Consider the following 288,358-nt stretch of genomic DNA (forward strand, 5'->3'; position numbering starts at 1 on the left):
AGGTCCCCGCCGCTATGAGAAAGACGACTTTCTTCCAATAGCATAGAGCAGGACTCCGCCTCCGCCTTCGTTTTCTTTAGTCTTTTGCCCTTCCATCCTTCTTCCCAAGACTAGCGTTATCCAATAGAAATATAATGTAGATCACATACTACATAATTTTACATTTCCAAGTAGCCACATTAAAAAAAATTAAAAGAAGCAGGTGAAATTGGTTTTAGTAATGTTTTATTCAACGCAGTGGCCCCTAAATATTATGATTTCAATCACCCATGCAGTAATTAGAACTATGTTTTCTTTTCTTTTTTGAGACGGAGTCTCACTTGTCGCCCAGGCTGGAGTGCAGTGGCGCTATCTCGGCTCACTGCAACCTCCGCCTCCCGGGTTCAAGCGATTCTTCTGCCTCGGCTCTCGAGTAGCTGGGATTACAGGCGCCTGCCACCAAGCCCGGCTACTTTTTGTATTTTTAAGTAGAGACGAGGTTTCACCATGTTGGTCAGGCTGGTCTCGATCTCCTGACCTCGTGACCCGCCGCCTCGGCCCCCCAAAGTGCTGGGATTACAGGCGTGAGCCACAGCGCCTGGCACCCCCCGCCTTTTTTTTTTTTGAGACGGAGTCTCGCTGTCGCCCATGCTGGAGTGCAGTCGTGTGATCTCGGCTCAATGCAACCTCCACCTCCCAGGTTCAAACAATTCTACTGTCTCAGCCTCCCGAGTAGCTGGGACCACAGGCGCACGCCACTATGCCCGGCTAAGTTTTGTATTTTTAGTAGAAACGGGGGTTTCACCATATTGGTCAGGCTGGTCTCGAACTCCCGACCTCTGGTGACCCACCCACCTCGGCCTCCCAAAGTACTGGGGTTACAGGCCTGAGCCACCGCGCCCGGCCTAAATGTTTTACTTTCTTTTTGTCTTTGGTAGCTGGAGTGCATTTTACACTTAGAGAACATCAAACTCGGAAAAGTTGCATTTCAAGTGCCTCATAGGCACCGCACTGGACTATGAGGCCCTAGAAAGCCACACCCCCTAGTCCTTGCAGCCAGAAATGAAGATGGCAGGGGCTGTAACACTGTTAGTTTGGGACTAAGAAAGGCAACCTCGGGAGGAGGCGAGCCTTGCGATGATGAAACTTCTAGGACAGTCTCCCCTCGCCCGCCACCCTGTGCAGGGCCTAGCATAGCACGGCCAGAGCCACGGGAAAGGGCGGGGCAGGGAAGTCTGGAGATGGGGGCGTGGAGAGGCTCGGCCGGGACCCCTACGCATGCGCACCGCGACAATTCACGATGCCCGCCTACTGGCGCCCTAGCAACCGGGTTGCGAACCACCGTTTATCCCGACTAAGTGGCTATCCTGGGAGTTCTAGTGCCACTAGCTGGCTTCGGCTCTTCCCTGTCCGAGGTTCTTGTAATTTCCGCTTATTTCCTCCACGGGTGCCGATTTCATGTGTGTGTCCCCGAGTGCCTAAGCCGGCTCCTGAAATGAGTACTCGTGGTTTCCGCGTGGGAACCAACCTCGAGCGCCAGTAGCCCTCCCTCTACGGGCTGAGGTGGTTGCTGGGGCTGGGGCTGCTCCTGAGGCTTCAGGGCCGCCCGCTGCACGGCTTTCTACCTCCCCAGGCTAATCGCAGTCAATCTGCCAGGCGGAGCAAGAAATCGCATTTTGTCAGGTGAGGATTGGAGGAAGGGAGTGAGATGTGAGGGGAAGGCTTCGGGTAGAGGTATGGGGCCGATCGGGGACGACCAGGGTCGAGAGCTCATCGACTTGGACCCGGAATGCCATTGCCCTCCCTGTGGGTGTGTCTCAGGGTCTCTCAATCTCGGAGCCTCCCACTTCGCGGATCTTTCCCGCCCTCTCAGTATCTCCTTCCTCACAGTTCCTCCCCTTCCTCTTCTTTCTCTGCTTCCTCCCTTCCCTCTCATCTCGTCTTCTTCCTTCTCCCTCACAGCTCCAACGCCCACTGTTTCGGCCCCACCTTCTTATCTTGGCCCCTCCCCTTCCCCCCCTTATCGGCTCCTTACCCCGTCCCTTTTTGTTCTGCCAGTGCCCTCTCGGCTCCTCCCCCTCCCCCTTTCTCCAGGATGCTATGCCCTCTCGGCTCCTCTCCCTACCTCTCCCTCTCTTCTTCTTTACCTTCCTCCTCTCTGCTGCTTTTTCTAGTCTCTTCGCCTCTGCTCTTCTGTTTTCCTTTCTGGGACTCCTCCTCCTTCCTCTAAGCCCCTCCCACTTCCCTCCCTATTGGCTGCTCCTCCACCTCCCTCTTGGCTTCTCTCCTGCCTCAACTAACTCCTCCCCTCCTCCTCAACGCCTTCCTTTTCCTCTCAGCATCTGTAACCCTCCCCTTCCCTCCACCCTCTCCCTCGTGTTCTTACACAATCTTCCATTCTGGACACATACACTCATTGTGGTCTTTCTTAAATACATCCCCACCATATTGTGTTACCCCTCACTCATATGGTCTCACACACTTACCCCCCTAATTCATGTTAATCCACTTTGGTCTCCTGGGTCCTCTCTCTGCAAACATAGGGTTATTTACTTCTAGAGATTTGTGAGAATACAATGAGACAGTACATGAAAAGCACTTACGACGGCACCTTGCACATAGTAAGCTTTCAATAAATGGTAACTGTCATCATTATTACTTTTCTTTAGCCGGGGATTCCTGGGACAATTCCTCTTCCGTGTGTCCCAGTAATTTCTTGACTCCCTTCCTTAGTAGCCTCGTTGTTTTCATTGTAAGCTGACTTAAAAGGAGTTTTTTTTTTTTTTGCAAGTAATCAATTCAAAAAGTATTAATAAATAAGACTTATGTTCTGATCTCTAGTTGCCTAATCTATGGTGTAGGGGGGTATTCTGGTAGAAGGCATCACAAATGCACACAAAGTTGAGAACGGTGCTGACTATAGACTTAGCCAACTTGAAGGTTCTAGGAGTTTTTAAAGGCTAGCTCTAGGTGCAGCATATTTATTTTTCAAACCTGGAGCTTGCCTTTTGCTGTGAGAAATATTGATAGCAGTGTTTTGAGCCAACCTCTTGCCAAACACATGTAAGAAATAGCATCCTTTTTATATTTTTTATTTGCCTTTTCTCTGACTGTTGATATCTAGTCCTTGCTCTTTATTCTTTATTTCAGCAGGCTCCCTAGCAAAGAAACATGATTAATAACATCTGGAACCTCTTTTCTTCTCTTCTCTCCTTCCTTCCTTCCTTCCTTCCTTCCTTCCTTCCTTCCTTCCTTCCTTCCTTCCTTCCTTCCTTCCTTCCTTCTTTTTTCCTCCCTCCCTCCCTTCCTTCCTTCCTTTTTTCTTTTTTTTGAGATGGAGTCTCGCTCTGTCTCCCAGGCTGGAGTGCAGTGGCATGATTTCGGCTCACTGCAACCTCCGCCTCCTGGGTTCAAGTGATTCTCCTGCCTCAGGCTCCCGAGTAGCTGGGATTACAGGCGCCCGTCACCACACCTGGCTAATTTTTTTTTTTTTTAATTTTTGTATTTTTAGTAGAGATGGGGTTTCACCATGCTGGCCAGGCTGGTCGAACTCCTGACCTCAGGTAATCCACTCGCCTTGGCCTCCCAAAGTACTAGGATTACAGGCATGAGCCACTGCACCTGGCAGCATAAACTTTCTATATTGAGTGAGACCTGTCTCCGGTATTTGGGGTTCACACATTTAAGTCTGTGATACATTTTGGGTTTTTATTTGTTGTTGTTGTAAGATGTGAAAGTTAGGTTGAGATTAATTTTTTTGCCTATAGATATCTAATTTCTTTAGCATGGTTTCTTGAAAAGACTATCCTTCCTCCGTGAAATTGCTTTTGCACCTTTTCAAATTTTTTTTGGCAAATCTTGCTTTGTCCTCCAGGCTGGAGTGTGGTGGCACCATCTTGGCTCACTGCAACCTCCACCTCCTGAGCTCAAGTGATTCTTCTGCCTCAGCCTTCTTCTTCTTCTTCTTTTTTTTTTTTTTTTTGAGATGAAGTCTTGCTCTGTTGCCCACGCTGGAGTGCAGTAGTGCGATCTTGAGTTCAAGCAATTCTTCTTCCTCAGTCTCCCAGGTAGCTGGGATTACAGGCACCTGCCACCATGCCCGGCTAATTTTTTTTGTATTTTTAGTAGAGATGGGATTTCACCATGTTGGCCAGGCTGGCTTTGAACGCCTGACCTCATGTGATCCACCCACCTTGGCCTCCCAAAATGCTAGGATTACAGGCCTGAGCACCTCACCTGGCCCTGCCTCAGTCTTTTGAGTAGCTGGGACCATGCCCAGCTAATTTTTGTAGTTTTAGTAGAGACGGGGCCAGTCTGGTCTCGAATTCCTGACCTGAAGTAATCCACCCACCTCGGCCTCCCAAAGTGCTGGGATTACAGGTGTGAGTCACCATGCCCGGCCACTTTTTCACCTTTGTAAAAAAATCACTTGGGCATAGTTATATGGCTGTATTTCTGAGTTTTCTGTTGTACTGTTACATTGGTTTGTGTGTCAGGCATTAGCCTTTTGATGATTAAATTTGCATGCAATGCCTTTGTGGAGTGCCACAGGACTCCAAAGGAAAGTGTACCTTATCAAGAAATGCTGTCCCTTGGACTGAAGAAACTTGGCAGTGTAGTACAACTCTGCTGCCAATAAGATTCTTTTTTGGTTCATATTTGTATTATTTCAGGACAGTAGGTGCTAAAATATGACTCTGTTTTTCATTGTTTACTCATGCTCATTATTTCCTGATTCATAACATTGGCACATTTCATCTGAAGGCTCTGGAAGAAAAAAAATAAATAAATAATAACACTGGGCCCGGCGCAGTGGCTCATGCCCATAATCCCAGCATTTTGGGAGGCCAAGGCAGGCGGATCACCTGAGGCCCGGAGTTCGAGACCAGCTTGACCAGCATGGAGAAACCCTGTCTCTGCTAAAAATACAAAATTAGCCGGGCGTGGTGGTGCATGCCTGTAATCCCAGCTACTCGGGAGGCTGATGCAGGAGAATCGCTTGAACCTGGGAGGCGGTGGTTGTGGTGAGCCGAGATGGTGCCACTGCACTCCAGTCTGGGCAACGAGAGTGAAACTCCGTCTCAAAAACAAAAAACAAAAAATAAATAAAAAAAAACCCACTGGCACTTTACCTTGATAATCCTCCATAGCTAGACCTTGTAAATAAGAAATTTTGTATTAAAAGTGTCAAATATTTTATTATCACGTTCTTTTGGTAACAGTGTTATTCAGAGATAAATCACGTACCATATAATTCACCCACTTAAAGTGTCTAATTTAGTGGTTTTTAGTGTATTCACAGAGTTGTACAGCCACCACTACCATCAATTTTATTGTCACTTTTAAGTGAAGGATTGTATATCAGGGTAGTTTTTAGGAAGCTAGGGTGGATTTCATATCCCACCTTGTATGTTATTGAAGAAGACAAATTCTTCTCTTCAGTGATGACAGCATTGTGTGTGTGTCTAGTTGTAATCATTTCAGTTACGAATGAAAACTTAGAAGAGAGTGTAGAGAATGATGGCATACTGAAGTCTTTGAAGAAGTTTTACCTGTAAGATAAATTGCTTATTTCATGACATTTGAATTATAAACTTTAGCCAAATCTCTTAATATTTTCAATTTTTTCTTAACAGTTTTCTTTTAACAAAACAGAAATGTGTAAAAGTTTGTGTAAAATCTTACGATCAAGACCAAATGGACAAGCTGGCTTTTTTGAAGAAAGGAATACGACTGAATTACCAGCATCACTGGTAGGTTTGGCATCGGAAATACCATGACTTGGCTGGGTGAGGTGGCTCACGCCTGTAATCTCAGCACTTTGGGAGGCCAATGTGGCAGATCGCTTGAGCTCAGGAGTTTGAGACCAGCCTGGCCAGCATGGCGAAAACCCATCTCTACTAAAAATACAAAAATTAACCGAGCACGATGGCAGGCACCTGTAATCCCAGCTACTTGGGAAGCTGAGGTGCACGAGAATTGCTTGAACCTGGGAGGCAGAGGTTGCATTGAGCCAAGATTGCGCCCCTGCACTCCAGCCCGGGTGAAAGAGCGAGACGCTGTCTCAGAAAGGAAAAAAAAAAAAAAAAATTAACATGACTTAATTAATTTTTCAATTCCTTTCAGAAGTTTTTTGTTTGTTTGTTTGTTTGTTTTGAGACAGGGTATTGCTCTGTCGCCCAGGCTGGAACAAAGTGATGTCATCATAGCTCACTGCATCCTCAAACTCCTGGGCTCAATTGATCCTCTTTACTTAGCCTCCTGAGTAGCTAGGACTGCAGGCATGTGCCACCGTGCCTGATTAAGTTTCGATTTTCTTTTTTTGTCTTTTTTTTTTTGAGGTAGAGTCTAGCTCTGTCACGCAAGCTGGAGTGCAGTGGCATGATCTCAGCACACTTGAAATCTCCACCTCCCAGGTTCAAACTATTCTCCTGCCTCAGCCTCCCGAGTAGCTGGGATTACAGGCACCCGCCACCATGCCCAGCTAATTTTTGTATTTTTAGTAGAGACGGGGTTTCACTGTGTTGGCCAGGCTGGTCTTGAACTCCTTACCTTGTGATCCACCCACCTCGGCCTTCCAAAGTGCTGGGATTACAAGCGGGAGCCACCGTGCCTGGCCTTTTTTTTTCCTTTTTTGCTGTCACCTTATTTTTTAAAATTATTTTTATTTTCTTTTTGTAGAGACAGGGTCTAGCTATATTGCCCAGGCTGGTCTTGAACTCCTGGCCTCAAGCAGTGCTTCCGCCTTGGACTCCCAAAGTGAGTCATCACACCCTGCCAAAAAAGTACTCTTTTTTATTTTTATTTTATTTTATTATTATTATTATTATTTGGATACAGCATTTCTCTCTGTTACCCAGGCTAGAGTGCAGTGGCGCCATCTTGGCTCACTGCAACCACCGCCTCCTGGGTTCAAGTGATTCTCGTGCCTCAGCCTCTGAGTAGCTGGGATTATAAGTGTCTGCCACCACACCCGGCTAATTTTTGTGTTTTTTTAGTACAGATGGGGTTTTACCATGTTGTCCAGGCTGGTCTTGAACTCCTGGACTCAAGTGATCCACACACCTCGGCCTCCCAAAGCGCTGGGATTACAGGCGTGAGCCACTGCACCTAGCAGTATTTCTTATATTTCAGTCATTTTACATACCACCTTGGTACTTTTTGCTGTGTGTCAAGCACCTGTATTATTATTTATCTACTTTAAAAAATCCGTTATTTAAAGCCAGGTGCAGTGGCTCATGCCTGTAATCCCAGCACTTCTGGGAGGCTGAGGCGGGTGGATCACTTGAGGCCAAAAAATTTGAGACCAGCCTGGCCAGCATGGCAAAACCCTGTTTCTACTAAAAATACAAAAAAAAAAAAAAAAAAAAAAAAATGAGCCAGGCATGGTGGCACTCACCTGTAGTCCCAGCTACTTGGGAGGCTGAGGCAGGAGAATTGCTTGAATCTGGGAGGCAGAGGTTGCAGTCAGCCCAGATTGCACCACTGCACCCCAGCGTGGTCAACAGAGGGAGACCCTGACTCAAAAAAAAAAAAAAAATAAATAAATCCATGCTGTATTTAGAAAGGAAACTATAATACCCTAGAAATTACAGATGTACTGATGTACTATACTACTTATATTTTTTATTCATCTAATTTCAAGTAAATATGTAAAAGGTAAAATTGGTTTTCCATCTACTACCTAAAATCATCTTGTATATCTTCAGTGCTATGTATTCTACACAGTGGGAAGCAATGAGATAAAGAAGTAAAGAAAATGGGAAGAGAAGCAACAAACAACTGCTTAATTGATAGTTCTTTGAAAGCAAGGGTAAACTGGCAGAAGAAAGGAGTTAATGAACAGGAGAAATGTTCATTAACATGGTCTGTGTTTGAGACCATATATGAAAGTGGGTTCTTAGGGAACATTTAACGACAACATCTTTCAGGATCAAGTCTGGGAAGAAGAAAGGGACCAACAGGATGAAAAAGCCTCAGTTGGCAGGAGTAGCAATAACTTTATCAACATTTGTAGGTTGTCAACATAAAATTACCAAGGTTAAGTAAAAGCTTAAATAGGGCCAGGTGCGGTGGCTCACGCCTGTAATCGCAACACTTTGGGAAGTCAAGGTGGGCGGATCACAAGGTCAGGAGTTCGAGATCATTCTGGCCAACATGGTGAAATCCCATTTCCACTAAAATACCAAAAAAAAAAAAAAAAAAAAATTAGCCAGGCGTGGTGGTGCATGCCTGTAGTACCAGCTACTTGGGAGGCTGAGGCACGGGAATCACTTGAACCCAGGAGACGGAAGTTGCAGTAAGCCCAGACTACGCCACTGCACTCCAGGCGTGGCAACAGAGTGAGACTCCGTCTAAAAAGAAGAAAACCAAAGCTTAAATAAAACCAGCAGCTACTTTTTGCTATTTCTTTTATAAATAGTGGTACTCTTTCTTGTGAATTTCTTCTTCCTCTTCCTCTTCTTCCTCTTCTTCTTCTTCTTGACAGAGTCTCACTCTGTCACCCAGGCTGAGTACAGTGGCATGATCATGACTCATTGCAACCTCAACCTCCAGGGTTCAAACCATCCTCCTTCCTCAGCCTCCTGAGTAGCTGTGACTACAGGCCTGTGCCACCACGTCAGGCTAATATTTGTAGTTTTTGTAGAGATAGGGTTTTGCCGTGTTGCCCAAGCTGGTCTCGAACTCCTGGACTCAAGTGATCTGCCTGCCTCAGCCTCCCAAAGTGTTGGGATTACAGGTGTGCACCACCGCTCCCAGCCTATTTTTATTTTAAAGATATTTATTTTAGATAGATACTGATGTCCTCCTCCCTTCCCCCTGACACATAGGCTCCTTTTCATTGAAAAATGAAAGTTTCAGGCAAGTTTCAGAAAAGTTTATAGGCTGGGCATGGTGGCTCATGCCAGCACTTTGGAAGGCCGAGGTGGGCAGATCACCTGAGGTCAGGAATTCAAGACCAGCCTGGCCAACATGGTGAAACCCCATATCTACTAAAAATACAAAAAAATTAGCCAGGTGTGGTGTTGGGCGCCTGTAATCCCAGCTGCTCGGGAGGTTGAGGCAGGAGAATCACTTGAACCTGGGAGGTGGAGGCTGCCGTGAGCTGAGATTGCTCCACTGCACTCCAGCCTGGGCGACAGAGCAAGAATCTGTCTCAAAAAAAAAAAAAAAAAATTGTTTATAGTGCCATTGATCATATCAGTGGGAATAATTATACCACTTATTTTGAAAGTGCAGTCTTGGGGCCTCTGAGAACTTTTCAGGGAGGTCCAAACTATTTTCTTAGTAGTACTAAGCTGTTACGTGCCTTCTTCACTCTCATTCTTTCATGAGTGTACAGTGGAATTTTCCAGAAGCTACATGAAGTGAGATGATGTCGTCACTCTGAGGGCTAATGGAATGTGTGCTTCTGTATTCTTGGAGTCTCGCGCTGTTGCCCAGGCTGGAGTGCAGTGGCACAATCTCGGCTCACTGCAAGCTCCGCCTCCTGGGTTCACGCCATTCTCCTGCCTCAGCCTCCTGAGTAGCTGGGACTCCTGAGTAGCTGGGTGGTACAGGCACTCACCACCACGCTCAGCTATTTGTTTTTGTATTTTTAGTAGAGATGGGGTTTTACTGTGTTAGCCAGGATGGTCTCGATCTCCTGACCTCATGATCTGTCTGCCTTGGCCTCCCAAAGTGCTGGGATTACAGGTGTGAGCCACCGTGCCCAGCCTATTCTTGTGTTTTTAAAATGTCTCATTGTAAATTTCTAACACAGTAAATGTAGGTAGATATAACCCACATAAACAAAAGCTCTTCAGCGTTCTTAATTTTTAAGGGTAAGGGTCCAGAGACTAAAATGTTTGAGAACCTTTGAGTTAGATGCCTAGAATCAAAGTGGCAATCATGGTTGTCTGACTAACAACAAAGGTTTTTCTGTTTTAAAATTCATTAAGCACATTCATATTGTTGTACAACCATTGCTACCTTGATGTAATTGTAATCAAAACCTAAGATACTTTTAATTAAAACCAATCAATTTAAAAGTAAAAAACGGCCAGGCACAGTGGCTCACTCCTGTAATCCCAGCACTTTGGGAGGCCGAGGCAGGTGGATCACCTGAGGTCAGGAGTTTGAGACCAGCCTGGCCAACATGGTGAAATCTGTCACTATTAAAAACACAAAAATTAGCTGGGCATAGTGGCTTGCGCCTGTAATCCCAACTTCTTGGGAGGCTGAAACAGGAGAATCACTTGAACCCTGGAGACAGAGGTTGCAGTGAGCCAAGATCACACCACTGTACTCCAGCCTGGGTGATTAAGTGAGACTCTCAAAAAATAAAAATAAATAAAAAAAAAAAAGGTAAAAAACTCCTTTTTTGCACTAAAAGTCAAGTTTTGATAATTTATTTGAAGAACTATTAGATAAAAGTAGCAGAGAACAGTGGACTAGAATAGAGTCCAGAAAGAGATATAAATATTTATGGAAATTATTTATGGGAATTTCAATTTATCGTAAAGGTGGTCTTTCTTTCCTTCTTTCCGCCTTCTTTTCTTTTTCTTTTCTTTTCTTTCTTTTTTGAGATGGAGTCTCACTCTGTCACCCAGGCTACAGTGCAGTGGCACGATCTCGGCTCACTGCAACCTCCACCCTCCGCCTTCCGGGTTCATGCCATTCTCCTGCCTCAGCCTCCCATGTAGCTGGGACTACGGGCGCCTGCCACCACATCCGGCTGATTTTTTTTTTTTTTTGTATTTTTAGTAGAGACGGGGTTTCACTCTGTTAGCCTGGATGGTCTTGATCTCCTGACCTCGTGATCCGCCCACTCAGCCTCCCAAAGTGCTAAGATTACAGGCGTGAGCCACCGCGCCCCACCAAAGGAGGTGTTTCAAATTAGCAAAGACAGTTCAATAAATGATGTGGGGACTGACAACTGTTTCAGGACAGGAATAAAATGATCTTGGTCTATACTTCAGTCCTTATATCCAAATGAACTACAAGGGAATTAAAACTTTAAACATTAAGAAGATAGAAGAAAACATGGAATGAGGAGGCAAGGTACTGTACAAGCTCCAGAAACTATAAAGGAAATGACAGATGAATCTGAGTCTATAAAAATGAACACAAAAATAAAATCCTTCTACATGGCAAATAAATAGCAAAGTCAAAATGCAGCTGATATACCAATAAAAACTATTTGTGGTTTGGGGGTGATGATAGATTGATTTCTTTCATCGAGAACCCATATGCAAATCAATCAGGAAAAGGCAAACAGACCAAAAGAAAAATGGGCAAAGGCTACAGTCTGCTTTACAGAAAGGTAAATGCAAATGGACAAAGAACATGAACCTATAGTCAACTGCAGCCATAATTAAAGAGATACAAATTAAGACAACACTGAAAAGCATTTTTTTTTTTTTTGAGACGGAATCTTGCTCTGACGCCCAGGCTGGAGTGCAGTGGCACAACCTCGGCTCACTGCAAGCTCCGCCTCCTGGGTTCATGCCATTCTCCCACCTCAGCTTCCCGAGTAGCTACAGGCGCCCGCCACCATGCCCGGCTAATTTTTTTTTGTATTTTTAGTAGAGATGGGGTTTCACCATTCACAGGATGGTCTCGATCTCCTGACCTTGTGATCTGCCTGCCTCGGCCTCCTAAAGTGCGTGAGCCACTGCGCCCGGCCTTTTTTTTTTTTTTTTTTTTTTTGAGACTGAGTCTTGCTCTGTTGCCCAGGCTGGAGTGCAGTGGCTCGATCTTGGCTCACTGCAACCTCTGCCACCTGGGTTCAAGTGATTCTCCTGCCTCAGCCCCCCAAGTAGCCTGCCACCGTGCCCGGCTAATTTTTGTATTTTTAGTAGAGACGGGGTTTCACCATCTTGGTCAGGCTGGTCTTGAACTGGTGACCTCGTGATCCACTCGCCTCGGCTTCCTAAAGTGCTGGGATTACAGGCGTGAGCCACCGCGCCCAGCCGAAAAGCAATATTATTCATCTGTCAGATCTACAAGCATGTTAAAGGGTGATGCCTAGTGCTGGCTAAGATGTAGGTAAACACACTCTTACAGTAAATTGATAAAGTCTTGCTGGAGGACATTTGGCTGTAGCTAGTAAAATAGAATAAATGTGATAATGTGTAGTGATAGCAAAACTTATGAAATAACACACAACAATAATATATATATATGTATAACAAAATAATAAAAAAAAAGATACATATTATTTGACCTGGTAATTCCACTGCTAGGAATTCATTCTCCAGATAACCTGCAAAGGCTTGCCAATATGCGCATCCTGTGAGTGTGTTTAGATGAGAGAACTCTTGGCAAGTCTCAGTTGGTGGAGAGTCCACTGTGACCCTCAGCTGACTATGCTATGTTAGTAAGATCGTGTGTATAGAACAATAACTATGGTTAAGTGAAACCTCTGCTTTTTTTTCTTTGTTTTTGTTTTTTGTTTCTTGTTTGAGAGGGAACCTCACTCTGTCTCCCAGTCTGGAGTGCAGTAGTGTGATCTCGGCTCACTGCAGCCTCCGCCTCCGGAGTTCAGGCAATTTTCCTGCCTCAGGCTTCCGAGTAGCTGGGATTACAGGCACGCACCACCTAGCCCCGGTAATTTTTGTATTTTTTAAGTAGAGACGTGGTTTCACCATGTTGGCCAGGCTGGTCTTGAACTCCTGACCTCGAGTGATCCTCCTGCCTTGGCCTCCCAAAGTGCTGGAAATACAGGCATGAGTCACCGCGTCCGACCTTCTGCTTATTTTTCTATACTGACTATGTGCCACTTTAGCTTTGGAATTGTGGCAATACAATTTCAGTTTGTACATCTACTTTGATTTGCTATTTCTGCATTCTTGTTTTAGCACTGTATTAGAGGTAGTTTTTTCAAAATTCATGCCAACATAAATAGCTTCATCCTCAAGATATGATCAGTGCAAAAATTTGCAATTGCTCCTGTCATTTTTTTTTTTTTTTTTTTTGATGGAGTCTCGCGCTGTTGCCCAGGCTGGATGCAGTGACATGATCTCGGCTCACTGCAAGCTCCGCCTCCCGGGTTCATGCCATTCTCCTACCTCAGCCTCCCTAGTAGCTGGGACTACAGGCACCCACCACCATGCCCAGCTAATTTTTTGGATTTTTAGTAGAGACGGGGTTTCACTGTGTTAGCCAGGATGATCTCAATCTCCTGACCTCGTGATCCACCCGCCTCGGCCTCCCAAAGTGCTGGGATTACAGGCATGAGCCACTGCACCTGACCTCTCCTGTCACTTTTAAAAAACGTTACTCCTCATATCTATTGGCTGAGCAGATGGAAGTGTTTCTGGGGATTTGAGATGCTAAGATGAGGATGTTTTAGGCCCATGGTCACGGCACCTACTTTTGTTCTATTCAGCCTACCATGCCAGAGATCCAGGTAGGTCTCTGGATCTTTGAGTCCCCCCACCTCACACCTCCTTACTATGAAACATATTATGGTTTTTATAATTACAAAAGTAGTATAGGCTTGTGAAAATCTCCTACAAAACGGGGGTATAGAGTACCAAATGAGAGTCTCTTCATAATCCTCTCCAATTTTAATAGATTCTTTTTATGTATACTGTGTATAACTTTTTAATGTGAGATTATATTATATATATTTCTGTGATCTTTTATGTATTCACTGAGAAGTTTATGATGGACTTCTTTCCATGTTCATATATAATACACATATTTTATCTCTATATCTATATCCATACTTGTTATTTATGTATTTTTTTTGGAGACAGAGTCTTGCTCTGTTGCCCAGGCTGTAGTGCAGTGGTGTGATCTTGGTTCACTTGCAACCTCTGCCTCTGGGGTTCAAGTGATTCTCACACCTCAGCCTCCTCAGTAGCTGGGATTACAGGCGTGTGCCACTACACCCAGCTAATTTTTGAATTTTTAGTAGAGACAGGGTTTTGCCATGTTGGTCAGGCTGCTCTCGAACTTCTGACCTCAAGTGATCCGCCTGCCTCGGCCTCCCTAAGTACTGATATTATAGGCATGAGCCACCGTGCCTGACCCATACTTTTTATTAATAATGCTGTGGTCAACATTCTTTCACCTCTTTAGTCTCATCTGTAAAATGGAAATAATAATAGTGTATACCATAAAAATTAGCTGGGCGTGGTGGCACGTACCTGTAGTCCCAGCTACTCGGGAGGCTGAGGCAGGAGAATCGCTTGAACCCAGGAGGCAGAAGTTGCAGCGAACCGAGATTGCGCCATTGCACTCTAGCCTGGCAACAGAGCGAAACTCCGTCTCTAAAAAAAAAAAAAAAAAAAAAAAAAAGGAATCGTGTGTACTATAATACGCAGGGTTGTTACAAGGATAAATAGGATAATACTTGTAAAGTGCTAGAGCAGTGTTTAATGCATAGTAGGCACTCAATAAATGACAGCTATTGTTGTACAGCCATCTATGTAGTCTTAATTATTACTTTAGGATAGTTACTAATTATTTGCTGGGTCAAAGGATATGGACTTTGTAGAGATGGGGTCTTGCAATATTGCTCAGGCTGGTCTCCAACTCCTGGGCTTAAACGATTCTCTACTGATAATTACTTTAGGATAATTAGTAATTAGTAATTATCCTAAAGTGATTGCTGGGTCAAAGGATACGGACTTTAAAAAAACAACCCTTTTGTTGTAAAATGCAGACAGAAAGCCACACAGAACAGAAATAGCATTTAATGAATAATTATAAGGGGACACCTCTGTAAACCGCAACCGGGCCAAGAATAGAATTTGGCCAGCTACCTCAGAAGGATTCCATGTGTCCCTGCCCATTTACAACATGCTGCTTTCTCCCAAAGTAACCACTATCCTAACTTTTATACTAATCACTTCCTTGAGTTTCTTTTGTAGTTTCACCACCCAAGTGTACTTCTCTAGACATATGTTTTATTTTTATTTATTTATTTATTTATTTATTTATTTATTTATTTTTGAGACGGAGTCTCGCTCTGTCGCCCAGGCTGGAGTGCAGTGGCCGGATCTCAGCTCACTGCAAGCTCCGCCTCCCGGGTTTTACGCCATTCTCCTGCCTCAGCCTCCCGAGTAGCTGGGATTACAGGCGCCCGCCACCTCGCCCGGCTAATTTTTTGTATTTTTTAGTAGAGACGGGGTTTCACTGTGTTCACCAGGATGGTCTCGATCTTCTGACCTCGTGATCCGCCCGTCTTGGCCTCCCAAAGTGCTGGGATTACAGGCTTGAGCCACTGCGCCCGGCCTATTTTTATTTTTATATTTGAGATGGAGTGTTGCTCTGTTGCCCAGGCTGGAGTGCAGTGGCGGGATCTCAGCTCACCACAACCTCCACCTCCTGGGTTCAAGCGATTCTCCTGCCTCAGACTCCCAAATAGCTGGGATTACAGGTACACACCACCACGCCTGGCTGATTTTCGTATTTTTAGTAGAGATGGAGTTTTACCAGGTTGGCCAGGCTGCTCTTGAACTTCTGACCTCAGGTGATCTGCCTGCCTTGGCCTCCCAAAGTGCTAGGAATACAGGTGTGAGCCACCACACCTAGCCACACTGTAGTTTAGATTTGACTATTTTTATGTGTCTTTTGTCAACATTTTATTATGAGCATTTTCAAATACACAGAAAACTTGGGTGGGCCAGGTGCAGTGGCTCACGCCTATAATCCCAGCACTTTGGGAGGCCGAGGTGGGAGGATCGTTTGTGTCCAGGAGTTGGAGACGAACCTGGGCAATATTGCAAGACCCCATCTCTCCAAAAAGTTTTTAAAAATTAGTGGGGCATGGTGGCATGCATTTGTAGTCCCAGCTACTCAGGAGGCTGAGGTGGGAGGATCGCTTGAGCCCAGGAGGATGAGGCTGCAGTGAGCCGTGATACCACAACTGCACCCCAGCCTGGGCAGTAAAGTACCCTGTCTCAAAAAAAAAAAAAAAAAAAAAAAAAAAAAAGAAAAGAAAAAAGAAAAAATTATATAGTGGACACTCATCTGAGTGTCCAACATCTATATTCTACAGTTACCATTTTGCTCTATTTGGTTTATCACATATCTATCTATCTGTCCATCCCTGTATGGTTCAATCCAATCCATTGGGCATGTTCCTCTGTCCTCTATTTGCTGCAAATTGGCAACTGGATCCAGTGACTTGATCAGATTCAGGTTTGGTTTCTTTGAGAAGGTGAGGTGGCAGTTGTGTTCTTTCATCAGGAGGCACATGATTTTTTTTGTCTCTCTTTTTTGTTGTGTTACCTGGGTCCATTCATTCATTAGGGGCTGCAGCATGCTTAAAGAAAACAGAAGCCTGTGGAGTGAGCGGACATCAGCCAGGAAATAAAACCCTTTCCCTTGCGATGTCTCTCCAGCGCCCTCTACTGACCAAGCCTCTTTAGTGCCAGTTTGTAGAGGTAAACTATTTAAAGGGCCTGAATTATTTTCATGGGGGGCAAAACTCATGAATTTGGAGATGAGAGGCAATATATGAATAACAAACACACCTTACACGCATGTCCTGACCAGATAAAGAAAACGCTACATATTTCTGAAGTTTATCTGTGTGCAGCTCTCTTCTCTGTGGTCCTCTGCTCCATGAATTCTAGTGCCTTTGGCCTCCCTGGACTTTGAACTTTGTTTTCTCAACCCTAGGAGACTGCAGGGCTCTGCATGGATACCTCTTCCCTGTGTCACAGCCTGGAAATTTTATCTATGAGGTAAGCTGGAGGCAATAGTAGGGCTTATCTTATTTGCTCCCCTTCCCTAGGTGATCACTCTTATATTTTTTGTTGTCCAACGTCTGGAAACTGTTGCTTTACATATTTTACTCATTTTTTGAGTTGTGTAAGCAGGAGGGTAAATCTTGTCTTTGTTATTCTCCTATGTGTTGGGCCAAGAAGGAAGTCCAACCTCCTTATTTTCTTTTTTTAAAAACATTTTTGTTATTTATTTATTTATTTATTTATTGAGGTGGAGTTTCTCTCTTGTCGCCCAGGCTGGAGTGCATTGGCACAATCTCAGCTCATCTCCTTGTGGGTTGATGAAGCTGCTCCCGTCCACGTATAACTCCCAGTCTACTGATGCCCAAGGCTAGTCCCAGAGGTCAGGTCTGCTAGAGTAAAGTTGAGTCCAACACCTCTACACAGTTATGCTCAACAGGACTCTAACTGCTGGGAGCAAGGTGGCAGGTTCAGGGTGTTTCCAGTTTAGTAGATTAATGGTTGAAAAGGGTTGATAGATGAAAATCTGTTGCCCCCCCCCCCCCATGTGGGCCTGGTCATTATAATAGACAGGCCCTCGTGTTTCCCTGAGAGGCATTTGCATAGCTCGAGCAAGACCAGATCTGAGACGGCCCACTTGATATCCCGGCCCGCGGGATAGTCGAAGCAGGCCCTGGAGGAGGGGGTGGGAATTTGGGGAACAAGAGATACGAGAAATGGAGACAAGACAGTGCTCTGATCAAGTCTCTCTCTTTTAATGGCGGTAATGCAGTGCCTTATATACACTTGGAGGGGAAGGGGTTGGGCCAAGGCGAAAATGATCTCATAATGGAGGCGTGGCCAGATAGGTATTGGTTTCTCTGGTCGAAGGTCATGTTGCACCTGCGCTGTCAGGTAGTAATTTTCACGGGCGCGGGAAAAATGGGTGAAGAAGAAGCAGGAAGAGCGCCATCTTCAACGAGGTATTAGTACAGGGGAAAAAAGGCAAAGATAGGGAGAAGGTGTGGGGTGGAAATGAATATAGCTCAGGCGTTTTTAATCGTCAGTTATTATTCGCTATGGCCGGGGCGTGCAGCTCCGGACAACTTGACTATCTTGACTTCCTTCCTGGCCTCTTGAGGCTCCGATCCTCCCCTTCGAGGTGAGACCTGGGGCGTGTTAGTTCCTGAATCTGGTTTCTGAGGGGGCTGTTGGTCTTAGTAAAGGGGGGTAGGCTGGGACATATGGAGAAAGAATTTCTGTTATCTCTGGCCGTTCCTGCAACACTGGCTTCTCTTGCTGTTTCTGGCACTCCCTTTTTAACTGTGTGTCTGCTGCTGAAACTGCTCTTACTTTTACTTTTACTTTTGGCTTTTTTTGCAAAAAGCTGTTAAACGGGGCTAAATTTATGCCGATTTTGTCTATATTATATTTAATCATGAGTCAATATAAAGGAATTGATCTAGGTATACTGGCTGTCCTCTGACCCCTGTCACCACCTTAAATACATGGCCAATTGTTCCCTGTCTATAGTTCCTTCGGTGGGCCATCCAACACCAAAAGAGAGCAATTATAATTCACACAGAGTTCTTAACCTCTGGGGGGGTTAACTTAACTCTATAATCCCCTGCAAAACCTTTCTTAAGGTTCTGTAACATGCATTTTAATAGAGTAAGTTTTGGTGATTTGATGACTTTCCTTTTATTTTTCTTTTCTTGATTTTTTTTTTTTTTAACACAGTTTCTAGCGGAGTGGGCTTACTTTGTGTCTGACCTATTTTTTTCTTGAGACAAAACAACATTCAGACTACAAGAAGGAAAAGGTAGAAGGTCACTCACTCATCTAATTCACACTAAATCAAAATCAAAACTAAAACCAAAGTGTCATTAAAGGCACCTGTTCATCAAGCAATTTAAGCCAAGTCAAAATCAGAACCAAAACCAAAGTGCCAATAAAGGCACGCCTGTTTATCAGGCAATTCAAGTCAAGTCAAAATCAAAACTAAAACCAAAGTATCAAGCAATCCAAGTCAAGTCAAAAACAAAACCCAAAGTGCCAGTACAGGCACGCCATAGGTGATCAGGCCACACTTCCACTCAAATGGAGTGGGCAAGTTCCAAAGACCAGTCTTACCAAGTTTCAGATGTCCAGACTTAAAGCACCAATTCCTTCCCAGTGTTCAGTCACTGTGTTGATCCTCCACGGGGGCCTGCCATGCACCGCTCTGATGAGGTGTTCCACTGGGGCAAATGCCTACCTGGGAGCACTCATCAGGATCTGCATTGCTCAAGCTGGCTGGAGTCCCCCGCAGGGATGCTCTACAGGGCAGGCATAAGCTGCCTAAGGGGCTGCCTCGACGTCCGTTAATCACCTCGCTTCCCGGTCAGGAAACCAAGAAATGTAGTGGGACGAGCTGCAGACAAAACTCCTCAGACACGAATTAAAGAAGGAAGAGATTTATTTGGCCAGGATCGTCAGCAGACTTGTGTCTTAAGAGCCAAGCTCCCTGAAAAAGAAATTATTGGCCTTTTTAAAGGCTTAAAACCCTAAAGTGTCCACGTGAAAAGGTCATGATAAATCAAGCAAGCTTGGGGAATGTGACTGGGGGCTACATGCATCAGCTAACAGAACAGAAAGTTTTGCAATGCTTTTTCATACAATGTCTGGAATTTACGGATAACACAAGTAGTTTAGGTCAGGGGTTGATGTTATTATTATTATTTTTTTAACTCCTAGGGCCGGGTGGTGGTGCTAAGGTTGTCTGGCTACTTATCTTACATTTGTTTCTTTCCAACTTTTTGCTTTCTCTCTTTTCTCCTGTCTTGTGAACTAGGCAAGGTTGGGGGAGGAGGGCAGCAGGAGTAGTAGTGGTCTCCTTCTCAGAATGACCCAAACAGAGTTCTTAATTTTGTGATTTTTGTGATGTACTGGGGAACACAATTTACTACGGGGTATAAATGTGTAAATGCACAACTACGATTTGATGTAAGTGACAATAGAGATATGAGCTGAGTGCTGTGAGAACAGAGAGTACAGAATTCTCTTTAGTAATTTAGCAGGTTAGAAGTAGAGGCTGGCACGTGCGATGAGTCTGGAGAGAAAGGCGGGATCCAGATACTGAAGGACCTTTGCCTATTACATTGAGTACTTGGTTTATGCTGAGCAGTGGTTGATATACTTTGCCTAAGTTGATTTAATCCTCACAGCATCCTATGGGTACTGTTATCATCTTTACATTACAAGTACAGAAACGGATACACTGAGAGGTTACAACGTGGCAAAGATCATACAAGCTAGTACAGAACATACCTGAGCTTTTAATATAGGTAGTTTTTTTCTTTTTTTTTGAGACCGAGTCTCACTCTGTCACCCAGACTGGAGTGCAGTGGCGTGATCTCACTCACTGCAACCTCTGCCTCCCAAGTTCAAGCAATTCTTCTCCATCAGCCTCCCGAGTAGCTAGGATTACAGGCATGTGCCACCATGCTTGGCTAATTATTTTGTATTTTTAGTAGAGATGGGGTTTCACTAAATTGGCCAGGCTTGTCTCGAACTCCTGACCTTGTGATCCGCCCACCTCGGCCTCCCAAAGTGCTGGGATTACAGCCTTTGGGCCATCACGCCTGACCTTTTTTAAAAAATTGAGACGGAGTCTTGCTCTGTCACCCAGGCTGGAGTGCAGTGGCGTGATCTCGGCTCACTGCAACCTCTGCTTCCTAGGTTCAAGCGATTCTCCTGCCTCAGCCTTACGAGTAGCTGGGACTACAGGCACATGCCACCACACCCGACTAATTTTTGTATTTTTAGTGCAGACAGGGTTTCGCCATGTTGGCCAGGCTGGTCTCAAACTCCTGACCTCGTGTGATCCGCCCCCTTCGGCCTTTCAAAGTGCTGGGATTACAGCTGTGAACCACTGTGCCTGGCCGAATATAGGTAGTTTGACTATGGATCCACATCCCTAACCACTATGCCGTGCTTTTTCTCTCTATTAGTATGGATATACTTTCATACTAGTGTATGCAAATCTACTAGCTGTATTTTATTTCTCAGTGTGGTTATACTATAATTTATTTAACTGGATTGATAGAGATTTTTAGTTGTTTCTAGTTTTTAGCAGTTACACATAGTGCTTCAGTGAGGAGTATTTACTTCCCACCTCAAGCTGATTTGGACACCTTCCCACATAATCACTCTTCCCGTCTCCTTTATCATTACTGTATTAATTGATCTCCAAAATTCCTTCAGGGCCATCACCCTAAATTCTGAGATTTGCAGAGCCATAATTCTTAATCTCAGGGCTCTATATATTGTAGATTACTCAATGTTGTAATTGGCAAGGCTCATTTGTACTTTTTTTTTTTTTTTGAGATGGAGTCTCCTTTTGTCGCCCAGGCTGGAAGGCAGTGGCACGATCTCGGCTCACTGCAACCTCTGCCTCCTGGGTTCAAGAAATTCTCCAGTCTCAGCCTCCCGAGTAGCTGGGATTACAGGCACATGCCACTGCGCCTAGCTAATTTTTATATTTTTAGTGGAGAAGGGGTTTCACCATGTTGGCCAGGCTGGTCTCAAACTCCTGACCTCAAGTGATCCGCCCACCTCGGTCTCCCAAAGTGCTGAGATTATGCGTGTGAGCCACCACATGAGGCTAATTTTCATATTATTATTATTATTTAGTAGAGACGGTGTTTCGCCATGTTGGCTAGGCTGGTCTTGAACTCCTGACCTCAAGTGATCCACCTGACTTGGCCTCCCAAAGTGCTGGGATTACAGGCATGAGCCACAGCATTCAGCTGTACTCATTTTCTAAGGATTGAAGGCCAGGGTGACATATTAGTTAACATTTATTGAAGGTTTCCTATACCAAGCACTCTACTAAGTACTTTACATGCATTATTCTAATTGTCTCAGCATTCCTGTGAGCAATTCTATTATTGTCCCTCTTTTTTAAAATGAAGAAACTGAGACTTAAATGATGTGTCTATGGTCATATAGCTAGTAAACAGCTGACTGATTGCAAGGCATATTATATATATATATTTCTGAGACAGGGTCTCACTGTGTCACTCAGGCTGGAGTGCGGTGTGGTACAATCACAGCTCACTGCAGCCTCTACCTCCTGGCTCAAACGATCCTCCTACCTCAGCCTCCCAAGTAGTTGGGCCTACAGGTGTGCATCACCACACCTGGCTAATTTTTACTTTTTTTGTGGAGATGGGGTCTTGCTTTGTTGCCCAGGCTGGTCTTGGACTCCTGGGCTCAAGCAGTTCTCCCTCCTCAGCTTCCCAAAGTGTTGGGATTACAGGCATAAGCCACTGCATCGGGCCAATGCTAATATTCTTAACCCTTGTATTAATTATTTTGCTAGGGCTGCCATAACAAAATACCACAAACTGGGTGGCTTGAACAATGGGAATTTAAGGCTGGGCGTGGTGGCTCACGCCTGTAATTCCAGCACTTTGGGAGGCCGAGGTGGGCAGATCATGAGGTCAGGAGTTCGAGACCAGCCTAGCCAATATGGTGAACTCCTGTCTCTACTAAAAATACAAAAATTAGCTGGGCGTGGTCGCATGCGCCTGTAGTCCCAGCTACTCGGGAGGCTGAGGCAGAAGAATCGCTTGAACCCGGGAAGCAGAGGTTGCAGTGAGCTGAGATCACACCACTGCACTCCAGTCTGGGTGACAGAGCGAGACTCCATCTCAAACAAACAAACAAAAAACAAAACAAACAACAACAACACAAAACAATGGGAATTTGTCGTTTCACAGTTCTGGAGGCTAGAAGTCTGAAACCAAGGTGTCAGCAGGGTTGATTCCTCCTGAGAGCTCTGAGGGAGACTGTTCCATGCCTCCTTCCTAACTTCTGGTGATGGCCAGCAATCCTTGGTGCTCCTCAGCTTGCAGCTGCATCTTTCCAAACTCTGCCTCTGTTGTCATGTGAGCACTGTGTGTCTCTATTTTCTTTTTCTTTTTTTTTTTTTTGAGACGGAGTTTCACTCTTTCTCCCAGGCAGGAGTGAAGTGGTGTGATCTCGACTCACTGCAACCTCCGTCCCCCAGGTTCAAGTGATTCTCCTGCCTCAGCCGCCTGAGTAGCTGGGATTATAGGTGCCCAGTACCACGCCCGGCTAATTTTTGTAGTTTTAGTAGAGACGGGGTTTTACCATGTTGACCAGGATCACCTCAAGTGATCCACCCACCTTGGCCTTCCAAAGTGCTAGGATTAAAGGTGTAAGCCACTGCACCCGGCCTTATGTCCCTATTTTCACATGGTCTTTTTCCCTTCTTAGAAAGGCAACAATAATGTTGGATTAGGGCCAACCCTAACAGCCTCATCTTAACACGATTGTATCTGCAAATACCCTATTTCCAAATAAGGTCACATTCGTAGGTACTGGAAATTAAAACTTCAACATCTCTTTAGGGGACACAATACAACCCGTAACAACTCTTATTGCAAAACTCTCCTCAAATCTCCATGGAAAAATAGTTGTTCACTCTTCTTTAACCACTCCCATCAAGAACAGCCAAAGAGTTCTTTCTCTTGAACTACAGCAATACTTTTTTTTTTTTTTAAGATGGAGTTTTGCTCTTATTGCCCAGGCTGGAGTGCAGTGGTTTGATCTCGGCTCACTGCAACCTCTGCCTCCCAGGTTCAAGCGATTCTCCTGTCTCAGCCTCTGGAGTAGCTGGGATTACAGGCATGTGCCACCACACCCGGCTAATTTTTGTATTTTTAGTAGAGACGGGGTTTCGTCATACTGGTCAGACTGGTCTGGAACTCCTGACCTCAGGTGATCCGCCCACCTCGGCCTTTCAAAATTATGGGATTACAGGTGTGAGCCACCGCACCTGACCTGCAGGAATAGTTGTTAAAGGGTGTTCTGAGATCAGCAGCATTGATATCACCTGACATACAGGATCTCGGGCCTCATTTCAGATCTAATGAATCAGAATCTACATTGTAGCAAGACCCCTGAGTGATTTGTATGAATTTTGATTTTTTTTGTTTGTTTTTCAAAGTATTACTATCTTTATTATGGTATAGAGTAGTATTTTATACATTAGCTCATTTTATAGCAAAAATATATATGTACAACTGTAGAGAAACCACTGCACAGATAGCTCCAACTTAAATTAGAAAATGTTTTGCCGGGCATGGTGGCTCATGCGTGTAATCCCACCACTTTGGAAGTCCGGGGTGGGGGGTGTGGATCACCTGAGGTCAGGAGTTCGAGACCAGCCTGGCCAACATGGTGAAACCCCGTCTCTACTAAAAATACAAAAGTTAGCTGGGCATGGTAGCAGGCGCCTGTAATCCCAGCTACTCGGGAGGCTGAGGCAAGAGAATCTCTTGAACCTGGGAGGTGGAGGTTGCAGTGAGCCGCGATCACACCATTGCACTCCAGCCTGGGGGACAAAAGCGAGACTTCGTCTCAGAAAAAAAAAAAAAAAAGAAAAAAGAAAGAAAATATTTTATCTGTAGAAAATAGTGAAAATTATAACATTTACCAAGGTAGCCCAACAAGTTCATTTAAACCACATAGTAGCTACACACATTATACACTTATAAATAAAGGCTGAATTCTGGAATCCAGGAGAAACTTTAGTTTCATTTATTGAAGCAGCCATATTTTAAGTTATGTGAAGTGAAATTTCTATTGATCTTCCCTCTTACTCTTAATTTATGCCTGATTATTTTTCTTTAAGCTAAATCCATAATCCACAACAAGGTTTTAGCTGTTCTTTTTTTTTTTTTGAGACGGAGTCTCGCTCTGTTGCCCAGGCTGGAGTGCAGTGGCACAATCTCGGCTCACTGCAAGCTCTGCCTCCCGGGTTCAAGCCATTCTCTTGCCTCAGCCTCCCGAGTAAGCTGGTTCTACAGGTGCTCGCCATCAGGCCCGGCTAATTTTTTTGTATTTTTAGTAGAGACGGGGTTTTACCGTTTAGCCAGGATGGTCTCGATCTCCTGACCTCGTGATCCACCTGCCTTGGCCTCCCAAAGTACTGAGATTACAGGTGTGAGCCACGGCGCTTAGCTGTTCTTTCCTAAAGGACGGGTACCATATCCTTTTAATCTGTTTGATAAGGTACCCATGCCTATCCAAATAATGAAATGGTTCGGTTGTTATTAAAGCATGCCCAGTATTTGGGCAAAACCAGATTCTAATAAATTAAACTGTCACCTAATACCCATGGCTTGATGGGAAGCCATGAGGAACAAGGGTAAAGTGATAAAACTGGCAAGTGGATCAAGGAATAAAAGCCAAGAGAATTCTGAGACCAGAGGGCAAGAAACATCTAGTCAGGATTCAAGGACAGAACTGAAGTTCAAATAGAAAAAGGATGTTGCCTCAAGGATCAGGAACTGAGCTGTCTATCAGAGCCCCTAGTATGTGGTGATCAAACAAGGGGCAGTTAGAGATTAAAGACTGGATTAAGGAAGAGAAACCAAGACCTAGAAAGATTCTAGGTGTTCACAATAATTAAATGAAAACAAGACAGACCATGTGGCTTGAAATTTCCTAGCATAGTATGTTCCAGGATTCCCAGTACAGAAAGAATCTCTGGAAATTAAGGCGAGAAGATAATGCGACTCTTAAGTTCCTGTACTATGTAGAATGTTTCCCAGAGAAATAATATCTGAGAAATCAGGCAGAGTTATCTGGCCAGGGGGTACATCAAGTTCTTCAGTACCCTCAAAACAACTGAACCACATAAAATTTGTCTTAAAAGGAAGCATCCAAGCAGCTAAAACAAACTTTCAACAGAGATTCAGTTTAACAAACAGATCCTGTACTGTGGCTTTAGGAACTAGGCCATTGACTACCTAAAAACCCCAGCTTGCCCACTTGAAGTTAACCTCTAGAAACATTAGTGATCTGTGAAGCTTTCACCATTAAAACAATGCTTTATCATGCAAATCATACTTGTTCTTCTCTTTGCTCTCCAGTTATGAATTTTCTACCTTTTTGCATTTGATTATTTCCAAGGGTTTTTTTTTTTTTTTTTTAACATACTCTTCAGCAATGCAAATCTGTGCCCCCTACTCCCTTAAGTCCTTCTTGGTAAATAATGTTAACCTTCCAATAGGAAGAAGCAGAGTACATTATCAGTTAAGCACCAGTTATCCAGACTTCTTACAAAGAAAGCTATGGAGCTACCTTATACATTTGAAATTCCTTAAAGACCCTGGCTTTCTATTAAAATGTACTTTTATATATCCTATCTGTGAAGAATTCACTGAAGCATGAATCACCTTATAATGAGAAGCTAAAAATGTATCAAAATGCACATAAGTATAGGTAATCTATATCAAACATGCTACGTCTTCCAAATCTAGAGCATACACTGGTATAAACTGTATTACAACCCAGCTAAGTTTGAAATCTTGTTTCAAAACATTGCTCAGTATTAAGTCTCAGTAGACAAATAATAGGACCACATGAGAAATTGTTTGACAGGTGGCTGAGAAAACCTTAACTTCCAAAGGCTCAAAGTGGTCCTCCAGAGACTGTTACACTCCCTTAAGTATTTACTTTAGGGAAGGACACTATTAAGGGACACTTTTGAATATAAAGACAGGTGAACTCACGAAGTATAGGCAGATACATGCTTGATTTTATCTTCTAATCTATAAATAATGCATTAGAATAAAAATGTAATGAATTCATACACCTTTCAAAAAGAAAAACTGATGAAGAAGCAGCAATAAAGTTATAAATGATAATGATCACATGAAATAATTTAGATGAAGCTTGTCTGTCTGAAAGAGACAGGGACTCAGCAAGTGGTCAAAAGGAAGCACAACGTGCTTTTAACTTTGTATGAAAAATAATGTTCAGTTCTATATTGCCAAACATCATTCTCTTTTTGCTATATAAATCTTCTAGTTCTAATTATTGACCAAATGCTTTACTGAAACTCCTCTTCTGGCCTTTGTTTTGGGATCTGTCACTTTTGTTGCTACCTCCTGGTTGCTGTCCTCTCGGGCCTCTATTGCCTTCCCGCTGTCCTCTGAATCTTCTGTTTCCGTCCCGCTGTTCCCTGAAGCCTCGACTGCCTTCCCTCTAACCCCTGAAGCCTCCATATCCTTCCCGTGGTCCTTCTAGCTCTAGTTGCTCTGTGGCCACAGAAAGCTGCCAGCGTGGTGAATCATGCCATTTTTTCCTGTATTTCTGTTGCTGATGCGGTGGATACATCAAAGCAAACACCCAGCTTTCCTTTGAGAAAAACCATTCCCTTCACTTTGGAATCAATCTCCTCGACCAGCTGCTCTTTTAAGTTCTTTCCAAGCATAACTAATATTTGGCATTTCAATTGAGCACCACAAGATCATGGTCACAAAACCCACATTTGAGTTGATCAAGGAGCGCTGGTCTACGGACATGGCACCTGAAATATGGGCCAGTGTTGCTGCCAGAGCTTCCATAGCTCCCTTCTCCTCTATCAGCTTCTCAGCTGATTGCTTAAAGTGACTAATGGCAGTGGGAGGCATGGAATCCGAAAGCCTGATGGCATCTTTGCTGGAAACTTTTATTTCTGTTGCAGAAGGAACACCTATTCTTTTGAACTTAATTCCCACTTTTTGCTCCACTTATACTAATTGATATTCTTCCTTGTGCTGATAAAAGCAGATGCACACCCCCGTCCTTCCAGCTCTGCCCGTCCACCCAGATCGATGAATGTAGGACTCAACATCCTTTGGTGGAGAGCTTTGTATAACCAAATGAACCTCAGGGATGTCTAACCCACGTGCAACGACATCAGTTGCTACCAAAACTCCAAAACTACCATTTCTAACACCTTTCAGGGTGATTTCCCTTTGCTTCTGTGGAATGTCTCCATGCAATGACTGGGCATCCTGCTTTATAGCCGAATTCTGGGACAGCTCCTGGGCTTCTTTCTTGGTTTCACGAAAGATGATAGTGCGTCCTTGATGACCACTATATACTCGGATGACCCAATAATTGCTGCCCTCTGAGTCCAGTGGCACTTAATAGCCAGATGCTCTATAGTTTTTGCCATTTTCTGAGTCTTTTTACCGATCAGGTCCACCTGTTCATATGTAGATTTCATGTATTTCTTGGCAACATTAAATACCCAACAAAGGCAAGTTTCAGAAAAAAAGCAATGTTTGGGGATTGTCTTCAGAATCTTTCTTGTATGCCACACTTAAAATCTCTTCCACTTGATCAGCAAATCCCATATCCAACATCTGGTCAACTTCATCCAGGACAACATGCTTAAGTTTGGTGAGATCTAGTTTGACATTCTGTATGCGGTCTTTGATAGGACCTGGTGTCCCAACCAGGATATCAATCCCATTCCCCATGCATTCGAATTGACCTCCGTAGGGAGTTCCACCATAAAAACAAGCCACTTAAAAAAAAAAAAAAAAAAAAAAAAAAAAAAAAAAAAAAGGGCCGGGCGCGGTGGCTCAAGCCTGTAATCCCAGCACTTTGGGAGGCCGAGACGGGCGGATCACAAGGTCAGGAGATCGAGACCATCCTGGCTAACACAGTGAAACCCCGTCTCTACTAAAAATACAAAAAAACTTAGCTGGGCGAGGCGGCGGGCGCCTGTAGTCCCAGCTACTCGGGAGGCTGAGGCAGGAGAATGGCGTGAACCCGGGAGGCGGAGCTTGCAGTGAGCTGAGATCCGGCCACTGCACTCCAGCCTGGGTGACAGAGCGAGACTCCGTCTCAAAAAAAAACAAAAAACAAAAAACAAAAAAACAAAAAAACAAACAAAAAAACAAGCCACTGACAGCCTTTTTGTGATGTCACTGAAGTCTTTGCTTACTTGATTTGCCAACTCTCTTGTAGGTGCAAGAACCAGTACCCGAGGGGGACGGCCTCTCTTCCTGTCTTGCAGTTCCCCACGAAGTTTCTCAATCAAAGGGATGGCAAAGGACAATGTTTTCCCAGTTCCTCTCCATGCCTGTGCAATTAAGTCCTTCCTGCTGTAAACATGATGGAATGTCTTTGCCTGTATAGAAAATAGGAAGGTCAGTCCTCAGCCTTTGAGAAGCTTAATAGTTTCTTCAGATATGGGACAATTAGAGAAAGTGCCTTCTTTTTGTTTTACAGGTATTTCCTGCTCTGTCTCACTGTTACTTTCTTCATTGGCAGCTTTATTGGGGTCACAGTCAGGTTCAGAATGAAGAAATCCATTCTTCAGTTTGGGGCTTTTCTCTCCAGTTTCTCCATTTATTTCCTTTTCTTTCTTCATCTTCTTGGGCTTAGGAGCATCTGTTTCTTCCTCAGAAGGCTCCTCATTTTTTATCACTTTTTTGGTTTTAGAAGAAACCGCTTTCTTTTCAATAGGCTCCTTTTTCTTTCTCAAACTTTTGGTTTTAGGAGAAATGTCATCTTGAGATGGCTCCTCTTTCTTTTTTGCCTTTTTGGATTTAGGATAATTCATGTCAATTTCAGAAGGCTCTGTTTTCTTTTTAACTTGTTTAGCTTTGGGGGAAACAGTTTCTTCCTCTTCCGCTGTCTCTTCAGTCTTACTAGATTTTGACTTCTCTTTTTTCTTTCTTTTCAGTTTGCTTTCATAATGTCTCCACTTTTTTCATTGTGGTGTCTGATTCCAAACCAGCATTACTATGGACTCTTCCCAGCATCTTCAGTGCAGGCTGCCCAGGCCGACCGGTCTTCTCCACTTTGATGTTTAAGAAGCACTGATCTAGGGAATTTGAACAGTTATCTTTAGGTTGTGGCTACTATGGAGTGAATCTGATGAACACTTGCCTGGTAGGGAGAGTTAAATTCATTTTTTGTCTTTGATGCTTCCAATTAGAAATGTAAATATATCTTCATTATGGAAAAATTGGAAAGTGCAGAAGAGTATAAAGAAACAGCAGAATCGTTATTGACAATAATCTCACCACCTAGAGATACCACTGCTAACATTCTGAAACATTTCCTCCTATTTTTATTGCTTCCTTACTTTTACCATAGATAAAGCCAAAATTCTTAATATGCTTAAACTTTATATACTGATACAATTTTATTAGTTAATTTGTATTACCTCACAGTTTTGTGTGGTTAAAACCCAGGAAAATATGTGTATTTATGAATTTTATAATTTTGCAATATTATTCCTTTGTAACAACTAAGATTATAGAATCAACCAACACCTTAATTTTAGGCCAGATGATCATGGCTGCAGTTTCAGTCTGATAAAAGCATATTTACTCTTCAGTATGCTTAATTTATAGCTTAATTTTCTTAGAAGTAGTGTATCTTGTCTTTACTCTGTTATCAGATTTTATATTTTTTAGTTTCTAAGAAAAGTTCAAACTTTAAAATTTCTTTTTTTTTTTGTAGTCTGTATTAAACAAAAAGAATACTTTCTACCTATGCAACCATGTTGACATTACTATTACATATCACAGGGAAAGTGATACAAATTGGGGTATTGTAAGACTGGTTACTGCTAAACTTGACCCCAAAGGTAATTATAGTTTCTTTTTAATTAGCTCCAATGATTTAAAAATTAATTCAAAATATAGCAATTCTCAACTAGAATCTTCACTTTTGGTATATCTGTGTGATATAACTTTAGGCATACATTTTGAAAAATCAAACGGGCAGTTTTACTCCTTCTACCTATAGTAAGTATCCGGATACCATGCAATGTGAGGAAGAACTGATAGGTCTGGAAGAGAATAGACTTATTGAGGGTATCCTAACTCTCTTCATTTAGCTGCTGTCATATGACACAGGGGTTAGATTTAGATTTGTGTTTCTTCAGAGGACAGATCTAATATCAGTGGAATCTATTAGGAAGGTATCAGCTGAGTCTGCTAATGATTAGAGCCTTCTAGCAGTTGACAAGCAACCTCAAGAATTAGTGAGTATCCCTGGACGTACGTAGGAAGAGCCTGGATGAGCCAGCTCTTAGAGATAACACAATTAGGCATTCAGCATAGTACCTATTAAGCAAGGAATTGTAAAGGGCAATTCTGCATTGGGTATGAGATCGAGATCAGACAGGTGGCCTTTAACATTCCAATTCTAGGATTCTTTAAACTGTAAGATAAGATTATTACTTACTCCTTTTTTTTTTTTTTTTTTTTTTTTTTTTTTTTTTTTTTTAACAGAGCCTCCCTATTTTGCCCAGACTGGAGTGCAGTGGCATGATCTTGGCTCACTGCAACCTCTGCCTCCCAGGTTCAAGTGATTCTCCTGCCTCAGCCTCCCGAGTAGCTGGGACTTTAGGCGCAAGCCACTACGCCCAGCTACTTTTTGTATTTTTAGTAGAGATGGGGTTTTACCACATTGGCCAGGCTGGTCTCGATCTCCTGATCTCAAATAATCTGCCTGCCTTGGCACCCAAAGTGCTGGGATTACAGGTGTGAGCCACCACGCCTGGCCCTATTCTTCAATTAAGAAAGGTAAAGAGGGGACTATATCACACAATGTATAAAATCATGATCCACTGTGGGCAAGGTATTACAAAACCTGAAATATTAGAATGGAGAAAATTATCCCTTGAAACTTAAGTGAAGTGGATTAATATATTAAATGAGGCAGGTATGTTTTCTTTTCTTTTTTTTGTTTTTTTTTTTGAGACAGAGTCTTGCACTGTTGCCCAGGCTGGAGTGCAGTGGCGTGATCTTGGCTCACTGCAACCTCCGCCTCCCAGGTTCAAGTGATTCTCCTGCCTCAGCCTCCCGAGTAGCTGGGACTACAGGCGCGCACCACCACGCCCAGCTAATTTTTGTATTTTTAGTAGAGACGGGGTTTCACAATGTTGGCCAGGATGGTCTCGAGCTCTTGACTTCGTGATCCGTCCACCTTGGCCTCCCAAAGTGCTGGGATTACAGGCGTGAGCACTGGTGCCCGGCCAGGTGTGTTTTTTTTTTTTTTTTTTTTTTTTTTTTAACACAGAACAAGGACTTAGGAAGTCTGGAGTTTAGTCTCATCTCTGCTGGTTCCATTTTAGAAAGCAATCCTGAATTTATAAAAGTGAATTCACCTTCATTGTTTTTAGGCTATTTTACTTTAGCCAAAGTTGTTCCATATTATAACAGCTGATGGACAAAGGGAAAGAACAGTTAGAGAATGTATTGTGTGGATTTTTTTTTTTTTTTTGAGATGGAGTCTTGCTCTGTTGCCCAGGCTGGTGTGTAGTGTCATGATCTTGGCTCACTGTAACCTCTGCCTCCCACGTTCAAGCGATTCTCCTGTCTCAGCCTCCCGAGTAGCTGGGATTACAGGCGCTTGCCAACAAGCCTGGCCAATTTTTGTATTTTTAGTAGTGACGGGGACGGGATTTTGCCATATTGGCCAGGCTGGTCTTGAACTCCTGAACTCAGATGACCCACCTGCCTCAGCCTCCCAAAGTGCTGGGTTTACAGGTGTGAGCCACTGTGCCCAGCCTGTGTGGATCTTTATAGACTTAATTTTCTCATCTGCAAAATGAGAAGACTGAATTAGGAGTTTTTAATGTGGAACCTGATGCATCAACTCCTGGGAATTTTTATTTGTGTAGTTTCCTGAGGAAAAGAGTCCATAAATTTCATTACATAAACAGTCCCATAATAGTTAAGAACACTGGTACTTTCCAACTCCTTTTTTATGTCATAGTTTTTTTTTTCTTTTTTTCTCAGTAAAACTTAAAAAAATTGTATACATTTAAGGTTTACAATTTGATGTTTTGATATACATACACATAGTGAAATTATTACTAGTCAAGCCAATTAACTTATCCATCTTCTCACATGGTTACCCTTTTTTTTTTCTGTGATGAGAGCACCTAAAATCTATTCTCATAGCAAATTTTCAGTATATAGTATAATATTATTAACTATAATCCTCATGCTGTATATTATATCTCTAGACTTATTCTCCCTACATAACTTCAAGTTTGTACCTTTTGACCTACATCTCCCCATTTCCTTTCCCTCCCCATCCCTGATAACCACTGTTTTACTCTGTTTCTATGTATTAATTTTGTAAAGATTCCATAGATTAGTGAGGTTATGCAGTATTTTCTTTCTGTGGCTGGCTTATTTCACTTAACAATGTCCTCTAGGGTTCAAGTGATTCTCCTGCCTTCATCTTTATTGTTGCTAATGACACTATCTCTTTCTTTTTTAAAACATTTAAAAGGCTAAATAGTATTTCATTTTCTGTGTGTACATGTGTGTATTTGTGTGTACCACAATTGCTTTATCCATTTATCCCTCAATGGACACTTAGGTTGTTTTCATATCTTAGTTATTATTCATAATAGCTATTGGTTTCCAGATATATATCTGGAAGTGAGATTGCTGGATTATATGGTAGCTTGATTTTTTAACTTTTTGAAGAATTTACATTCTGTTTTCCATAATGGTTGTACTGACTTACATTTCCACCAACAGCGCACAAGGGATCCCTTTTCTCCACACCCTCGCCAACACTGGTTATCTCTTGGCTTTTTTTTTTTTTTTGAGACAGAGTCTCACTCTTTCCCCCAGGCTGCAGTGCAGTGGCACAATCTTGGCTTACTGCAACCTCCGCCTCCTGGGTTCAAGCGATTCTCCTGCCTCAGCCTCCCGAGTAACTGGGATTACAGGTGCGTGCCACCACACCTGGCTAATTTTTTTGTATTTTTGGTAAAGATGGGGTTTCACGATGTTGGCCAAGCTAGTCTCGAACTCCTGACTTGAAGTGATCCACCCGCCTCGGCCTCCCAAAGTGCTGGGATTACAGGCATGAGGCACCGCACCTGGCCTACCTTTTGATTTTTAATAACAGCCATTCTAATAGGTGTGAGGTGATATCTCATTGTAGTTTTGATTTGCATTTCCCTGATGATTAGAGATATCCAATTCTGTCTGATTTTAGTAAAAGGATTTTCTTTTTTTCTTTTTTTTTTTTTTTTTGACGGAGTTTCGCTCTTTTTGCCCAGGCTGGAGTGTAATAGCGCGATCTCAGCTCACTGCAACCTCTACCTCCCGGGTTCAAGCAATTCTCCTGCCTCAGTCTCCCAAGTAGCTGGGATTACAGGCATGCGCCACCATGCCTGGCTGATTTTGTATTTTTTAGTAGAGACAGGGGTTTTCCATGTTGGCCAGGCTGGTTTTGAACTCCCGACCTCAGGTGATCTGCCTGCCTTGACCTCCCAAAGTTGCTGGGATTACAGGCGTGAGTGACCACACTCGGCTGGAAATTCTTTTAAAATTAGTGGCTGTGTTAAAATTTTTGAAGCTTGGCTGGGTGCGGTGGCTAACGCCTGTAATCCCAGCACTTTGGGAGACTGAGGTGGGTGGATCACGAGGTTAAGAGATTGAGACCACCCCGGCCAGCATGGTGAAACCCCGTCTCTACTAAAAACACAAAAATTAGCTGGGCATGGTGACGTGCACCTGTAGTCCCAGCTACTCGGGAGGCTGAGGCAGGAGAATCGCTTGAACATGGGAGGCGGAGGTTGCAGTGAACTGAGATCAAGTCACTGCACTCCAGCTTGGGCCACAGAGCGAGACTCCGTCTCAAAAAAACAAAACAAAAAACAAAAAAAACAAAAACAATTGAAGCTTATTTTTATCTCCGCAAGGTGTTGCCAATGAGAAATAAAAGAGGAATTAAAAGGTTTAGAGCATATTTATAAATAACAGGAGTCAACATAGCTTCTGAGAGATGTCAAGAAATACCTTACCAATGTCAAGGACAATCATTCATGCCTTTTTGTTTATGTCACTTCCCATATTTGGAAGCAGAATTTTAGGGTGATGAACTGTGAGGTCTGACTCAGGCTGCTTGCTCATATTTGAAGGGATTTGATTAAAAAGGTAGTAAACAAAGTGATCGTACAGGAAGCTAATCTCACCAGCTATGTGAAAATCAAACTTAATGCTTCGTAGTCACATCTCATACTCTCAGCCTCAGAGGAAAAAAGCCAAGAAAATAATCTTCTACAGTTGTATTTATTCTACACTGCCTACAGAAATAGTTTACGTGTACATACAATCAAACTTTTATATAATTGCTGTAAAGGTCATTTATGTAGGCCACCCGAGGGCAAGGACTGTGTTATAATTTATCTTTTTCAGAATTAAACAAGCTGCCCAAGGCCATGGAAGTGAGTTAGACTTAGCTGTTTGCTAGGTCTACAGTTTGTGTTTTATTTTAGGCACTGTGGCTGGCTAATAATTTCCCTGACTTTAACCATAGTTAATCATCTCTTTTTCTTCTCTTTCTTTCTTTCTTTTTTTGTTTTTTTAAGAGACAGGGTCTCACTCTGTCACCCAGGATGGAGTGCAGTGGTGCCATCATAGCTCACTGTAGCCTTGAACTCCTGGGCTCAAGTGATCCTCCCCACCTCAGCCTCCTGAGTAGCAGGGACTACAGGCATGCACCTCCGTGACTGGCTGTATTTTTATTTTTATTTGTAGAGATGGGGTCTCGCTACATTGCCCAGGCTGGTCTTGAACTCCTGGCCTCAACTGATCTTTCCACCTCGGCCTCCCAAAGTGTGGGGATTACAAGTGTGAGCCACTACACCTGGCCTCTTATTCTTAAAATACTTGCTTCATTTGAGTTTTAGGTTACCAAGCTTTCCTGGTTTCCTGTCTCACTGATCACTTCTTAATCTCCTCCTCATTTTTGTAAACTCCTAATGTGGGAGAGCCCTTAGACTCAGTCTTTGAACTTTTTATCTTCTTTAGTTATACTCATACTTTGGTAGTCTTACCTGTCTCATGGTGTTACCATGATGACTGTTAGATCTCTAGACTTGTATATTTAGCTGTCTATTTGACATGTCTACTTGTTTTTTTTTGTTTTTGTTTTTGTTTTTTGTTTTTTGTTTTTTTTAAAATTTATTTATTATTATTATACTTTAAGTTGTAGGGTACATGTGCATAACGTGCAGGTTTGTTACATATGTATACTTGTGCCATGTTGGTGTGCTGCACCCATCAACTCGTCATTTACATCAGGTATAACTCCCAGTGCAATCCCTCCCCCCTCCCCCCTCCCCATGATAGGCCCCGGTGTGTGATGTTCCCCTTCCTGAGTCCAAGTGGTCTCATTGTTCAGTTCCGACCTATGAGTGAGAACATGCGGTGTTTGGTTTTCTGTTCTTGTGATAGTTTGCTAAGAATGATGGTTTCCAGCTGCATCCATGTCCCTACAAAGGACACAAACTCATCCTTTTTTATGGCTGCATAGTATTCCATGGTGTATATGTGCCATATTTTCTTAATCCAATCTGTCACTGATGGACATTTGGGTTGATTCCAAGTCTTTGCTATTGTGAATAGTGCTGCAATAAACATACGTGTGCATGTGTCTTTATAGCAGCATAATTTATAATCCTTTGGGTATATACCCAGTAATGGGATGGCTGGGCCATATGGTACATCTAGTTCTAGATCCTTGAGGAATCGCCATACTGTTTTCCATAATGGTTGAACTAGTTTACAATCCCACCAACAGTGTAAAAGCATTCCTATTTCTCCACATCCTCTCCAGCACCTGTTGTTTCCTGACTTTTTAATGATCGCCATTCTAACTGGTGTGAGATGGTATCTCATTGTGGTTTTGATTTGCATTTCTCTGATGGCCAGTGATGATGAGCATTTTTTCATGTGTCTGTTGGCTGTATGAATGTCTTCTTTTGAGAAATGTCTGTTCATATCCTTTGCCCACTTTTTGATGGGGTTGTTTGTTTTTTTCTTGTAAATTTGTTTGAGTTCTTTGTAGGTTCTGGATATTAGCCCTTTGTCAGATGAGTAGATTGCAAAAATTTTCTCCCATTCTGTAGGTTGCCTGTTCACTCTGATGGTAGTTTCTTTTGCTGTGCAGAAGCTCTTTAGTTTAATTAGATCCCATTTGTCAATTTTGGCTTTTGCTGCTGTTGCTTTTGGTGTTTTAGACATGAAGTCTTTGCCCATGCCTATGTCCTGAATGGTACTACCTAGGTTTTCCTCTAGGATTTTTATGGTATTAGGTCTAACATTTAAGTCTCTAATCCATCTTGAATTAATTTTCGTATAAGGAGTAAGGAAAGGATCCAGTTTCAGCTTTCTACTTATGGCTAGCCAATTTTCCCAGCACCATTTATTAAATAGGGAATCCTTTCCCCATTTCTTGTTTCTCTCAGGTTTGTCAAAGATCAGATGGCTGTAGATGTGTGGTATTATTTCTGAGGCCTCTGTTCTGTTCCATTGGTCTATATCTCTGTTTTGGTACCAGTACCATGCTGTTTTGGTTACTGTAGCCTTGTAGTATAGTTTGAAGTCAGGTAGCGTGATGCCTCCAGCTTTGTTCTTTTGACTTAGGATTGTCTTGGAGATGCGGGCTCTTTTTTGGTTCCATATGAACTTTAAACAGTTTTTTCCAATTCTGTGAAGAAACTCATTGGTAGCTTGATGGGGATTGCATTGAATCTATAAATTACCTTGGGCAGTATGGCCATTTTCACGATATTGATTCTTCCTATCCATGAGCATGGTATGTTCTTCCATTTGTTTGTGTCCTCTTTTATTTCACTGAGCAGTGGTTTGTAGTTCTCCTTGAAGAGGTCCTTTACATCCCTTGTAAGTTGGATTCCTAGGTATTTTATTCTCTTTGAAGCAATTGTGAATGGAAGTTCATTCCTGATTTGGCTCTCTGTTTGTCTGTTACTGGTGTATAAGAATGCTTGTGATTTTTGCACATTAATTTTGTATCCTGAGACTTTGCTGAAGTTGCTTATCAGCTTAAGGAGATTTTGGGCTGAGACAATGGGGTTTCCTAAATATACAATCATGTCATCTGCAAACAGGGACAATTTGACTTCTTCTTTTCCTAACTGAATACCCTTGATTTCTTTCTCTTGCCTAATTGCCCTAGCCAGAACTTCCAACACTATGTTGAATAGGAGTGGTGAGAGAGGGCATCCCTGTCTTGTGCCAGTTTTCAAAGGGAATTTTTCCAGTTTTTGCCCATTCAGTATGATATTGGCTGTGGGTTTGTCATAAATAGCTCTTATTATTTTGAGGTACGTTCCATCAATACCGAATTTATTGAGCGTTTTTAGCATGAAGGGCTGTTGAATTTTGTCAAAGGCCTTTTCTGCATCTATTGAGATAATCATGTGGTTCTTGTCTTTGGTTCTGTTTATATGCTGGATTATGTTTATTGATTTGCGAATGTTGAACTAGCCTTGCATCCCAGGGATGAAGCCCACTTGATCATGGTGGATAAGCTTTTTGATGTGTTGCTGAATCCGGTTTGCCAGTATTTTATTGAGGATTTTTGCATCGATGTTCATCAGGGATATTGGTCTAAAATTCTCTTTTTTTGTTGTGTCTCTGCCAGGCTTTGGTATCAGGATGATGTTGGCCTCATAAAATGAGTTAGGGAGGATTCCCTCTTTTTCTATTGATTGGAATAGTTTCAGAAGGAATGGTACCAACTCCTTCTTGTACCTCTGGTAGAATTCAGCTGTGAATCCATCTGGTCCTGGACTTTTTTTGGTTGGTAGGCTATTAATTATTGCCTCAATTTCAGAGCCTGCTATTGGTCTATTCAGGGATTCAACTTCTTCCTGGTTTAGTCTTGGAAGAGTGTAAGTGTCCAGGAAATTATCCATTTCTTCTAGATTTTCCAGTTTATTTGCGTAGAGGTGTTTATAGTATTCTCTGATGGTAGTTTGTATTTCTGTGGGGTCGGTGGTGATATCCCCTTTATCATTTTTAATTGCGTTGATTTGATTCGTCTCTCTTTTCTTCTTTATTAGTCTTGCTAGTGGTCTGTCAATTTTGTTGATCTTTTCAAAAAACCAACTCCTGGATTCATTGATTTTTTGGAGGGTTTTTTGTGTCTCTATCTCGTTCAGTTCTGCTCTGATCTTAGTTATTTCTTGCCTTCTGCTAGCTTTCGAATGTATTTGCTCTTGCTTCTCTAGTTCTTTTAATTGTGATGTTAGAGTGTCAATTTTAGATCTTTCCTGCTTTCTCTTGTGGGCATTTAGTGCTATAAATTTCCCTCTACACACTGCTTTAAATGTGTCCCAGAGATTCTGGTATGTTGTATCTTTGTTCTCATTGGTTTCAAAGAACATCTTTATTTCTGCCTTCATTTCGTTATGTACCCAGTAGTCATTCAGGAGCAGGTTGTTCAGTTTCCATGTAGTTGAGCGGTTTTGATTGAGTTTCTTAGTCCTGAGTTCTAGTTTGATTGCACTGTGGTCTGAGAGAGAGTTTGTTATAATTTCTGTTCTTGTACATTTGCTGAGGAGTGCTTTACTTCCAATTACGTGGTCAATTTTGGAGTAAGTACGATGTGGTGCTGAGAAGAATGTATATTCTGTTGATTTGGGGTGGAGAGTTCTATAGATGTCTATTAGGTCTGCTTGCTGCAGAGATGAGTTCAATTCCTGGATATCCTTGTTAACTTTCTGTCTCGTTGATCTGTCTAATGTTGACAGTGGAGTGTTGAAGTCTCCCATTATTATTGTATGGGAGTCTAAGTCTCTTTGTAAGTCTCTAAGGACTTGCTTTATGAATCTGGGTGCTCCTGTATTGGGTGCATATATATTTAGGATAGTTAGCTCTTCCTGTTGAATTGATCCCTTTACCATTATGTAATGGCCTTCTTTGTCTCTTTTGATCTTTGATGGTTTAAAGTCTGTTTTATCAGAGACTAGGATTGCAACCCCCACTTTTTTTTGTTCTCCATTTGCTTGGTAAATCTTCCTCCATCCCTTTATTTTGAGCCTATGTATGTCTCTGCGTGTGAGATGGGTCTCCTGAATACAGCAGACTGATGGGTCTTGACTCTTTATCCAATTTGCCAGTCTGTGTCTTTTAATTGGAGCATTTAGTCCATTTACATTTAAGGTTAATATTGTTATGTGTGAACTTGATCCTGCCATTATGATATTAACTGGTTATTTTGCTCGTTAGTTGATGCAGTTTCTTCCTAGCCTCGATGGTCTTTACATTTTGGCATGTTTTTGCAATGGCTGGTACCGGTTGTTCCTTTCCATGTTTAGTCCTTCCTTCAGGGTCTCTTGTAAGGCAGGCCTAGTGGTGACAAAATCTCTAAGCATTTGCTTATCTGTAAAGGATTTTATTTCTCCTTCACTTATGAAACTTAGTTTGGCTGGATATGAAATTCTGGGTTTAAAATTCTTTTCTTTAAGAATGTTGAATATTGGCCCCCACTCTCTTCTGGCTTGTAGAGTTTCTGCCGAGAGATCTGCTGTTAGTCTGATGGGCTTCCCTTTGTGGGTAACCCGACCTTTCTCTCTGGCTGCCCTTAAGATTTTTTCCTTCATTTCAACTTTGGTGAATCTGGCAATTATGTGTCTTGGAGTTGCTCTTCTTGAGGACTATCTTTGTGGCGTTCTCTGTATTTCCTGGATTTGAATGTTGGCCTGCCCTACTAGGTTGGGGAAGTTCTCCTGGATGATATCCTGAAGAGTGTTTTCCAACTTGGTTCCATTTTCCCCCTCACTTTCAGGCACCCCAATCAGACGTAGATTTGGTCTTTTTACATAATCCCATACTTCTTGCAGGCTTTGTTCATTTCTTTTTCTTCTTTTTTCTTTTGGTTTCTCTTCTTGCTTCATTTCATTCATTTGATCCTCAATCGCTGATATTCTTTCTTCCAGTTGATCGAGTCGGTTACTGAAGCTTGTGCATTTGTCACGTATTTCTCGTGTCATGGTTTTCATCTCTTTCATTTCGTTTATGACCTTCTCTGCATTAATTACTCTAGCCATCAATTCTTCCACTTTTTTTTCAAGATTTTTAGTTTCTTTGCGCTGGGTACGTAATTCCTCCTTTAGCTCTGAGAAATTTGATGGACTGAAGCCTTCTTCTCTCATCTCGTCAAAGTCATTCTCCGTCCAGCTTTGATCCGTTGCTGGCGATGAGCTGCGCTCCTTTGCCGGGGGAGATGCACTCTTATTTTTTGAATTTCCAGCTTTTCTGCCCTGCCTTTTCCCCATCTTTGTGGTTTTATCTGCCTCTGGTCTTTGATGATGGTGATGTACTGATGGGGTTTTGGTGTAGGTGTCCTTCCTGTTTGATAGTTTTCCTTCTAACAGTCAGGACCCTCAGCTGTAGGTCTGCTGGAGATTGCTTGAGGTCCACTCCAGACCCTGTTTGCCTGGGTATCAGCAGCAGAGGCTGCAGAAGATAGAATATTTCTGAACAGCGAGTGTACCTGTCTGATTCTTGCTTTGGAAGCTTCCTCTCAGGGGTGTACTCCACCCTGTGAGGTGTGGGGTGTCAGACTGCCCCTAGTGGGGGATGTCTCCCAGTTAGGCTACTCAGGGGTCAGGGACCCACTTGAGCAGGGAGTCTGTCCCTTCTCAGATCTCAACCTCCGTGTTGGGAGATCCACTGCTCTCTTCAAAGCTGTCAGACAGAGTCGTTTGCGTCTGCAGAGGCTTCTGCTGTGTTTGTTATTGTTTACTGTGCCCTGTCCCCAGAGGTGGAGTCTACAGAGACAGGCAGGTTTCCTTGAGCTGCTGTGAGCTCCACCCAGTTCGAGCTTCCCAGCAGCTTTGTTTACCTACTTAAGCCTCAGCAATGGCGGGCTCCCCTCCCCCAGCCTCGCTGCTGCCTTGCCGGTAGATCACAGACTGCTGTGCTAGCAATGAGGAAGGCTCCATGGGCGTGGGACCCTCCTGGCCAGGTGTGGGATATGATCTCCTGGTGTGCCTGTTTGCTTAAAGTGCAGTATTGGGGTGGGAGTTACCCGATTTTCCAGGTGTTGTGTGTCTCAGTTCCCCTGGCTAGGAAAAGGGATTCCCTTCCCCCTTGCGCTTCCCAGGTGAGGCAATGCCTCGCCCTGCTTCAGCTCTCGCTGGTCGGGCTGCAGCAGCTGACCAGCACCGATCATCCGGCACTCCCCAGTGAGATGAACCCAGTACCTCAGTTGAAAATGCAGAAATCACCGGTCTTCTGTGTTGCTCGCGCTGGGAGTTGGAGACTGGAGCTGTTCCTATTCGGCCATCTTGCTCCGCCCCCCCGTTTTTTTTTTTTTTTAGATGGAGTCTCGCTCTGTTGCCCAGGCTGGAGTGCAGTGGCGCGATCTCTGCTCATTGCAATCTCTGCCTCCCGGGCTCAAGTAATTCTCCTGCCTCAGTCTCAAGCGATTCTCCTGCCTCAACCTCCTGAGTAGCTTAGGATTATAGGCCATGCACCACCATACCCGACTAATTTTTGTATTCTTAGGAGAGACGGGGTTTCATCATGTTGGCTAGGCTGGTTCTGAACTCCTGACCTCAAATGATCTGCCAGCCTTGGCCTCTCAAAGTGTTGGGATTACAGGCCTGAGCCACCACGCCTGGCCAGGACATGACCACTTGGATGTGCTTCCCCTGGTGTTTTTCCCATCTCAGTAAGTGGCAACTCCATCTTTCCAGTTGCTCAAGCCCCAAATCGTGGCATCACCCTTGATTCCTCTTTTTCATTCTTCACTCATACCCCCTATTCAGTCCAATCCTTTGACAGACCATGTGGCTCTCTCCCTTCGAAGTATTTCAGAATCCACCACTTCTCAACTCCTCTACCACTATCATCTGGTCCAAGATATCATTTTACCTCACTTGGATTATTGCAAAAACCTAGCTAGTCTCCCTGCTGCTACCCTTGTCTTCTAGGGGTCTGTTCTCAATACAGTATTCAGAGCATTCCTTTGGAAATGTCAGCTCATTTCAATCCTCTGCTCAGAACCTTCCATTGACTTCACATCTTACTTAGAGTAAAAGCCAAAGTTCTGAAACTGGCCTATAAAGCCTTATGCAGTCCATATGTAAGACTAGAGGTTTATAGTAAAATAGTGCTTCTACTTTGGTGAGAGTTCTTAACACAATCTTTGCTGCATAATCTTTCTCATATCAAATGCAGATATTTTCTGTACTGGGTTCAAGGCCTGTACTTACACAGTAAACCATAATGTGGATTATCATACAGTAATTTAATTGTTCTCTTTAGTCTTATATTTTGATCTGTAGCCTTAAGAATCATTATTTTGCCGGGCGCGGTGGCTCAAGCCTGTAATCCCAGCACTTTGGGAGGCCGAGACGGGCGGATCACGAGGTCAGGAGATCGAGACCATCCTGGCTAACACAGTGAAACCCTGTCTCTACTAAAAAATACAAAAAAACTAGCCGGGCGAGGTGGTGGGCGCCTGTAGTCCCAGCTACTCGGGAGGCTGAGGCAGGAGAATGGCGTGAACCCAGGAGACAGAGCTTGCAGTGAGCCGAGATCCGGCCACTGCACTCCAGCCTGGGTGACAGAGCGAGACTCTGTCTCCAGAAAAAAAAAAAAAAAAAAAAAAAAAAAAAAAGAATCATTATTTTTTTTTCATGGCTATAAAGCTAAAGAGAATTAAAAACAAACAACAAAAAACAAAAAAAAATCATAAGTTTAAAAATTTATAGTTGTTTTAAAATGTGTTCTGGGCCGGGCACTGTGGCTTACGCCCGTAATCCCAGCACTTTGGGAGGTCGAGGCGGGCGGATCACCTGAGGTCAGGAGTTCCAGACCAGCCTGGCCAACATGGTGAAACCCCATCTCTACTAAAAATACAAAAATTAGTCAGGCGTGGTGGCGGACGCCTGTAATCCCAGCTACTTGGGAGGCTGAGACACGGGAATTGCTTGAACCTGGGAGGTGGAGGTTGCAGTGAGCCGAGATCATGCCACTGCACTACAGCCTGGGCGAAAGAGTGAGACTCCATCTCAAAATAAGAGACTCTGTCTTAAAATAAAATAAAACAATAAAATAAAATAAAGTTTTTTGGCTTTAAATATAATTTATTCATTCTAGAAACACTTATACGGGCATATTATGTACCAGGCACTCGGGTTACAAAAACGAATAGAAAGAGCTGCACATCAGTAATTTTCCCAACTGTGAGTGAATGGTTTTATTATGCATACACATGTATAGACAATTCCATAAGGATTGCCTATTATTCATTACACAGAAGCCAGGGCATAAATTGTATGCTGAGTAAGTAAATCAAAAGGGAAGCATCACTGTTTCTCCTTTTGATTTTTCTCCTATGTTTCCTTTATTCCTTTTTACATTTTGAGTAGTAAAAGAGTCTCCACATCCCTGACTGGCGTTTGCTAGCTGTATCACTCCTCTCTGATTTCAGACTTCTTTAGTTTGTTTCCATCTTCTGTTTTTAATAGTTTTTTTTCAGACAAAAAGGTCATGTAGATGATATTTTCAGTGTCTTTCATTTCTAAGCATGCTGCTTTATACACAGTAGGCCCTCAAATCTCTGGGTGCTTATAAATCTGATTTTTGCTTCATCTAATTCTCTAGCCATGCAGTTAAGGTTACAGGATGTGTTACTTAGTATATTAAAAAAGAATGATATGAAATATGAAAAACAAAGCCATTTGCTGACAGAAGGTTTTTTTTTTTTTTTTCTCTTTCTACCTTTAGACACAGGGAAAGTTCCTAAGTTTTGAATTTGGGGTAGTATATTGAGTCTCATTTGAGTGTTGAGGACATTTGGATACAAAAGAATTTTAAATCATAAAGAGTTTTAAATGTAGAATATAATGGAAAGCCTATTTTTTTGGCCTATTACATGCCTGAATAGCCATGAATTGGAAATTTTACAATGTCAGTTTCATATAAAAATTCTCTTCCCTTCTCTTTTTTCTTTTATTAGCTATAAGCATTCAGATGAAAACCCTGTCACTTGTAATGGACCCCCTGTGGAAATTCCTGGAGAATATACGGATAAGTTGAATGTGACTTACACTTATTCTGTGAGATTGAAGTAAGTACTTCATGCCATCATCTTAATTTTTTTCCAAAGCAAGTATATAAATATCATGTACATAATATTAAATAGTACGTTTTTCTTAATTTAAAGTTGTATAACACAGCTAAGAACCCAAGAAAGCACGTAAATTCTTTCTGTTCCAACAATTTAATGGACAGTCATTACAGGAATTACTGTGTTAAATCTACTACATTTCAGATACTGTGCCAGCTACTTTACTTTCTCTTACTTCATATTAAAAGTTTGAAGTTTGAAAGAGGTACATGGGGAACAAGAGGGACATCTTCTGGGTTTGGCACGCTGGCTGACTGCTCAAGTGGGACCTTAAAGGAAGAATATCACATGGAAGAGACACAGTGTAGCATAAAGAATGCAGACAATGGCAGACTGACCTGTGATTCAAATTGCACCTTTGCCACTTACTAGCTGTGTGAGCTTAGGTAAGTCACATGATGTCTGAGTCTTGATTTCTTCTCATGTCATTTGCTTCTCATTTTCAGAATATGTAAAGCCCTTAGCATGGTACCTGACACAGAGTAGGTTCCCAATACATGGCATTCACCATTGTTTGTATGTCTTGACTTTTTTCTTTCACAAATAATCTTTCTTTTTACAAAGATTGTGTGTAGTTTTGGTTAAAAAAAAAAGATATAGATAGATATACTATAAACATTAGAAATAGATATATATACTATAAACATTCTAGTGAATATTCTGTGATGGCTGTGTTTCACAATGGCTTTTTGTTAACCAGTTGTCTCCTATTATATTTATTTTGCTTGGTATTTTATTTTTATTTCTTATTTTTGAGACAAAGTCTTGCTCTGTCACCCAGGCTGGAGTGCAGTGGTGAGATCTCAGCTCACTGCAACCTCCGCCTCCGTTCAAGCAATCCTGCCTCAGCCTCCCAAGTAGCTGGGATTACAGGTGTGCACCACCATGCCTGGCTAAGTTTTGTATTTTTGGTAGAGACAGGGTTTCACCAAGTTGGCCAGGCTGGTCTCGAACTCCTGACCTCAGGTGATCCACTCACTTCGGCCTCCCAAAGTGCTGGGATTACAGGCATGAGCCACTGCGCCTGGCCAGAAGTGACATATTAAAAGATGATATTCATGACACTCTAGTGCTTTACTTGCCCCCGGACCAGATGTTTGTGTTCGTGTGTCAGGGACTCTTAGCCCTGGACTGTATTAGTGGTGCTTCACCAAAGGACTGATTTTAGGCTGTTCTTTTAATAGGGAAAACCTTTTATGACTATGTAGATCTACGTATTTCCAGTTTTAGTCTTTTTAAGACTGTGTATCGTGTATATATATGTATGCGTATATATATGTATGTGTATATATGTGTGTGTGTGTGTGTGTGTGTGTGTGTGTATATTTTTTGAGACCGAGTCTCGCTCTGTTGCCCAGGCTGGAGTGCAATGGCACAATCTCGGCTCACTGCAACCTTCCGGGTTCAATGATTCTCCTGCCTCAGCTTCCCAAGTAGCTGAGATTACATGCACCTGCCACCACACCCGGCTAATTTTTGTATTTCTTTTAGTAGAAACGGGGTTTCACCATGCTGGCCAGGCTGGTCTCGAACCCCTGACCTCAGGCGATCCGCACGCCTCGGCCTCCCAAAGTGCTGGGATTACAGGCGTGAGCCACTGTGCCCAGCTGTATATCATATTTTTGATTCAGCTTTTGTTATACTCAGTTTCATCTAAGGCTTATTTTTTATAGCTTCAGATATTCTTTCCTGAGACCAAATCCTAATCACCGTGTTTGGGGCTAGGTCTCAAATCTCGAACATTTACAAATTATGCTTGGTTTGTGTCATTTCTGTAGATGGCCTGACAGCCATTATAAAATGATTCTTCCTAATCTCCTTCTGAAAGCAATTCCACATTAGGAATACCTCGCTTTTGTCCCTATGTATCACCTTTAGTGGTTATCTCCATTTTATAAATGAGGCTACTGAAGCCCAGCAAGCTAAAGTAATTTTCTCAGGATCACAGCTAGCAGGTGGTGCAAGTGATATTCAAACCTAGGTCTGTCTGGCCCCCAAACTCATAGTTTTTCTACTATACCATTCTGGCTTTCTATCTTGAGGGTCTATTATATTTTCTGCCTACAGAGTCACTGTAAAGAAAATGAGAACCATTTATGTTAGAAATGTGTGTGTGTGCCTTGAATCATTTAGCTAGAGGTCAGGATTACTTGATCCTACATCCTGCAGTTTACCCAAAGTACAATTGGTGAAAACAGGCAATTTACTAGTCCAATAAATATGGTCCAGTCTTCTAATCTTTGGATGAAATACCGAAGTGTAATCTGAGGAAAGAAATGAAATGCACTCTGAAGGGGCCAGGCATTGTGGCTCATATCTGTAATCCCAGCACTTTGGGAAGCAGAGGTGGGTGGATCACCTGAGGTCAGGGGTTCGAGACCAGCCTGACCAACATGGTGAAACCCCATCTCTACTTAAAATACAAAAATTAGCCGGGCATGGTAGCGCATGCCTGTAGTCCCAGCTACTCGGGAGGTTGAGGCAGGAGAATCACTTGAACCTGGGAGACAGAGGTTGCAGTGAGCCGAGATCATGCCATTGCACTCCAGCCTGGGTGACAGAGTGAGACTCTGTCTCAAAAAAAAAAAAAAAAAAAAAAAAAAAAAAAAGCCATACCAAATGGGAGAATGTGGAAAATCCCCTTATTTCAGGTTAGGTCTCAACCCCTTGTTCCTCAACAGTAAGTCTAATCCTGGAAACAGTTCCAGAAGAGGAAATTTTCTTTTCCCATTGAAACTTATTTAGTGTACCTAGAAGGCCCTTGGCTTCCAGAGGTGTGACACTGGAAAGATCCAGACACAGTTGAATTAGAATCTTGGCTCTACCATTTACTGCTGTATGAACTTGGTTAAGTTACTTTGAGCCTGTCTTTCCAAATTTGTAAAATGGAGCTAAAATATTCACCCCATGTGATTGCTGTCAGGGTGAAGTGAGCTAACACGAAATATTTAGCACAGTGCCTGGCAAGTAGTACACATATAATGTTTCCTGTTCCTCCTTCTCTCCAATATAGGTTCTCCCAGACGTAGGGGGCAGTTGATTTATAAATGTCTCATACAACAATAGCTCATGCATGCAGAGAGATGATGATGCAGTGAGAACATACCAAGCCATGATATTCTTTATCTGAGTGCCAAAACGTGGCTGTTATAGTTGGGGGGAGGGTGCAAGGGAGAGTAATGACATGTATCTCTGATAGCGCTCTTTCTTTATTTTCTTGTCTTGGTTTGAAAAATGCTTTATTTTTGTTTTTGACTCCCAAGTTTTATTCAGGAAGTCATACAAGTGAATTTTTTTTTTTTTTTTTTTTTTTTTTGGTGATGGAGCCTTGCTCTGTCACCCAGGCTGGAGTGCAGTGGCCGGATCTCAGCTCACTGCAAGCTCTGCCTCCCAGGTTTACGCCATTCTCCTGCCTCAGCCTCCCGAGTAGCTGGGACTACAGGCACCCGCCACCTCGCCCGGCTAGTTTTTTGTATTTTTTAGTAGAGACGGGGTTTCACCGTGTTAGCCAGGATGGTCTCGATCTTCTGACCTCGTGATCTGCCTGTCTCGGCCTCCCAAAGTGCTGGGATTACAGGCGTGAGCCACTGCGCCCGGCCCAGATAAGTGAATTTTAATCCTCATCTTCCTCCTCTTCTGCATCCTGGTTAATTTGGGAGTAATGTAACTCCTAACTCTCTGCTGTTAGCAACTATCTGCAACTAATCAAGCAGGTGATTCTTCTTCAGATATTTTTTGGTGAGATATTTCAAATATCTTTTGGTAAAAAGCACCTCAGAAGTCACAGTAATCTTGCTCTTGCTCATTTTGATGGTCATACCCCCTCCACCGAGACTCTCAGCTTTTCTGCTCACTTTGATCCTTTCCTGCAAAAATTGCACAAAATTGGCAGCATCACGATTCCATCTTCTACAGAGTGGGTGCAATCAAGAGTGAACTTCAGAACCTGCTTCTTCTTCTTTTTTTTTTTTTTATCCTCCTTCGCCACAAGCTTCTTTATGGGCATCATGGCGGCAGTAGAGGCAGAAAGGGAGGTGGGTGAACTACGCAGGCCGGAAAAATGCTTTTTTTTAAAAAAAAAAAAATTATAATGGTGCACATCAACATTTCCCAAACTGCATTATGTAGAACACTAGGCTAGTCAAATAAGTTTGGAAAATGCTACTTTCTACTGCCTCCTTTCTCAGCTTTACAAAATATATTAGTAAAGTGTTTAAAAGTCTCCTAATCTCATTCATAATAAAGAAATGTCTTGATGAGCCTAACTCAGCATTTTACAAACGTATTTGACTCTGGGGTTCCCTCCCTCCCTCCCTCCCTCCCTCCCTTCCTTCCTTCCTTCCTTCCTTCCTTCCTTCCTTCCTTCCTTCCTTCCTTCCTTCCTTCCTTCCTTCCTTCCTTCCTTCCTTTCCTTTTTTTTTTTTTTTTGACAGAGTATTGCTCTGTTGCCCAGGCTGGAGGGCAGTGGTGCGATCTCGCCTGGTTGCAACCTCTGCCTCCTGGGTTCCAGCGATTCTCCTGCCTCAGCCTCTCGAGTAGCTGGCTGGGATTACAGGTGTGATCAAACATGCCTGGCTAATTTTTGTATTTTTAGTAGAGACAGGGTTTCACTATGTTGGCCAGGCTGGTCTCAAACTCCTGAGCTCAGGTGATCCACCCACCTCAGCCTCCCAAGTAGTTGGTATTACAGGCATGAGCCACCATGCCTGGCTTTTTTTTCCCCCTGTATTTTTAGTAGAGATGGGCTTTTGCCATTTTGGCTAGGCTGGTCTTAAACTCCTGGTCTTAAGTGATCCACCTACCCCGCTTTCCCAAAGTGCTGGGATTACAGGCATGAGCCACTGTGCCTGGCCTGGAGTACTCTCTTAGGGTAGCATTTAGATCCCATTGTGGATGCCATTTTGGCTACCCCAGGTACCCACAGTGGTTGTGTCTTAGAGTAGCTCACAAAATCCTACAGAACCTGCAACATACCTCAAACGTTCAGTGTACAAATGAGAAGCAAAGCTTCGTATCTTGGTAACTATCAGTATAAAATAACTTAACCTGCATTATGGGCTATGAAGGATTTTGTCAACTAGCTGGGTACCTAGTCATCACTTACTGAATTATTTCAGTGGGAATGATAGAATTTGAAAATCACTAGTTTTTCAACCTCCAATTAAATATTGATTCAGGTCAATATGATCAATGAATATTAAAATTGTAGGTGAATGAGTGTTGGGGAAACTGGTTATTCTTACAGTGGCAAGGTATCACCCTATAGACTGTACACCCTACAGCCTGTAGTATCACCCTACAGACTACTTGCTAACTGCTAATGGAAAAATATAAAAGCGAATAAGTAAATAAACATGAGTTCATACGGTATCTCAGACCCTCATCCAGCACCACAGCATTCCTTCTAGCCTTCTCCCCTGGTTTAGTTGTAATTTCTTTCCCTGAAAGTGAGAAACCTGGCTCTAATCATCTATGATGCATTGACTTATTTATTCAACCCTAGGATACATGTAGTTTCAGAACTGCTAACACATATCCTTGTGAGAAACATATTCATTCACTAGAGTACAGTGTTTATATAGCACTTTTGGGGCACAGAAATATCTTATCTGGTGCGTATTTTACACTTATAGCTCATCCCCTTAGGACCAGACACGTTTCAAGTGCTGAAGAGCCACATATGACCAGTGGCTGCCATATTGGCATGGATCTAAATTACCTCATGTGTAGCATCTGTTCCCTTTCCTCTGTGCTTCTACATGTTCCCCCCACCCCGCCCCCGGCTTTTGCTGCTTCTCATTTCCAATACAGAAAATTTCACCAGATTCTGTTTGATTCTAGGCCCTTGACTGGGAGAAATACACTGTCTTAGGTGTGCTTCTGGTGCATAAAGACATCTTCTTCTTTTTATTTTATTTTATTTTTTGAGATAGAGTCTCATTCTGTCACCTAGGCTGGAGTGCAGTGATGTGATCTTGGCTCACTGCAGCCTCCGCATCCCGGGTTCAAGTGATTCTGGTGCCTTAGCCTCCCAAGTAGCTGGGATTACAGGCGTGCACCACCATGCCCGGCTATGGCACACAAAGACATTCATGTGGCCAGTGGAGAGGGGAGACGCAATCCTGACACAGGGTTGGGGTTGGGGAACGTGGACAGGAAGCTGAACTCTATGCGCATGATGAACCACTTACAGAAGTCAGAGCCATGCGACAGTTGTGGCTCCTCAGTCACCTGGATCATGATCTCCATTCTCCTGTACCTGTCTTACCACTTTGCTGCAGCCACCTGCAAACTGCTGTTTGGACCCAGAGCCTACAATCATCAGCTGAGCTTGTGGGTCTGAGCCCCTGATCAAGCCTAGATACAGAGAAGTTCAGAGGCAATATAATAATTTTTAGTTTGGATTTTTTTTTTTTTTTCCTGAGATGGTGTCTCACTCCGTCACCCAGACTGGAGTGCAGTGGCATGATCTCAGCTCACTGCAACCTCCACCTCCCAGGTTCAAGTGATTCTTGTGCCTCAGCCACCCGAGTACCTGGGACTATAGGCACAGGCCACCATGCCTGGCTAATTTTTGTATTTTTAGTAGAGATGGTGTTTCACCATGTTGGCCAGGATGGTCTCGAACTCCTGACCTCAAGTGATCCATCTGCCTCAGCCTCCCAAAGTGCTGAGATTATAGGTGTGAGCCACTACACCTGGCCTGTTTTTTTTTTTTTTTTTTTTCTTTGAGATGGAGTCTCCCTCTGTTGCCCGGGCTGGAGTGCAGTGGTGTGATCTCAGCTCACTGCAACCTCTGCCTCCCAGGTTCAAGCAATTCTCCTGCCTCAGCCTCCTGAGTAGCCAGGATTACGGGTGCCCTTTGCTACACCCAGCTAATTTTTATATTTTTAGTAGAGACGGGGTTTCACTATGTTGGCCAGGCTGGTTTCCAACTCCTGACCTCAGGTGATCCGCCCGCCTCGGACTCCCAAAGTGCTGGGATTATAGGTGTGAGTGACCACGCCCGGCCCTATTTTGTTTTTTCATTAACTGTCTTGAAAGTGCACTTTAATGTTTTCAGAAAATAATACAGGTTCCCAAATGGGTGTAAAATTTGGAATTTATAATACATTTGTTCAGGAGGGATGAGTCATAAAGATTAATGTTTGAGTGAAGACCTTTTGTTTATCAATTTATATAATAAATGTTTCTTGAGTGCCTATTATGAACTGAGTGCCTATTATGAATTTATTGAATGCCTATTATGAATTATGAACACTGAATGTCTATTATGAATTATTGAATGCCATGATATGGCGTTTCTATTCATAATACTTTTGCTTTAAAAATGTACTGTCTTTTTTTTTTTTTTTTTTTTTGAGACAGAGTTTCACTCTTGTTGCCCAGGCTGGAGTGCAATGGCATGATCTCTGCTCACTGCATCCTCTGCCTCCTGGGTTCAAGCGATTCTCCTGCCTCAGCCTCCCGAATAGCTGGGACTACAGGCGTGTGCCACCATGCCCGGCTAATTTTGTATTTGTAGTAAAGGTGGGGTTTCACCATGTTGGCCAGGCTGGTTTTGAACTCCTGACCTTAGGTGATCCACCTACCTGAGCCTCCCAAAATGCTGGGATTATAGGTGTGAGCCACTGCGCCCAGCCAAAAATGTACTGTTTTTATATTACCAAACAAAGCCTTTTTGGTTTCGTTGTAATCACATTAATGTTAGCCATATAGTTGAGTTACATAAGCTCCATTTGTTGGCTAGCCTGGGACTCTAGCTAAATTTAAAGCATTGTGGCCAGGTGCGGTCATCTGAGGTCAGGAGTTCAAGACCAGCCTGCACAACATGGTGAAACCCCACCTCTACTAAAAATACAAAAATTAGCCCAGCGTGGTGGTGGGGTCCTGTAATCTCAGCTACTCAGGAGGCTGAGGTTAGAGAATCTCTTGAACCCAGGAGGTGGAGGTTGCAGTGAGCCAAGATTGCACTACTGCACTCCAGCCCAGGTGACAGAGTGGGACTCTGTCTCAAAAAAAAAAAAAAAAAAAAAAAAAGGCATTGCTTTTTCCAATAAAATGCCTTCCAATAAAGGCATTGCTTTTATTGGAAAATGCATTTCTGATTTTCAGGCAGCATGGACCATTAACTGAATTGAGAATTCCAAAATTTCCCCTCTGGATCTCAGTTTCACCATAATAAATTGAGGGAGTTGAACTCGATTGGTAATTCTCAACCCAATCACAGTGATGTCCTTTTTTTTTTTTTTTTTTTTTTTTTTTTTTTTTTTTTTTGAGATAGAGTCTCGCACTGTCACCTGGATTGGAGTGCAGTGGTGTGATCTCTGCTCACTGAACCCTCCGCCTCCCAGGTTCAAGCGATTCTTCTTGCCTCAGCCTCCCAAGTAGCTGGGATTACAGGTGTCCACCACCACACCTGGCAATTTTTTTTTGTATTTTTAGTAGAGACGGGGTTTACTATGTTGGCCAGGCTGGTCTCAAACTCCTGACCTCATGATCCACCCTCCTCGGCCTCCAAAGTGCTGGGATTACAGGCATAAGCCACCGCGCTCGGCCAATGTCCTCGTTTAATAACAAATAGTTTATAACTCTCCTTTTACTATTCTAAAATGATGCTAATAGGTAAGAGATAATGAAACTTGTCTATAATTGTCTTGTTTCAATAAACATCAATATAACATCTTAACTACAATATAAAGGAGAAACAAAAGGGAGGTAACTTTTAATAAAATATGTAATAGGTATATATTTCAGTCGTTGTCAGATGCTTGCACCCATGGGTATAATTATTGTAAATGTGGCAACACATGCATATAAAAATAGTATGCACGGCCGGGCGCGGTGGCTCACGCCTGTAATCCCAGCACTTTGGGAGGCCAAGGTGGGCGGATCACAAGGTCAGGAGATCGAGACCACCCTGGCTAACAGGGTGAAACCCCGTCTCTACTGAAAGCAGAAAAAATTAGCCAGGCAGGGTGGCGGGTGCCTGTATTCCCAGCTACTTGGGAGGCTGAGGCAGGAGAATGGTGTGAACTCGGGAGGTGGAGTTTGCAGTGAGCTGAGATCGTGCCACTGCACTCCAGCCTGGGCGACAGAGCAGACTTCATCTCCAAAAAAAAAAAAAAAAAAAAAAAAAATAGTATGCACTGGTGGCTTAAATACCACATAACTCTAAATGATGCCTGATTTTCTGAAATGATTAATTTTGGCAAAATTCCAAGCCAGACATAGTACCATTTTCCTTCAATTGACATGGTAGTTGTGTTCTTGGGAAAAAATATCAGCGAATATTGAAACCATGTAAAAATACTTTATCTGTAAAAGGGAGTTAGGGCTGGGTGCAGTGACTCATGCCTATAATCCCAGGACTTTGGGAGGCTAAGGTGAGGATTACTTGAGTCCAGGAGTTCAAGACCAGCCTGGGTAACAGAGTGACACCTTGTCTGTAAAAAAGGAAGGAAGGAAGGAAGGAAGGAAGGAAGGAAGGAAGGAAGGAAGGAAGGAAGGAAGGAAGGAAGGAAGGAAGGAAGGAAGGAAGGAAGGAAGGAAGGAAGGAAGGAAGGAAGGAAGGAAGGAAGGAAGGAAGGAAGGAAGGAAGGAAGGAAGGAAGGAAGGAAGGAAGGAAGGAAGGAAGGAAGGAAGGAAGGAAGGAAGGAAGGAAGGAAGGAAGGAAGGAAGGAAGGAAGGAAGGAAGGAAGGAAGGAAGGAAGGAAGGAAGGAAGGAAGGAAGGAAGGAAGGAAGGAAGGAAGGAAGGAAGGAAGGAAGGAAGGAAGGAAGGAAGGAAGGAAGGAAGGAAGGAAGGAAGGAAGGAAGGAAGGAAGGAAGGAAGGAAGGAAGGAAGGAAGGAAGGAAGGAAGGAAGGAAGGAAGGAAGGAAGGAAGGAAGGAAGGAAGGAAGGAAGGAAGGAAGGAAGGAAGGAAGGAAGGAAGGAAGGAAGGAAGGAAGGAAGGAAGGAAGGAAGGAAGGAAGGAAGGAAGGAAGGAAGGAAGGAAGGAAGGAAGGAAGGAAGGAAGGAAGGAAGGAAGGAAGGAAGGAAGGAAGGAAGGAAGGAAGGAAGGAAGGAAGGAAGGAAGGAAGGAAGGAAGGAAGGAAGGAAGGAAGGAAGGAAGGAAGGAAGGAAGGAAGGAAGGAAGGAAGGAAGGAAGGAAGGAAGGAAGGAAGGAAGGAAGGAAGGAAGGAAGGAAGGAAGGAAGGAAGGAAGGAAGGAAGGAAGGAAGGAAGGAAGGAAGGAAGGAAGGAAGGAAGGAAGGAAGGAAGGAAGGAAGGAAGGAAGGAAGGAAGGAAGGAAGGAAGGAAGGAAGGAAGGAAGGAAGGAAGGAAGGAAGGAAGGAAGGAAGGAAGGAAGGAAGGAAGGAAGGAAGGAAGGAAGGAAGGAAGGAAGGAAGGAAGGAAGGAAGGAAGGAAGGAAGGAAGGAAGGAAGGAAGGAAGGAAGGAAGGAAGGAAGGAAGGAAGGAAGGAAGGAAGGAAGGAAGGAAGGAAGGAAGGAAGGAAGGAAGGAAGGAAGGAAGGAAGGAAGGAAGGAAGGAAGGAAGGAAGGAAGGAAGGAAGGAAGGAAGGAAGGAAGGAAGGAAGGAAGGAAGGAAGGAAGGAAGGAAGGAAGGAAGGAAGGAAGGAAGGAAGGAAGGAAGGAAGGAAGGAAGGAAGGAAGGAAGGAAGGAAGGAAGGAAGGAAGGAAGGAAGGAAGGAAGGAAGGAAGGAAGGAAGGAAGGAAGGAAGGAAGGAAGGAAGGAAGGAAGGAAGGAAGGAAGGAAGGAAGGAAGGAAGGAAGGAAGGAAGGAAGGAAAAAATTAGCCGGGCGTGGTGGCACACAATCGTTTGAGCTTGGAGGGTCGAGGCTGCAGTGAGCAGTGATTGCACCACTGCACTCCAGCCTGGGCAACAGACAGAGGCCTTGTATTAAAATAAAATAAAATACAATAAAATAAAATAAAATAAAGTAAAATAAAGGTGTGGCTGAGTTAGAATCTAGGCTCAGGTAATCATACGCAGTTTTGCATCCACATGAAAGTTGAGTGGGGCATTTGAAAGAGTTGTAAGACACTGTACAGTTCTCAGTTCTCCATTGTGTGGGTCTCCCTGTGCCTTGCAGGACATCTCCGTTACTCAATACCAGCAGCGTCGCCGCACATTCTCATTCTGCCCCCTAGAGGGTGCTGCTCCTCTTGTTGAGAACAACTGGACTAGAAGATAGAATTGCCAGCCGGCTTCTGTTTTGAGTCCTTGCATGAATTTTTTTTTTTTTAATTTAAAATTTTATTTTATTTTTTAGACAGGGTCTCACTCTGTCGCCCAGGCTGGAGTGCAGTGTCGCGATCTCGGCTCACTGTAACTTCGACCTCCCAGGTTCACGCCATCCTCCCACCTCAGCCCCCCAAGTAGCTGGGAGCACAGGCGCGCGCCACCATGCCCCGCTAATTTTTGTATTTTTTGTAGAAACGGGGTTTCGCCATGTTTCCCAGGCTGGTCTCAAACCCCTGAACTCGAGCGATCCACCCACCTCAGCCTCCAAAAGTGCTGGGACTGCAGGCGTGAGCTACCGCGTCCGGCCCCTTCATGAATTTTTATTGAATGAGACCTATCATAGGGTACTGTGTCATGGATCAAGAAGTCTTGTATGTTTCTACATTTGCTTCTTGTGCCTCCATTATTACCAACGTTAGAGACCTGTTTACCTCATATGATTTTATGAGAATTGCTGTCTTATAAAAGATTTTGAAACTCTAGAATGTAAAGGTGCAGCATAATTCATACATTTTAAATGGGTTAAAAATAGTTTCTACCACTTAGTTATCTTTTCGTATTTGTCATTTCGTTCTCAAATATGCCTTATGATTTTTAAATAATTTTTTACTTTCCTAGGGAAGAGTAATATGTGTTGTGGTCTGTTATTTCCAGTAGATGGCAATGTTTGGTGCAAAAAAATGACTATATAGCAATTGCAGATTGCCCTGTCTCTCTTTGTACTTAAAATTCAAACTTCATACTGCATATTTGAAAGTACTGCTCTTTTTTTTTAATGACTTGATATGAATTAACTCAGTTAAACCAATGGATAGGCTGGTAAAGAGGTGCATGTAATTCAAATTGTCACAAAATAACTCACATTTTACTGTTGCAAAAATACTTTTTTAAAGAAGGAGTTCCTAGAAAAATGCAACGATATTTTAATAGATGGCTAAGTTCATTCGTGAAGTATTTACCTTTTGATTTATCAGTTCTATAAATTATTATTTTCTTATTTTTTAAAAAATAATTGATTTTGAAACAGTTTCAGACTTACCGAAGAATTGCCAGAACAGTACAAAGAATTCCAGTAGTCCCTTTAGCCAGATATCCCAACTGTTAACATTGTACCTCATTTGCTTCATTGTTCATTCTTCTGTGTGGGTGTGTATTATCATTAGTCTTTCTCTGAATCTTTTGAGAGCTAGAGGTTGTCTAATCACCCCTAAACACTCCAGAGGGTACTTCCTCAAAACGAGGTCTCTCTCCTACCAGCATACAACCCTCCAAATCAGGAATCAATACTGTCCAATCCACATCCATCCATGCGGATTTTGCCAGCTGGTCAACAGTGTTACTCTTTCCCTTTCTGGTTCACAGTCCTATCCAGGATTATGGTTTTGGTCTCCTGCAATCTAGACTAAGTTCGTTAGTCTTTCATACCCTTGAAATTTTTAAAGGGTACAGACATTACATTCTGTATGATGACTATCATCTTGAGTCTTAAGGATGTTTCCTCATGACCAGATGCCTGCATTCTTGGTAGGAATACATGAGGAGGCACATGATGCTAACCTGTCCCGTCACTGGTAGTGTTAACGATGGTCATGTGCTCATCAGGATTTACCTCAAATCTATTGTAGGATTAAAGCCCAATTTAAAAAAGCTTTTTTCATGTTTTTATTTGTTTATTTATTTATTTTTATTTAGGCTGGGTGCGGTGGCTCCCGCCTGTAATCCCAGCACTTTGGGAAGCTGAAGTGGGAGGATGGCTTGAGCCGGGAGTTCAAGACCAGTGCTGGCAACATGAAAATTATCTAAGAGTAGTGGTGGTGCATGGCTGTAGTCCCAGCTACTTGGGAGGCTGAGGTGGGAGGATCACTTGAGCCCGGGAAGTTGAGCCACTGCACTCCAGCCTGGGTGACAGAGCCAAGACCCTGTCACAAAAAAGAAAAATAAAAAGATAAAAAAAATTCGTAATAATTTTTTTCCAAATTTTTGTTTCTTTAATCTTTTTTTGGATTATTTTTCCTTCCTATAAAACTCATTTTAATTAAAATCTTTCATTTGGGTTTTTAGTTTTTTAAAAAAACAACATATAGTGACTTTCTTCATGTGCCCCAAACTTCATTTAAAAAAAAAAATCCAAAGATATTTCAAGCATAGCTTGGTCAATCTGTGCCTGTGTTTTTCTTTTGCTAAGATCATGCCATGGACTTGAGGGGTAATAACACTGCAATAATGGCTTAAGTATTTATTGGGGGTTATAATTTTTTTTTTTTTTCCTGAGACGGAGTTTCGCTCTTGTTGCCCAGGCTGGAGTGCAATGGCGCGATCTTGGCTCACCGCAACCTCTGCCTCCTGTGTTCAAGCTATTCTCCTGCCTCAGTCTCCTGAGTAGCTGGGATTGCAGGCATGCGCCACCATGCCTGGCTAATTTTGTACTTTTAGTAGAGACAGGGTTTCTCCATGTTGGTCAGGCTGGTCTTGAACTCCTGACCTCAGGTGATCCACCTGCCTTGGCCTCCCAAAGTGCTGGGATTACAGGCGTGAGCCACCGTGCGTGGCCGGGGATTATCATTTAAGATAATAATATTCCCTTCCTGTGTCCAAGTGATCTAATTGTTCAATTCCCACCTATGAGAGAGAACAGTACCCTAGAACATAAAGTATAATTTAAAAAAAGATAATAATATATTGGCAATATCTTAAAGCTCTTGACAAGTTGAATTTGATCACACATCAGCAGAAACAACTTCATTCATAATTGTGTTTTCTTATGTTTTTTTCAGTACTGAAAACTACAACATAAAAGAAAATCTTTTTTTTTCTTAAAACAGGGTCTCACTCTGCCCAGGCTGGAGTGCAGTGGCACAGTCACAGCTCACTGCAGCCACAAACTCCCTGGCTCAGGTGATCCTCCCAACTCAGCTTCATGGCTGGCTAGGACAATAGGCACTCACCACCAAAATACTTAACATACAAAAAATGTAAAATATAAGAAATGGGCAGGGCGTGGTAACTTGTGCCTGTAATCCCAGCACTTTGGGAGCCTGAGGTAGACAAATTGCTTGCGCCCAGGAATTTAAGACCAGCCATGGCAACATAGCGAGATCTCATCTCCACAAAAAAACTAAAAAATTAGCTGGACATTGTGGCACATACCTGTGGTCCCAGGTACTTGAGAGGCTGAGGTGGGAGGATCACTTGAGCCGCGAAGTTGAGGCTGCATCGAGCCGTGATTGTGCCACTGCACTCCAGCCTGGGTGACAGAGCAAGACTCTATCTCAAAACAACAACAACAACAACAACAACAAACCAAAAAACAACAACAACAAAAAACAAATGATGGGTTAAGTAGTTGAACAAGGTTTTATAATCAAACAAAATACCCTAATAACAAACCTATTTGCAGAGGGTGGAGTTGGTGGGTTGCAGTGAAGCAAGTTGTCTTTTAGTTGAATTTAAGTAATAATATCAATAACATTTGTATATTTGTATATGGTGAAGACTTCAAACCAAATAGAAAAGATATAAGTAAATTTCTCCCTTCCTTTACCCTCCAATTCCTACTCTCTCCATCTAACAGTATAAGCATTATTTTTTCTTATTTATCCTTCCAGAAAAATATTTGTACCTACGAGATATGTATATCATATCCTTGGGAAAAAGTGGAATCTTGCCACACATACTTTTCACCTTTCTTTTTTCACTTAATGCTATTTCATAGACATATTGTCACTTATAGATGTACATCGTTCTTTTTAATGGTTGCATATTATTTGCACGGATTACCATAGTTTATTCTCATTGTGGTGGGCATATTTGGTTGTTTCTAGGTTTTTAAATTTACAAACAAAGCTACAGTGACTCTCATTATATATACCTTTGTGTACCTTTGTAGATGGAAATATGATCAGGACAAAAGGGACAAAATGAAATGAAGTATGGGGTGGATTTAGGGTTACAGAAAAGTAGTAGCAAAGAGATGCTATTATTGGTGAAGAGTAGCAAGCTAAAATTATTTCCTCCTAGTCTCTTTTAAATTAGGTAGAATTTAAAAGAATATTAGGAATATTAGGAATATTAGGAAATGAATATTAGGACATGAAAATAAGAAGGCCAGGCACGGTGGCTCACACCTGTAATTCCAGCACTTAGGGAGGCTGAGGCAGGTGGATCACCTGAGGTCAGGAGTTTGAGACCAACCTGCCCAACATGGCTAGACCTCATTTCTACTAAAAATACAAAAATTAGCTGTGTGTGGCTCACATCTGTAATCCCAGCTACTCAGAAGGCTGAAGCAGGAGAATCACTTGAACCCAGGAGGCGGAGGCTGCAGTGAGCTGAGATGGTGTCACTGCACTCCATCTCAAAAAACAAAACAAAACAAAACAAAAACAAAAAACAAAAAAGAAAATTAAAAAATGTCAAAGTAGATCACATCATTCCATGAAGTTAGAAGTAAAGAAATGGAGAAAGTACACGCAGAATCGTTTTTCCATTGGTTTTAGGATTATAACCAGCAAAAACTCAACTAATGTTTGGTTATATGATTTTATATTCCCATTTTAGGAAAACAAAACTGTCAAGTGGGCTTCTAGGTGGGATTAGATTTTGGAGTCTGTGTCTCATACTAATATTCAGTGGTTTAGGTAAGTACTTAATGTAGCAAAAAGTAAGTAATTTTGAGGTAGAAATGTAAATACATATATTTAAATTAACGTATTTTGTTATCACAGATGATCTTGGGTTACATCTTTTTCCTTCTCTGTGACTGTAGTTTCCTCTCTCCTCTTCTCCCTTCCACTCCCCACATACACAGTGAAAAAAAAGATAAATGTGTTTTAAATATGTTAATGTTTATGCTGAAGGGAAAGAGCAACCTGAAATGTCATGGAGATACTATGTCTGCATGGAATGAATATTGGGGTGGGGAGTCAGTGAGATATGACTGTGGAAGTTGACACTGTGCAAGAGATGAAAAATAAAACGGAATGGAAGCTTTTGTTTGTGGGTTCAAAAAGTTCAGGCACAGTAGAGAGTTAGGAAAAATAGTAACCAGCTGGAGTAGAGGAAGGTAGGGATGTCATAAAAATCTGGGAAGGGATGAGAAAAGGGTGAAAGGATTTCTTATGACAAACCCACAACTTCAAGTGGCTGTGTAATCAAGGCAGATCATATAGAGGAGAGGATGGTATGGAAATGATGTCTGCTAGTGAAGGACCATTTACTCTTTTTAGTCCCTATTGTGATGCTGTGGTAGGCTCTGAGCTCAACAGTGAATAAGGCAGAGGAGGCTTCTGCTTGCCTGAAGGTACATTCTAGTGGACCCAGAGTGAAAGGACTTGATTCCTCAGGAATCTTCAACAGGATGAAACTACAGAGTTAGAAGTCCGTGACTATGGAAAGAGTCGTTTCACATGGGATGGACTCACTGAGGGATGGACCAACTGATAACATAATTAATGATTTGGGCTGTGATAAAGTGCTGAGAGTGGGAGTAGGATGTGAAGTTAGTAACTTAAGAGACTGAAAGAGAAGCTGATCAAAAAGAAATTAATTTGTCTGTATAGTATTTTATTCCTTGTTGTCTTTATATCCTGTAATAAAGCAATTATGGGTCAAAGGAGATTACAAAAGTAAAAATGAAAGTAAGGGCCCAGTGTGGTGGCTCGCACCTGTAATCCCAGGGCGTTGGGAGGCCGAGGTGGGAGAATCACTTAAGGTCAGTAGTTCAAGACTAGCCTGTGCGACATGGAGAGACCCTGTCTCTAAAAATAAAATAAAAATTAAAAATTAAAAAAGTGAAAGTAAGGAAAGTTGTGATACTATGAGCATGGTCTTCTGGAATGATGATTCTCCTTATACTCCCACTGACTTTAAAATGAAAATACCCTTCCTCTCCTTTCCTTATTCCTATTATTCCTCCTTCTCCTCCTCCTCCTCCTCTTTATCCTCTTGCTTCTTCCTATGGTAGCTTTTCCAGAGAGGCTTCCGTTTGGGCAACAGTTCCAATCCCATTTTGTCACCACCCAGAAATCTCCTCAGATACAATTTATTTAAATGGTTTCTCCAAAGGGGTTGTGAAAGTGAAGGGCCTCTAGATGGATTATGAGGGCTAATTTCTAGTAGTAGTAATGTAACAACAAATGTACTATATTTTAGTTTCTGTCATGACTTAATTTACTTACAACATTTAACAGACATTTAGACGTCAGTCTTCTTATTGGCATCTCACTAAAACAGTGCTGGACTTTGCATAGATTCTGGTGAAACGTTTTTGGGTGTGTATGGGTTTGGCTGGGGAGATGGAATGGCAGAAGGCATTGACTTTGCTTTGGGGATAGTTTTTAAGTTTGAGTTTTAGAAACAGTAAGAGCTGGTAGATATAGACAAGTGGTCCTTGGGATCTTTGCCCTGACGCTCATTGAGTAATAGAGTTAAAGACTATGGCCTTGATCCATTGGCTAAGAAGCCAGTCAGCCATTAGTTCAACCTGTGTCTCCTGAACTTAGGTTGTCAGTTCCATGCTCCCAAACTAAGTTTGTGTTACAGATCTTATTTACTTCTTCTTATTTCTCTTTGAGAAGGTACTCTTAAAGTTTTCTAAAAATAACCTTAAGAATAGTGTTGCTTTAAGTTCACTTAATATATTGATGCATTCAGTCACTGATCGAAATTTAACGTTAGAAAACTGATTGACATAATGATAATTTGAATGTCTTTCTTTTATATGTACATGCATTTTTTCTCAGTGCTCAATTAGGAAATTTTGAGATTTAACTTCTCTTTTTTTCTTTCTTAAATTTTCTACTATGGTAAATTCCTTTGTTGTTATTCTTTTCTTATCTGGAACGGTGGCTAACATCATATTAAGGATTTTCCATAAAGATATTATCAGATATAATAAGATGAATTCTCCCATAAGTAAAAATGCATATATTTGATTCAACAAATACTTAAGTGCCTATTCTGCCCGGTTTTCATCAATGTTATATTTCTACTTAGAGTATTGCACCTTGAATACAGCACATTTTTTATGCCTAGTGATTTTGTATGTTATACCAAATCAGAAAGTACAGAGTTGAGTAAATTTTTTTAAAAGAACAGGGAGATTTATTAGAGAGTTGTTTATTATCAACTTTTTGGTTATATCCTTTTTTATGTGTTTCTGAACTCTCAAAATATCATTATTAAAGATTTTCATTGATTGGAAGTATGAGATAACAATATCAAACATTGCAAAATACTATACTTTAGGTTATACTGTTTATACTGTTTTGACTCTTGTGACCACTTGTGTATCGGTCAATTTTTAATTGCTATTACATTGGTCAAGTTCCTTATGTAGGTTAAATCATTTTGCTTTCTTCATGAAAAGCAAATCAGTTGTGTGTTTTATGTAATTAACACACTCCCTCGGATGCAAAACTTCGAGTAAGGCAGTGATTCATTTGTGTGGCAGGATCATGTACCTTCCAGAGACCTGCTAAATTCATAATGAGCCACTGATTTCTGGTTAGTCTGCCTTTAAAGGAAAATTCCGTTTCAACTAACTTGTTACTTTCTGTCATAGTAACTTGTATGCTTATTAGAGACTTTCTTTTTTTTTTTTTTTTTTTTGAGACGGAGTCTCGCTCTGTCACCCAGGCTGGAGTGCAGTGGCCGAATCTCAGCTCACTGCAAGCTCCGCCTCCCGGGTTCACGCCATTCTCCTGCCTCAGCCTCCCAAGTAGCTGGGACTACAGGCGCCTGCCACCTCGCCCGGCTAAGTTTTTGTATTTTTAGTAGAGACGGGGTTTCACTGTGTTAGCCAGGATGGTCTCGATCTCCGGACCTCATGATCCGCCCGTCTCGGCCTCCCAAAGTGCTGGGATTACAGGCTTGAGAGAGACTTTCTTATGTGTAGGAGGGTGCTCAGTAGGGGCTTGGCTGGAAGATGATTCATGCAGTTGTTTTCAGGCCCCCAAAGAACACAATGTTGCTGTCAGCCTTCCTGGGTCAAGGAACACAAGTTTTGTTTATGACCTTTATTACTTTAAATGAGTACACTCAGATATGTCAAACATGCATAGTAAGCTGCCAGCATATGTTAAACTTTGATTCCTTTGTACAAAGGAACTTGGAAAATTATACCCCAAAGTTTATGGAAATCTGCATTTTATAGTATTCACATTTCTGTCTTCTCAAATTAAGAATATATGTCTAAGTATCTTCCTATATCAAGCACCTTCCATAACTTCTTTAGTTTTGAATAGTTTATTGTAAACTCCAATACGTATATTTCTTGCTTTGCAAAATAAATGCATTCTTAAAATCAGTATGTGAGTAGAATCATATTTTAAGTGGGCTAAGGGAGTTCATGATTCAAAAGCTAGCATTTTGAAATGCTACAGCAAGCCTAAGTGCTGGTCTTTAAGTGTATAAATGGAATGGCATCTGTAGTGGGCTCACAATGGCTGATGAACCCTAGGGCCTTCATTTATAAACTAAAAATGGAGCTTGTCAGTTTTTGATAGCCAGAGTAGTGATTTTCGTAAACAAAGCTGCTGTAAAAAATGGCTCATTAGGTGTTTCAGATGTCAATGATAATTTCAAAAATCAGCTTGTAGGGTTATATTTTCCTGAGACCAAGTCTCACTTTGATTTTTTTCATTCCTCACCTTGAATAAAAGGAAACAGAAGGAAATTTCTTTGGGAAAAAAAGACTTGCTGTTTTTGGAGTGACTACTGAAGTGGGAAAGGGGGAGATATTTTGTGTAATTTTGATTTAGGCAGTGAAATTAAGGCTAATTCAACTTATGAAAACTTACTTCCACTTACCTTGAATGGAAAATCAGACCTTTTCATTAAGAGAAAGTGTCAAGTATTTAGCCAAGCAAATAACATTTGCTTGTAGCATCCCTTGCTTGTAGTACTCCCATTAGATAATTTCCCTGTGTGCTGTTTCATATAATGTCTTAATAAGGTTGTGCTTAATTTCTTATAAAGTCCTATGTACTTTTGAGACTATTATTGTTGCTGGTTTTCTATTTCATTTTTGTGCCTTTAGGTCTGTCCTGCCTTGGTTTTCCTTCTCCTGCCAATGGAGGAGCTTTAATGGCCTGTGCCACTGTGTTATGGGTCCTTCTGGGAACCCCTGCTAGATATGTGTCTGCTATAATGTATAAGAGTAAGCATTTCAACTGTTATTATTCCAGGAAGTTGCTGTGTTAAATGTAGAAATTAAAAGGCTGTAAAGTAAAAAAAAAAAAAAAAAAAAAAAAAAAAAAAAAATGCGTGGGGGAATTTTAGCCGACCTATGAAAATGTAATTGTGCCTTAATTACTCTAAAGTATTTGTAAAGTGGACTAAATCAAGTTGCTAAAGTAACTGTTCTGTTTTTTACTTCCTCAGCATTTAAAGGTGTTAAGTGGAAGACAAATGCCTTGCTGACAGCACTATTATGTCCGGGGTTAGTATCTCACATTCTCTTTTCCCTATGCAATTATATGCTTCCTTATACTTCATCTTGGAAAAAAAAAATCATTGTATACTATAACAAAGAGTAGGAGGGACATGAATGACCACTGTGCTTTGTGTAGTTGCAGCATTCACTTTCTGTTGTATCTGCATTCTTTCTTTCTTTTTTTTTTTTTTGGACATCTTAAGTTTTAGTACAAAGAGATGGTGATGGTGGTGCAGTATTCAATTTTTTTTTTGAGACAGGGTGTCACTCTGTCACCCAGGCTGGAGTGCAGTGGCACAATCTCGGTTCACTGCAACCTCTGCCTCCCAGTCTCAAGTGATCCTCCCACCTCAGCCTCCCTAGTAGCTGGGACTACAGGTGGGCACCATCATGCCCAACTAACTTTTGTATTTTTAGTAGAGATGCGGTTTCGCCATGTTGGCCAGGCTGATCTTGAACTCTTGACCTCAGGTGATTCACTTGCTTTGGCCTCCCAAAGTGCTGGGATTACAGGCATGAGACACCACTCCCGGCCAGTATTCAATTTTGATCTTTGTTTTTGAAGCAGAGTTCATAAATGTTTATCTCAGTTATACATTTTGCATTCTGTCATGCTAGAGTTGCAATTTATGCACGACATTTTGTTATTCTCCTTGTTGCTGCCTTCAGTGATTATTTCTTCCTGTCTCACCTAGTCACTGCAGCATCGTTAGTGACTGCAGTTTCAAGGTACAGTCATAGTCAAAGTGAGGGTGGGAGTGATGCTGTGCAGTGGCTGTCAGAGTAGCTTATCCAGTCCTATAATTATATAGATGCAGAATCTGTAGCCAAACTACAAAGTAAAGACCAAGTTGTTCTGGGTCTCACATGAAGTCAGTAAAAGGGCCAGGCTGTATATACCTCAGTGTCCCCTCTCCTGCATCCTATCTATTTCTCTTCCTGCAGTACTTCACTGATAAAGTGCTGAATTGCTTAGGGTTTTGTCTCCAAATTCCTTGATATGTTTTTGTCGTAGTCAGCTTGGACTGCCATAACAAAACACCATAGACGGAGTGGCTTAAAAACAGGTGCTAGCGTAGTTGGCTTCTGGTCAGAGCTCTCTTCTTGGCTTGCAGATGGTTGCCTTTATCCCTGTGTCCTCACATGGCAGGGCAGGGGAGAGAGAGAGAGAGAGATTGATAGACAGAGAGAGAGGCTGATACACACACACACACACACACACACACACACACACACACACACACAGAGAGAGAGAGAGAGAGTGCTGTCTCTACTTTTATTTTTTTTTTGAGATGGAGTCTCGCTCTGTTGCCCAGGCTGGAGTGCAGTGGTGTAATCTCGGCTCACTGCAAGCTCCGCCTCCTGGGTTCACACCATTCTCCTCCCTCAGCCTCCTGAGTAGCTGGGTCTACAGGCACCCGCCACCATGCCCGGCTAATTTTTTGTATTTTTAGTAGAGACGGGGTTTCACCGTGTTAGCCAAGATGGTCTCGATCTCCTGACCTCATGATCCGCCCACCTTGGCCTCCCAAAGTGCTGGGATTACAGGCGTGAGCCACCGCGCCCGGCCACTGTCTCTACTTATAAGGGTACTATCCCATCATAGGGACCTACTTAGGTCTGAAAAGCCCTGTCTCCAAATATCATCACATTGGAGGTTAGGGCTTCAACATATGAATTTGGGGGGTGGGATATGCACAACTCATTCCCATATCATGTTTCATTCATTCATAGAAAGAAAAAAATTCTCTCCTTGGCATGTTCTGAAGGACAGTCTTTTTGTTTTGTTTTTAAGGAAGTACTAATGAATTATATCTTAATTGTTATGTGGTACTTAACTTACTATTTGTAACAAAATTTCCACGTTCTTAACACTGGAAGTGTATCATCATAGGAAAACAGATCCTACACTAAAAGTTTTACAGAGTAAATTCAGTTACATGTGTGTGATATACTGATTGAGTATATCATGTCCAAAATGGGTATATCAGTGACAAAATGAGAGTAGATGAATTCATAATGCTCTGTAACTGAGTATAATGCCATCGATGATGCAATTCAGTGATATATTCAGTAGACTGATAATATTTTATCTACATATGGCTTATTATCCCTAAACTCCATGGAAATAAATAAGGTCATTGAAAGATGAGTAAGCTTATGTACAGAAAGAAAAAACAGGTCATTGATATAATTGAACATTACAAACTTGCACATTAAATACATGTACCTCAGAATTTTTTTTTTTTCTTTGAGACAGAGTCTCACTGTCACCCAGGCTGAAGGGCAGTGGCCCAACCATGGCTCACTGCAGCCTCGACCTGCTGGGCTCAAGCGATCCTCCCATCTCAACCTTCCAAGTAGCTGAGACTACAGGTATGCACCACCATGCCTGGCTAATTTTTTAAGTTTTTGTAGAGAAAATGTCTTGCAGTGTTGCCCAGGCTGGTCTTAAACTCCTGGCCTCAAGCGCTCCTCCTGCCTTGGCCTTCCAAAATATTGGGATTACAGGCATGAGACCACCATGCCTGGCCAGAATTTTTTTTTTAATTATACTTTTGACTTACTTAAAATGAGCCTAATGCACCCCCCACCCCCAATCTTGTAGAGCCATCTGCTTTTTCTATAACTTTTCAAGGGAATTAGAATGGGTGGTCTTTCCTGAGGTGATTTTTTTTTTTTTTTTTTTTTTTTTTTTTTGAGACGGAGTCTTGCTGTGTCGCTCAGGCTGGAGTGCAATGGCGCAATCTCGACTCACTGCAACCTTTGCCTCCCAGGTTCAAGTGATTCTTCTGCCTCAACCTCCCGCCCGAGTAGCTGAGATTACAGGCATGTGCCACCGCGCCAGGCTAATTTTTGTATTTTTAGTAGAGGCGGGGTTTTGCCATGTTGGCCAGGCTGGTCTTGAACTCCTGACCTCAGGTGATCCACTCGCCTCAGCCTCCCAAAGTGCTGGGATTACAGGCGTGAGCCACTGCACCTGGCCAAGGTGAACTTTTTAATATATTTTTGTAAGTAACTGATGTCCTTGACATTTTTTTGAACATTTATTGCTTCAAATTCAAGACTCAGATGAATCCATAACTGAATACGTTTGATAACAAAAGTGTCATTGTGCAAAAGTCATTATACTGGATTGTAATACAAGGAATATCACATGTAAGAATCAATCAGTAAACCATCTACTACTCTCTGCATTATTTACTCAACATCCTTATTGTGGGTTTTGCAGTTTTGTTTTTACTTATTGAAAGCACAATGCAAGGCACTGTGGAGGAAAGAAGTATAAATTGCTCCTGAAACTTTGCTTTCAAATAATTTATAATCTAGTGGGTTGTTGGGGCAGGAACAGGAGATAAGACATGTAAAGTATTAATAATTCTATCTCATAGTAATTAGGAAGAGTTATCAGACAGTATGTTTAAAATGATGTGGAGTTTCAGAGGAGGAAAAGGTAATTTCCACTTTGGGGCTCCTGGGAAGGCTTTGTAGAGGTAATGATGCTTAATTTATGATTTGAAAGATACTTAGAACTGGGCCGCTTCTGTGCTTGATTCTGTTCCCTTCCATTTCTTTCTTTCACAGCTTTGTTCAATTCATTACTGCTCCTTTCTTGCATATCTACTTTATCTCTCCACTGAGGCCCCTTTTTTCTGCTTATAAATATATTCTGCTCTTCCCTTTCTACCCCTTGGGCCCACCACTAACGCTTTTTAGAATTTTTTTGTAAATTTAAAAATAATTATATATTTTATTCCTGAGATAATGTTGCAGTTATCACATAATGCAAAGAACCACATGCAGGCATGCTATTTAAATATATATTTGTTTCAAAAATTCATTCTTTTTGGTGTACAATGCTTTGAGTTTTGACAAGTGCATAGAGTTGTGGAAGCACTACCACAATGTGAATGCAGAAAGATTCCATCAGTCTAATACTTCCCTCATGCTATCCCTTTGTAGTCAACCCCTTCCCTGACCTGAAACCCTGGTAGCCATGGATCTGTTCTCGACTCCTGGAGTTTTGCCTTTTTCAGTATGTCATATAAATAAGCCATAGAGTGAGTCAAATAGAGCCCTTTGGATCTGGTTTATTTCACTTCTTACTTTTTATTATTGAGTAGTATTCCATTGTATGGGATGTGCCATAGTTTATATATTCAGCAGATGAAGAACATTTAGGTTATTTCCAGTTTTTGGTGGTTATGAATAAATGTTGCCGTAACTGCTGTAAAACATTCATAAAATAGGTTGTTATGTGAACATAAGTTTTCATTTCTCTTGGGTAAATACTTAGGAGTGGAATTGCTAGGTCATATGAAAAGTATGTTTAACTTTATAAGAAGCTGCCTAGGCCAAATGTGGTGGCTCACGCCTGTAATCCTAGCACTTTGGGAGGCCGAGGCAGGTGAATCACCTGAGGTCAGGAGTTCGAGACCAGCCTGGCCAACATGGTGAAACCCCATCTCTACTAAAAATACAAAAACTAGCTGGGTGTGGTGGCTCATGCCTGTAATCCCAGCTACGTGGGAGGCCGTGGCAGGAGAATCGCTTGAATCCAAGAGGTGGAGGTTGCAGTGAACTGAGATTGTGTCACGGAACTCCAGCCTGGGTGACAAGAGTGAAACTCCATCTAAAAAAAAGAAAAGAAAGAAAGAAAGAAAAAGGGAAGGAAGGAAGGAAGGAAGGAAGGAAAGAAACTGTCCAATTATTTTTCAAAGTGGTTGTTACCATTTTACATTTCTACCAGCAATGTATGAGAATGCTAGTTTGTTCACATCATTGTCAGCACTTGGTATTGTCAGTTTTCTTTATCTTTTACTCATTTGAATAGGTGTGTACTGGTATTTCATTGTGGTTTGAATTTGTATTTCTATAATGACTAATGATGTTTAACATCTTTGCATGTTTTTATTTGTCTGTTCAGATCTTTTGCTTGGTTTTTAATTGGGTAGTTTGTTTTCTTATTGTTGAGTTTTGAGAGTTCTTTATATATTCTGGACACAAGTCCTTTGTGAGATATGTGATTTGCAAATATTTTCTCAGTGCTTATCTTCTTAATATCTTAACAGGGTCTTTTGCAGAATGAAAGGATTTAATTTGGATGAGTCCTATTTACCATTTTTTTTTCATTTATGGATATGCTTTTTGTATTGTGTTTAAGAACTCTGCCTAATCCAAGATCACAAAATTTTCTTCTACGTTTTCTGGTAAAAGATGCATAGTTTTATGTTTTATCTCTAGGCCTGTGATCCATTTTGACTTAATTTTTGGGTATATGTGAGTTGTGGCTCAAAGTTTTTTTTTTTTCTATTTTGTTTATGGGTGCCCTGTGGTTTCAGTACTAATGGTAGAAAAGACTGCTCTTTTTCCATTAAATTACCTTGGCACCATTGTCAAAATCAATTGCCCATATATGTTTGGCCAGTTTCTGGACTCTGTTCTTTTGCATTGATCTATGTGTCTATCAGCTCACAAATATACGGTCTTGATTGCTGTATTTTTTTTTTTTTTTTTTTTTGAGACAGAGTCTCACTCTGTCAGCCAGGCTGGAGTGCAGTGCCGTGATCTCAGCTTACTGCAACCTCCACCTCCCGGATTCAAGCGATTCTCCTGCCTCAGCCTCCCGAGTAGCTGGGATTACAGGCACCCACTACTACACCTGGCTAATTTTTGTATTTTTAGTAGAGACGAGGTTTCACCATGTTGTCCAGGCTGGTCTCAAACTCCTGACCTCAAGTGATCCGCCTGCCTTGGCCTCCCAAAGTGCTGGGATTACAGGCATGAGCCACTGCGCACAGACTGATTACTAAATTTTTGTAACAAAATTTGAAATTAGGTGATGTGAGTCCTCTAACTTTGTTGTTCTTTCTTTAAGATTGTTTTGGCTATTCTTGTTTATTTTCCTTTCCATATAAATTCTAGCATCAGCTTGCTGATATGTACAAAAAGTCCTGCTGGGATTTTGATTATGATTGCATTGAATCTATAGATCAATTTGTGGACTATTGATAGCTTCATAATATGAAACCTTCCAGTCAATGAGTACAGTATTTCTCTCCATTTATTTAGGTCCTCTTTAGTGCCTTTCATCAGCGTTTTGTAGCTCCAGCACATATTTTGTTAGATTTATACCTACATATTTTTTTCTTCCTTTTCATTCTTTTCTTTTTTTTGGTGCTATAAGTGATATTTTACAAACCGAGTTCCAGTTATTCGTTGCAGGCGTATAGAAATATAATTGATTTCAACATATTGCCCTTGTATCTTCTCACCTTGCTAAACTCACTGATTTGTTATAGGAGCTTTGTTATAGAGTCTTTGTGATTTTCTGTGTATGTAATTATGTCAGCTGTGAATGGAGACTATTGTATTTCATCCTTTCCAATCTGGATGCTTGTGTTGATGTTGCTGTATAGCACTGGCTAGACCTCTAATATGATGTTGAAAAGTGGTAAGAATGGATATCTTTGCCTCGTTCCTGATCTCAGAGGGAAAGCATCTAGTCTTTTACAACTAAGTATGTTAGCTGAGGGTTTTTCATATATGAAGTCTGTCAGGTTGAGGATTTTTCTTTCTATTCTTCCTTTGCTGAGAACTTTTTTATCAGTAATAGATTTTGGATTTTGTCAGATGCTTTTTCTGCATTTATTGAGATGATCATATGGTTTTCTTTTTTTTTAGTTTATTAATATGGTGAATTACATTGATTTGATTTCTATTTTTGACCAGTTGTGCATTCCCAGGATTAATTTCAATACTTGTTATCATTAAATTTTCAAGAAAACTCTAAAGTTAATATTACAAGAAGTGGTACTTGAAGGAATGCTCTGAGTAGCCTTATCATGGCTTTTATTCTTTTTATATATGGCTGGATTTGGTTTGCTAATACACATAGTCCCTGACTTATGATGGTTTGACTTATGGTTTTTTGATATTATGATGATGTGAAAGCAATATGCTTACAGTAGAAATCGTACTTTGAGTTTTGAATTTTGATCTTTTCCTGGGCTAGCAATAAGCTGTATGATACTCTCTTGTAATGCTGGGCAATAGCAGCGAGCTGTAGCTTCCAGTCAGCCACACAACATGAGGGCAAGCAACAGACACTCTACAGTGTACTGTGTTGCTAGCATTTTTGGATGTTTTTTTTTGTGTTTTTGCATTCCATCATGTCTACAAAATGCCCATGCTAGTCTAAGCTATGATATTTGGTAGGTTAGGTGTATTAGATGCATTTTCAACTTATAATATTTTCGACTGACAGTGGGTTTACTGGGATGTAACACAGTTGTAAATCAAGGAGCATCTGTATTTGTTGAGGACTCCTGGACTGTCTCTAAATTTCTCATTTTTTTCTCTTGTAATTTTTATCTCTGTATTTTTGCTCTACTTTCTAGATTTTGAATTTTTATATTGATTTTTGTCATTATTGCTGTTAGATTTTAGCTCCCTAGAGCTCTTTTTTTTAACCAACCTTCCTTCCTTCCTTCCTTCCTTCCTTCCTTCCTTCCTTCCTTCCTTCCTTCCTTCCTTCCTTCCTTCCTTCCTTCCTTCCTTCCTTCCTTCCTCTCTCTCTCTCTTTCTGTCTTTCTTTCTTTCTTTCTTTTCTTTTTTTTTCCAGAGTCTGGCCCCATCACCCAGGCTGGAGTGCAGTGGTGCGATTTCTGCTCACTGAAACCTCCACCTCCCAGGTTCAAAATATTCTTGTGCCTCAGCCTCAGGAGTAGCTGGGATTACAGGCTTACCACCATGTCTGGCTAACTTTTTTGTATTTTTAATAGAGACGGGGTCTCACTATGTTGCCCAGGCTGATCTCGAACTCTTGGCCTCCAGTGATCTGCCCACCTTGGCCTCCCAAAGTGCTGGGATTACAGGTATGAGCCACTGCGCCTGGCCTTGTTTTCTTAATGTTCCTTTGAAAAAGCATCTTGTCAGTGTTCCATGAGTGCAGTATCATATTATACCTCTCTTGGGTTACTAATGATAAGTATTTTTTCTCAATGAATCATTTTCTTCAGGCTGACTTTCCCTTTTTGTTTTCATTTCTATCTTTCATGCTACAGGATTTCCTCAAAGGTCTGGCAATGGCTGTTTGTATGTATGCGTATGATTAAAAGTGTGAGAATAAAATACTAAATGAATGTTATGAGTGTGTAGGGAAGCTTATAGACTTGGAACTTCACTGTTTGCTGATCTAGGTGCACTGTTTTTAGTGGACCCTCTTCTGTCAATATCTTTAGGGTTTAAGCCTTGGGATAGTAACTTTTCTCAAAGAAAACCTGGAAATTCTAATCTCCTGGCTGAAGGGTTAATGTCTGGCTGCCAGCATTCTGGGAGGTGTCTAGGGGAAAGGAGCCAGGTGTCTTGACATGTGCCATGTAGCCGCATATAGTACCCAAGCCCTTAATCATGTCTGATGTTCTCCAACCTGGAGAATAAACCTCTAGATATATGCTATAGTTAGAGTGAGGGAGATGATAGATGTATCTGCTTCTCAAAAAGCTTTCACAAAATTCTCTTCCATTAGTCACCCCACCACACTTTACTCACAGATTACCTGTTGCTGCTGGTTTCTGAGCTTTTTGTAGATTCTGTAGTGTAAATTGGGTTGCCTCTCAGCTTTCTCCACTATCTGCAATAGTTTCTGGGTTCCTTTTATTTTTTTCTGCTATCTGCTCTCCTGTTCTCCCTGTCTGTGAAGATTTTTTTTAAAAATACTTTTTTATAATTTTCCTGTGGTTTCAGAAGAAAGATTAAAGATATATATATATATATATATATATTCAGTCAGCCATTTTAGCCTAGAATTCTCTATTTTCATGTTTATTTTTTTCCACCTATAATAAATTATTGTGATAGAACATTTAGAGATACAGAAAAGCATAAGGATTAAAATAATAATCCCCTACAGTCCCATCTTTTTGAGTGAACTCGTGTTGGCCTGTTATGTTTCTAGTCTTTTTCTGTGCATGTAAATTATGATCACATAATGTATATAATTTTTCCAGCTTTATTCACTTAACAATGTGTTGTTAAATGTTAAGTCTCAATATTTTGGTTAATCATTGGAAATTCTCTGATATCATTTTTAACAACCACAGGTATTCTATTGTATTGATAATAATTCACCCTTATATAGTACTTAACTATATGTCAGATATTGTTCTAAATTCTTTGCAAATACTAACTCATTTAATCTTCCCATCAACACTATGAGGTAGATATTATTGTTATTATCCCATTTTGCAGATGAGGAAATAAGGCACAGAGTAGTGCCCATGGTCACTCAGCTAGTAAGTGGTAGAGTCAGAATTCAAATTCGGCCAGGCGTGGTGGCTGACACCTGTAATCCCAGCAGTTTGGTAGACCGAGGTGGGTGGATCAGGGATTGAGCCCAGAAGTTTGAAACCAGCCTGGGAAACCTGGCAAAACCCTGTCTTTACAAAAAATACAAAAAAATTAGCCAAGTGTGGTGGCATGCGCCTACAGTCCCAGCTACTTGAGAGGCTGAGGCAAGACAGTCACTTGAGCACAGGAGGGGGAGGTTGCAGTGAGCTGAGACTGTGCCGCTGCACTCCAGCCTGGGCGAAAGAGCGAGACCTTGTCTTAAATAAATAAATAAATAAATATGAATTCAAATTTAAGCAGTCTGGCTTGAGAGTCTGTTCTCTTAATCATGATACCAGACAATGCTTCTATATTTGTGCAATCATTTATTTTTTACATATCGTTAGATAATTTAGGTTGTTTGTATTTTATGTTAATTATAAATTATGCTTGTACAAATGTCTTTTTGTGTCGGGTTTTGTGCACTTCAGTTTATTTGCTATTGTCCTTCTACATCCTTTCATGTTCCTGTCCCATTTCTCTTCCTTTCCCAATCATCTCTCTTTATATTTATGACCCATTCTTCTTAATACTGGCAGTTTGGATCTCTCTTTTGAAAAGCATTCCTGAAAGTTGACAGATGACCTTTCTTCTTGTCAAATTCATTGCATTCGTTCCTAGTCTCCTTGATCAGTCTGTAACATTTGACAGACTATTAGCTACACTCTTTTTTTTTTTTTTTCTTTTGACATGGAGTTTTGCTCTTGTTGCCCAGGCTGAAGTGCAATGGTGGGATCTCGGTTCACTGCAACCTCTGCCTCTCAGGTTCAAGAGATTCTCCTGCCTCAGTCTCCTGAGTAGCTGGGATTACAGCCATGCATCACCACGCCCGGCTAATTTTGTATTTTTAGTAGAGACGAGGTTTCACCATGTTTGTCAGGCTGATCTTGAATCCTGACCTCAGGTGATCTGCCTGCCTCGGCCTCCCAAAGTGCTGGGATTACAGGCGTGAGCCACCGTGCCTGGTTAGCTACACTCATCTTTATGAAAAGTTCTTCCCTTTCACTATTCTTGTCATTGTACTCTTCTAGTTCTTCCACCTCTTTTTCCCTTCTCTTAACTCCCTTCTGTCATCCTTCTGACTATCAAATGTGGACTTTCTTCCTAGTTATATCCTCGCCTCTTGGTTTTTCTCTTTCCTCTCTCTCCCTTTCTTTCTCCTTCTCTTCCTCCCCATTCTTCCTCTCTCCTCTTCCTTTTTTTCTTGATTTTTGCATGCTCTCTCCTTGAGTGATGGCATCCATTTTCACGGTCAGTTTCAAGTACTATGTCTTTAGAACTGAATTTATTTATTTCTATTTATCCAACAAATTGTCCCACATGAAGTTCTTATTTTTGTTTATATTATCACCACTGTTTTGGTCACATAGGCTAAAAACTGTATTCATTCTTAGTTTTACCATTACCCTTTATTCTTTCTTCTAAAACATTTATGTACAATTCACATATCATAAAATTCACCCTTTTAAAGCCTACAATTCAGTGGTTTTTAGTATAGTCACAAAGTTATAAAACTGTCACCACTATCCTAATTCCAGAACATTTCATGACCCTCAAAAGAAACCCTCTTCATGAGAACACATGGACACAGGGAAAGGAATAACACACACTGGGGCCTGTTGGGAGGTGGGTTGTGGGGACAGAGAGCATTAGGAAAAATAGCTAATGCATGCTGGGTTTAATACCTAGGTGATGGGTTGATAGGTGCATCAAACCACCATGGCACATGTTTACCATGTAACAAACCTGCACATGTACCCTGGAACTTGAAATAAAAATAAAAAAAGAAGTCCTGTTCTTATTAGCAGACACTCTCCGTTCTCCCATCCCCTTGGCTGTGAATTTACTAATCTATTTTCTATCTCTGTGGACTTGCCTATTCTGGGCACTTAATATAAATGAATCATGAAGCATGTGACATTTTGTGTCTGACTTCTTTCACTTAGGATAATGTTTTCAAAGTCCATTCATATTGTATCATGTATCAGTACTTCATTCCTTTTTCTGATTGAATAATACTCCTTTGTATGGATGTACCGCCTTTCGTTTGATGGACATCTGGACTATTTTTACCTTTTGGATATTTTGAATTACACTGCTATAAACATTTTTTTTTTTTTTTTTTTGAGACGGAGTCTTGCTCTGTTGCCTAGGCTGGAGTGCAGTGGTGCAATCTCGGCTCACCACAACCTCTGCTTCCTGGGTTCAAGTGATTCTCCTGCCTCAGTTTCCTGAATAGCTGGGACTATAGGCACATGCCACCATGTCTGGCTAATTTTTGTATTTTTAGTAGGGACAGGGTTTCACTATGTTGGCCAGGCTGGTCTTGAACTCCTGACCTCGTGATCTGCCCACCTTGTCCTCCCAAAGTGCTGGGATTACAGGAGTGAGCCACCGTGCCTAGCCTATAAACATATTTGTACAATGTTTTGAGTGAACATCTGCTTTCAATTCTACTGCATGTATACCTATAAGTGAAATCACTGGGTCATATGGTAACTTTATGTTTATTATTTTGAGAAACTGTCAGACTGTTTTCAAACCTGGCTGCACCATTTACATCCCTATCAGTAATGTATCAGGGTTCCAGTTTCTTCGTACCCTCACCAACACTTGTTACTATCCTTTCTTTTCTTTCTTTCTTTTTTTTATTATAGCCACCTAGTGGGTATGAAGTGTTATTTTAGTTTTTTTTTTAATTTAGAAATTTATTCTGTTTAATCCACAAGCTTTACATAGCTTTAATTTAAAAAAAAAAACTGGAAAAAAAAATCAAAACAAAAACAGTGAAACTAAGACACTGTTCCAAAGTCTGGGCCCTTCCAGCCTTCCAAATACAAGAGCTCAGAAAATTTTATATACTGATTGGAAGAACAAGAGAAAAATATGAACAGAGCCATGACATTTCATTAAACAAAATTGTATGTAACTAAAAGATCCTTCCTGGGACTGGCTCATTGCCTTTACAAAAGAAAAAACAAAACAAAAACACAAAACCAGAAGAACAGAATGAGGGTCCAGTGTTCCAGATCAACTTGTTACACATCAATATAAATCCACAGTGTCCTGGCAAACAGCATGCTTTCATTTTCTGTCTCATCTTAGAGCTTGAATCCTGATTCATTTCAGCAGAAACTCCACAGGCAACAGGAAAGATTATGGCATTAAGATATTCATTTATACTTTTGTGGTAGTTCAAAACAGTGGTCTTATTTCTGGGCAAGCTTACAGAACATACAACGTCAGAAGCATAAGTTAAATGGGTGCTAAGACTCAAATGAAAAAAATGTAAAGAAAAAGAAAAACAAAAAGAAAACCACAAACCAACCAACCAACCAAACAAACAAACAAAAAAACGCTCTGGGAATAGCCAGGGCATTTAAAGGAACCATGAAAATGCTAATAGTATTTAAACCCCCCTTTTTAAAAAGGGGATTTTTTTTTTGGCTTAAAATATTTCACTCTAAATGAATTATGTCAGCTGTCAGTGAAAGAATGTCACTAATACAGTATGGACAACTTTTGCAATGTAAATCCATGCCCCTTGTTTTACATGGTGAACTTCAACCTAGCAATTATTACAACAAATGTTATAGTCTAAAACTCAAACACATTTTAGCAATTTTGAAATTGAACTGCATACAAACCAAATAAAATTTACATCATAACAAACATTTCCGCCTGAGACTGTGGGGACACTTGGGCCTTCCTCATTGATCTCAGGGCCTTTTCACACAGGTGCTTTTCTTTTTTCTTTTGATTTTTCCGAGATGGAGTCTCACTCTGTCCCCCAGGCTGGAGGCCAGTGGCGCGATCTCGGCTTACTGCAACATCCGCCTCCCGGGTTCACGCCATTCTCCTGCCTCAGCCTCCCGAGTAGCTGGGACTACAGGTGCCCCCTGCCACGCTTGGCTAATTTTATTTGTATTTTTAGTAGAAACGGGGTTTCACCGTGTTAGCCAGGATGGTGTCGCTCTCCTGACCTTGTGATCCGCCCCCCTCGGCCTCCCAAAGTGCTGGGATTACAGGCGTGAGCCACCGTGCCTGGCCAACGCAGGTGCTTTTCTAAGTCATCAAGGTTATCTTCAGCTTCACTTTCAGTCTCCTTCTTCGGCTCTGGCGCTGCCACTGGTTCTTCCTGTGCTAATGTGGTTGTGGCAGCTGCAATGACTGCAGGGGTCACAGCAGCTGCAGCAGTTGCAGCCACAGCCTTTTCCTTCTTGTGTTTTTTGTGCTTCTTGTGCTTCTTATCCTTTTTGTGTTTCTTGTCCTTCTTTTTCTTCCCACCTCCTTCTTGACTGGAATTTCTTGGTGGTGATGCTCTTGGTGTTGGGCTTTTGGCCTTTTTGACCGGTACAGCTGGTGTCCAGTTTGTAGATGGTGCCTGAGACCAGACGGGGGATGGAGGTGCTGGGGGCTTTTAAGCTGCTGGCTCAGGAGACCCGGAGACAGATCAGGAGGATGTGACCCTCCTTATAGACTGTGGGCTTGGTGAAGCAGGCTTTTTTATCTTTTTAGGTTCCAGAGTCCTGGAGAGTCTCCTAAAGGGCCTAGTATTTGGAGACAGGGACTGCCTTCTTTGGGGTGATGACGACCCTCCTCTTCGAATGGGTGGAAGACTTGAGGAGGTCTGAGGAGCTCGAGGCTGTGGTGAGGGCGAATGCCATTTGTTTGATTGTGGTGATCGGGCCTGGTGGGTAGAGCGGCTTGGGGAAGACCCCTTCCTGTGCTTGGATGATAATGAAGGTGAACATCTCTTGGTGACTGAGGAGCTTCTTTGTTTGGGAGGTGGAGAATGGGAGACCCAATGCTTTGGTGGTGAAGATGGTGATGCTCTTTGTTCAGGAAGGGGAGGAGGAGAAGCCATTCTTCTCTTTGGAGTTGGAGAAGGAGAGTATCTCCTCTCTGTTGGAGGAGAGTATCTTCTAGGAGAAGGCTGAGCACCGATGTGGGGGAGAAGGAGTTCTTTTTCGTGGTGGTGGTGTTGGAGAACTGCGCCATCGAGGAAGAGAGGCGGGAGAAGGAGACCATCGCCTTCTGGTGGGTGGTGGGGATGGAGTTCTTCTCCATCTACCACGAGGGGAAGTCTCTTTTTGGCGCTTTCGTGGTGATGGAGAGGCACTCCGGGAAGGGGAATGTCTCCTCCGCCTGCCAACCTCACCATTCTTCACATGGGATCTCTTGGGTCTTTCATCTTCTTTGGAGGAGGAGGAGCCAGAGTCAGATGAAGACTGCTGGTTTTGTCGTCTGTATGGGCGTCTCTGCTGCACAGAATCTACTGCAGCCATTTTACCACCTTTATCTTCTTCTGATTCAGATAACCCTACCTTTCTAGGCTTCGGCGCTGGTGAAGGGGATTCCCTTTTCTCAGTACCTTTATGTTTTGTCACTACCTGAAGTTCTCCCTGGAGATATGGAAACACGACTTTTTCTTGTACAGTTTGACTGCTGGGGTGTTGGGGAATGCCGAGTTTTGGGTGGTGGAGTTCCAGGAGGAGATGGCATGTGCCTTCGCCTTGGAGGACTTGCTGAAGGAGATAACCTACAAATTTTTCAAGGGGGGCTGGCTGTCCTCTTGGGAGGCTTCTTTGGTGGTGACCGGGAATGAGATGAAGAGGATGATGAGCTACTCCCAGACAAGGATGCTGACGAACGTCTTCTTCATCTTACTGGAGATCTACTCCTTCTATGCCTTGGTGGAGGAGGCATTCTTCTTGGTGGAGCTCTTCTTCAAGGAGATGGCTGCCTTCTTGGGCTTGGCCGCCTTCTAGGTGAATACAATCTTGATCAGGATCTATGGCGCCGTCTAGGTGGAGTGTGAGAAGGAGAGTGGGACCGCATCTGGGATCTTGATTTGGAGCGTGTCCGAGATCGTGGTCAGGTCTTTTCCTTCTGCGTTTCTTTTTTGGAATTTTTTTTTTTTTTTTTTCCAGAGAAGGTTCTTTAGGCTCTGGTACAGGTTCAGGTTTGGGAACTTTCAGAATGTCACTAGTAGAAGGGGCCTGTTCTACTGAAGGTTCTTTTACCTTCACTGAAGGTTCTAGGAGCTCTGGAGGTTTTTCCTTCTTTTCTGGAGCAGAAGGACTCTGGCTCTTGGTTCTGTGACGGGGAGATCAAGGATGACTGCGCTTTGTCTCTTCTAACAGGGGAAGATCGTCTTCTAGGGGAAGGAGATTTGCATCTTCTTGGGCTACGAGACCTCTCTGTTTTTTCTCTGCTGCTTTCTTTTTCTTCCCTATGCCTTTTATCTTTGTCTTTGTCTTGCTTTTTCATAGATGCGAATTTTTCTTGTTCAGTCTGTCTTTGTTTTATTTCTTCTTTCTTCAGTTCTAGGAAAGCAGAAGGAATTCCCACGATGTTTCCTTGTGCACTTAGCAGCAGGGGCCACAGTTCTCCCACAAATTCTCGAGCATTTTTTCCATTCGAAAATCCAGTCAGGTTGATTTGCATCATTTTGGAGTCTGGGTTCTTCACTTACAACTGGTTGAATATAAACTCAATCACAACATCATCTTCATCCCAAGGATTTCCATTACTCTTTTTGTTATCCAAGGCTTTATAACTTCCAAATTTACTTTGCTCGTGTCCCCCTTTTTTTCTAGGCATTCTGCAAATTTCAGCTGCTTCAGTAGTTTCTTCTGTCTGTTGCAGAACTGATTATTCTGTTCTCCACTTGATCGGGGAAGAATCCCACATGCATCTTGCCTTCTCGCTCAGAGATCGCTCCCTATGCCAGGGTGCACCACCTATTTTATAGTTTTAATTTGCATTTCCCTGATGACTAATGATATTGAGCATCTTTTCATGAGCTTATTGACCATTTGCATATCTTCTTTGGAAGTATGTCTATTAAAATGCCCATTTTAACATTGGATTATTTTTCTTTTTATTGTTGAGTTTTAAGAGTTTTTAAAATATATTCTGGATTCTAAATCCTTATCAGTTATGTGACTTGCAAATGTTTTTATCCACCCCATGGACTGTCTTCTCAGTTTCTTTCTTTCTTTCTTTTTTTATTTTTTTTTTGAGACTGAGTCTTGCAATCTCGCCCAGGTTGGAGTGCAGTGGCGCCATCTCCGCTAACTGCAAGCTCCACCTCTTGGGTTCACGCCATTCTCCTGCCTCAGCCTCCCGAGTAGCTGGGACTACAGGCACCTGCCACCACGCCCGGCTAATTTTTTTTTTTTGTATTTTTAGTAGAGACGGGGTTTCACCGTGTTAGCCCGGATAATCTCGATCTCCTGACCTTGTGATCCACCCTCCTTGGCCTCCCAAAATGCTGGGATTACAGATGTGAGCCACTGCGCCCGGCCTGTTTCTTGATTGAGTTCTTTGAAGCACAAAATTTAAGTTTTGATAAAGTCTGTCTTTGGTTGCTTGTGGTTTTCGTGTCACATTTAAGAAACCATTGCCTAATCTAAGGTCACTAAAATTTATTTCTATGTTTTACAGTTTATATTTTTACGTCTTAAATTTAAGTCTTTGATACATTTCAATTTAAATTTTGTATATGGCACAAGATAGGAGTCTAATTTCATTCTTTGCATGTGGATATCCAGTTTGTCTTGCCACCATTCGTTGAAAAAACTATTCTTCCCCTATTTAATTGTCTGGAGTTCCTTGGTGAAAATCAAATGGTCATAAATCTATGGATTTCTTTCTGGACTCTCAATCCTATTTTATTGGTCTATACTTATATGTTAATCCTTATGCCAGTACCAAAACATCTTGATTACTGTGGCTTTGTATTACATTTTCAAATTAGGAAGTGTGAGTTCTCCAACATTCTTCTTTTTCAAGATTGTTTTGGCTAGATGTTTGCATTTTCATATATATTTTAGGAAGAACTTTTCAATTTCTTCAGAAAGTCAACTGTAAGCTGGGTGCAGTGGTACGTGCCTGTAGTCCCAGCTACATAGAAGGCTGAGGCAGGAGAATCCCTTGAGCCCAGGAAGTTCAAGGCAAGCCTGGGCAAAACAACAAGACCCCATCTCAAAAAATAAAATCCAAACAGAATAAAACAAAAAAGCCAGCTGTGATTTTGATAGGTATCGCATGGAATCTGTGGATTAATTTGGGAAATATTGCCGTCTTAGCAATATTAAGTCTTCTAGTTCATGCACACAGGATCTCTTTCCATTTGTTTGGCCTTGTTTAATTTATTTCAATGACATTATACTTTGTATGATTTCAGTTCTTTTCAATTTATTGGGACTTTTTTGTGGCCAAACATGTGGTCTACCCTGGAGAATGTTCCATATATACTTGAGCAGAATGTATATTCTGCTCTTGTTTGGTGGAGTGTTCTGTAGATGTCTGTTAGATCTAGTAGGTTCGTAGTGCTGTTTAAGTCTTTCATTCTCTTGTTGATCTTCTATCTAGTTGTTGTATCCATTATTGAAAGTGGGGTACTGAAGTTGCCAACTATTATTGTTGTCTATTTCTTCCTTCAATTCTGTCAGGTTTTGCTTCTTATAATTTGGGGGCTCTGTGGTTAGGTACATATATGTTTATAATTGCTACTTTTTTTTTTTTTTTTTTTTTTCTGAGACGGAGTCTCGCTCAGTTGCCCAGGCTGGAGTGCAGTGGCACGATCTTGGCTCACTGCAAGCTCCACCTCCCGGGTTCCCACCATTCTCCTGCCTCAGCCTCCCAAGTAGCTGGGACTACAGGCACCTGCCACCACACCTGGCTAATTTTTTTTGTATTTTTAGTAGAGACAGGGTTTCACCATGTTAGCCAGGATGGTCTCGATCTCCTGACCTTGTGATCCACCTGCCTTGGCCTCCCAAAGTGCTGGGATTACAGGCGTGAGCAACCGCACCCGGCTGCTATTTATTCTTGATGTATTGACTTTTACATTGTCACAGAATGTCCTTTATCTCTCATAACACTTTTTGTCTTTAAGTCTATTTTACCTGATAAAAGTGTAGTTACTCCAGCTCTCTTTTGGTTACTGTTTGCTACACACACACACACACACACACACAAACACATTGTATACTTTTACTTTCAACTTAATTTGTGCCTTTGAATCAAAATTATACCTCTTGTAGACATCATATATTTGGATAATTTTTTGAACACTTTTTCCAATCTCTTCTTAATTTTTATCAATTTACATTTAATGTAGTTATTTCATCAATTTACATTTAATGTAGTTATCAATAAAGTAGAATTTACATCTGTCATTTTGTTATTTTTTCTATATATTTTATGTCTTTTCTGTTCCTTTATTCCTTCATTACTGCCTTTTTTTGTGTTAAGTAGGTATTTTCTAGTGTACCATTTTTATTCCCTTGTCATTTCTTTTACTATTTTTCTTTTTAGTTATTTTCTTAGTGGTTGTTTTATGGATTGCTAATATCTTAATTTATAACAATGTAGCTCATATTAATACCAACTTGATTTCAATATTATACAAAAGCTTTGCTCCTCTACAGCTCCTTTCCCTCCCCCTCCTTTGTGCTGTTATTGTCATACAAATGATACCTTTATACTTCACATGTCCATCAATATGGATGTATAATTATTGCATTATGCAGTTGTCTTTGAAATTAGATATGCAACAAAGGAGTTTCAAACAAATAATGTTTGCTAATCATGGAACTTTGGGCAAGTTCTTTAACTTCTCTAAACTTAGATGTCCTCATCTGCAGTATGGATATAATGATATTATTTACCTTGTATGGTTGCTTCAAGGATTAAGTGGGATAATGTATGTAAAGCATTTAGAACAGTGCCTAACACAGAATAAGTACTCCATAAATGGTAGCTGTGGTTATTAGTTACTATTTTATTTTACCATCGTGCTTTGCTCATGATGTTCCATCTATTTGTAATTTCGTTGTTTTTTTGTTTGTTTTGTTTTCTTTTCTTTTTGACAGAGTCCCACTCTGTTGCCCAGGCTGGAGTGCAGTGGTGTGATCTCAGTTCACTGCAACCTCCGGCTCCTGGGTTCAAGCGATTCTCATGCCTCGGTATTCTGAGTAGCTGGGATTACAGGCGTTCGCCACCATGCCCTGCTAATTTTTGTATTTTTAGTAGAGACAAGGTTTCACCATGTTGGCCAGGCTGGTCTCAAACTCCTGACCTCAAGTGATCCACTCGCCTCGGCCTCCCAAAGTGCTGGGATTACAGGTGTGAGCCATGGCGCCTGGCCTATTTGTAATTTCTTCTTTCCAATTTCCCTATGACAATTTTTTTTTCATTCTCAAATACCACCACTTCCATGCTCTTAACTTGTACAGTGTCTATTATCACTATTACAACACTTATCACAGTCTTCCTTAGATTGTAGTTATTTGTAATATGTCTTATCTCTCATTCTATATTTTAAAACTCACGAGGGTGAATAATATGTCTTCTTCATCTCAGTATTTTTCACAGTGTGTAACTCAGTGCCTTATAATGGAGTAAGTGCTCAGTAAATGTTTACTGTATCACTGAATAACGTGAATAATTTAAAAATGCAAAACAGATTGAATTTCCTAGTTCTGTTAGTAGATCTGAATGCCATTTTAAAGCAATAAACCAAGCATGATACACTTCCCTTAAGTAGTTTATGGACTTTCTCAGGTGAATAGGAGAGAGAGTCAGAAGATACTGGGATTCTTATTTCTCAAAATGTGGTAGACTGAAAGAGAATTTCAGTGCCTCACAGCATACAAATGGATTTGGATTTATTAGGTTGGTGCAAAAGTAATTGTGGTTTTTGCAATTCCTTTCAACTACAAAATCGCAATTACTTTTGCACCAACTTATAGATGGAGAAACGATTAATGAACATATATATTCCCTAAAAGAATGTGGAGACAGTAAAGTTTATTAAACAATGTACTTTTCCTCCATGTAACCCCCTAAGTGGTAGGTAGGGAAGGGAAGGGGCAGCAGAGTTTGATGGGTATGCACTGAAACTTTAAAATAGAAAGAAGAAAGTTTGAATTTCAGCACTCAATATTAGGTGAGTGACTTTGGGAATGTCCTATAACATTTCTGATTGTCCATTTCCTTGCCTGTAATGCCTATGTCACAGAGGCGTTTAGAGAAGTAAATGAACTAATGGATTGTGAAATTGTTTTGTGAGTTACAAAGCATTTTTGGTCACTCTTTTTTTCTGGGTTCTTACTGCCCTGTGTTCATCATTCTGCTATAGCACTTCCCAGATTGTATTGTAATTTATTTGTTTATATCTGTCTCCCACTAGATTGAGTTTTTTTCAGAGCTAAGATTTTTGTTTTGTTTATCTTTGGACACCAGGACCTAACACACTGGTACTCAATAAATGTTTGATGAATGTGTGAATAAATGTTTCAGGTTGGAGATGAACTCAGGTGACCTCTTAAGTTTCCTTCTAGTTTTGCTGTTTAAGATTCCATGAAAAGGTCTAGAAATAATTAGAGATTGACATAGGAAGAAATATTTAGAATGTGAAAACATGAACTTGGAGGACAGTTACAGATTTGTTAAACACATATTAACATTCTAGAGTATACTTTCAAAAGGGAAATTGTTGAGACGGGTTAATTGAGTTTATATATAAAAAGGGAGGTTATGATTTGTCAAGTGAGAAGTAATTTTTCTGGCCAAGGAATGATAACAGCTGAAATGAATCTCTCAAAAGCTAGGAAATTTGGCAGAGGAATATTGTGGCTAAACAAATTCATTAGAGCAGAAAGGTATTAAAAACATTTTGAGAAGTGGAGTTAAATCATGGAAAACCAGGCTTCCTTATTAAGATGCCAGAAACTGATGGGACATAAGGTGGAGGTTTTGTTTTGTTTGAAAGAGCTTGAAGCTACATCTCCAACAGGAGCAAAGTATGAGCCTTTGGAGAGCAGAATAGCTATACCTACTGAAAAAGTTGTTAGTAGACAGAAGAAATTGTAAACACAAGGGGGAAAAGTGAAGTAGAAATAGTAAAATGAAAGAACAGATGACTGAAGTTGATTGAGTGAAGGCCAAATCACTTGTAATGAGAGATGAAAAAGCATCCAAAGCAATGATCCTAAATAAGAAATTGAGAAGAGATGACAAGTATGATGGCATAATTAAAATGATAGACTTGGAATGGACCTTGGGAGAACGTACAACTAAAGAGCTAACCAGAGATTCCCTGAACAGTAGACCTCAAAGCCTAAACTAGTAATATCATCGAGTGGCTATTAACACATTCCCTCTCTCTGGTCTCTGACAAAATGTCCAGGAGGGGAGAAGACAGATGTAATTGGTAGAGTGGGTTCAGGGATAATTTTCTCATCATAGAGGGAGGCTTATTATTATTATTATTATTATTATTATTATTATTATTTTTGAGACAGAGTCTCTCTCTGTTGCCCAAGCTGGAGTGCAGTGGCACGATCTCTACTCACTCCAAACTCCGTCTCCTGGGTTCAAGTGATTCACTAGCCTCAGCCTCCCGAGTAGCTGGGATTACAGGTACGCGCCACCACTCCTGGCTAATTTTTGTATTTTTAGTAGAGATTGGGTTTGCCATCTTGGCCAGTCTGGTCTTGAACTCCTGACTTCATGTGATCTGCCCACTTTGGCTTCCCAAAATGCCGGTATTATAGGCATGAGCTACTGCACCCAGGAAGAAATATTTAGAATGTAAAAACATGAAGTTGGAGGACAGTTACAGATTTGTTGCACATGTATTAACATTCTAGAGTTATCATCATAGAGGCTTTATTATAGCATAGTGAAATGAGAAAAAGCTTGCACTTAACAAATCAGACACACCTGACTTAGAATCCCAGCTCTACCTCTTTTAGTGGTTTGACCTTGAGCAAAGTACTTAATATCCCTAAAAGACATTAATAAGGAACTCTGTCCCCTTCCATAACTCCTGTTTTTCGGATGTCTGGCTTGTTCATCTAATTTTCCTATAATTTTTTGCCTGTTTTCAATTTTTTTAAATGCTGCTTTCTAAGACATTTTATCATCTCTATCTTCCAACCCTTTTATTGAGGTTTTAATTCCTCTTGTCATATTTTTAATTCCCAAGAGCTCTTTTGTTTTCTCAATAGTCTTTAAAATTTATTTTTCTTGTTTTATGGTCGCAATATCTCCTCTAATCTCTCCAAGGATGTCAATGATAGGTTTTCTTTTTAAAAGTTTCCTTCTGAGCTTCAGGGATCTTCCCCAAGAGAACAGACCTCCGTATTCTGCTGGTGTTGGGGAAGGGAAATTATTTGGCCCTGCAGAATAGGGCAAGGAATCTGCAAGTCAGCTACCTAGGCTGACTTTCAAGCAGTCCTCCTGGTTATTACCTCTCTTTCATGCCTACTTACAGGGATACCTGGTACTACAAGTTCCTGAGCCCTTTTGGAATTCTGTGGTATAAATGGATTTGCGTTTCAGCTTTCCCTACTGATGACTTGGGATGCAGGTTTCTCAGTTCTGGTAATTCAGTTACTATTTGTTCAGCTGCTATCTAGTTTCCAAAATTTGTTGCTTATATCTTTTCTCCTCTATTCTCCTACCTTGTGTGTTTATGCCCTTTTAGAATTCCTTTACTGTAATTTTATCATGGTTTTGAGGAAGGAGCAGAGCAAAATGTGTGAGTTAAATCTGCCATCTTTAACCAAAAGTCTCTTAATTCTTTTTTTGTTTTTTTAAATTATTTTATTTTACATTCAGGGGTACACGTGCACATTTGTTTCATGGGTATTCTTAACTCTTCATGTCTTTTATATCCATCTCTTTTCATTTTAACTATCACCACATTATACAGCTTCTTACCACTTCCGATCTGGGCTCCTTTCTTCTATCATCTTGTCCCTTAGGTCTGTTTTCCACAATGTTGTGGATTCATCTTCCCAAACAACTGCACTGTGTATCAGAGTTTTGATTGTAAAAACTCTTCTGTTGCTTCCTAATGCCAAAAGGAGAAAATCAGTCTTCCACAGTCTAGCCTCTGTCTACTGTTTCAACCTTATTTTTTAGGCTTTCTGAAACACTCATATCCATATCCATACCCATCCCCACTTGTAGCTTTGGTCAAACCTGTCTGGTGTACCAAATAAGTAGGGACACAGCAGCTAGGCTTGCCTGGTGATGTATCCAGTAGACTTAGAAGTTGGCCTGTTGATTTTGAGCAATCAGTTTAAAACTCCTTAAGTGAATACCTGTCTAATTTAAAAGCATCTTATGGCCCCTTTCAGCCTAGGATTTGAAAATCTGTTTTCCATGTATGCTATTTCTTGATTGTGTTCACTATATAGCATATTGAGTTTTTTTCCATGGTCTGTTGCTTCACACCTTATTTACCTTCTACTAGAGTTTGAAGGTACAAGGATGAGTAGGCTGTGGAAATTATATCCTATAAGAAACTTCCATCTTCTTTCTTATATGGTATCAAGTTTAAGCCATAGCTCAATGACTGGGTTTACACATTGTGATTTAATATTCTTCTAGTATTTAACATTGTAATTTATGATATCCTTCTTACTAAAAGAATGTCTGGATATTCATAGGTATGGTGGCTCTTGCCCACCACTCCAGTGGTTTGGGAGACTGAGATGGGAGGATTACTTGAGCCCAGGAATTTGAGAACAATTTGGGCAAGGTAGTGAGACTTCCTCTCTACAAAAAATGTTAGCCAGTCCTGGCGGCACACACCCGTAGTCCTAGCTGCTCAGGAGACTTTGGTGGGATGGTTGCTTGAGTCCAGGAGGTTGAAGCTACATGTAAGCTATGATTGTGCTGCTGCATTCCAACCTGGGTGACAGAGCAAGATATTGTCTCAAAAAAAAAGTTATGTTTATAACATTTCCTGAAAGTATATTGTTTTCTTTTGTTGTACACTACACATTTTTAAATTAAAACTTTAAAAATTTAATGGACATATAATATTTGTACATATTCTTGGGGCACATAGTGATGTTTCAATGCGTATAATGTATGTGATCAAATCAGGATAATTAGCATACCCATCATCTCAAAGTTGATTATTTGTGTTGGGAACATTTAATATCCTCCTTCTAGCTAGCTACTTGAGACTATATAACATATTATTGTTATTATTATTATTATTATTTTGAGACGGAGTCTCGCTCTGTCGCCCAGGCTGGAGTGCAGTGGCGTGATCTCGGCTCACTGCAAGCTCCGCCTCCCGGGTTCATGCCATTCTCCTGCCTCAGCCTCCTGAGTAGTTGGGACTACAGGCGCCTGCCACCTCGCCCTGCTAGTTTTTTGTATTTTTTAGTAGAGACGGAGTTTCATCGTGTTAGCCAGGATGGTCTCGATCTCCTGACCTCGTGATCCGCCCGTCTCGGCCTCCCAAAGTGCTGGGATTACAGGCTTGAGCCACCGCGCCCAGCCCATATTATTATTTATTGTTGTCATCCTACAGCGTTATAGAATGCTAGAACTTATTTTTCTTATCTAGCTGTAATTTTGTGGCCTTTAACAAATCTCTCCCTACCCCTTGTTTTCTAATGACTTTTTTCTCCATTGAGAATTGTCTTTGCTGATCTCTTTATTATGACTAAAATTCTCTGGATGGAAGGGTCATCAGCTACCATCTCCTTTGCTACTCTGCTAGATATCCTTACAATTTGGTTTGGAATTTCAGTACCACTAACATTTTTTGGTGCATATCTTGGAAATAAGGAAAAGGTAAATTTTTAAAATACTGCTTTTGGCCACTGAGCGATAGCTGAAATAATACCTCAGTATATATATTACACATGAAATACAAAAAGTCCCACTGGAGAAAATTACAGAGAATAATCATTTTGGAATAAAAGATATTTTAAAAAATTAAGTAAAGGACAGTAACACTTTCAAAGATATTAATGCATTTCCTACATTATCAATTGTTATATTTCCTTTTACCTCTGATGAACCAAATTAAAAGGACATATTGTAGAAAGGCCAACATCAGCCAACTCAGAAAACTAATAGGGTTATACAGTGGGAGAAGACAGTCAAGATGTAGTCCAAGAAATGGGGCTATTCAGTTTACAGATTTGAAGTTAGCCTATTCCACATATCAGAAAAAGGTATAGGATACCAAAAAGTCTCAATGAGGCCACACAACCAAAAAACTATTCAAGGATATAGTATGAGATTGCAGAAGAAACATTGGAAAAGACAAAATGGGAGGTGGAGTTCCACAGAGAGCAGCAAAAAGAAAATTTTCTGAAAACTATTGACACATTCTCAGACAAATTCTAAGAGAGAACTTTTGGACATTCTAGATTATTTTGCACTAGAATAGTCACTGGTAAATCTTTCCAGTCTCTCCCTTGGAAATTATAAAAAAGGATAAATATCCTTATTGATTGTTTAGCTGTGTATCATTTAGTATGGTGCCACTGGCTGCATGTGGCTGTTGAGCACCTGAAATGTGGCTGTCTGAATTGAGATGGGCTCTATGTGGAAAATACATACCAGATTTTGAACACTTAGATCAATGACAAAGATAATATAAAATATTTGCTCAATAATTTTATATTAACACAAGTATAAATCATAATATTTGGACATGTTAGACTAAATAAAATACAATGTTGAAATTAATTCCATCTGTTTATTTTTAATTTTTTAAGGGGGCTAATAAAAAATGTAAAACTACACATGTAGCTTGCATTATACTTCCATTGCACAGCCCTGGCCTAGCCCCTGCCCACACAACTGCTTTTTGTTGTTTTCTTAAACAATTGTTGTTTTCTTAAAGCTGCCTTTGAGAAAAATGCTCCTGTAAATATTCCATGCCCTCTTCAGATTCAAGATTCTGTTTTGTGATAATATCTGTATAGATGTTTTTCAGTTTCATTTCATTCTGATTCTCACTTCATTTATTTCCGAGCAGATTGCTTGTCCAGTTCACACAAACCAGATCCCCTGTCAGATTCCTCCATAGAATTTCTTTACAAAACCACTTCTTGGCATCATAATTGGTGGCATTTTACCCTTCAGTTGTATTTTTATTCAACTCTTTTTCATTCTGAACAGTATTTGGTGAGTATTACATCTTCATAATCTTAAAAGTGTTAGTTTTTAGTAAATTAACATTCCTTTATTTTAAGGAGGTTAAATTCTGGTATGATAATACTTCATTTACCTCCACTTTATCCAGTAAATAACAATCTGACCTAGAAGAATTTCCTAGAGAACTGAGGCTGAATTCATGACTTAAAAAAATTTATTTTTAATTTTTGTGGGTACACAGTAGGTGTGTATATTTATGGGGTACATGAGATGTTTCGATACAGGCATGCAGTGCATAGTAATCACATCTATGGAGAATGAGGTATCTATCCCCTCAAGCATTTATCCTTTGTGTTTCAAACAATACAATTATACTCTTTTAGTTATTTAAAAATGTACAATTAAATTATTATTGACTATAGTCACCCTGTTGAATTCACAACTTTTAAAGGGTACTTTTTGATGGAAATATTTATAAAGATTTACTTTTTTGGCTGGGCACGGTGGCTCACACCTGTAATTCCAGCACTTTGGGAGGCCGAAGCAGGTGGATCACTTGAGGTCGGGCGTTCGAGACCAGCCTGGCCAACATGGTGAAACCCCATCTCTACTAAAAATACAAAAATTAGCCGGGCGTGGTGGTGACTGCCTGTAATCCCAGCTACTCGGGAGGCTGAGGCATGAGAATCACTTGAATCCGGGAGGTGGGGGTTGCAGTGAGCTGAGATCATGCCACTGCATTCCAGCTTGGGTGACAGAGTGAGACTCCATCTAAAAAAAAAAAAAAAAAAAAGCAAGCTGCAAAATAGGTTATAGTAACCATATTTTCCAGATGTTCTTGATGGGAAAGTAGTTTTACAATGAAAACTAAAAGGTTTTTCAGACAATTAATTTTCATTTCAATGAAAAACAATGTGCTTGTTTTTTATTTTATTTTTGTTTTTTTGTTTTTTTGAGACAGGATCTCACTCTGTCACCCAGGCTGGAGTGCAGTGGTGTGATGTCGGTTCACTGCAACCTCTACCTGCCTCCTGGGTTCAAGCAATTCTCGTGTCTCAGCCTCTTGAGTAGCTGGGACTACAGGCGTGTACCACTATGCCCAGCTGATTTTTGTATTTCTAGTAGAGACAGGGTTTCAACATATTGGCCAAGCTGGTCTTGAAGCAATGTGTTTGTTGCATACAACTTTGTATATATTTGTATATATTTATTATCTAGAGAGATGCTTCTCCTCAACCCTCATCCCTCACTCTCATAGTCAGGTATATATTTTACATGAGATTTTTAGGTGGGGTATTGATTGGTTCATCAATTTCTTTTTATTTCTAGAAGGCTTTTAAAAATGGATGTTGTGGTTGGGTGTGGTGGCTCACGCCTTTAATCCCAGCATTTTGGGAGGCTGGGGAATCACTTGAGGCCAGGAGTTCAAGGCCAGCCTTGGGCAACATAGCAAGATCCTGTCTCTACAAATGAAATAAAATAAAATAAAAAATTAGCCGCATGGTGGCACGTGCTTGGCTAAAAAATTAGCCAAGCATGGTGGCCTGTAAGTTCCACCTACTTGAGAGGCTGAGGCAGGAGGAACACTTGAACTCAGGAGGTTGAGACTGCAGTGAGCTGTGATCGCACCACTGCACTCTAGCCTGGGTGACACAGTAAGACCCTGTCTCTAAAGTATTAATTAATTAATTGGAATGGGCATTGATCATCCCAACTTAGCTCAGGTCTATAATAACCAAGAGAATTAACTTCATTCTTTCAAAGTTTCACCTAGATGTAATCTACACACAGATTTTTTTAAAAATGCATGTTTGAAAGTATATTTAGTAGAATTATGTGTGCTGTGTTATAAAGACATATTTGGAAAAGCTGAATGTCAACAGGCCTTCTAAGGCAAAAGTGGTATTTGAATCTGTGGTTTTCTGTTTTATGATGTAGTTGTTGGTATTTATGGCACTTGCAGCCTTCCATTTCTAAAGAGAATGTTTTAAAATATGTATGGAGAAAATTATGGTGATATTGATGAGTCTCAAGTGAGAACTAACTTATATGAACAGAGAAACATGAGTAAGTAGCAGCACTGGTTCTGACTAGAGAAGATATGGCCAAACTCTGAAACTGCATAGGTAAGGAACTATTTTTTGGTACTTGATGGATAGGTGAAGGTTTGGAATACAGATTTGAATGTTTAGGGGGAAAAAAAAAGAAAAAAAAAAGTTTAGAGAAATGTGTGACTGTCTATTTTATAGGTTTGGATTGATCTTTCTGTGTGCACTGTTGAGTTAAAGTTTATTTAAACCTCTTTTTATTTTCAGGTCTCATTAGCTGTACTACATGTTTGGCTTCCTTTTCTTAGTCTTTATAAGTCTTGTGATTACTTGCTCAGAAGTTACAGTTTTACTGTATTATTTTCATTTATGTGCTGAGGTAAAGCCACAAGAAACTAATGCATCTTACATTTTCTATACTTGCATTATTGGAATTGGAAGTCTGTGTTTAGAAAAGAATTGAAATAAATGATAACTGCATGTTTCTACAACTTGGGATTAGTATTACATTGTGTTTTCCTATTAACACATTTTGACTTTAATGTGGCTATCAAGTTAAGGCTGCTTTGATGGAAAATTTAAATAGAAAGTGATTTCTCTTTGGCTGGTTATTGTAATTGCTGCATGATATTCAGTTAACAGAAAAATGTAAGGGACTAATTTAATATTTATGAAGTTCAATGATATTTTCTTTTTTTTTCCCCCTTTTCTTTTCTTTCTTTTTTTTTTTTTTGAGACAGGGTTTCACTCTGTTGCCCAGGCTGGAGTGCAGTGGCGCAATCTCGGCTCATTGCAATGTCTGCCTCCAGGGTTCAAGCGATTCTCCTGCTTCAGCCTCTCTAGCAGCTGGGATTACAGGTGACTGCCACCACACCCAGCTAATTTTTGTGTTTTTAGTAGAGACGGGGTTTTGCCATGTTGCCTAGGCTGGTCTCGAACTCCTGGGCTCAAGTGATCCGCTCGCCTTGGCTTCCCAAAGAGCTGAGATTACAGGCATGAACCACTACGCCCGGCTGATGTTTTCTTTTTAACAATTAAATTTTTTCTTTGCAGCTTAAGCCAGGATTCTGGTTTGTTGGTTTGAGATTGTGGCTAAAGGTCCTTTCTCTTCTTTCAGTTTATTGCCTTTTGGTTACCACAGACATAAATAGTTCTTTTTACCCCAGTCCCATTTTTCCCCGCTATCATTCTGGATGACTGAGCTGTTAGTGTCCATTGTTCTCTTAAATCCCCTAAATCCATTTCATTTTGGTAGTTAAATATGACTCTTCAAGGATGACAGACAATGGAGGGTTCAGGGAATGATTCTTATATACATGTTGTCTTAGACATTTTCTTCTTGTGCTATTGGTATAGAGGTACAAAATATAACTGTATATATACTTAAATATGTTTATGCAGCATACTTATACTTAGCCGGTGTATTAGTTCATTTTCACACTGCTGATAAAGACATACCCAAAACTGGGAACAAAAAGAGGTTTAATTGGACTTACAGTTCCACATGGCTGGGGAGGCCTCACAATCATGGCGGGAGACGAAAGGCATTTCTTACATGGCAGCAAGAGAAGAATGAGGAGGAAGCAAAAGTGGAAAGCCCTGATAAACCCATCAGATTTCATGAGACTTATTCACTATCACGAGAATAGCATGGGAAAGACAGGCCGCCATGATTCAATTACCTCCCCCTGGGTCCCTCCCATAACACGCGGGAATTCTGGGAGATACAATTCAAGTTGAGATTTCAGTGGGGACACAGCCAAACCATATCAGCTGGTCATTAATTCTATGTACATTTTGCCTTAGAGAATCTGCAGCAATCATTAATGAGGCATACAATAATAAGCATATAATGGATATGTTTTTATTCCTAAGAAAATGTTTTGGGGGGTCCTGAAGACTACCCACATGTTTGGTGACTCACTTGAAGGACTCGTGGGACTAGGCATACAGATGCATACATGGGTAGGCTACAGAAAGGATGCCCAGAGGATCAGTGAGGGAAAAAGACAGGTGGAGCCTGGAGAAATCCAGGCACAGCCTTCCTATGTTGTCTCCCTCCCCTTAGAGAGCACACTGAGTTTGCTTCTTTCTCCAGCAGTGAGAAATGCAGTAATAAATGTGCAATGTTCTGCCCAGGGAAGCCCATTAGAGATTCAGCATCCAAGGTTTTTATTGGGAGTAGTCACATAGGCACCCTCTGCCTAGCAACTACAAAATTCCAGACTCCCCAAAGGAAAGCAAGTATTCACCATAAATCACATTGTCTGTATAGTCTAGGCATAGCAAACCAGTCTACATCAGTCAGGGAATGACTAAATGCCAAATTCCCAGATGCAAGCCAAGGGCCAACCTTACAAGCAGACTTTCTAAAGATAGTAGCCTCAGATCTGCTGTTAATTCTTTTCTCCACTGTCTTTCCCCATGGTCCTTGGCCACAGTGTCTTTGCAATAATATTATCATCAGTAGGAGTCCATGGAACAGGGTGAGACCAACCTGCAGCATTGACCTCAGTTATGCCATCCGTGGGTCCTGAATTGAGCCAGTTAAAGCAAATCTTATTAACCCCAAGGTCTAGCCTAAATTTCTATATTATCCCCCTTTTAAAAAAATGCCTGGCCTGAGACATCAATAGGCATAGCACAACTCTGGCCAGTATGTAGAAGCTGAACTGAATGCCTTCCAGGGCTGAGGCAATGTTATGATAGTCAGCCTGCACAAATTAAAAGTCCAATCCCAGAGGGCACATGTGGTATCCCTGGAAACAGAGTTGACAATTGTTAGGACACCCCAAGCAGGACATACATTACATATTTTATTAAATTTCTTATACAAATTTCTCTTTTATTCCTTTTAATCCATTATCTTATGAAGTTTATCTTTTGTTCTTGTTATAACTGCTAACCCATTTATGGTTAAAATTTCATCTGAAAAGTCATTTTTTTCTACTTCTTTTTACAGGATCATCATTGGTGGTGGCGATCTTTTTTAACCAGAAGCTTTATAGCTGTTTATCTTTTTACGTATGCAGTTCATTACTTCTCTGTCAAACTTCAAATCACAGAAATTGTGAGCTCTATTTTGTACTTTGGGTACACGATGATCATTGTGTTGATTTTCTTCCTTTTCATAGGTAACTACAGAATTACTCAGTATATTTCAGACTCTCTTAAGAGTCTTGGAGATAGCCATAATGTGATAAACATCAATTAACAATTAGTGGAAGGAAAAGGGAACAAAGTCATCATGTTCATTTTTATGCGTTGGAGATAAAAGATTGCAAAGCCGAGGAACCTGGAGGGACCTTATGTACTTAGCTACAAGACTGTCCCTTGTGAATGTTTTAAAACAGGGATATGTTCCAAAGCACAGAAAGGGTTATGTGTAATCACCTTTGAACAGCCTCCAAGCATAAAAAGTAACCTACTTGAATAACTTTTAAATTAATAAAATTAGATTAATTAAATATGTCATCATATAAGCAATTATATGTGAAGGACAAGATGTATACTTCTCAGAATTACTCATTTGGGGTTGTTATTTGGATTCATATGTGATGGGAACTTTTGTCTAGATTAATGCTTGAAGCAGGTGGAAAAAAATGGAATGTTTTATAAAATGCTCCACTTGGAGAAATAATGAAGTTGGAGAGCTCTGGGACCTTCTGAATGCAAGCAAAGTAGCATTTCTGCCTGCATCATGTCAAGTTCTGGCTTTAACTCAAAGGTCAGATTGGAAAAGTTCAAGGATTTTCTCTGATTTTAACCCTCAGGTTCAACAAATATATAAAAATAAACAATGGAAATTTGTTAAAAATCAAGACATTCAGACAAATGTAAACATGATCTGAGAAACCGGCATCTTGGTGGTGGTTCCTTTTTCTACGTAATATCTAACATATATATTACCTCTCATGTACTACTGGTCTTAACTACTCAGTAAAGAAGACACCATGTAGTCCTACTCTAATCTCTCAGCCACCAGCAGTTCTATTTAAAACTGAAGGTCTGAGAGCTTCTCACCATTCTAGTCCAAGTAGACTCCTTTTGCTTATTTTTTTTTAAAACTTTTAATTGAAACATGTGGACGGAAAAGCGCATGCATTATAAGTGTACAGCTTGATGAGTTATCACAAAGTGAACACACCTTTATAACTAGCACCTCCACCAATAACCAGTACATGATTAGCAGCCCTGAAGCCGCTGTTGGGCCTACTTCCACTTCCTTTCCACAGGGCACCCACTATCTTGACTTAGCTCTAAAAGGGAGAGTGTAGGAAGGAAAGATTGATATGCTGATAAAAACTAGAGTTAAGTGACAGGAAGAGGAGGGAAAACAAGAAAAAGCACAGAGTGGTACAAGGAGAATCATCCAAATGATGTTGAAATGATTTCACAGAATAGGTGTTGAGTGGTGTTAAACAAAGATGCCAAAGAGGGTGAAGACTAGGGAAAGGCCATTCAATTTTGCAAGAATCACCCTTTGAGAGGCAGTATTCAATGTGGCGTGAACTGCTGCTGCTTGTTTTTTGAGGTCTTTCTGCACAAAGTGATTCCTGGTCACCTTAGCCCATAACAGTATAGATTAATTTGGCCCATCTTTGAATTGTATGTAAATAGATTTACAAACACTACATAATAACACTCTTTTCTGTCTGATTTCTTTTGTGGCTGGTTTCTTGCCCTTCATATTGCTTGTGAGAGTCCTCCACATCACTGTGTGTAGATGCAGTCTGTGTCCCTCATGTCTTTTGTTTTAGATCCTCCTTCTACCCTGCCCAGTGAGTTACTAGCTTTTATATTTGTATAATATGCAGGTTGGATGTATGCAGCACAATAATTTCAGACTTCTGTTTTCCTCATTATCTAACACTTTGACTCAGGTTGCCTTTTTCTGGGAGTCTTATATTACAACAGCTTCTTTTAAAACAGATGTACTCTTGAATGGTCACATTGCCCACAAAAATCTTTTTCTGTTCCTTGGCTCCAGCACCTGTATTCTAGATTCTGTCACCACACCACATTGAACACTGCCTCTCAAAGGGTGATCTCTTGCCAAATTAAATGACTTTTCCTAGTCTTTGTCTTCTTTGGTTTCTTTATTTAACACCACTCAACATCTATTTTGTGAAGTCATTTCAACATCATTTGGATGATTCTCCTTGTACCACTCTGTGCCTTTTCTTGTTTTCCCTCCTCTTTCTGTCACTTAACTCTAGCTTTTATCAGTATTTCAATCCTTCCTTTCTACACTCTCCCTTTTAGAGCTCATTCAGTCCCATGGCTTCACTTATCTCCTCAATGCTGACTGCTCCCCAACCTCTATTTCTCACCATAGTCTCTATCTGGCTGAATTCTGAACATTTCCATGTCCCACTGGTACTGCAAACTCACCATGCCCCCGAAATGAAGTTAGCACCTCCTTCTCTACAAACTGACTTATCTTAATTTCTTTTCCTCGTTGACCATCGTCACTAATCTCTGATCTCCTTGATCTATTTTGAATAAATTCTTAACATAGCCCTGCTGTATTAGCCCATTCTCATGTTGCTGATAAAGACATATCAGAGACTGGGTAATTTATAAGGGAAAGAGGTTTAATTGACTCACAGTTCTGCATAGCTAGGGAGGCCCCAGGAAACATACAATCATGGTGGAAAGGGAAGCAAACACGTTCTTCACTTGGCAGCAGCAAGGAGAAATGCAAAGTGAAGTGGGAGAAAAGCCCCTTTTAAAACCATCAGATCTCGTGAGAACTCACTATCAGGAGAACAACATGGAGGTAACCACCTCCATGATTCAATTACCTCCCACCGAGTCCCTCCCATGACACATGGAGCACATGGAGATTATGGGAACTACAATTCAAGATGAGATTTGGGTGGGACACAACCAAACCATATCACCTTCCATGATTTGTAGCTAATCAATCATAACTTCCCTATTTATTCTTCTTAGAAACCTCTTGTTGCCATCTATTCCTTTTTTTCAGCATATACTCCTACAGTCTTAATCCAGGCCTTTATTTCTTTGTCCTTGGATAATTGCAATAGCCTCTTATTTGATTTGCTGGACTCTAGTCTGTCTTTTTCTAACACACTTTTCATGCTACCTGCTTTCAGGTGAACTTATTTTTTTCTTATTATAATAGTGCAATTTGAGTTCCTGGGCAAGATGGTCGAATAGGAACAGCTCCAGTCTGCAGCAACCAGCAAGATCAATGCAGAAGGCGGGTGATTTCTGCATTTCCAACTGAGGTACTTGGCTCATCTCACTGGGACTGGTTAGACAGTGGGTGCAACCCACGGAGGGCAAGCAGAAGCAGGGTGGGGCATCATCTCACCCAGGAAGCACAAGGGGTTGGGGAACTCCCTCCCATAGCCAAGGGAAGCTGTGAGGGACCTTGCCCTGAGGAATGGTGCTTTCTGGCCTAGATACTATGCTTTTCCCATGGTTTTCCCAACCCACAGACCAGGAGATTCCCTTGGGTGCCTACACCACAAGGGCCCTGGGTTTCAAGCACAAAACTTGGTGGCCATTTGGGCAGACACCAAGCTAGCTGCAGGAGTTTTTTGTTTTTTGTTTTTTTCATACTCCAGTGGCTCCTGGAACAATAGCAAGACAGAAATGTTCACTGCCCTGGAAAGGGGACTGAAGCCAGGGAGCCAAGTGGTCTTGCTCAGCGGATGTCACCCCCATGGAGCCCAGCAAGCTAAGATTCACTGGCTTGAAATTCTTGCTGCCGGCACAGCAATCTGAAGTCGACCTGGGAAGCTCAGGCTTGCTGGGGGGAGCAGTGTCCACCATTACCGAGGCTTGAGTAGTCGGTTTTCCCCTCACAGTGTAAACAAAGCTGCTGGGAAGTTCAGACTGGGTGGAGTCCACCGCAGTGCCGCAAAGCCACAGTAGCCAGACTTTCTCTAGATTCCTCCTCTCTGGGCAGGGAATCGCTGAAAGAAAGGCAGCAGCCCCTGTTAGGGGCTTCTGGATAAAACTCCCATCTCAATCCCAGCACTTTGGGAGGCTGAGACGGGCGGATCACGAGGTCAGGAGATCAAGACCATCCTGGCTAACATGGTGAAACCCCGTCTCTACTAAAAAATACAAAAAACTAGCCAGGCAAGGTGGCAGGCGCCTGTAGTCCCAGCTACTCGGGAGGCTGAGGCAGGAGAATGGCGTAAATCCGGGAGGCGGAGCTTGCAGTGAGCTGAGATCCGGCCACTGCACTCCAGCCTGGGCGACAGAGCGAGACTCCGTCTCAAAAAACCCCAAAAAAACAAAACAAAAAGAAACTCCCATCTGCCTGGGACAGAGCACCTGGGGAAAGGGGTGGCTATGGGCGCAGCTTCAGCAGACTTAAACGTTCCTGCCTGTTGGCTCTGAAGAGAGCAGCGGATCTCCTAGCACAGTGCTGGAGCTCTGCTAAGGGACAGACTGCCTCAAGTGGGTCCCTGACCTCCTAGCCTCGTGACAGGGAGACACTGCCCAGCAGGGGTCGACAGACACCTCATACAGGAGAGCTCCTGTTGGCATCTGGCGAGTGCCTTTCTGGGATGAAGCTTCCAGAGGAAGGAGCAGGCCAGCAGTCTTTGCTGTTCTGCAGCCTCCACTGGTGATACCCAGGCAAACGGTCTGGAGTGGACCCCCAGCAAACGCCAGCAGATCTGAAGAAGAAGGGCCTGACTGTTAGAAGGAAAACTAACAAACAGAAAACAATAGCATCAACATCAAGTAAAAGGACATTCACAAAAAAAACCTATCCGAAGGTCACCAACATCAAAGACTGAAGGTAAATAAATCCACAAAGATGAGGAAAACCCAGCACAAAAAGGCTGAAAATTCCAAAAACCAGAATGCCTCTTCTCCTCCAAAGGATCACAACTCCTCGCCAGCAAGGGAACAAAACTGGATGGAGAATGAGTTTGATGAATTGACAGAAGTAGGCTTCAGAAGGTGGGTAATAACAAACTCCTCCGAGCTAAAGGAGCATGTTCTAACCCAATTCAAAGAAGCTAAGAACCTCGATAAAAGGTTAGAGAAATTTCTAACTAAAATAACCAATTTAGAGAAGAACATAAATGACCTGATGGAGCTGAAAAACACAGCACAAGAACTTCGTGAAGCATACACAAGTATCAATAGCCGAATCAATCAAGCAGAAGAAAGGATATCAGAGATTGAAGATCAGCTTAATGAAATAAAGCGTGAAGACAAGATTAGAGAAAAAAAGAATGAAAAGGAACAAACAGAGCCTCCAAGAAATATGGGACTATGTGAAAAGACCAAACCCATGTTTGATTGGTGTACCTGAAAGTGATGGGGAGAATGGAACCAAGTTGGAAAACACACTTCAAGATATTATTCAGGAGAACTCCCCCAACCCAACAAGACAGGCCAACATTCAAATTCAGGAAATACAGAGAACACCACAAAGATACTTGTCAAGAAGAGCAACCCCAAGACACATAATCGTCGGATTCACCAAGGTTGAAATGAAGGAAAAAAATGTTAAGGGCGGCCAGAGAGAAAGGTCGAGTTACCCACAAAGGGAAGCCCATCAGACTAACAGTGGATCTCTCTGCAGAAACCCTACAAGCCAGAAGAGAGTGGGCCAATATTCAACATTCTTAAAGAAAAGATTTCTCAACCCAGAATGTCATATCCAGCCAAACTAAGCTTCATAAGTGAAGGAGAAATAAAATCCTTTACAGACAAGCAAATGCTGAGGGATTTTGTCACCACCAGGACTGCCTTACAAGAGGTCCTGAAGGAAGCACTAAATATGGAAAGGAAAAACTGCTACCAGCCACTGCAAAAACATATCAAAATGTAAAGACCATCGACACTATGAAGAAACCGCATCAACTAATGGGCAAAATAACCAGCTAGCATAATAATGACAGGATCAAATTCACACATAACAATATTAACCTTAAAGGTAAACAGGCTAAATGCCCCAATTAAAAGGCCCAGACTGGCAAATTGGATAGAGTCAGGACTCATTGATGTGCTATATTTAGGAGAACCATCTCATGTGTAAAGACACAGATAGTCTCAAAATAAAGGGATAGAAGATTTACTAAGCAAATGGAAAGCAAAACAAAACAAAACAAAAAAAGCAGGGGTTGCAATACTAGTCTCTGATAAAACAGACTTTAAACCAACAAAGATCAATAAAGAGAAAGAAGGGCATTACATAATGGTAAAGGGATCAATGCAACAAGAAGAGCTAACTATCCTAAATACATATGCACTCAATGCAGGAGCACCCAGATTCATAAAGCAAGTTCTTAGAGACCTACAAAGAGACTTAGACTCCCACACTGTAATAGTGGGAGACTTTAACCCCACACTGTCAATATTAGACAGATCAACGAGACAGAAAATTAACAAGGATATTCAGGACTTGAATTCAGCTCTGGACCCAGCAGACCTGATAGATATCTACAGAACTCTCCACCCCAAATCAACAGAATATACATTCTTCTCAGCACCACATCACACTTATTCTAAAATCGACCACATAATTCGAAGTAAAACACTCCTCAGCAAATGCAAAAGATCGACAATCATAACAAACAGTCTCTCAGACCACAGTGCAATCAAATTAGAACTCAGGATTAAGAAACTCACTCAAAACCACACCACTACTTGGAAACTGAACAACCTGCTCCTGAATGACTTCTGGGTAAATAACGCAATTAAGGCAGAAATAAATAAGTTATTTGAAACCAATAAGAACAAAGACATAATGTACCAGAATCTCTGGGACACAGCTAAAGCAGTATTTAGAGGGAAATTTATAGCACTAAATGCCCACAAGAGAAAGCGGGAAAGATCATCGACACCCTAACATCACAATTAAAAGAACTAGAGAAGCAAAAACAAACACATTCAAAAGCTAGCAGAAGACAAGAAATAACTAAGATCAGAGCAGAACTGAAGGAGATAGAGACACAAAAAACCCTTCCAAAAAAGTCAGTGAATCCAGGAGCTGGTTTTTTGAAAAGATTAACAAAATAGATACACCACTAGCCAGAATAATAAAGAAGAAAAGGGAGAAGAATCAAATAGACACAATAAAAAATGTTAAATGGGAGATCACCACTGATCCCACAGAAATACAAACTACCATCAGAGACTACTATAAACACCTTTATGCAAATAAAGTAGAAAACCTAGAAGAAATGGATGAATTCCTGGACACACACACCCTCCCAAGACTAAACCAGGAAGAAGTTGAATCCCTGAATAAACCAATAACAAGTTCTGAAATTGAGGCAGTAATTAATAGCCTACCAACCAAAAAAAGCCCAGGAACAGACGGATTCACAGCCGAATTCTACCAGAGGTACAAAGAGGAACTGGTACCATTCCTTCTGAAACTATTCCAAACAATAGAGAAAGAGGGACTCCTCCCAAACTCATTTTATGAGGCCAGCATCATCCTGATATCAAAACCTGGCAGAAACACAACAAAAAAGAGAATTTCAGGCCAATATCCCTGATGAACATTGATGCACAAATCTTCAATAAAATACTGGTAAACCGAATCCAGCAGCACATTAAAAAGCTTATCCACCATGATCAAGTCGGCTACACCCCAGGAATGCAAGGCTGGTTCAACATATGCAAATCAATAAATGCAATCCATCACATAAACAAAACCAATGACAAAAACCACATGATTATTTCAATAGATGCAGAAAAGGTCTTTGATAAAATTCAGCACCACTTCATGCTAAAAACACTCAATAAACTAGGTATTGATGGAATGTATCTCAAAATATTAAGAACTATTTATGACAAACCCACAGCCAATATCATACTGAATGGGCAAAAGCTGGAAGCATTCCCTTTGAAAACCAGGACAAGGCAAGGATGCCCTCTCTCACCACTCCTATTCAACATAGTATTGGAAGTTCTGGCCAGGGAAATCAGGCAAGAGAAAGAAATAAAGCATATTCAAATAGGAAGAGAGGAAGTCAAATTGTTTCTCTTTGCAGATGACATGATTGTATATTTAGAAAACCCCCTCGTCTCAGCCCAAAAACTCCTTAAGCTGTTAAGCAACTTCAGCAAAGTCTCAGGATACAAAATCAATGTGCGAAAATCACAAGCATTCATATACACCACTAATAGACAAACAGAGAGCCAAATCATGAGTGAACTCCCATTCACAACTGCTACAAAGAGAATAAAATACCTAGGAATACAACCTACAAGGGATGTGAAGGACCTTTTCAAGGAGAACTAGAAACCACTGCTCAAGGAAATAAGAGAAGACACCAACAAATGGAAAAACATTCCATGCTCATAGATAGGAAGAATCAATATTGTGAAAATGGCCATACAGCACAAAGTAGTTTATAGATTCAGTGCTATTCCTATCATCAAGCTACCATTGACTTTCTTCACAGAATTAGAAAAAATTACTTTAAATTTCATATGGAACCAAAAATGAGCCCGTATAACCAAGACAATCCTAAGCAAAAAGAACAAAGCTGGAGGCATCACACTACCTGACTTCAAACTATACTACAAGGCTACAGTAACCAAAACAGCATGGTACTGGTACTAAACCAGGCATATAGACCAATGAAACAGAACAGAGGCCTCAGAAATAACACCACACATCTACAACCATCTGATCTTTGACAAACCTGACAAAAACAAGCAATGGGGAAAGGATTCCCTATTTAATAAATGGTGTTGGGAAAACTGGCTAGCCATATGTAGAAAACTGAAACTGGACCCCCTCTTTACACCCTATACAAAAATTAACTCAAGATGGTATAAGATTTAAATGTAAGACCTAAAACCATAAAAACCTTAGAAGAAAACCTAGGCAATACCATTCAGGACATAGGCATGAGCAAAGACTTCATGACTAAAACACCAAATGCAATGGCAACAAAAGCCAAAATTGACAAATGGGATCTAATTAAACTAAAGAGCTTCTGCACAGCAAAAGAAACTGTCATCAGAATGAACAGGCAACCTACAGAATGGGAGAAAATTTTTGCAATCAATCCATCTGACAAAGGTCTAATATCCAGAATCTACAAGAAACTTAAACAAATTTACAAGAAGAAAACAAACAACCCCATCAAAAAGTAGGTGAAGTATATGAACAGACACTTTTCAAGAGAAGACATTTATGCAGCCAACAAACATATGAAAACTCATCATCACTAGTTATTGGAGAAATGCAAATCAAAACCACAATGAGGTACAATCTCACACCAGTTAGTATGGTGATCATTAAAAAGTCAGGAAACAACACATACTGGAGAGGATGTGGAGAAATAGGAATGCTTTTACACCATTAGTGGAGTGTAAATTAGTTCAACCATTGTGGAAGACAATGTGGCAATTCCTCAAAGATCTAGAACCAGAAATACCATTTGACCCAGCAATCCCATTACTGGGTATATAGCCAAAGGATTATAAATCATTCTACTATAAAGACACATGCACACATATGTTAATTGCAGCACTATTCTCAGTAGCAAAGACTTGGAACCAATCCAAATGCCAATCAATGTTAGACTGGATAAAGAGGATGGGGCACATATATACCACGGAATACTATGCAACCATAAAAGAGGATGAATTAATATCCTTTGCAGGTACATGGATGAAGCTGGGAGCCATTATTCTCAGCAAACTAACACAGGAACAGAAAATCAAACACCGCATGTTCTCACTCATAAGTGGGAGTTGAACAATGAGAACGTATGGGCACAGGGAGGGGAACATCACACACTGGGGCCTGTTGTGGGGTGGGGGGCAAGGGGAGGGATAGCATTAGGAGAAATACCTAATGTAGACGATGGGTTGATGGGTGCAGCAAACCACCATGGCACATGTATACCTATGTAGCAAACCTGCACATGTATCCCAGAACTTAAAGGATAATTAAAAAAAAAAAAAAAAGAAAGAAATAGTGCAATTCAGTCCAAGGTTACTTTTTTTTTTTTTTTTTTTTTTTTTTTTTTTTTTGAGACGGAATCTTGCTCTGTCATCCAGGCTGGAGTGCAGTGGCGTGATCTCGGCTCACTGCAACCTCCACCTCCTGGGTTCAAGCGATTCTCCTGCGTCAGCCTCCTCAGTAGCTGGGACTACAGGCGCACACCACCACACCCAACTAATTTTTGTATTTTTGGTAGAGACGGGGTTTCACCATGTTGGCCAGGATAGTCTCGATTCCCTGACCTCGTGATCCACCCACCTCAGCCTCCCAAAGTGCTGGGATTACAGGTGTGAGCCACCGCGTCTGGCCCCAAGATTACTTTTAACAGGTCAACTCATATTTACAGAATGCTTGCACTGTGCTGGACACTGTGCTAAGTGCTGGGAACACAGTGGTAAAGAAGACAGATAAGCTTCCCTGTTTTTATGGACCCTTCTATTCTAGTGGAAGGGAGACATATTAAAGAAAAATTACGGGTTTGGTGAGCTTTGTGAAATAAGTGATGTTGAGCAAGAGGTGGATGGTCAAGTGTTCCAAGCAGAGGTGGCAGCATGTTTGAAAGTCCTGAGTGGGAAGTAGTTTGACATCTTCAAAGAAAGTCCAGCATGGCAAGGGAGGGAGGGTGGTGCTAGGTGGCAATAGTGAAGTTAGAAAGGTATGGAATAGGACGGATGCAGTGGCTTATGCCTATAATCCCAGCAGTTTGGGAGGCCAAGGTGAGGATCCCTTGCACCCAGGAGTTTGAGACCAGTCTGGGCAACATGGTGAGATCCCATCTCTACAGAAAATTAGCTGGGTGTAGTGGCACATGCCTGTAATCCAGCTGCTTGGGACACTGAGTTTGGGAGGATCACCTGAGACCAGGGAGGTTGGGGCAGCAGTGAGCCATGATCATTGAACCGCTGCACTCCAGCCTGGGTGACAGAGTGAGACCCCGTCTCAAAGAAGAAGAGAAGAGAAGAAAAGAGAGGAGAAGAGAAGAGGAAAGAAAGAGGGAGGGAGGGAGGGTGGGAGGGAAGCAGGCAGGCAGGAAGGAAAGGAAAGGAACAGTCAGATCTTATGAGGATCTTGTAAATGATATTAAGGACTTTGTTTTATTGTGGGAGTGGTGGGAAGTTGAAGGGTTTAAACAGTGTAATAGGCCGGGCACGGTGGCTCATGTCTATAGCCCCAGCACTTTGGGAGGCCAAGGCAGGCAGATCACTTAAGCCCAGGAGTTCGAAACCAGCTTGGGCAACATGATGAAATCTTGTCTCTACAAAAAATATTTTAAAAGACATAACCAGGAATGGTGGTGTGTGCCTGTGGTCCCAGCTACTCAGGAAGTGGTTGGATCACTTGAGCCCAGGAGATCAAGGGTGTAGTGAGCCAAGATAGTGCCACTGCAACTCCAGCCTGGGTGACAGAGCAAGACCCTGCCTCAAAAATAAAATGAAAATAAAATAAAACAAAATAAACAGGGCGATAATGCCATTTTCCCTATTCAAAAATTGTAATAGCATCATACTTCCTCCTCCGTCAAGGTCTAAGCTCACCTTGGTGTTGGGAGCTTCCATAATGTGGTCTTGCTCGTTATTCAGTGTGTTTTCTAAGTCTCTGAAAGCTAAACTACTCACTAAGTTCAAGCTTGTCTCCTGACTTTTTTAGCAGTCTCCCCAACTAGATTGGCATCTCCTTGAGAGCAGGGACTACACTGTATGCCTGTTTTGTGTCCTTCAGAGAGCTAAGCCCATATTCTTCTTGACTTCATAGCGTATGGAAGAGAGGAGATACCATCATGGGATCATGTTTGCATATCAGTTTTAAAATTAAATCGTGGGTGTGAGAAACCTCCAAAGTAAATTCTGGGTACTGTTCGTATCACACACACAAAATAAAGAACTGTGATTTTGACATCTGTTCTCTAGAACTGTCCTTTAAGAAGCTGTCTTCTTACGGACTCTTAAATGGCATTTCTTTTTTTTTTTTTTTTTTTTTGAGACGGAGTCTTGCTCTGTCGCCCAGGCTGGAGTGCAGTGGCCGGATCTCAGCTCACTGCAAGCTCCGCCTCCCGGGTTTACGTCATTCTCCTGTCTCAGCCTCCTGAGTAGCTGGGACTACAGGCGCCCGCCACCTCGCCCGGCTAGTTTTTTGTATTTTTTAGTAGAGACGGGGTTTCACCGTGTTAGCCAGGATGGTCTCGATCTCCTGACCTAGTGATCCGCCCGTCTCGGCCTCCCAAAGTGCTGGAATTACAGGCTTGAGCCACCGCGCCCGGCCAATGGCATTTCTTTATATTTTATCATTATATGTTGAGGTTCATAGCAGGAAGCAAGGCTTATTACCTATTTTCATGTTGTTTCACTTGTGAGGAAGAAGTCCTTAATTAAATACCTAGCCTTAAGAATATAGGTGTACACAAAAGTACAATTATTAATTTGTGATTACCCTTTCTTCCTGTGGACAAACATTTCTGAAAATGATTTTTTAATAAAATGACAATTTAAAAATTAGCAATACTTACTCATTTAAAACATGCTGAGGAGCTTCACACTTATTCATGCTTATTGATTCAAACTTATTTAGAATAATTGTGCATTCATTCGAAGCTCTTCCTTGTGGTTACCACATTCCCCTTTGGTGCTTGAATTCATCCATAGCATCACAGCAGAAGTACAGGACTTTATAGCTGTCACTTTTCTTTCTTTCTTTTTTTTTTTTTTTTTTTTTTGAGACAGAATCTCGCTCTGTCGCCCAGGCTGGAGTGCAGTGGTGTGATCTTGGCTCACTGCAACCTCTGCCTCCCGGGTTCAAGTGTGTCTCCTGCCTCAGCCTCCCGAGTAGCCGGGATTACAGGCACCTGCCACCACGCCCAGCTAATTTTCATATGTTTAGTAGAGACAGGGTTTCACCATTTTGGTCAGCCTGGTCTTGAACTCCTGACGTCAGGTGATCTGCCCGCCTCGGCCTCCCAAAGTGCTGGGATTACAGGCGTGAGCCACTGCACTGTACTGTTGATATCTGTCACCTTTCAATATTGAATATTGTTACTGTAGGAAGACACTTTGTTTATATACTAAGTACTTTTCCATGTTGCAATATACCCTTCATATTTATCATATTTATGACTACTTAATCGATTGGGCAGATTACTTTGCTGAACTATTTCTTTACTATTGAACTTGTTTTTTCCCCCATTTTGGATTATTTCCTCAAGATAGTTTGTGAAGTGGGATGACAGGGTCAAAAAAACATGAATATTTTTATGGTTTTTAAAATGCCTTTCTGCTGTGGCCTTGCCTGGCATTGGGTATTATTTTTAAAAAGAAACAAAGAAAAAGCAGTTTTCTTTTTTGTTCATGCAGTGTGTCTAAAATGGCACCCCATTGTTTTCTTCCTCTCAGTTTTGGAGCAAAAGGAAGTGATATGTATTCTGGCTGGTGTTACTCTACCCAATTTTTATTTAGTAGCACACTTACAGATGTGTAAAGAAAAGTCGAAATATGACACAAGGGACAGGAATAGGGAGGATAAACCACAACATACCAAGAAAGAGTACCAGGAATAACATTTTATATTTTTATAGATAAATGCAAATGAATTTCAATTAAGGTTGGATGACTTGCCCCAAATCCTAATTAGTTTCCTTCCCTTCCTTCCTTCCTTCCTTCCTTCCTTCCTTCCTTCCTTCCTTCCTTCCTTCCTTCCTTCCTTCCTTCCTTCCTTCCTTCCTTCCTTCCTTCCTTCCTTCCTTCCTGTCTTTCTGTCTTTCCTTCTTCCTTTCTTTCCTTTCTTTCTTTTGACAGAGTCTCACTCTGTCACCCAGGATGGAGTGCAGTGGTACAATCTCGGCTCACTGCAACCTCTGCCTCCCAGGTTCAAGTGATTCTCCTGCCTTGGCCTCCAGAGTAGCTGGAATTACAGGCGCCCACCACCATGCGTGGCTATTTTTTGTATTTTTAGAAGAGGTGGGATTTCACCATGTTGGCCAGGCTGGTCTTGAACTCCTGACCTCAGGTGATCTGCCCTTCTCAGCCTCCCAAAGTGCTTGGATTGGAGGATAGTTAGTGATTTTTTATTTGATTCAGGATTTTGTTTTAGATATCAACAAATGAGTTAAAATCTTAAGAAAGTGAATTAAAATAATGTATTTCTATTTTGATGTAATGGACTTAAGATCAAAATAATAAAATAAGATCTAACACTTGGGTTTCCTCGTCTTAAAGCCTAAAAGCTGTCTAGTGTTATAATAATGGAATTTGTAGTTAATTATCAACTTTGGGCTGGGTGTGGTGGCTCATGCCTGTAATCCCAGCACTTTGAGAGGCCAAGGTGTTCAAGACTTGAGGCCAGGAGTTCAAGACTAGCCTGGCCAGCATGGCAAAACCCTGTCTCTACTAAAAATATAAAAATTAGCTGGGTGTGGTGGCACACACCTGTAGTCCCAGCTACTTGGGAGGCTGAGACAGAGAATCACTTGAACCTGGGAGACAGAGGTTGCAGTGAGCTGAGACTGTGCCACTGCACTGCAGCCTGGGTGACAGAGCGAGACTCTGTCTCAAAAAAAAAAAAAAAAAAAAAAAATTTGGCTGCCATTGCCATTTGGGTAGTAAATTAAATATTTTATACAATTATCTATATTTTACGGAAGTAGTTAAAAATGTTTGTATTTAGCTACAGTCTCTTATTCTAGAGCAGTGGTTCTCAACCGGGGCAATTTGCCCACTCCCCCAGGAAACATTTAGCAGTGTATAGAGACATTTTTGATTGTCATGACTGGGAGGATACTAATGACATCTAGTGAATAGACGTCAGGGACACCACCAAATATGCCACAGTGTGCCGGACAGCTTCCACAACAAAGAATTATCTGGCCTAAAACGTCAATAGTGCTGCTGTCAAGAAATCCTGGTCTAGAGTGAACTATTTTTGAACCTTACATTTACTTGGGAGTTAATGCTATTTTCAGAATACATTTTTGATCATTTTGAGAGATTATGTTTAGAGTCTGAGACTCTGCACCACCAATCACTGGGTGGTGATTGAAGCCAGTGTGTTACAAAGAGCTTTTAAGACCCAGAAGAAGTATTAGCCAAATGAAGAGTGCTTTTCTGTTGGCTTTCTCACTGTCTGTGCTTTGAATATATTTTTATTCATTAAAAGAAGCTAATGGAGTTCAGTATATTTTGAGACAGTCTACTGTATAATATTTTATCACTAAATTAAAGTGAAGATTTCATGTTTTCACACAGAGCAAGATGAAATATAGTATACTGAAGGAAATGTCCAATTATCTTAACACACAAATGTTAGCTATAATGGCCATTTTGTGTTTTATTATACCAAGTTGTTGCTAGCTCTACTTTATTAAAATCTTCAGTTTTAAAGGCTGAAAGATCAAAAAGAGATAAAAATATATTAATGCTGATTGTTAACCAACAAGTAAGTATTTATTAAGTGTCTTCTTTGGGCTTGGTAACATATTAATTGAGAATATGGAAACATTAAGATATAATACTATTTTTATTGAGTTGATTATGTGCCAACTATTTGCACACATTTATCTCACTTAATTTTCACAATTGTCATGAGCTGTAGGTCACCTTATTCCCACTGCATGGATAAGGCAACTGAAGCCCAGAGAGATGGACTTGTTCACGGCCACTCAGCCAGTAAGTGGTAGAGCCATGATTCATTCAAACCCAGGTTGGTCTGACCTCAAAGCTCATTCTTTCAAAGTACAACTCTCTATGTCCTCCTCAAGAAAGACGCACTTTCTCGAGCTAGAGCCAAACCAACAACTAACGGGTGCCTTCAAAATCTGCTCTGTAGTCCTCTATTTGACCAAGTGGACTGCTCTTAACTGGGGGAACTAAGACTCGTGCATGTAAAGCAATACAATATCACCCTCAGGAATATAGGATGACAATAGAATATCTCTGGTCTTTCCTATGACCCTTCAGCCCTTCTTTAAAAAACGCATCCTTTCTGTTTTACTACATGATTCTGGGATACAGGGAGTCAAGGCTAGTGTAACCTCTGGAATAATGCCATTACATCCTCAATTCCAGCTTATTTTGATCTCAGTTTACACTTATGGACCAAAGAAAGCGGTAGGTTCTGTAGGAGAACAGGACACAGTCGTCCCTATTCTCAAGGATACAGAAAACCTCTGGGTCCTATTCTTTTACTCAGTGCAAGTAGCTATAGACTAACTATGGGCCTTGTGGTGGTCAGTATTCTTCGAATTTTGAGTATCATACTAAAAAGTTTCAACAGAAAGTCTCCTCTTAAAGAGGCGTTCTATTCCCCCAGAGGTAATCAGAAGCTGCATTCTCTGGCATTCTTGTGTTATGCATTTTACATCCTCTGTCATCTCATGCCTGGGTTGGTCTCTCTACCTTTTCCTGTCTAATTGCTGCTTGTTTTTTGAGGTCTTTCTGCACAAAGTGGTTTCTGGTCACCTCATCCCATATTGATATCTTTCCTAGAACAGTCAAGGGCAGAATAGGCTTTGACTCCTATCTGTGCTATTTATTGACTGTGTATTGTAAGGCAAGTCACTTCACCTCTTTGAGCCTCCATTTCCTTGTGGAATGGGGAAAATAATAGTACTTGCCTCAGAAAAGCACAACTGAATGTCATCACACATGTGAAGCCTGTAACTCAGAGACGGGCATATAATAATTTAGTAAAAGCTAATTATTATTATCATCTTCATCATCTTCATGAAATACAAATTTGATTGTCTTATTCTATGGCTTATGTATCTTCACTGGCTCCCAGTTGCCCACATGGTCAAATCCAAACTTCTTAACTTGGCATGCAATATCTGGCCCCTTATCTACTCTTGCAGTCTTTTCTTCTATTAAAAAAAAATTAAGCTGGGCACAGTGGCTCATGCCTGTAATCCCAGCACTTTGGGAGGCCGAGGCAGATCACCTGAGGTCAGGAGTTCGAGACCATCCTGGCCAACATGGTGAAACCCTGTCTCTACTAAAAAATACAAAAATCAGCCGGGTGTGGTGGCAGGAGCCTTAATCCCAGCTACTTGGGAGGCAGAGGCAGGAGAATCGTTTGAACCCAGGAGGCGGAGGTTGCAGTGAGTCGAGATCAAGCCATTGCACTCAAACCTGGGGGACAAGAGCGAGATTTCTCTCAAAAAAAAAAAAAATTAGAGACAGGATCTCACTCTGTCACCCAGGCTGGAATGCAGTGGTGCTATCATAGCTCACTGCAGCCTCGAACTCCTGGGTTCAGATAATCCTCCCATTGCAGCCTCCCAAGTGCCTAGGAGTAGAGGCATATATGCCCTCTTTAATGCTCCCTTAATTCTCTATCTTACACTTTTAATGCTCCAATCTCTCTGTCATGGTTCTTACTGTTCCTTAAAACTGCCAGGGCTTTGAGTGTTTTTTAAAGCCTTTATGGGAACTTTATTCCTCTCTGGAAGAGCTGTCTCCCATCCTCAAATGTGTTTGAACCCAGCTTTATAGGACTTTTCCCTATGATGCCTTCTCCAAAATCCCACCATTCATTCATTTAGTAAATACATATTGAATGTCAACTGTGTGCCAGGCTTTGCTGTAGGGGCTGGGATTTTAGTGGTGAGCAAAACTATAAAGGGATAAAAATCCTGATCCTCATGGAGCTTACATTGCTAAGCAGTTAATTTAAGTAGGTCAGTTTAACAAATATGCGTTGTCCACCTACAATGTGCCCAACACTATGCTAAGCACTGGGGGCATAAGATTAAGACTTAATCCCTAGCCTCAAGGCTATAGTCTTAAGAGAGAAGACCCCTAAATGGATCATCTCCATGCATGGCGGCACAGAGCCTGATACAGTGAAGCCCAGGGTTTTGTGAAAGCACAGAGGAGAGCACTTAGCTCACTTGGGGTGAGGGAAAGAGGGAAAGAAAGACTTTTCCATATAAAATGATAGAGATGTGTCTTATGTTTTGAGGGAAGACTGAAGCTTAAAAGTAGAAAGTAAAGTTGACAACTGAGCAAAGCATGGCATACAGATGTCTCTAGATAACTTGGGGTTGCTGGAGTTTAAAATTTAAGGTGTAAACTGGCAGGAACAAGGCCTGAAGGAGTAGGTCATGACCTGACTCTGGGGGACCTTGTGTGCCAACACTAAGGAGTTGTAATTATTTATTTTATTTTTTAGAGACAGGGTCTCACTCTGTCACCCAGGCTTGAGTGCAGGGGTGCCATCAGAGCTCACTGTAACCTTGAACTCCTGAGCTCAAGTGATCCTCCCATCTCAGCCTCCAGAGTAGCTAGTACTACAGGCATGTACCACCATGCCCAGCTAATTAATTAATTAATTAATTAATTATTTTTTTTTTTTTTTTTGGTAGAGACAGGATCTTGCTATGTTGCTTAGGCTGGTCTCAAACTTCTGGCCTCAATTAATCCTCCCACCTCAGCTTCATAAAGCACTGGGATTATAGGCAGGAGTCATGACACCTGGCCAGGAGTTGGAATTTTTGCCAGATAAAGCTTGGATGTGCATCAAATTCACTTGCAGCAATTATTTAACATTAACTAAAACCAACAAATCTGATGTCCAGGGACCATCCAAGAGCCTCTGGGTCAGAATCCCTGTTGATCTGTATTTCTAATGGCTTAATCAGTTCCTAATACACTCCAGAGCTTAAGTACTTTTGCTATGGGGAAGTATTTTTTTTTTTGAGACAGAGTCTGGCTCTGTCATCCAGGCTGGAGTGCAGTGGCATGATCTCGGCTCACTGCAACCTCCGCCTCCCGGGCTCAAGTGATTCTCCTGCCTCAGTCTCCCAAGTAGCTGGGATTATAGGCGCCCCCCCACCATGCCCAGCTTTTTTTTTTTTTTTTTTTTTGTATTTTTAGTAGAGACAAGGTTTCACCATATTGGCCAGACTGGTCTCGAACTCCTGACCTCAGATGATTCGCCCGCCTTGGCCTCCCCCAAGTGCTAGGATTACAGGCTTGCACCACCATGCCTGGCCAGGTTTTTAAGGGCATGACAATCAAATTTTGTGGCTTGGAAATATCACAATCACACTGACAGAGTAGAGAATGGATTTGAGAGGAAGACTGGAGGTAGGGAGAGAAGTCAACAAACAGTTGATTAAGTGAGAGATGAAGAGGGAATGGCTTAATATCCCATGGCTGTGGAGATAGACAGAGGGGTATGGAGGAGAGGGATTCAAAGGCTATTAAGGAGTTGCAATTTGCAGGACTTGGTAACTGACAATATGTGGGTGCAAAAGAGGGAGGAGTTAAGGGTGATTTCCAGGTCTCCGACTTTGACCTCTACATCAATAGTGATGTGTAGCACAGCCACCAACTGAGATTATTTTCTACAAGAACCCCTTTTCTATCCCTCACACTACCTGGCAAGTGCCAGGCCCAGAGAAAGTGCTTAGTGAACACGAAAGCAAATGTGGCTAACGGGAGTTAAGGCCCCCAGGACCCTTATCCCCAAGTAAGCTTTCCCTTTATTTTTTTGCACAATGGCTGAAATTCCAGCTTTATGGACAATCTTTTTCCTGCACGTCTTATTCACTGCTGCAAGTTCTTGGAATTTAGTCTCCACAGTGGCTGTGGAAAGACTCTTTAGAGAATTTTTTTTGAGATGAGATCTCACTACATTGCCCGGGCTGGCCTCAGCCTCCCTAGTAGCTAGGACTACAGGTCTGCACCACCACATCCCCACCAAAAGATTTGTTTATGTTGAATAGAAAGTAGTAGACTTTCAAAATGTTTTATTTAACTAGTTTCTTTTTCTTTTTTAAGTGTAGTTATATGATCACATTGGGAAACCCTTAGAAGAAACATACATTGGATACCTATCCCAGGATCAGACAGAATCCTTTTCATTATAGAATTGCAATTAGGGAAGGGAAAGGGGAAAAATGGGTTTCTCTGCTTTTCTTGGACTGTCTCATTCAAGATCCTGTGGTTGGATTGTCTTTTGGTTATGTATCATTATAAAAGGTTCTGAAGCTTAGAAAGAAGCTAGGGTGGCTGGGCGCGGTGGCTCACGCCTGTAATCCCAGCACTTTGGGAGGTCAAGGCAGGTGGATCATGAGGTTGGGAGATCGAGACCATCCTGGCCAACATGGTGAAACCCCGTCTCTACTAAAAATACAAAAATTAGCCAGGTGTGGTGGCACGCGTCTGTAGTCCCAGCTACTCAGGAGGCTGAGGTAGGAGAATTACTTGAACCCAGGAGGCGGAGGTTGCAGTGAGCTGAGATCATGCCACTGTACTCCAGCCTGGCGAAAGGGGGAGATTCTGTCTAGAAAGAAAGAAAAGAAAGAAAGAAAGAAAAGAAAGAAAGAAAGAAAGAAAGAAAGAAAGAAAGAAAGAAGGGAGGGAGGGAGGGGAGGGAGGGAGGGAAGGAAGAAGAAAGAAAAGAAAGAAAGAAGCTAGGACATTTTTAATATTGGTTTAGTGCTTTCTCTGACCTGAAACAAAAGTAAGCAAAGATATCAGGATGATAATTCTCCCCATTTTTGTTTCATCTCCTGTTTTCTACTCTTAAATTGTGATACAAGCAATTCAGCTGTAGAAAAAAAATTAATTTCTCCAGATCCTTTAAGTTGCTTTTAACTTGTGAGGTTCAGTGGCCCTTTGGTTCAGTGGAAGATAGAAGGAAGGAAGGAAGGAAGGGAGGGAGGGAGGGAGGGAGGGGCAGACTAGCTGAGAGGGGAGCTTTTTGAAATCTTGACTCTCAGGCTGCATCCCAGATCAATTAAATCAGAATCTCTGGGGGTGTCACCCAGGTGGTAGTATTTAAATCTCCCCAGGTAATTTCAATGTGCGGCCAATGTTGAGAATGATCACACTAATCAGATAAACTCCATGTGATCATAAATTTCAAGCCCCAAATCAGAACATCAATAATAGCTATCATTTCTTGAGTGCCTACTCTGACAGGCACTCTAATATACCTTGTCCTTTTTCTCTCAGGAAAAGCCTTAGTTGCGTGAGGGTGTAATTCCTTTTCACATTTGAGAAACAGAGGAGGTAGGTAGCTTATTCTACATCACATAGCTAATGTCTGCTTGACTCCAAAGTCCAGATTCTGTAGCTCAGCTGACTACCAAAATAGTGTGAGGGTTGATAGATTTTTGTGTTTTAGGTAGGAGACAATTGTGTATTTTATGTCAAGCATCAAAAAGTTGAGAATTCATAAACATATCAATGGTTTATGGGGAAAATAGGCAGCAAATCAAAATCAGAGATGTTTTAGATTCTGAGACATGTGTTAGCTATACACCTGCCATCTCCTGAACCTTTGATGTTGGATTCAGAGAAGGAAGCTTAGAGTAAGAATAGGTATTATCATCCCCATTTTCCAGCTGAGAAAACTGAGGCTTGGCAAGATTGTTACTTGCCCAAGATCAGACATCTAGGAAACCAACAGAGTAGATCTGTGTTGCTCTATGCCCATGGTCTTAATCACTATACCATACTGATTCCTGATGAGCATTGAAGAGTAGAAGGAAGTGGTATGATGATATATTGGATGGAAAGTTATCCTAAGTTTGGAATCTGGCAAGGAAAAAGGTACCAACCGCTGCCTAAAACTTTCTGCAATCTTGTTATTGAGTAAGATGTTTTCCTAGATGAATTGTCCTGGGGTGCACCATTAGACTGTAGAATCTGGAGTTTTCTTTAAGTCGTTGAACCATAATATCATCTGAAAATTGTTTTTAATGATATAAACATCAATGAAATCATGTATTAAAGAAAAATTTGCTCATAATTATATCATCCTGAAATATAAAGGTGCCTTCTTTTATCTATGCTCTGCTCTATCTGGTCCACATATTTATGCTTATATTATGTTCACACTGGTATGATACCCGGGAATCATTTAAGGCCTTTTATCACCTGACACCATGTTATAAAGATTGCCTCATGCTGCTATATAGTCTTTACATTGGTCATTTTTGTATTATTTCATTGAGCACTTGGGACATAATTTAGCTAATTGCCTATTTGGGGGGGCATTTGGTTTGTTTTTAATTTTCAATATTATAAATCATAGTATTATGATCACCATTTTGCATGTAATTTTTTTTGAATATGGGGCCATTTCTTTAGGATAAATCCTTCCAAATGAGATGTTTTTTCTCATTTATTTCTTTATTCATTTGTTTATTGAGACGGGGCTCGCTGTGTTGCCCAGGCTGCATTTGAATTCGTGGGCTCAAGTGATCTCCTGTCACAGCCTCCTCAGCTGGGACCACAGGCACGTGCCAGTACACCTGACTCCAAGATGGTTTTAGAGTTTAAATAAAGCTTAAGGCCAGGCACAGTGGCTTATGCCTGTAATCCCAGCACTTGAGGAGGCCGAGGCAGGCAGATCACTTGAGGTCAGGAGTTTGAGACCAGTCTGACCAACATGGCAAAACCCCATCTCTACAAAAAATACAAAAATTAGCTGGGCATGGTGGCAGCCTCTTGTAATCTCAGCTACTCAGGAGGCTGAGGCAGGAGAATCGCTTGAACCCTGGAGGTGGAGGTTTCAGTGAGCTGAGATTACACCACTGCACTCCAGCCTGGGCGACAGAGTAAGACTGTCTCCAAAAAAAAGTTTAATAAAGTTTTTAAAGTTTAATGATACAAAACTTTGATTTATAAAACTAATGTATGCTCTGGATATGCAAATATGTAAGATTATTACCCCCTTTGTCTATCTGTAGTGATAATGGTTATTTACGTTTTCTAAATTGAAGCAAGTTATAAGAAGTTTTTTGTATCAGAAATAGGCTTGGACCTCTTTTATTCTTTTTGAAATGGAGAAGTTAAGCTACTAATTTTGTTTTCTTGCTTTGGTTAGAGACCTGCAGAATTCAATCAGATGGATTCTCACACCTGTTTGCAGGTGACTGCCTCTGGCCCTGTTGCTCATCCTGTTTGCTCAGCAAGAGAGCCTGTTGGTTTTTACTTGATAAATGTACGAATCTTGAGAGTTGGAGAATCAGTAGCCCACCTCAACACTGACATGCTTTGTGTTTTTGAGAAAGCTACCTTCATTTGCTATGATGTCTGGCTAACAAAGATCTTTTTCATTTTGTTTCAGGGACAGTTGGATTTTTTTCCTGTTTCTGGTTAATTGCTAAAATCTACAGTGTGCTGAAGGTGGAGTAAAGTATTTCCCCAAAGGGTTCCAAGCACATCTCCCTTGCCCTTGAATATCTGTATATCTATATGAACATCAATTGAGATATATATGTGTGTGCTTCTAATTACATAATTTTAAGCATATATATGTAAATATAAAATCTCATTGTTTGGCCTCAGTTTGTATGACACAAAATACTGATTGTATGGAAGAAAACAGGTTGGGAAACAGATTTATTCTACATCATATTTTCCTGAAAAGCTACAATAAAAAGATTTAAATTAAAGCAATTAGAGCAAGGGCGGCACATTTCTTTAAAAAAATTAAAGTTGAGTACCACACTGGTTTTTCAGATGAAGTTTTCTTTCTTTTCCTTTTTCTCCTTCATATTGTTCAGAGCATCTAATTCCATCAGAACTATTGTCAAATAAATTTTAGGTAAAATGCATATTTTTCTGATGGGAGTTGATTATACAAACTGTATTACACCTTCGTATGTGAGTGATCATTTAAAAATGCATATTGGTTTAGCACATAGAGTTTATGAAATGCCAGATAATGCTCTTATTCCTCAGTGAAATCTGCACATTTCTAGTTGTTAGTTGTCTATTTCTATTTGCCATTCCTTGGGGGGCTGAGAATGTTCAAATTTGACTTAGTTGTGTTTAAATAATAAATCTTTGGAGTCAATTTTCTTGGGTTTATTTGCTTTGCCTAAACAATAGTCAGGTATCACATCTCCTAAAATGCTGGGAATTTATATTGCAAATATTCTTCTAGCTTGTAGTTTTGGGGGAGCAGCCATGAAAATCACACATTTTCTACATCAAATTGTATTGATAAATATAGGTCTCATTTAGGAAAATGTTTGAAAAATGTCTACATATACCCTTCAATTAAAGGCTATTCTCAAAGCCATCCTTAAGCTGAGGAGTACTTGTTTGTCTGTGCAGGGATCAAAGAGTTTATGTTGCCCCTGGATGGGAGATTGGAATGAGGAGGGACAGGGTCAGAGAGTTGCATTCTGAAAGAGAGTGAAAGGAGGAGAAGGAGTTTACTAGTTACCTCATGGAAGAAGAAAATAATTCACTAGCCAGTAATGTGTCTGTATTGGAAGGGTCAGGGCTATGACTGGTGGCAAATGGGCCTGGGGCCTAGAGCAGCCTGGTGGGGCAGGGAATGGCTACAGAAGGCTACAGAAGGTTTCTCGACAGTGGAATTTTCACCCTCTCTAAACCCTCTCCTATTCAGTCTCATAACCTACGGCTGAGCCCTTAGCCCTGCTTGACGAGAGAAACTGCTGTAATGAGGCCCATTGGAGCCAATTCTATTCTCCTCTAAATACTCTGAACTAAGTAGTGGTATACTGAGCTTCAGGGACCTCTTTTCCCACCAGCTTGCCTGCTTAATTGTTTTATCTGAGCTCCCAAGCCCACTTATTTGCATTGATGGTAGTAGTTTGCTAGAAAGGCACATTTATTTCTGCAGCAGGAAAATGTCATTGCCTAGATGGCGTTCACAGATTAAAGTGAAGGCAGTCACCTGCAGGTCTCATGGCAGCCATCTTTGAACATCTTGAAATAGTAAGTCAGCATTTAGCTTGATTTTGGAGTGAAAAATGGAGAAGAACACTTTACTTTGATTGCAATGGGGCTGAATAGCTCCCAGTGTGGGCCCACCAATACCACTTTGGAGGCAGGAGGCATGCAGTTCCTTGCTCTGCTACCAATGAGAGTATCAGAAGAGGAGCTACTAGTAGGTCAAGCACTTCAACTCGATAGGAACTAGGGGCTCTTAGGTTTTAGACATATTTGCCTATCTCATCTGTGTACAGTAGTTTCACGTGTAATGGTTGCAACAGAGGTATAACCATTTTCTGAAAGGAGAGCTTGAGGGAACGTGCTTTTGCCCTCCTGTTCCATAAACCCTGGTGAGTTGGGGCTGAACCAAGGTGTATGTGGGAACTAGGCCAGGCTGGACTGAGTTGTGTGGAGGGAAGTGGCCTGGGCCAGAGTGGTAGGACAGCAGGGGCTAGAGCCCAGTGGCGGTGACCTGGGTGCTGGGCAGTACTGTTTCCTAAAGACAAAGGTTACTCACTGTCCTCCTCCGATCCATCGCCCCTAGACTTCATTGTCTTCAGAATAAAGTTGGGCATTTGAGAGTCCCACAAACCATCGAGCCCCCAGATTTTCTCTCTGCCCACCCCCTCCCTCCTTTTGAAATCCTTTCCATTCATAGAAGACCAGGCTTATGCTCTTCCAGCAAGCCCTTCCTGCTGAACCCCCTCCATCCCTTGCATATTCCTTATATTAGAATACTGGAATATGAAATATTAGAGCCCATATATTTCATTCTACTTTGTAATGCAGTTAGTTGTTCATCCCCTGTCTCCTCCATTCAAGCAAAAGAGAAGGGATGGAGACCAAGGTATGTGTCTCCCTCACTGTTTCCTCAAGGATCTTGACATAAAAACCAGATACACACATAAAATTTGACTTTATTTAGAATATTTAAGAGGAATATACCAAGGATAGAATAACAGCACCCATTTAAGAAACACAAACATCACTTAATAATACTTAGTTAAATCACAAACATCAATTTCTCCACATTTCCCAAGCAGGAGTCCGTTATTCTTTTCCAGCAAAAGAAAAAAAAAAAGGCATTGTAACCATTTTAGAAAGGATCCAATTAAAGCCAACCAATATGTGAAACCTTGGCCTTGGGCAGAGTCTCTGGGACTACTGGCCCATGTAACAGTGTTGATTTATGAATTTGATTGGGATGTGAGTGGGGTTCTCTTCTTGCTGAGGGGAGGAGGATAAAGCCTACCTCTTTTGTGCACCTGAAGATAAGTCGTGCCAATGGGAACTTGGCCCCAGGACTGTAGTTTGACAATCCTTTGAAAAGGCACTTTTCAATTACAAATTCTTTTTTTTTTAAAGAAAAATGAAACTTTTAAATTCAAACGTTAAAATATTAAAGAGAACTGTTTATTGATTAAATACATTTTTCCGTTTTCAGTTTCAAAGCAGTCCACAAAATTTGGTATTAAAGGCAGTTTTAGAAACAATTTAATGAGGGTATATATAGTTTTTTTGTTGTAATATTTATTCTGAAAATATAGCAAAATCATCTTATAGTTTTCCTTTCTTGTCTGGCACAAATTCCACTGATATAGTACTGTAACTATCAAACACCATAGCTGTGACCCCATAGAGGAGTCCCACTACCTTTCTATCTAGCCATCCATGCTGTCTCTATCTTGTCTCTCAGACAATCAACCAAAGGGGGAAAAACAGAGCAGCCTTTTTCTGGGTTTTGTTACTGCTTTAGGAGGGCCCGGATGGTCACATTATGGATCTGCCAAGCACAAAACCTGTCAGTTCACGGTCAGGTGTTGGTTGGGTCTTCAGAGTGCAGTATTCTTTCCGTCCTGCTGACTGGACTCTACTTGCTTATCCTGGAGTCCTTCCTTTTTAATGGAGAAGGATGGTCTTCTTTGAGTTTGCATTCTATATATTCAGTGAATAGAAAACAGGCATACCAGTGCCAAGCGTGTGGTGAAAAACTGTCAGCAAGGACTTCAGCCAAGATGATTAGTTCACACTAATGACCAATTGTACCAGAATAAGTTCTCACCTGTCATATATCATATTAGGGATTTAAGGAATGAAAGGCACCACTTCCTGCCACCCCACCTTGGCGCCATTTTACATATCCTGTAGTATACACTTTAAATTTAAAAAACAAGTGTACTATGTTCTACATCAGAAACTGACCAAAGTGTAGGTCGCACATAGAATTTGGCATGCATTTTATTAACTAACTTTACATGTACATACTACCTTTGAGGACGACACTATCTACAAACACATACGATCTAATATCTAGCACCGTATCTCCAAGAACACTTACATTTTATATACAGTTATAGTTTACATTTAGGAGGATTACTACAAAAAATACCACGTCACTAAAACAAGACGAAAATACCAAACTTTTAACATCAAAGTTGTAGCACAGATGAAGAGGGGGGAAATCCACTTACGTTTGAAACATCAAACTAAAACCAATTTTGTTTTTCTCTACATTTTAGAACAAGACAGATAGAGTAATTATTCCTCAGACACAGTAAACCTCCTGCTGAGTGTCTAAGTCACTGTGGTTTTCCCTTGGTGTGCGTACTCTGAGATATGGAGGCTTTGGGAGGCAATGATGGAAACACTTGACACCTATTAGCAACCTTCATTTACCTTGAGGATTCTTATTCTGTTTACCAAAGAGCAGTGAACTTGTCAGTGACCTGGCAATCTGTGGCCAGGTTCAGTGGATTTTAGCTTCCCTGTTTCTTCCTCTAGCCAGTTTTGTTGATTATGGCAAAAGACAGCTATAAGCAAGCTGGGCATTTGCCGTAGAGGAAGAGATCATTGCTAAGTAATTGGAAAGAATTTATGACAAGGATTTCTCTTCTTTTTGGATTTTAGACTATCACATTTGCTGTTTCCAGCTCATTGCTTCTGTCTCCTCATACCTTAGCTTAGAGGGGCTTTGAGGGCCGAGATCACTAGTCAAGCCCACGGAAAGTAAGAGAAAGAGATAAGGAGGGAGAGGGTTAAAAGCCATTGGTTGGCCAGATTTTCTCTCCTTATCTTGGCCACTGGCTAACAGCCAACTGTTCCTGTAATCTTTTGTCTGCTCTAGAAGCAGAAGAAACCTCTTCTAGAAGCAGAAGAAATCTCTTGCTTAGAGAAACCTCTCCTGACAGCATGAGGTCTGCCTCAAAGAGGAATACAACAGAAGAGACATTATGAGGGGAAAACACGTTATTGTTTTTTTCTTCTCAAAATATTGGGCAGGGTGGTTATGAGAGAAAAATACAGTCCAGTAGTTTAAATTGTTACTCATTTTTTTATCCCAACAACTCATGAGAGTTTTATCTTGAGAGTTCAAATTACCAGATGATGTGTATTATTATTTTTTCTTCCAAATGATGTATTTCAGACACTTTTAAAAGCTTTTTGGCAAAGTCTAAGTAAGCCTAGTTTAATCATGTAAATTATCCTTCAGGTAGTATGAAAAAATCTTTTTGAAGTAACTTTACCTAGCTTAATTGACTAATTATGTATAAAATAAGGCAATGTTAGGCATCTTATAATTTTGTAGGTAAAAGATTTTTTAGTGTTTTATTTTTGCTGAAATAATTGGACAGTATCTACAGGATTGACTATTCCCCCACTGATGTGTAATATCGGGTGCTTTTTTGGTAAAAAATGAGGCGCCTACCTTCTACTAAATAATAACTGGCACTTTTCCTTACCTGTTGAATTTGAAGTAGGTATCCCGTCATCTCTAAACTGGTGTGGAGTTGGGTAGGAGACAGAAAAATACCTTTCATTGCTGGTCACTCCTATGGCTCACTTCTCTCCTTCCCTGCTTCCATAGGCCCCCAGGTCCCTGTGAATCTGTCAGCTCTGGGTTGGGAAGGGATGGATGGGGAGTAGGTGAACACGCAGAGCTTCAAGCATGGACTATTCCTGAAGGGCCAGTGCAGCAGAGGGAGAGGGAGTGAGGCAGGTGAAGGCAGTGGGCTGATGGCAAGAAGTAGGCAGGGAGCTGGAAGTGCAGAGGCCTTCCAAGCAGCTGGTACTTGTGGTGTCTCAGAGAAGAGGGACCCTAGAATCATAGAAATCATGGAAGCCCAGGGCTTGCTCCTTATTACTGCCTTCCCAAGCTTGTGGAAATTGGTGTGTTAGTCAAAGCACCTGCAACTTCTTGGCAAACTAGATGCTCTATTCTTCGTAAATAAGGAAAATCATTAAATTTAAAATCACATCATTTCATAGTCTGGTTTGTCTGGGCCCTGTACTTTAATGGGATTTTTTTTACTGCACATATGAAGTGGCCTTGGCAAAAGAATACCTCCTTTAAAAACATTCAGGGAAAGCTATTGCACATGAGGATCTGTGAGGCTAATGATGACTTTTTGTGTGTGCTTTCAGATTTTCAAATGACAAAACAGTATGTGCAGTAAAACCTCATTAAGTTGATAGTGCTTTATTCAAAATAGCAAAAAAGTTCAAGTACTTGCTATCTCCAAGCTAACCATAGGCCTTATTGTTCATTTAGAAGAAAATGTCATCAAAGCAGAATACTCTTAATGAAAAGGTCCTCTTTTCCAGGTTCATATTTTCAAAAGGTCTTCACTTTTGAGGATCCAGTTTACCAAAATAATGGACAACGACTAAAATACGGAAAAGAGGAACTTCAAAAAGGAAAGCAGGGAATCTCGGTGCCCTTGAGAATGTTGTGTGTGCTGTTAAATGGACTTACCATACTGGTACAGGTTGTGGTTCCATTTTGATTTGGGATTTTGGCAAACACTTTTCTCTGATACACTTTGAAGGGGGTGAACTTTAAAAATAAAACAAGAAGTTCAGTTTTAACACAATGTTTGGAGACACTTATGTTTGAAATCCTGTTTCCTACCCAAGTAAGCATTTCTACTCAAAGGATAAGCTAGAGCTACCTTGAATTCCTTTGACCATTTGAACAGACCTCAAGGCACTACCCCTCCCCCATAGGAAGATTGATCACATAGGCCATTTCTTCACCCAGATATCCTTTAAGGACAGGTCAGTACAAGAGTTTGGTGATAAATTGGTAGAACAAATTTATGACTGTCAATTCACTTTATGCATTTTGGTAGAAAAATAAATGATAGTGTAAGGGTAAACTTCAGCCCCCATGCCTTGTCTGAATAACTACAAGTTCCAAATTAATGGAGTTGGAATTAATAAGGTTATCATGGTATTTTTATTTGAAGGGTCAGCTCTATATTATTTGTTTCTATTCCCTCTCCTTTCCTAAATTCTGAACATGGCAATCCCAAATTCCCATGAGGAGTTATTCACAGTCCAAATACATTGCTGTTTACCTCTCCCCCTTGAGAAGTTCATGTTGAAATCTGTGAGGAGGAAGAGATAAAAAATATAAATGAGCTGGGCATTTATTTAAACGAAATGAGTTCTAATAAAGGCATGACAATCACACAAGAATGAGGTTAAACTCTGAAGATGCTCATCTTACATCATACAACTACCTGATTAACCATTTTCAACCAAACACTCCCTCCACCCATATTGACAGTGGATTTCTGCATGAACAGTTGGTTGACTTTAGAGTTGCTTTAACTCATTCTATAGGAGGATCAAAAACACTAGCTTGACTGTTTTTTTTGGTTCCGTGTTACTTGGTCACATACATACGGCCCATGCCCTCAGAAATATATATGTATATCCCTGTCCAAAGTTATTTTGCAGTTTGGGATTTGAGAAATATTCCTGTGAATTGACCCTAGGGATAGTTTAAATATTGTTAAAGTTTTCCCAAAGTGATTTATTTCAACAGCATTGATTAGAATATGTCTGACCTGAATGCTTTGATTTTAGGACGGTTTGGAATAGATTAGATGTTTTCCAGGTATTGTGAAACCATCCTCTTTGTCATTTCTGACTCTCTGATATTTCTCTCTCACTTCTACAGAGAGCTTAAAAGCTTTAAAGAGAGCTACAGGTGGAAAAGACCCATGGGTGTGCCTGAAGGAAGAAAAATGTTCATTCTGCCTTCCTTGCTCCCCATGTGGAGATCACAATTATTGTCTATGATCTCATGGACACAAAATATATTTCTGATGAACAAATCGTTCCTCAGTGACATTATGAATTTTGTAGGATTTAGGCCACTTTTAGTTGAATTTCTTTTTTTCTATAAATACTGTTTGAATATAAAAGGCTTATTTGACAAAAACAAACCAAAAGAAAACACAAGGTTGGCAGAGATCTGAAGAATTCCTACCAGCATCTCAATTCAGTCACATAAGGGAAGTTGTAAAATAGTTGCATGATTTTTGCCCCACTATTATTCAAACAGGAGACAGAAAATATTTGTGTCAATTGGCAATTTACACTTAATGACCTTAGTCCCAGCCCATGCATAAACCCAAGATTTTATAAAAAAAAATAAGTCAACTGTTTAGCCCCCCGAATGTGTGTTATTTCTCGATCTTTTCCCTTGAACTAGCTTCCCATTTCATACATGTCCTTCTACCTTTCTGGATCCCTTTACGGGATCTAGAAACCTTCTTGAGATTCTAACTGCAGGAGGCCCTTTGTTTTAGTTCGCATAACAGTCTTTGCACCCGGCTGTGGGGCTGTTCAGTTCAGAATTTGGCTCATATGTTGATCAGTCCATTAGGTTCTGTTTCTTGGGCTCCATGAATGATTTGGTCCATTGCCTTTCTTTCAGTTGAACATAAGCTGTAGCTCTGGCCCATGAGCTCCCAACCCAAGGGCCGAAAAGTCCTTAAGTTCACAAGCATCATCTTCCCTTTCCTTCAGAGCTAAAGTTGGCATGTTGTAGCTCTGGAAAGACAGAATACCAAGTACAGGTCCAAAACGGATAGCCCTTGTTGCTTTAAGAAATTTAGAGCCTAATAATCTTTGGGGGGAAAATTTCAGTCAGAATCCTCAAGTCCACCCTTTTAAGGAAAGACCCCAGTTCCTGCCTCTTCTATATATTTATCTACCTCGTGGTGAAGAGCATGTGTGTGCAACACCTTTGCCTGAAATGGTATGGTTTGGCATTAATGGATTGTGGGTCCATTGAAAAGAAATCTGCTCTTGTTTCTCATGTTACAGACAGTTCAAGGTTTGCCTTAGAACTAACTTCAAGGAAAAGCAGCAGAATCGTAGGAAGGGACAATCTTGCCCTCAGTACCACCCAGTGTGCCAGCTTCGGTTCCGGGCAGGTCTGGGTGGCTATCTTCTTTCGGGGGCTTTTCCTTGCAGAAGAACTTCTTCAGCATATCCTGGATTTCCTTCTTAATGGTCTTGTGCATGTAACCATAGATGTAGGGGTGGATGCAGCACTGCAGGAAGAAAAGCCAGATGATTATGGTGATCACCCACTGGGGTACGTTGGTTTCGACATCCACCCACACAGCCAAGACTGCCAAAAAGCAGTAGGGCCCCAGGGATAGCACATAGGAGAAAATGATGATGAAGATCACTTTAGCAGCTTTGCACTGGTAGCACCTGGGCAGAGGAGGGTCGCTGTTGCTGTTACGACGACTGGGTGGGAGGCTCTCCGGGATGTTCACTGCCTCGACATCACCCTCACTGAAATTGATGTCGTCTTCACCAAACTCCATGTCGTCTTCACCCAAGTCAATGCTGCACTGGTTGACCTCTGTGCCACCCTTGTCTGCCTTCATGCTGTTCTCAACTTTGGTGCCACCTTCCTTACCCTGCACGCTGCCGTCGCTGGCCACCATGCTGCTCTCTCTGACCTCCTCGCTGTCCCTGGCCTCTGCACTACCCTCACTGGTCCCCTTGCTTCCTTCCTTGGCCTTCAGGCTGCCGTCCTTGACTTCCATTCTGCCTTCTTTGGCCTTTACCTCACCTTCATGCTGGCGGCGAAACTCACTCTCATCCTGGAACTCCTCCTTCTCTGCTCCCTCTTCATCCTCATTCTCTACACAGTCCTTGACTCGCACTTCCAAGCTGTGTCTCTTGACATTGTACAGCAGAGCATGCTGCCTCCGGGCTGCACCGAACACCACGGAGTAGCAGGCAATCATGACAATCAGTGGAATGACGATGAAGGACACCACGCTGAGAATAGTGTAGCTGGGGCTGGCCCCCCAGATCATGGAGCAGAGGGCATTGCGCTCATCAAAGGCAGCCTGGCCCCAGCCGTAGAGTGGAGGAGTGCTCTGCAGGATGGCCACAATCCAGGTGCCATAGAGGAGCAAGTAACCACGGCGCTGGGTCATCTTGGACGGGTAGGAGAGAGGGTGGATGATGGACAAGTAGCGATCCACTGACACCACGACAATAGTGTTGACACTGGCGAAGGCGAACAGGTGGGTGAGGCTAACCAGGGCCGTGCAGAAGTGGCTGTTGAGGGGCCAGAAGAGAGGCACAGAGGTGGCCACCACCCAGGGTGCCACGAGCGAAACCTGCAGCAGGTCGGTGACAAGGAGGTTAAAGATAAAACGGTTGGTCACCTGCAGCAGCTGCGGTTTGCGCTGCAACACTAGCGCCAGCACTATGTTGCCGACGAAAGCGGCAGCGAGGAAGATAACCAGCACGGTTGAGCGGATGATGCCGTGAGCCAGGCTGATGGGCATTTTGGAGAGGGGCATGCACGTGTGGCTGCTGTTACTCTCGCGCGTGCTGTTGGTGCAGGTAGACGTCATGGCAACAGCCAGAGGGCGTGAGACAGGGTGCAGGCTCAGCGCCGGCACTGGTGGGTGGCAAAGGGGTGCACAGACCGCACTCAGTGCCTATGCTGGTGACAAAAGAAACACGCAGGAAGAGTTAGTCACCCGTCAAGGGGAGAAGCCTCCGCGCCCAGCAAGGGCGCTGCAGGACCCCCTACCCCGGGTTCCCGCACAGCCCCATCCCCAGTATAGGCAGCTTCTATGGCTCCTTTCCGCACTCTTCAGATCTGTCTGCCTGTCTCTCTCCAGGGCTCTGATTTCCTCTGATCTGTTTCTCCTGCTGGCGCGTGCGTGCGCGCGCTTTCTCTGCTTGTCTCTCACGCTGTCTCTGGCTCCCGGGAGTTTTGGTCGCAGCGCTAGCGCTAGCGCATGCGCGTGCGCTCTCTGTTTCTGTCTGTTTACGATAGTCAGTTTCTGTCTCTCTCCAGTGTCTCTCGCTAGCGCACTTTTTTTCCGTATCTCTCCGGGTGTGTGTCTGTATGTGTCTCACCGTTTCCTGATTCTTTCTCATCTTTGTCTCTCACTCATGTCTGTCTCTGTTTCTCCGTCTCTCGATAGCACGTGCATGCTGTCTCTTTCCTTTCTGTTACTCTCATTTCTCTCTTCCTCTCTGTTTGTCTCTCAGTCTGTCTGTGTGTGTCTCTTTTGCTAGCGCACTTTCTCTGCAGGGCTCGCGCTCTCGCTCCCTATCTTTCTCACAGTCTTGCCCTTGTCTCTCCCTCAGTCTCTTTCTGATCCGTTCTGTCTCTCTGTGTCTCTGCTTGTTACTGTGTCGCTGGCTAGTTGGTGTGTGTCTCCGTCTTTCCCTAATACTCTCTTGTCTCTCCATTTCTCTCTATTTCCCTAGCAGTTCATCTTTGTGGGTCCCTAGCGCACCTGTTCAATGTCGCTCTCTGTGTCTCTGCCCTCTCCGTGTCTCTCCAACTCTCTTGTTTCCGCGTCTCCCTCTGATTCTCTAGGTGTCTCCTTCTGTCTCTCCCTGGCACGTGTGTGCTTGCTCTGTCTTTCCCGGACCCTCTGGTCTCTGTATCGCTCCATGTGGTTTCTGTCTCTCCCTGCCTAAGTTCTCTCTGCATTGCTCTGCCTCTCTCTCCATTGATCTCTAACACTCTACTGCTTGTCTCACCTGTCTCTCAAGCTATCTCTTTAGTGCGTGCACTCTCTAGTTGGTTTCTCTGTCCTTCACTTTCCTGTCACCCCAGGACTCTGGCTAAACACTTGCTTTATATCTTTGAGTGTGTGCGCATCTCTATTTCTCTACATCTTTTTCTCACGGCCCCTCACCTCGGTTTTTCTCTGGCTGAATCTCTGTCTCTTTGGATCTCTGTCTCCCTGTAGACTTTATTTTGCCGTGGAAACCACCTGCCGCCCTAGCCACCGTGGACTTTGGCTTATAAAACCCTTAGTTTCTCAGCAGTGCAATGGCGACTAGAAAATGCAGGGAGGATGCCTATTGAGCTCCCCTACCCTCACCCTCCACATCCCCATCCCCATCCCCATCCCCATCCCCAATTCGGCATCCTCTTTGCTTTCTCCGGTCTGCTTGGTGTTGGTGGCAGCCGAAGGGAGTGGGGGAAGAGCTGGGGAGAAAGGGAAAAGAGGCAGGGGTGCAGGGTGGTGGGGAGAGTCAGAAAGGCTGGGAGAGAGAGATTAAGAGGCAGAGAGACGAAAAGAAAATGAGAGACAGCGAAAGAATGAGATACATACAGAGAGACAGAGAGAAAGTGAGCAACAGAGAGGGAGAGAGACAGAAAGAAAAAAGAAGAAATGGGAGCGTGAGAGTGAGAGAGAGAATGAGAGAGCAAGACAGACTGGGAGAGACGCAGACAGAAAAAGCAAAAAAGAGAATAAGAAAAAAGAACACGCTGAGGAAGAGGGAAAGGATGAGGAAAAAACGAGAGAATGGGGAGGGATGGGGGGAAGAACGCACGAGAAAAAGTGCGAGGGAAAACGCGAGGGCGGGAGGATGGCTAGGGAAAGGGGACAAGGGGCCGCACCGCGGGCCACCACGCCTGGTTACTCAGCAGCCCTCGGGCCGCTGCAGAGGGGCGTCTTGGGATTCCAGGCTAGGGGCCCGTCCAGGTGCTGGGGGCCACGGAGCCCGGAGTAGGGCCGGGCCGCTTACCTGTTGCTGCTGCGGACGTGGCGTCGCTGGCGCCGCGTGCGGGTCCTTCGGGGCTCCCCGCGCTTGTCCCGGCCGCCTCTCGGGGCACGGGCGGCTGCGATCTGGCACCGGGCAGCGGGCTCTGCGGGCGCGGCAGGAGCGGGGCACAGCGTCTGTGCCCGCACGTCCGGCCAGCGCGCCGCGCTGCAAGCTCTGAAGAGGCAGCGGGGGCGCGCGGCGTCTTAAGGCAGCGCGGTGCCCTCACCTTGCGGTGCCGCCCTCCCCTCGGTCCCCGCCCGCGCCGGTGACGCACGAGGCCGCGGCGGCCCAGGGGAGCGGGGCTGGCAGGTGGGGGGCCCTGCACCAGACCCCACTCAGATTTTCTCACTCCGGATTCCCACCCCTGGGGCCCCGAGCCCACCGAGACCTCACAGACTGGGGATTGTCACCGGGGCTGATTTTCGTGCAAACCCCGTGCCCTCCTAGCCCCCGGATTTCTGGCCAACTCCCAGGCACAGACCCTGCACTATCCTTCCAAATAGTAGATTCTTCCAAATAGGAGGGTCCAGGACTCCCCTCGAATTCTGAAAAGCCTCCAAAGTATGAATAGCCCCTGAGCCCGAGAAAGGAATCGTGACTTTAATGTCAACGATTTTCCACGAATTTCTCTAGCTCCCAGGAAGAGCTAAGTGGCAATGCTTTCCCTGTAGGATTTGGAAGCATTTCATTTAAGACAAGCTGCATAATTATCCACTATATTCTTTGATTGAAGTATGTCTGTCTGTAAGTCAGTCAGCATCTCTCCCTCTCTCTCTCCCTCTTTCTTCCCTTCTCTCTGCCGGGTACTGTGTTAAACTGTTTACACAGAGAATACCGCTGAATCGTTACCCCAGCCTTGTGAGGTAAGTACTGCTATTATCTTCATTTTATAGAGACAGAAGCAGAAGCCAAGAAAGATTACCCTACTTGCCTAAGTTCAAGTAAATATTGCACACATTCTATTAACCAAGACATTCTGGTCTCTCTTAAACACCTATTGGGTATTTGTTGTATATCAGACCTGAGGAGGCACCCTCTTCCCTGCCCCCAGAGGGTAGGGAAGGTGACCCAGACCAGGGATCATTTGCATTAGATTTCCAAGGGATTAGGAGGTGTTTTCTAGGCAGGGCACAAGGGGAAATGTGTTCTGTAAGAAGAAGATGCATGGGGTAAAACTAGGGCTGCAAGAGAGAGTTTGGGTTCCAAAGGTTGGGAAAACAGAGAAGCTGCAGCCTGGTGAGTGCCAGGAGGTTAACTGGTTAAATCGGGTAGAGGCAGATCCTGAGGGGTCTTGAATGTCAGTCTGCGGACTTCGGACTTTACCCTGAGATCCCTGGAGGCCGTTGGAGAGTCGTTTTATTATGAAAGATTTCAAGCATACACAAACATAATGAGAATAATAAAATAATCCTCCATGTTCCCATTACCCAGACTTCACAAGGGTAAATAGTTAGCCATTCTTGTTCATTGGTGGGTTTTAGGTAGGGCAATGCTCTAGAATCAGGGCTGGTGTTGGATGGAGAACGCTGAAGGGAGGTTGTAGCAGGAGACAAGGAGGGTCTTCACAGGTCCCACAGAGTGGGGCAAGCAGAGACCTACAGAGAGGCAAAAATGACAGGGAATAAGGGCAAGGAGGTGTTGGGGAGGGTCTAGAATGAGTGCAGGGTTTGGAGTTGGTTGATGGGCTGGATGAAGACACCCCCTCCCTTCTGAAACAGGGAGATGAGACAGGTGTATAATCAGGCCTCAGAATGCTCTTTGGATCTGGAGTCCTGCATTTGCTCTTAGATCATTTGTCTTTTTTCTGCTAGGCCTGATTTTATCTCTCCAAGGGTGAATGGTAAAAACCTGGTCATTTTTCCTAGAGACAGTTTCCGTGATAATCACTCACAGTTATTAATTCCTAGCTTTGTGCTGGCCATGATACAGAATCCTGGGTGGCATATACTGTCAAGCGGCAGTTTGTTCAGACTCAATGATTTTACAATCACTTGGGAGGCCCAATGACAACCACACGTTGCAACACTGGTCAGTAGTGTGCCGGCCTCAGGCTTGTTCACCTTGTCAGACCAATTGCCCTAATTGCTGTACCAATAGCTAGATGAGGGAAGTTGGGAAACCCAAGACTCAGCCAGGTATTAGTTCTAGTCATTCATTCTAGTAATAATGGGTGCAAGAGTACTTGAGTGCCTACGTTATGCTAGTACTGAAACTGCTAGAAGTGGCCAGAGACAAAGGCAAGTCTTTCTTGACCTTTCCTATTTTTACTGTGGTTGTGAGCATGCCCGAGACTGCTAGGTTCCAACAGGGGACCCTCTAGACACATGTTAAAGATGGGTGCCTCAGAGGGATGGGCTCATGGAGTCTGCAGCTGCACTTTTGGGCACGAAGGGGGGTGATAGGGAGTGGAAGAGGTTGGGTGGGATGAGGCCTCTGCAACTGAGATGAGCCTGCCAGCCGGAGATAGGAAAAAAGCCAGAGAAGTGCTAGAAAATAAATACCAGCTATTTTTCTGTACAGAGAGATGTTTGAGAGTGGTTAATCTTCAGGTGTCTTCTCTTTCCTTCCAGATGTGAGCAGAGTAGGTATCCTCGGATTTCAAAGACATCCAAATATCAGCTCCCCAACTGGAAGTATGTGGTAGAGCTTTGGGGAATGTGGATTTGGCTTCTAGCCCTTCAGGCTCTGATTCTGATAGCCTTGAAGGAGCCCTTCAACTGACAAACCTCATTACATTCTGGGAAGGTTCTTTGGGATGAAAGAGGGAGAGTTTGGGATGATGGCTTAAGAAGTCACCTAGTCCATTTCCCTACCTTCATAATTCAGTAGCAGTAGAGGTACGATCAAGCTGGATATTAATGGGCCAGGGCTAGAGGGCAAGAAGCTACCAACAAGAAAGGGCCAAGTTAGGAAGCTGGGCAAGTTAGGAATCAACACTGTATTTTCTGAAAGCCTGACACCGTATATACTACTAGAAAACGGAAAAAATGCTGAAAATTTAACCATCATGCCATGGCTAACAAGATACATCTTGATTTCAAAGATGCTAGAATATGGGGAAAAAAAAGTGCTTTAGAATCAATGTAAGACAGTACCATCCCTGTCTTTACAGAGAGGTTAAGTAACTTATCCAAGGCCACACAGCAAATACGTTTTGGAGCTGAGAGTTAAAGGCTGCTCTGACTCCAAAGCAGGGGCATTTCTTAGGCTACATCAAGGAAGAGTGCAGAGACAAGACAGAAGGGCTCCCAGACCCAAACCAGATAAAATTTTTGAATCTAGGTGAAAGGGGACTAGGAATTGCTAGAACTGTGAAAAGACAAGTGCATTTGCAATGGTAATGGTTTCTTTTTGTTGGACAGATACATGGTTCCCATAGGTGGTAAAACGACTAAATCAGTCAATCTAAATTCTAAGTCACACTCCTTTTTGCTTAGCGAGTTCATAATAAGTCGACAGGGAAAAATATATGGTTTTGTTCTGTAGTGCCTACCCATGGGGGTGTTTTAAATTTTTCAGTGTTATGTGTTACTCTGGAATTCACTTCAGGCCAACTCCTAGAAGTTGTGTTTGCAAAACTCAAACAAAATCAAGTACCATCTGGGTGTGAGCTAATATTGCACATTCTGTGGGCTTGGGCAGTACAGAAGTTCTGGATTTCAAAGCTATGTCTATCCAAATAAATTGATTTGGACGAGAAAATCAGCAGAAAATAACTCGATGGATTAAAACTAGAGAGCAGAAGACTTGAATTCTAGCCCTAATTCTGTGGCTAACTTGCATGTAACTTTGGGAAGATCCCCTTCCTCTCTCTGATCTCACTTCTGTAATCCACCAAATGAATGTGTGTGTGTTGTGGGGCTAGGGATTGGATGTTAGGTAGTCTCTAAGGATCCTGTCAGTTTATGAGCTTTGATGTCATCTACTTTCTATCTGAGTGTTATTTAAGAACCCCCAAACTAATCTGGCCCAAATATTAAAAAACTGAAAGCTGGACTCTCCTTCTGGCCATGAAAGGGTAAGAGACAGGATTTACCCTTTTATCATAAACAACTAAAAAAGTGGACAACATACATAAAATAATAGTTGTTAGACATTGGAAAATAGACAGTACAGCACAGTGATCTTCAAGAGAAGAGAAATAAATGAGGTGAGCCCTACTATTGCCTCCTTTTACTACCTAGAGAGAATTTCCAGACCTCTGTGCAGGAAGAAGGAACCCAGGCTGAGCCTGGAAGTCCGCCTAAATTTAGGAGACAGAGTTCAGAATTCAAGGAGGTGAGGGTGGGCAGAATTTGCAGAGCAAGGTACCAGAGGGGCACGGCACAGAAAGAGTACTCCGGAACTCTGTAAAAGATTTCCCTCAAGGCTGAATACTGATAAATGCATGCATGTAAGGTATGCAAGGTTGGGATAGAACCACTCAAAAGGAGTAGGTGGAGTGATTTGTAGAGCTCATACAAGACTGGGAATAGCTCAGTTTCCCAGTAGTCAGAGAGAAGAGACTTCATAATATACAGTGCATCAGACTAAGTGCTCAGAGGAGGATTGCCTCAGTAGTGGAGCCAAACTAGCCTTAGTGTCAAGTATGCTCTGGTCCCACATATGAAAGCTTAAAAACAAGTTTTGAAAATATCGAACTGTTTCCAAGTGGCTTTAGTGCACCAAGAGCAAGATTCAACAATACGTAAAGGAATACAACAATATTTAAAGGAGCACCCAATAAGCTAAAATTTGCAAAATGTGAAATCAAATAAAAGATTATAAGGCATGCAAGGTAAGAAAATATACTCATAATGAGAAGATAAATTTTTAAATAGAAACAGACACAGATGATAGAATTAGTAAACACAAATATTAAAATGGATTTTAAATTATAATTCATATGTTCAAGAATGTAGAGGAAAGTATGGGCATGTAAAACCGAGACATGGAAAATATAAAAACATAAAACAGACTCAAATCTTACTTCTAGAGGTAAAAAATACGTTTGGTATAGAAAATACACTGGATGACGACATTATTAGCATGCTAGACACTGCAGAAGAGAAGATTAGTGAAGTTGAACACACAGTAGTAGAAATTGTGCAAAATGAAACAGAAAGAACAAAGATAGAAGTAAATAAGAAGAGCAACAGTGAGTTGTGGGATAACTTCAAGTATCCTAATATATGTTAATTGGAGTCCCAGAAGTAAGTAGGGAGGCAGAAACATTATTTGAAGAAATAATGACTGAAACATTTCCAAATGTAATAAGAATATAAACCCACAGATCCGAAAACCTCAACAAAACTCAAGCACAAGAAATATGAAGAAAACCATACCAGGCCACATCATAATGCTTGTAGTTTCTCTGTAAATCCTCACTACATTTTTGGCAAGGATTTGGAGAAACTGTAACTCTCATACACTGATTTTGAAATGGAAAATAGTATAACTAACCACACTAAAAAAGTTTGGCCAGTTTTAAAAAGTGGTAATCATCTACCTACCATATGACTCTGTCCATGTGAAGATGTACATGAATGTTTATAACAGTTTCATTTGTAACAAATAAAAACTAGAAATCACCCTAATGTCCATCAACAAGTGAATGGAATATCCACATGTTGGGATAATATTCGGCCAAAAAATAAAATAAGTTATTAGTGTACACACCAAGGATGAATCTCAAAATAATTATGCACAATGAGAGAAACCAGACAAAAAAGAGTACATACTGTATGATTCTATTTATGTAAAATTACAGAAATTCAAACTAATCTAATGTGACATAAGGCAAATCAGTAGTTGCCTTGAGATGAGGGAAGAGAGAGAGGGAGGAAGATAAATTACAGGGGGTCATAAAGAATCTTCTTGGAGTGATAAAAGCGTTCATTATCTTGATTGCGATGATGGCTGTGTTGGTGTATACCTATTTCAAAACTCATCAAACTGCACTCTTTAGATGTGTTCAGTTTAATCTACTTGTATTAAACCCAAATAAAACTGTAAGAAAAAAATCACTGGGGGAAAAAAATCCTGAAGCCAATGATTCGCATGTCCAGGATCCTATTCCTGGTATTAGAACACTGGCTTTTCCCTGAGAGGACCATAGGCCACCGATTACATCTGTCTTGGCTCTCATCAGTCTACTCTGTGTTCTAGTATAGTACTGCTGTGTTGTAGTAATCAGCATCCTTTTTCCATTTTCATTCTGTGATGGGAACGCAATGTGAGCTCATCCTGAATGCTTGCAAAATTTTGGTCATCCCCTCATGGCAGATAATAGCTCCCAGTTACTCAGTATTTATCCTTCACCTAGTACCTGACCTCTCCCAGCTCATTTAATGACTGCTGTGAGATAGATGCTGTCATCATTAGCCTTGTTTTATGAATGGGGGACCAAGGATCAGAATGGTGTAATGGTTTACATAGGGTCACTCAGGGACACATAGGCTAGATTTTGAAGTTAGGACTGACATTGACTTTAAATCCTGGATTCTTAGCTGCTACTCTATGTTGCTTTCCTATCCTAGGGATTTTTGTTTGTTTGTTTGTTTGTTTGTTTATTTATTTATTTATTTATTTTTGAGACAGAGTTTTGCTCTTGTTGCCCAAGCTGGAATGCAATGGCACAATCTCGGCTCACTACAACCTCCACCTCCTAGGAGGTTGGTAAATGTTTAACATCTGGCTCTCAGATGACAAAAAGTCCTGATTTGTAGTGTTGGATGCTTTTCATGGTGAAAATATTACCATGGCCAACGTCAAGCAACCAATGTGCCATTGGTGAATGTGGAGCTGGGAAGAAATGTATAGAAGCTCACCGTTGTAGATTATTTGCACCACAAGATCACAGATAATAATAAAAGGTGATAAAAATATTAATTAAGAAGTGATATGTTTTGAGTATTTATTACCTTTGTTTTAATGTAATTTATTTAACTGCAATTTTATATAATTCACATTTTAACAATCGCTTGCAAAATTCCTGAAAATGTAACAATCAGCTCTCACCAACTGGTATGGACTGTCTCCAGGCACAATGCTGCTGTGACCAGAGACCAGTCTTTCTGAAGAATTTCACATGAGCATCTTCTAGAAAAGTGCCACCCTTTGCATTCCTCTGAGTGAAAACTTAAAACTTATGTGGCCATTCTAGTTTGGCTTAGACAGATTCTCCTGCCTCAGCCTCCTGAGTAGCTGGGATTACAGGTGTCCGCCACCACGCCCAGCTAATTTTTTGTATTTTTAGCAGAGACAGGGTTTCCCCATGTTGACAAGACTGGTCTCGAACTCCTGACCTCAGGTGATCCGCCCGCCTCAGCCTTCCAAAGTGCTGGGATTACTGGCATGAGCCACCGCGCCCAGCCAAATTTGTTGTATTTTTAAATGTATCCGTGGAAGGGAATTTTATACTCCTTGTCTCATCTAATTCTCCAACAATTTTGTGAGGCAGTTAACGTTAATATTCCTTATTTTATAGATGAGAAAACTTTGGTTAGATAAGCTAAATGATTTGCTCAAAGCCACCCCAGTAGTGTGTGGTTAACTTCAGAGCCCACTCTTTGTAGCTGCTTTGCTTACTGTCACCTCCAGGTCCATGGCAAGAAAGTCTTAAACGCGCTCATCTCAGAACCATGCTTGATCATCTCCCGTCTACTTGCCCAGAGGCTCAAGAATTTCACAACATAACTTTGGTGTGGTATCAGGTGCTGGGAGCATTGGAATGGCCTACCTTGTTCTACAACATGTATTTCTTGAATGAGGGACTGGATGGTTAGAACTGACATATTGCTAATCAATATTAAATATTCAAAGTATCAAGCACTGCAAACCTCCCATGGCTCTGTGTTAAATATCAGGGACTGCAGGGCTTTAGAAGGCTCATTTATATATTGTTTGTCATTGAATTAGGATGTTCAGAAGTTTCACTTCATAAAACAGTACAAGAACTGAGATTGATGGCAGTTACGAATCAGGAGAGTGCCCTGGAGCGAGTGAGTTAACCAGGGAAAGGTGATCCATCAAGTGTGCTCGGGTGCTTTGCTTGAATTGTTGGTGTTGTTTGTTGGCTGTAGAGATCTTGCCAAAATGCCTCAAAATGGAGACTACAGAAAATAGGATTATGTTTCCATATTTAGGCAAATATTTCTGCCATGCTCAGATATTAGCATTAGAGGTGGAAAAATCAATCTGTCTAAGCTAAACTAGAATGGCCACATAAGTTTTAAGTTTTCACTCAGAGGAATGCAAAGAGTGGCACTTTTCTAGAAGATGCTCATGTGAAATTCTTCAGAAAGACTGGTCTGTGGTCACAGCAGCATTGTGCCTGGAGACAGTCCATACCAATTGGTGAGAGCTGATTGTTACATTTTCAGGAATTTTGCAAGCGATTGTTAAAATGTGAATTATATAAAATTGCAGTTAAATAAATTACATTAAAACAAAGGTAATAAATACTCAAAACATATCACTTCTTAATTAATATTTTTATCACCTTTTATTATTATCTGTGATCTTGTGGTGCAAATAATCTACAACGGTGAGCTTCTATACATTTCTTCCCAGCTCCACATTCACCAATGGCACATTGGTTGCTTGACGTTGGCCATGGTAATATTTTCACCATGAAAAGCATCCAACACTACAAATCAGGACTTTTTGTCATCTGAGAGCCAGATGTTAAACATTTACCAACACATCACTCCCTGTAGAGTGCTTCATTTTTGTTTATATACAGTATTGAGACATCATCCACATGCCATACAATTCATCCATTTAAACTGTGCTATTCAACTGACTTTAGTATAATCACAGATAGGTGGAATCATCACTAAAGTCAATTTTAGAACATTTTCACAATCTCAAAAAGAAACCCTGTACCCTTCAGCTAATGGCCCCCTATCATCCCACACCCATCAGCCCCCAGCAATCACTAATCCTTTCTGTCTCCATGGATTTTCTTTTTCTGGCCATTTTATAGAAATGGAACCCACAGCATGTGGTCCCTTATTCCTTACTTTACTTTATTATTTTATTCTTTTTTTTTTTTTTTTTTTTTTTTTTTTGAGACAGGATCTCACTGTCGCCCAGGCTGGAGTGCAATGGTGCAGTCTCAGCTCACCACAACCACCATCTCCTGGGTTCAAAAGATCCTCCTACCTCAGCTTCCTGAGTAGCTGGGATTACAGGTGTGTGCCACCATGCCTGGCTTATTTTTTTTTTTTTTTTGTAGAGATGGGATTTCACCATGTTTCCCAGGCCAGTCTTGAACTTCTGAGCTCAAAGCGATCTGCCTGCCTTGGCCTCCCAAAATGCTAGGATTATAGACCTGAGCCACCACACCCTGCCTCATTGTACTGATATGCCTCCTTTTTCTTATGTATTCATCAATTGATGAACATTTGGGATGTTTCTACCTTTTGGCTATTGTGAATAGTGCTGCTTTGAACATTCATATATAAGTTTTTGCTTGAACACCTGCTTCCAATTCTTCTGAGTATATGTCTAAGAGTGGAATTGCTTGCTCGTACGGTGATTCTATTTAACTTATTGAGGATCTGCCAAATTGTTTCCCACATTTTATATGCCCACCTGCAATGTATGGGGGTTCCAGCTTCTCCACAGCCTCACCAACACTTGTTGGTTTCCACTTTTTAATATTATAGCTATCCTAAAGGATGTGTAATGGAGTCACATTGTGGTTTTGATTTTCATTTCCCTACTGACCAGTGATGTCAAGCATTTTTTCATATGCATGTTGCCATTTGTGTATCTTCTCTGGAGAAATATCTATTCAGATCCTTTGGTAGAGCACTTTAAAAATATCTCTCATCTTCATAGCAACCTTGCAAAGTGCGTGTCATGATTCCCATCTTACAGTTGAGGCAACTGAGACACAGAGATGAAGACACTTGCTTAACTCGTACATAGCTAGAAAAGGGGCTGGGATTTGAATATATCTGACATGGCAACCCATGATCCCTCCATTACATCCACTGTTTCCAAGACCCTTAATCTGTCTGCTGATGCTTAAAGGCTGATAATCTCATCCAGGGACTGTGGTCTTGAACAAAGCGTTCTGGCCTGGGTTCAAATCCTGGCTCTTGCTCTAGGTCTTCATATCCTCATCTCTCTGGGGAGGAGTCTGAGCTGGATGACCTCTGTATTACTCAATTTGTCTAATAGAAAAATTGGCCCTTTCATTTTTGATGCAGATGTCCTGAGGATTTGTACAAAGGAGGCTTGATTGCTTGGTGTGTTATTTTGAGTGGTTAATGGGATTCTTTTTCTCAGTGCGTTATGTTACACTTGCCTACACTGATGCTCACCTGCTACTTTCCAGCCCACTCACACAGCCTCTCAGCATCTTCCTGCAGTTTAATCTAAAGAGCTTAACATGTTACTACCCAGAAAGGTTGGGTGTTGCCTGGAAACCTGGAGTTTTTACTAGGCTGATTATCTTCCACATAATTTTTGGGTAAGTCAAATAAGACATATCTCTCCACCAGTCTTTGATGAGAGGCCATAGTGTCTACACTTCTCTCCCTAGAGAAGATCAGGTTTATTCCTCTGTTCCCTGTCCCTATGTCCGTTGCTTATTCATGATAAAACCACACCTCAACCCCATAATGATTTGGCACTATGTTTTCATGTTCCCTTTTTTATCTATGTGTGTTTTCACCATTTAAAACTTTCAATAGATAGGTCAGGCATGACTACCACTTGTGTAAAATGTTGTCCAAGTGGTCATTGAGCCCATCTTTTGTTACAAAAATCACGTGTTTGCCGGATTGTACCCTGGAATCTCTTTAGAAATCTATCTTATGAATGGAACTCGTATTGGCAAGGTTCCAGTCTTTGTCATGTGGGCCCTCGGTAAGGACAAGCTGTACCTATTGACCTACTTTCATGAGAACATTTTAGCCCTCAGTCCTAGTGAAGGGTGCGTATTTAGGCTATTCTTTAGGCCTTGGACATCCACAGCATTTGCTCCTATCTGGTTCAGTGCATGGACAGTTTCAATGAGCTGTGAGAAATGGACATCCCAGTGATATCCAGTTTGGTATCCGTCACTTCCTGGCCTGCCAAGCATAGCCGCTTTCCCAGCTGTTGATTTTTCCCACTGATGGATTGCCTTGCTGGCATTCTCCCTAGACTACCTCAATGGGCTCTAGGCTTTGGCTTTCAGGTACCTTGCCTTGTTCTTCTCCAGTTCCACTGGTGTTCCCTGATTTTTAGTTTGCCTTTGACTTTCTACTTGTGGGGAGTGTCTACGTTCCCTCTGCTTGAGCCACATTTCCATATGAGCTTTTTCACAATGCTCATCTGTCTCACTTGGCTATTTAGTTGCTCAAAGATGGTTGTTTCCAGGTTTCTGGGATTTTGGACTCTTGGCATATCCTGGATTGTCAATAAGATGCTTTTTTAGAAACTGTCTACAGACCTCTTGTGGTTATTGACTCGTTTGTTTAACTCCAAATTCTTTCCTAATGTTTACATTTGGTCAAGGCTCTATTTGCTAGAATGAAGTAAATAAGCATATGGTGGATTTCTTTGACTTTCCCTTTCCCACTGGGTTGCTGGCCCTGGTTGTGCTGGGATCAGCATTTTTGAGGACTTTATTCTCAATTAAACTGATGAGTACCAATTACTGATCATAGGCCTCCATATTTCATAGGAGCTCAGGAAGAGGATGGATAAAGCCAGTGGGTGCTTTGAGATCATCTATGGTGTTCGAGAATCTGGCTTTTAGCCTGTCTCAGTCACTGTCTTAGTCAGTTTAGGCTGTTGTTAAAAAGCGCCATAGACTGGGAGACTTATAAACAACAGAAATCCATTTCTCACAGTTCTGGAGGCTAGAAGTCTGAGATCCCAGTGCCAGCATGACAGAGCTCTGGGGAGGATTCTCTTCTGGGTTGCAGACTGCTGTCTTCTTTTTGTATCCTTACATGGTGGAAAGAGAGATAGAGAGCTTTCTGGGTTTTCTTTTATAAGAACACTAAACCTATTCATGAGGGCCTAACCCTCGTGACCTAATGACCTCCAAATGACCTCCTAATGACCTTCTCATATCGTCACATTGGGGATTAGGATTTCAACACATGAACTTCGGGGAAACACAAACATTCAGTCTGTACGATAGAAGGTGGGTCCTTTTCCTTCTCTGGATTCAGTTTCCTCATTTTAATGAGGGGTCGGGCTTACAGGAGGGACGGGGATGTAGAAATGTGGTCTCAGTGCTTCAGTTTGCATCACTGCCTTGTTAACATTCATTAGTGCCCATAACTAAGGAGTTAGGTTCAGACTGACTCAGCCCTGGGCAAAATTTTTGGACCCCTCCAGTATCTGAAACCTGAGCTCTGGGTTCGTATCTGGGTTGGTGGATGGGACTATCTGGCTCTGGAGAAAAGGGTCCTAAAATTCCCAGTTCCACCAGGCCAGCCCTGTACTCTGGCTCTCTAACCTTTTCCACAGTGTGCTGGGAAGCACTGCTGACCAAGCTTAGAGTTTCTTGAGAATAGTGATTTTTGCCTTTTTAGTTTATGTTTGGATTAGGGACTTTTTTGGAAACATGATAAAAGCTAGGAACTCTAGCTATAGAAAAGTGGGCATAGCATACGTGCATGCGGACACACACACACACACACACTCAATTGCAAGGGGTTCATGGACCTATGAAGGCAATCCATAGAATCTGGAGTCCAGGGACCCTGGCTAGAAACCCTTGCTCTAGAATATGGCTCCTAGCCTGTACTGATCTCAGTGGCCTCCCCTGCAGCTTGGTTATACTCTGACTTCATGGACTAGAACAAGTGTGGTTGATCAACAAACCACCAGAATTGATCCAGAGCCTTGAAAGGAGTCATTGGCTCTTGGACTATAATTCTATAGCTGAAAAGTTATGCTAAGCCATGCCAACAATTAAAAAGGAGAGGGAATGAGGTCCAAATGAGTAGATTCTCACAGCCTCTCAGGTCAAGGAGCTTTCTCGGGTGGAAGCATTCCTGGTAGACATGGAATGGCTGGCAAGTGCTTCTGTCATTGGCAAATTGGAAGGAGATTCCACTGCTTTCCATTATAACCCCCAAAATCTATTAAAAAACAGCCAAGTGAACAGTGAGATAAATGCTCATTTGAGGGGGAAGTATGTTGAAATGCAAAGTGGCAGTCTGAATGAGGGTGAAATGAATAGACTTAGAAAGCCAGTGGCCTACAAAAGAAGCGAGCCTAAGAAAAAGTAAACAATAGAGGAGAGGGAATGTTCTTAGGGGGAACCTCTCTCACCCTGGTGTCTTATTTCTTGATGGAGATGTCATGATTTTCTGTGGGTGTCATGGAGCTGTGGGAGAAATGTGAGAGGGATGTTGGGATCCAGAGAGTGGAAATTGGAAGGAGCTGGGCAAAAAGCACTGAGGTGTTGTGTGGTGTAGGCAGATCATCTTTAATATAACTGGGCTTGGTCCGTTTTGCAACAGAATGTCCTTTCTAAAGGCTGAGCTGAGTTGACTGCTGGATGGACACACCACTGTGGTGAACAATTATGGAGAGTGACGATCTAAGACAAGGAGTTTGTGAAAGAGCTTTGGCTAGTCTGGTACCATTATAGAAAAGCTCCTTTGGAGACAGTAGGCAGAGGAAAAGGGGGTCAGCTAATTGAAATTAATTGTGTCAGCCTTGGGCATCCGCTTGGCATCATGAATTTACTCTTGGTATTGGCCCATCCCAAGAGCAGGAGTGACAGCTGTAGTGTAATTGTGACAGGAGTAGTGCTGCTTTTCCAGTCGTGTATTCAGGTGGGACACACCAATGGGGCTTGGAGGCTGAATAGCTTTCCCTGCTCAAAAGTAGCTCTTTCTTTGCCTAGGGCAACATGCTGCTTCTGTGGGTGGCTGTGGATGCGCTCATGGGGAAATAACCCCGGGAACGGTTTAAAATCAATCACTTTGGAGGTGGCGGGGGTGAACTGCTGCTAATGATCCACTCACTATCACTTACTCGCCACTCCACAAGTAGGCAGAGACAGGCCTGCTCCTTTCGAAGTTTTTGTTTTTTAAAAAATTAAATGTCTTTTTTCTTTTTTTCTTTTTATGGGATGGGATCTCGCTATGTTGGTCAGGTTGGTCTTGAACTCCTGGACTCAAGCAATTCTCCTGCCTTGGCCTCTCAAAGTGCTAGGATTGCAGGTGTGAGCCACCATGCCCAGCCTAGAAGTTTTTTTTTTTTTTCCTTTCTTTCTTTTTAGACCTCTCTTCGCATCTTTGCTATCCAATACTGGCTGGGGACACTTTCCATCACTTTTGTTTGCTCTTGTTTTGCAGGTGATGCTCTCAGTCTCAGATTCAACTGCTGGAGCCATGTCCAGCAGAGGCATTTCTAGAAATGATATCACTCATTTTATGATCCATGGATGCTAGGGATGCTAGGAATAGGGGCTATATGGGGCATACTAGTGTCTTCTGTGCTTAACTTTTGATTTTAGATGAAATAGCCTATTCCATAGCCACCTACTCAGGAAACTGGGGTCACATCATTGTGTTTGTGAGTTTTGTTTTTGATTTTGGTGTGGGTTGCTTGGATCAGAAATGGCCATCTGGTTCCTACCTAGGCTGGCACCAAGGGTTTTGCTTAACAGTGGCCTTGCCATTTGGGCTAGAGAATGCCAAGAGGCTTGGTCAGTTGGTTGTGGGAAGGCAATAGGCAGGAGATGTAGAGATACCGAGAGAGGCATATGAGGCAGAGAAACAGAGAAGCAGTCCTCCAGAGAAGACTTAGTTCCTGATGACTTTCAACTTCCAAGCCCCTCATCTCAGTTTTTAATTTTTATTTTTTATTGTGGAAATTTTCAAGCATATGCAAAATTAAAGACAATAGCTTAATAAACCCCATGTTCTCATCGCCCAGCTTAAGTGATTACTGACTCATGGGCAATCTTGTTTCATTTAATTCCCACCCACTCCTCCTATCCTCTGGAGCACTAAAATCAAAACAGCTTTATTGAGACATAATTTACATACTATAAAATTCACCCCTTCTAAGTGTCTTTTAGTAACTTTACAGAGTTGCACAAATATCACCACAATTCAGTTTTGGAATATTTTTATCGTGTTGAAAAGATTCCCTGTGTCCATTTTCCTTCACTCCCCTTCCCATCCTGAGCCCCTGGCAACCACTTACCTGCTCTCTGTCTCTACAGATTTGCCTTTTCTGGGCATTTTATATGAAATGGAATAATACAACATGTAATCTTGTGCACCTAGTTTCTTACACTTAGCATAATGTTTTCGAGGTACAGCCACATTATAGAATGTATCAACCCTTCATTCCTTTTTGTGGCTGAATAATTCATTGTATGGATATACCACATTTTGTCTATCCATTCACCAGTTGATGAACATTTATGTTGTTTCTACTTTTTGGCTATTATGAACAATGTTATTATAAATATTCACTTCTAGAGCAGTTTGAAGCAAACCCCTGATATCATATCATTTCATCTGTGAATACTGCGGTGTGTACCTTTACATTAAACACAGCAGTCTTTTAAAAAGTCAAACACAACACCATTATCACATGTGAAATAATTAACAATAAATCTTTAATGTCATAAATGATCCAATGAATGTTAAAATTTCCAATTATCTCTTAAATGGCGTAGGATTTAAGATTGTTTTACAGTTGGTTAGAATCAGGATCGAAATAAGCTGTACATATTGTGATTGGTTGATATGTATTTTAAGCATTTTTTTAAATCTATGCGTTCCCCTTCCTCCGTCTCTCTCTCTCTATCCAATCTATTTGTTGAAGAAATGAGACCATTTGTTCTGTAGAGTTTCCCATAGTCTGGATCTTGCTAATTGCATCTCTGTAATGTCTCTTACTGTGTTCCTCTGTCCGTTGTATTTTCTGTAAATTGGTAGTTGGGTTAAGGCTTGATGAGATTCACATTTGCCTTCTGGCAAGATTCCTTCAGAAACGGAGTTATGTGCAACAGTGTCATCAGGAGATGCATGATATCTGGTCGTCTCTCTTTTTGTGATGTTAGCAGCTACCGGGCATCATTGACTAGATTCTTTCATTCATGAGGTGGACCCTTTCTAAATGCAGCCTGAATGAGACTCGCTGTCCCTTTCAATCCAAAGGACCTAACTAGCCTGAGGAACTCATGTTTAAGCCGAGGTAGCAGCTCAGCATTGGCTGGGGGTGTTGGTGAGGGGTGCAGAGGGAAGGATCTGGAAACTCTGGACAGGTGGGAGGATCTGGAAACTCCATCATCATGACATTTCTGCATATGTGTGTGTTTTGGATGGAGCTACTTGGGTGGTAAGCATGGTCTAGCAAGAAGTCCCGCCCCTCCAGGCCTTCCCAGAGGCCCACTTCTTGGGTTATGTAATATGCATACTGAATTTCTTCTTTTTTTTTTTTTTAGATGGAGTTTTGCTCTGTCACCCAGGCTGCAGTGCAGTGGCACAATCTCAGCTCACTGCAACCTCCGCCTCCTGGGTTCAAGTGATTCTCCTGCCTCAGCCTCCAGAGTAACTGGGACTACAGGCAAGCACTACAATGTCCCAGCATTTTTTTTTTTGGTAGAGATGGGAATTCACCATTTTCGCCACGCTGGTTTCAAACTCCTAACCTCAAGTGATCCACCAGCCTCAGCCTACCAAAGTACTAGGATTACAGGCATGAGCCACCACACCCAGCTCCATACTCAACTTCTTATATCCATACTATTATAACTTTCCTCAGTCTCCTCAGTTATTGGATCCTGTAAAATCCATACTCCTTGTTGCTTTCTGACTTTCCAATGTCTCCTCTCCACACCATCCCCTCCACACTCTGTCTTTTATCTTCTTGTTTCCTCATTAATCCTCCCTCACTCCCCCTCATTCATTACCTGTCTTTCCATTTCTTACCAGTAACAGCCAGTTTGGGTACTGCATTATGCGGGAGTTGGGGGATATCTAGCCCAGCAGGTCTGATTTTACGGAACAGTCTAAGTACATTCTAGCAACTGGTGGAGAAGATGGGAATCTGCTGGATGTCAGTGTTTCCTTTTCACATTACTTTGTATTGGCCGGGTGTGGTGGCTCATGCCTATAATCTCAGCACTTTGGGAGGCGGAGGAGGGAGGATCATGAAGTCAGTTCAAGAACAGCCTGGCCAAGATGGTGAAACCCCATCTGTACTAAAAATACAAAAATTAGCCAGTCGCTGTGGCAGGCACCTGTAATCTCAGCTACTCAAGAGGCTGAGGCAGGAGAATCGCTTGAACCCAGGTGGCAGAGGTTGCGATGACCTGAGATCACACCACTGCACTCCAGCCTGGGCGATAGAGTGAGACTCCATCTCATAAAAACAAACAAACAAACAAACAAACAAGAAAAAAGCAAACAAACAAAAAAACCCCAATACTTTGTATTTGGCTTCCTATAGCATAGGTGAGTACCTGTTATCAAAACACGGGTGCAAAAGACAGATGAAACAGGGATGCAAATGAGAAGAGAGGATGAAGTGCACATTGCACTGTGCGAAGGAAATGATTCACATTTTCACAAATTCAGTGGTCTTTTTATAAACTATACCTGTCAGCAGGCCTCACTGTTTGAAGTAAACAAGCTTAAAAACCAAAAAAAAAAAGCAAACAAGTCTATCTTTTTTACTTAGTGGAAAGTGGTAGATGTTGTAAGTAGAGACGCAGCATAATTCAATTTCACAACTCTCTGAGAGCTGCTATGTGCCCAATGCTGACATGGTTTCTGCTCCTGTGGTTCTCATCAGCCCACTGGGGAGACAGACACACAGGAGAGAATCAGAGAACAGGAGATGGAAACAAGCAAGTTGCTATAAAGTGGTTCATACATCAAATGCTGGGGGAAGGTCAGAGATAGAAGAAGATGATGTGGGCTGAGGGCTTCTGGGAGCAGCTAAGACCCTAGCATCAGCAGTTCATACCAGTGTGCTTGGTGACACCTCGGGGCCAACTGGACATTTTTCGTTCCTCTGTGCACAGAAAGCAGATCTTGCAAATCCTGGCGAAAGCCCATGCCCGAGTCCCAAAGAAAAGGCTCTGGGTGTCGGGGGCCGCTGCAGCTCCTGGTGTGTGCAATCAATTCCTAACTCAAGTGCAAAAGGCTTCCCTCAACCAGCCTGAGATACAGCATTCAAAGCACACCAGAGAAACGTTGGGGGGCGGGGGGACGTTTCCAAGGTGAACACGGATTAGAGCCAGCTTTATTTTCATGAACTCATATGCATACTTTTAGCTCCCGTATTTCCTGCTGGTTTGAAGAAGTGTGTAAGCAACCATGTGGACAGCTGTGCTTCCCATCAGTGAGGCAGTGCTGGGAAGTAAAAAGAACATGGGTTCCGTGTGAACTTGAGAGGTTCTAGAACCCCTCTGAGCCTTAATTTCTCTTCTGTAAGTGGGGAAAGTGGGGCTAACTAGAGTAACTCATGGGAACTATCTAGTGGGGCTAACTAGAGTACCTCATTGTTTTAAGGATCAAATGATTGGTGTGAAAGTGCTCACAGCAGCGGAGGGCAAGTAGTAGGTACTATTGCTATGATGATGGTGCAGTTCAGTGGCGTCCCACACAGGAAGCCCCCTGCGGTGTGTGGGACCTCCCCATCTTCCAGGCGGGCATACCTCCGGACATCGCCAGCTCTGGGTGATTGTGAGGTGCCGCAGGATGGGGTCTGACGGCAATTGCTCATCCTTAGCAGTTTAAAAATGACATTTGGTTGAGTTGCCGTAGGTGTTATGGATGCTTCCCCCTCCTTCATTTGCGTTTTGCTGAGTTGTCGTCAGATATTATCTGGTCGGATGTTCCCGACAAGTGCAGGTCCCTCCCCCTGGGCCGCCCAGGGGTGCCCTGCGGGCGGTGCGGGCGACTAGCGGAGGTTGGAGTGGGCTTGTAGAGACTCGCTCCTGCTCCCACCCTCTGGGAGGCCCCTGACCCCGCCCTCTCCCGGCTCGCGGCGAAAGCAAACTGCGCGCACGGCGCCCTCTGGTGCCCAAGAGCTGTCACTGCGCTGGTGCCCGCTGCCCCAGCTCTCCCGGCCCCACCAAGGGTGTTTGTGAAGATCCCTTGGCACCGCCGCACACCCTAACCTTCATTCCTGGGTGTCCTGACCACCCCCCACAGACTCATAAGACGCAGATCCGAGATCGCTTCTTGTTTGTTTGTTTGTTTATTTATTTATTTATTTTTATTTCTTTAGCCAAGAGGTTACTAAAACGGGGGACTCTGTCGGTTCTTCACTTTGCAGCACCTGTCCCCGAGAGCGCCGTCTCCTCTAGAGAGCAGCGCCTGCGATAGGATTCAGCAAGGGTCACCAACACCCCTAACTCAACTCGAGGTGCGAGCCCCCATCTCGTAGCGCCCTCCCAGCTGTCATCTGCTGCCCTCGCGACCATTTTTGTTAGGAGAAGCACTGAGAGGAGAAAGGGGCAGTCTACCCATCACTAAACGTAACCCGGTGGCCCCAGGTGCAGCTCCATCTCCTCGGATGCCAGGAAGATGCCCGCGTGCCGCTCGCGCGCGGGCGCTGCAGTTTTAGAAAACCCGGTGTTTGGTCAGACATAGACATCGATTTCTACCCCCTACGCAGCTTCTGTCTATTGCTTGGCAAACTGTTAGAGTAAACTGGATTTAACCAAGGGAAAATAAATTTGCCAGGGCCTGCTGTGCCAAAATGTGGGTTGCTATCGGCAGGGGCGCTTAATGAGGACTGAATTATCATTAATACGTGGATGAAATTTATAGTGCATCATTAATACTTCTGAAAGACAACATTCCAGGCGTTGTCTACCTCTTCCCTCTGCAAATGTGGATGGGATTCAAAACGTGTGTCTGGATCGAGAGAGCACTTTGAAAGGCAATTTAATTGTCATTCATTTCTGAATTTGGCCATGGGGCTTGTAACACTGGCCTTCATTTCCCCCCTTCTCTGTGTTCTTAATGACACCAAGATTTCTCTCTGTTGCCACCTAATGAGTTTTACTATTGAATAGCAGAGGCTGCGAGAACATGTATTCATCCCTTCAAATGTTAAAATGTTTTAAACTACAAAGTAAGAAGAATTATTATTGTTTGAATTATGGCATTATCTTCTCTTATTTGAGTTTTTTTTTTTCCTTCTCCCCTCTCCTTTTATGTAAACTCGGTAGGACAGGTTTATCACAAGTAGAATATTCCAATTCAGTACCCATTACTAAATGTGTTTTCTGTGAAAGGCAGATTTGTAAGAGGTTGGAGAGAGAAAATGATAAGAGAAATACAATTGCAAAAAACATTGCATGCCACCTTTGAACAATCCAAAGCTTACAGCAGCACTCATATTGTGTGGGTCTTCTTAAACGTGTGTTTTTCTTCTTCTTCTTCTTCTTCTTCTTCTTCTTCTTCTTCTTCTTCTTCTTCTTCTTCTTCTTCTTCTTCTTCTTCTTCTTCTTCTTCTTCTTCTCCTTTTACATCCTCTACATTTTACAAGGCCAGTGCTCTAACTCCTGAGCTGTGGAGCCAACTGCACATACTCTCTACATCTTAAATTCTCTTGTCCCACATGTGCAAAATCCAAGGTTTAAACTTGATTTCTTCTGTCAGTTTTCAAATGCTTGCTCCTCTCTGCAACCGTGCAACTTCCTTGCAAGTAGAAGAATTGGGAGGGAAGAGTAGGCCAAATATCAAAGAAGATTCCCCCTGCTCATGACTTAGCAGAGACCCATGTATCTTTGACTTAGAGGGAAGTAGGCAAGACCCCTGAGAGAAGCAGGCAGAGGGCCTGAGGGGCGGACCTCTGCATGGTTAGTTTGTTTGTTTTCTGTGCTAGGCCTTCTTCAGTTGGGTTGGTAGGCTGGACTCCCAGAAAGGGCTACCGGGTATTCTCATTCATGTCACCAGCACTTTTCAAGGTGGGAGGGAAGGAGTGATCTGGATCTCCAGGCTGGATGGTGGGTGGGGAGTTGGGCTAGCCTGAGGCCCCTGGGGCACATTTGGCAACTAGGAGTTAAAGTTTGGACTCTTCCTTCTCCCAAGTACTAGTACTTTGAGTGGTTTCCCTAGGACTCAGAGCCTCAGTTTCCTCATGTGGAAATGGACAACCACTACCTATAGGGCTGAGTGAGGATCAGAGAGGTTCATCAAGTGGGAAGCTCATAAGAAGAGTTTAAGTTGTTGTTCTTTCTGCTTTTGGTGAGATTGTGGATCCTGAGAACCTGTTGATTTGAGGTGGGGGTGGGGGTGCAGTAGAAGGAGAAAACACCTGTCCACTAGAATTCCTTTTCCATGAGAATAGTGAAGTGCAGCAACTCCTAGGAAAGAGAGAGAGGAGCATTCAGGTTCAAGGGGACTAGTGCTAGGGTGAGCACGGTGATTGAATAGGAATGCTTCTGAGTTTGCTAACCTATGGACCAGGCTGGATTAAAGAGCTGAGGACTTATCCCAAAGTTGACAGGATGCTGAACCATCATCAAATCTACCAACTGGGTGTAAGGAAAACAATCTCCAAAAGAATGAGAAGCACTGACAGAAGAAGCAAGAAGAACGGAAGTTAGACTCAGTAAGAACTCTGAGTGAGGGCTGTGATCAGTGTTTAGCAAAGGGAGAAAATGAAATCCCATTCTGTGGAAACACAGTATTTCTAAAGAGCCTTGCCTGGGAGCACAACCCCGCTGATGGGCAGGCAGTTAAGTGGATGCTTCTGGAGGCATCTTTCTGCTTCACATTCTCGCATAAATACAGATTTCTTCTTACTGTTTTCAGTGAAAGCCGAAATTGGTATCTTCTGTGCAGGATTAGACTGAGAAAAAGAGATTTTTAGAATCACAGTTTCCCCTTTCCTGAACAGTGTTAGCAATGATGGAATGGATTTTTATTCCAAGGGAGCCTTTTTATTCATGTACTCATTTATGGGCACACACCGAATGCCTGACTATCAGGAAGATTTTAATTTTCATAAGGCAACAAGCAGTTTTGGTTGCTATGGTGTTTGTCAATATCATTTTCACTACACGTCTTACAGAGCCTCCGTTCTATAAAACCTACGTAGAACTTCAATCTTACTGCTGCTGCTTTTTTTTGTTGTTGTTGTTGGTCAAATGTGTGACAGTTATAGTATTAACAAAGCTTGCTTGGACGATGTAGACTCCCCTTTTCAAGGATTAACAATCTGAGGGGAGCTGTGACATTGCAGTTCTTTAAACTCTTTATCAGGATTTCTGTACAGATGACGGCTTTGAATCTTGTATTCTTTTCTGCCTGACTGGAAAAGTCAGCTTTTGCGAATACATTTAAGGGGAAATTAATCTGTAGCTAAGTGGGAGTGGGGGAGCTATGTGACGTGTTATGTAAGCTTCTAAAATGTCTTCTTCCTTCACAAATACAATTGAGAAAATCCCCTTTGTAACTAAAAGTCAATTTCTGCTGGAGGTGGGGTTAGCTTTCATTAGAAACATGATGGTATGCTTTATAATGCTTGTTAATTAGAATGTCTGTCTAGTGGTTGCCTTAAGGAGGGTGGGATCAACCCTTTACCCCTAATTGGTTTGGGAGTTGAGGCTGATGATGTCACACATGCACCAAGAAATATGAAAAGGCATACTTGCATCATGAGGCTTTCTTGGGAGAGCAGGGCAGGCCCCCAAACAGGTCCAAGAGCAGACACCCAATGGGGTTGAATAAAGGAAGGGGCTAGTGGCTTTGATTTTTATTGTAGTTAAGGCATGGAGTTGGGGTGGAAGTTCACATGCATGGGCTGAGGTTTGCATGGTTTGAACTTCCCCATGGGCTCCAAGGGAAATATTGCCTAGACTTTCGTATGGGCTTGCTCAAATATGGGGAAAAAGGGAAAGGGGATAGTTGGGATTGAAAGCTGTTAGCAGTGAAACATCAAAATCGAAGTGAGACTCTGTTGCAATTCCCCTCTGATGTTTCACTGATGACTGAATTGTGTCATGTTTTATTTACTTGAATTTGAACTTGTTTAAGTAAGCCATTATGGTACTCTATGAGGCCTGCAGCCTGAGACCAGTAAAGGAGGTGAATGTTTCTTTGAATATCTTGTTTAAGATACCAGCATTGTGTATTCTGAGAAGTGAAATGAGTGCCTTGGTCACTGTCAGTGATGTCTGGAACTCTGAAGAGGATAATGAGTTCCTTGGTGAGGCCTTGTATTATGGTGTTAAATATGTGCTTGATTTGTATTTTGGATATTTGTGAGGGAATAAATTTCCAGAATTCTTTGTCTTAAAGGGGGAAACTTTGGATAAGGGATCTTAGGTGCCATTGTTTAGACCAGATGGCCAGATTGTTGGCAATGTCCTTGATCAGGGACATCCAGGGTAGGAGATAGACAGCAGCAGCTTTCCAGCAACACTGCCATGTGTAAGGTGTACAGACTCCCTTTTCTGAGCATCTAGTTGATCCCAAGGGGCTCCCCATGTGATCATTGCATCTGAAACATGGGTAATCTCCTTTGCATCTCTTAAGGGACTGGGGACAGGAGAGGCCACCCCATCCTTTCAGTGGAATATGCCAGAGGACCCAGGTGTGGCTCCGTCATGTAAGTATCATTTTCATTTCAATAAGGAGGGGTGCTGCCCCCACAATCAAAAGCATAATGGGCAGCTGGGTGCACAGAGCCTCCTGTCAGAGTCTCCATCTCCAAAACGGCATAGTATGCAGCCAGCAGTTGTTGCTCTAATGGTATGTAGTGTGGGGCTGAGGAGAGTAGGTTTTTTTTTTTTCTCATTAGCAGCCCACAGACAACTTATGGTCATCATAGGTGGTCCAGAGACTCCACAAGACAGAAGAGGTTGCTAAAACCTCTACAGTGAAGAACTCTTTGGAGGGCACTAATGGAACTGCCATTGCAGTTTAGACAGATTCTGGAGCTTTTTGTAGCAGGAGGTCCCATACAAGATGGGCTGATTTGCAAGTAACAGTATAAGTGAACTTAAGCAAAAATTGCAAACACAGAATATGTTACCTCCAGAATCAAAAATGTCTGAAAGATATTGGGCTTCATTTAATGATGTGGGTGCTGAGGGGGTCCAGCTATGTAGGGCAATGAGCACTATGACCATGGGGAATTTAGTTAAGGCAGTAGTTCTTGATGGTTAAGGTGAAACATACCTGTTTGTTTTCTATTTTTATATCTGGTAACTTCCTTAAGTGAATATAAGATCCCACATCTAAATTTAGAGGACCTCCAGGTATAACTATGATTTGAGCCCTAGTATCAATTGAGGCCATGAAAGTTTGCCAATTGGTGCATTTCAGCAGATGTTAAAGTTAATTTAGAACCTATGTGTTAGAGGTGCAAAAGCCAATCAGCACTCTTTCATTTTTCTGTTGCATAAATTATTTTAGTAAATTTTGGATATACAATTTGGTCAAACTGCAAACCTCTGCGTCAGCTACTCTTTCCTCACTTTATATTACTTTTTTGTTTTGTTGTTGTTTTTGTTTTGGTGGTAACCAGATATACCTTATGGGGGGAAAGGGGTTGTCTCTGATCATGTTCATAAATTTCTTCCTCCAGAGAGTCCCAAATCAGTATCATCAGGGTTAGGGGCCTTTAATATGACAATTATTATTTCATTGGGTCAAGGTACACTAAACTTAAGTCAAGTTTGAATTAACTACTTGGCATGTTGATCAGCTGTGGCTCTCAATAGCACCTAGAGTCTTCATTGGTCCATTTTACAATTGTCCAATAGGGGGATGGTGTCCTCTGGCTCTTTAGGAGGAGTAGGAGAAAAACATTTAGAGTGCTTTTCATAAGGGTTTCTGTCATGGGTGTTTCACCTCATAATTCTGAGGATCAGGATCTTTGTTGCACTAGAAGCACTTGAGGTCCCAATGAGCCATCTTCTTTTAAGAATGTGACCTCAGCACTCGACATAGTGACTAACTATTTTCTTCCTCAAACCAGCAATCACCCATGACCGCCTGATGGGCCTGTATATTGCACATGGTATCCATCTTTTTCTTGAACATTCTATGGAATGGGAACAATGCCTGGCTGAAACACACAACCAATAGACACAGCGTAAGAGTCATCTCCTTGAGTCTAGCATCAGGCACAGTTTGTGCTGAAATTGAGACACATGATTCAATCTGAAACAGATAGGCTCGGGCTGAGATACCAAAACTGGGGCCACTTTAGGGAGGGCTGCAATCCTGTACTCTTGTCCCTAAATGCAAAACTTCTGACTTAGGGCAACAACTCTAACACAAACTTACTAGCGGGCAGGAGCACAGCTCAAAGAGCACACTCAGGCAGCACCTCTGAGTGCATGCTTGCCGGTAGGCTGCAGAGCCAGTTAGTAAACTGAAAGCAAGAGAAGAAAGCCCTCCAGGAGGGAATAGTCATGTCTTAGACCATCCAGCTCTCAGCACCAACGGTCTTGAGGTTTATTATCAGAGAGGAAGGCCAAGTCCCTTACCCCTACCCAAGAGTTTGGATCTTGAGACTGATGATGCCACACATGTACCACGAGGGTATGAAATGGTTTATTATTCACATCATGAGGTTTTCTGGAGAGATTAGGGAAAGCACTCAAGTCTGTCCATTGGGCTGAAGTAAAAGAGGGATGAATGGCTCTGGTTTTTCGTGTGGTTAAGAGTGGAGTCGGAGGGAAGTTCTGTGCATGTGGGCCAGAGTTGTTTTTTTGTTTTTGGTTTGAGCTTCCTTACTGGCACAAAGGGAGGGAGTGTTTGGGCTTTCTTATTGACTTACCTAGATGTGGGGCAAAATGGGAAAAGGGGAGTGGGGAGCTCAAAAGCTGTCAGCTGTTAAATACAAAAGATGGAGTTGGACTTCCTGTTACAATCTCCCTGTCACTTTGGGTGATATATTACATGCACTAGTACAGTTAAAGGGTAATGTAAGAAGAATAAAATGATGAAACTGCCAAATTACTTCAAGGGAAAAATATCACATATTGAGTCCAGAGGAAATCAGTTGGGATACAAAAATGATCACATACCACAGAAACAAAAACAGAGCTCTAGGATGAGATAATTTTGGCCAAAGAAAATAGAGCAATCCCACCAACAGTGTAAAAGTGTTCCTATTTCTCCACATCGTCTCCAGCACTTGTTGTTTCCTGACTTTTTAATGATTGCCATTCTAACTGGTGTGAGATGGTATCTCATTGTGGTTTTGATTTGCATTTCTCTGATGGCCAGTGATGATGAGCATTTTTTCATGTGTCTGTTGGCTGTATAAATGTCTTCTTTTGAGAAATGTCTGATCATATCCTTTGCCCACTTTCTGATGGGGATGTTTGTTTTTTTCTTGTAAATTTGTTTGAGTTCTTTGTAGGTTCTGGATATCAACCATTATGGAAAACAGTATGGCGATTCCTCAAGGATCTAGAACTAGAAGTACCATATGACCCAGCCATCCCATTACTGGGTATATACCCAAAGGATTATAAATCATGCTGCTATAAAGACACATGCACACGTATGTTTATTGCGGCACTATTCACAATAGCAAAGACTTGGAATCAACCCAAATGTCCATCAGTGACAGATTGGATTAAGAAAATGTGGCACATATACACCATGGAATACTATGCAGCCATAAAAAAGGATGAGTTTGTGTCCTTTGTAGGGACATGGATGCAGCTGGAAACCATCATTCTCAGCAAACTATCGCAAGAACAGAAAACCAAACACCACATGTTCTCACTCATAGGTGGGAACTGAACAATGAGATCACTTGGACTCGGGAAGGGGAACATCACACACCGGGGCCTATCATGGGGAGGGGGGAGGGGGGAGGGATTGCACTGGGAGTTATACCTGATGTAAATGACAAGTTGATGGGTGCTGACGAGTTGATGGGTGCAGCACACCAACATGGCACAAGTATACATATGTAACAAACCTGCACATTATGCACATGTACCCTAGAACTTAAAGTATAATAATAATAATAAAAAAAATAAAAAGATTAAAAAAAAAAAGGAAAATAGAGAATTCTTTGCCTGTGCCATGGTCACTTCCTGAGAGCTCCCAAAGAGATGAGAGAAAGTAAACTCCTAGCACCATCTCATTTAATACGTTTTCAAGGAAGGTTAAAGCTTTAAAAAAGTTCTTTGTCTACATTTAAACCTAAGCTCCCTATATCTCTGTCTCCTTTCTCTTCTCATGGTAATGACCACTTTTGGGGTAACCAAATTGCTCTTTCTCAAGCTACATCATTGTCCAATCTGGTGACTGCTAGCCATGGATGGTGTTGAGCACTTATAATGTGGTTAGGATGAATTAAGTTGTGCTGAAAGTGTAAAATACACAGACTTAGATTTTGTATTAATTTGTTGGAGTTGCCATAACAAAGTACCACACACTGAGTGACTTAAAATAGGAGAAATGTATTGTCTCACAGTCCTTTAGGCTTAGAAGTCCAAGGTCAAAGAGCTGACAAGATTGGTTCTATCTGAGGGGTGTGAGGGAGAATCTGTTTAATGCTTCTCCTGTAGCTTCTGGTGGTTTGCTGGTAATCTGTGGCTTTCTTTGGCTTGTAGAAACATTACGCTGATCTCTGCTTTCATTTTCACATGGTGTTCTCCCCATGTGCATGTCTGTATCTGTGTCCAAATTTCCCCTTTTCATAAGGACACATGTCATTTTAGATCAGGGCCCAACCTAATGATCTCATCTTGATCATCTGCAAAGATCCTGTTTCCAAATAAGATCCATTCACACGTACTAGAGGTAAAGACTTCAATATCTACTGAGGGGACACAATTCAATTCATAACAGATTGTGAAGACCTAGTGTGATAAAAAAAAATGTAAAACATCTTATCAATAATTTTTGGTTCATTACACATTGAAATGATAACATTTTGGATATACAGTTAACCCTTGAACAATACTGATTTGAACTGCACAGGTCTACTTATACATAGATTTTCTTCCATCTCTGCCACCTATGAGACAAAACCAACCCCTCTTCTTTCTCCTCCTCCTCAGCCTACTCAATGTGAAGACAATAAGGATGAATACCTTTTTGATGATCCCTTTCCACTTAGGAAATAGTAAGTATACTTTCTTTTTCTTAATGATCTTATTAATAATTTTTCCTTGCTCTAGCTTACTTTATTATAAGAAAATAGCATATAATACATATAACATACAAAATATGTGTTAATCGACTGTCAGCGTTATTGGTAATCCTTCCAATCAAGAGTAGGCTATTAGTAATGTTCTGGGAGAGTCAAAAGTTATATGTGGTTAGGGTCAGTTCCCCTAAGCACTGCATTCATTGTTCAAGGGTCAACTATATTGGTTTAAATATAATATATTGTTAAATCTAATTTCACCTCTTTCTTTTGACTACTTTATTTATTTATTTATTTATTTATTTACTTTTTGAGACAGAGTCTCACTTTGTCACCCAGGCTGGAGTGCAGTGGCATGATCTTGGCTCACTGCAACTTCCACCTCCCGGGTTCAAGCAATTCTCCTGCCTCAGCCTCTCGAGTGGTTGGGAATACAGGCACCTGCCACCGCACCTGGCTAATTTTTGTATTTTTAGTACAGAAGGGATTTCACCATGTTGGTGAGGCTGGTTTCGAGCTCCTGATCTCAGGTGATCCATCCGCCTCGGCCTCCCAAAATGTTGGGATTCCAGGCATGAGCCACTGTACCCGGCCCCTTTTGACTTTTTAAAGAGTGGCTACTAGAAAAGTTTATAATTAATTATGTGGCTTGCATTTGTGGCACAAATTCTGTTTCTATTAGACAGGATTGCTAAAACAAAGGTTGGCAAACTACAGCTTGCATGCCTGCCCACTGTCTGTGTTGGATATGAAGTTTTACTGGATCACAGCCATGTTCACTGGTGTATGTGTTGCTGTTTTCACATTACAATGGCACATTTGATTGCTTTTGACAGAGATCAGCTGGTTTACAAAGCCTAAAAACTTACTATCTGGCCTTTAACAGAAAATGCTTGCTGACATCTGCTCTAAAACATGGCTTTAATCCTGTCAATGCCCTGCTCCAGAACCTACAGTATCTCTCGATTGTTTATTGGAGACCCTCCAGTCAGCCCACTCTGGTCTTTATCATGCCTTATCCTTCTCACCGATCATTAGAGAATAAGCTGAGTCCTTGACTCCTCTTGTAGGTCCTACACTGCCTTGCCACTGTCTGGCACACTAGGGCTGTAAGGAGAGAGTCATATACTTCGTTGCAAATGTCACAGGCACTTGATTGGCAGGCGGGGTGTGAAGAGAGGTGACTCCTAACAGAGCTGACCTTTACAGGGCTTCCATTGCCTCTCATCAGATGTGTGAAGGAAAACTCATATCAAGGCAGTTCCAGGTTCCACCTGCAGGCACTGGAGAGTTCCATATGTTTGAACATTCTACTGCTGCTTTTGATACCTGCAGCTATCATTTATTGAGAGCTTACTGTGCACCAGGCCTTTTGCTAAAAGCATTATCCAAGGCATTATTTCATGTAATTTTCTCTAGCCGGGAAGGTTGGTACAGTTAGTTCTGCTATAACTCTTGTTTTGAAAAATGTGAATTTGCTTTATGTGATTGACAACATTAGGGAACAATTTGAGCATAACATGAACTTTTTGTTTGCTTATGGGCAATTTCTTCCACAAGAAACAGTAAGTGAACACAAGAAACTGTTACCCAGCTGAATTGAACCAGGTAGGAAAACACAAAGCATGGGCATTTCCTGCGTACACACACACACACACACACACACACATACACACACACACATACAACATTTACCAGCTACCTCAGTTCACCAAGATGTGTGGGATGAGCCACACTGGGCCACATCTGCTGTTACAACTTCTCTTTGATTTCAGATCACCATCCTTTCACTACTTCACAAGAACTAACAAACTGTGACTCTTCCAAGAGTCACTTCCACAAGCAAACTTCAGATCTTTTTAAAGTTCCACATTTATTGTGGCATTTATCTGCAAAACTGTGATGCTGTTTTCATTAGGTTCTTATCTTTTGAAATGCTTTGATGATGAAGTTTTTGAGTGTTGTACCTCTAAAGCCATTTTTTCCCCACAAACCCTCTGACTTTTAATGCACAATTCTACACAGTGTGGAAATTTTTAGGACTACATATGTCACAGTTTAGCAGAACTAGCTTACTATAATTACTCCCATTTTGCATGTGGCAAAACTGAGAGCTTAAGAGGAAAAGTGACTTGGCTACGGGGCTATAGAGCTGGATTTTGAATCCAGATCTCTCTGACTCCATAGCTTAAACTCTTGACTATCCTACTCTGTTAATTTACAACCTATAACATAAACTGTACTTTTGGCTACCCGACTTTTTAAAACAAAAGTTGGAGAGATCTGCTGGAAAGTAGGCCAGCCCAGAGCCTTTAGTTTACTTATGACACCTTTGTTTTGCTTTGTTTTCGTGTGGCTGGGGGTTTGACAAATGGACTCAGAGTTTTGTTGCTTTCCATACTTCTCCAATTGCAGTACTGAGGCTGGAGGGAAGATTGGGAGTGGCTAGTGAACAGGAACCTCTTACAGAGGACTGGGGAGGAAATTAATTCTCTCTTTGCCTAAAGATGCAAGCATAATGGAAGATCTGGGCGTCATAGGAGGCCGTAGAGTGAGTCAGCAAATCAATGCTGGTTGCTTTTTGAAAGCTAATGCAATGCTGTGATGTGTAATAATAACAGAAATACAACCTACAGGAATCATAAAATAACCCTTAGCATTGATCAGGGCCTTATTAGAGTAGTGTGATTAGCTTGGGGTCTGTAATTGAATGGAGATGTGAAGAAGTCAGAGGAAAGAGAAGGCTGTTGTGGCTTGTCCCTGAATCCTGTGTGCTGCAAGGACTCTGTACACAGGCTCCCTTCTCATCCCCTAACTGTCGCACTGGGTATTGCTATGACATCATCCTAAGCCTGTAGGCTCTGAGAGAATGAAAGATGAAGATAGAGCATGAGGAATATGATTTGCCAGGAGGCAGAGTGCCTAGGTGGCAAAGGCAGAACAGGGTACTTAGAGCAGAGATTAGCAAGGAAAGCTGCAAAGGGACACAGTTAACTCAAACGTCAGCCAAAAGTGCTGTTTACACTGGCAGCTTGCAGTCAAGGCAGGTTTGCTGAGGGAGAAGCAGAGCATATCGTCAGGTTAGGACTGCAGAGGGGGTGAATCTGTTCGAAGTGGCGAACTCCAAGGACTGGGGATGATTACTGAGAACTCCAAAATCTTTGGTTGGTTAAAAGCAAAATTATTTTATAAATCTGAACACAAAAGCAACACATAATTATTGTAAAGGATTTGGAAAATAAAGAAGAGCAAAAGAAGAAAATACCAATTCCCTCATATCCTACCACTTAGAGATAAGGTACTGGTGTTTTTCTTCCCAGTCTTTGCTCGTTACATGTTCAAAACTGTGCATAAAGTAATACTATGTTGTTAAAGAGCTCGGCCTCTGGAATCATGCTGCCTGGGTTTGAATCCTGGTTCTGGCGTTTAGTAACTATGTGCCCTTAAGCAAAATCAGTTATCCTTTCAGATTTTCAGTTTCCTCATCTGGAAAAATTGGGGGTGGCTGGTCATGGTGGCTTGTGTCTGTAATCCCAGCTACACAGAAGGCTGAGGTGGGAGGATCACTTGAGCTCAGGAATTCGAGGCTGCAGTGAGCTATGGCCATACCACTGCACTCTAGCCTGAGTGACAGAACGAGTCTCCATCTCTATAAAAAGAAAAAATTGGGATGATGTCAGTAACTGTCTCACAAGGATTGTGAGATTAAATGTTATGTTACACCATATATAGCTTTAGCATAAAGCTTGACACATTGTGAGCACTCCGTCATTTCAGTTATTCAATGACTATATTATAAATGCTAAATTATATATACATATATAAATATATGATATATATCATATATAAATATATGATATATTTAGTGATTATTTATTGAGCCAGGCATTATTATTTGCCAGGGACTGTTCTAGGCACTGTGTATACAGCAATAAAGAACAAAAAAATATGCATACTGCATATGACTTCTGAGTTTTGCTTTATCAACTTAAATTAAATGAGCATTTCCCCATGTCATTAAATGTCTTAAAAATAACCACTTTCATTGACTGTATAGTATTCCCTTATATTACTTGTCCAGGCCCTAATTGTTGGACATTTCGGCTGTCCATTTTTTATAAATGAAAATTATGGTACACATTTTTTTTTCTGGATTCCCCCAGCTCCTACCAGATTGAATTCTAAAAGAGGCATTGGTAGGTCAAAAGCTTATGATGCAGAGAGCTAAATTGCTTTTCAGAAAGTTTTCTATCATCTTCGTTAGGCCATTCCCTCTTCCTACTGCTTAATCTTCATAAAGAAATCCTTTTAAAGTCTTAAATGACTTTATTTTAATGTTCTCTGGTGCTCATGAATAAAAATTACCTGGTTGGATAAGCTCATGAACTTTGAAGAACACAGACTTCTGGAAGGCTGGACTGCTCCTCAGGAGATCCTGAGCCACCAGTAAGATGGTACTATGTTCACTTGAGAGTCACTGCTAAGGCAAGTGGAAGGCTTTGTTGGGCAGTGCCATGATCTCCTTAGTGATTCAGAATGGGAACTGTGGTGGTTTTAAAATATGACTGCAAATTCTTTGACACACTTCCCATTGAGAGGTGGGATCTATGTCCCCTTCTGCTCAATCTGTGTTTTGTGACTGCTTTGACCAGTAAAGTATGAGGGAAGTGATGCTATGTGATTTCTAAGACTATACTAGAAGGCCATTCAGTTTCCACTATGTTCACTTAAATATTCATTATTGGACACTGACTAGCATGTAAGAAGTCTGGTTACCCTGAGGATACCAAGCTGCAAGGAAGCCCAAGCCACATGGAGAGGCCACATGTAGGCACTCTGGCAGACAGTCCCAGCTGAACCAAGTTTTTAAGTCATCTCAGGCCAGGAGCCAGACACATGAGTTAAGAAGCCTCCAGATAATTTGAGTCCTTAGCTATTCATCTCTTTTCAGCTAAGGCCCAGACATCGAGGAGCAGAGAAAAGCCTTCCCTGCCGTGCTTTTTCCGAACTCCTGACCCCTGGACTCTCGGGGCACAAAATATGGTGGTTGTTTTACACTGCTAAGTGTTTTGGGATGCTTTGTTAGGCAGTAGTAGATAAATGGAAAAATCATTCTTGCTTCTCAATGGAGAATAGCTTGGAAGGAGCAAGAGTGGAATTGGAGAGAGTAGTTAAGAGTTGCTGCTGTAGGCTGGACATGATGGTTCATGCTTGTAGTCCCAGCACTTTGGGAGGCTGAGATGGGTGGATCACTTGAGGTCAGGAGTTCGAAACCAGCCTGGTCAACATGGTGAAACCCGGTCTCTACTGAAAATACAAAAATTAACTGGCCATGGTGGTGGGCACCTGTAATCCCAGCTACTCGGGAGGCTGAGGCAGGAGAATTGCTTGAATACGGGAGGCCGAGGTTGCAGTGAGCTGAGATCAGGCCACTGCACTGCAGCCTGGGTGAGAGAATGAGACTCCATCTCAGAAAAAATAAAAGAAAAAAGAAATAAATATATATGTTGCTGCTGTAGTCAGGGTGGCCTGGGCTAAGGTTGTGGAAGAGGAGATGAAGAAATGCCCATGCATTTGAGAGATAGGTAGGAGGTATAATCTAAAGGACTTAGTGATGAGCTGAACATAGGGAGTGAGGGAGAGAGAAGCCCAGGATGATTTCTAGGTTTTATCTTGAGTGACCAGTTATATGGCAGTGCTTTTAAAGAGGTGGGGAAGAGTGAGGGAGGGACAGGTAGGGACAGGGGTGGAGAGTTGGAAATTGTGAGTTCTATTTTGGATCTCTAAGGATCTCTCACAGTGGCCCTGACAAAAGATGATGGTGGCTTGGAGTTGGTCATTTGCAAAAGGGAAAGAGAGGAGAAGAGGGGCTAGATTTGAGACCAGTTAAGGAGTTGAGCTTAAAAATGGATTGGATCCTTAGGACACAGAAGACAAAGATTATAAAAGAAAAAAATGATAAACTGGATTTTATCAAAATTTGTAATTTCTTCTCACCAAGTGACACCATTCAGAAAATGGATAGGTAAGCCACAGACTGAGAGAAAATATTTACAACACATATAAAACAAAAGATTTATATCTATAATGTATAGAGAATGCTTACAACTCAATAATAAGAAGATAAATAATCCAATTTAAAATGGGAAAGCGATTTGAATAGATACTTCCCGAGAGATATAATAAATGGCCAATAAACACATGAAAAAGTGCTCAACATTATTAGTTATTAGGAAAATACAAATCAAAACCTCTAGATACTACTACACAACCACTGAAATGGCAAAAATAAAAAGACTGACAATACCAGGTGTTGGCAAAGGTGTGGCACAATTGGAATATTTGTACAGTGTTGGTGGGAGTGTAAAATGGTACAACCACTTTGAAAAAAACTAGCAGTGTTATATTTAACTATGCATACTTTACCCTCTATTCCAGCAATGCTGCTTTTGGGAATTTACCCAACAGAAAAGAAATGAAAGCATACATTCACACAAACACTTGTAAGAGCATGCTCATAGCAGCTCTATTTGTCATAACCTCCAAATGGGAACAACCCAAATGTCTGTCAACTGGTGAAGGGATAAACAAACTGTGGTACAGTCATGTATTGGCATTCTACTCGGCAATACAAAGGAATGAACAACTGAATAGATAAATCTCTATATGTGGCCTCTCCATGTGACTTGGGCTTCCTCACAGCTTGGTATCCTCAAGGTAATCAGACTTCTTACATGCTGGTCAGTGTCCAATAATGAATATTTAAATGAACATAGTGGAAACTGAATGGCCTTCTGTGTGTAGTCTTAGAAATCACATAGTATCACTTCCCTTGTACCTTACTGGTCAAAACAGTAATGACACACAGATTCAGCAGGAAGGGACATAGACTCCACCTTTCAATGGGAAGTGTGTCAAAGAATTTGCAGCCATATTTTAAAACCACCACAGTTCCCATTCTGAATCACTAAGGAGATCATGGCACTGCCTGACAAAGGCTTCTAATTGCCTTAGCAGTTGAAATAGACTACGTTGCAAACAATCAGACCAGTGGTTGCCTCTGAGTATGTTTGTACTCACCATAATGGGGCATGAGGGAACTTTCTGGGGTGATTGAAATGTTCTATATCTTGATAGGAGTTCGGGCTATCCCAGTGTATGCGTTTGTCAAAACTTACTGAATGTTACACTTAAGATTTGTGCATTTCTGTATAAATTTTACTTGTAACAATTGTAAAGGAGCAAACGAGGGATGGGATGTAGGTACCAGGATGAGACCCGCCATGAGCAATTGCAATGAGTTGGGCATGGTAGTGTCTTGGTAAGCCCTTCCCTGAGAGCAGCAGCTTGGATTCATTGGTTGCAGCTGACCTCTGGGATTCCTCATGGGGGAACTGCCACCAAAGTGAGTGGCCTCTCTCTGGCAAGAAAGTCACCTTTATCTACCTGACCAAAGAGCTACCTATTCCAGCTCAGGGAGAGCCTAAGAGTCAATTGGGGTACACAAGAGCTGTTATTGCTTTGCGCTTAACATACAAGAAGAACCATTAGGAAATTGATTCTATTTCTGATGTGAGAAATTTCTGAGTGAACCTAAATCACTCCAGTTCTTGGCTCTGCCCCTATGCTCTCCTCCTCCCAGTTTACTGTTGTCTCCCACTTGGAACAAAGCAGTTGTCAGGCTTCAAATTTGCCTGAGGATGGTCTATTATGATCAGCCCAGACACAATGAGGGAGAAAGCTCTTACTGTTGCATAATTATTTTCGGTAATTAGTAGAGCTGGGGAGTATGAAAATGACTTCCAATGTTTGTGGCTTAATAGCATGACTCTGTTTTCTTTGCAACTTTTCTCCAGTGCAAAATTTCGCAGTCCCACAGGCATGCTCATTATATGAGTCCCCCTTATCCACAGTGGATCTGTTTCAAGACCGCCAGTGGATGCCTGAAACCACAGATAGCATCAAACAATGTATATATTATATTTTTCCCTATACAGACATATCTATTGATAAATTTAAACTTATAAATTAGGCAGAGTAAGAGACTAACAACAACAATAATACAATGGAACAATTATAACAATATACTGTGATAAAAGTTACGTAAATGTGTTTGAACTCCCTTTCTCTCTCAAAATACCTTATTATATATAATATTTTCAGACCATGGTTGCGAGTAACTGAAACTGTGGAAAGGAAAATCACAGATAAGGGGGGACTACTGTTTGTAAAAACAACAAAAATAGCTTTTTTTATTTTCTTTTTTTTTCGTAGGCTCAGCAGCGATCCGGTCCAGGGGAAAGTGAAGAAAATGCAACCTGTTTAAGGACAGCCCTGTTTTTCTTTGAGATTTTTTTCCTGCCATGACTGCTAATGAATGACCCAAGATGCTCTTGTCGCAGTGTGATTTTTCTCCTGCTTGTTCCTAAAGAGATGCCAAGAAGCTGAGGAATTAATGATGTCACAGTAAAATTGTAGGGGTTACACAACGTGATTCTGGAAGTTAGGCTGCTGAATTTCAGATAGGAGTCAGCAGAAGCTGGGTTTCTGGGGAGAAAAAGATGCTGCGTTAAAGCCAACATTTTTTGATGAATGCAAAGAAATGTGCCAGTTAACATAGAGTGCTTCTTTCTTAAAGCAGGTAGTCAGGGTTTGCATTGAAAAAATCAAAGAGTTTGCCTTGGAAGTGCTGCATGTTGATGAGCCAACAAAGATGGTAGTTGTGATATGGCTGTTCTGATAGCTCCTCTCTGTTTCTCATCACTTACATCCAACTTATTTTCTTATTAAGCCATATCATAAATGTTTACAAATCAGCATCTAGAGAAAGCACTGGGAGTCAGGAAGCCTGGGTTTGAGGCTTGGGCCTCTCATTAACCAGCTGTATTACTTGAAGCAAGTCATGTAACATCCTATGTCTTAATCTCATCATTTAGAAAGTGTGGAGGGTAGCACCTATCTATGCCTAGCCCTCTCCCCAGGATTATTGTCAGGAGAAACATAGAATAATGTGAGGCAAAGTGCTTCACGAGAATATAATACAAATGCACCCGGTATCATATCTGTGAAATGCTTGTCTCATACACAGTACTTATGTGACCAACCAATGACAATGGGTTATTAGTTGGTTATTCATGCTGGAATTATGCATAAATGTTTTTGTGGAGGATAGCTGGAGTGAAATTGTGTAGCCATGGATTGAGCTAATTGCTGTCCGGTATATATCTGTAAGCCCCAGGAGGGGTAAATGCAATCTCATTGCCAAATGGTCTCTAGGATTTGAGTGGCCACAGCCAAGTAGCTGCCAGTTGGTTGTTTGCATGTAGTAAAGGGGTCACACCACACATACATTTCACTCCATCTCTCTTGTGCATGTTGGTAAAGATGCAATTTCCTCCTGGGAAGCCAGAGCTACTTGCAGAAGCCTGCATGTTAAAACAGGAGGTGTCTGATGCCTGGGAAGGGTAAGAGAGGCACCAAGATGAGGGAATGCACCCAGCTCTGCGTCAAAAAGAGTTAGTTGACTCTTCTACCCAGACTGATTGGGAGGTGGGGTTTCTGGTTAACCAACTGCTTTGCTTAATAGATATTGTGCCACATGAATGGATGGCACATGCATAAAGGCACGAGAACACAGCAAACATCTTATGGCAAAATTATATTCCATGCAATCGAATGTACCTTTGTTGATTCAAAAACCACTTTGGGATCTTGCAGCTTCTCTCAGCAGCCACATAAACCAAGGTTACCACTACATTGTAGATAATGCCACTTTACATTTATAGGCTGCTTTAGTGTCTGCATGCAGCATAGAGCACTTTACAGTGTCCTATCCTCTCATCATGATTTTGAGTGTCACAACAGCCCTGTGCAGTAGGTACTGTGATTTTCTACATTCTTCTGATAGAAAACAGTTCAGAGAGGTAAAATGACTTTCCTCAGGATTGTACAGCTAGAAAGGAGAAGAACTGGACTTAAACCCAAGTGACGTGGCAATGACAGGAGTCCTGGGGTCTAGTGTGCAGAGCAAGCCAATTTCAGCTATATTGCAGACTGTGGAAAACCTATCTCAGTACTTAAAATAATACATATTTTCCTAAAGAACAGAGGAAATAATTAATTTTTCTTGGTTTTGACATGTGGGCCAATACTAGGAGTTGAGTAAGCACTATTACCATTATTCCAAGGGGTTTCACTAAGCTCTCCATTTTTACACATCACTACAGCGTAGTGATAATGTAAGTCACTCCATTCCTCTTCTCCTTCTCACTGCCTGCCTCCCTGCTCAGCCCCATCTTCTCTAAGAGTAGATGCAGATATTATTACAGAAAAATGATTATAGTTGTAGACAGCTGCTAATGCTGATCCATGTGGCATTTGACATGGTCCCAAAAATGGGAGAAGAAAAAAAAGCCAAATTGAGTGCTTCCTTTGACCAGTGACTTTCATCATCAATAAGTAGTTGGATGCCTTCTGTGCAAGTAAAGGGAGAAATGTTTGCCGAGTACATTTCTAAACTGACAATGAATAATAGTATTAGGAATGTCATCAGGCTGAGAAATGTCTTAGCAGCAACTATAAAAGCGAGACTATATTCACTTTATATTGACTTTACTGAAGATGTACTCACATCTTCTCAATGGTTCCAGGCTGGGAATAGATTTCTGGTTTGTCTCATAATCATAAAAACTTCATCAAGTCAAAGTGTGTACTCAGCAACCCTCCTAGGGCTATACCCATAACCGTTACTCACAAAGTCTTTCATCAATGCATACTTTAAATGGTTACCAATTGATATTTATAAATTTCTTACTCCTCCTAAAGAATGGCCCAGGGAGAATTTGCAGCAATATCCAGGCAGGGTATTGAACTGGTGAAGCATTTTACCTAAATGGGGATTAGGTCTCTGCTGTAGTACAAAGGAAAGGAATTCTCTAAACAAGTCTACAAGGGCTCTGCGAGTGGCTCTTATGACTTGACATTGGGGCCGCTGACAGGTTATGGGAATGCCATTAGAAGCTGTTTCACTACTTGAATTTCTAAACTAATACGAGACATTTTGAAGAGAGGTGCAGGGAAAAAAACTCTGGTCTCAGTACCAGGGAACTTTATGTAGAATTACTCTTTGCCAAATGTGGTGTTTCCACAAACTTCCATTGCAACAAATGCAGCTGTTGAGAGGAATTGTACTCATGATTTGTGATTCACTAGTGGTAGACCACATGCTGGCCTGAAAAATGGCAAACTGGGAATGCTCTCTCTCTGGCTGACAGTCTCCTGGGAGCTACGGAAAATGCAAATTCCTCATTATCAATTTGAGTTTTCATGTGGCTCACCAAGAAGCGAATTTCCCAAGAACCAACAGTCTCTATGGGAAGAAAATAATATGGCAGAAAAAGAAGGACCTGCTTCCACAGCCAGGCATTCAGCCTTATAACCTATGTCTTCCTGCTTCTATTTGTAAACAAAGAAAACTAAATGCATTCAGGGTTATAATGCCACATTAATATTGCTAAAACTTTTCTTTCATTCTTTTTTGTTTGTTTTTGAGACAGAGTCTCATTCTGTCACCCAGGCTAGAGTGCAGCAGTGCAATCATGGCTTATTGCAGCCTTGACCTTGCAGACTCAAGTGATCCTCCCACCTCAGGCTCCTGAATAGCTGGGGCCACAGGCACACACCACCATGCTCAACTAATTGTTTGTTTTTTTTTTAGAGGCAAGGTCTTACTATGTTGCCCAGGCTGGTCTTGAACTCCTGGGCTCAAATGATCCTTCTGATTTGGCCTCCTAAAGCACTGGGATTACAAGCCTGAGCCACTGCACCCATTCTAAAACTTTTCTTGATGCAGATGGATCATGGAAATAGAGCAAATGTGCAGCAAGCATAGGTGACGTTTATGGACCTTGCTAACTTTCTAACAGTGCTTATTACAACGTTTCACTGGCATATAAAATGATTTGGACATTGTCATGTTCTCAGGTTACATGTGAAACAAATTTCTCTCTCTTGAGGAATATTAAAAGCCAGACTGAGGAAGAGAATGACTAAAGAGCTCTTAGAGGCTTGCATACTCACACGCAGAAGTAAGAGATATTTTACTGTGCTTTAACTCTGCTGAAGGCAGCCTAGCAAGAGGGAAAACCCTTGGGAAGAAATTGAGCATTTCCAGTTCATATAGGGATGTGAATTTTACTCACCAACGAGAATATTATAGACACAGTTAGTTGATAATGTGCTTTTCCCACCAGATCCTCAGTTGGGTAGCTCAGCTGGGTTTCACTTGAATTTGTTACCTTACAAAGTTAAACACAGGTTTAAGACAGTCACAAAAGACTGCATATCAACACAGAGTAGCATCTTAGACCAACTTCTTGAGGTCTATAAGAATTAATTCAGTTGGCTATCAGAGATAGAAACATGGGAGGTTGGCAATGAAAAGTGAGAAGAGAAAGGTGGTGGAAAAGTTCAAGAGTTCAGTGAGCCCCTCAAAAAATTGCCAAAAATATTGTTCCCTGGATTATTCAGAGTGAGATTTTCAATAGAATCTACAGGCAAATGCAAGACATCACTAGTGCCTCTGACAAATGGTTCAATCCACTGTTTGCTTTACTGGAAAGAAAGATCATGAAATCCTTTTTCTCTATTGCTTGTTGATTACAGTGCTTCCAGAATTTCAAAGGCAATATATAATCCAAGGGATATGACATGACGTTTAATTGTAGCATCAGTCCCATTCCGAATGGCTTTTGGTTTTCTTCCATACTTGCTCAGGGGCTAGCCATAGGTTGGCCATTGCTTGCTCAGGCTATTTTGAAGTCCCTCCCTGTCCTTTTCTTTTCTTTTCTTTTTTTTTTGCAACTCCCACATCCAGAAAGTCTCATTGTTTGGCCCAGAGATGTTAGGTTGGCATAATATGCCCAGCACCAAAAAACAATTCTTCTTTGTGTCCTTTGTCTCACTCAAATGCAAAAAGCTTGACACTTAATGAGAGTGTTAAATTAAAGTGATGTGCTATTTGCATGAAGGTAATTGATCCATGAAACATATATCTTACTTAGCAATGTGGTTTGGTACATGAAGCTTATGTTGAGATGACTACTTCCTGGGCAATAAATACGCTAGAATATTTTATCAGTAGGGGCAGGAGAGACAGCTTGAAAGATGTATTTCAAGGTGGTGGCAATGACGGCCAATTGGCAATCGGTTTGCCAGTGCCCATTTGTCTCCAAGAGGCCACCTAGCAAAGGGGCTTGTTCTCTCCTCTCATAGACATACATCAGACAGATTATGAATAGAGTTTTATACCATAAATTAACTTGTTACTGGAGTAAAAAGTGAAGGAAAGTTGCAGTGAGAAGTAGTTTTTTCTTGTTTCACTGTGAGTAACCCCCAGGAAGCCAGTTGGATTCTGGTCACTCCAAATCAAAGGCCAAATAGCAACTGGTTTCCACTTATAGCCCTTCCAGGGTCTATGAACGTCTCTTGGAGAATGCACACTTTCTGGAACTTATCATTACACTTTGAGGAATTTTTCAGGGAAAAGTTCTTCAATTCAGAAAGAAACCTGATTTCTCATTGTCTGTTCACCACAAAATTTTGAAAAGGCAGACCAAATGCTAAATGTTGAAAAGGAGGAAGAAACCCAATTGTCAAATTGCCTTCAGAGCCTGTCGCACATTCCTTTGAATCTCCTCAGTGGTGACAAATCTTTGTCCTCAGAATAGGCTATATTTGAACAAACAGCTATAAGTCATCAGAGCCCACACTGGTGGATAAGGTGGGTAATCATGCTTAGTGATGAATGTTTTGGATTTAGAAATGAACGGTGTCTCTCTGGGAAGGACTTTCCTGCGTGGCTTAAAAGTGAGTTTTGGAGGAAGTTGTGACAAAAAGTGCAGCAGAGAGTTTGGAGCACTGTTTATGTCCTTGAAATCAGTGTATCCTCCCATGGGTACAACTCAGAGTGGCATCATTCACTTGGTTTTGGTGGTTGGTTGAAAAACAGAAACCATATATATATATATATATATATATATATATATATATATATTTTTTTTTTTTTTGAGACGGAGTCTTGCTCTGTGCCCCAGGCTGGAGTGCAGTGGCGCGATCTCGGCTCACTGCAAGCTCCGCCTCCCGGGTTCACGCCATTCTCCTGCCTCAGCCTCCCGAGTAGCTGGGACTACAGGCGCCCGCCACCTCGCCCGGCTAATTTTCTTGTATTTTTAGTAGAGACGGGGTTTCACCGTGTTAGCCAGGATGGTCTCGATCTCCTGACCTCGTGATCCGCCCGTCTCGGCCTCCCAAAGTGCTGGGATTACAGGCTTGAGCCACCGCGCCCGGCCCAGAAACCATATTTTGACTTTGTATTCATATGTTATATGAATGTGGGATATAACACCTGGAGCTCTTTATAATATTTGCCCAATTCTGAAAACACAATTCTTGTTTTTTTTTTTTTTTTTTTTGTTTTTTGTTTTTGTTTTTGTTTTTGTTTTTTTTTTTTGAGAGAGGGTCTCTCTTATGTCACCCAGGCTGGAATGCAGTGGCACGATCATGGCTCACTGCAGCCTCCATTTTCCAGGCTCAAGTGATCCTCCCACTCAGGTCTCCTTATTAGCTACTACAGGCTCTGCCACCACACCTGGCTAATTTTTAAATTTTTTGTAGGGACCATGTCTCACTACTTTGCTAAGGCTGGCCTCAAACTCTTGGTTTCAAGCAATCCTCCCACCTCGGCCTCCCAAAGTGTTGGAATTACAGGCATGAGCCACCACACCCAGCCTGAAAACACAATTCTTAGGGGTGGTGTGGGAAAGCAGAAAGGATCAGACAGACCTAGTTTCACTTACTAGTTCTGTTGAGTTTTGAGCTAATTTTCTTTATCTGTAGAGTGAGGTAACAGTAATACCTACTTCACCATATAGTACTTTTTATGAGTATTGAAGGAGACCATGTACATAAAAACATGTAGTGCCATGCCTGGCATATATTAAAGACTCAACTAATGGTAGCTATCATCATCATCGTTGTCATGATCATCATCATCATCATCACTGCTGCTGCTATTATTACTATTAAGCAAACATCCAATGGTCACGAAATGATTAGAAGACTATTTTGTAAGCATCCACTGATAGGATGGCACTGCTTCAGTCAGGGGATATGGGAGTGGAGGAGGGAGAGGCAAGGTCGTGGGCAGACGAAACTCTGAGGACAGAGTGAGGGTGATTTGGGCTCGGCCATCTCCATCTGTTTGTGGTATTTCCATTTTTAGCAGGTAATGTTTGTTTTTTAGGGAAGTTGGTAATGAGAGATTTGTTTAGAGTTTATTATGCAAATGGTTAGGGGTCAAAAAACCATATTGATGCTCTCCTCAATTAGGCTGGAAATATTTAAAACATTTGGACAATTAACTGCCTTGTTTATATGAACACTATAATAAATTAAAACATACCAAACTGGTCAGAAATCACCACAAAAAAACAAATAAACAAACAAAACCCAGGATCAACAAGGTGAAATTTTAACTGGAGCTGAGGTTTTTTTTTTTCTCTCCAAGTCACTCTGTGCCCATCAGTTTTGTGCTGTTAGGTCACTTTTGCCTTGGAGTCCTTTTTTTTTTTTTTTTTTTTTTTTTTTTTACTGATGAGTTTTACAGTAATGATATTTAAAAGTAGACTCTGGGGTTTTAAAGATGTATTATGAATATTTTTCATATGCAGAAAGTGACTTAGTTGATGCACAAACTTAGGCAAAAGTTCACATGGAGTGACTTTGAGAGAGCTCTCAGTAATAAGAGATATGGTTGAGATGAGCAGCTGCAAATTTCTGCTTGCTGTTCTTTAGGGGGAGTAGTACATTTCTCAATATCAATTGGAAGACAATTGGTGGGAAAATGCTTGTCTCATACACTTCTGCCTCCTTAGCCTCCTACCCTGAAGTAAAGCTCATTAGCAGGATCATAAATTAAGAAGATCCAGAAGTCATGCTAATGGAAGAGACGTATGTGTGTTGAGTACAGGCCTTCATTTGAAAGGAAAGACACCATGGGAGATGCCTGTGCCTGTTGGATTTATTCCACTCCACCAAGACTCTGACCACTATGGAATCTTCATCTTCTATTTTTTTATTGTGATAAAAAGCACATAACGTGAAACTTACCATCCTAACTATTTTTTAGTATGTAGTTCAGTAATGTTAAGTATATTCACATTGTTGTACAACAGATCTCCAGAACTTTTTCAGCTTCCCAAACTGAAACTCTAGACCCTTGAAATACCAACTCTTATTCCTCCCTTCCCCCAGTCTACTTTTTGTCTCTATGAATTTGACTACTCTAGGTATCTCATATAAGTGGAATCATACAGTATTTGTCTTTTTGTGACTGGCTTCTTTTACTTAGCATAATGCAGAATTTCTTTTCTTCTGGAGGCTGAATAAGATTCTATTATATAGATATATTACATTTCATTTATCCATTCATCTATCAATGAACATTGGATACATCTCATTTTAAAGGGATCTTTCCTGCACTGACCCTACCTTACATTCCCACACAGCATAAAATTTGAAAAGATTCTGAAGGCAGTTAGGGAAAGTGCATTTCATGAATTAGCAAAATGAGAGAAGAGAGAAGAATATTATTTAATTTGTCCTGATTCCTGCATGCTGACGAAAACCCGTAGCTGAAGTATAAGTCAAAAATGTCTTGGGCTTGGGATTTTCTCCAAATCTCAGTTTTCACAGACACAAGAGCCCCCCCCCTTTTTTTCTGTTAACACAACCTCTAAAAAATAATGAACAGGTTTTCAAACTGCATAATATTTAGTTTGTCGATAATACAATAAAAAGAAGGATTGTGTTCAGTTCCCACCTATGAGTGAGAACATGCGGTGTTTGGTTTTCTGTTCTTGTGATAGTTTGCTGAGAATGATGGTTTCCAGCTGCATCCATGTCCCTACAGAGGACACAAACTCATCCTTTTTTATGGCTGCATAGTATTCCATGGTGTATATGTGCCACATTTTCTTAATCCAGTCTGTCACTGATGGACATTTGGGTTGATTCCAAGTCTTTGCTATTGTGACATCACACACCGGGGCCTGTCATGGGGAGGGGGGAGGGGGGAGGGATTGCATTGGGAATTATACCTGATGTAAATGACGAGTTGATGGGTGCTGACAAGTTGATGGATGCAGCATGCCAACATGGCACAAGTATACATATGTAACAAACCTGCACGTTATCCACATGTACCCTAGAACTTAAAGTATAATTTAAAAAAAAAAAAAAGAAAAACACCTACCTTTAAATCTCTTTTAAGACATTTTTTATAACCATTAAAAAATTAAATAAGCCATAAAAAAAAGAGGGATTGTGTATGAAAACCTCTAGCACACTGGTTAGTGACATAGAAGACTTAACAAATGTTGAATAGATTAATTGTTAACATACAATTAACTATTTCATGAATATGGATTGTGTGCCTTCTATGTGCAAGGCCCTATTGAGCATTCGATATAAAACATTTGGCAATGGGAGGAGTTTAGAACTATGAATCAACATAGCTACTTTTTCCTGAGCTTGTCAAAAAACAAACAAACAAACAAACAAAAAAACAAAGTCTGAGAAAATTTGACAAAGGCTGTTTATTCATAAACTTGCGACCGTCATTTTCGTTTTAGTGGGGGTACAAAAGTGCTAGAAAGGACAGTAAATTTTAGAATATAAAAGAGGAAATACTGAGAAAGCCTCTGATTGGCAAACATTTTATTAGAATGGGAATTTTAGAATGAGGGGAGACTTCGTAATGGGTCTTCAGGTATATTTGGCAGTCCTTGGTTGGCTGCAAGGGGCAAACAAGCAGTTTGGTGACATTTCAAAAGAGAAAAAAAATTATTCAATGTTAAGGGTAGAAGATTTTCTGACTATTTCCCTGAATAAGTAGGGGTTGATGGGGTGTCTTTGGTGTCAAACAGTTGTCACTGTCCTTACAGTAGAGGGTTGTCATGCAAGCGGCTCTCGAACACCTTCTATGTGTCAGGTTCATAGCCTATGTTACATCACTCTAGTCAGCACAGCAAAACTGGGAAAGAAATGTATTTCAAAACGAAGAAACTAAAGAACACAGAGTCTAAATAACTTGTCTGACGACACAGCAGGTAAGTTGCAAGGTCAGGACTTGAATCCCTTGCTCTGAACCCTTCTTTGATATTCCCTAGAAAAGGTGATCTATAGGGAAAGATGGGAAAGGAAAAACACCAGTTCTGTTACAGAAAAGAAGGCTGAGACATGTGCATGGTGGGGAGGCATTTGTTCTTACCATTAAAATTATCATCATCATCATCATCATCATCCCGTTAAACAATATTTATGAAGTGCCCCGACACCATATGCTGTATGAGGGCTTTTGGACCCCAGTTGAGAAGTAATAGATTTGTTTTTCTCAGTGCAAAGAAGAACATTTTGTGATTTTTTTTATTTGGTCTTACAGTTTTTTCCTATCTTAAGATAATCCAACTTCATTTTTCTTCAATTGCTATTGCTTCTAAAAGGAAAAATGAAAACAATTGCAGAGCAAAATGCTTCTCGGCATCAATATTCTGCATTGTCATTTCTCAGAAGTTCCAACAAAAGATTGGAAAGAAAATTTTGTTGGGCCAGTGAAGGAAGAGAGTGAATGACTCTCATCTTAGGCATCTAAGCAAGGCTTAGATGATCTTGATTTTGAATTTGATGGGTGAGAAAGCAAAATAGCACACTTCAAAGTAATGTATTCTGCTAAGTTCACTTTAGGGCCCTAAAACGAAGGAGGGAGCCAGTAGAACTTTCTCCAGAAGCTTTTGGCTTCCATATTGCTTGGACTAAATAATTTGAACTTTAATCTAACAGGTGCCAAAAAGCAATGAACCTAATTGTTCTTCTGCCCCACCCATAGGACATTTCCCAACTAGTTTCTGGGCAAAAGGGAAAAAAGTTCCATCTTGGAAACAACCACAGTCATAGTCACAACCACAACCTCAAAACAAGGGATTCAAAAGCCGTAAGTAGACAAAGTATCACCTAAAATCCTATGAAATGTACCTTGCCTTCTTTCTTTCTTCTTGGTCCGGCCTTTCTTTTTCTTTCTTCGTGTGGGTTTGTCCCATTCATTCTCCATTGGCATCCAGCAGCACTGCCAGCATTTCTGTTTGAGGACCTATGAGAGATATATGGGTGTGTAAGAACTTCAGGCAGAGAGGGAGACATCTGCTCCTCCAACTGTTGAGTGTGCAGGAGGGCAATGAAAAGCTTGATCATCACACCTGCCCTTTACTGAATGTTCACCGTGCTCTGAAAATCTTGTCTCTTTTAATCTTCAGCAGAATTCAGTGAGTTAGGTACTATTAATAGCATCCCCATTTTACAGGTGAGGAAACTGGGACTCTGGGAGGTTATGTAATGTGCTCAGGGTCACACAGTTAGGATGGGGTGGAGTTTGGATGCAAACCCAGATCTGTCTGCTCTGTTGGACCTGATGTCTTGAGATTTTGCTCTGACTCAAATGCCTAATCCACATGTTAAGTACTAAAACCTGCTCACTGAAGACTTGTGAAAGTTCTGCCTTACAAACATATTTAGAATAGAAATTCTGGAGACCTTGGGGAATTGGTTTGCAAAGGCTGAAACAAATCTACAGATGATCAACAGCCTCCTTCCTCCAGTTTTGGAGACTTTGGCCCTTTAGCGGAAAGCAGGAATCTGAGCACAAATATATTAGGCACATGTGCTTCAGTGGGTGTGCAATGACAGTTAAGAGAAAGTAAACTGGATCTGGAGAAACACCAGCAGGTAGGATCTGGATGTCAAGTCTGAGCTGACCTCATTTACTCCCCGCATTTTACTGATGAGAAAACAGGCTGAGAGTGCCAGAGCGGTTACCAGGTGAATTAGTGGCAGATTATGGACTTGACTCTGGGTCTTCCAGCCCTGAATTCTTCAGTCTGACTTTTGCTGCCTGACTTTTCCCTGGGACATTTCTTCTTTCTTGAGCATCAATTGCTAGTGACAAGAATTGGTAGCAGCAGGCCTGGGAGCTGGGAGTGGGTGCTTCTGCACTTTAAGATGGAGGGCAAACAGAAGTGAGGACCAGTTCTCTTGAGGTAACTTTGAGGAACTGAGGTCCAAAATAGTAGTGCTAATTACAACCATCATTTTGCTGCCTTGATATGGCATTACCAGTTTGACTCAGTTGAAAAACTTAAGTGTAGACTGTTGTCTGTCATAAAGCAGCCATTTGATCCTAGTGCCTGATATTTAAATATCATCTGCAGTCCAAATCGGGGTGCATATGGCCATCTCAGGAAAGTCCCAGGTGACTCTTGTTTCTGTCATAAAACCCAAGCACATTTGGACACAATTATCAACATTTCTCTTTTAATGAGTCTGATTAATCCATACAAACAGTTGAATGTACTGCTTATTAACAATCCCCATGTGAACACTTCACAGCAGTACTTTTCTTTCCCCCGTCGAATGTCATAAGGTTTCCAGAGAAAATTCAATACAGCTTTGCAAACAGAACCTGAAAAGATCACTAAGGTCTTTCTTGGCCCTATTTGCTTTCTGTTGCTCATGTGTCGCCCTCCCTGCTCCCACAGCATCTTATGAAAAAGCCTTTCTACATTGAGGAAACACAAGAGCAGGTCAGGGGAGGCATTTTACAGGGGCTTCTTCATCCTGACTTTTGTATTTACACCTCATTTCTTTTCAGGCTCTGGATGGTTGGTCCGGTGCTAATTGGTGCAGCTGGTTTGACATTTAAATGAGTTGAGTAGCAAGTGGAGTAACTGATGGGGGACAAGACCTCTGAGAAAGCCAGGGATGTGGCTGCTGGGGAGGGGGAAGAATCTCGTGGAGCCTGTGTCTTCCAGAGGCTGTTAGCAGCAGAGTAAAACTCCCCTCCCCCACCTCGCCAGGCCTTGGGGCTCACACAACCACTCAGATTCCTTATAACCTATGGCCACCAAACACCACTGGCGCAGCCCATTTCAAGTAACCCTGAGCTATAAAAGTCCACATGTCCACAGATGCTCTAAGAGGACATTTTTTTTCCCTTGTTAAGATGATTCACTTTAAAAAAAGGAGTCACCATGAGAAATCCTATTTATTTATTTATTTGTTTGTTTATCTATCTATTTATTAGAGACAGGGTCTTGCTGTGTTACCCAGGCTGGAATGCAGTGGTGCCATCATAGTTCACTGAAGCCTCGATCTCCTGGGCTCAAGTCACCCTCTTGCCTCAGCCTCCAGGGTACTTGGAACTACAGGTGCATGCCACCACGCCCAGCTAATTTTTGTTTTTTATTTTTTGTAGATAAGAGGTCTCCCGATGTTGCCCAGGCTGGTCTCGAACTTCTGAGCTTAAGCGATCCTCCCACTTTGACCTCCCAAAGCCCTGGGGTTATAGGCTTGAACTACCACCCAGCTATGGAATGCTTTTAAAAATAAAGCTCCAAGATAGCACTACCCTTGTGCTTGATGTGTACCACAAGACTGATGGTGAGGGCTTGGGTGGTCGTGTTACTAGTAATGGACCAAAGTTTCAGTAACTTAAGAAGTTTAAGCACATTCAGAGTTGACCCTCTATTTATGCTGCCCTCATTTAGTTGCACCTGAATCTGTTTCCCAAAATGGCAGAGAGTGAGGAAGTATGGCTAGAGATGTGGAAACAGCAGGGACTACAGGTTTGCCTATGCCTTTTTCATGCATGGATATGTCCCATAAGGCAGGAGAATCATTGTGAAGAAAAAAGATGGAGAGATGCTGCTCTTGAATATCAAGGGCACATTTTATGTTTGGTGTGAGGTAGTAGTAAGGATGGAGCTAAAAAAAAAAAAAAAAACAAACCAGAATAGAAAGAGATCATCAGACTCTTGACTCAGTTCTGCTACTAACACGCTGTATGATGTCAGGCAAGTCATTAACTTTAATTGGAAATTAAAGGAAATTGCATCAGATCTTTGCTACTCAATGTGTGGTCCATGGGACAGCAGCATGTATATCACCTGGTTGCTTGTTAAAAATGCTGCCTCTGCCCCAGCTCTACTGAATCAGAATTTGTATGTTAACAAGATCCCATGTGAATTTATACACATTAAAATTTAAGAAGCATTGGACTAGATCATTGGGTCTTAACCCTGGCTGCACATTATAACCTAAGGAGTTTTTAGTAAATATGATGTCTGGCTCCAGCTCATATCAATTAAACCAGAATCTCTTCTGCTGATTCTATTGTATTTTATTTATTTTAATAAGCATTTATATCCTGTTCACTTATGTGCCAGACACTGCTTGAAGTGCTTTACAAATATTAGCTTGTTTAATCCGCATTACAGCCCTATGAAGAATGGGCTATACCCATTTTACAGATGAGTAATCTGAGGGACAAATTTCCTGTTTAAGGACAAACAGGCATTCTGGCTATAGTGTTTGTGCACTTCACTTCCTTACTATGAATTTGATTATCTCTACGTTCTGACCCAGCTCTGGCATTCGGCATCTACAAGTTTCCAAACTGTAACTGAAGGTTTAAAGTTGGGAAAAAACCAGGAACTGGGAGTGGAATGCTGCTGTATTTCTGATATTTTGATGTGGTGTCTCTTGTATGCTGGCAGCATGAGGTGAGTCTCCTTGGGCCTCTCTTGTTCTTCCTTTGCAGACTCCTTAGTGGGCCCCCTTTCCTTCTTTCATGGCTTAAATGTGAATGTTGCCTAAGGCTTTATCCTAAGCCATGGTCTTCCTCTGAACTCCAAAACTATATAGGCAATTGCCTATTTAACATTTCCATCTGGGTCACTTATGGGCATCTCAGACTCAACAGATCTAAGACCAAACCCATCACCCTTTTTTTTTTTTTTTTTTTTTTTTTTTTTTTTTTGAGATGGAGTCTCGCTCTGTCACCCAGGCTGGAGTGCAGTGGTGTGATCTTGGCTCACTGCAACCTCCGCCTCCTGGGTTCAAGTGATTCTCTTGCCTCAGCCTCCTGAGTAGCTGTGGTTACAGGCACATGCCACCACACCTGGCTAATTTTTTTTGTGTATGTGTGTTTGTGTGTGTTTAGTAGAGACGGGGTTTCACCATGTTGGCCAGGTTGATCTTGAACTCCTGACCTCAAGTGATCCATCTACTTGGCCTCCCAAAGTTCTGGGATTACAGGCATGAGCCACTGCACCTGACCCCCATCACCTTTCTTGAAAACTATTCTATCTCCAGTGTTCTATGTCACAGTGAATGATATCACCATCCACTCAATCACCCAAACTAATCATTTGGGCCTTAAGACTCTTTCCTTCCTGTCATTCGTCTTCCTCTTCTTTGAATTTGAGATGACTCCCAAATCCCTGGCCCAGATCTCATTCCTGAGCCACATGTACGTAAGTCCAACTGTCTACTTGACATTTCCACCTGGGTGACCAACAGGCACCCCAGACTCCACAAGTGTAAATCAGAACTTGCCATTCATCCTTTTATAAAACTTGCATTTCTCTCTTAGTGGCTGGATCTATGGAATGTGGGGAAAGGGGAACACAAGAATAAGATCCAGGTTTCTGCTTTAGCCCTTCTGTCTTAGACTTGTCATTCATTGAGATGAGGAAGACTGAGGGAGTGGCAAGTTTACTGATATAGTATGTGCAGGGGGAGAGGGAGATTGATCCTCTGTTTAATTTAAGATTCAAGTGGAGAAGACAAGTAGGCAGTTGGATACATGAGTCTGGAGCTAGGATAGAGGTTGGAGCTCGAGATACAAATTTGAGAATCACTTTTGTAAAGAGGTTCTCTTTTCTTTCCTTCTTTTTTTTTTTTAAACACAAATCATGGGGCTACATGAGATCACCTAAGGAAAAAATATAGAAAAGAGAAGAGGGGCCTAGGACTCAACTCAGTCCTTAGTCATTCCCATATCAACAAGTTGGGAAGAGTAGGAGAATGAGCCTGGTAAAGAAGAAAGGGAAGCCATACAGGTAGGAGAAAACTCTGGGGAGTGAGGTGTCCCAGGAGCCAAGGGGAAAGAGAATTTCAAGAAACAGGGAGCAGTCAGTGGGTCAAATGCTGTTGAGATGTTCAGTAAGATGAGGATTGAAAATTCATCACTGGACTTAACAAAACAGAGAAGGGCTAGAGAAAATATTGATATAGAGAATAAGGCAGGAAAGCCTGGAGCACATTAGAGGAATAGGAATTACTTAAATTTACCTTGAGTGTGGTGTATGTGAAAGGGGTGCTGTGTATTGGGAAATACAGTTGGAAATGTTGATTGGGAACCAGGCAGTTAGAGGGCTTTGACTGACAGGTTCATGTATTTTATTTGGAAGGCAGTGTGGGGTGGGCCGAGAGCACCACGAGGTGTTTTGGCAGGTGAGTATCATGATCAGAACTGCAGTTATGGAAGACGTGTCTGGAAGCAGACCACGAGAGCTTATCTTTTCCTCTGAAGAGTATAAGGCATTAGAAATCTCTCTTCCATTTAAACAAGTAAGTAATAAGGAGTCACATTCAAAAATCTGTTCAAATGCTTGGCAAAACAAGTGAGGTTTTATCTTTTCACTGTTCTGCAGTTCTGCAGTGCGTTGGGATAGCCATGGTCTTAGGTTAGTGCTTGGCAGCATCCTACCTCTAGTTTTTAAGCAGAGATTGAGAGGGTCAGGCAGACCAGTGACTTTCTTCCCTTTCTAGGCCTAGAGCCAATGGAGAGCACTGAGACACTAAGATCCTGGGGAGAGTTATGTACTTTAGCACTGAAGTCCTTATTGTAACTTCCTTTAGTTTTTCTGCATGACAATCACATATTTCGGGTCCTTAAACCCAGGATAGTTATTGCAGCCAATTACAATGGCAATTTTCCCTGAGATACTGACTTTGTTCTGCAAATGGCACATTCACAATTATATTATTTTTATGCGTCACCATAAAATACTAAGAGTCATCTAATGTATCACTGACAAGAGGTAAGTTTTAGAAAATTTAAAATAAATTGGTAAAAAAAGTTAGGTGACTTTTTATTATTATTCTTTTAGAACCAAAACAGCTGCCACCTGTGATCGAAAATCACATCTGATTGGCTGGTATCAGCATTTGGGTTATCAGCAAGGGAACTGGAAAAGAGCCCAAACTCATATTTTGTAATCTTTTTTTTTTTTGATCACTTTTCTCCATTATCCTTTGATCATGGAATATAGCTGCGGCCTTCTGTGCTGGCAACTTTTTGGTCTTCTGCCTTCCCAGAAGAGGCCTCTCTCTTCTGTTTCTGATTCATGTACTTAATAACACTTCTGAATATTATCTGACATTAAACTAGTGCCATGTGGGGACAACGCCTAAAACCCAAGCTGTTGGTTAAAGGAATGGGATGAGATGGAGGAATTTCTCATTGCTGTTCTGAAAGGAGTGTCTGCCTATAATATGTAAAGAATGACTGTAAGGTCATGAGCTTGATTTTGATTTTTAAACTTGGGAGACTGTATAGGTTACATCTAAGGATGCTCCCATTCCTCAAAAGCCACCCGGAAACAGTCTTCCTTGGAATATCCCTTTTCCCTTCAGAGCCAATTTACCAACCAAAAAAGACAACCAGGGCTTACAACTTTGGAGTCACAGGTGGTGCTTAACTAAAATAGTGTCATTCAGCCTTCCATCCCACCCCTATTTCCTACTCCCACCACTCCCATCCCCACCCCAGGCAGGCTCCGACAGATCTGGTTCCAAATAGCTTATGACTTTCCAAAACCTTATGTCCTTTCTCAAAAGATGAAGATGTGAAGCCATCAAGAAGGTTGCATGGTTGGGCTGCAGGTCCTGAAGGCAGTTTCCCACGGGGTCTTCTCTCTGGGGAATGGAGGGCCTTGTGAGGGGATCAGCATATCAAAGAGCACCCTCGTGTCAATGGTTAAGGTCAATGTCATCTTCCTCAGGAATTTTAAACATATAATAACTTTATTCCTTTTTTAATTACAAAAGTAGTCCATGTTCACTGTGGAAATTTTAGAAAACACAGTCAAAAGGAAGAAAATAAAATTTATTAATAATACATTTCCTATCCAGAGATAGTTTCCGTTCAGATTTTGGTGGCTATTTTCCAAGACATTTTTCTAGGCACAACCCACACTCACAGATATCCATCCATCATTAAGTGCCATCAGTTTTACTTGTTAAATTTATCTTTATGCTTTATTTCTGCTTCCTCTATTACTACCACAATCGAAATATCTCTCACTTGGACAACTGCAGTCGCTTCCTAACTGGAATTCCTGATTCTGCCCTTGCCCTTCTCCAAACCTTTTTCCATTGTGTGGCCACTGTGACCTTTTAGAAACACAAATGAAAGTCCTTAGAATCCTCTAAGGAGTCCTTTTATGAGGATAAAGACAAAACTTCTATGGCCTACTAGAACCTCGTGATCTGTCCACTGTTTTCAGCCCTGCCTCCCTATCATTCCCTGCACTCCAGCCACTCTGGCTTTCTTTCATTTCCTTAACCTATTTTTCATCTTGCAGCCTTTGCCCTGGCAATTTTTCTAGAATGCTCTCTTCTGTTTTTTTTTTTTTTCTTCATGACAGGCTCCTTCTTATTCTTTAGGTCTCAGTCTACACGTTGTTTCCTCAGAGGTCCTCCCTGGCCACTCTATCCAAATCAGGCCCTCCCTATATCTCATTTCCAGCTATGGCTGAGTCTAATCAGAATCTACCCTACCCGCCTTGGCCTGGAAGGAGTTTTCAACTAGGGGACAAAGGGAAAACACTGTTGGAATTGAGCAATCCCAAGATTGACCCTCAAAGTCCTGCCTTACTTTAACATCTTTTCCAGTTTCTGATTCTTCTGGGCCCTCACTGGTCTTCCTGCTATACCCTCCTGGTCTCTGAGCTATTCCAACCTATTTTCTGACATAGCCCCAGGATTAAATACATTTCTTGCCCCTGACATCTAAATTCTGTTCTCTTCTACTGGTACTTGGCTCTTCTTTCCAGGGAATTCACAGAAATCTTGGGAGGGCAATGGGATTTTCAAAATTTATGGAAGAGGAGTTACACATTCCATACAATGGTAAACTGCTCAGTAATAAAAATGAGTGAACTACTGATACATGCAACAGTATGGATGAGTCTAAAAAACATGTTGAGTGAAAGTAGAAAGACATAATAGAGTATAGACTATGATTCCATTTACAAGATGTTCTAGAATAAGCAAAACTCATCTATGGTGAAAAAATGTAACAGTGGTTACCACTGGTGGGTGGATGGGGTTACTAGATGAGAGGGTGGCATGAGGAACCTAGCTAGGGTGATAAAAATGTTCTATACCTTGGTAAAGTTTGGGTTATACCAATTTATGCATTTGCCAAAATTCATTGAATGATACACTTAAGATGGATAACAAATTTTGAACTCTAGTTCAAAATGCATGATGTAGTGTTTTGGGGTGAAGTGTACTGATGTTTGCAATTGCAATTTACTTGGAAATACTTCCATAAGTAAGATAGACAGATTAATGGATGAATATATGTGTGATAAAGTTAATATAGCAGAGTGTTAATTGTGGAATATAGGTTATGGGTATATGTGTGTGTTATTCCACAATTCTTTTATAATTTTTGGTATTTTTTATAGAATAAGTATTTCAGTATTCTTGATATTTTTATCAAAAATATCAATTATAAGGTTTTATCATTTTAATAATAAAATATTGGGAAAAATGCCCTAGACTGAAAACCTCTCTGCAGTATAAAACCTTTTGTAAAGTAAACAATTATTGGATACTGGAAATGATTTCTACTTAATTTATCTGCGTCAGAGTATAGAGAGTATTTTGAAAGAAAGGCCCATCTCTAAAGGGTATATAGCTCAAGAAACGAGGTCTTTTTTTTGTTTTGTTTTGTTTTGTTTTATTCTTATTATAGTTTAAGTTCTAGGGTACATGTGCATAACATGCAGGTTTGTTACATATGTATACTTGTGCCATGTTGGTGTGCTGCACCCATCAACTCATCAGCACCCATCAACTCGTCATTTACATCAGGTATAACTCCCAATGCAATCCCTCCCCCCTCCCCCCTCCCCATGATAGGCCCCGGTGTGTGATGTTCCCCTTCCCGAGTCCAAGTGATCTCATTGTTCAGTTCCCACCTATGAGTGAGAACATGCGGTGTTTGGTTTTCTGTTCTTGTGATAGTTTGCTAAGAATGATGGTTTCCAGCTGCATCCATGTCCCTACAAAGGACACAAACTCATCCTTTTTTATGGCTGCATAGTATTCCATGGTGTATATGTGCCATATTTTATTAATCCAATCTGTCACTGATGGACATTTGGGTTGATTCCAAGTCTTTGCTATTGTGAATAGTGCCGCAATAAACATACGTGTGCATGGGAAACAACAGGTGCTGGAGAGGATGTGGAGAAACAGGAACACTTTTACACTGTTGGTGGGATTGTAAACTAGTTCAACCATTATGGAAAACAGTATGGCGATTCCTCAAGGATCTAGAACTAGATGTACCATATGACCCAGCCATCCCATTACTGGGTATATACCCAAAGAAACGAGGTCTTAACAGAGTAATTATACCAGCCTCAGGAAGCTGGGAGCCAGGGAGGTATTTTGCAAATCACCGAGAAACAGAAACCAGGGTGTGTCTGTATGTGTAGAGGGGATCAGGGATTCCTGACTCAGAGTCCAAACCACCTAAAACTGAGTCTTCCTTGCCACCTAAACTCCAGGCTCAAAAAGAAATAAGTGAGTTTGGCAAACGCATTGGCCTCACAGCCTCAGAATGGGATTGTTCCAGAAGCTTTGAGACCAGTTTCCTTGAACTTTAGGGTCACCTTTCTGCACTTTTCTATCCAGGAAAAATGGGAGGGAACAAAAATGCTCAGAGAGTCTCAAAACTCCCTGGTCTTCAACATCCTGGGAACTCTGCTAAACTATAAGCTACATGAGGGCAGGGACACAATCTGTCTTGTTCAACACAGTTTTCTTGGCACTCAACACAGAGCCTGGTACCATAGGTAGCACTCAACAAAAACCCACTAAATATATGAATGTTTCGCTGAATGAATAATATTTGTTGATTCCTGCATTGCTAATTTCTAGTCATCTTTCTAGTCTCAGGTCAACTGCCACTTCCTCCAAAAGTCAGTCCCTGAATTCCTCCTTACCATCCCAGACCATGTTAAGCCCTTCTTTTATGCACTTCTGTGGTTATTTTTCTAATCATTTAGTGCGTTTTAAATGATAGTTTTGATGTCTACTTCCCCCACTTGCCTGTAAGTCCCATGAAGGCAGGGATGGTGTGCATCTTTGTTACCACTGCACACTTAGTGTCCAGTATAGGTGATACATAGATTTAACGAATAGGTGCAGTCCTTCCCTCATCTGAGTAAATTATTCTGCCATGTGTTTGTGCTCTGCTTTTCCCAGCAGAAATTTGAGAACTAGAGAACCAGAGGCATGGCATTTAACTCTTTGTCTTCTTTGTTTTGCTGGGCACAGAATGGATATAAATCAAGCACAGTTCATGATAGCTCCATCATGACACACAATGATGCTCTTTCTTTCTAGGGACAGCTGACACTGAGGTTCTGCCTACAATACACAATGACCAAACAGATTTAATAGGGACTAAACCCACAGATGTAAATATCAGTGGCCTAGTCTGACAGAATGCCTTTTAATGGATCATATCAAACTATTGCCAAAGCCAGGCTCAGCCATGTTAAGAGGAGATTAAGTAGAGACAGTTAAATCAACCAATGTGGCTTTTGGCCCTTGGTTCTCATCTCTGCCCTTACAAATCCCAGGGTTAGCTAGGAGTGACAGGAGACTTGTCTGAAAGCTGCCCAGTAGCTGGGGGCAGTGACTATAGAATAAAGTTATCTTCTTCAAACTGCAGTCCAGGAGAGGTCTGGGGATTGGAGACCATCTGCCCTGGTGTGGCTTCAGGCACTGCCATGCAATGTGACCTGTGGACAAAAAGAGTACAGGAGGTAGAGCCTCAAGAAGAATGCCCTCTAGGTCCAGGAAGACATCCTGCTTATGCTGTTACAGGACCAGATGCCGATGTAGACTAGTTCCTGATGTAAATGAACCCAGGGGCTGTGGGACAGGCTCCTTGTACCACTCTTAATTTCCCTAATGATCTGCTTCCATGTGCCATGTGGAGCCACAAAAAAGGGGATAGCTTGTGCCAAAAAAGAGAAATTACTATTGAAAAGGCACTAGTAAGACCTTCACTTAGGATTTTTTTCCTCCTCTTTGAAAACAAATAGCTTGAGTAGCAAGTATAACCTTGACTAGGATGACCACATAATTTATTGTCCAAACCATGACCCTTTTGAAAGTGAAAGAGGACCCTGTTGATAATTATGCTGGACCACAAACCTAACCTGAGACTATCCCAGGCAATTTGGGATGCATGGTACCTGCAGCCTTGACTATCATCTTGGATGAGCTTTGAAGCTGTCTTGGACCCTGGCATCCAGCCATGTGGAATGTTTCAGATGGCTGATAATCTGCAGTAGGAAGCAGAGCAGCTGGGCAGGTCTAACAGCAGAGTCTGTGAGCAGCAGAGTCACAGAGCCATCTAGCCAACTGATGATGAGCATCTGCTGTGAGGACTGGATTGTTTAGTCATCCGTCAATCACTTTTCACGCTCAGAGCTGTATGCACAAGTAGGATGACTGTCAGCAGACTAGTCTTCAAATGTAAATAATAGCGGCTCACCATCACAGAGTGCTTCCTATGTGCTAGGCACTGTGCTAAGCACTTCTCATACCTTAGGTTCTACTGTATATTTGTTGATGTTTATAGCAAAGCCTTCCATGTAGAAAGATTTTGTATTTAGTGATTACCTTTATATTTACTGTCTTACTTGATCCTCACAATACAAGGAGGTAGGTGTTCCTATTCCAATGGCCAGATGAGGAAGGTGAGGCTTACCAGATAAAATAGCTTGTAAATAACTGCTAGAACTGGGACTTAAATCCAGGTATGTTCAACTGCAAATTCTATACTCTTTTTTGGTATCACACCTAGTTAATGTGTTAATTCAACAAATATTTGCAAGTTAGACACCATGTGGCAAAGACTGTGCTAAGTGTTAGGTGTAAATATGCATTGGGCAGTGGGCTCAAGCTGTGAAAAGGCAGCAACATTTTCTGCCTCAAACAGCTCCTTTAGCGGGAGAGACAGGCACACAAACACATAATTTGAATACAATAGACTGGACACCATACTCTACATAATATTTCAATGAAATATAAAATACACAATAATATTGTATGATTATTAATATCATGTGAACTGCATTTATATATTCTATTATGTTTCTATTTTGTAAATAAATATGTAGGACATGTACAAAGTGCTGTGGGAGCACAATAGAGAGGAAGGTGAGAAGGTTTCACAGAGAGGGTAACATTCAGGATGGGCTTTGGAGGGCGCCTAGGAGCTCGTCAGGCAGAGAAGTGAGGGAACCAAGCCCACACTTGGCAGAAGGAATAGACTGTGAAAAGGCACAGGAGAGAATGAGGCATGTTTGGAAAACAGCAAGCAGACTGATGAGTCTTCCTCTGTGAGAATGGCCCACTTGAGGATTTGCAGGTAAATTTATATGATACCTGGGGTTTGCTTTAAAATGCTCCAGAAAAACCAAAGTGTGTGGAATGGGGGAGGGGAGGAAATAGATAAAACAAGAATGACAGGAATTGGATAATTTTGAAGCAGCAGGATAAGTATAGGGAGATTAATTTTAGTATGCTTTTCACTTTTGCATATGCCTGAAATTTTCCATAGTAAAATCTTTTTTGAAAGAAGAAAAGCAGTTTGGTGGAGATGGCACAAAGAAAAGGTGGAGGGAAGTGTTCAAAGGTGAGGCCGATGAACTAGGTGGCATGGTTGGTGTAAGGGTGGGAGGGCAGACAATGAAAGGTCCTCACAAGCCAGGCTAAGTATTCGGGACTTAATCCAGTATTTAATAGCGAGACATTAAAGGATTTTAATCGTGGGGTTGACAAACTCATTGCATATTTAGAAGAGATCACTGGCACTGTATAGGAATGGATTATGAGGCAGGGAGTGGAGAGGTGGGGAAACAGGTCCAGGTAAGAAGTGATGGGGGCCCAGGCAATTAAGGAAAAAGAGGGCAGAGTTACAGTCTTTGGGTTTTCTTCTGAGTACAATGGGAAACCACTGGAGGGTTTTAGGCAAGGATCAAATATTATTTGATTTTCATTTTTAAAAGATCCCTTGAGCTATTATGTGGAATCTGGACCAGAGAAGGGTGGGCATGGGTAGAAGTGGGGAGACTGATGAAGACTTTTGCCAAAGTCCAGATGATGTGACTTGGATTAGTGGCAATGGAGTTGACAGGAGTAGATGGATCCTAAATATGGAAATTGAATTGGTGGGAATTGGAAATGGATAGATTAGGTGTGTTGTAGAAGAGGGAGAAATAAAGGATATCTCCCAGGTTTCTGGGATAAAGAATTAGGTGGAGGGTGGTGCCATTTGCTAAAGTAGGACACAGGGAGGAAATGAGGAGTCTACCATGTGAAAGAAAATGGCAGCTGGCAAAGGTTTTCAAAAAGGAATACCTTTCTGAAACTTGAAATAAATTTCAGTGGATTTTGGTAGCGCATATAGGTTACAGAAAAATGTACTTAGACTGTGAAGCCTGCAGTTCCTACAACCAATACTCGTTAGAGTATCTTATTTGTTACTTTATTGCATAAAAGAGCTAATTATCAAACAAAATATGAAAAGTTTAGCAATCATCCAGGCTTCATTTTATGAATGCTCAGAGAAGAAATGATTTGTACAAGGTTACAGTAAGTTTGTGACAGGTCAAGGTCTACAAGCCAAATCTCCTGACACCCAGCTTTGTTTTCTTTCTGTGCAGAAATTTATATTCTTTCTGAGTTCTTTCTGAATTAGAATTGACTGTGTTCTTGACCCTTTTCTCCCTGTCTCCTTGGACCCCTTTTCTCTGCCTAAGTATGTGTATATAAGCAAATACATGAGAAATACCATCTAACTCCTTTCTTTCTCTCTCTCTCTTTTTCTTTCTTTCTTTTTTCTTTCTTCTTTCTTCTTTCTTTCTCTTGCGCTCTATCTTTCTGTTTCTCTTTCTTTCTTTCTTCTTTCCCTCTCTTTCTTTCTTTCTTTTTCTTCTTTCCCTTCCTTCCTTCCTTCCTTCCTTCCTTCCTTCCTTTCTTTCTTTCTTTCTTTCTTTCTTTCTTTCTTTTTCTTCTTTTCCTTCCTTCCTTCCTTCCTTCCTTCCTTCCTTCCTTTTTCTTTCTTTCTTTCTTTCTTTCTTTCTTTCTTTCTTTCTTTCTTTCTTTCTTTCTTTCTTTCTTTCTTTCTTTCTTTTTCTTTCCTTCCTTCCTTCCTTCCCTCCTTCCTTCCTTCCTTTCTTCCTTTCTTTCTTTCTTTCTTTCTTTCTTTCTTTCTTTCTTTCTTTCTTTCTTTCTTTCTTTCTTTCTTTCTTTCTTTCTTTCTTCTTCCTCTTTCTTTTTCTTTCTTTCTTTCTCTCTCTTTCCCTTCCCTTCCCTCCCTCCCTCCCTCCCTCCTTCCTTCCTTCCTTCCTTCCTTCCTTCCTTCCTTCCTTCCTTCCTTCCTTCCTTCCTTCCTTCCCTTTTTCTTTTTTTTAAAAGATAGGATCTTGGTCTGCCAGGAGGCTGGAGTGCAAGGGCACTACCATAGCTCACTGCAGCCTTAAACTCCTGGGCTCAAGTGATCCTCCCACCTCAACTTTCCAAAGTCCTGGGACTACAGGTCCTGGCTACCATGCCAAGCTCATAGAATTTCTTTATGATTGGGCCATATGCCTTTTTTTTATTAATACCTATATTATTTTAAAATATTTGTGCAGCCTCTTGAGAATTTAACTTGGAAGATATTAAAAGAGAAGATTTAAGTTGGTAAAAAAAAATTATCTCTGAAAACAAAAAGTATAAGGCTATTATTCATACTCATGAAGCAGATACTTCCCCCTCCTGTGAGTCTGTTGTGCTGTTTTCTCTGAGTTCTGTGATCTTTCCATGACTCTTTTTTTGACTTCTGAAAGCACATTCAGGGCACGTCTGTGTTTATTGAAACACATGACCTGATAAACTTGCGATTGCAGAGCTGGTCGTTCCTCTATCTGTAGGGAATGTTTCACACTGCACTTAAACCCTAATCCTCCCAAAGATAGTCCATAGGATTAAAAGCTCTAGCACTGTCATTCTGGTGTTTTGGTTAGTTCACTATTTAAAACGCTTGCCTTTTTCTGAACCGAAGTTGCCTTCAATGTATTTCACTCCCTCCCAAGGTTGCTTGATGAGCCGACAATTGATTCCTACAGTCTCGCTGACAAATGAGGAATTTTTACAATTTACTACTATCTAAATACAATTCTATTTTTGCAGTATCTCAATGCCCTAGTTTGGTACCCTTGTTTCTTCTTTATAATGATTTAGCTTTTCTCACCTTTTCTCTACTTGTTGAGGGAGATTGACTCCAGGAATAATGTGGACAGGCTTGATTTCATCTGTACCAAAAGTTATTTAAGTCCATAAAATCTATATGTATGGACATTCACAGTGCCTGATATTAGCTACCTTTTGTTGAGTGCTTATGCGAACCAAATACTAAGCTAAGAAATTTACATATGTTATCTTATCACATCCTTACAGCACCCACTTGAAGCATGTTATGGGCTGAATTGTGTGACCCTTCCTAATTGATATGCTGCAGTCTTAACCCCTAGTCCCTCAGGATGTGATCTTATGTGGCCTTTAGAGAGGTAATAAAGGTAAAATGAGATGATTAAGTTGTGTCCTTATAAAAAGGGGAAATTTGGATACAGGCATGTGTGTGGGGAGAACATCATGTGAACATGAGGACAGCCATCTATAAGCCAAGGGGAAAGTTCCGGAAGAGATCCTTCTCTCACAGCCCCTAGGAGAAACCAACTCTGCAGACAGTATGATCTCAGCCTTTTAGCCCCCAGAATTGTGAGATGATACTTTTCTGTTGTTTAAGTAACCTCTCTCAAAGTTTGTGGTGCTTCGTTATATCAATCCTAGAAGACTAATGCAAGAGAGTATTACTATTAAGCCCACTCTACAGATGAATAAGCTGAGGTGCAGAAATGTAACTGACATGTGCAAGGTCACAAAGTAAATAAGGGCAAAGCTGAGATTTGAACCCAGTTCAGTCTCACCTGAGAACCTGCTCCCTTGTTGTCATGTCACCTATTTGCCTAGTCTCTGGCTAGCCCGCAAGACTAGCTTATTATTGTATTAATCCTAAAGAGTTAAATCACCAGCAAAATGTACCTCCTTGAATTTTGTAACTACACAGCAAAACAACAGTCACTTAAAAGCCATATTGAAATTATTTTTACGTTTAAGAATTTTTTTGGGGGGAGAGGCAGGGAAAAGGCATAGCTGGGAGATAGATGCAGTTATTACTGAGAAATTGTTCCTGGGGCACCCAGAGCAATATTTCTTAGCCTACAGCTGTCAAGTCAATATTGCCCAACAAATGGGCTTCTTTAGTCATTGTCGCTCCCTGCAATGTGGGGCTCTGAGACTCAGTTTAGTCATTTGCTGGGATACTTCTTGAGACTGGTTAGGCCAGCATAATCTGATTTCTTTCCTTTTGTTCATGCCGGAAAGTGATGGAAAGGCAGAACAAGCACTAAATCACTTCTGTTCTGTGTGTTCAAAGGCTGGTTTTAAGTTACTTTCTGTGAAACAGTTGAGCCTAAATTTACTTGATCTGGATACAAAAGTTTCTCTGTGGAAACATATTGGGCTTATTAGAGACTCTCCCAGGGTAGGACAGCAGTTTGGATTATGTAGCAAAACATTTTAAACCAAGTACTATGTGCTAATGGTTTATATACATGTGATAAGATAAAAGGGCCTTTTGGAGTTACGCTCGAAGACACTAATTAAATTCGCATCAACAAGTCAACATATTGGTCTCATATGGATTTGAGCACTTTGGAAATGCTTTTGTTTTGATACAATTAATTACATTCACACATTTTGCTGATATTGAATAGTCACCTTAAAACACAGATGGCAAAAATTGAAGCTTTGAACAGCACTTTTGAATGCATTTCTGTGTTGCTGAGTAAATTAGAATAGGTTTTCCTTTCAAGGAGCTAATTGACTCGAATTTTCAAAATTTCATGGCAGATAGCGAACAGTTGATTCTTTCTCAACAAATTCAATCCAAATGATGCATGCTTTTACTTAACTGCTACAGGCTTAACTGCAGTTTTAAATTATTCTCAATGCAGAGGCAATAAAGCATTTCAGTAAATAAGTCTCAGAGGAGAATTTAAGAAGAAAAAGCACAAGTATTCCCAGTAACCACTCTTCAGGTCACTGTTTGAAACTACAAGGCACATGTCAAAGAATTATGACCTGCCATGAGCAGTATTTTTCAGTTAGGAGTTTATAAATATCTCAAGGGCCTGAAGAAATGACTCCAAACAGAAAATGAGTAAACCCTACAGGAATACTTCATTTGAAAACTAAATATCTGTAGTCTTGTCTTGTCAATAAAATTGAATTTCTCTCTGTTATTATGTTGTTTCTACTTATGACTGCATCATAATGGAAATCTAGGGAGAAAAGCACATGTGTGGAGTCTTCAACATGGCTGTGCCTTAGCAACAGGAGCTACTTGCCAAAATGAAGGAGTTTGCGTCCTGACATTCCTTCTCCTTGTTCTTGGCTCCTTAAATTATGAAGGCCAAAAGGATTTGCTCATTTTGCCCAGCTTGAAAACGTAATCTGTGGTTTAGAACACTAAGATGGATAATTAAATTCGCTTCAGTAGATGTTGATCTAGTGATGATTGTGCATAAAGCCCTGCATTTGGTGCTGGCAAGCTGGTGGGAAAGAGGCAGGGTGGCAGAGGCGACAATGATAAAGAGATGAATGAGAGATGGTGTCTACCCTCTCGAATAATAGCTAACATTTAGTGAATACATCCTATGCTCCAGACACTGTGCTAAGCCCTTAAAACCCCTTACTTAATTTAATGACTCTGTAGGTGGGTGCTATTGGTTTACACATTATACAGATGATAAAACTGAGGCTCAGAGAAATTAAGCAACTGCTGCTGCTTCTCATTCACCTTTGCTGGCACATCTTCCTCTCCACCTGACTCTGCAGCACCCCAGGGCTTAGTATTTGGCTCTCTTCTTGGTCTATACTCACTCACCTCATGATCTTATTTAGTTTTATGGCTTTAGATACCACGTATATTTTTAATAGGCATCTCAGACTTTACAGGTCCTAAATAGAGATCCTGATCTTCCCCCTCCTTAAGAAGTGCTCCTTCCCTTGTCTTCCCAGTCTGAGCTGATGGAAACTTCATTCTTCCTCTTCTTAGGCTAAAAATATCTTTTTCTCACATCTTTTGAGTGTATCTAGAATCTGACTACTCTTCATCTTCAAGGCTACCATTTTGGCCTGAGCCACTGTCTTCTATTGCCTGAATGACTACTATAGCTTCCTAACAAGCCTCTCAGCTTCTTTCCTGACGGTTATTGCTGTGTAGTAAATTGCCACAAACTTAGCAGCTTAAAACACTCATGTATTATCTTGCAGTTTTGTAAATCAGAAGTCCAGAGGGCTCAGATGGGTTCTCTGCTTAGGGTTTCAAAAGGCTGAAGTCAAAGTGTCAGCCAGGCTGGACTCTTACTTGAAAGCTTTGGGGGCAAAATCCACTTCCAAGCTAATTTAGGCTGTAGGCAGAATCCAGATACTCATGGCTGTAGGTCTGAGGCATGTTTTCTTGCTGGCTGCTGCCTAGGGGTCACTCTGGAATGCTACAGGCTACACATATTTCTTCTCAAGCAGTCCTCTCCATCTTCAAAGCCAGCAATGGCATACCAAATTCCCCTTGTGCTTCAGATCCATCTAACTCCCTCTTTTCCTACCAACTGGAGAAAACCCTCTGCTTTTATTATTATTATTAAATTATACTTTAAGTTCTGGGGTACATGTGCAGAACATGCAGGTTTGTTATATAGGTATACACGTGCCATGGTGATTTGCTGCACCCATCAACCCATCATCTACATTAGGTATTTCTCCTAATGCTATTCTTCCCCCAGCCCCCCACCCCCTGACAGGCCCCGGTGTGTGATAGTCCCCTTCCTGTGTCCATGTGTTCTCATTGTTCAACTCCCACTTATGAGTGAGAACATGCGTTTTTTGGTTTTCTGTTCTTGTGATAGTTTGCTGAGAATGATGGTTTCCAGTTTCATCCGTGTCCCTGCAAAGGACATGAACTCATCCTTTTCATGGCTGCATAGTAGTAAATGGTGTGTATGTGCCACAGTTTCTTTATCCAGTCTATCACTGATGGGCATTTGCGTTGGTTCCAAGTCTTTGCTATTGTGAACAGTGCCGCAATAAACATACTTGTGCATGTGTCTTTATAGTAGAATAATTTATAATCCTTTGGATATATATCCAGTAATGGGATTGCTGAGTCAAATGGTATTTCTAGTTCTAGATCCTTGAGGAATCGCCACATTGTCTTCCACAATGGTTGAACTAATTTACATTCCCACCAACAGTGTAAAAGCGTTCCTATTTCTCCACATCCTCTCCAGCATCTGTTGTTTCCTGACTTTTTAAGGATCGCCATTCTAACTGGTGTGAGATGGTATCTTATTGTGGTTTGATTTGCATTTCTCTAATGACCAGTGATGATGAGCTTTTTTTCATATGTCTGTTGGCTGCGTAAATGTCTTCTTTTGAGAAGTGTCTGTTCATATCCTTCACCCACTTTTTGATAGGGTTGTTTTTTCTTGTAAATTTGTTTAAGTTATTTATAGATTCTTGACATTAGCCCTTTGTCAGATGGATAGATTGCAAAATTTTTCTCCCATTCTGTAGGTTGCCTGTTCACTCTGATGATAGTTTCTTTTGCTGTGCAGAAGCTCTTTAGTTTAATTAGATCCCATTTGTCTATTTTGGCTTTTGTTCCCATTGCTTTTGGTGTTTTAGTCATGAAGTCTTAACCCTCTACTTTTGAAGGGCTCACTTGATTGGGTCAGGTCCAACCAAGTCATCTCCGTACCTTAAGGTCAACTGACTTGGAACTTCAATTATTTCTGTAAAATCTCTTCAGAGCTGTACCCAGATCAACATTTAGTTGAATAAACAGGAAACAAAAATTTGGGGGGCTGAGGTGGGGGTCCATATCTAGAATGCTGCCCATAAAATAAAAAAGAATTAATATAAGAATGCTGCCTACCATACCTCCCTGCAGTTTTTTTCTCCACTCAGCAGCTAGTGTGATCCTGTTCAAATGTAAGCGAGATCCTGTCATTCCTGTACCCACAATCCTCTAGTGGCTCCTCACCTCCTTACCATGTCCAAAGTCAAACTCTTCATCATGTCCCACAAGGCCCTCATGATCTGGACTGTGCCCCTTATCACTCTGACTTCTTCTCCTACTTTCTCTCTCTCACTTACCCTTCTCCTCACTTGCTTTCCCTCTGGACATACTTGAGTGCTCCAAGCACGATCCCACTTCAGGGCCTTTGTATAAGCTGTTTGGTCAGCTTGGGATGACTTTCCCCTTGATAACGACTTACCTTAATATTTCTACTCAATTTTCACCCTCTCACTAAGGTCTTTTTTGACAACTTTTTTGAAGTTACACCCTATTCCATACTCCCTAAGCCCCCTTCTTGCTTCAGTTTCTTCCAGATCCTTTATTACTCTCTAACATAAAATATGTAAATACATAAAATATAGTTTACACTTTTATGTTGTTTATTGCCTTTCTCTTAGAATGTAAGACTCACAAGGGACTTTGTTCACTGATGTATCCCTAGCACCTAGTACAATGTCTGGAACAGAGCAGGCACTCAATAAATATGTGTTAAATGAATGAATCAGTGAGCTTGCCCAAAGTCACACACACTAGTAGTAAGTGACAGAGTTGGAATTTAACACATACCATGAAACACATACCACCTGTCTGGAGCTTAGAATCAAATGGTAAGGGTGAGAATAAACAAAGTTAGGACTATAGTACAAAATGCTCTAAGGAAAATGCTGCAGAGGAGATGCCAACCAAAGATTCTAGAATTTTCGAGGATAGAAAAGTCATACCCGGCTGTGGTGATCACAGATGAGACAGAAGGGGAAAAGACAGAGACACGGAGGATAAGCAATGTGGAAATGGAGGCAGAGATTGGGGTAATGAAGCTACAAACCAAGGAAAGACAAGGAATGCTAAGTAGCCACAGTGAGTGTGGCTTTGCTGACACCTTGGTTTCAAATTCTGGTCTTTATAACGTGATAGAATGAAGTTCTGTTGTTTTAAGTCGTCAAGTCTATGGTAATTTGTTATGGCAGCCCTGTGAAAGCACTGAAAGAGGTTTGAAGGATGAGTAGGATTGCTGTGGATTCTGTGCTGCACTCTTTCAATTCCCCGTCAGGTCCAAAAGATTTGTTCATTCAGCTCCTGGGGTTCTGTGGATTGCCAGTCTTCAGCTGTCAGCCCTTTATAGGAACTATTTCTGCTGAAGAGGGGACCTTGTCCATAGCAACGTCCCTGTCCTGCAGATAGTTTGCATCCAATGACTGTCCAAAATGGGGATAGTATTAGTTATCAGTTGATGCATAATAAATTATCACACACTTAATGGCTGAAAACAACACATATTTATTATCTCACAGTTTCTGTGGGTCAGGAGTCTGGACATAGCTTTACTGAGTTATCTGCTTAGGGTCTTACAAGGCTTTCAAGGTATAAGCCAGGCCACATTATCATCTGGAGGCCTGTCTGGGGTAGAATTCACTTCTAAACTCAGGTTGTTGGCAGAATTCATTTCCTTACTGTTGAAGGGCTGAGGCCTCTGGCTTCTGGCTTCTTGCTGATTATTGGTTGGAGGCTGCCCTTAGCTCCTGGAGGCCATCGGACAGTCCCATACCACATGGGCTTTCTCAACTTGGATATCTTATCAATCCAACAAGTAAAGTCTCTAAAGTGACTTTGGTAGCAAGACAGTCTTATACAGCATAATATAATCATAAAGCTGACATCCTATTTCCTTTGCTGTATTCTGTTGATTAGGAGCAAGTTACTAGGTCCAGTATGTGAACACCAGGAGGCAGGGATGACTGGGGGAGCATCTTAGAGTCTGTTTGCCACAGGAATATAAAGGCCTGATCCCCTCGTTTTCACTGGAGACAGCTGTGAAGGGCCATCCTGGGTTTTCATCTTTTTGTGGGCTTAGCTGTGGCATTGTGTGATCACACTATGGCCCAGATTTTCCCTCTGCCCACTCTGACTTCATTTCCTTCCATTCCGCAGGTTGATCCTGACAGCATTCCCTTATAAATGATCTTCACTCTCATTTCCAACTCAGAATCTGGGGAACCATATCTGTGGCAAGGATTTTCATACGTAGAAGTGAAGAGGCTCTCAGAGGGTATTCCAGGATGAGGGAATTTATTAAAATACTCAATAAAAATGTAGGGTCTGTGGGTGAGGGAAACAATGGGATATCCAATTAGAGTGGGTGAAAGAAAAGGATGGAATGTGAGGCTAGAAATTCAGGCTGGGGCCACTGTGTGGAGGACCCTGAATGGCATACTCAGAGGAGTGAGGTAGTGGGAAACCTTGGAGGATTTTGAGCACAAGACATTAGCACCAGGCTTTGATTATGATTCTGACAACAAACTGTTTCAAATACTTTAGGAGGGCCTTATATCTGTTAAAAGAATGATGTAGTAAAAATATGTAAAGTGGCTTCCAGGGGAGCTCTCTTATACATGTAGGCCTAGAGTTTTCTCTCTTAGGGACAAAATGAAGCCTGTGGCTGTTATGAGTTGAACTGGAATTCACATGTTGAAATCCTAACCCCCAGTACTTCGGAATGTGACTCTATTTGGAGATATGGTCTTTACGTAGGGATAATCAAGTTAAGATGATGTCAGCACACTTCTCAAAAGATGACATTTGTGCAGCCAACAAACATATGAAAAAAAGCTGAACATCACTGATCATTAGAGAAATGCAAATCTAAACCACAATGAGATAACATCTCATGCCAGTCAGAATAGCGATTATTACAAAGTCAAAAAGCAACCAATACTTCTGAGGTTGCAGAGAAAAAGGAATGCTTTTACACTGTTGGTGGGAGTATAAATTAGTTCAACCATGTGGAAGATGGATTGTGAGGAATTGTGAATCCCTCAAAGACCTGGAAACAGAAATTTAACCCAGCAATTCCATTACTAGGTATATACCCAAAGGAGCATAAATAATTCTATTACAAAGATACATGCATGTGTATGGTCACTGTAGTAATACGCACAATAGCAAAGACATGGAATCAACCCAAATGCCCATCAGTGGTAGGCTGGATAAAGAAAATGTGGTACATACACACCATGGAATACTATGCAGCCATAAAAAGGAACAAGATCACGTCCTTTGCAGGGACGTGGATGGAGCTGGAAGCTGTTATCTTCAGCAAACTGAGGCAGGTACAGTAAATGAAAACACTGCATATTCTCACTTTTAAGTGGGAGCTGAACAATGAGAACACATGGACACAGGGAGGGGAGCAACACACACTGGGGCCTGTTAGAGAGTGGGGGTGGAGGAAGGGAGAGCATCAGGAAGAATAGCTAATGAATGTTGGGCTTAATACCAAGGCGATGAATTGATCGATGCAGCAAACCACCATGGCTCACGCTTACCTGTGTACCAAACCTGCATATCTTGCACATATACTCTGGAACTTAGAATAAAGGTTGAAGGAAAAAAAAGATGAAGGCAGTAGTCTGGGCCCTAATCCAATATGACTGCTGTTGTTATAAAAAAGGGAAATTTGGTGTCCATCAATGGATAAAAAAAAAATGTGGTACATATACACCATGGAATACTATGCAGCCATAAAAAGGAATGAGATCATATCATTTTCAGGGACATGAATGAAGCTGGAAGCCATCATCCTCAGCAAACTAACACCAAAAAAGAAAACCAAACACTGCATGTTCTCACTCATACATGGGAGTTGAACAATGAAAACACATGGACACAGGAGGGGAACAACACACACCGGGGCCAGTTGGGGGCTGGGGGCGAGGGGAGGAAGAGCATTGGGACAAATAGATAATGAATGCAGGACTTAAAACCCATATGATGGGTTGATATGTGCAGCAAACCACCATGGCACACATATAACTATGTCACAAACCTACACGTTCTGCACTTGTATCCCAGAACTTAATATAAAATTTTAAAAAAGGGAAACTTGGATTTGTGGATGCACACACACGCCTACACACGCACAAGGAGAATACCATGTGAAGGTGAAGGCAGAGATTGGAATGATGAAGCTGCAAGCCGAGGAACACCAAGGATTGCTGGCCATCACCAGAAGCTAGGAGAGAGATACGGAACAGTCTTCCTCAGAGCTCTCAGAAGGAATCAAACCTGCCAACACCTTGGTTTCAGACTTCTAGCCTCCAGAACTGTGAAACGACAAATTCCCATTGTTTAAGCCACCCAGTTTGTGGCATTTAGTTATGGCAGCCCTAGCAAATTAGTACAATAGCTCTTTCTCCTCAGTTTCCTGGCTGTGAGCTCTGTGAGAAAGAGACCATGTCTGTGATTGCTCACTGTGTCAGTTAGGATGCTTCAGGCTTCAAGCAACAGAAAACTTAACTAAAAGTGGTTTGAAACATAACAACATTTATTATTTCACATGAGAATATCAGAGGTAGGGCTGTCCCAAAATGGATTAAATCAACAACGTAATGATGTCAGGGCTTAAGGTTAGCTACCTTGCTCTGGTTTCAGGGCTTGAGATCTTTGGGACCACTCAGATGATTCTAATGAGAGATAGAATCCACGTGAGGTATGGTTTATTTCCACTTCATGCTGCCTATTATCTCATCTTTTCAGGTCCTGACCCTAGATGATGGGGGGTTTTCAGGGCCCCCAACCTTCGCAGACCCTATATTCCACATTTGTTTTTATCATTCTGTATTCCACATTTTTTTTCTCTCTAATACTGTCAGAAATGTTGCTCAGCCTCTCAGTCACTTCTATATTGGCGAAAGCCCCATGGACAAAAGTGGATCAAATACCTCTCTTGGTTTCCTGATTCAGCTCTGTTTCTAGGCTTGGTAATTCTCCACTCTTTCATTATTTCTTTGATAGTTATAGAAATGTGTTCTTTTAAAAATATTGTCTTTTCTCATTTTTCTTTAGCAGAAAGGCAGGTCTGAATTAACTCATCTTTAATGATCAGAAACGGAATTCTATCTTTTTAGACTTTATCACTAAAACAAAAATTATACAAGCTACTTCAGTAGCCCCCCTCTCTCTCAAGAAGGAACCATTATTTTGAATTTAGTTTTTATAATTTCATACATTTGATACATAGGTGCATATCCTCAAATGATGCATGGTATTGTTTTTATAAATGACATTATACTGTATTCTTCTGCAGCTTTCTTTTTCTGTCCAGTATGTTTTTGATATTTATCCCATTTTGTTATGCTAGAGACATAGTATATTAATTATACTTGCCTCATAGTATTCCTTATATGATTGTACCACAATTACTCATTCATTCTCCTATTGATGAACATTGGGGTTATTTGCGTTTTAAAATGTGCAGTCTGCTCAGGCCAAAATATTTGTATTTGACTCAACAAAGATGAGAAAGCGGTGCTTCTTAGACAATCAAAAGGCTTAGATGAAAGTTCCATGCTCAAAAATGTCCCAAGGGAAATTAAAAATTCTCAGTTGACAAATGAAGATCAGAACTTGATAACTCCACAAAATTCTTCGAGTAAAAATTTGATCAAATATGATGAAGGAAATGGGGGCCCCATCCTTATCCAAGGGTCCTAAGTGTCCATTGGTACAAAGTGCTGGGATAGACAAAGGACAGACTGGTCACGTGGCTGTGGTACTAGATCGCCGGCAGGGCAGGGGAGGTGACTGTTGAGATGGCTTTGCTGCTGTAGGGTACACAGACCTTGGTTCCAGATATGGGCCATCATGCGTAAGTCTCTTTACCCCTGTTTCCTTACCCATATTGAAGTTGTGCAATCTTTTTATGGACTTAATCCTCTTTTTTTTATATTATACTTTAAGTTCTAGGGTACATATGCACAACGTGCAGGTTTGTTACATATGTATACATGTGCCATGTTGGTGTGCTGCACCCATTAACTCATCATTTACGTTAGGTATATCTCCTAATGGTATCCCTCCCTTCTCCCCGCTCCCCACAATAGGACCCGGTGTGTGATGTTCCCCTTCCTGTGTCCAAGTGACCTCATTGTTCAATTCCCACCTGTGAGTGAGAACATGCGGTATTTGGTTTTCTGTTCTTGTGATAGTTTGCTGAGAATGATGGTTTCCAGCTGCATTCATGTCCCTACAAAGGACACGAACTCATCCTTTTTTATGGCTGCATAGTATTCCATGGTGTATATGTGCCACATTTTCTTAATCCAGTCTGTCACTGATGGACATTTGGGTTGATTCCAAGTCTTTGCTATTGTGAATAGTGCCGCAATAAACATACGTGTGCATGTGTCTTTATAGCAGCATGACTTATAATTCTTTGGGTATATACCCAGTAATGGGATGGCTGGATCAAATGGTATTTCTCGTTCTAGATCCTTGAGGAATCTCCACACTGTTTTCCACAATGGTTGAACTAGTTTACAGTCCCACCAACAGTGTAAAAGTGTTCCTATTTCTCCACATCCACTCCAGCACCTGTTGCTTCCTGATTTTTTAATGATTGCCATTCTAACTGGTGTGAGATGGTATCTCATTGTGGTTTTGATTTGCATTTCTCTGATGGCCAGTGATGATGAGCATTTTTTCATGTGTCTGTTGGCTGTATGAATGTCTTCTTTTGAGAAGTGTCTGTTCATATCCTTCACCCACTTTTTTGATGGGGTTGTTTGTTTTTTTCTTGTAAATTTGATTGAGTTCTTTATAGGTTCTGGATATAAGCCCTTTGTCAGATGAGTAGATTGCAAAAATTTTCTCCCTTTCTGTAGGTTGTCTGTTCACTCTGATGGTAGTTTCTTTTGCTGTGCAGAAGCTCTTTAGTTTAATTAGATCCCATTTGTCAATTTTGGCTTGTGTTGCCATTGTTTTTGGTGTTTTAGACATGAAGTCCTTGCCCATGCCTATGTCCTGAATGGTATTACCTAGGTTTTCTTCTAGGGTTTTTATGGTTTTAAGTCTAACATTTAAGTCTCTAATCCATCTTGAATTAATTTTCGTATAAGGAGTAAGGAAAGGATCCAGTTTCAGCTTTCTACTTATGGCTAGTCAATTTTCCCAGTACCCTTTATTAAATAGGGAATCCTTTCCCCATTTCTTGTTTTTCTCAGGTTTGTCAAAGATCAGATGGCTGTAGATGTGTGGTATTATTTCTGAGGGCTCTGTTCTGTTCCATTGGTCTATATCTCTGTTTTGGTACCAGTACCATGCTGTTTTGGTTACTGTAGCCTTGTAGCATAGTTTGAAGTCAGGTAGCATGATGCCTCCAGCTTTGTTCTTTTGGCTTAGGATTGTCTTGGCAATGTGGGGTCTTTTTTGGTTCCATATGAACTTTAAAGCAGTTTTTTCCAATTCTGTGAAGAAAGTCATTGGTAGCTTAATGGGGATGGCATTGAATCTATAAATTACCTTGGGCAGTATGGCCATTTTCACAATGTTGATTCTTCCTATCCATGAGCATGGTATGTTCTTCCATTTGTTTGTGTCCTCTTTGATTTCACTGAGCAGTGGTTTGTAGTTCTCCTTGAAGAGGTCCTTTACATCCCTTGTAAGTTGGATTCCTAGGTATTTTATTCTCTTTGAAGCAATTGTGAATGGGAGTTCATTCCTGATTTGGCTCTCTGTTTGTCTGTTACTGGTGTATAAGAATGCTTGTGATTTTTGCACATTGATTTTGTATCCTGAGACTTTGCTGAAGTTGCTTATCAGCTTAAGGAGATTTTGGGCTGAGACAATGGGGTTTTCTAAATATACAATCATGTCATCTGCAAACAGGGACAATTTGACTTCTTCTTTTCTAACTGAATACCCTTTATTTCTTTCTCTTGCCTGAAGCCTTCTTCTCTCAACTTGTCAAAGTCATTCCCCATCCAGCTTTGTTCTGTTGCTGGCGATGAGCTGTGTTCCTTTGGCGGGGGAGATGTTCTCTGATTTTTTGAATTTCCAGCTTTTCTCCACTGCTTTCCCCCATCTTTGTGGTTTTATCTGCCTTTGGTCTTTGATGATGGTGACGTACTGATGGGGTTTTGTTGTGGGTGTCCTTTCTGTTTGTGAGTTTTCCTTCTAACAGTCAGGACCCTCAGCTGTAAGTCTGTTGGAGTTTGCTTGAGGTCCACTCCAGACCCTGTTTGCCTGGGTATCAGCTGCGGAAGCTACAGAAGATAGAATATTGCTGCACAGCAAGTGTTGCTGTCTGATTCTTGCTCTGGAAGCTTCGTCTTAGGGGTGTACCCCGCTGTGTGAGGTGTGAGGTGTTGGTCTGCACCTAGTGGGGGATGTCTCCCAGTTAGGCTACTCAGGGGTCAGGGACCCACTTGAGCAGGCAGTCTGTCCGTTCTCAGATCTCAACCTCTGTGCTGGGAGATCCACTGTTCTCTTCAAAGCTGTCAGACAGGGACATTTACCTCTGCTGAGGTTTCTGCTGCTTTTTGTTTAGCTATGCCCTGTCCCCAGAGGAGGAGTCTACAGAGGCAGGCAGGCCGGCCTCCTTGAGCTGTGGTGGGCTCCACCCAATTTGAGCTTCCTGGCGGCTTTGTTTACCTACTTAAGCCTCAGCAATGACAGGCGCCCCTCCCCTAGCCTCGCTGCCACTTTGCAGTTAGATCTCAGCCTGCTGTGCTAGCAATGAGGGAGGCTCCGTGGGCGTGGGACCCTCTGGGCCAGGTGTGGAATATAATCTCCTGGTGTGCCGTTTGCTAAGACCCTTGGTAAAGCGCAGTATTAGGGTTGGAGTTACCCAATTTTCCAGGTGTTGTGTGTCTCAGTTTCCATTGGCTAGGGAAAGGAATTCCCTTCCCCCTTGTGCTTCCCAGGTGAGGCAATGCCTCACCCTGCTTCAGCTCTCACTGGTCGGACTGCACCCACAGACCAGGGCCAACTGTCCGACATGCCTCAGTGAGATGAACCCAGTACCTCAGTTGAAAATGCAGAAATCACCCATCTTCTGTGTCACTCACGCTGGGAGCTGGAGGCTGGAGCTGTTCCTATTTGGCCATCTTGGACGCACCCCCTGACTTACTCCTTTTTGATAAACTTTAAAATCCTTTTCCTCCCTTCATATTGCTTTTCATCCTTTGCTTTTTTCCTAACGCTTTCTTATGAAAATTTTCAAACATCCAGCAAAGTTGAGAGAAATTTGCAATGAACAACCACATGGTACCATTGGATTTTACAATGATCATTTTCTTATTTTTGCTTCATTATCCATCTCTCCATCTGTTTATGTCTGTTCCCATTTATCCATCCATCTTATTTTTTTCTGATGCATTGGACAGCAGGTTGCAGACATTAGTGTACTTTACCTCTAAACCCTTCAGCATGAATATCATTAAGTTCAATATTTGTTATTTTTTAATTTAAGTAAAATTCACATACAATGAAATGCAGTGATCTTATGAGTACCATTCTATAAGGTCTGATAAATGCACACGTCATATAATTCTAACCCCTATCAAGATACAGACCATTGCCAACAGCCCAGAAAGCACCCCCATGCTCCTTCCAAGTCAATTTCTGCCTTCACCCTCCACAGGAAACCACTGTTCTGATTTTTCTACCATAGTTATTTTTAATAACTTTTATTTGGAAATAATTTCAAACTTAGAGAAAAGTTGCAAGAAAAATAACACTACAAAGGCCACCCAGATACTCTTCACCCAGATCCACCTCTCATTAACATTTAACTAATTTGTTTTGGCATTTGCTTTCTTTCTATGTATATAGATTTTTTTTAACCTGGCATGATGGCATGCACCTGTAATCCCAGCTATTCTGGAGGCTGAGGTGGGAAGGTTGCTTGAGCCCAGGACTTTGAGACTAGCCTGAGCAACATAGTGAAACTCCTACTTCTAAATTTTTTAAAAATAAAAATAAAAGATTTTTTTTTCCTGAAGCACTTGAGATTAAGTAGCATGCAACCATAGATTAATTTTGCCCCCTGTAGAAGTTCATAGAACTTCACACAGCATGGCTTTCATTTTTAAATTTTTATGAAGGTAATATATTCACACAGTTAAAAGAATCAATAGTATGGAAGGCTTTAATGAAAAACAGCAGTCCCTTTTAACCATTCCCACCATTCTGTCCTGTCCTTAAGAGTCAATCTCTTTTTATTCTTTTAAATATTCCTTGTGGTAGTTACTTCCTTATTCCTAAAATAGTGTTATATTATTGTTTTTTGTTTCAGCAATTTTAGACATTATCTAGTCATTTTACATTATGATAGATCCATTCATTATTATTATTCACTTATTAATCCATTCATTCAACAAATATTTTTCTGGGTGAACACAAATTTTTATTTCACCTGAGTAAATAGCTAGAAGTGGGATTGCTGGGCCATATAGTCAGTGTATGTCTAACTTTGTAAGAAACTGATAAACTAATTTAGAAAGGATATGTGCTGTTTTGTGTTCTCATCGGTAATATATGAGAATTCCAGTTGCTCTGCCTCCTCACCAGGTATTGTCAACATTATCAATTTTAGGCATTCAAATAGGTGTGTGGTGATATCTCATTGTGGTATACATTTTCATATCTCCAATGACTAATGATGTTGAGTATGTTTTCAATGTGCTTATAGTCATCTCTAAATCATTTTTGGTGAAATGTCTATTCAAGTATTTTGCCCATTTAATTTTCTTATTGTTGAGTTTTAAGAGTTTATTGTACATTCTAGAAACAATTTCTTTGTCAGATGTGTGGTTTTCAAATATTTTCTCCCGGTCTGTGACTTGTCTTTTCAGTCTCTTAATGGTATTTTTTGCAGAGGAAAAGTTTATAATTTTAATGAAGTCCTATTTATTACTTTTTCTTGTATTGATAGTGCTTTTGCTGTTGTATTTTAAGACTAATTGCCAAACCCAAGGTCACAAAGACTTCTCTATGTTTTATTTTAAAAGTTTTTATAGCTTTTTGTTTCATATTTAGGTTTATGATCTATTTTGAGTTAATGTTGTATAAGGTGTGAGCTTCAGATGTAGGTTAATTTGTTTTTGCAAATGGATGCATGTGGTTCCTTTCGCCATTTAGTTTTTTTTTGAGTCCAAAATTAATTGGTCATATTTGTGTGAGTCTATTTCTGGTCTCTGCATTTTGTTCTGTATGTTCTATATGTTTTATCTACATGTTTCTCTCTGTTTCTTTTTTTTTTTTTTGAGGTAACAAATATTACCCCTGTGTATCCATTCAGAGATATTCTATGTATATGTAACTATATATGTAAGTATATTTATTTGTTTTTCTTTTTGAGCTTACTGAAATAGTCACATAATTTAAACACAATTTTGCACTTTGTCTTTTAAAAAATTAGCTTTGTATCATAAAATGTGTCTATGTCAGTTCATTTCAATTAGAACTATCTCATTCATTTTAATGGTTGCATACAATTCCTTTGTGTGGGTACATCATAATTAACTAATTTTTTGACACATCTGCCTCTGTTATTGGGTAATGATTTTAAAACAATTGTTTAGCTTGGATAATGTTTTAAAAATTTGTTTGTAGAGATGTGGTCTCACCATGTTGCCCAGGCTGGTCTGAAACTCCTGGGCTCAAGTATTCCTCCTGCCTCGGCTTACCAAAGTGCTGGGATTACAGGTGTGAGCCACCATGCTTGCCCTGCTTATTGTTTTTATAGCAGCCCTAGCAAACTAATACATTCACTATAATCAGGTTTTCTACAACTTGCTGCAAAAAAATAGTTCCAATTCATCTCATGGGCAAAGTTATACACACACACAAACACACACACACGCACACACACACACATATACTCTGTGTGTGTGCTTGCGTGTTTGTGTGCGTGTGTGTTGAGTATCCCTAAAATAAAATGCTCCAAAATCAAAAACTTTTTGAGCACTGACATGATGCTCAAAGGAAATGCTCATTGGAGTATCTTGGATTTTGGATTTTTTGGATTAAGAATGTTCAACCAATAAGTATAATGCAAATATTCCCAAATCTGAAAATATCCCAAATCCCAAACACTTCTGCTTCCAAGCATTTTGGATAAAGGATACTAAAGGATACTCAACCTTTACACACACACACACACACACACACACTCTCTCTCTCTCACTCACTCTCACACACACTCACACACAGGCATATCCAACCTCATTCTTCTCCTTCTAGTGGTTTCTGGGCTGATGGTTTTCAGTGTGATTGCAGGGATATTGGATTTCAAGGCTACTCTTAAGCTGAGGAGACTGGTATGGGAATAAGGTCAGTTAAAATGCCTCAAAGCTCACTCTTTTACAGAAACTCAGCCATTTTTCTTGAATAAATACTCCCCAGATTTCTGAAGTCCCTTGGTTAATTTCCAGAGTTCTTAAAATGTTGATTCTGACAAATTATTTTCCAGTGTTCTCATTGCTTCTATGGGAAAAAGAATTTTTGGAGATCTTTATTCCACCATTCCTACTGATGTCACTTGGGAGATTTTCATAAAACAGATTTTTTCGATTTTTTCCTGCATATTTTATTCTTTCTAAGTTTGGGTTCCTTTATTTATTTATTTATATTATAAAGAATATATTTATTCTTTCTAAGTTTGGGTTTCCTTATTTCTGTTTGGTTTGTTTGCTTGTTTACTTTTGGAGGTCTTTCTCAAATTTATTCATTCATTCAACCAATATTGAGTGTCTAAAATGTGCCAGGTACTTCATGTGAAAAAAATTAAAACAAAGACCATACTGACATGGAGTTTACATTCTAGAGGAATGGTAATAATGTAATGTTAGATGATGTCTGCTGAGTGCTGTAAAGAAAAATAAGGCAAACTATCCAGAGCAAGAGAGAGATGCAGATGTTTTTTATTGATAGAGTAGGTACAAAGGCATTGACATGAAAAGATATTTGATATAATTGAACAGCCAGGAGACCAGTGTACTGAGAGAAGGGAAGAGCAGTAAGAAGTGGATTTGGAAAGGAAAGGCCTTTGTGCACCTGGAAATGGACTTTGGCTTTTACTTTGATCAAGGCACGAAACCACTGCAGGCTTTTTATAAAGAAGAGTGACATCGTTTGGGTATGTCTTAAAAGTCTAATTGATGATTCTATTGAGAATAGGCTGTAAGAGGGTGAGGGTGGAAGATGGGAAACCAGTTAGGAGACTGTTGCAACAATCCAGGTGAGAGATAAAGGTGGCCTAGGTGAGGGTGGTGGAAATGGAGGTGATGATAAATGGTGGGATTCAAATATCTCATGAACCTTGGCTGTCTGTATATATTTAAGATTGAGGCACAGAAACATTTATTGAAAGCCTGTCTGTGGTTGAAGATTGTTGACTGGTAGTCTACAATGAAAAGTGGTTAGACAAGGAGGCAGACTTTTCCATTGGGACCCCCAAATCTCCTATGTAAGTATGTAGAAATCTTTTTTGCTCAGATAAGTCATTTTCTTCAACAATTATTCTTCCATATCTTGGAGCATGTTGGGATATAAGCTTGGCTGCTGTCAATTTTAAACCTAGCAGGGGAGAACTTGGGAGTAGGGGTGGGCTCAGTCTCACAGGTTCAGGAGCAGGTGTTTAAGACATCTCCTTGTTTCAGGCTATGAGACTTACCCCCTGCTCACCAGCATAGCTCGTGTCTTTTAAACCCTGGACATCTTCATTTAATATAAACTTCATTTAATGTTTCCAGAAATAACACCTCGTTTTTTGCCTGGATGCTTACGATGAGGATGGGAAACTCAGAGAGTATTTAGTCCATGTACAGATATTCAAACAATGTTCTATTTTCAGCTCTGTACTTCGGACCTGCCTTATTGGTGCCTTTCAGGCTTTAAAGAGCAAATCAGCTGGCTATGTTCTGCATCCTCCTCTGCAGGCATCTAAAGTTGTAGCATTCTCCTCTCTGTTCTACTTCCAAAAATTGTTGAAATTTTTCACCCGCTGATGTCTTCTATCCTAATCTTTTGGGTCCTTATATGTTTATGTCGTTTAAAAATTCATTTGCTGTCTTTTTGGGAGCACTTGGGAGGGAAAGGAGATAGATAACGTGCTGTCAACCCGCATATTTACCCAGTAAGTATACTTCTTTCACACTCCATATAACCCTCTGCAGATTTGGATTTCCTTTCCCTACACTGAGAACCATTGATATATTGAGCATCTGTCATCGAATTTTAGGGTTCTACTTTAGAGACAAACAGATATGAGTTTGATTTCTACTTACACTATTTACTAGTTGTGTGATCATGGAAAAATCACCTAAGTTACTTGGGCCTCAGTTTCTTCATGTTAAAAATAATATTACATTTTATGTGTGTGTGTGTGTATATATATATATATATATATATGTGTTAATTATTCACATCCATTTTAAACATGAAGAAACTGAGGGTTGTGGGGATCTGACGTACAGCACAATCATTATAGTTAATAATACTATATCGTTTGCTTGAAATTTGGTAAGAGAGCAGATCTTAAATGTTTTTAATACATACATACAGTGGCAACTACGTGTGGTGAATGATGTGTTAATTAGTTTGATTGGGATAGTCATTATACAATATATACATATATTAAATCATGTTGTATACCTTGAATCTATACCATTTTTATTTGTCAATTATACCTCAATTGAGTTGGAAAAAAGTTGGGATGATTATTATACCACATCAAATTGATGTTACAAATGCTTAATGAGCTAATCTATGTAAACCTCTTAGCACAGACTGATCCATGCTCAATAAATGGTATATATTTCACTTAGTATAATGACCTCCAGTTTCATTCATATTGTTGCAAGTGAAAGGCCCAGAAAGACAAACATGGCATGTTCTCACTTATTTGTAGATTCTAAAAATCAAAACAATTGAACTCATAGACATAGAGAGTAGAAGGATGGTTACCAGAGGCTGGGAAGGGTAGTGGGAAGGTTGAGGTGAAGTGGGGATGGTTAATGGGTACAAAAAAAATAGGAGGAGTGAATAAGATCTAGTATCTGGTAGAGCAACAAGGTGACTATAGTCAATAATAAATTAATTGTACATTTAAAAATAACTAAAAGAGTGAATTGTCTGTAACACAAATTATAAATACTTTAGGGGATGGATACCCCATTTTATGGGACGTGATTATTATGCATTGCAGTCCTGTATCAAAACATTTCATGTACCCCATACATTTATATACCTGCAAAATTAAAAATTAAAATTAAGAAAATAAACTTCTTATCTAAACTGATCCTTCTGCTGGGAGGGAGAATAATTTGGTGGGTATGGGGCGTGCTTACACTCCATAAGCTGTGATTCCTTAAATTGTATCTGTTGTTTGTAAATAAAAGAAGACCTTTTCAGTAGGAGGTATGAAGATTGCCCAGTTAATCTTACCACATAGTAAACACTCATCATCTTTATTCATTTGGTCATTCATTCTTTAATTCATTCATTTAACATTTGTTGAGCTCTTACCATATGTCAGGCACTATGATAGGGGGCTGGGAGACAGCACAGGCAAAACTCAGCAAAGCAGTTTAACAGGGTTCTCGACTTCAAGTATATAGCAGTCCAGGGGTGGATAGAAAAGGAAGGGCGATTTTGAAACAATGTAATTGTGCTATGATGCAACACACGTTGCTGTGATTAACTGATGTCTCTCTTGCACTATAAAAAGACCTCATCTATCTTGTTTATCACTGTTGTCCCAGTGTCTAGCATTGCGCCTGGCACATGAGAGGTGCTCAATAAAACTTTTTTATTGAAAAAACGATGTGTAATGAAAATCTTTCTTTGATAAGTTTACATAGAAAATGTATTTGAAAATTTTACCTTTAATTCTTAAGAGGAGAGCATTCCTGCAATGTATGTGTGTTCGGTGAGTGAGTGCATGACTGCATATTTGGCAAAGGGTGAGTCAAGGATGAGAAGAAGTACATCACAGTTCAACAAATATTTCCTGAGAGCCAACTCTGTGCCAGGCATAGTGTAGGGTATGGAGGATACAGAGATGAATAAGACATAGCTTTTGCCCTTAAGCATCTCCAAGTCTAGCCTGGAGACAGACATGTTAACTGTGAATTACAGTGCAGTGTGATAAAGGCCATAAATAAAACTCAAATCAGATGTGAATCTTAAGCTTGAGGGCTTTGGGTAAGACTAGAGCCATTAAACATGATTCTGAAGACATGTTCCATTTTCTACAATAAGATGCAGTGGGAAAACAATTGCTCAGAGAATCTATTATATATTTCTCAGAGAAAGTATGGAAATCTCATTATTGTTAATGGCAATAGAATAGAGAAGAAAACAGAATGAAAAGCAATATCTAAATAAGCTATCATTATATATGAAATAGAGTCACTTAGTGGTTAAGTGATGTTTGTTAGGAAGTTATCTTGGCAGTTGCTTTTGGAAAAAGAAGATCAAAAACATACCAAGAATGCCAGTTAATGCCATCATTATTTACTTAGTATACATTTACAGGAAAATACGTTCATGAAAATAAAATATCATCTAAAGAACTGAGTGTGATTTTCATCTTTATTGTTGTGTATCACTTTTCCTTTAAAAAGCAAACAAACCTATTTATAACTTTACTATAGGAAACAGTGACTGAGTTGATAAAGAAGGTATACTAGGTAAGAAAAATAAGTAACAATGGCTTAGAAGTCACCACTCCATCCAAACAACAAGTAGAAAACTGAAAAAAACTGAAAAATCAACACGTCTTAGATCCATTAGAGAAGTGAGGTCATAGTGCAAAGCACTTCCACAAAAGTAGAAGAGACAAGCAGATACAGAGAATCATAATGTACCAGAGCAGAAACCCCAAAGGAGAAATCTCCCTAGAAACTAGTTCTGGGATAGGAGAGCCTTAATTGTAATTGAAAAATTGCTGGAGAGTCAGTGTGGACAACTCTCAGAGTTAAAAACTCCAGGGGGATCAAGTCATAGGAAGACCTGTGTTTTGTAAATTTTACCTCCAGGAGTTCTACATGTCCTCACGGTGAATATTGGAGAAAAATCCCCTTGTTCTTCCAGCAGGTGTTAGGGGGAAAGAAACCATTTTAAGATACAGCAGAGCATTCTGTTCTTCTTCACAAGTACAGCCCTCAGAAGAAACTATTTTTACCAATCTAACCTGCTGGGGTTATATCAAAGCCTAACCTACCTGGGGGAAGGGAAATAACCAACTCCAGCTCCAGCTCCCTCTAGCTTTCCTCATGAGAAAAAAGAAATACCCTACTCCAAGACCCCTCCAGCCATCTTGCCCCACCCAAGAGTTGCTGGGGGATGGTGGAGGGGAGAGGCATGACTGAAAAACAGTGGTGAAGTTCACAGTCCAGGGGCACAGGCACACCAAAAGACTGAGACCTAATCATAGGATTATAGAATGCTTTCCCTCCTCCCTCACCTTACCACCACATTACTAAAGGCCTGTTTACTGCTGTTCCTTTTACCCAGTACATCATGTCCACCTTTCACCAAAAAATTACAAGGCATACTCAAAGGCAAAACAAAAACAAAACCACAGTTTGAAGAGATTGAACCAACATCAGAACCAGGGTCAGATATGGCTAGAATGTTGGAATTATCAGATCAGGAATTTAAAAAATTAGACAACATGAAAGAACAGATGGATAATGTAAGCAGAGAGCCAGAAATTCTAAGAAGAAATTTAAAAATACTCAAGATCAAAAACACTATAACAGAAAGAAAAAAAGGATGCCTTTGATGGGATCATCACTAGACCGGACACGGTGAGGAAAAAATTTGCACTTGAGGACGTGGTAATAGAAACTTCCAAAACAGGAACAATGGCTGGGAAAAAAAGAGTACAAAATATCTAAAACATGTGAGACAATTACAAAAGGTATAATATACATAATAGAATACCAGAAGGAGAAGAAAAAGACAAAGGAACAGAAGAAATGTTAGAAGCAATAATGACTAAACAAAACAAAATAAAACAAGTCTACACCTAGGCATATCATATTCAAATTGCAGAAAATCAAAGACAAACCAAAAATCTCGAATGAAGCCAGAGAAACCACCTTATCTCTAGAGAGGCAAAGATAGTAATTACATCTGGCTTTTCCTCAGAAACCAGTGAAGCAAGAACAAGGTAAAATAAAATTAAACATTTAAAATGTTGAGAAAAAAAGACTCACCAACCTAGAATTCTTTGCCTTGCCAAAGTATCCTTCAAAAGTGGAGAATAAATGCTTTCTCAGAAAAACAAAAATTGAGAGAATTTATACCTGTATACCTGTCTTGCAAGAAATGTTAAAAGTTATTCAGAGATGGAAAATGATATAGATCAGAAATGCAGGTCAATAAAAAAGAAATGAAGAGCATCGGAGAAGGAATAAGTGAAAGTAAAATAAAACGTTTTATTTTCTTATTCTTAGTTGATCTAACAACAGTTTGTTCAAGGTAATAATAGCAACAATGTATTTGGTTGTGTGTGTGTGTGTGTGTGTGTGCATTTGCTAGGTATGTTTATATATAAGGGAAATGAATGACAGCGATGACACAAGGTACAGGAGGGGGTAGTTAAGAACATTTTGTTATTGTAAGGTACTTGCCATATTCATGATACCCATTTGGGTGACAGATACTATGAAGTGTTATGCTGTTATTTGAAAGTAGATTTGGATTAGCTGCAAATATATATTGCAAATTCTAGGGTAACCACCAAAAATAGTTTAAAAATTATAAAACATAAGTTAAGAAAGGAGAGAACATGGAATGATATAAAATGCTCAATTAAAACCACAAGAGGCAGGAAAAGTATGAAAGACAAAAACAGGAACAATAAACAAGGGCAAGAAGTAGAAAACTATAGTAAATATGGTAGATATTATAATAATCCAACTATATCGATAATCACTTTAAATGTCAATGGTCTAAATACACCAATTAAAACAGATTTCTGGCCAGCTGCAATGGCTGACACCTATAATCCCAGCACTTTGGTAGGCCAGGGTAGGAGGGTTGTTTGAGGCCAGGAGTTCAAGACCAACCTGGGCAATATAGTAAGATCCCATCTCTATAAAACATTTTTAAATTAACCAGGCGTGGTGGTGTGTGCCTGTAATCCCAGATACTCAGGAGGCTGAGGCAAGAGGATCACTTGAGCCCAGAAGGTTAAGGCTGCAATGATCTGTGATCTGACACTGCACTCCAGCCTAGGTGATGGAGCAAGACACTGTCTTAAATAAATAAATAAATAAATAAATGACGGATTTCACAGAAAGACAAATACCACATGTTCTCACTTATAAGTGGGAACTAAATAATGTATACACATGGATGTAGAGTGTGGAATGATAGACAATAGAGACTTGGAAAGATGAGGGGATGAGAGGTGGGTGGGTGATGAGAAATTACTTAATGAGTACAGTATACATTATTTGGGTGACAGATACCCTGTAAGCTCTAACTTCACCAATATGCAATCTATGCTTGTAACAAAATTGCACTTGTACTCCATAAATGTATACAAATAAAATAAAAGGATTCGTCAGAGTAGATTAAAAAAACCTATGTGTTGTCTACAATAAAACCACTTTAAATATAAAGACACATGTAGATTAAAAGTAAATAAAGATAAACTATGATAACACTAGTCAAAACAAAGCGGAAGACACTGTATTAATTTCAAACAGAGCAGACTTCAGGGCAAGGAAAGTTATCAGGGATAAAGAGGGGGCAATGCATAATGATAAAGAAGTTAATACTCAAGAAAGACACAATAATTCCTAATGTGTGTGCACCTAACAATAGAGAATCAAAATACGTGAAGCAAAAACTGATAGAATTATAAGGAGAAATAGATGAATTCAGTGTTATTGTTGGAGACCACTACCTCTTTATCAGAAATGAACAGATCCAGCAGGCAGAAAATTAGTAAGGACAAAGTTGAACTCAACAGCACCATCATTATGTAATATTCTAAATCCTCTGCTGTCATTTCAACAACGTTCATAGCATCTTCACTAGGAGTAGATCCCATCTCAAGAAAACCACTTTCTTTGCTCATTCATAAGAAGCAACTCCTCATTCATTAAAGTTTTATCATGAGATTGTAGCAATTAGGCTCCCCTTCTAATTCTAGTTCTCTTACACTTTCTACCACATCTGCTGCTACTTCCACCACTGAAGCCTTGAACCTTTGAAAGTCATCCATAAGGGTTGGAATCAGCTTCTTCCAAATTAATGTTAATGTTGATATTTTAACCTCCACCATATTTGATCTCCATATATTTGACCTCCATTCAAGAATTGTGAATGTTGTTAATGACATGTAAGTGGTGAATCCTTTCCAGAAGGCTTTCAGTTTATTTTGCCCAGGTCCATCAGAGAAGTCAATATCTATGATAGCTATAGCCTTATGAAATGTATTTGTTAACTACTAAGACCTGAAAGTCAAAATTATTCCTTGATTTCAGGGCTCCATAATGGATGTTGTGTGTATTAGTCCATTTTTGCACTGCTCTAAAGAACTACCTGAGACTGGGTAGTTTATAAAGAAAAGAGGTTTAATTGACTCAGTGCCACATGGCTGGGGATACCTCAGGAAACTTACAATCATGGTGGAAGGTGACAGGAAAGCAAGACACGTCTTACATGGCAGCAGGGAGGTGGGGGGGCTGCTGCACACTTTTAAATCATCAGTTCTCGTGAGAACTCACTATTACAAGAATAGCATGGAGGAAGCTGTCCCCATGATCAAATTATCTCCCACCAGGTCCCTTCTCTGAGGTCCCAAGTGTCTTCCACTTTGTTTTGATTGGTGTTATCATACTTTATCTTTATTTACTTTTAATCTACATGTGTCTTTATATTTAAAGTGTCTTTATATTTAAACTCCCATCTCCCTGGGACAGAGCACCTGGGGGAAGGGGTGGCAGTGGACGCAGCTTTAGCAGACTTAAACAATTCTGCCTGCTGGCTCTGAAGAGAGCAGCAGATCTTCCAGCACAGCATTCAAGCTCTGCTAAGGGACAGACTGCCTCCTCGAGTGGGTCCCTGAACCCCGTCCTCCTGACTGGGAGACATCTCCCAGCAGGGGTTGACAGACACCTCATACAGGAGAGTTTTGGCTGGCATCTGGTGGGTGACCCTCTGGATGAGGCTTCCAGAGGAAGGAGCAGGCAGCAATCTTTGCTGTTCTGCAGCCTCCGCTGGTGATACTCAGGCAAACAGGGTTTGGAGTGGACCTCCAGCAAACTCTAGCAGACCTGCAGAAGAGGGGCCTGACTGTTAGAAGGAAAACTAACAAACAAAAAGCAATAATATCAACATTAAAAAAAAAAAAGGACGTTCATGCAAAAACCCCATCCAAAGGTCACCAACATCAAAGACCAAAGGTAGATAAATTCACAAAGATGAGGAAAAACCAGTGCAAAAAGGCTGAAAATTCCAAAAACCAGAATGCCTCTTCTCCTCTGAAGGATCACAACTCCTTGCCAGCAAGGGAAAAAAACTGGATGGAGAATGAGTTAGACGAATTGACAGAAGTGGGCTTCAGAAGGTGGGTAATAACAAACTCCTCTGAGCTAAAGGAGCATGTTCTAACGGAATGCAAGAAAGCTAAGAACCTTGAGAAAAGGTTGCAGGAACTGCTAACTAGAATAACCAGTTTAGAGAAGACATAAATGACCTGATGGAGTTGAAAAACACAACATGAGAACTTCATGAAGCATACACAAGTATCAATGGCTGAATCACTGAAGCAGAAGAAAGGATATCAGAGATTGAAGATCAACTTAATGAAATAAAGTGTGAAGACAAGATTAGAGAAAAAAGAATGAAAAGGAACAAACAAAGCCTCCAAGAAATATGAGACTATGTGAAAAGACCAAACCTACGTTTGATTGGTGTATCTGAACGTGATGGGGAGAATAGAACCAAATTTGAAAACACTCTTCAAGATATTATCCAGGAGAACTTCCCCAACCCAGCAAGACAGGCCAACATTCAAATTCAGGAAATACAGAGAATACCACAAAGATACTCCTTGAGAAGAGCAACTCCAAGACACATAATCGTCAGAGTCACCAAGGTTGAAATGAAGGAAAAAATGTTAAGGGCAGGCAGAGAGAAAGGTCGGGTTACCCACAAAGGAAAGCTCATCCGACTAACAGTGGATCTCTCTGCAGAAACCCTACAAGCCAGAAGAGAGTGGGCCAATATTCAACATTCTTAAAGAAAAGATTTCTCAACCCAGAATGTCATATCCAGCCAAACTAAGCTTCATAAGTGAAGGAGAAATAAAATCCTTTACAGACAAGCAAATGCTGAGGGATTTTGTCACCACCAGGCCTGCCTTACAAGAACTCCTGAAGGAAGCACTAAATATGGAAAGGAAAAACTGGTACCAGCCACTGCAAAAACATATCAAAATGTAAAGACCATCAACACTATGCATCAACTAACAGGCAAAATAACCAGCTAGCATAATAATGACAGGATCAAATTCACACATAACAATATTAACCTTAAATGTAAACAGGCTAAATGCTCCAATTAAAAGAAACAGAAGAGCATATTGGATAAAGAGTCAGGACCCATTGGTGTGCTATATTCAGGAGACCCATCTCATGTGCAAAGACACACATAGGCTCAAAATAAAGGGATAGAGGAAGATTTACTAAGTCAATGGAAGGCAAAAAAAAAAAAAAAAAAAAAAAAAAAAGCAGGGGTTTAAGGTTTAAGGGGTTGAAATACTAGTCTCTGATAAAACAGACTTTAAACCAACAAAAATCAAAAAAGACAAAGAAGGGCATTACATAATGGTAAAGCGATCAATGCAACAAGAAGAGATAACCATCCTAAATAAATATGCACCCAATGCAGGAGCACCCAGATTCATAAAGCAAGTTCTTAGAGACTTACAAAGAGACTAAGACTCCCACACAACAACAGTGGGAGACTTCAACACCCACCCTGTTAATATTAGACAGATCAACAAGACAGAAAATTAACAAGAATCTTCAGGACTTGAACTCAGCTCTGGATCAAGCTGACCTAATAGACATCTGCAGAATTCTCTACCCTAAATCAACAGAATATACATTCTTCTCAGCACCACATCACACTTATTCTAAAATTGACCACATAATTGGAAATAAAACACTCCTCAGCAAATGCAAAAGATCGACAATCATAACAAACAGTCTCTCAGACCACAGTGCAATCAAATCAGAACTCAGGATTAACAAACTCACTCAAAACCGCACAACTACTTGGAAACTGAACAACCTGCTCCTGAATGACTACTGGGTAAATAATGAAATTAAGGCAGAAATAAATAAGTTCTTTGAAATCAATGAAAACAAAGACACAACATACCAGAATCTCTGGGACACAGCTAAAGCAGTGCTTAGAGGGAAATTTTTACCACTAAATGCCCACAGGAGAAAGTGGGAAAGATCTAAAATCAACACCCTAACATCACAATTAAAAGAACTAGAGAAGCAAGAGCAAACAAATGTAAAAGCTGGCAGAAGACAAGAAATAACTAAGGTTATAGCAGAACTGAAGGAGATAGAGACACGAAAATCCCTTCAAAAAATCAATGAATCCAGGAGCTTGTTTTTTGAAAAGATAAACAAAATAGATAGACTGCTAGCCACACTAATAAAGAAGAAAATAGAGAAGAATCAAATAGGCACAATAAAAAATGATAAAGGGGATATCAACACTGATCCCACAGAAATACAAACTACCATCAGAGAATATGATAAACACGCCTACACAAATAAACTTGAAAATCTAGAAGAAATGGATAAATTCCTGGACACATACACCCTGCCAATACTAACCCAGGAAGAAGTGGAATCCATGAACAGACCCATCACAAGTTCTGAAATTGAGGCAGTAATTAATGGCCTACCAACAACAACAACAAAAAAAGCCCAGGACCAGTCGGATTCACAGCCTAATCGTACCAGAGGTACAAAGAGGAGCTGGTACCATTCCTTCTGCAACTATTCCAAAAAATAGAAAAAGAGGGAATCCTCCCTAACTCATTTTATGAGGCCAGCATCATCCTGATAGCAAAACCTGAGAGAGACACAACAAAAAAAGAAAATTTCTGGCCAATATCCCTGATGAACATTGATGCAAAAATCCTCAATAAAATACTGGCAAACCGAATCCAGCACCACATCAAAAAGCTTATCCACCATGATCAAGTTGACTTCATCCCTGGGATGCAAGGCTGGTTCAACATATGCAAATCAATAAATGTAATCCATCACATAAACAGAACCAATGACAAAAACCACAATAGATGCAGAAAAGACCTTTGACAAAATTCAACATCCCTTCATGCTAAGAACACTCAATAAACTAGGTATTGATGGAATGTATCTCAAAATAATAAGAGCTATTTATGGGAAACCCACATCCAATATGATACTGAATGGGCAAAACCTGGAAGCATTCCCTTTGAAAACTGGCACAAGGCAAGGATGCCATCTCTCATCACTCCTATTCAACACAGTATTGGAAGTTCTGGCCAGGGAAATCAGGCAAGAGAAAGAAATAAAGGGTATTCAAATAGGAAGAGAGGAAGTCAAATTGTCTCTGTTTGCAGATGACATGATTGTATATTTAGAAAACCCCATCGTCTCAGCCCCAAATCTCCTTAAGCTGATAAGCAACTTCAGCAAAGTCTCAGGATACAAAATCAATGTGCAAAAATCACAAGCATTCCTATACACCAGTAATAGATAAACAGCCAAATCATGAGTAAACTCCCATTCACAACTGCTACAAAGAGAATAAAATACCTAGGAATACAACTTGCAAGGGATGTGAAGGACCTCTTCAAGGAGAACTACAAACCACTGCTCAAGGAAATAAGAGAGGACACAAACAAATGGAAAAGTATTCCATGCTCATGGATAGAAAGAATCAATATCATGAAAATGGCCACACTGCCCAAAGCAATTTATAGAATCAAAGCTATCCCCACCAAGCTATCACTGACTTTCTTCACAGAACTAGGAAAAAGTACTTTAAACTTCATAAGGAACCAAAAAAGAGCCTACATAGGCAAGACAATCCTGGGTAAGAAGAACAAAGTTGGAGGCATCACACTATCTGACTTCAAACTATACTACAAGGCTACAGTAACCAAAGCAACATGGTATTGGTACCAAAACAGATATATAGACCAATAGAAGAGAACAGAGGCCTCAGAAATAACATCACACATCTACAATCATCTGATCTTTGATAAACCTGACAAAAACAAGCAACGCGAAATGGATTCCCTATTTAATAAATGGTGTTGGGAAAACTGGCTAGCCATATGTAGGAAACTGAAACTGGGCCCCTTCCTTACACCTTATACAAAATTTAACTCAAGGTGTATTAAAGACTTAAACATAAGACCTAAAACCATAAAAATCCTGGAAGAAAACCTATGCAATACCATTCAGGACATAGGCATGGGCAAAGACTTCATGACTAAAACACCAAAAGCAATGGCAACAAAAGCCAAAATTGACAAATGGGATCTAATTAAACTAAAGAGCTTCTGCACTGCAAAAGAAACTATCATCGGAGTGAACAGGCAACCTACAGAATGGGAGAAAATTTTTGTAATCTATCCACCTGACAAAGGGCTAATATCCAGAATCTACAAGGAACTTAAACAAATTTACAAGAAAAAACAAGCAACTCCATCAAAAAGTGGGTGAAGAATATGAATAGACACTTCTGAAAAGAAGACATTTTTGCGGCCAACAAACATATGAAAAAAATCTCATCATCACTGGTCATTAGAGAAATGCAAATCAAAACCACAATGAGATACCATCTCACGCTGGTTAGAATGGTGATCATTAAAAAGTCAGGAAACAACAGACGCTGGAGATTATGTAGAGAAACAGGAACACTTTTAAACTGTTGGTGGGTGTGTAAATTAGTTCAACCATTGTGGAAGACAGTGTTGTGATTCCTCAAGGATCTAGAATAAGAAATACCATTTGGCCTAGCAATCCCATTGCTGGGTATATACCCAAAGGATTATAAATCATTCTACTATAAAGACACATGCACAAATATGTTTATTGTAGCACTATTCACAATAGCAAAGACTTGGAATCAACCCAAATGTCCGTCATTGATAGACTGGATAAAGAAAATGTGGAACATATACACCATGGAATACTATGCAGCCATAAAAAGGATGAGTTCATGTCCTTTGTAGGGACATGGATGAAGCTGGAAACCATCATTCTCAGCAAACTAACACAGGAACAGAAAACCAAACGCCACCTGTTCTCACTCATAAGTGGGAGGTGAACAGTGAGAGCACATGGACACAAGGAGGGGAATATCTCACACTGGGGCCTATTGGGGGTGGGAGCTAAGGGAGGGATAGCATTAGGAGAAATACCTAATGTAGATGACGGGTTGATGGCTAAGGGAGGGATAGCATTAGGAGAAATACCTAATGTAGATGACGGGTTGATGGGTGCAATAAACCACCATGGCACATGTATGCCTATGTAACAAACTGGCACGTTCTGCACATGTATTCCAGAACTTAAAGTATAATAAAAAACCAAAAAATCAGTATTGGCTTCAACTTGAAGTCATCAGCTGCATTATCCCTGAGTGAGAGAGTCAAGCCTGTCCTTTGAAGCTTTGAAGCCAGATAGTGACTTCTGTCTAGCTATGAAAGCCCTAGATGGTGTCTGCTTCCAATGTAAGTCTGTTTTATCTACATCGAAAATCTGTTGGTGAATGTAGCCATCTTCATCAATGTTCTTATCTAGATCTTCTGGATAATCTGCTGCACGTTCTACATCAGCACCTGATTCTTCACTTTGCACTTTTATGTTATTGAGATAGCTTCTTTCCTTAAACCTCATGAACCAACCTCTTCTAGCTTCATACATTTATTTTGCAGCTTCCTAACCTCTCTCAGCCTTCATAGAATTGAAGAGAGTTAGGGTCTTACTCTGGATTAGGCTTTGGCTTAAAAATTTTGTGGCTGGTTTGATCTTCTATCCAGACCACTAAAATTTTCTCCATATCAGCAATAAGGCTTTTTTAAACTTTCTTATCACTTGTGCATTCCCTCGAGTAGCACTTTTAACTTCCTTCAAGAACTTTTCCTTTGCATTTACAATTTGGCTAACGATTTGGCAAAAGAGGCCTAGCTTCTGGTGTATTTTGGATTTTGACATGCTTTCCTCACTAACCTTAATCATTTCTAGCTTTTGATTTAAAGTGGGAAATGTGTGAGTCTTCCTTTCATTTGAACACGTAGAGGCCATTGTAAGGTTATTAATTGGCCCAATTTCAATACTGTTGTGTCTCAGGGAATAGGGAGAACTGAGAAGAGCGAGAGATACGGGAGAACAGCCAGTCGGTGGAGCAGTCAAAACATACACAATATTTAACAATTAAGTTTACTAACTTATATGGATGCAGTTCATGGAGCCCCAAAACAATTACAACAGCAACCTCAAAGACCACTGATCACAAATCACCATAACAGAGAGAATAATAATGAAAAAATTTGAAATAATGTGAGAATTACCAATATGTGACACAGAGACATGAAGTGAGCATATGCTATTGGGAAAATGTCACTGATAGACTTACTCAATGCAGGGTTGCTACAAACCTTCAATTTGTAAAAAAGCATAATATCTGTGAAGCAAAATAAAGAAAATCACAATAAAATGAAGTTTGTTTGTACCAGAAATGAAAGCAAAAATATCAGCACAGTTTCTATGGATATTAAAGGATAACAATGGGATATTGTGAACAACTCTGTGCCCACAAATTTGATAACCTAGGTGAAATGGATAAATTCTTTAAAAGACATAATCTGCCAAAACTTATACAAGTAGAAATAGGCAATCTGAATAGGCCTATATCTATAAAATAAATTGAATCAATAGTTAACACCTTTGAAAACAAAAGGTACCAGCTCCAGTTGGGTTCACTGATAAATTCTACCAAACATTTAAGTGTGAAATCATACCAATTCTCTACAATCTCTTCTCGAAGATAGAAGCAAAGGGAATTCTTCCTAACTCATTCTGTGATGTCAGCTTTATGCTAACACTGAACCTGATAAAGACATTACAAGAAAAGAACACTACAGGCCAATATCTCTCATGAACATAGATGTAAACATCCTCAATAAAATATTAACAAATCAAATCCAAGAATATATAAAAAGAATTATACCCTACAACCAAGTGAGATTTATCGCAGGTATGCAAGATTGGTTTAACATTTGAAAATCAATTAATGTAATCTATTATATCAACAAGCTAAAGAAGAAAAAAATCACCTGATCATATTAATAGATGCAGAAAACGCATTTAACAAAATCTAACACCTATTCATGATAAAACTCTCAGCAAACAAGGAATAGAGAAGAGCTTCTTCAACTTGATAAAGAACGTCTGCAAAACTCCCAGAGCTAACATCATACTTGATGGTAAGAAACTCAAAGCTCTCCCACTGAGATCAGAAACAAGGTTAAGATGTTCTCTCTCACCACTTCTTTTCAACATTGCACTGGAAGTCCTAGCTAATGCCATAAAACAAGAGAAGGAAATAAAAGGTACACAGACTAGGAGGGAGGAACTCAAACTCTCTTTTGTTTGCAGATGACGTAATTGTCTATGTAGAAAATCCAAAATAACTGACCAAATAATTACTGAAACTAATAAGCAATTATGGCAAAATTGTGGGACACAAGCTTAATATACAAAAATCAATTGCTTTCTTATATATCAGAGCAAGTGGAATTTGAAATTAAAAACATATTAGCATTTACATTAGCACTCCCAATATGAAATATTTAGGTATAAATCCAACAAAGTATGTACAAGATCCATATTAAGAAAACTACGAAACTCTAATGAAAAATATGAAAGAGTGAAATAAATAAAGGAATATTCTATGCTCATAAATAGGAAGACTCAATATTATGAAGATATCAGTTCTTCTGATCTTGAGCTATAGAGTCAATGCAATTCCCATCAAAATCCTAGCAAGTCCAATTTTGCGGTTATCAATAAACTGATTCTAAAGGTTATTTGGTGAGGCAAAACACCCAGAACAGCCATCTGAATATTGAAAGATAAGAACAAAATTAGGGGACTGACACCACCCCACTTCAAGATTTACTATAAAGCTACAGTAATCAAGACAGTGTAGTACTGGTAAAAGAACAAATCAGTGAAACATAATAGAGAGGCCAGAAATAGACCCATACATACAGTCAACTTATCTTTGACAAAGGAACAAAGGCAATGCAGTAAAGCAAATACGGTTTTTTCAACAATGGTGCTGGAACAACTGGACATGCACATGCAGAAAAATGAATGTAGACACAGACATTATACCCTTCATGAGAATTAACTAAAAATAGATTATAAACCTAAATGTAAAATGCAAAACTGAAGCTCCTAGAAGATACTACAGGAAAAAACCTAATTGACCTTAGGCATGGTGATGACTTTTTAGACACAACACCAAAGACACAATCCATGAAATAAATAGTTGATAAGCTAGATGTCATTAAAATGAACACTTCTGCTCTCCAAAAGACAAGGTCAAGAGAATGAGCAGACAAACCACAGACTGGCAGATAATATTTGCAAAAGACACAAGTGATAAAGTATTGTTATACAAGAATCCTTAAAAAGAGTTCTTAAAACTCTACCATTAGAAAACAAACAACCCAATTAAAAATGGGCAAAAAAAAAAAAACCAAAAACTTGAGCAGATGTATCACCAAAGAAAATATACACATGGCAATTATGCAAATGAAACAATGTCCAACATTATATGTGTTTAGGGAATTGTAAATTAAAACAACAATGAGATACCACTCCATACCAAAGAACCAAAGACACATGCATATGTATGTTTATTGCAGCACTATTCACATAGCAAAGACTTGGAACCAACCCAAATGTCCATCAAGGATAGACTGGATTAAGCAAATGTGGCACATATACACCATGGAATAGTATGCAGCCATAAAAAAGGATGAGATCATGTCCTTTGTAGGGACATGGATGAAGCTGGAAACCATCATTCTGAGCAAACTATCCAAAGCACTGCATGTTCTCACTCACAGGTGGAAATTGAACAATGAGAACACTTGGACACAGGGTAGGGAACATCACACACTGGGGCCTGTCTTGGGATGGGGGGAAGTGGGAGGGATAGCATCAGGAGATACACCTAATGTAAATGACGAGTTAATGGTTGCAGCACACCAACATGGCACATGTATACATACGTAACAAACCTGCATGTTGTGCACATGTACCCTAGAACTTAAAGTGTATATATATATATATATAGATAGATAGATAGATAGATAGATAGATAGATAGAATGGCCAAAATCTAAAACACAAATAATACCAAATACTGGCAAGGATGTGGAGCAAAAGGAACTCTCATTTATAGCTGGTGGAAATGCAAAATGGTACAGCCACTTTGGAGGACACTTTGGCAGTTTTTTTTTTTACAAAACTGAACATACTCTTACCACAGGATCCAGTAATCATGCTCTTTGGTATTTATTCAAATGAATTGAAAGCTTATGTCCACACAAAAACCTGCACACAATGTTTATAGGAGATTTATCTATAATTGCCACAACTTGGAAGCAATCAACATGTCCCTCAGTAGGTGAGTGAATACACTGCAGTACATCTAGAAAATGGAATATTATTCAGCACTAAAAAGAAATGAACTGTCAAGCCATGAAAGGACATGGAAGAAACTTAAATGCATATTACTAAGAAAGAAGCCAATCTGGAAAGGCTACATACTGTACGATGCCAGTTACATGACATTCTGAAAAAGAGAAAAGTATGGGGGTAATAAAGGGATCAGTGGTTATCAGGTGTTAAGAGGGGGAGAGAGATGAGTAGACTGAGCACAGATGATTTTTAGGGCAATGAAACTGTTCTGTATGATACGACAATGGTGGGCACATGTCATTATACATTTGTCCAAACCTATAGAATGTACAACTTCAAGAGTGAAACCTAATGTAAACTATGTGCTTTAGGTGATAATGATGTGTAGATTTATCGATTGTAAGAAATGTGCTACTGTGATGCAGGATGTTGATAGTACCAGGGAGGTTTTGTGTGTGTGTGTGTGTGTGTGTGTGTGTGTTTGTGTGTGTGTGTGTGTGTAGAGATGGTAGGTATATGGGAATTCTGTATTTTCCACTCAATTTGGCCTTATGCCTAAAGCCACTATAAAAATAAAGTTTATCAATTAAAATAAAGAAATATCATCTGAATAAAAGCTTTTTTCTTTTAAACAATGGTAGCCAATTACTTTAAAAATAATTTTGACATAATTTACATATAACAACATTTACTTATTTTAGGTGAATCATTTAATGAATTTTGACAATTGAATACAGTCATGTCCCTATCATCACAGTGAAGATAAAGAATATTTCTATGCTTCTAAATAGTTCCTGTTAACTCCTTTGTGGTAGATTTTCTCTCCCCAGCCCCTGGCCCTAGGCAATCACGGCTCTACTTTGTCACTACAGTTTTGCCTGTTGAAGATTCCTCATAAATGGAATCATACAGTATGTAGCCTTTTATTTCTTGCTTTTTTCACTGAGTGTGTTTCTCTGGAGATCCATCGATGCTATTGTATGTATCATAGTTCTTTTTTTTTTTTATAGTGGAATAGATTCCATTGTATGACTCTACCACCTACTGTTGGATATTTGGATTGTTTTCAAATATTTATTTGAGATAAATATTAGAAAACTGCTATGAACAGTCAGTCATGTGAAAGTCTTTGTATGGACATAGTTGTTCATTTCCCCTTGTTAAATACTTAGGAGGGACTGACAACTTTTCATCTTTGAAATACATTTTTGAAGAAAACAAAGCAGCCTAAGGGTTAATCTATACATCAGAACCAAAAGAGCTGTGTCTCGTGCTTCGTGTTCCTGCTGCCCAATAAAACACAAAGAAGCACCTCTGATTACAGACAGATTAACTTTCAGCTGACTGTATCTAAAGTCCTATTCCCCACTAATTCGAACATGACACAGTGCAAGCAATCCCTAATGCCATTTGTTGAGAATGGATAAAGTTGATGTGTTTTTGCTCTGCCCAGAGATTTTTTTTCTGCAAATTTACTAAATGTATGAAAATTAATAAACTAAAGGTTTATATTATTCTGTATGCTTAATTCAACAATTGTTAATCTAATAAAAGGCTATTAAGCAGGTTGTTTTTTACTTTCTTAATGAACATTTGCTTTCATAAAATTTGCTGCCCCCGTACACGCTCTGTATATTCTCATCTTTGTACCTTAACTCATGCTGTTCCCTGTTCCCAGGCTTCCCTTCCCCTACATCTTGACATGTCCAAAGCCTATCCATTCTTTTACACCTACATCTGGCCTGAAGCCCTTAACCTTCCATTTTGTATTCTGAATGCTTTTGCCATATATTCTATGCTAACTTTGGGGCCTATTGAGAACAGGAGTAATATTGAATAACTTTGGATATGCTCGGAATACCTAGATCACGGATATAATTGGTACTTAGAATACATTTAGTCATGAGATTTTCATGGAGTGTTGACTATGTGCCAGGTATGGGGCCAGGTGCTGAGTGTGCAAAGGTAAATGACAGACTCTGCTCTCAAGGTGCTCTGATGTGGTAAGTTAGAGGTATCCATAGGGGACTGCAGAAATCCAGATGAGGCGGCTTAAGTGACTTTTATGGAAGAATAAATTAGGAGGGGCTTTCTGAAATGAGGTGATGCCTGAGATGAGACTTGAAGGTTTACTGGCAAGGTTAAGGGAGAGCATTCCAAGAAAAGGTGACGGTATGAACAAAGACCAAATCTCGTTGTGGCAAACTATACGGCATTCAAAGCTTTCTAGAAGCCAGCCCAAGTATCCTCAGAAAACTCCTTCATCCTTCACCAACAGTTCAGTCCACAATTGCTCTAGCAAACCCACTGCTTTCCCGTCCCTGTACAGAAAATGTGAATTTCCTCTTCTATCCCTTCACCTAGGCATTCCTTCTACTCAGAACATCTTATCCTTTTTTTAACTCTTCTATACCATTTCTGGTATTTTACTTTCTTTACAACATTGTCTCAAGCTTTCTTCATCTAAGAAGTCTTCCCTGATTAATTCCAACCAACTCTTACTACCCTTTGCTCAGTTTCAATTGGAGCAGTTTTTGATATTAAGTACAGCAGATAAATTTGAGTCCTTGTCTTAGCTGTGAACCTTTCAGGTTGGTTGAGCTTAAGAAACTTCCTTGATGTTCTAATTATTAACATAACAGAGATATGCCTCTCAGAGAGTGGTGGTGATGGTCTAAAGAGGTCCAAGATGTAGGGTGCTTAGCACAGTGCCTGACAAAGAGTAAATCCTAAATAAAGGGTATTAGTAATTGTTGTCATTAATAATCATTGTTCTCAGCTTGTTTCAAGTGCACATATTTTAACTCCACAGTTGTTGCTCAGCCTCTTAAAAGCTGGGACTCAGTTTTTGTTCAGCATGATTTCACACTGTTTGGCACAGGATGTACTCCATAAATGTTAATTTCTTGCTTGCCTATGTGACCTAATTGGTTAAATTCAACACTCTATTTCTGATGACTTATATTTTTCAATCATTTAATCCAATTGTAATTTTGCTGATGGATGAGAATCTGCCATTTGAGCTGAAAGCCAATCCAACACAGACTTCTTACACGTCCAGCATTAAGGCAGGTGCTATAGGGGGATGTATATATTAATAACAACAGTGACCATTTAGGGCAGGAATTGCAATCCCAGCTGAAAGATGAAAAACATTAAGACTCAAGGAGGTCAAAATGTTGCTGATGATCACATCTTCTACAGTTAATGAAAAATAGAAATAAGATCAGAAGTCAGGTCTTCCGCCCCTTTAGGTCTGTGCTCTTCCACATACCACATGACCTTTCTAGAGCCTTTCCTGACCCTCTGAAGGCTTCTAGGAGAGAGCAAAAACAATAGCAGCCAGGAGTGCCTTACTCTTTCACATCTATTACAACTTGTCAGAGAATCTGTAATGCTCAGTACATTCATTGCGCATCTCAATTGCCCACGCTGCTTCCTTAGTGCTGTCACTTACTCTAGGGGTCTCCAAGGAGACAATGCACATTCTGACAATCAGCTCTTGGCACCTCCACCTTGATATTTTTGCAAACATTTACATTACTGGATTCATTGCTTCAGTTTTGAGGTGTTGTTTTATATAAAGCTGTTTGGGCCTTCAATTCATGTTGACTGGAAATTGGTCTCCAGTTTCCCCAAACCATGATGCTTCCAGAGTTGGAGAACTGAAAACAAAGACAGTCTGAAGAAACACAGCCTTCATCCCTAAGGACAATTAAGAATTCTGGGGTCATATTAAATAGACACACAACCTATCAAACATCTTGGAGCTGTCTCTCTCCACTACATCTTATTGAAAACCAAAGGGGAGAGTAGGGGAGCAGAGTTGAGGTGAGAAGGAAATTGTTGGAGGCATAGTAGTAATTAAGAGTAAGACCAGCTAGGTGTGGTGGCTCGCACCTGTAATTCCAGCAATTTGGGAAGCTGAGGCGGGAGGATGGCTTCAGGCCAGGAGTTAGAGAGACCAGCATGGACCACGTAGTGAGACTCTGTCTCTACCAAATAAAATAAAATAAAATAAAATAAAATAAAATAAAATAAAAAAGAGTAAGGACCAAAGTATTAGTATTAATCCTGCCTCTCCTTGGCATTGTGAATTTGGTCAGGTTCTAAGTCTCTCTGAATTTCAGTTTCCTTATCTGCAAAAATGCAAATTATTTTTGTTTGGTGGGAGGATGGGAAGAAGGTAACTACAGAATAAGACAGAGATGAAGTTTAGAAATCAGTCAAGATGAAAACATGGGGCCGGGCATGGTGGCTCACGCCTGTAATCTCAGCACCTAGTGGGAGGCCGAGGCGGGCAGATCACCTGAGGTCAGGAATTCGAGATCAGCCTGGCCAATATGGCGAAACCCTGTCTCTACTAAAAATACAAAAAATTAGCTGGGCGTGGTGGTGCGTGCTTGTAGTTCCAGCTACTCAGGAGGCTGAGGCACGAGAATTGCTTGAACCTGGGAGACAGAGGTTGCAGTGAGCCGAGATCATGTCATTGCACTCCAGCCTGGGCAACAGAGCAAGACTGTGTCTTTAAAAAAAAAAAAGTGAAAACAAATGGTCCAAGAGGGTAGGAAGACACTGGGAGAGTTAGCAGGTGATGAAAGGCAAGGTAGCTGTAGTCTAGGAGCAAGTAGCTCCACAGCCAACAGAGGAAAATGCAGAAGTGACCTTTGGATTTGGCCAGGAGCAGGCCACTGGAGACCTCCAAGCAGTTTCCATGGAGTGCTTGGGAGAGAAACCAGATTTCATGGGCTTGAGAAGGTTGAAGGTGATGGAGAAATCAAACAGGGAGATTCCCCTTTGCCCCAGCATGAAAGATGGGACCTGAGAGAGTGGTGGCTGCTTGGTGTTGTGATGACTAGACACTGGGGAAGATGGCCCACTCCTTGCTTCCCAGTGCCACTTCTAGATCTTTATCCCCTTACCTCCTCATTCCCACTTCAGAGTCTCCATTTCCTCATGTGAAAAAGAGGAGCTTTCTATTATAGATTCCATAGGTTTTTGAGTATTGAAGGATATAATGTATGTAATATGCCTGGCCTACAGAATGAAATGACTCAATAAATACTGTCTACTTTTACTGTATTATTATTATTATTATTGTGCTTCAGAGTTATAGAGGGGCAGGTCAATTAAAAATAGCTCAAGAGAGTGGAGTGTCTGTTCAGGGGCATTGGTCCATGAAGAGGGAAGGCTTCCAGCTGAGAGAGTCTTCCTAAAAAGTCAAGGTGTATAAATTTTCAGTTACGAGACATAAATTCCCACTTGTTAAATGGATTGTTTAATGTTATTTTATATATCATTGATACCCAAAATATTTGTAATCATTTTCATTGTATACCTTTTGAATAAGTATGAAACTTTGTTTAGAGGTTTTGACATTTTGGATTTTTTGAGCATAATTTAAGAACAGATATTCATTCAGTGAGGAGGATATCAAAGGCACCACGACCAACAGGCTAAAATACAAATTCCAGTCTATGTTATTTACTGGCAACATTTTCCATATTTTTTTTAAAAAATATTTTTATACATCCTTATGTTTAATATTTTGACTCTTGGGCATTACTAAGAAAAATGTCTCTCTAAATTATTCAGAACACTAAGATCTTATTAGAATGTTTGATAGTGTATTGAAAAAATTGACAATAATAACCTCAAACTATAAATAGATGCATTCCAAAAATGTCCTCTGAATTCTTTTTCATGAGTGACATTGTCATAATTTTCCTCAGTTGATAATGAGCCACACTAATTGGTAAAACTTAAAGAAATAATAATGGTCATCATAAAGTTGCCTTGTTATATCGATAACTATGTATTTAAGAAGACATTAAAATTATAAATTGTAAAAAAAAAAAAAGTCAAGGTGTGGGTGGCTGAAGGGTGAGGAATGCAGGAGTCTGGGTGTCAAAACAGTGTCAAATTCTGTGCTGTATGGCATGCTATACGGAGCAAGACAGAGAATGTCCCTGCCCTCACAGATTTTAGGAACTAGTTGGGGAAAACACAGATAAATGAGTAGTGCCAAGGAGGCTGTGGTGAGGGTTAGGACTGGAGAAGAACTGGGTGCTGTGCACCTAACTTGATTCAGGAGCTTAGTGAGAGAAATGAGGTTCTTTTCTGTCCCCAACCCCTGCCCAACCCTACCACCAACTTTGGAAGAAAGGCTCTGGATCCAGAAAGGAGTGTTGAGTCTACACGATGTCTGTTAGAGTTAGACTCTCTGATATGCATGGATTTCAAAATTCCTTCATTGGCAAATGCTGTAAACTGGCATTTGAGGAATGAGCCAGAGGCAGCTGAACCTACCTAATTTTTAAATGAACAAATCCTAATGCGAATGCTCTTTTCCCCCCAGTCTCTGAAACTTACTATGAGTAAAATCACTATAATAACAATATGGAGACATTTATAGCAAATCATTAAAGAAATTCCATTTTCTGTCAGCAAACACAATTTAAGCACTTAACAGCTAAGCTTCTTAAGATTCATAGCTGACTAGGGAGCAATTAGGACTGGGTTTTAATGAATACACATGAACTCAGGGGGTTCTTCCAGGAAGAAAGGCTAACTTAGTAAGTAGTGGAAACAGCTTTTGGATTTAATTCAGAATATCTCTCAGACATCTTCTTGGAATAGAACACAATTAAACAAATCCTTAACTTATGCACTAATTACAACATGCTAGATTCATCTCTTCCTCATCCACAACACCCTCGTCATTCAGCCTGACAAGCAAAATGCTTGGGGGTGGGGAATAACTGCTGATTTTTAAATGACTATTAAACAGTTACACTTATCAGCTGTTCAACAGAAATAGGAACTCCCTACCCGCTAAATGAGATTGATTAATTAACTGTTGTGTTTGGTGAACTCTGTTCAATGGCAATTTGGAATGCAGGACCTTCAGCGCCTGCATCTAAAGGGGAAAAAGCTAGAAGGGAAAGACCAAGGCACCGAATGCCCCTTGTACATGACCACTTTTCAGGGTTATAAGTCTTCTCCTTCCCAATTGCTTAGAACTTTTGTAACCCATTCTTGTTAGCTCTTAAGCTGAATGACTATTTCTGGATATCCACAGCTTGCAAAGTTCCATGTCTAATTATTTCTGGGAGTCTCCAGGAGTTCTTTGCTAAGAAACACAGTTCAGATTTGTGTGTCAGTTTGGATCCTCTGGGAAGCCAAGATAGAGTTTGAAAGGCAAGATACTTATTCGTGTAGCGCCCATGAAAGATAAAGGGGAGAGGGACCTGGATTAGGCAGGGAGAGCCTCCAGGCCACAAAGCTGGCCTAGCACCTGTGAGAGGAGAGGGGAACAAAGGAGGATTGGGTGTGAAGAAACTCAGACACTGATGTAGCTTGGAGAAAGTCTTGGCCAGCCCAAAGGGGACCTCTGGCACCAAGATTTCCTATAGAGGTGGGCCACGCTGGGCAGAGCTGGCCAGGGCCCTAACACCCTGCCATTCTCTGTCACTGGCCACGGGCAGCCTGGGAAGGGCATGGCCTCAGCTCAGTGCTGCAGCGGATCCCTATAGCACCACAGCAGCAAGACGCTCTCTGCTAACTGTACCCCTTGCAGGATCAGCCATTGCTTTCCTGAAGGGAGATCCCAGCAACACCCCTTCCCTCCATGGCTGCCAGTGAAATACATGTAGAGTACGAGCAGTGGTCCTGCAAGGCGGTCACAAGTATCAATTTCGAGATTTGGTGTTTTAAATGACATACTTGCAAACAGATAGTCCCAGAGGCTTTAATACCCTGTAGGTGTGTATAGAACGCAGAACAAGGCTAGCAACTGGAATTTTGCCACTGAGAAAATTCCACTGTAGTCAGTTGTATTAAATGTGGAGTCCTACATTAAGATTTTAAGAGGATCAATTATTAAATATATAAATTGAAAACTTCAGGAGTAACTGAAATTACTTGCTTTATTTGAAACAGGCTTTGAAACCTCTGATACATAGAAACGCTTATGATATGCCACATTGCAGTCTTTTATCAGTTAAGTAGGTGATCCACTCTGCTAAAAACCAACAACTTTGTAAAGGAGTTTTCCTTTATTATGAAAACATCAAGTCTGACATACATGAAGAGATTTTTTGCTTGAGTAGACGATGATGATTATTACTATTTTATTTTTTGAGATGGCATCTTGCTCTGTTGCCCAGGCTGGAGTGCAGTGGCGTGATCTCAGGTCACTGCAACCTCCGCTTCCTGGCTTCAAGCAATTCTCCTGCCTCAGCCTCTCCAGTAGCTGGAACTACAGGCATGCATCACCATGCCGCACTAATTTTTGTATTTTTAGTGGAGACAGGGTTTCACTATGTTGGCCAGTCTGGTCTTGAACTCCCGACCTCAAGTGATCTGCCTGCCTCAGCCTCCCAAAGTGCTGAGATTACAGGTGTGAGCCACTGCACCCAGCCTTAAGTAAATTATTGATAGATTATTGATAATACTTTAGTGTTTAGAATGGCTATTTTCCCTAAATTCTTTGTTGTTGTTGTTGTTGTTGTTGTTTTCAAGACAGATTCTCTGTCACCCAGGCTGGAATGCAGTGGCACGAACTCGGCTCACTGCAATCTCCACTTCCTAGATTCAAGCAATTCTCCTGTCTTACTCAGCTTCCCGAATAGCTGGGATTATAGGCATGAGCCACCATGCCCAGCTAATTTTTGTATTTTTAGTAGAGACGCGGTTTTGGCACATTGGCCAGGCTAGTCATGAACTCTGGACCACAAGTGATTTGCCCACTTCGGCTTCCCAAAGTGCTGGGATTACAGGCATGAGCCACCGAGCCCTATTTTCCCTGATTTCCTATGTGAAACCAGGCACAGATTTATTTTTCTGACTTGATGGGAATGTGGTTAATCAGCATATACACTACACTTTTCATGTTTTATTTCTTGTAACCCTCAAAACAGCCCCAGGAAGTAGATAGTTTTTCTATGTCCGTATTATCGACATGAAAACTGAGAGTGAGAATTTAAGTAGATGGCCCAGTTTTATTATGATGGAAAGTGGCAGAACTTAGGTCTGTCAGATTCTGGAAACTGCATGCCCAAAGGCTATACAGTACGACACTGCCTATCATGAGTTCAACAGCAAATTCCTCATTGATAGGAAATGAATCTAATAGTATCCACAATAATTTATGTCTGCTTAGAGCTCCTCTTTACTCTATTTTGCTGTTGATTTTAAGTAGGCTCATCTGTTTACCAAAACAAGCAAACTGTGGCCTGGCTAACTGCCTTAAATTGTACACTAAGTTTTATGTGTAAAGAGATTTTTTTATTTTTAACCCAGGAGGAAATCTATAAATGCAACCAATTTCTAAAAGGAATTTGTCCCGTGGGTTATTTAGTTCTTTGGATTCCACTCATTTGGAGATTTTACTGTTATTTTTCTGTTATTGATTTGTAGTTTGATTCCATTCTTGTTGGACCACACAATCTGCATTATTTCAATTATTTTAACTTTGTTGAGGCTTACTTTATGTCCCAGGATATGATCTAGATTGACATTTTTTCCATGGACATTTGAAAAGAATGTATGTTCTGCTGTTGTTAAGTAGGGTGTTCTACACATGTTGATTAGATACTGTTAGTTGATAGTGTTACTATTTTTTAAAAACATTCTTGCTGCTTTTTTGGTCTAATTCTATCAACTGGTGTCAGAGGGTATCATTTTCTCTAATTATAATTGTATAGTGGTCTATTTATCTTTTTAGTTCTATCAGTTTTGGCCGGTGTATTTTGCAGCTCTGTTGTTCTATGTATACATTTAGGATTGTTATGTCCTCTTTGTGGATTGATAGTTTTTTGTTATATAATACCCTTTTGGTCTCTGGTAATTTTCTTTTCTGTAAAGTCTACTTTATTTGATATTAATAACACCACTTCTACTCTCTTTTGCATGATATATCTTTTTTATCATTTTGCTTTCAACCTGCCTATATTATTATATTTGAGTGAATTTCTTACAGACCACATATATTTGGGTCATGGTTTTATTAATACACTGTCAATCTGTCTTTTAGTTGGCATATGTAGACCATATATGTTTAATGTAATTAGTGATATGTTAGGGCTTAAGTCTGCTGTTTTATCTTTGTTTTCTGTTTGTTCTTCCTTCATTTCATTTTTGTTTCCCTTTCCCTACTTTCCTGTTTGTAACTTGGACACGTTTTCAAATTCCATTCTGATTTATCTATAGTATTTTTGAGTGTATTCATTTGTACGGCTTTTTTATTAGGGATTGCTATAGATATTACATTATATATACACATAACTTATTGCATCATTGATATCATCATTTACCAATTAGAGTGAAGTATAGATACTGTACCTTCCTTTACATCCGTTTGCCCTCTCCCATTTATAATATAATTGTCTTAAATATTTTCTCTACCTGCATTTAGAATCACATCAGACGTTGCTATAATTTTTGCTTCAACAATCAACGTAATTTAGAAAAATCAAGAAAAGGAAAGGCTTTGTTTTCACCTACACTTTTGCTTCCTGTGTTCTTCCTTCCTTCATTCATTCCAAGGTTGCCTGTTTGTCATTTCCTTTTTGTTTAGAAAACTTCCTTTAGCTATACTTTTAAGGTAGATCTGCTGGTGAGAATATACTCTCAGCTTTCCTTTGTTGGAAAATGTCTTGATTTCCCCTTTATTCCAGAAGAATATTTTCTCTGGGTATAAGATTATGGTTTTACAGTTATTTCTGCACTTAAAAAAATGTGCCACTTCTGTCTGGCCTCCATGGCTTCTAATGAGAAGTCCATTGTCCAGATCTCTTGGCAGAAACTCTACAAGCCAGAAGAGAGTGGGGGCCAATATTCAACATTCTTAAAGAAAAGAATTTTAAACCCAGAATTTCATATCCAGCCAAACTAAGTTTCATAAGTGAAGGAGAAATAAAATCCTTTACACATAAGCAAATGCTTAGAGATTTTGTCACCACCAGGCCTGCCTTACAAGAGACCCTGAAGGAAGCACTAAACATGGAAAGGAACAACCGGTACCAGCCATTGCAAAAACATGCCAAAATGTAAAGACCATCGAGGCTAGGAAGAAACTGCATCAACTAACGAGCAAAATAACCAGTTAATATCATAATGGCAGGATCAAGTTCACACATAACAATATTAACCTTAAATGTAAATGGACTAAATGCTCCAATTAAAAGACACAGACTGGCAAACTGGATAAAGAGTCAAGACCCATCAGTCTGCTGTATTCAGGAGACCCATCTCACATGCAGAGACATACATAGGCTCAAAATAAAGGGATGGAGGAAGATCTACCAAGCAAATGGAGAACAAAAAAAAGCAGGGGTTGCAATCCTAGTCTCTGATAAAACAGACTTTAAACCATCAAAGATCAAAAGAGACAAAGAAGGCCATTACATAATGGTAAAGGGATCAATTCAACAGGAAGAGCTAACTATCCTAAATATATATGCACCCAATACAGGAGCACCCAGATTCATAAAGCAAGTCCTTAGAGACTTACAAAGAGACTTAGACTCCCATACAATAATAATGGGAGACTAAAACACCCCACTGTCAACATTAGACAGATCAACGAGACAGAAAGTTAACAAGGATATCGAGGAATTGAACTCATCTCTGCACCAAGTGGACCTAATAGACATCTACAGAACTGTCCACCCCAAATCAACAGAATATACATTCTTCTCAGCACCACATCACACTTATTCCAAAATTGACCACATAATTGGAAGTAAAGCACTCCTCAGCAAATGTACAAGAACGGAAATTATAACAAACTGTCTCTCAGACCACAGTGCAATCAAACTAGAACTCAGGACTAAGAAACTCAATCAAAACCGCTCAACTACATGGAAACTGAACAACCTGCTCCTGAATGACTACTGGGTACATAACGAAATGAAGGCAGAAATAAAGATGTTCTTTGAAACCAATGAGAACAAAGATACAACATACCAGAATCTCTGGGACACATTTAAAGCAGTGTGTAGAGGGAAATTTATAGCACTAAATGCCCACAAGAGAAAGCTGGAAAGATCTAAAATTGACACTCTAACATCACAATTAAAAGAACTAGAGAAGCAAGAGCAAACACATTCAAAAGCTAGCAGAAGGCAAGAAATAACTAAGATCAGAGCAGAACTGAAGGAGACAGAGACACAAAAAACCCTCCAAAAAATCAATGAATCCAGGAGTTGGTTTTTTGAAAAGATCAACAAAATTGATAGACCGCTAGCAAGACTAATAAAGAAGAAAAGAGAGAGGAATCAAATACACACAATAAAAAATGATAAAGGGGATATCACCACCGACCCCACAGAAATACAAACTACCATCAGAGAATACTCTAAACACCTCTACGCAAATAAACTAGAAAATCTAGAAGAAATGGATAATTTCCTGGACACTTACACTCTCCCAAGACTAAACCAGGAAGAAGCTGAATCCCTGAATAGACCAATAGCAGGCTCTGAAATTGAGGCAATAATTAATAGCCTACCAACCAAAAAAAGTCCAGGACCAGATGGATTCACAGCTGAATTCTATCAGAGGTACAAGGAGGAGCTGGTACCATTCCTTCTGAAACTATTCCAAAAAATAGAAAAAGAGGGAATCCTCCCTAACTCATTTTATGAGGCCAGCATCATCCTGATACCAAAGCCTGGCAGAGACACAACAAAAAAAGAGAATTTTAGACCAATATCCCTGATGAACATTGATGCAAAAATCCTCAATAAAATACTGGCAAACCGAATCCAGCAGCACATCAAAAAGCTTATCCACCATGATCAAGTGGGCTTCATCCCTGGGATGCAAGGCTGGTTCAACATACGCAAATCAATAAACGTAATCCAGCATATAAACAGAACCAAAGACAAAAACCACATGATTATCTCAATAGATGCAGAAAAGGCATTTGACAAAATTCAACAGCCCTTCATGCTAAAAACTCTCAATAAATTCGGTATTGATGGAACGTATCTCAAAATAATAAGAGCTATTTATGACAAACCCACAGCCAATATCATACTGAATGGGCAAAAACTGGAAAAATTCCCTTTGAAAACTGGCATAAGACAGGGATGCCCTCTCTCACCACTCCTATTCAACATAGTGTTGGAAGTTCTGGCTAGGGCAATCAGGCAAGAGAAAGAAATAAAGGGTATTCAGTTAGGAAAAGAAGAAGTCAAATTGTCCCTGTTTGCAGATGACATGGTTGTATATTTAGAAAACCCCATTGTCTCAGCCCAAAATCTCCTTAAGCTGATTAGCAACTTCAGCAAAGTCTCAGGATACAAAATTAATGTGCAAAAATCACAAGCATTCTTACACACCAGTAACAGACAAACAGAGAGCCAAATCATGAATGAACTTCCATTCACAATTGCTTCAAAGAGAATAAAATACCTAGGAATCCAACTTACAAGGGATGTAAAGGACCTCTTCAAGGAGAACTACAAACCACTGCTCAGTGAAATAAAAGAGGACATAAACAAATGGAAGAACACACCATGCTCATGGATAGGAAAATCAATATCATGAAAATGGCGATACTGCCCAAGGTAATTTATAGATTCAATGCCATCCCCATCAAGCTACCAATGAGTTTCTTCACAGAATTGGAAAAAACTGCTTTAAAGTTCATATGGAACCAAAAAAGAGCCCGCATCTCCAAGACAATCCTAAGTCAAAAGAACAAAGCTGGAGGCATCACGCTACCTGACTTCAAACTATACTATAAGGCCACAGTAACCAAAACAGCATGGTACTGGTACCAAAACAGAGATATAGACCAATGGAACAGAACAGAGTCCTCAGAAATAATACCACACATCTACAGCCATCTGATCTTTGATAAACCTGAGAGAAACAAGAAATGGGAAAAGGATTCCCTATTTAATAAATGGTGCTGGGAAAATTGGCTAGCCATAAGTAGAAAGCTGAAACTGGATCCTTTCCTTACTCCTTATACGAAAATTAATTCAAGATGGATTAGAGACTTAAATGTTAGACCTAATACCATAAAAACCCTAGAAGAAAACTTAGGTAATACCATTCAGGACATAGGCATGGGCAAGGACTTCATGTCTAAAACACCAAAAGCAACGGCAACAAAAGCCAAAATTGACAAATGGGATCTAATTAAACTAAAGAGCTTCTGCACAGCAAAAGAAACTACCATCAGAGTGAACAGGCAACCTACAGAATGGGAGAAAATTTTTACAATCTACTCATCTGACAAAGGGCTAATATCCAGAACCTACAAAGAACTCAATCAAAATTACAAGAAAAAAACAAATGACCCCATCAAAAAGTGGGCAAAGGATTTGAACAGACATTTCTCAAAAGAAGACATTCATACAGCCAACAGACACATGAAAAAATGCTCATCATCACTCGCCATCAGAGAAATGCAAATCAAAACCACAATGAGATACCATCTCACACCAGTTAGAATGGCAATCATTAAAAAGTCAGGAAACAACAGATGCTGGAGAGGATGTGGAGAAATAGGAACACTTTTACACTGTTGGTGGGATTGTAAACTAATTCAACCATTATGGAAAACAGTATGGCGATTCCTCAAGGAGCTAGAACTAGAAGTACCATATGACCCAGCCATCCCATTACTGGGTATATACCCAAAGAATTATAAATCATGCTGCTATAAAGACACATGCACACGTACGTTCATTGTGGCACTATTCACAATAGCAAAGACTTGGCATCAACCCAAATGTCCATCAGTGACAGACTGGATTAAGAAAATGTGGCACATATACACCATGGAATACTATGCAGCCATAAAAAAGGATGAGTTTGTGTCCTTTGTAGGGACATGGATGCAGCTGGAAACCATCATTCTCAGCAAACTATCGCAAGAACAGAAAACCAAACACCACATGTTCTCACTCATAGGTGGGAACTGAACAATGAGATCACCTGGACTCGGGAAGGGGAACATCACACACCGGGGCCTATCACGGGGAGGGGGGAGAGGGGAGGGAATGCATTGGGAGTTATACCTGATGTAAATGACGAGTTGATGGGTGCTGACGAGTTGATGGGTGCAGCACACCAACATGGCACAAGTATACATATGTAACAAACCTGCACGTTATACACATGTAACCTAAAACTTAAAGTATAATAAAAATAAATAAATAAATAAATAATTAAAAAAAAAAAGAAGTCCATTGTCATTGTAATTGTTTTCCCCTTATAGGTTTGGTGTCATTTTCTCTGGCTGCTTTCAAGATATTTTTTTCTTTGTCTTTATTTTTCAGGTGTTTAATTATGAAATGTCTTGGTATGGATTTCTTTGGGTTCATTTTGTTTGGGGTTTTCTCAGCTTCTTTAATCTGCAGATTTATGTCTCTTCCCAAATTTGGACAGTTTTCAGCCATTATTTCTTAGAGTATTTTTTTAGCCTTGCCCTCTTACTATTCTCCTTCTGGGACTCTGATGACATGAATGTCAGCTATTGTGGTGTAGTCCCATAGGTTCCTGAGGTTCTATTTATTCTTTTTGGTTTAGTTTTTCTGTATTGTGTAGGTTGAGTAATTTCTATTGTTCTATCTTCAAGTTCACTGATTCTTTCCTCCCCTCCATTTTGCTATTAAGCCTATGCACTGAGCTTTTTATTTTTGTTATTATATTTTTCTCTTCCAAAATTTCCATTTGGTTCTTCTTAATATCTTTTATGTCTTTGCTAAGACTTCTGATTCTTTTCTGAGGCTTTTTTTTTTTTGTATGCTTTTTTTTCAAGAGTGTTTGCAATTGCTCCTTTAAACATTTTAGAATATGATTTATTTAAAATCTTTGTCATTCTGTTATTGGCATGTATTGATTGTTTTTTTAGATAGTTTGAGATCTTCCTGATTCTTGTTATGACCAGTGATTTTTTAAATTGAAAATTGATCATGTTTACATTATGAGGTCGCGGATTTTCTTTAAATTGCCTGTTTTAGTTGACATTTTCTGACACTGCTCTGGCAGGGAAAGGTGAGAGCATTGCCTCATTACTGCCAGGTGGAGGTAGAAGTCCAGGGCACCCACTCAGCTTTCATTGACACCTGAGGGGTAGGCTCTTTATTTGCTGTTAGGTCAAGGTAGGAGTTCCGGCTTCTCACATAGTCTCCACTGACACTGTGGTGGGGATGGCCTTGTAACTACTGGACAATGGTGAAAGTCTTGAGTCTCCACTAAGTCCCTTCTTACACTGACTGGCAAGGAATGGGAGAGACTTCCCATAACTTCCAGGTGGAGGTGGAAGTACAGGCTCTTGATGTGGTTTCCAGTGACACCGTGGGAATAGGGGATCATTACTGGCCAGCAGATTAAAGTTCTGGCTCCCTTCTTGACCTTAGTTGATAATACTCCTACAGGGTATTGCGTTGCCTTGTTTTTTTGCCTTGTAATGATGGAAGTCTAGGCTCCTTATTTGGCGCTTACGGGTGTGGCTGGTGGTGGAACAACAAATTTTTATGTAACATATAGCTGGAGTAGAGTGGTTATTGTCTATTTTTTTTTCTTTTTTGCTAGGCTGCCCCCTTCCTGCTCTTTTGGCTAGAGAGAGCAAGCTTGTGTTTTGTCTTCTTTTTCTGTCTGCTTCTGTCAGTCTTTCCAAGTTACCAGTTATTTTCAGCTCCATGTCTGGGATATATGAGGCAAAAAGAAACCCAGGGAACTTACTACCATGTCTTTCCTTGCGACTAAATATCCCTAAGCAATCTGGTTTATTTTCTACATGTTTCAGAGTCCTCTTATTGTTGCTTTACATATAATCACCAGGTGTCCCATGTTTTCATTGTATTTAGTAGTCGAAATAGGGAAAAGTATAAGGGAAAAGTGTATCTACTCCATCTTTCTAGAGGCAGAAGCCCAAAATTGTGTTTTTAAAAAGTTCTCATGAGCAGATGCTGTCATTCCCTTGGGATATCTGGGCTCCCCAAATATCTCCTATGGTACTATCTAGCATTTTTTGTTATGCTGCTTGAAGTTTCACAAATTAAAGTATCATTTAGGTTAACTAGGATTCTTTTGAAAAATTAGACATTTTTCAGATGTTCAAGGGGACACTGATTTTCTAAGCCACATTGAATAGGAGTTATCATGCGGGAAAGGGCAGAGATGGAGAACTGCATGTATTCTTGTAGTATGGAGCACTAATCCAGAGAGGACAGTTTAGTGGTGTCCCAGTGGGTATTTTAAAGCAGAGGTAAAGGCTGTGGGGACTCAGGGAGCCAGTCAACAGGAAGAAAATTCTAGGTGAAGAAAGGCAGATAGAAGGATATTAAAGATAAATGCTATTGATTTTTAAGTCTTGATTGAGGCCCGTTCTGTTCCTAAGAATAGTAATTATCCTTTATTTTCTATCAAGTGCCAGGCACTTCATGTACGTTATCTCACGAAACTCTATAATGACTCTGTGGAACAGGAATTATAATTCTCATTGCACAGAAGAAGAAGCTGGGGCATAGAATTTATGTGACTTCCCTAAGTTCTCATAGATAATAGATTAAAGGGTCCAGATGTAAACCAGATCTGTCTGACTTCAAAGTCCAGTTCTTTACCACTGCAAATTCACTCTTCTTCCTCTTCCCTCCAGCAGAATGTGAGTCCTTTCCCTTATACCAAGGTCTTGGGTTCATGAAGATAGTTCCTGAATGAGGGATGGTAGGCTTTTCAGGGGCAGCCTAAGGCTCCCCTCAGCCATGGAGCTTATTGTCTTTGTGGACAAATACATTCTAAATCCAAATATCTGACTTATAAATGGCCCTTTGGAACACAACCCATTTGAAATGTTGGGGAAGCTTGTAATTTTCGGTCACATACAAGTGCTTTCTCTCTCTCTCTCTTTTTCTCTCAATGCTACATTTTCATGTAACTTAAAGAGACAATCAGGTTAGAATTTTTAAAATTTATCTTTCAGGTAATGACCCAGTATTTTCCTTTAGGCTCATACAAGCTCTGAGAACTATTGCAATAATTTATAAGATATTTTCATTGGCCAAGAAACATTTTTGTCTATATTCTGCCATGCAATCTAATAATAGGAGTAATTGATTTAATAATCACAATAGCAGGAACCTCAGGGGGCCATTTAAATGTGGCCTGTGTTGACATTGCTGAGGCCTTGTTGGAGGCAGGGCCATAAGAGATTGTGCTTTTCATTTTCATAAGCAAAAGTACACTTTTCTCCCTTGGTCTTGTATGCAAGAGGCTCCCAACACTTATACACACCTGGGGGATGGGAAGCCAGACAATTGCCATGCGATAGGGCGAAGGAAAAAAGAACTATTGAAATTTGATGAGTTGTGTTTTTATTTCAATTCTGTCAAAATACCCCAATGAAATTGAGGCGATATCAAATGAGCAATATAAATGCAAATCCAAGGGCTCTCAGTCTGCCAGCAGAGGTCACTCACTGGGGTGCATTGTAGATATACAGAGGTCAATGTCTATAATAGTACTCAGGTTTACCTGAGATGGAAATCCAGGCTCTATGGTTTGACTTCATATCTAGGGAATTTCTTATGGGCACACAAGTCTTGAATACAGTTGTGGAGTTACTATTGACAGTTTTACAGTTGTAAAAATAACTACAATTTTTTACTAATCTGCTGGTTTTCAAAGGAACTTGAAAGAACACATAAAAATATTCAAACGAAGTTTAGCAGATGGGGGATAGCTGTGGGGAAGCTTAATGAATAGCATGATTGTCATAAGAGGACCTAGCTTTGAACTCCAGCTCTGGTGTTTACTAACAGAAACCTGGTTAAAGTAATTTAACCTCTTTAAATCTCAGTTCCTATACCTGTAAAATGGGATAACAATGCTCTCGGGGACTCTTTGAAAATTAAAATGAGAGGATACATGTAAAAGCACTGTTCTATCCACATGGCACAATTACTGTTATTGAGTGTGATTGTTATGAAAGAAAACTTGTATCTCAGGTCAGCTAGTTTGAAACTATATTCCATTAAAGGTTATTTACTATATTTCATAATGCTATATGCCAGGCATCTTGCCAGGTGCTTTACCGGATTACTAATTTAATCTACATCATAACCCTGTGAGAGGTACCATTATTTTATAGCTGAGAAATCTGAGGTTTATAGAGGCCAAGAACCAAAGCAACACAGTTGGCAGGTGGCTGAGCTAAGATTGTGACCTAGGTCATCTCACTCTCTAGCTTATTGGAAACGAATTCTCATTTCCTTTCTGAGTATGATAATTTCAATGTCATGTTAGGGTTGTTCACCTAGTGATAAGTTGTTTTAGCAAAAGTAGCTTTCTAATTGAACAAGTATAGCATATCTTTTCTTTTTTTGACAGTTGTTTCAGTTACAGTCATGACAAGAAATTGATGGCATGCTCAATATGGATGGATTGAGAAGAGTTTAATAAAGAGGCTATCTGAAAATGCATGGGTAGAGAAACCAAAAAGTGATGGTGCAGTACCTTGGGGGTTAGCAAAAGTTGGGGGGCTGTTACCATTTCTAAGCCTGAAGGAGAAAAAGGAGGAGGCAGTTACTGGAACCAGTTGTATGGAAGAGCTGAAAGACAAGAGATACAGAAGGATACAGCAACACAGGTGACCTGGGATGGAATGGAGCTAAAGGAATAAATACATCAACCTTATTTTCCTCACACTCTCTGACTTCCTGCTGCTGCCCCTTGCCCACTGACTCAAACTTAACCAGAATCCAGAAGTCAAAGGCAATCCATACAGGTCAGTCTTCCTAAGCACAGAGCAGGATGGAGAAGGGTGAAGAGCGAAAAGTAAATCTGGAGGAGTAGAGAGAAAACATCCAGCACAATGTTAGTTGTTCTTATTTTTAGCGATCTATGCCATTGTAAAATAAAATTCAGAAAGCAAACACATGTGCAATGTCACCATTAACAGTTTGGTTATAATTCTTTCATGAATTTTTTTCTCTGTCTTCCCCTTCCCCCTAACTGACACACACACACACACACACACACACACACACACACACACACACTCTATATCCATGCAATTTAGAGTAGGTTTACTTACTGTAACACAGAGACCCCAAGAGACAGTGACTCAAGACAATATAAATTTATTTTTTGATAATGTAACAGTCCTGGACAGGTGTTTAGTTTGATGGGGTTGCTACCCTCCACAAGGTCATTCAGGGATCCAGGTTTCTTCCATCTCAAGATTGATACATAGCTTAGGGTCTTGTTATTGTCTGCACCCAGGAAAGAACATAGAGGAGTACACAGACAGAGGTTTTATGAGCCATTTCTGTTCACGTCTATTGGCTAGAGTTGTTACGTGGCCACACATAACTGCAGGTGTGGCTGGGAAATGCAATTCATCTGTATGTCCAGGAAGAAGGGGTGAATGAACTCTAGTGAAAAAATAGCTAGCACTCTCTGTGAAAGTGATGCACGCGTGTTTGTGTGTATATGTGAGTGATTTTTACATAAATTGAATCATATTCATATGGATTTTTAAGTACACAATTTTGTGCAGTCTTTTATGTTTATATTTCCCCTTCCACACTTTTCCTCTCCACCTGTATTAACATCTTCCCTTCCCACCCCACATAAGCAACTCAGTTTGAGAACCTACTGTGCCAACACCCATGCATATTAAAACTTTAAAAAAACTAGGAAAGGAGAGGGAACTTCCTCAACTTCAAGAAGAGCATCTACAAAAACTTATAGCTAGCATCATACGTAATGGTTGGACTCTATTCCCCTAAGATCAGAAACAAGGCAAGGATGTTTTCTCTCACCACTCCTATTCGATGTCATATTAGAAATCCTGGCTAGTGTAGTAAGATAAGAAAATGAAATAAAAGGTATACCTATAGGGAAGGAAGAAATATAACCGTCTTTCTTCATAGATGACATGATTGTCTAGGGAGAAAAATCCCAAAGAAACTACAAAAAACAAAAACAAAACAAACAAACAAACAAAACTCCTGGAAGTAATAAACAATGATAGCAAGGTTAATATAAAAAAACCGATTGCTTCCCTATATATCAGCAATGAGCAATTAGAATTTGAAATTAAAAGAACAGACCCGATGCGGTGACTCACGCCTGTAATCCCAGCACCTTGGAAGGTTGAGGCGGGTGGATCACCTGAGGTCAGGAGATCAAGATCAGCCTGGTCAACACGGTGAAACCTGGTCTCTACTAAAAATACAAAAATTAGCTGGGCGTGGTGGTGGGTGCCTGTAATCCCAGCTGCTTGGGAGGCTGAGGCAGGAGAATCGCTTGAACCCAGGAGGTGGAGGTTGCAGTGAGCTGAGATCGTGCCACTGCACTCCAGCCTAGGTGACAGAGTGAGACTTCAAAAAAAAAAAAAAAAAAAAGGAAGAAAGAAAGAAAGAAAGGAAAAGACATTAAAAGTGAAAGTACAATACCATTTACAATAGTACCCCCAAGAGAAATGTTTAGCTATGAATTTAATAAATAGAACCTACATATGGAAACTACAACATTCTGAGAAAAAATTAAAAATTTAAACAATGGAGAGATATTACACGTTCATGCATCAATATTGTTAAGATATAAATTCTTCCCAACCTAATCTATAGCTTCAACACAATGCCAAGCAAAATCCCAGCAAACTACTTTTTAGATATCAACAAACTGCTTTTAAAGTTCACATGGGAAGGCAAAAGACACACAATACTGAAGCCAACACAATGTGAAGAAGACAAAACAAAGTTTGAAGACTCATACTACCTGATTTCAAGAATTACCATAACGGTACAGTAATCAAGACAGCATAGTATGCGGGAAAGAATAGACAAAGATATCAAGGAAACAGAAAACAGAGTCCAGAAGTAGGCTAAAAAAAAAAAAAATACAGTCAACTGATCTTTGATAAATTAATGAAGGCAATTCAATGGAGAAAGAATAGTTTTTTCAATAAATGGTAATGGAATAATTGTATGTTCATATGTTAAAAAAATAACTTAGACACAGATCTTACATCTTTAACAATAATGGATCATAGACCTAAGTGTAAAATTCAAATTATAACATTTTATAAGAAACTATAGTGAGCTGAGATCTGGCCACTGCACTCCAGCCTGGGTGACAGAGCGAGACTCTGTCTCAAAAAAAAAAAAAAAAAAAAAAAAAAAAAAGAAACTATAGGAAAAATATATAGGTGACCTTGCACTTGATAAGTTTTTAGATACAACACTAAAAGCATGATCCATGAAAGAAACATTATGTAACTTTTGTTATTTTCTTAAAACTGACAATTTCTGCTCTGTAAAAAGACTTTGTTAAGAGAATAAAAAGACAAGCCACAGAAGAGGAGAAAATATTTGCAAAACACACATATAATAAAGACCTTCTGTTTAAAATATACAAAAAACCCTTAAAATTTGACAGTAAGAAAACAAACAATCCAATTTAAAAATGGACAAAAGATCTGAAGAGACACAATATCAAAGAAGATATGTGAATAAGCATATGAAAAAGTGCTCAAAATTATTTGTCATTAGGGATTTGCAAATTAAAACAACAATGGGATACTGCTCCCTATCCATTAAAAATGGCTAAAATCCAAAACACTGACAATACCAAATGCTGATTAGGATACAAAACAATAAGAACTAATTGCTGGCCGGGTGCGATGGTTCACGCCTGTAATCCCAGCACTTTGGGAGGCCGAGGCTGGCGAATCAGGAGGTCAGGAGATCAAGACCATCCTGGCTAACACGGTGAAACCCCGTCTCTATTAAAAATAAAAAAAATTAGCCGGGCATGGTGGCGGGCGCCTGTAGTCCCAGCTACTCGGGAGGCTGAGGCAGGAGAATGGGGTGAACCTGGGAGGCAGAGCTTGCAGTGAGCCGAGATCGCGCCACTGCACTCCAGCCTGGGCCACAGAGAGACTCCGTCTCAAAACAACAACAACAACAACAACAACAACAACAACAACAACAACAACAAACTCGTTGCTAAGTCACTCATTGCTATCGGGAATGAAAATGCTACAGCCACTTTGGAAGGCAGTTCGACAGCTCCTTAAGAATTGAAACAGAGTCTTACCATACAGTCCAGCAGCCATGCCCCGAAGTACCTACCTAACGCCAGAAATAATGCTTCTAAAAACTTACCTGTTTAAAAAGCTTATGTCCACTTGAAAACCTGTGTACTAATGTTTACAGCAGCTTTATTCACAAGAACCAAAACTTGGAAACTACCAGGTTGTCCTTCGATAGGTGAACAAATAGATAAGTAAATTGTAGTATATTCATACAACAGAGTATTATTCAGTAATAAAATCAAATAAGCTACCGAGACATAAAATGGCATGGATGAATATTAAATGCTATTCCTAAAGAAAAGAAGCCAGTCTGAAAAGGCTACATACTGTGTGATTACAATTATACAACAATCTGGAAAAGGCGAATTATATAGTGCCAGTGGTTGCTGGAGGTACCGGAAGAGTAGAGGAAAGGTGGAATAGGTAAAACACAGAGGATGTTTTAGGGCAGCGAAACTATTCTATATTATACTGCAACTGTGAGTGCATGACACTATGTGTTTGCCAAAACCCATTGAACTTTACAGTGCATGAACCTTAGTGTATCCAAAAAATTTGAAAAGTAATTTAAGAGGTTGTAGAAATCCCAGGATAACAATCTAACTGTATTACAAATATGCGAAACAACCTCATTTAAGGAGGTTAAAGAAAAAGGTGTTGACTTAAATAACTTTGCTAATAAGTGGAATCAGTAAAACTAAAGATGAAAGGAACTGCACATAAGCATTGTACTCTAGTTGACAAAGTTGTTTCACTTGGAGGTACAAGTTAACAATTCTGATGCTGCCACAGATGTATACTGGAATGGAGCAGCTAAGTAAATGAATGTCAGACGGTGGGAACCAGATTTCTCCCTTTGTGGAGTGGGAGTTTACATATAAGCAAGGGGAGGAAGCTAGAATAATTCATATGGTGAAAATTAGAGTTGGAGACATCAATATAAACTCACGTTTAGCTTGATATGGATACAGATGGTTGCATATAGAAATATTTATATGTATGTATATATACATGAGTTAGTATACACACATATATATTTTTCCCTCTGTCAGCTGATAGGGCCTACAGGCAACAACATTCCAGTAGGAATGAATACAACTAGTGCCCATATCTTGGTTTCTAGTACTAATTTCCAATTAAAAAAACAAAAAACAAAAAACAAAAAACAAACAGGGGCCAGACGCCATGGCTCCTGGTCAGGAGATCAATCCGCCGAGGTGGGCGGATCACGAGGTCAAGAGATCAAGATCATCCTGGCCAACATGGTGAAACTAAAAATACAAAAATTAGCTGGGCCTGGTGGCACGTGTCTGTAGTCCCAGCTACTCTGGAGGCTGAGGCAGGAGAATCGCTTGAACCCCGTGGGTGGAGGTTGCAGTGAGCCAAGATCACACCACTGCACTCCAGCCTGGCAACAGAGCAAGTCTCTGTCAAAAAAAGGAAAAAAGAAAGGAAAAGAAAAGAAAAAAGAAAACAGTCTCCTAAGAGAAGTGGCTGATTCTAGGACTAGGGCAAGATACATATAAGATGACCTTGAAATATCTTATGATGTCAGGAAGTAAAGAAATGTTCAAAGATAAAAAAAAAAAAAAGTAGATCCACAAGGATGAGAGTATGACAAAGAGACTCTGGAGTCCACCAAAAGAGCTCCCAGTGGCCAAAACATGGAAAAATTTGGGCAATAAAATAAAAAAAGTAGTATTGGCTTATAATAAGTATAAATATCCATGAATCCATATTGGTAAATAAACAATTGGGTAAAAAACAAATGGGGAAAAGAGCCAAATGTCCTATAGAATAATTCCAAACAATTTATGTAGAAATCCTGCCTTGAAGAGGTGGAGCATAACTTTCCACTCCATAAGTGTGGGCTGCACGTAGTAACTTCTTTCCAAAGAGTATAGTATGGAAAATGGGGGAAAAGTGTAACTTTAAAATGGGAAAACCTGACAAATACTACCTCATCCAGGTGATCAAGGTCAGTATCAACAGTGATAAGTCATGTTGATGGCATGTACCCTTGATATGATGTGATGAGAATGGCAATTTATCTCTATGGTCTTCCTCCCCAAAACCCATAACTCTAGTCTAATCATGATGAAAACAGCAGGTGAATCCCAGTAGAAGTACATTCTAAACAAATATATGACCATCTCCTAGAAACTGTGAAGGTCTTCAAAAACAAGCAAAGTTTGATAAACTGTCACAGCCAAGAGAGGTCTAAGGAAACATGAAAACTAAATGGAATGCAGTATTCTGTGTGGGATCCTAAAACAGAAAAAGGACATTAGGTAAAAATCTAAGGATGTCTGATTGAGCTATAGACTTTAGTTAATGACAGTGTGTCAATATTTTTTCATTAATTGTAACAAAGGTGTCATACTAATGTAAGTAGTTAGTAATCTGGAAAACAAGATTTGGGGCCTGTGGAACTTCTTCGCACTGTCTTTGCAACTGTTCTGTAATTCTATAGATGTATTCTAAAATAAAAAATTTATTTTCAAAAATTCTACTATATATCTTTTCATACTTTCCCCACAACCGTATAATCATACACACACAATCGCATGAACAGTATTTTTGGTTATTATTTTTGGAAAATGAAGTCATGTACATATAGTTCTGCATCTTGCTTTTCTTACTTTTCAATATCTCCAAGTCAACTGGTATAGCTTTTATTTTTTTCTCTCTCTCTCCCTCTCTCTCTCTCTCTTTCTCTCTCTCTCTCTCTCTCACACACACACACACACACACAGTCTTTCTCTTTTCTGATATATGCATAATATGTTATGATATAAATGTAGATGTACCCAAATTAATTCTATCATTTCCCTATTGATAGGCATTAATTTGTCAAAAATTGCCACTAAACAATATTGCAATAAATATCTTCGTATGTATATCATTATGTATTGGTGCTTTTATATTTACATTGTCTTTTCTAGAAGTGGAATTGCTGAGTAGAAGGGCACATGTAGTTTTAATTTTATAGTTACTTCCAAATTGTTTTATCAAAAGACCATAATTATTTTTATTTTAACACATTTGTAAGAATCATTGTTACCATACTTTAAATTGTTTCCAGTCTGATGGATATAATGTGTTATTCCTGTGTTACATTATTTTTCATTTCTCTGAGTATTATTGAATTTAAGCATTTTTTAATATTGTTTTCTGGCCCTTTGTATTTGCTCTTCTTAAATTGACTATTCATGTCTTTTGCCCATGTTTTATTGAATTGTCTGCCTTTTTTTTTTCAAATTTCAAGCAGTCCTTACAAATGATGTCATGAACTCATTTGTCGTACTTGTTGCTGATATACTTTCCAAGTCTATTATATGCCTACAATATGGACTTTGTTCTATAGTGGGTTAAGCCTGTATGTTGGTGCTCTTAATTAATTTGGTATTTGTATTATTTGCTTTTGATAGTATGTTTGTAGGCTGTTTGTTTTTCTTTAGAAGACATTCTGATTGATTCGCATTGGGATTTTCTGATCCAGAGGCAGCTTTCTCTAAAAGCATATATTTTGCATGAAGATTTCCAAGTCCTACTTCCTTTGCAATCTAACTTACTGCATTCATTGAGTATAGGTTTGGCTGAATGTAAGTCATCCCAAAATAAAATGGGCTTAAAAGCAAGAGAAGTTTAGTTCTCTTACACATAAAGTTCTGCACTGTTTTGTTGGCCTTGCTCTGTGGTTCTGTCCAGGATCCAGGTTTTTTACTTCTTTTTGTATAGCTTTCCCAGGGTGTTATTATCATGCTCATAACTTTGTCTTTATTTCTACCAGACAGAAGGGGCAAAAGAAAGGAAGAGGTGCATCTTCCCTTCAAGGGCATAAACCGGAAGTTACAAAAATCACTTCTGTTTATGTCTAGTGGAGAGAACTTTATCATATAGCCTTAAGTTGCTGCACGGTAGTCTGGGAAATGCAGCCTTTATTCTAACTGGCCAGGTACTCAGATCAAAATGAGAGATTCTGATACTATAGCAGCTCAGGAGAGCTACTAGTCTCTGCACATTTATCAAGAACCATCTTAAGACAGAGACATTCCTAACCATAATTCTAGACTACCTTCCTGCTTCCTCCATTATCTATTATAGTCCCTTCCCTCACTTGTACACACTTGATAACTGAGAATCCTAGGGAAAATATGGGAGGACTATCTAAGGAAATATTATTATTTTAAAACTCTTATAATAGAAAATCTCCAAACTGTACAAAATTATATCGAATAGTATCATGAGCCTCCATATACCCATAATCCAGCTTCAACAATTATCAATTCATAACCAATTTTGTTTCACCTATAATTTACTCATTCTCCTTGAGATTATTTTGAAGCAAATACTGTGCATCATATAATTTTATGTAAACATAGTTATTTTGAATCTTTGTTTTTGAAAAACAGCTGACTAATAAACTGGAATAGAGAAAGTTGGAAGATCAGGAAAGGTAGTTATCAAGGACAAGCTTGGACTATCATTCACCCATAGCAATGGATTCACTTAAGCATATCTTTATGAAGTCCATATTCTTCACATGGCTAGCTCCAGGTCATTCTTTAGGTCTTAGTTAAATGTCACACTATCCTTTTCTTTTGTAGCACATATCGGTTTATTATTATTTTATTTGTTTGTTTATTTGTGTGCTTCTTCCAGAAAAATGTAAACTCCATGAGGACAGGGCCTATCATAACGCTTGGCACATAGTAGGGCATCAATATATATTTACGGAAGGCAGGCAGGCAGGCAGGAAGGAAGGAAGGAAGGAAGGAAAAGAAACTAAGAAAGGAAGAATTCAAAGCTCTTTATTAGTTGTAGGGTAGACTGATGCTATAGATATTATTATAATGTGAAGCCTGCCTGGAAGGGACTACCAGTTTGGTAAATAAGACAGCCAGCCAGGCAGGCAACTCTAGCACTCATTTGTTCATCCGTTAAGTGAACAGTTGCGCACATCCACTATGGGTGAGGCCCTGTGTTAGAAAGGTGGACTGTGATAACTGCTGAAACAGATACATAGACAGAGTGATGGACAGGAGAATTCCATCTCAGGGAGGCAGGACTCAGGTAGGCTTTGAAGAATGAGCAGGAAGAACATCAACAAAGGGAAAAGCATTATTGGAAGTGAGGATAGAGGGATAGAAAGAACAAAGGCCAAGAGGTTGGAAAGATTAGGACACATTCAAAGTCTTATGACATATAATCATTGGAGTAAAATTGTGCTCTTTATGCCCCTGTTTTAAAAAGATAGATAGTAGGAAGACATAGTAGGGGTTGCTGCCCTGGGATTACAAATTTTTTAAAATGAAAAATTAAGAAATGAAGAAACTCTAACAACTTTTTACTGAGCATGGTCTCTTTTTCTCCAAAAATTCTCTCATAAACAGCTGCTTCTTTATTTAGATAATGGTTATATTGATAACAGCGTAATACCCCAGGAGAGAGTCATGGAAAATCAAAATGACTGGGACCTTCGCTAAGTGGAAGAGTTACTTCTGTTCCCATGTGTGGCGGAGTGAAAAATGGCCAACTATTTTGTGATATTTGTCCTGTCAAAAAGCAGGGTCTAATTCCTCTCTCCTTGAATCTGAGCTGGCCTTAGTGACTTACTTGACAAATAGAATATGGTAGAACTGAAGTTTTGGGACTTTTGTGGCTGTGTTATAAGAAGCCTTACAGTTTCCACCTGGGTTTCCTAGAACCAAACTACTCTGCTATAAAGAAGCCCCCCAAAGTCGTGTGGAAATGCCCATAATGAAAAGCATCAAGACCCCTGGCCAACAGCCCCAGCTGAGCTCCCAGATGGCAGCTACTACCAATTTGCCAGACTTGTGAATATGTCACCTTGAAAGCAGATCCTCCAGTCCCGGTTGGGCTGCCTCAGCTAGTGCAACACGAGCAGTGACAGGCCATCTCTGCCAAGCCTTGCCCAAATTCCAGAACCATAAAAAATAAATGATCATGTTATTTAAGCCACTAAGTTTTGTGTAGTTTGTGTAGTTTGGTGTGCAAGCAGTTCTGGTGCAGTGGCTGCAGCTGGCAGGCCACTGTGTGGCTGAATCTTCTTCTTCTACCCTAGCCTCTTTCTGATATGGATTGTAAATCTTTAGAGTTCTTTTTAAAATATAAATTAAAAAGTAATGTAAGTTTCAAGTAGTAAAGTTAGGAAATATAGAGAAGGAAAACAAAAAAATTAAAATTACTCACTGTGCTACCTCCTAGGAATAACCACGGCTAGGTTAACCAATAGCCTAATGTCCCAGATTTATTTATTTCCTTCCTTCCTTCCTTCCTTCCTTCCTTCCTTCCTTCCTTCCTTCCTTCCTTCCTTCCTCCCTCCCTTCCTTCCTTCCTTCCTTTTCTTCTTCTTCTTCTTCTTCTTCTTCTTCTTCTTCTTCTTCTTCTTCTTCTTCTTCTTCTTCTTCTTCTTCTTCTTCTTCTTCTTCTTCTCTTTCTTTCTTTCTTTCTTTCTTTCTTTCTTTCTTTCTTTCTTTCTTTCTTTCTTTCTTTCCTTCTTTCCTTCTTTCCTTCTTTCCTTCTTTCCTTCCTTCCTTCCTTCCTTCCTTCCTTCCTTCCTTCCTTCCTTCCTTCCTTCCTTCCTTCCTTCTTTTCTTTTTTTTTGACAGAGTCAAGCTCTGTCACCCAGGCTGGAGTGCAATGATGCTATCTTGGCTCACTGAAATCTCCACCTCCCAGGTTCAAGCGATTCTCCTGCCTCAGCCTCCCGAGTAGCTGGGACTACAGGTACGTGCCACCATGCCTGGCTAATTTTTGCATTTTTTTTGTTGGAGACGGGGTTTCATCATGTTGCCTAGGCTAGTCTTGAACTCCTGGCCTCAAGTGATCCACCCGTCTTGACCTCCCAGAGTGCTGAGATTACAGGCGTGAGCCACCGTGCCTGGCCCAGATATCTTTCTATACATGTATTCACACATATATATTTTTGAATGACAGCATAAATATCTGCTGCTTTGAAATCTGGTGTTTTCAATGAACAATGTAGCCACAATATCTTTGACTACAATAAATATAAATCCATAGTTTTGTTTTAATGACTGTCTAGTATCATATCTCATGGAGACAAAAATTTTTAATTATCCTTCTTCCTGGGCATATAGGTTCCTCTCCATTGTTTGCTCTAATAAATGCTGACTCAATGAACATTCATTTGCAGCTAGATCTTTGTACACAGTTGTTTTCTTTTAGATTGTTTTAAAAAGTTGGTCACTGAGTCAATGAACATGCATCTTTTAAAGCTTTTGCTCCAAAATTTCCAAGTTATCTAGAGTCTTATTTTGTATGAACCATACAGGGCTCCTGTTGGAATGTGCAACTGAATGAAGGAAAAGATTGAAACCAGGAGCATTTTAGAAGTGTCAGTATGAAGTGTATGTTCACATGAATGGGTGAAATTTTAATTGAATCTAAATCCTCTGTATCAAATCGGAGAAGTCTATATTGCACCTCCCATGGATTCATGTCTGAGCACTTGAATGATGACCTCCAAAGAGTAGAGTGTTATCAAGTTTTGGCTAAAGGAGAGATTATATGCAGCAAGAACAAGCTCTCAGGTTCAGTGACCAAGGTGCTTTGCAAATTGAAATCATTTTGAGACTAAAATCATGTGTGCCCCATGAGGAGACTATCAACCCTGGCCAATGTCCTCTGAGAGAATCTGGGATTCAAGACAAGAAGTAGATGTGAGTAGCAGGTAAGGCCAAGGCACCAAACTGAGATAAAAGAGGAGCCTGAGAACTGAGTTTGAGAAAGAATTTTCAGGCCAGATTCCTCGCATCCCTCTGCTTTCAAAGAAGTCTGGGCTATTGGCCATGGCTGGCCTCCCCACATATGGCAACTGAACACAAGTTCTAGGAGGTATCATGCTGGAAAATGCATGCACACATGGTTGCAACCTCTACTCAGTTTGTAAAATCACTATTCTTGGTGATTTAGTCTAAGCCCTGAAGCCACATGAGCAAGGGGACATTTGCTCTGCCTTTTGATTTGACAACAGGATAACCTGTGTGATAAATTTCTAACCCTGGAGAACCATGACTGAGTCAAATCCTGTGGTGGCTAGATTTTCTTCTAGCTGTACTTCTCACTCCGTTGCAAATCAAGGGAATGTGAACTTTGCAAGGGGAATGGGACCATAGAACTATTAGGTTTTCCTCCAGCTTTGAGGTTTTGTGAGTTGCGGGGCATGTCTGCATATGACTTGATCATAAATGGAGAACATCCGGCAAGCTCAGGGCATCTCCATGGCAGTCAAGGAGATTTAGTGTGTGCATGAGGATGTTTATCCATTGATTGGAGGGGAAAGGCTTCCTCTTGAGGCTGGAAATTACTTTTTTCTTAGCAGAAAAGCAAAAAAGAGAAATGAAGGAGTCTGGAGGAAAAGGAATACTTGAGAGTTGGGGATGAGGGTTGGTGGGGAGAGCCTTTGCCCCCGACAAAATGAACTTAGTAATGGGAGATTTGGAGTTAGTGAGGTAGGCTGACTCACAGCTGGAACAGTTGGTGACCTCTACGTGGCCTCCAGATACCACAAAGAGATGGACCATTGAAGTTTTGAAGTGGGAAAGTCAGGAGGGCAGGCAGCAAAGGCAATAAAGCCAAAGTGGAAAGACTCTTGGCTCATAAGAACAGAAATGTGGCAGCATGCGGGTGGTGGGGAGCTTGCCAGCTTCATATACCAACTACTGAACAAATGTTGTTAAATATTGCTTGCTGTGAATTAAACTTCTCAGTATAACTCTTTGCCAAGAATGTTCCATAAGACATGGTGCATGGGCAAAGAATACCACTTGATTAATGTAATAGATATGCTCAGGTATAACACACACTAAATAAAATAGAATATTCATGAAATTCTTACTATGGATGCTTCATCCTAGTGAAAGACAGCTAAAGGGTGGGTGTGTGTGTGCACGCACATGTGTGTGTGTGTGTGTGTTGCTTCTCTAGAGGGTTATAGGCGTATGTTGGGAGAGCCTATGAACCCAAAGCTGAGGCTACAATTGAGAAGAGAAGTCAGGAATGTTTCCCAGTAATTAATGTTTACTTGAATCATTAATTCAAGTAATACTTGTTGTATATTTACAGTGTACCAAGTGCCACCCTGGGCTCCATATTTTATATAAATGAATAAGACCTGGTTTTTGGCCCCAGAGGAATGCACAGTTAGAGGAATGAAATAATGGCATACGATGTTATAAATACTGATAGAAGATAGCTCAAGTATTATGAGGGTTTAATCCACTCTAGAGAAAATGGAGTAAGGGAAGAATTCTCTGTGATGCTGGGGTAAATGAAAAGCTTTTAATGAACAGGTGATAGAACCCAATGAAAGGGGGACTAACTGGGTCAGCCACTAGGGGGCATGTGAGTACGGGTCTGCAACTGGGAAAGAGGATCCTGTTTTTGGCTTCTGGTAGCAGTGAGGAGACTGTTTCCCTTAAATAGGAAACCAGAGAGGAAAGGATAGTTTTTCTGCTCTTGTCTCTCCATTAAAGCAAATGGTTATTTTATAGGCAAACTGACAGGTATTTGGTAATTGAGGGGGAAATGCTGAGCTTGTTCCTGAGGTGGTGGGTCTCACCAGTATGGATCCCAGTAGATTTAGGCTAGGTACACATGGCTGGAAAACTTAGCAAGATGGGAGAGATGGCAGCAGGACACATGCTAGGGACCACAGGGAGCCCAGCACAAGAAGACTCCTGCTTCCCTAGTAACCAGAGGTCATGTGCAGAGTCAGGGTGATGAAGGGGATTTTGGCTTCCATGTGCAATACAATTTCTCTTAAAGTCATCGCATTTTATATCCTGATTTAGCTTTAATTTCTCCAGGCCTCTCCAGTGTGTGGGAATTCTCGGGACTGAATTAATAGGGATAATCTAAATGTCTTTAGCTGGTGCCTCCATCCACTCAGTGTGGCACCCAAGCCCCTAGATTCATCAAGTCTAGACACAGAAGTCCCCAGGGAGAATCATGGATACTCACAAACAGTCCTCTCATGGTTTTCTCCTTCAGGTCCTAAGCTGGGCCTTCTGCTAAAATTGTGTTAACAGTGTTCTGAAGAATAGGAGGATATTTTATTTAATTTTGCGTGTGTGATAATGGCAATGTGATTTTGTTTAAAAATAAATTCATATCCTGAAATATTTATGGATGAAATTAAATGATATATAGGATTTGCTTCAAAATAATATGTAAAGTATAGACAAAACAAGATTTTCCAACTGATAATGATTAAAGCTGCATGATAGGCACATAGGGGTTCATTACACCATTCTGTCTAATTTTATATGTATTGGAAAATCTTTGCAATAAAAAAAGAGAGGATAATATCATATGAGTTGATAAGAATAACATTTATTCATATAGAGCTTGTTGGACCAACTGAATCAGGATTTCCAATTCCCTGTCTCCAATAGTAGCCTGAATGCTTTTATAGAATTTATTGAATGTAAGATGTATACCAAAGAAAGGTGAACACTAATCCTTAAAAGAAAGTAAGGGATACATTACATGTATCAGAAGTTGGGAAGACCAGTTGGAAGTTGGAAGACCATATATATATATGTGTGTGTGTGTGTGTGTGTGTGTGTGTGTGTATACATTTTCCATTAGTTCTGTCCCTCCAGAGAACCCTGACTAATACAAATGGCTAATTACAAGGGTATTTTATGTGTATACTGACAAGAAGACAGCCAGGGTAAACCTAAAGACTATTAAATTCACACATTTAGTTCTCACTACTAGAATGTTGATGACCAGGTGCAGTGCCCTAGGCAGCCTTCTTCAAATGTGATGGGGCCAAACCTTGCCTTGCTTGCTCTAGCACAAGTGGTAGTACTTCTCCCAGTATCTTTGGTAGATGGGGGATGGCCCAGGTTCAACATCAAGAGATTCCCTGAAAGCGGTTTCATGCCCATTGGGAGTTAAGATTGCAGATGTTTACATCATTAGTGTGATTTACTTGTCCAGTTCCCAAGAACGGCTGTGTGGGAGGTTGGCATGGTGAAGATGTGGCTGGATTCTGAAGCAATGTGTGTGATGAGAAAATATATTTCTAAAAATGCCAAACGGTTAGATAAAACCCTCCTTCTTTCTGTGGAACTGTGATCAATGCCACTTGATTTTCCTTTCTTCTTCCTCCATTGCTGACCTGGTTGCTCTCCCATGACATTTGGAACCTTTGAAGGGTAGTTCCCTGCATGTTTAGTGGCTGTTAAACAGGTTTTCCACAGTGACAGGCTGAGGCAAACCGAAATTTATAAAACTACTTGTTATAAATCAAGACCATGGAAAGAGTGGCAATACCCTAAACTGTCTAATTGTACACACATCTTCCCTCTTCAAGTTCCTTACAATAGCTGTGAAGCAAATTCTATTTGACATATTGGGCAAATCCCACCTGCATATCAGGGTGCAGTTTTACCTTCTGCAAGGTAGTTTCACAGAGGAAATATTCCAGGTCACAACGCATTATTCAAAACAATAGCCAGTAATATTTAAAACAGAAGACCACCAAAAGAGGAAGAATTTGGCAGAAAGGCCCCAGTTCTAAGATTCTTTCAGTTGACTGCCCAATTTCCTGGCTATTCTGCTCCATAAAACAGGGTTGTACAAGAAAGAGAAATGGTCATGTCACCTCTTGTGGTTGCTCAGGAGGCAACAGACAGCTGGTGAGGCAAGCAGGAGGTGGGAGTACCCACAAGGAGCTGACAGGAAGGAAGTCAGGACACTGAATCTCACTCCTGAGTAAAGAATTCTGAAAAGAGAAAACTGCTTCTCTTGGTTTCTTTCACTCATTTCAAAGTCTCATAAGCTTGTAAGGAAATTGTCAAATATGCTCTTATACAGGCTACTATCAATCAGATATAGAGTTAGTTCCTAGGAGTTCTAATGCCGACACTGGAGACCCACCTATAATCACCTTCTCTGAGTTCCCTCAGCACTCTCTACTCTTTACAACACTCGACAGGCGTATAATAATAATTCATTAAATGTTTTTCAGTGGATGGATGGATGGATGGATGGAATGAAATATAATGTCATTTTCTTCATTCAGTAGCTGGAGCTGGGAATGAGTAGATGAATTATTTCTGTTCGGGATCCAAGCTTCTCTACCATGGAAACCTAATAAATGTTCGGTTGAACTCAGCTAGCATATGAGCTCTTACTATGTATTAGGCAGTTCTAGAAACAGTGTGGGGGATTCTCAAGAAGTACAAGATGGTTCCTGTCCCCCAAACCACTTTCAAAGTCATTGAACATACAAAGTGATAAACCCATGAAATAATCAAGCAACAGAGAAAGTGGTGTTATAACCAAGGACCAGACGGTCGATAATAAGTTCTATAGAAGTTTATAGAAATGAGAGGAGAATATGGGCCAAAGTAGAACAACCACAACAAGAAGAGATGAGGGGAAGGAACAGAAGCAAATACAAGGTTATGAGCACTTATGGCATATCTGTACAGCAATGCTCCCTTTTCCTGGTTACTGTCCCCTCTCTCCCTATCCACATGATTCTAGCAAAGTCTCTCACCTTACCTAGGAATATAGAATTCTTCCCCAGGGCATTTGAAACTAGAATTGATAGGTTCAGTGTTTGTCTGTGGGTAGAGATAGTAACAAGTAAAACTTAATAGGTGTCACTGGTCAGGAGATGTTGCTGGTCACGTTTTCCGCCACATAAAGGATTCTGATATGTAGTGAAAGAGAATAATGCAGAAGCAAAAGCAGAAGTTGTGGTGAGAGAAAGAACAGGAGTGACGATGGCAAAGAGATAGTGTTTCCCTGGGTTCAGCTGATCTGGAGGTCCAGCTGCATCCCTGTCTTCCCTCAGCTTTTTCCAAGTCCCTTTCAGTAATTTCTCTTTTTTTGTCAAAACCACCCCAAGTTGATCTTCTGTTATGAGCACATTCAGAGTACGCGTTAATAGATGTACCACTCACTGAGGAATAGTATATTTTCAGAACAGTTTATAATTAGGTGTGGTGAGAGGCTAAAGTCTGGAAGTGGGTGGTGTGAATATTGAAGCAGTTAAGCAGAGACCCATGGTTAGACTTGTTCCTAAAGAGACTGCTGGTGGGAATGTGCATGATGAATTCCATGGAGAAAAAGACTGGAAGTAGGGAGACCAGTTGACAGAGGAAGAGCCACCTCATGAGTCTTCAATTTTGCTTCATCAAGTAGGAATCAACTCTTAGAGAATAAAAACTGAGGTTATTTAAAAAAGAAACTTGGGAAACAAATTAAGCAAAATAAAATTGATTACTGTTACTGTGTACACTTCCAAAACACTAGACCTTTCTATGAACATCCTCCTGCTACTCTGTACCTTATCTTGGGTCATTTTTAAAATGTTCTTTGCAATGGCTCCTCTTAAAGCAGAATTAAGATCGAGCTCCCTCTCTTCCTCCTCTGTGTGTTTCCTGTTCTACCTCCCATATTCCTTTACTCTTCTTACCCTGGCTAACCCTGAACGAGGGTTACCAATTTAAGGTAAAACAGATTTGGGTCTCAAGAAAGAGAACTCCCCTCTCCATCATTGGGGTTTGTATGGAAATGTCATTGTAGATTTTTATGGCATAAAGCCCAGATCACCTACTATTTAACATCTAGAGTTGAATCACAAATATGGAAAGAGATCCAAGATTACTAATGAGCTGCCTTAGTCTGCCAAGAAGCTAACTCAATACCAGGAAAAAAAATCTATTGCATGGCATCTGTCTGTAATGCTAGCCAGAGAGGTGTATAATGGGCAGTCACAATTGAAAATGACCTTCATTATGCTGAATTCATTTCTCTAATGTGTCCATTTTTCCTCATCGTGCATCCCGACAGTAATAATAGACATAGAATAAATTCAAATTGTGATTCAAATTTCAGAATGTGAGATTCACAGGTGTGGTGGCTTTTCTCAGCCGAATGTGGGGGGTAGATGAGTAAGAAATCTAGGAGGATTTAACAGAGTGAGGAGCATTGTTCAGAAAATCAGACACGGACACAGCATGGGCAAGACTGTCTGTCTTACTCAAACAAGAATCTTTACATAATGTACCAAGAATTTAAGTAAGTGATTTGCAGTTCAGGAAGAAAAAGTTAACTCTTAGCATTACAGATAGGCCCCAAAATATCTTTGAGCACCGGTTTCTGCTTTCTCGGTGCTGTACCTGTGGTGCCACTGGGACCATAGATCCATTGGCTGTTGTTTGTTTATACTGGCTGTGTAGTTAGCAGAAAGAGTGCTGGACTCCAAGTCAGGAGATCTGGAGTGGATCCCTGGCTCTGCTACCTATTGTCTGTGCCATGACAAGGAGTCACTTAACCCCTGAGCTTTAGTTTCTGCAACTGCAAAAGGGGACTATAATCACTGCACATTATACCTTGCAGGTTTGTTAGGATCAAATGACATAATGGATGTGGAAGTGCTTTGTCAGTTGTAAAATATATTATTATTGTCATCACAGTGATTTGTCTCTGTTATTTCAGAGAACACTGAAATACCAGAAAATCAGTGTCAATTTCCACTCTGTTAAAATTTCCACTCACCCATAGCCTGATAATTTTATGCATAACGAGTCTTTCCTCCATCTCTGTCAGCGTTGTCCCTGAGAACTCTCAGGCTGGGTTGTAGCAGCTCTCTCTTGCTGCTAAAGTGTGTATGATGTACGATTTGATGAAGGGGCCTTGTGGTTGACTGAGAAATGCAGGGTAGGTCAACACAATACCAAATCTGGATGAATTCAGTGCACAAAATCATCAAGCCTCTTGGTTGGTCTTTCTATACGTACAGTCTCAATCTCGTAGCTTAAAAGATGGTGGCAAGCTCATGACCTTTGCTTAATGCAATGTTCTGCTACTCTCTACCATTCTGGATATCAAAGGAAGCTACCAAATCAACCTGAGAGAGTAATTTCTTAATGAGATTCTTCAAAACATAGATAAATGGACAGTGCTGTCTTTTCCATGAAAAACAGAAATGATAAAAGGAACTCTATTTCCTTTACATCATGAGTCATCCACTTGCTGGTGGGAGGGTTTTTTTTTATGTTTTTTTGTTTTACTCTTTTGGAGAATAACCAAAAGGGTATTATTCTGTTATGCTTAACAGAATAATAACTGTCCTGTGCATTTTTAACAGAGCTTTCACATATATTATCTCATTTGAACTCATTTTATTTACAACCATCTCCTTGCTCTGTCCTTTCATCTAGCTTCCAGAGAGTATCTTGTCATTGTTGTATCTTCATAATTGCCTCCCAGTTGCTTTTCAGATTCTCTCCACATTGCCTGAAATTGTCTTGACCTGGCCATGACCAAATCCTATTTAACTGCTAACTCCAATGGTCTTTTCTTTGTTCTCATCCAGTCCAAACTCTCAGTAGCATTTAGTTCTTTTGAGTTGCACCCTGGCTTCATGAAACTCAGCTCTGGAACATTCTTCTGCATCACTCTTTGCCAGTCTCCTTTGTGCATTCTTTCTCCCGTGCCCCTTGGAAACTCTTGTTCTTGAGGGCTCACTCTTGGCACTCTTTTCTTACTGTGTGCTTTCTCACTAAGCTATCCCAATACTGAAGTATTGGGGCTTCATTACCATTCTAGGTGCCCATGATTAAGTCCAATTCAGACTTTTCACTCCCTGTCTTCAAGCTATACACTCCTACTTCTAAAGATTTACTAGGCTTTGCTGCAAAGTTGGACTACAGGCATCTCAAACTCAACATGTCCCAAACAACATTACATTCTCATAAACCTCTTGTATTCCCTTTCCTGTTAATGATCCCACATTAGCCCAATTGTCTAAGGCAGAATCCTTTACTCCTTTCCTTTCCCCACAACATTGAATCAAACATTGTCTTCCCTATTCCTTCTAAACATCGCCCAAATTTGTCTTCTCTCCACAGTAGCTACCACTCTCTTAACTTTGTATGATACCAACAAATAGCTTCCTACCTGTTTTAGCTGTTCTTTGTCTCTGCTTTCCTCAACTCATCCCCTACACTACTATTAGGGTTAGCTTTCTAAACACAGATAGGAGTTCAGGATTTCTTTTTCTTTCCTTTATTTTTTAATTTTTATTTATTTTTTATTTTTCTGAGATGGAGTCTCACTCTGTCACCCAGGCTGGAGTGCACTGACTTGATCTCAGATCACTGCAAGCTCTGCCTCCTGGGTTCAAGCAATTCTCCTGCCTCAGCCTCCCGAGTGGCTGGGGCTACACATGCGTGCCACCACAACGTGCTAATTTTTGTATTTTTAGTAGAGACAGGGTTTCATTATGTTGGCCAGGCTGGTCTTAAACTCCTGACCTCAGGCAATCTGCCCACCTCAACCTCTCAAAGTGCTGGGATTTAATTTGATGCAAGTATAATCATCATTCCCATTTTAAAGATATGAAAACAGAGGCATAGAGCTTTGCCAGTAGTAACACAGCTAGGACTGAGTTAACACTGAGCTAGGACTGGAACCTAGTTCTTATGACTATTCTGGCTTCTTTCCACACTGCCAGAAGAGGACTACAAGCTTAAAGGAACACACCAGTCGCACATTTCCTGTAAGACAGGAAGTCTTCCAAATGCATTGAATTAAGCCTTCTGTCTGATCCTTGCTGTTGCAGTGACCTGGAGTACTGGAATCCCCCTACTGATTGAAGCAAGCAGCTACAGTGCTACAAACATAACGACAACAGGTTTTATATGTAAAACACGTTAACTGAGAGAGGATATCATTTATCAATTAAATTTAAAACTGGTGCTACAACAACGCATACAGGTGCAATCTCCTAGCTTTCTTGCAATTGTGGGACCCTCACCTGCTGCTGTGCCAACAGACATAGGATCACTCCCCCATACCTGAACATGGATGGCCTGGGGATTACAGGGTTTGGTTTTATGTGCTGCTACCCTCTTCCCTTCAAAGGAGTTGTCAAAATAACCAGATGTTATTAGCCAGATATGTCTGGAAAGAGGCCAGTCAGTGATGTGGAAAATAGAAGAAAGTGTTAGGATTGAAAGTGTTAGATGAAAAATTAAAACTCTTTAGGTGCCTTGAGGCTGATGAAAAACTTTGCCAAACTACTAGGACTGTGAGGCTGACTGTTCCTAGAATGGAAACACTGTAGGAGGGACTCACAAATCAGGAAGGGCTCACAAGTCCATGGCCAGCCAGATGTTTGCTTCTACTTATATTTTACTACTTTTGTTTTGGGACAAATTTGGGGTAACTGATAACATTTTGAGGTTTTGTTGTTAATATTCTGCTGTATTTTCTCAGAATATAAATAGACCTGTTTAGAAGATTTGCTGCATTTTGGACTGTGTTTCTCTTACGTTCAACTAAAATTTTCCCCTGGAGATCCAGGGGAAAATAGAAGTTATCAAGAAACTTTATTTTCTTGATGATCACTTTTAAACAAACTTTGCTGGAATGTGTCTGTTAGCTTTTACAAGAAACATCTGAAATTTTAAATAGAAGTTTTAGAATTCCTTTATTAAAAAATGCTTGTTGATCAATATTTGCAAATCGTATATATGATAAGGAAACTGTACCTAGAATACATAAGAACTCTTACAACTCAATAATAAAAAGACAAACAGAACAATTTTAAAATGTACAAATAACTTGAATAGACATTTTCTCAAAGAAGATATACAAATGGCTAACAAGAACATGAAATGATGCTCAGCATCATTAGTCATCCGGGAAAAGAAAATCAAAACCATAGTGATACACCACTTCACATCCATTAGGATAGCTATAACCACAAGATCAGACAATAACAAGTGTTAGCAAGGGTGTGGAGCAATTGAAACCCCCATATATTTTTGGTGAGAATGTAAAATTGTACTGCTACTGTGGAAAGCAGGCTGGCAGTTCCTTAAATAGTTAAACACAGAGTTATAAGATAACTCAATAATTCTACTTCTGGGAATATACCCAAAGCAATTCAAAGCAGAGACTCAAACAAATATTTGTACACCACTGTTCAGAGCAGCATTACATACAATAAGCAAAAGTTGGAAACAACCCAAGTGTTCATCTACTGATAAATGGATAAAATAATACGGCATATTCACACAATGGAATATTATTTGGCCATAAAGAGGAATAAAGTACTGACTCATATTACTTTTTAAAAAACTTTTAGTTCAGGGGTAACTGTGCTGGTTTGTTGTATAGGAAAATTACATGTCACATGGGTTTAATGTACAGATTATTTCATTGCCAGGTAAAAAGTATGGTACCTCATAGGTAGTTTTCCAATCCTCACCCTCCTCGCACTCTATCTTCAAGTAGGCCCTGGCATCTATTGTTCCCTTTTTTGTTTCCACGTGTACTTACTGTTTAGCTCTCACTTGTAAGTGAGAACGTGAGGTATTTGGTTTTCTGTTCCTGCATTAGTTCACTTAGTGTAATGGCCTCCAGCTCCATCCATGTTGCTGCAAAGGATATTACCTCATTCTTTTTTATAGCTGCATAGTATTCCATGTTGTATGTGTGCCAAATTTTCTTTATCCAATCCACTGTTGATGGGCATTTACGTTTATTTCATGTCTTTGCTATTGTGAATAGTGCTGTGATTAACATAATGTACACATGTGTCTTTATGGTAGAATAATTTATAACCTGCTCGGTATATACCCAGTAATGGGATTGTTGGGTTGAATGATAGTTCTGTTGTAATTACTTTGAAAAATATCCAAACTGCTATCTAGTTTTCTGCTATCCAGAAATTTCCAACTGCTACTTACAGTGTCTGAACTAATTTACATTCCCACCCGTAGTGTATAAGCATTTCCTTTTCTCTGCAACCTTGCCAGCATCTGTTTTTTTTTTTTTTTTTGACTTTTTAATAATAGGCATTCTGACCAGTATGAGATGTTATCTCATTGTGGTTTTTGACTTGCATTTCTTCAATGATCAGTGATGTTGAACATTTTTTCATATGCTTCTTGGCCACATATATATCTTCTTTTGAAAAGTGCTACAACATGGATAAACCTTGAAAACACTATGCTAAGTGAAAAGCCAGACACAAAAGACCACATATTCTATCTCTATGAAATGTCCAAAACAGGCAAATTTATAGAAAGAAGGTAAATTAATGGTTGCTAAGGCTTAGGGAAGTGGGCGGGTAATTGTAGAGTGATAGCTAGAGTATGGAGTTCATTTGTGAGGTGATGAAAATATTCCAAAACTGTGATGATTGTTGAACAATTCTGTGAATATACTAAAAACCATTACAATTAATGGGTGAATTGTATGGTATGTGAATTACATCTCAACAAAATTGTCACAAAGAAAATATTGCTGGCCATGTTCTTTGTGCCTTGTGCTGTATCAGGTGCTCGGGACAGGGGTGCAGATATAACTAAGAGTCAGAAGCCCCCAAGAAACTTATGATTTAAGGGGACAGATAGGAAAGAAAGCAACTATCAAGATAGGGTAAAAAAAAAAAAAAAGGTGCTTGGTGCTTCTAGTAGAATTAATGAATAGATATGACTGATGCATTTAAGAAATGCTTCAGCTAGGAGGCAGAATTTAATCTGGATCTTGAAGTGTGAACATGAATTCAATTCAATAAACAAAGCCTCAAGATATTTTGGGGAGCATCGTTGGGGAAGAAAGTCATTCACAGTTGAGGGATCCAAGTAAGGATGGAATGGAGGCTATAAAGAAATGGAAGCCTGAAGTTATCTGGTGCAACCAAGGAGCAGCCAACAATTGGACGGTGCATAAGGGTTGTGGAGGGGTGCTGTGAGAGATAAATCTGGAAAGGTAGCCTGGGGTCAGATTTTTGAGGGCTTTGAATTTCTTGGAGCTTGGAACATTTCCTGATGTAGGGCTGCATTTCATAGAACAATAATGTGGTAAAGTTCTCAGTAGGAATCCTAAGGTGGTATCTGCTACCTCCTGACTGACCGTGGGCGAGTCACCTAACCTCTCTGGACCTCAATTTCCTTAACCTGAGAATGAAGATGAACATCCTATCCATAACGTTGTAGTAATGATCAAGTGAAAGGAGAATGTGGGAGACACTGTGGGCTGAGTAACCCAGCATCTATTCTCAGCCCGCTTCTCCCTTGCCTGCATCTATAGCAGAAGCTTGAAAACCCAAATATCTGCTCAGCTTCCTTCGGAGCTCAAGGTGGCCACATGACAGTGACATACTTATGGCTAATGATACATAAACAAAAGACTGCTAAGGGGCTTCTAGCAGAGTTTTTCTTTCCTGAAGAAAAGATACAGGCATTGCGAATTCTGTCTGCTTTTCCCTGGTTCCTGCCTTGAATGCAGACATGATACCTGGGGCTCTAATAGCCATCTTGCAGCTGAATTACTGGCAACAATGAAGGTGAAAAGCCAACACATTAAGGGTGGGTGGCAGTGCAGAGACTGTAAGATGGTCTGGTCTCTTGTTGGCAACAGTGAATGAATGCCAGCAACCACCTACCTCCGGACTTATGTAAGAAAAGTAGCCTTCTATTTGTATGAGTCATTGTTGTTGCAGGTTCTGTTACCTGAAGCCAAAAAGTGTTCTCCACTGATACCCAAAAAATTATTTACAAAAATAAAGAATAATTTCTAGAAAAGGAAAAATATATGACTTGAGTTACATTTTGATAGCAGGCTAAAAAATAAATTGATAAATTGTAGTAGGGAATGTTAGTGAGGTGGTGGTGACAAGAATAAAGACAATAAACAATGAAAGTGCAGTGGCAGTGAGGATGGGGACAAAAGGACAGATGCCAGAGAGAACATGTAGGGATAACTGATAGGACCAGACAACTGATTGGGCATCAGAAAGGGGGCAGAAATGGGAAGGTTTGAAAATGCTTTGAAAGATTTTAGCCCTGGTGACAGAAGGGGTGGTGGAACTGTAAACCTACATTTCTAATAAGGGAGTGCGTATAACTTTAAAGAGAAAGATAATTCGTTCAGTTTTGGACATAGTGACTTTGAATTGCCTGCAACACACCTGAGAGAGGTCCTGTAGGCAGTTGAAAATCTGGGAATTAAAGAACAGATGGAGATATGCATTTGGATGTCTTCAGTGTAAAAGTGGCAGCTAAAGCCATAGATGTGGGTGGTTTCACTCATTAGGAGTAGCGATGGTATAGGAGAAAATGGCAAGAGATGGAAACTCACGTGTGTAGGGGATGTCTACGTTTAAATATTAAGTGAAAATGAAGAGTCAGTAGAGAAGAGACCAAAAAGAAACTTTCTATAATTTAAAAATATTTATTGAGTGCCTACTATGTGCTAGACACTGGGCTCAAGACTGAGTAGTCACAAAAGCAGGAAGAGACCCAGAAGTATGTGAAGCTGTGGAGGGTGTGGAGCAGGAACGGCCCTGATCAACAATGTCAAATGCTGAAGAAAAGTCAAGTGGGATGAGAAATGAGGAACTCCTTTCCTCGGCCACATTCATCTAAATTCCTTTAACGGGAGTTATTGTTAACTGTAATAGCCTGTCTGGAAGACAAATGCTAAATTAATTTGGGAACTGACTTCTAAAACTCTCAAGTGGCCTAAATCATTTAAAACAGGTTCAAATTCTATTATGTGAGATTGAATTGGTTTCTGCAGGTGGTTGTGCAACATTCTCCCCTAGAGATCTGTATGTCAAATATGGTTTCTGTCCAGTTCCTCCTAGGAGCAAGAATAGTGGGGATGTGAGAGCAGAGCAACTCCATCAAGTCTCTCTGATGCCTTATTCTGTGAATGTAAATTGGAGCTCCTTGCTTTGAACTCAAATAGACCCTAGTGCCTATGCTGTGCAGTATACACTTGATTAATATGATCTTTTTTTTCTTTACTTGTGTCATGGGTGTTAGGCTTGTCTCTCTAAATACACTGAAAGTCCCTTAAGGGTAGAGATTATGTCTTTTGGTTCTCTCCCATTTCCTACAGGGCTGGACAGAATAGGCATTAAATAAATATTTGATTATGTCATAGGAGTGTAGTCAAAGTGGTTTTATAGAATGCCAATGTACATTTTAAAAAATTAATGTTTTATAAAATGTACATTTTAAAAAATTAATGTTATTTTAAATCTTAATATAAAAAATCTAGCTATATAATTTTCTTGATACAGGACGTAGTTTGGAAGAGTATAAAGAAAGTGCATGAGTGAACTAGCTGGCATGGATTGCATCTTGAGCTGGACAAGTAAGCAGAAGAGAAACAGATCTGGCTTGAATGAAACTCAGTATCACTTGACAGCAATCTACCAGCTCTCTGTGGGGAAGCCTGGGTTAATGCCAACAGGATGAAGGATATTTCAGGAATCCACTGCCATGTTTAAAGATCTATGCTTGGGATCTTTAAGGACCCAGTCAACAACAACAGGTGCATTAGAACATTTTTCATAACTTAATTCACTAAACTTTTATTGAGCCTATATCACAAGCAGGTACGTGTATCCAGCCACTAAATATTGCAGCTCCTCCAGTGTTCAATCCTTGGATATTTGTCTTTTCTTACTCTACACTTTCTCCTTAGGTGATTTCATTTTCGGCCTCTGCTTCAACTACCACCACCCACAGGCAGATGACTCACATGTTTGTATCTTCAGATTGGAGCTCTTCTCTGAGATCTAGACCTATACATCTAGCTGCCAGCTTGATAGCTCCTGTTGGATGGCTCCCAGAAATTACAACTGAAACAGATCTTAAAAAGAACTCATGCTCTTCTCTTTCTCTGCACCATCCCCTTCAACCAAACCTGCCTTTCTTCCAGTGTTCTCCATCTCAGCCGATGACACTTTCATCTATCTTGTTCCATGAGCCAGAGACGTGGCACTCATCATTGACACATTCCACTTCTTCACCTTCATATCCAGTCTCTTAGGAAGTCCCTACCATCACTTCCACCTGCAAAATATAGCCACATCTGCACACTTCTCCCTATTGCCACTGCCACAACCCTGGTCTTAGACAAAATCAGTTCTCGCCTGGCTTAGACAATTGCAGCTTTCTTAATTGGCCTCTTTACTCCCATTTTTCTCTCCTTCTAGTTGGATCTCCACCCCATAGGAAGAGTGATTACTTTGATATACACATCAGATCATGTCACCCATTGCATGAAATTCTTCAATGACATACATACCCTTTTTCTTAGACTAAAGAACAAGATAGCTTATAAAGTCTGGAATGATTCCCTGTTTCTAACTTGGGCTTTCATTTAAGGCATAGTTTTGCAAGTGAACACAAATAGAATTTTGAAAGCAAACTTACGAATCTTTAGAATTACAATATATTTGGAAATTAGAGTGTTAATTTTCCCGATAATTTAAACTTGCTCCTTTAACCACTATATTCCATATTTATGTCTTTACTACACTGAACAAAAGTTAACTTTTTTATGATTTGGTGATTCTGGCTTCTCTCTTCCTGTTGACTTTACTTGTCAGTGTGTCAGCCTCAAGCATCCTCCTTCTTGTCTCCTTTTAAATGTATTTTTGAATGAAGTGTATATATATGTGAGCCTGCTTACATAATTGTGGAGGTTGACTGGAAAAGTCTGAAATTTGTAGGGTAAGCCATCAGGAGGAGCAGGCTAAACATTCTGGGGCAGAAGTTGCCCCTGTGGTTAATAGACAGAATTTCTTCTTCCTCAGAGAAACCTTAGTTTTGCTATTAGGGCCTCTTCAGCTGATTGGATATGACCCACCCACATGATCAAAGATAGTGTGCTTAAAGTCAATTGACTGTAGATGTTAATCACATCTACAACAGACCTTCACAGCAACACCTAAGTTAGTGTTTTATGGAGTATAGGGATGGTATCTTAGCCATGTTGACACATAAAACTGAACATCACAATTGAGAAGTCAATATTTATAGTTGATACACATTCTCATCCACAGGCTGGACAGAAGCTTTAGATGGCTATGGCACTCAATGCTCATAGGCTTTCTCATTTCTTTCTGGGTTATACAGCCATGTTCCTGCTGCTGGAAGCCTAAACTCCAGATATCTGAAGTGGTTCTATATGATACTTGGAATTCACATATTAAATTTAATTTTGAAACAAAAATAATTAATGAATTATTTGACAAATACAATTCTAAATATGTAGATGATATGAAAAGGGCTGCAGGTTCTCAATTTAGATGGGGCCTAAAATGTACAACAAAGAATGCTTAGTACAAAAGGGACAAGAACAGGATATCCAGGAGAGAGGAGAAAATGCTGGAACTGGACTAAGGAGAACCTTAATATCAGGATGGGATTACAGTGTTTATAGGAAATCTTATGAGAAGTAATCCATCTTTGAGTTTTAGGTATCTATTCATACCACCATGAAGAAAGCATCCTATATCAATCTATGAATTTAGGCATGATGACATGATATTAAAGAAACATTAATAATAATAATAATCACCAAGTACTGTGCTAAATGCTTTGAATAAGGATTATCTCATTTCTTTCTGTACAAGATTCTGTAAAGGTAAGAATAAAAATCATACCACGATCCCGAGGCCAGAATCCCTTCTTAAGTTATACTGTAGATGGAAAGGAGGCCTCAGTTGAGTAGACAAAAGTAATTAACATATAATTAAACTAAAGATATGTTGATGTTTGTTTGGAAAATACAATATGGTTTAGAAATGTATGAGCTTCTTGCTACCAGGAAAACTGATGACTAAATTGTGTTAGGAAGGCATTTTGTTGGGGATAATGGTACGTGTTGGTGGGGAGTTAGTAGAGAAAGGAATAAAATATAGTAAATTTGAGGCATATATCTCTAAGCATCTCAGAAAAGATGAGACCTTAAAGATAAACAATGCTCTATTCCGACAGCACAAGGAGCCTAATCCAGAGGCACCTCTGAGTCAGGTTTTGGGTTGCTGGGACTGAGGAATGAATGTGGGGTTCAGATTTAAAGGCTCTTGCTTCCCCAATGCCCAAGGGAACTGGTGTTGGGCTATAATTGGGAGCAAGGATGAACTAGAAAGTGAAACAAGGAGAGATGATTTAGAGTCAAATCTAAAATTTACATAGCTTACATGTCGTTTGTGCTTCAGGATTTCCTCAGACAGTCCAGCCCCCATTTTCAAACTCCCAAATAAAAAAAAAATATTCCTTCCAGTTTCTCCTATGATGCTATCACCTGCGAGTCTCCTTTCCTTCCTATGCCATTTGGCATTCCTCTTCCTTATTAGCCATCCATCGGTAGCATAGATGATTGACATATACACTCATCTCCAGGCCCCATAAACATTGCCTCTTTTCCCCTCCCTCTCTATGGGAAGAACAGCAGCATTGTTCTCCTGATTTTCCCTTCCTCCAAATTTCCCCCTTTGGGGTCAATATCTTCATTTCAGTTCTTTCCCATCCTAGGTTCCAAGGAATGTGGCTCCATCTTTGGGGATGAAGTAGCAGGATGTGGTGGAAATAGCACTCGACTTTGACTGAGACTCTCTTGGATTTGTGTCCTAGCTCAATCTCTCTGAGTTCTGGTTTCCTTATCTGTAAAATGTGACTAGTAATACCTGCCTGACCTACCTCAAAGTGTTTTTGAGAGTAGCACAATCAAGCCGAGTTAATGGAGAAGAAAAGACTTTGTCAACTCTAAACACGTATATTCCCAGATCCTAAGTGGAGAAAGAAAAGCACAGAGCCCAAAACAAAGACACACTAAGAAACCCAGAAACTAGGAGGAAGAGAGTAAACAAAATGGATTAAGAAATTTTGCTTTGAGGCTTGGGGCAATTTTTTTGTTGTTTCTGAGTGAAAGCAATGTTCTTTTGTGAGCTGAAAACAATCCTGATCAAGGCTAGGTAAGAGCAGTGCCAGTGATGCATCTGTACCCATAAGCTTTGAAGTAAAATTAGACATTAAAAAAAAAAAAACAAAAAAACAGTGCCCTCGATCTCTAAAGGCCTGGAAAGCGACCTAAAGTCACCTTTAGTGTCTCCACAGATGTCTATGTCTACCTGCTTATTTTTCTTAATTAAATCTGATTTACCTTAAGTAGCAGTCTTGAAGATAAACAAACACCACTTACACAGGTATATACAGCATGTCGTTTACTAGTATTAGAACACCATAGAGAAGTGGTGCATACGTACTTTTAAGGTATTTAAATATGCCATTTTGAAATACAATTTTTGTTGTATAATATAAAAGTGGCTCCACAGTCACTTTTATTTTTCAAAACTCATTTTTCAAAACTTGCAAACCTAGGGTATTTTGGGCATATTACGGGTTACATAGGGTTTTCTGGGCTATGTCTTGGATCCTAACCAGGGAGACAGCATGTCAGTAATAGAACATAAATTTAGGAGTGAGAACACGGGTTAAGTCATACCTCTGTGATTTAATTGCTATGCAACCTTCATTTCTGTGAGGCTCAGTATTTGCTTCTATAAAGTGGAGATTAGACCTATCTTTCTGGGTTGTGATAATGACTAGAAATCATATATATTTAGTTTCCTATTTCTGCCATAACAAATTACCTTAAACTTGGTGTCTAAAAAGAGCACAAATGTATTCTCTTACAGTTCTGTAGAAGTCCAACCTGGGTCTCACTGGACTAAAAATCAAGATGTTGACACAGCTGTGTTCCGTTTTTGAGGCTTTAAGGGCAAATCTGTTTCTTTGCATTTTTTCAGCTTCTGAAGGCTTTCTCCATTCCTTAGCACTTTTCACTCTCTTCAAAGCTAGCAATGTTGCATCTTTTTGGCCATTCGTTCATAGTTACATCTCCCTTTGACTTTTTTTCTGCCTCCCTCTTCCACTTTTAAGGACCCTCGTGATTACACTGGATCTACCTAGATAATCCAGGATAATCCCTCCATTTAAAGACCAGTTTATTAGCAACCTTAATTCCATCTGCAACCTAATTCCCCTTTTCCATGTAATCTAACATATTCACAGGTTCTGAGGATGAGAAGGTAGACATTTTTGCACCTATTTGCAGAGGGAGGGAGCTTCTATAATGACTTGGAAAAGAATGTAGACATCTTTGGAGGGTCATTATTCTGCCCACCACCACCCCTCCATACACACATACACTAAACTTTTTAAAATTTTTGAACAATTTTCAATTTGGAGAAAATTTGTAAAGATAATACAGAGAGTTCCCATATGTCCCTTACCCATTTTCTCCTAATGTTGGCATCTTATTAGCATGGTACATTTGTCACAATTAAGAAACCAACACTGATATATTACTATTAACCAAACTACAGACTTTATTAGGATTTTGTCAGTTTTTCTACTGATGTTGTTTCTGTGTTCCAGGATCTAATCCAGGATACCACATTGCATTTATAGAGTTATTACTGTTAATAGCAATCTTATTACTTCTATGACAAAATATATTCCTAATTCCAAGCAACTGATTTAATTCATCTTAAAATATCCCATAGAGACAAAGTAGAAAAAATGTACTTTGTACTTTAAACATTCTTTATTCCCCTTTCCTCCCTTAAATATATTTATTAAGCACCTACTGTGATCCAATTGTTCTTGTAGGCCCTGAGGATACAGAAGTGAATGAAACAGACAAACATCCCTGCCCTCAAGTAGTTACATTTTACTGAGGGGAAAAGAATGGGGTTGTGAAGGGAACAGACAATAAACAAGACAAGTAAGTAGAATATACAGTTTGTATCATGGTGATAGATGAAATGAAGAAAAATGAAGCAGTTAAATAAAGAAAAATAAAACAAGGAGGGAGACAGACAATGCTGGGTGTGTGTGGAGCAATTTAAAACAGTGTAGTTACGGATCCAAAGCCTGAAAGACATGAAGGAGTGAGCCACAGGGCTATCTGGGGGAAGATCACTCTAGGCAGAGAACATAGCTGGGACAAATCCCCTAAGACTCCATGATAGGTTGGAGAAAGAACAAAGAGACCAAGGCTTGTGGAAGAGAGTGAATGAAGTCAGAGAGATAATGAAAGGTGGTGCCCAATTATATAGAGCCTTACAAGTCATTGCAATGACTTTGGTTGTGACTTGACGGAGACGGGAAGTTATTGGAAAGTTTTGAGCAGAAGTGTGACATGATCTTATTTTGCATTTTAAGAAAATCAGTTCTGGATGCTGTGTTCAAAATAAACAGTAATGGGGCAAGTGTTTCAGGGAAACCTGTTGGGAGGCTATTGCAATCCATGCAAGAGATGATAGTGGTTTCAACCAAGGTGGTAGTAGGGAAGGCAGTGAGAAGGGGTTGGATTCTAGTTGTATTTTGGAAGAGAGTTAACAGAACGTACTGATAAATTAGCTGTGAAGTATGTGAGAGAGAAAGGCATCAAAAGTTATATCAAGGTTTTGGGCTTGAGTAACCGGAGGGATGGAGATGCCACTTACTGACATGGTGAAATCACAGGAGGAACAGGTTTTAACAGTGGGCATGGGTAGAGGAGCTCTACCATAAGATGGGTTTTATACCTGTCAATCTTGACATGTCAAATATATATGCCAGTTGACCTCTAAAGTAGGCAGTTGGATACATGAGTGTGAAGTTCAGCGAAGGGGTGGAGTTGTCAGTGGTATTTAAAAGCCATGAGACTGGATGAGATCACTAAGTAAGTGAATGTAGAGAGAGAATAAAGGACCAAGAAATGAGCCCCAGAGAATTAAAATATATTAAAAGATGAGGGAGGTGAGGATGAAGAAGCAGTGGAGACTGAGGAGAGGCCAGTGAGGTGAAAGAGGACCAGGAGAGAGTGGAATCCTGGAGGCCGATCGAAGCAACTATTTCCAAAAGGAAGAAGCGATAATACAGTGTCAAATGCTACTGCCGAGTCAAGTACAATGAAGATTGAGAAGTGACTGTTGGAATCAGCAAGGTGGAGGTCATTGGCGATCTTGACAAGGGCAATTTCAGGGAAATGGTGGAGGAGAAAGCCTGATTAAGATGAATTTAAGAAAGACTTGATACAGAGGAATTGAAGATGACTATGGGCAATACCTTTGTGGAGTTTTTTTTTTTAATAAAAAGAAAGAGAAATGAGTAGTAATTGGAGGGCAATCCAAGTTTAAAAGCGTAGTTTAAAATGGGAGAAATAGCAGCATGTTTGTATGCAGATGGAATTATCCAGTAAAGATGGAAAAATTGACGATATAGAAGAGAGACAAGAGAATTGCTGGAAAACTGTTCTGACGTTGGTAAAATGGGATGGGTTTGAGTGCACAAGCCGAGAATTGGCCTTTGTTAGGGGCACAGACCACTTATCTACGGTAACAGGAGGGAGGCCAGTGTGTGCACACAGATGGAGGTCAGCTGCTGTTGGGAGTGTGGGCAACAACTTCTCAGCTGATTGCTTCTACTTTCCAGATAAATAAACAGGGTGATCTGATAAGAACGAGGATGAGAGAGGTGCTGGAGGATGAGGAAGAAGGTAAGGTATTATTTGTTTAGAAGAGTGAGAGAATAAATGAATTAGTAAATGTAATAAAATTACTGAGTATCATTAAGGGACCACTTGAGGATAACGGTCATGAATTTAAAGTAAGACCAGTAGGCACATAGTATGTTTTCCCCAGGCACATTTAGCTGCACAGGTGCAGGTTCAGAGGAGGCAGAAAATTTGATTAAAATAGAGTGGAGACATTGCCAGAGGGGTATGATGAAACAAGGCAAGGGGCAAGGGAGTCATTGGTATACACAAGAGAGAAATTATAACGATGGGTCATGGAAGCGAAGCTGTGTAATGAAGAAAGTAGTAAGGATTATTTCTTATCCCTTATCTGTGAGGGATAAGAAACAGTGAAAAGGTGATAGGCTCAATGAATTATAGGTCCTAATGAGATTGAAGGATTGCTGAAGATAGGGCAGTAGAGGGAGTCAGTGGAAAAATAAGAAGTGGTGGTGGGATAGTGGGAGGCATAAAATTCAGATAAAGGAAGGAATGCAGTTACTGGTAATGATCAGGTTTAGGATATGGCCATGGGAGTGAGCAACTGACGTTGGGGAGTGGGGAATGGACAATGTCACTCAAGGAAAAGAGGTTAAGGAACTGAAAGTCCAGGATTCTCTATGTGTACTATTGAAATGACCAATAATTAAGGCAGATGTAGTGTTGGAGAAAGTGAAAGCATGCCAAGAACTAAAATACTCAGGAGATCAGGGGTCTGTGGATGACTGCAAAAAGGAGGGACTAGTAAGTGGTCTGATGGCATGAGATCAAAATGAGGATGTTTTGGTGGAGGAAAGAAGAATGGTCTGGAAATGGCAATGGAAAAAAAAAGAAGGCCACCTACCCCACTTTCAAATCTAGCAGTATGAGGGTTTAACAGCCACCACTTAAGAAAGCAACAAGGGAAAGGGTATTGTTCCTAGAGGAGAACTGAATTTCAGTTAGAGCAAGAAAGAGAAAGAAATTTTCAGAGAACAGACTAAGATTATAGGAAAAACAGTTTAGGCAACGAGAAGGGGACATTGATATAAAAATATTGGGTTCATTGGGTGGTGGCAGGCAAATATTATGTCCTAGGCTATGTTTCCTAGGCTATGTTTCACATCATACAGTTTTCTTAGAGATTTGAAAAAGGAGAGCTGCAGAGTAACACATAGTCAGTGTGTCTCTAGCAGTGGCCAAGAGAGGGAACCCTGATCAGCCAACACAAGTCCTGGGATCTGCGAAGAAGGTCCGTCACCGCAGGAGAGAAGCAGGACTCATCAGACTGCCATAGCTGGGCAACTATCCTTTGAAGCCATTTAACAACTCTAGTCCTGATTTCTGCACTCTTCAAACAACCTTTGGACTTTAATTTCGTTTTCCAAGTTATCTTTTCTTCTGGCAGAGAATGTGCTGGCTGGCTGGCAGTTCCATTTCCCAGTGTAAATTAATCAGTTGGCATCCCATTTAATCAGTTGGTCTCCTGTAAATTTGGTTAGCATGAGTCAGTCCCCTGAAGCCTGATCACCTCTGCGTGAATGCCATAAAAATTAACTTCTGAATTTGTTAAGCTGAGGACCAGACACTGGCACTCATGATGACCCCAGTAATGTAGCCCAGCCTGAAGCAACTGTGTCTGCTTTCCCCACAGATTTACCTTAATTCTATTCTACTAAGAATGTGTCAAAAAGAGAGTGAGGCTTAACCCTTTGCAAATGTCCTGTTGTTTAAACAACAAAAAACTGCTGGAATCACATTATTTATTCTTATGCAAATATGACATGAAGCTCAAAGGAACAATGTGCTTTGTCATCTATTTTGGTGAAGTTCACATGCCTTTTCCTCATTTCCTCAAGAACACTGGCTAGGGCAGCAACATATCTTGCTGGCTTAACTTCAGAGAAGTAAAGCCCAGGTAGGTAAGATAATCAGTGCAGTGATGGATTAGACTTCTCAGTCCACAAATGTCTGGACCCATGTTCTGAAAAGAAGTGTTTCTGGTTTGAAGCACGACATGAGAACTAGCTAAGTCCCACCAAATGTTATAATGTGCATTAATGAGTATTTTGATCCTTTTGGGCCTAATATCCAGAGTGCTGTGATTAGGACATCTTGCTTTCTTTCCTTGTAAACAGACTGGCTTTATTCATTGTCTGAAGCATTAAAATTCAAAAAGTTAACAAACTCAGACACTTTAATTTCTCATAGTAATAAGGAAAGATAGTTATCTTTTTCTTTTAACTCCCCCCTTCCCGTGTGTGTGTGTGTGTGTGTGTGTGTGTGTGTGTGTGTGTGTGTAGAGCTTACATTGTTGTTGGGTTAAATATGAAATCATGGGGAAAAAGAGAACAAAATAAAGCAATAATGCTGGGGCCAAAATGAGGCTGAGTAGGAAAGAAATAACAGAAAGGAAACACCTATGATTCTTTCCCAAACATGCATTAGTTAGTGATGAAATTCAGGTCAAGGAAAAAAGAGCTATAAATGCTATTGGATTTGTCTGACCAAAACAAGCATTAACGGTAATAGCTAGAAAAGAGGTCATCAAACAATGCTCTGTAAGACAAGTTCGGCTCACTCCCTAATTTTGAATGGACAAGCTGGAATGATTTTTTACGTTTTTAAATGATTGAAACAAATGAAAAGAAGAATAGTATTTTATGGCACTTGAAAATTACATGAAATTCAACTGTTAGTGTCCTTAAGTAAAGTTTTATTGGAGCACAGTCACATCCATTTATGTACAAATAGTCTATGACTGCCTTCACACTACAACAGAGGCCATAAGGCCCACAAAACCATAAATTTGAATATCTGGCCCTTTGGTTTTTATCAGATGGCAACTGTTTATCAGCTCACATTATTATACCCAAAATTTAAAATGATTTGGAGAGGGATGAATGGATATTTAGGTATCTTTTCTATTAATTTATTCTTCAATAAAAATCTTTACCAGTGAATTTAACCTCAAGTATTTACTCCGCAACTTCTATTGCCTCTATCCCCAAAGAAGTCACAGAGGTGGAGTACCAGATAATAATTTGAAAGTTGAAATACAGAATTCAAAATATATCACTTGGTACTCTAGTTTTTGGTTCTGTCCAGTAATTTGACTATTAAATATTTATCTGGAGCAGAGTTGGGTAAGAGAAAGAGTTAAGAACCTGTTACAATATTGAATCCACAATCAGATAATAGGAAAGTATCTTTGGATATTAAAAATCTAACTACTAAAATTAAAAATTCAGCACAATAGTTGAATGATAGAACGGGTGTGGCTAAAAAAGGAATTAGTTATTGGAAACTTAGGTAGAGGAAATTTCCTGAAATTTTAAACCAAAAGACAAAGAGATGTAAAGTATCAGAGAAAAACTGAGGCATGGAAAATCAGCCTAGCTTCATCAAGTTATCAGCACTCAGGCTCCTTTTATCTTTCTGTTGCAACCAGTTTCAAGACATGACTTCCATCCTCAGTTACCTCACAGCTCAAGGTAGCTCCTGGGGCTCCAGCCATCTTATCCAAGTTCCAAGTAGTCAAATAAAGGAAGTGAGAGGAAGAGTAAAATGGACACCTCTCCCAGTTTTGTCAGTTCTCCTTAAGGAGGCTTCCTAGAACTCCTACATAGTATTTATTTTAACTTAATTGGCTAGAACTTGATCATGTGGCCACACTTGCCCAAAGAAAGACTAAAAAGTATTATGTTTATGCAAGGCCGTAGTGTACTCTGCTAAAAATTGAGGTTTAGTTCTTTAGGAAAGAGGGAAAACTGGACTTGGAATAGGCAATTAGTAGTCTCTTCCATAAATCCTGTTCTTAGGAAAACTGATATTCAAGGATGAGGGCAAATGCATATAAATAAATTTTAGTATTCATGGGCCCGCTCTAAAATACTCAAGGGCATACTAAAACTAAAAAGTAATGTAATAAAGAGAAAGACATGACATACAAGAAACAAGTGGTGTGTTGGTAAATGTTTAACAACCAACTCTGGGGGGAAAAGCTCTGATTTGTACCATGAAAATCACCCCCAACATGACTGACATCAAGCTACCAACATGATTTCACTGAACACGGAGTTGAAAAGAGATGCTAACAATTGGCTTTTATGATAAAAAAAAAAAAGGGTTTAAAAAAGCATGATAAGGAATAGCAAAAGATGTGAGGGATAAGTTCAAATACATCAGTAATTCCAATAAATGTGAACAAATTAAATTCCACTATTATTTTCAGATTGTGTTCAAATATTTAACATGTGCTGTTTATAAGTGACACATATGTAAAATAAAATGATAAAGAAAGTTTGATGGCTAAGACTTGGGAAAAATACAAGAGAAATACTATTTGGAATGGAATGAAACTAAAGGACCTATACATTAAAATCTTTGCTGGGTGGCTAAAACAGTACAGAAGAAAATGAAAGCTTTATGTGCTTATAAAAAAATCCTGAAAATTAATGGACTATGTATCCAACTCAAGACGTTAGGAGATTAATGGTAAAATACACCCAAGAAATGTAGATGGAAGGAATTCATAATGATATAAGCATTACTAAAACAGAAAATAAGCAAAAGTAGGCCTGACTAATAAAACCTAAAGTTAATTCATTATAAAGACCAACACAGGCCTATAATCCCAGCATTTGGGGAGGCTGAGGTAAGCATATCACTTGAGCCTAGGAGTTCAAGACCAGCCTGGGAAACATGATGAACCCTGTCTCTACAAAAAAGACAAAAATTAGCCAGGTGTGGTGGTGTGCCCCTGTAGTCCCAGCTACTGGGGGGAGATACTAAGATGGAAGGATTGCTTGAGACCTGGAGTTCAAGGCTGCAGTGAGCCATGATTGCACCACTGCACTCCAGCCTGGATGACAGAGCAAGACCCTGTCTTAAAAAACAAACAAACAAAACAAACAAACAAACAAACATCACAATTAAAAAGAAAAGCTTTGGCAAATCTAATTAAGAAACAAAAAGAGATTGAAATAAGCAAACTTTGAAATAAGGAGGACATAATAGACATGAAAAAATTAAAGCATTTTCAGAGACCAGAATATACCTATATGTCATGTTTGCATTTTCCATATTCAAAGTAATGTTTGCATTTTCCATATTCAAAAAGTGAAATCAAATCAGTAAGTCTGAGGAAACCCCTAAAATTGAATACAAGTGGAGACACATTAATTATATGTCAAATTGATAACATAACCAACCCAGAAATAAACAAAAATGAAACAGGTAATTTTTAACCATATACTCTCAATTTAAAGATAAAAAGAAATAAATCTTGAAGGTTTCTTATTAGATTTGTTGTTAGTAGTGGTGTCAGTATAGCAATGCTGAAACTATTTTGTGTATGTTTATAGGATTGGGCAAATGAGTGATTATATTATATGAATATTGTTGCAAGCCAGGGTTCTCACTGTAGGAGAAGGTACATCATTGGCATGGGATGAAGAGGAAGAATCCTATGGTATTCGATTGGAATTAGAGAAATCCAGTATGAGCTCATCCTTAACTCTGTTCACTGAAAAGGTCTAGAAGTGCTAACATCCCCGAATGAATGAGCACAGCTAGTGCTAAGATCTTGTTTTCTAAATACCATTCTCCAATAAAAGAAACCAGGGCCTTTTGGAGAAATAACTGGTTCTAGGGCTAGGGCAAGGGAAAGATAAGATAAACTGGGAATGTCTTGTGCTAAAAGGAAAGGCAGTGATTCAACACTGATGGCACATGCCTAAAGGACATAGGAGCCAGCTTGAAGGGTTTCTACAGCTGGACTGGGGACAATTTTACCATCAAAATGAAATCACGAAG

The 288,358-nt window shown here is 40.6% G+C and overlaps 2 protein-coding genes, 1 long non-coding RNA gene and 3 pseudogenes across 23 annotated transcripts; 1 reads left to right on the forward strand and 5 right to left on the reverse strand.

The window, feature by feature from the left end:
• Window positions 1-208: 208 nt before the first annotated feature.
• LOC135969274 (uncharacterized) lies at window positions 209-2,207 on the reverse strand. Its single transcript, XR_010584446.2, has 2 exons — window positions 2,127-2,207; window positions 209-1,628 (listed from the first exon to the last, which is right to left on the reverse strand). It is a non-coding gene; the product is annotated as an uncharacterized lncRNA (long non-coding RNA).
• LOC102141840 (uncharacterized) lies at window positions 1,332-120,278 on the forward strand. 19 transcript variants are annotated; one of them, XM_065538626.1, is made up of 12 exons: window positions 1,332-1,662; window positions 5,616-5,732; window positions 16,228-16,361; window positions 16,600-16,664; window positions 44,277-44,387; window positions 60,251-60,330; window positions 65,075-65,132; window positions 67,387-67,502; window positions 72,911-73,003; window positions 96,465-96,572; window positions 99,654-99,759; window positions 119,547-120,278. In XM_065538626.1, exons 4-11 carry the CDS (start codon window positions 16,618-16,620, stop codon window positions 99,686-99,688), a joined length of 648 nt encoding a protein of 215 aa, XP_065394698.1. In that variant the 5' UTR covers window positions 1,332-1,662; window positions 5,616-5,732; window positions 16,228-16,361; window positions 16,600-16,617; the 3' UTR covers window positions 99,689-99,759; window positions 119,547-120,278. The 19 variants fall into 19 exon arrangements, 7 of the variants coding, with proteins under 7 accessions (XP_065394698.1, XP_073885418.1, XP_073885419.1 ...); XR_012429917.1 differs by lacking the exons at window positions 60,251-60,330; window positions 96,465-96,572 and adding an exon at window positions 44,592-44,833; XR_012429916.1 differs by lacking the exons at window positions 60,251-60,330; window positions 96,465-96,572.
• On the reverse strand, window positions 26,414-29,284 carry LOC102141444 (nucleolar RNA helicase 2-like; annotated as a pseudogene).
• Window positions 47,933-48,523, reverse strand: LOC102141043 (large ribosomal subunit protein eL22 pseudogene; annotated as a pseudogene).
• LOC123570828 (serine/arginine repetitive matrix protein 1 pseudogene) lies at window positions 79,442-94,718 on the reverse strand (annotated as a pseudogene).
• Window positions 120,279-122,065: 1,787 nt separating the features above from the next.
• Window positions 122,066-132,192, reverse strand: GPR101 (G protein-coupled receptor 101). Of its 3 annotated transcripts, none has more exons than XR_006695040.3 (3): window positions 131,999-132,192; window positions 125,922-129,941; window positions 122,066-125,062 (listed from the first exon to the last, which is right to left on the reverse strand). XR_006695040.3 is itself a non-coding variant. In XM_015444172.4 (2 exons), the coding sequence occupies exon 2, from the start codon at window positions 129,847-129,849 to the stop codon at window positions 128,317-128,319; it is 1,533 nt and encodes a 510-aa protein (XP_015299658.1). In that variant the 5' UTR covers window positions 129,850-129,941; window positions 131,999-132,192; the 3' UTR covers window positions 122,066-128,316. The 3 variants fall into 3 exon arrangements, 1 of the variants encoding a protein (XP_015299658.1); XR_006695039.3 differs by having other exon boundaries at window positions 122,066-123,103; window positions 124,909-129,941; XM_015444172.4 differs by having other exon boundaries at window positions 122,066-129,941.
• Between the last annotated feature and the right edge of the window lie 156,166 nt (window positions 132,193-288,358).

This window comes from Macaca fascicularis, chromosome X (genome assembly GCF_037993035.2).
Source record: "Macaca fascicularis isolate 582-1 chromosome X, T2T-MFA8v1.1".
Taxonomy (NCBI): domain Eukaryota; kingdom Metazoa; phylum Chordata; class Mammalia; order Primates; family Cercopithecidae; genus Macaca; species Macaca fascicularis.

Coding starts and splice junctions, on each gene's coding strand:
- LOC102141840 (XM_065538626.1), top strand. CDS start 16,618: ATGGATACCTCTTCCCTGTGTCACAGCCTGGAAATTTTATCTATGAG. Junction 16,665..44,276: donor CTGGAAATTTTATCTATGAG/GTAAGCTGGAGG, acceptor TTCTTTTATTAG/CTATAAGCATTCAGATGAAA. Junction 65,133..67,386: donor ACAGCACTATTATGTCCGGG/GTTAGTATCTCA, acceptor TCTTTGAGACAG/AGTCTCACTGTCACCCAGGC.
- GPR101 (XM_015444172.4), bottom strand. CDS start 129,849: ATGACGTCTACCTGCACCAACAGCACGCGCGAGAGTAACAGCAGCCAC.